We start from the raw sequence: 288,358 nt of genomic DNA on the forward strand, positions 1-288,358 counted from the left end.
GCTGGCAAAAAGCTACGTAGGTGTCACAGTGCTACTTTGCACGGAGGTTAAGGTTATTGATAGCTGTGATTCCTGCATGGCAGGAGGTTGTACTCACTGTTAAGATCATGTACATAGAAGATGATCTTACTTGGCTAAAAGTGATCATGAAAGAAAGAAAGAAAGAAAGAAAGAAAGAAAGAAAGAAAAAGAAAGAGGAGGAAGGTAATTGTGAAGTGACCAGCCAAAGTGTGCATAGGTAGAATGTCCAGGAGGCTAATTACCAAGTGCTTGAGACTGGCATGGTCAATTGAATTTGTTCCTAAGGGAAGCATTTCCTTTTTTTAAAAAATGCCTACACTGATTTCTTTAAAAGTTCAAAAACTCTGTTTTTAAAAACAAAACAAAACCACTAGGAGTGTGATAGACAGCTCCCTCCCATTTCCCGTGCTTATATGCCAATCTTGCTGAGGACATAATGGATTTTTCAAGAAGTCTGGACACATGAGGAGGCTGAAGAATACAGAACACTGAGACATGATTTGTTGAATGAAAGAAAACTGACCGGACTCACCAGCCACATTGAAAACAAGGTCAGCACAACAAAACCCACATTCCACAATTCATTTTCTCACTAATTGATGGACCATAGTCAAAACACACGTGAAACATAAATATATGGCACATTATATATTATAGTCCTTCCCTACTGAGGACTAAACCCCATTAAACCCAGTGGGGCTTAAGTCCGAGTAGACAGTGTGTACTGCAGATCTATGCTTTTTGAACAGCGTTGAGATTCATCACACTGCATTATATGAAGAAAACTGAAGAAATACTGTTATGGATAAGAGCTGGCAGCTGGTATTTTATATAGTTTGCAGCAGCTGCTTATTACATCGCTGTGGGCTTTCTTTCTTCAAGTCAGAAATGGTTTCCTTCAGTCTTTGGTGTAATTCATTGTTCGCAGAAGGCATTTATCCAGTTAACCAGAAAGCAACCCCATTTACAAGGATGAACAAAATATTTTAGTTTAAGAGTCTGCAGGAAAGCTGTCAGCACCAAGTTGCAAAACCAAGTCATATTGTTTATTTACTATTTATTTAAACGTTTATTGATTGGTCTGTTTTATTAATTGATTGATTTGTATCCCATTTGCAAGGATATGTAAAATATTCTAGTTTAGGAGCCTGAAGGGAAGCTGTCAGTTCAAGATTTCGGCACCAAGTGCAGGAGAACCAGTCGCGCTCCCCTAAATTTGCCTCTGCTGGAATAATATCCACCATCTAGCTAATCCCAGGTAGAACTTTGACGTTTTGGCATTTTGGACCAACTGAAGTTTCTGGACCATTTTCAAGGACTGGCCACAGAGAAAGCATTGTGGCGGGCTTTAATATCATCTCTGAATCTTCTAGCTACTTCAAAACATTGAGGCCTTTTGTGTTCTATAGTGCCCTGGGAGCTCAGGAGTCACCAACCTTTTGCGACTACCAAGCACAAATTGAATTTCAAGAAAAAGTGCTGTGGGTACCAATCACAAAGTGGTTGCCATCAGGGCAAGCTATAACACAACATTGGGCAATACAATCATTGTGAAGCTATCTCCACAACTGTATTTTCATTCTAGAAAGGGTTTAACCTGTAGGATTTCTGAAGGCACAGGAATCCTGGTTTTCCCAAATGCCGGCCATAAACCAAACTCTAGACCAGCCTTTCTCAACTTGTGGGTCCCCAGCTCTTGTTGGACTACAACTCCTATCACCCCTAGCTAGCAAGGCCAGAGCTCAGGGATGATGGGAGTTGTAGTCCAACAACATCTGGGGACCCACAGCTTGAGAACCGCTGCTCTAGACTGATCCGTTTAACACAAAGTGACTTACTTCTGAGCAGGCAGCTAATATCATTTTACTGAAGGTTCCCAAGCCTTTCAAAATAGGGCTGTGGCAAAAATATTTTCATTCGACAAACCTTTTTGTGCAGTACAGATCTCTTGCTGCTTATTAAGTATTCAGCTTGGTACTGAAATTTCACCTCAAGCGAAACCTGAAACTAATTTGAAGGTTCCTTTTCTGAGGCTAAATTTTTCTGGGCATTAAAGGAGAGAAGCCAAAATGAGTTGGTTTTTTTTTTTGTAAACTTGCAGCATTTTACAAGAGCGCCACATTTCCCTCAGGCTGTCGCCAAGTTTTGAGGATGGCAAATGTTGATACTAATGCAGGGATTATTTCCGTCAGGCAGAACATCTGAGGGATTTGGAAGGAACACAAAAAACCTTTTTTTAAAAAAAGTAGAAAAATTGTCCCAGAGAGGTGAAAGTACAAACTCCCTTAGGTAATCACTATACTTTGCCTGAAGTGAAATTCAAACCTCATTCTGCACTTCCTCTCCTCTAGTGGAATGGGAAAAAAGAAAAAAAGTTTCAAAAATTGGATATAGTCACATTGTGGTTCCACATGCCCTTAATGAAGATTGATTTCATGGTGCAGATGTGAGGGACTCCTTGGTCCTGAATGGGGTAACTGTGCCCCTGATGGACCAGGTGCGCAGCCTGGGAGTCATTTTGGACTCACAGCTGTCCATGGAGGTGCAGATCAATTCTGTGTCCAGGGCAGCTGTTTACTAACTCCATCTGGTCCACAGGCTGAGACCCTACCTGCCCGCAGAATGTCTTGCCAGAGTGGTGCATGCTCTGGTTATCTCCTGCTTAGACTACTGCAATGCGCTCTACGTGGGGCTACCTTTGAAGGTGACCCAGAAACTGCAACTAATCCAGAATGCGGCAGCTAGACTGGTGACTGGGAGTGGCCGCCAAGACCATATAACACCGGTCCTGAAAGACCTACATTGGCTCCCAGTACATTTCCGAGCACAATTCAAAGTGTTGGTGCTGATCTTGAAAGCCCTAAATCATGGGTAGGCAAACTAAGGCCAGGGGGGCAGATCCAGCCCATTTGCCTTCTAAATCCGGCGGGTGGATGGTCCGGGAATCAGCATGTTTTCATATGAGTAGAATGTGCCCTTTTATTTAACATGCACCTCTGGGTTATTTGTGGGGCCTGCTTGGTGTTTTTACATGAGTAGAATGTGTGCTTTTATTTAAAATGCATCTCTTTGGGGCATAGGAATTTGTTTATTCCCCCTGCCCAAAATATAGTCTGGCCCCCGACAAGGTCTGAGGGACAGTGGACCGGCTCCCTTTTCTGACTCCTGCCCTAAATGGCCTTGGCCCAGTATACTTGAAGGAGCGTCACCACCCCCATTCTTCAGCCCAGACACTGAGGTCCAGCCCCAAGGGCCTTCTGGCAGTTCCCTCACTGTGAGAAGCCACATTACAGGGAACCAGGGAACCAGGCACAGCATCTTCTTGGTAGTGGTACCAGCCCTCCCTGAAGATGTCAAGGTGATAAAGAACTACATAACTTTTAGAAGACATCTGAAGGCAGATCTATATCAGGAAGTTTTTAATGTTTGATGTTTTATTGTATTCTTAATTTTCTGTTTGGAGCCAGATGGGTAGGGTATAAATAAACTGTTGTTGTTGTTGTTGTTGTTGTTGTTGTTGTTGTTGTTGTCTGTTTTAACTTAATTTTTCATTGTTTCAAGCTGTAGTAAGCTTGGGAAGAAGGGTGGGCAACAGGATTTAAAAAATAAATGTATAATAAAGACATAGCTACGAATTTGGTATCTAAGATTTGTCCCTGGAGAAGACCCTGATGTTGGGAAAGATGGAGGGCACAAGGAGAAGGGGGCGACAGAGGACGAGATGGTTGGATAGTGTTTTCGAGGTTACCAGCATGAGTCTGACCAAGCTGCGGGGGGCAGTGGAGGACAGGAGTGCCTGGCGTTCTCTGGTCCATGGGGTCACGAAGAGTCGGACACGACTAAACGACTAAACAACAACAACAACAAAACAACCTTGCATGCCTCAAGTCAGCAGAGAGCAGGGAAAATAAACTTTGTGGTTTCCCACTAAACTTCCCAAGCTCATTCCCTCTCCCTCTCTCCCCACTGCATGAGGCAGCAATGAGAAGGCTTAGAATCCAAAGCCATCCTTGTAAATATGAAAAATCTATAAGAACCATTTTTTTCTTTACCAATGGGACCTCAGTGTGTTTTATTTACTCTTTTTTTAAAGCAATGGTAGTGATGTGTGGTAGAGGAACTGTGTAGCTCCAGCTTCCAAGCTATTAACTCTGCTATAAACCAACCAATTTTTTTTTTAAAAAAACAACAACAACAAAACCAAGAAAAATTGGCAGAGATCTTTTTGGCCTTTTCCTGTGTTTTCCCTCGTCCTAAATTTGATACCTACCGGCATGAGGAAGCTTTGTTTTCTCTTGTACCTTCAATTAGCATTTTGTTGGGGGAGAAAAAACTTACAAAGGGATTTCCTTTAATTAACAAAATCTTTCAGTCTCAAAGATTTCAGTTGTATGCAAAATGCATTTCTTAGGGAAAGCTAATTTGCTTACCTTTCCTTGTCAAAGATTTAAATTGGACCCAAGTGCCTTCATTAAAATCGAAGGGGAGAAATAAATAATCGCTCCCACACACAATCCTGCAGCATTTATCTTGATTGAATAACCAAAAAGTGTAATTGTCTTTCAGATGTTGTGTAATTGGGAAGGGTGGGGGGGGGAGAGGGAATGAAATATTTTGGCTTGTTGAGACTAGAAGTTGCCTTTGTTCGCCATTTGTTTTAGGAGCACATGAAAATCCTTGCCTGACCTTTAGAAAGACATTACTGTTGCTACAGAGGATGAAGCCTCTTTGTGTTGAAGATGGAAAGGTTATTGTGAATGTCATGTGCGATTTTTTCCACAAGGATGGGTGAAATCGGAACCCATTTGGTGTTTCCTCCAGGGATTTGCCTGTCGACCGTGCAGTTTACGCTCTGATTTTAATAGACGGCGTCTGGCTTTTGGTGCATTTGGTGTTTGGTGCTTTTCCAGAGCATCGAAAATGGACCCTGCCCTTGCCTCTCTCCACCTGACTTGGGGCAGGGCTTGACAGGCTTCACAAGGACTCCAGCTGCTTTTAAATTGTTTTTCAATTTTATCTGTGTTGTTTTAAATGAGACCATCTTGGCTGTGAGCCCTGGAAGACCTGCACCCTGCCTTGCTGGCCCTTTCCCACCTGGCCTGGGAGAGTGGAGTGCTGTCTGACTCCAGCTACAAAAGCTGAGGCTGTTGAACAGGTTATTGGGCTGGAATATTGTTTACGGGGGGTAGGGGGTTTGAGAGAGCTGTTGCTGTTATTGATACTACAGTGGACACTCTGATTACGGATTTAATCATTCTGGGGGCCTGTGCGCCCCCCAAAAAAATCTGTAACGATGCGCCACTTCTGCACACGCACATGGTACTATAGAGTGCTTCTGCGCATGTGCACGCGGCAAAACCCAGAAGAATACACTTCCAGGTTTGCCGCATTCGTAACTTGAAAGTTACGTATCCAGAGCGGTACGTAACTGGAGGGTCCACTGTATTGTTGTTTTAGATCTTATGATTTACGTGGACATTGTTTCCATTTGGTTATGTACTATTTGATGTGTTTTATTTATTGTTTGTAATTATGTAAATCTTGTCCTGTTATAAGCCGCCTTGAGCATAGTTTCAATTATGGAAAGGCGGAATACGATGATGATGATGATGATGATGATGATGATGATCTAAAATGCTAACCCCCCATTTTGTTCATTTTTAGGATTGCACTAAATTGGGTTGTTTTTTAAAAAAACAACATATTTTTGACCTGATATTTCAGCACAGCATAATTGAAATTTCTCCCAGAAAAATATTTTGATTCTTCAAATATTCAGCTTACAGACCCCACTGCGATACCGTTCAGTTCTAAGATTTACTGTGCTTGCTCTTTTATCCCCAAACATGGTTTCCATTGACTGTCACTGCTTCCTTGCTGAGTTAGTCACATGGGTAGTTGCGCCCAATCACATGGTCAGGTGATGATGATGATGATATTCCCAGAAGACACTAAATGTAATCAGGACTGGCCCTAGCATTAGGCAGAATAAGGCAGTGCTTCAGGTAGCAGATTGTTGGTGTTATGAAAGGGCAGTATTTTTTTTTTCAATTTTCTTATTATTAATAAATTAAAGTCACACCCAGAAAGAGGGTGAGGAAGTTGTAATAAGTATTTTGTGAATTGCCCTGTTATTGTCAGATGCAGGGCAATATGCAGATTTATAATAATAATAATTTATTATTTATACCCCGCCCATCTGGCTGGGCTTCCCCAGCCACTCGGCTTCCAAAAAAAAAAAAAAAAAAAATTAAAATACTGTAATACATTAAAAGCTTCCCTAAACAGGGCTGCCTTCAGATGTTTTCTAAAAGTCTGGTAGTTGTTGCTCTCTTTGACATCTGGTGGGAGGGCGTTCTACAGGGCGGGTGCCACTACCGAGAAGGCCCTCTGCCTGGTTCCCTGTAACTTGGCTTCTCACAGAAGGCCCTTGGCACTAGACCTCAGTGTCCGGGTAGAACAATGGGGGTGGAGACGCTCCTTCAGATATACTGGACCAAGGCCGTTTAGGGCTTTAAAGGTCAGCACCAACAAGTTGAATTGTGCTCGGAAACGTACTGGGAGCCAATGTAGGTCTTTCAAGACCGGTGTTATATGGTCTCGGCGGCCACTCCCAGTCTATATAATAACTATAATTTTCTGGCAGATGACTTGAGAATTGTGTATCTTGACTGGGAGGGTTGGCTGGAGGCGCCATTTTCTGCTCTGCCTCAGGCAGCAAAATGTCTTTGGCTGGTCTGATTGGAATCATGCGGATTACTGCAACCAATCCTATTTGACCAAACAACATAATCTAAATGAAAAAGTGAACATTGTTTTTTAAAAGAATGCTGGAAATAGCTGGAAATCGGTACTCTTTTTTTTTTTTTCTTCAGCACAGCTGAAAAGGATCCCACATCTTCATAAATGAGACTCTCCCATTGGTGTTTATGGCGAGTCATGTTGACCAGTCCTTGAGCCTGACTGTGCACTCCAGCTGAGGGCTGGCCAGGAAATACAAAGGGGGAATAGGGTCCCATTATGCCATATGGGTGCCTGGGATCTGCATGAGAAAGAGACTAATTCCAGGAAAGGAAAGAATGCCAGCTATTGTGCACATATGTTAAATCGTGTCAATGTGTATTAATGAATCGGAACCACCTCCTTCAAAAGCTAGAGTTTATTTTTAATTGACCATAAGAGGCAAAATATTGTGTGTGCTAAACTGTCAAAAGGTCGGTTTAGAAAAGGCAGCATTTTAGGGATATAACACCAACAAAAACAACAATACATATATAAATCACACCTCAAAAAAGCAGAGTCTTATCTTAAAGAATACAGTGATTTCCGCTCTTTTCTTTCTGAAAAGCAATCTTCCCAAGTAGCAGAGTCACTTCGAAAGCATGGGTCTATTTCATGATTCTTTGAAAGTAATATTTGTGCAATGGATTTGATACTGTTTGAACGAAATGAAAACGAGAGGTCTGGCTCACAACCTCCATACAAATGCTGCAATCGAATGTCCTTTTGGGCAGCTCACAATCATTCTGATTAAGTGTGTACAGGGGAACTTCCTAGTGAATTGTGTCCAGAGAAATTGTATCAAATATAATGGGGGGGGGAGAAGAGGAGAATGGGGAAAAGAAAAGAACAGCAATATGGCCTGCTTATAATTCCTTGCAATAAATACATGTGAGTTCTGTTTGCTTACCTCCTTTGTTATTGCCTTAGCATCAACCCTGCCATTGTTTTTTGACAGTTCATACCTCAAAACCAGTTGTGTCAGCTCACTGGAGAGGAGGGGAACACCTACATGTTGAGCAAGCTACACCTGGAGTCAGGGACTGGCTGGGCTAAGAGGAATGGTGGAAGGCACCAGCTGGGCGACCCCCAAGGGAAACCCCAGAGGTGCCAGGGGATTGGTGGTGGGGCATTGAGGAGAGGGATCTTCTTCAGAGGAAGAAGACTGGGAGGAAGTGATGGATGCTGAAGGGGCAGCAGAGTTTAGTGAGCAGTGAGAGCTTGTGACAGGGAGCAGTTCAGTGTCTGAGTAGAGGAGGGAGGTTAAGAGACTGCTGAAGAATCCCAGGAGTCTCCCCCTCCTGCTATGACAAGCTCCCCTTTCCCTGGTCTCAAAGAACATGCAGAATAATGAAGAGAGCAGAAGAGAGGCCAGAGGTGCACAGACACCGTTTGAGACTGTTGGAAAACATCCGGGAGAGGGGAAGCCTGGAAACTGTGTCATAGGGACAAGACCAACTGAGAAGTGTTGCCGAGTTGGGTGTTGTTTCCTTAAAGAGTTGACTGACAACAGAGCTCTGTTTCTTTTGTGATTACTTGTATCTGACTCCACTCCCGACACCTGGTGTGCTGACCTAGCCTTTGGGATGTTTAGATTTTGTAGACGTTGCACATGAACACATTTGCATGGTCCACTCTACACGAGCATCATGTTCTTTGCTAGCTCAGAGGACATGAAAGGTGGTGTCAAGGGACAGGAGCTGGCAGAGCCAACCTGGTTCATTTTGTGAATATTATTGATTGATTGATAAATTTATCCATTTGATTGTTAAAAAAAACCCAACCCACCTTCAAAGCAGAATATGACTTTTGCTAATTCAGGTTATCAGGACTGTTCACAAGGAAGGTCCAAATCAAGGCAGGAGCAAATCTCAGGCTCATGTAACCTTCCAGTTTTTGTAGTTCAGCAATGGTGAGAAATGAATTGCAATTCAAAACATCTGGTGGCCACCAGATTGGGGAAGGCTGTGGTAGATCCTATGACTGAGCTCACATGCACTGTCACACAAACACACATATCCCAATGCATGAAATTCACCCTTGTGAACAGCCAACCACATGCCTGAAGCAAAGAGTCAAGTTTCAATGAAAAAGTCAAACTAAATGGAACTCTAACCTCATGAAAAACATGCAGTTGCCCTACATGGACAACGCTATAGTTAATAGTGTCCACTAAGGCTTATAAACACACATATATTTCACATTCTAGTTTCTCGGTATTAACATGGAATTCTAGGAAGTTTTGCCCAAGTGAAGAATTGTGAAGAACCTTTTTCAAAATAAGTAATAAAGCTGAGAATCTTTGGCTTCAAAGCTGCTCACTGAGTATAGGAGCATAATGAATTAAGCATCTTAAAGAGGCATCCTGGGGGAAAAATACACCCAAGTTGAATAAAAGAAGACCAAGAAATCCCACAAGCCATGTTTGGCTTCCCACGAGTTCCCCCAGAATGTTAAGTGGCAACTCACTCAGTATTTAAACTGTATTCCAAGAAGGCTTTGATAGAGATATAAAAACAGGGAGCAGATAATGCATTCAACTTGATAAAAGAAACCAATCTAGAGGACAGAGATAATTTTAGAACTCTACCACTGATATAATCAGCAGAACAGGGGCGGTTTAAAAGTTCACAATATTACCTGATAACAAGCCAATTTCAGTTTAATGCAGGAAATGCTATTGTAAAACCATTCCTTTCGTCCTTAGAGACAGGCACGAAAAAGCAACCCATAAAAATGAAGTGCAGCTTCAGACTGCTGTTAAGTATAAATTCTTGTCTGTGAAATCTTCCACCCTATTTTCCCCATTATATCCACAACCAAGAGTTCATTGCCTTGAACTCCTAAGCTGGCCTACATTTTGCACTGGACAAGTCGCATTGGGTGGGTGGGTGAAATCAAATCAAAAACATGATTGGAAAGGATCCTCTTCCATACCTTAATCAAAGAACTTTCTCATAAGTTCAAAAGCACATTCTCATAATATGTTCAAAAGCTGGCTATGGAAGTAGCCTTTAAAAGTATGTTATTTTGCCAGGAGGCAGGCAGTAAATGCATATCTATATTCTGTGAAAATAATAAGCATTCAGTATTACTCAGCAAGAATCAGGTGAGGCTCAAGGCATTAATATGCCTCACCAAAAATTCAATCCCATGATCTTTTTTTTTAAGTGCCAAAAGTTCAAACTTGGCTATGGAAGCTATTAGATGCAGTTAACACTATAGTATATAATGAGAAAAGTATGGCATTTTATATGCAACTAAAAGAATACAGACAAGGTAGAACTCAACTCTTGCCCACTGAATACGTACATATGCAGGAAGAGCTGGTTTAGTGTAGTAGCTAAGATACTGAAGATCCCCAGTTTGAATCTCACCTCTGACATTAACTCAAGCCCTAAGTACACTATAGACTTAAAGCAGTAGCATGCCACCTTAAACAGACCTGGCTTTCCACAAAGAATTATGGGAACTGTAGTTTGCTAGGGATGCTGAGAGTTGTTAGGAGGCATCTGGTTGGCCATTGTGAGAACAGAATGTGGACTAGATGGGCCATTTGTTTGCTCCAGCAGGATCTTCCTATGTTCTTATGTGTGTTCTTAGGTAACGGTAATGGTAAAGGTAAAGGGACCCCTGACATTTAAGTCCAGTCACGAACGATTCTTGGGTTGTGGCGCTCATCTCGCTTTACTGGTCGAGGGAGCCAGCGTTTGTCCACAGACAGTTTTTCCGGGTCATGTAGCCAGCATGACTAAGCCGCTTCTGGCGAAACCAGAGCAGCGCACGGAAACGCCGTTTACCTTCCCGTTGGAGCGGTACCTATTTATCTACTTGCACTTTGATGTGCTTTCGAACTGCTAGCTTGGGAGGAGCAGGGATCAAGCAACGGGAGCTCACTCTGTTGCGGTACCTATTTATCTACTTGCGCTGGTGTGCTTTCGAACTGCTAGGTGGACAGGAGCTGGGACTAAGCAATGGGAGCTCACCCCATCACGGGGATTCAAACTGCCGACCTTCTGTTCGGTAAGTCCTAGGCTCAGTGGTTTAGACCACAGCGCCACCCACGTCCCTTTAATGTGTGTTCTTAGGGGAAACCTATCCCCCTCCCAGAGAATCCAGTTCCCAGAGCCCCTGCAAACAGAGACTGACTGTTAAACCAGCCCAGGAATTGGAGCTCTGGAAGGGGAATTGGGGCCCTTTGCAAAGCTCAACACCTTTAACAAAATACAGTTCCCATGTTTCTTTGTGGGATGCTATGACTGTTTAAAGTGGTATGATAGTGCTTTTAATGTATAGTGCAGATGGGCCCTCACTTAAATGGCCTTAGTCAAACCACTAAGTGGTTTCTCAGTCTCAGCCTCACCCCCATTTTCAATATGGGGGATAATAATATTGATTTGCCTTACAAAAGTATAACAACCTCATGGGGTTGTTGAATAAATTGCTGCTATATAATGTATGTGAAGCACTTTGAACACTAAAAAACAAAAACACTATACAAATGATACATATTATTATTAAGGACCATTCTAAGGTGCTCCACTTTAAACACAGGTGCAGATTAGGGATGAGATGAAGTGGTGAAGAAGGGAAGTTATTTTGCTTTTCCACCCAACCAGGTGAGAATTCTGCATGGAAAAGAGGAACCTATCTTGATACATGCATTCCTCATTGTTAAGGCTATTTGTGTGCTATTGTCTTTTGACGAAGAATTGTGCTCATGACCTCTGTCTAGGTCTACAAATGCATGTGGATTGTGGGATGGGAAGGAATATTCTAGAACCAAATAGAAACAGCTGAAGATTCCCAAACTTTCTTCAGAAACACCATGGAGGATTCCACTAAGCACCACCTTAAGGAGAATAAGTGCGGTTCCTGACAATGCAGAAACCATTCATCCCTACACTAAATGCAACTTACATGTCACACTGGTGGATGTTAGTCCAATCAAAAATAGACGTCATGCATTGCATACGATTCTGTTCATCATAGTCTTTTAGGGAATCTGAACCTGTATTTTGAAGGGATAACGGGGAGCTCTTCAACATAATCCAGAATACTTTATGAGCAAGCAGAAGGCTATGCAGAGGCCGCAGCAATTGCTTACTCTGCTTCTGGCAATGGATATATCAAGGCATGCAAAATAATGGGCATGGATATGTATCTTACATTGGTGGATGTGGTCTCTTGCTCCCCCATACAGCACTAATGTTCTGTAACGTATATCCATTACGTCAGATCCATGTGTGGGTAACTGTTTCTTCACGGTGTACATATGCTGGACTGGGTGAATATTTATAAACTGGGATTAGCTATTTGGAATACATGTAGGCCCATAAGATTTTTCCTTATTTACATTTTAAGTGTGCTTAAGTCAATAGGCTGTGTGCGCAAAGGGCTGTGTGCAGCAGCATATGAATACCTGCATGCCTACTCACTGTGTAACATGTAGGTTGATTTTTTTTTTTTTTAAGCCAACTAGGAAATTCAGCCAAAGGAATACTGCTATCATGCTCACTGCATGCACTGAAGATTTCAGCTTTTGGCTTCTCTTGTTTTCTACTGCTTAATCCCATATTTGAAGTTGGATACCATAAATCAGTGTTATTAATGATTAGCTGTCGTGGCACTTAGTACTTGGAGTTGAGAGGCTGTAGGCACCTCTACCAGCTACAAGCCAGGCTGTTAGCAAAGTTCAGTGGCCACTGGGCGACCTTCTGCAGACTGCTCCTCCTTCAAGGGAAAGAGGTCCTTTTAATTTGCAAACGGGATGGCATGGTCTCTTTTTATCGAGGTGGCCTTGCACTGCAGACACAATCACAACGCTCATGGTGCTCCAGTTGAATATCGATCAGCGCCATATTGTTCTTGGTTCTGCCCCTCCTCCTGATGTGACCTGCTTCAGGGATGAACCTCAACACCTGGGAAGGAAAGCAGACACTTTGTCAGTGGCACTGGAACACCGGAAGCTGCCTTATGTGCAGTCAGACTATTGGTCCATCTAACTCAGTATTGACTGCCAGTTGCTTTTAGGAAGCAGTTTTCCCCAGCCCTACCTGGAGACTCCGGAGATTGAACCTGGGAGCTTTTGCTTGCAAGGTAGATGCTACATCACTGAGCTACGGTCCTTTCACATTGTGCATGCAAGGCCCTTCCCCAGCCAATGTGGTAGGAAAGGGAATGGGAATTGGCTTGACCAATGTTGTGTTAAGTTATGTATTTGTCAACACATGAATTATGATGCTGGAGGAGACTCTTGAGAGTCCCATGGACTGCAAGAAGATCAAACCTATCCATTCTGAAGGAAATCAGCCCTGAGTGCTCACTGGAAGGACAGAATGTGAAGCTGAGGCTCCAATACTTTGGCCACCTCATGAGAAGAGAAGACTCCCTGGAAAAGACCCTGATGCTGGGAAAGATTGAGGGCACAAGGAGAAGGGGACGAGAGAGGACAAGATGGCTGGACAGTGTTCTCGAAGCTACCAGCATGAGTTTGATCAAGCTGCGGGAGGCAGTGGAAGACAGGAGTGCCTGGCATGCTCTGGTCCATGGGGTCACAAAGAGTCGGACACGACTAAATGACTAAACAACAGCAACTGTGAGCTCTCCATGGTGCTGATAAGCTGCCTTTTTGCCCTGCTACTCTGCTTGTGATCTGGCAGTGCCTTACTGGATTTGACTGAACTTCCAAGCTAGCCTTGCTGTGATTCTCCTCTTCGGGATGTGGCCTCTGTCCTATGAGCACCAGCTGAGTCCCCCATATGACCCTAAGCTGGAAGAACACGGGAGAGCACTCTTCTTGCTTGTGTTGCATCAAAGTGTTAAAACCTTCCTATATAGGAAGGCTATTGACCTTCAGGTGCTGAATTTTATCTTTCGGGGTGTTTTTTTATGATGTCTCTTACTTCAGCTTCCCACCCCCCACCCAATTGTTCTTTCTGTATAATACTGCGGTTTTACTGCATCACTATTTTCCAAGCCACCTTGAAGTATATGATAGGATATAAATCAGGAGTGTGCACCAACCACAACATTTGGTTTATACCCCAGTCTGACTCTTCAGAAACAATCCTATTTGGTCTGAAATGCTTTGGTTGCTACCTGGCTTGGTTCTGGCCTGCAGTCAAATCCCAATATGGAAATTGAACCAATTTAACACTGAGCCAGTGGCAGGCCAGAGAGCAGGGCATATAAAGCAGATCTTAATGCTTGGGAAGGTTCTTGGAGGCAGAGGCAGACCTTCAATATCCTGCCTCTCAGTTGTTTAAGGGTCAATACCAGCACTCTAAATTGCACTCAGAAACAAACTTGTAACCAAAAGTAAATGGTGCAGGATTGTTGTAATACGTACTGACCATATTGCCCCCTGCAGGCAATTGCATAGGACGCCTGTGTACCAGAGCCCTGGAGTTCCCACATATCCAAGGTGATAGGTGCATTGGAGTACACTTGGTGCAATGCATGCAGGGATACATGCTATGTAGCACGGCTGGGGAGCTTTAGGCCCAGAAGCAAAATAGAGCTCTCCAGGCCTCTCTGGCCAGTCCTTGGAACTCTCCCCCAGCAATACTCTTCACCATGCCTCCTTAAATGTTTTTGCCTGGCTAGAAGTTGTCTATGAACTCTGATGATGCCCCTTGCTTGTCTGGATGAAGAATAGAGGTGTGTGTTTATGTGTATGTGTGTAGATGTCCTCAGGTAGAATATACATTGATTGTTGCACCCACTTTTGCATCTGGCACCTCCCAGCGTTAGCCTGTGGGTCCTGACAGGTTGAAGAAGAAGAAGAAGAAGAGGAGGAGGAGGAGGAGGAGTTTGGATTTGATATCCCGCTTTATCACTACCCTAAGGAGTCTCAAAGCAGCTAACAATCTCCTTTTCCCTTCTTCCTCATAACAAACACTCTGTGAAGTGAGTGAGGCTGAGAGACTTCAGAGAAGTGTGACTGGCCCAAGGTCACCCAGCAGCTGCATGTGGAGGAGCGGGGAAGCGAACCCGGTTCACCAGATTACGAGTCCACCACTCTTAACCACTACACCACACTGGCTCTCAAAGATCAAATGTGGCCCTTGGCTTGAAAAAGCTTCTCCACCCTTGCTCTATAGACACCACCTCTTCCACATGCAGCTTTCTGAGTGGAGAAGATGGATCGTGCTCAAGCCCTTTCTCAAAATCTAATTAATGTAAAATGCACTTTGAAATTCACCAGCATTGTTCAGCGAACACGGCCTTTTCGAATGAAAGCACATGCAAAGGGATGAGGATCTGCCCAGCATTTAAGCCAGCAGACCTCCTGACAGTTTAGGGATTTTGTCTTCTCTGTATTTTCCGTTAAGAAACATGAGCACAGTATATGCACTTTGCTGATAATGGGAGAGAAATGAATTGGCAGGCACTTTCCCATCCAACACAGAAATTGGGCGGCTTTACTAAGTGATCAAGGGACTGGTGCTTAACATTTCAATCCAAGCTTCCATCTAATAGTCTTAGGCTCAGGTTTACTCAGCAGACCTGAAAGGATGAAAAAGGCAAGGTCGCCTGCCACAGTCACGGTATATTAAAGGGAACTCTGTGTATTTAAAATAAAAGCTCACATTTGCATGTTGCAGGCACGAGGCTTGCTCAAATATGCAAGCCCACTGAAAGGAAGCTATCTAATATGGAGCCTCTTCTTCAAAAGGGAACACAACTGGGACCTGGATCAAAAAGGTATCCTTCTCACCTCCTAACATGAGTATTCCTGTTCAGGGTTCCAGCCAGCCAGCCAGCCAGCCAGCCAGCCAGGTATCCTCTTTCAGGATACTATAAATTGCTAGAGGCTGATGCAGAATATTGCCTACCCTACCTTCCCAGTTTTTCAGTTTCCTTTTCAATGAACTATCAACATTTCGAGGCTACTGAAGATGCTTAGTTCTCATTTGCCCCCTTAGGCTTTGAAATGTTTTTGTTTACTTCTGTAAACCTCAGAGGTTCACTGAGCAGACTGATACTTTCCTCTTGTTTCCTCCCGTTTCCCACAGGTATCTGGCTGACCAGAGAACAGGAATGCTGGACTAGACTGGCCATTGGCCTGATACAGCAGGCTCTTTTTAGGATCGCCTGTTGTTTTTCAATGGTCCTATCTGAGATGCACTTCTGGTGGCAGTCACAACCTGAGTTTGCTATTAGAGGGATTAGTGAAGCTTGGGCAGATGTTCATAGCATGGAGCGTTGATGTGTTTGTTCGTGAATCCTGTTTGCTGTGCGCATTCCAAGAATGTCATCCCCAACACACATATTCTTTGAACACCCTAGACAAGTACAGTGGTACCTCGGGTTACATACGCTTCAGGTTACATACGCTTCAGGTTACATACACTTCAGGTTACAGACTCCGCTAACCCAGAAATAGTACCTCGGGTTAAGAACTTTGCTTCAGGATGAGAACAGAAATCGTGCTCTGGCGGCATGACGGCAGCAGGAGGCCACATTAGCTAAAGTGGTGCTTCAGGTTAAGAACAGTTTCAGGTTAAGAACGGACCTCCGGAACGAATTAAGTACTTAACCCGAGGTACCACTGTACTTAACCCGAGGTACCACTGTACAGATGTAAGTTTGAACCACCATAATAGCTTTACAAGTGCAAGTCACAGTGAACCCTGGGCTTGCCCACTCTCCCCTCCCCACTGCTCACCTTGAGTGTGGTTTCTGATTTCTTTCTTGAGTATGTGCTAGAGCAGAGCATGGGAGAATGGGATGCACAAGCTTGGGGGGAGGCTAAGGTTGTTTCATATGATATCTGAGTGTACCCCAGATCTGTGCCCTCCATTATGCAGAATCAGAGCCAATTCACCCTTGTTTGACCTCTGTGCAGACAGAGTGTGGCACTCATAGTGCTTCATTGCATCCCTTCTCTTCCTCCCTCCTGAGCTCTCAAGAAAACTTGAGGAAATTTGGGGAAATAGAGAGAAAATTCTTTCCTGACCTCATATGAGGAAAGGGTAGTTCAGGGACTCTGCTATGCAATTGCTTTGAACATTTACATTGGCTTTACCATCCGTAGGACGTTAAGTACGAAGTAAGGATAGGGCTTCACAGAGGAATGGGGAGGAAAAGAAAACTGTGCCGCAGAAAATATTCCTCCCCTCATCCCTTCATATATCAGAGATTGAATCAATCCTGTATACGGAGCCCTGTTAATAATATACTAGATGGAAAATGCAACTGTTGAGCCAGATACAGTATTTATAAGAATGTAAAAGATTATGATGGCCTTATAAAAGTTCTCATAGAATTGACTATATGGGAAAGGCAGGTGAATGTGATGCAGGTCTGAGCTTCCTGCCTTGTAACTTTATTGAAGGGTATCAAGGGGTTGTGTTTGTGACACATTTCCTCAGGTGATAAATGCTCTGGGCTTTTAATGCAACCTGCATCTCACTTCCTGACCTTGTTTGGAATTCAGGTGACTATGGAGTAATCTGGGGTCGCTAAACATGTTTGAGAATGAAAAGGCTGAGTAAAGTCCTCTCTCCTTTTAAGTTGATGATTAATTTATTGGCTTTTAGCCAATCAATATTTTTTAACCTATGCATCTAAAAAAAACAAAAAAAGGAGTGAATTTCTCTTCTAAGAAGGTGGTTCTGGATCAGACCAATAGCCTATCTAGCCTGTCATCCTGTTCTCACAATAACCAACCCAGATGTCTATGCAAGCAGGACCTGAGTGCCACAGAAATCTCCCCTCCTGAGGTTTCCAGCCACTGGCACTCAGAAGCTGTCTGGGGCTGGTGGGAATTAGAGTCTATGACATCTGGACAGACAAACATTCCCATCCCTGTAATGGAGAACTTGATGGTGGGGCACACTTGAAAACCTCTATACAAAAAGTAACAAAAGAAAGTGTTCAGATTAGGCTTCTATTCCAAATTATATCCATGTTGCATTGCATATTTTTACAGTTTTGGATTATGAACTGCCCTAGGAGAAATATTTTTGAAGGGCAGTACACAAATGTCTTATATAAAATATTCTGCGGTATAACATTGAACATTTTGTACATGCAATACATTTGCCCATCTGTATGAAGGCCTCTTAATAAGTTAGCTTTGCATAGGTAATTTTTTTCTATGATAGAGTGTATGGCCACACTATGCATTCAGAGGTGGCACATGTCCCTTGAGAATCGTCCCATTGTGCCTCTTGCTCAGTGTTGGACTTGATCCCAAGAAAGGAAAGGCAGGAATTCCTCTCAGCAGCCCCTCTTGCCCTTGCTGGTACCTTTTTTTAAATAAGAGGAAATGGCTAGATAAATGTGGAACAAAGCTAGGGATGAATGCTTAGCCCTAGGATTCAGAAAAATTCAAGAATTTTGCCTGGGAAGAATATGCTGGACTAACATCACTCTGGTCTTTCATGTACCCAATATAGATTAAACTTCACAGTGCCTATTAATTCTAATATCCAAATCTATGTTCATTGTACGGTTAATTCATCCCTAAAGGATACATTTACATTTACATTTACAAAAGCCAGGTCATTCGAGGCTCAAGCTAGAACATTGTCCTTAATTAATTCCAGTCTGCGAGATAAAAAGAATGGAAGGAATTAATAGCAATTCCTGTGGTGGACTCGGTGAGCAAATTTCCTCTCCTGCACCACACACACACACACACACACACAGTTTTTCTCATCCGGTGGAACTCAGGTATCTCCCCATCATGCCTACCCAGTGGCCAAATAATCTGATATCCTGGACATTTAATATTCACCATAAATTACCACCATTATATTAATATCTGGGTGCTGCATAAGCATCCCCCAAAAGTAGAGCTGCCCTGTTTTCATTTGATCGCACTCAGGATGCAGCTAGTTTACAATGCTGCTAAAAAAAGCCTCCCCTCCACATCCCAGTTCAATCAACCCATATAGAGATGAGCTCTCAGGTGTTTAACTTTCTTAATTAAGAGCATGTGTTATAAATTTTGAAATCTCACCAATAAGATGTTTAGCAAGGAAGGAGAAGAAGCAGGGAGCAGTTGAATTCAGGCCCCTGAATCCCTTCCAGCAGCTGCTTGGTGAGATCGGTATTTTTAGGGTTGCCATATTTCAAAAAGAAAAAATTCCTGAAACCCGCAAAATTGTTGAGCTTTTTTTTTAGAAACCTCTGCCTCATGCCTCTGCCATTTTGATAGGACATATCAGGAATTCTCCTGACGTATGGCAAGCCTAGGGCCATATGAGTTCAACCTGGCTTCTGAATCAGACTGGGGAATAAGGCCTGCAATATCCATTAGGGCAACTTATTTCCACTGAAGGCTGCATTCCCTTGGGGATAATCTGTTGGGAGCCACAAAACAGCAGTGGGTTGGGATAGAGGCAGAAGTATGTGGGGCCACCCCATTGCCTCTCTCTCTACCAGCCCCTCCTCTCTCTCTTTCTGCCCTCCATCTTCTTCACCACCGCCCAGTTGACGTGTAATGATTAATCATAGGTTGGGTTTGTTCTGCTTTGGTTTGCTCCTTAATGTTCACTGTTTTGCATGAAATAAAGGGGTTTTTTTTTAAGGGGGGAGGGAAGAATATAGGGTGTGTTTTTGTCATTGGAGTAGTTTAACACTGAGACCACTTCTCTCCTGTAGATGCTTAATAAATCACCTTCCTGGGTCTTGCACTTTGAACAATCGATATCCTCTGTTGGGAGAAGCTGAAGAGTAGGGAGAGGAAATAATTGAGCTGGAAAATGTTCATTGCCATGCTCCCCCCCCCCATTTCATTAGATTTTGTAGGAATATTTAACTTTATTTAAATGATTGATTGTGTAATCATTTATTAGAAATATTAAAATTACAATCGTACCTTGGATCCTGAACGCCTTGCGAGTCGAATGTTTTGGCTCCCGAATGCTGCAAACCCAGAAGTGTGTGTTCTGGTTTGCCAACGTTCTTTGGAACCCAAACGTCCAATGCGACTTCCGCAGCTTCTGATTGGCTACAGGAGCTTCCTGCAGCCAATCGGAAGCCGCGCCTTGGTTTCCGAACATTTTTGAAGTCAAACGGACTTCCAGAATGGATTCCGTTCGACATCCAAGGTACCACTGTATCATAGCTGTCAACATTTCCCCTTTTTAAAGGGAAATTCCCTTATTCCTTATTCCAAATAGGATTCCTCACAAGAAAAGGGAAAAGTTGACAGCTATACACTGTATGTTTATTTTAGAAATTGTAAAGCAGTAATGATAATTGCTGCAGCACTGTTGTAGTAGATTGCATTAAATACCTTCATATATTCTTGTAAAGAATAATAATAAAAACTAAAATAATAAATTAATAACTAAATAGCGTGACCAAGGAGAAAGTAAACATCTTGCTTTTAAAACACAGATTATCTTAAGCCTAGAAGACTATAGATGTAAGTAAAGACCGATGTACCTCATGATATTTTTTCACCAATTTTCCTGCTGTACACGTGCAAGATTTCCAGTTGTTGAACCCACAGCCACAGTTCCCCCCACAGCGCTGGACAAGAAGGCAGCGTGGAAAGAAAACAACGTTGGTTTGCTTCAGTTCCTCCCTTATGTTGACAGAATAATTTCTTGGAGTGCAGCTGTATCGCTTCACATCGTCATTCAACCTATCCAAGTCAACTGAAATGGAAAAGGAGAGAGAGAGAGAGAGATGGCAAGTGTAAAGAAAACTTAGTTGTTTAATACATTTCTATCCTGTCCTTCCTCATAAGGTCTCGGGGCAGGTGGGGAGGGGGGGGCACAATACAAATTGCAATTCCTAAAATATATAAAGCTCAAAAACCAAAAGGAACAGACGGTACAAACCTTAAAATCACAACATCTATAAAGCTAATAAAATCTTAGAACTGGCAGCATGCTTCCACATGTATAATTCAGTCAGACAGCTTTAAAATAAGAACAGGCCAATTTATGGATGATGAGACCAGCAATGGCTACTAGTCATGAGGGTTATATTCTGCCTCTACTGTTAGAGGCCGTGTGCCTTTGAATACCATTTGCTGGAAATAACATCACGGCACCCAGGTTTTGCTTGCTTCTTATATCAAACAATACTAGCCTGTTCAGCCTGGACACTGATGTCCAGCTCTGAGGGCCTTCTGGCGGTTCCCTCACTGTGAGAAGTGAGGTTACAGGGAACCAAGCAGAGGGCCTTCTCAGTAGTGGCACCCACTCTGTGGAATTCCCTCCCATCAGATGTCAAGGAAATAAACAACTATCTGACTTTTAGAAGACACCTGAAGGTAGTCCTGTTTAGGGAAGTTTTAAATGTTTGATGTTTTATCACTTTATGATGATGTTGATGATGATGTTGGGAGCCACCCAGAGTGGCTGGGGAAACCCAGCCAGATGGGCGGGGAATTAATAATAATAATAATAATAATAATAATAATAATACATTATTATTATTATTACAAATGCTCAAATGTGTTTTTACCTGCTGCCCATAACACAAAAGCCATGCAAAGTGCATTCCAACCATCCCCATTATTGGTATGGATGGATGAATCTGTTCATTTGTGGTTTGTACTTTTACCCATAATATCTGTTTCTGCTTTAAGCAACCCCTTTTTATAAATCTTCTCAAGTGATATTTAAATACATATTTTAATGTATATTTTAATACTCTTTAAATGTGTATTTTTCTCAAAATATGTATCAAAAGGTATGATTTACCTCAAAGAATGTTTCTCAAGGTACATTTTTCTCAAAATAATTATGTAAAGGTGTGATTTCTCCTAATGAACATATTTTAAGGTAAATGTTTTCCAAAATATATATTCAAATAGGCGATGTCTCTCAAAGTACTTATTTAAATGTGCAATTTATCTCAGGATATGCATTTTAATATCTGTTTTATCTCTAAATACATATTTAAATGCATTCATTCAAGATACATATTTTAAAACGGCTGCTAAGAACATTCGTAAAAGTGCAAAATAAACTGTATATAAATTCTGCTTTGTGCATTGTCCAAGAGGTGTGGATCATGTCCTTTCATACTGGAATTATGCAAGGATCAAATTCCTCCATCCATCAAAGGGGGCTGGCTGAAGACATTTTGCTGAGGCGAAGTACAAGATAGCATCCTTCCCAAGATAGCATCCTGACGAAGGCGACTGCACTGGATGGTAGCAGGCCAGCTCCCAGTAGGAAATGGTGGCTTTGGGAATCCTCAAAACCATCATTTCCTGAAGGAATCATGACATTTGTGAACTTCCTAGCAGGCAACGATGGTCCTGAGCCTGCAATTGTTGGTTGGGGAACCAAGGCCTTCCTCCATTCACCGAAAAAGTAGGATTGGAGGAGGGTTTGCCTGCAAAGGGTGGGATAGGGAGAGAACTAGCAAACAGAGAGAGGGGTTGGGAGCCAGTGGCCCTCCAAATGTTGTTGAACCAAAACTTCCATCATCCCACGATGGCTAGAACTGATGGGAGTTGAAATCCAATGGGGACCCTGACCCAATTAGGATTCCTAGATGTGTGGAGATGTGTGTATGTTGCTTGCACTTCATTGGTTCACTGCATATTTTATTTCACCATATTTTATTTGCCAAATAAAATATGGAACTGCATATTCCCTCTGCAATTGCACTGTGTGTTACTGGCATCCAGTACAGAATACAGTATCCCAAGGAATTCTGTTTTTGTCCTTAAAAATTAAAAACACATACCAATTTCTATACCATAAGGCTACAAGATAGCCTTAAAGGTATGGAGGCAATTCCTAGTGGATTTTCATAAACATGCTGTTTGAGGGGATGTGCATGGGTGGTGGAAGGAAGGAAGCTAAATAGGATTTGCAGCAGTCTAGGCATGACATTACAACATGTATCAATTCCCTATGCATATCTCACTATGAACATTCACCCCTGTTTTCCCCAAAGTGCCAAAATCTCTACAAAGAAGTATGTATTGCTCGAGATCTAACCACAAAATCAATGGGAGTTACCAGTGCACTCAAGCACTGAAAGCAAAGTCACCCTAGTGTACATAGCAAACAGTGAGGAGAATAGAAAGCTATTGATTTCTTCTCCCAAACAGATGAAACTTAGTGCTCTGTTGTTATTTTTCAGAGCTACTGCCTCTCAGGTCTGACCCTTCAAGCTAATCCCACTTAAAAGGAAGAACAGTGCTTTCCAAACAGCTTCCCCCAAGTTTTTCCCCTAAGTGTGGCCATATCTCCTCTCTCCATTGCGGTCACCAAAACACTCCCAATGTCAGCCATCATTGCTATCTGCTTACCCAGATCAAAACAGATTCAGAAGCACCCAGTATCATCACCACCTTGTCTGGATCCAGCACCTGTCCACTCAATCTCAAGCACTAGGCTTCAACCCAGAGGAGGGGACCCATAGCCCTCCAGTTTTTGTTGGACTACAACTCCCATCACTTCTGTCCATTGATGATGCTGGCTGGGGCTGATGGGAGTTAGAGCCCAACAACATTTGGAGGGCCATAGGTTTCTCTTCTCTCCCTTTCCCTTCCAGTTTTATTTCTCTCCTGTGGAGAAACCTTTGGAAAGCATGGAATTGGAAAATCAGGGCCCATGATTCAATGAGATGAGAGTTTACTCACCAGTCATAGAAACAAAACTGCAGCCGTAGATTCCAAGCAGTGCTGTGGTGTCAAGAAAGCTGTTTTTAACAGTTTAACTAAAATGAGTTTACTAAGAGTAAATGACTCATAGAATCATAGAACTGTAGAATTGTGCAGGACCTTGAGGCTCATATACCTGTAGTTCAACCCCCCGCAATGCAGGAATCTCAACTAAAGCATCCATGACACATGGCCATCCAACCTCTGCTTAAAAACCTCCAAGGAAAGAGAGTCCACCATCTTCTGAGGGAGTCTGTTCCACTGTCGAACCACTCTTACTTTCAGAAAGTTCTTCCTGAAGCTTAGTCAGAACCTCCTGTCTTGTAACTTGAATCCATTGGTTTGGGTCCTTCTATCGAGTGTGGGAATGTTCAGGGTGGCAGGAGAAGATATATTGTTTATTGCTTATTGGAGTCAATTTGATTCCCTCCCCTTCTTTCTTTTTCCTTTCTCCTCCTGCGATGAGGCTGCATTTTAATGTTTTAATGTTGTATTTTAATCTTGTTTTTAAGTTGTATTCATTCAACTTGTTTTTATTATTGCTTGTTAGCCACCCTGAGCCCGGCCTTGGCTGGGGAGGGCGGGGTATAAATAAAATTTGTTATTATTTTTTATTATTAATATCCTTCCTAACTTGCACTAGCAAGTTCCTTTACTTAGCAGAGTGCATTCCCCTTTACACAGCAGAAAACTTGTTGCAAACTCGTATGAGTTTCTTAAGACAATACACAATTCAATCTGGCTTGTTCAGATTGAAAGGTGTTTTAATATTTTCCTGGTAAGACCCCTTGAATCCCCCCTAAAAGAATAAAGGCACCACAGTCTTATTCATAAGTAACAAAAAGCAAGTTTACTCACAATCAGGCAGAGCACAGTGTGATCCCTGAAGGCAGGCTTTAGGCTTAAAGTTTCAAACATATACAAACAGGTCTACTCCATAAGAGAGATTTACCTAGTGTCTGCAGGCTAGCAGTCCAGCAGTTCACAGGACAAAAGGAAGATGGAAAAGTGAGAGAGTGGCAGCATGCCTTGTCCTTTTATCAGGTCTGGATAGGTCACGCCCACCCACTAGTCACATGCAAGGAAGGGTGCTCCAGGCCAGGAGGAACAGGAAGTTTCGACTGGCTGGACCAACATCCCCTTGCATGTCCACTCTAGGAAAACAAGGAATGTTGTATTTGACTGCTCCCAGTAGATTACATCCCACATCTAGAGCAAATCACAATGTGTTCTTTTTAGGATACTCCCCCCCCCCTTTGTGCCAGCTGGAAAAGTGTGTGTGTGTGTGTGTGTTCATGCATGTGCAGTGTCCTTCAGTTGGACCGTAAATTCAAGATGAAGTGTCTCTGACACAAAGATTGCTTCTTAAAGTGAAAGTTCAAGAGGGCTGGGATTGTCAGTGGAATTATAACCAGTCACATGAAGCGAGGGCTGTGGCTCATACAAGCTGGCATGCCAATTACCTCAAAAGAGGAAGGTCAAGTAGTCTAAGCACGATGAAATTACTGCTGTCATAAAGGGGTGCATCTCTGCTGAAATCAATGGAATCGAGCCAGTGATGAATCTGCCTTTGCACAACTCTTCTGACAATTTAATTTTTTTTAAAGAAAGGATTTATGCCACAGAGCTGTCTCTGCGTGTGACCTGCAACAGCTTACCTCACAGTAACGGGGTGTGCACATGTGTGTCCTTTTTGCTATTATTATGGGCTGCTTCACACATTGCACACCCACATGAGAAGTACCACCTCTCTGGCTACATACTCACATGCAAATGTGAGTGAGCAGCTTTCTAGTTTAATGGGTAGTTATTCCACAGCCATAACATTCTTGGATCTAGAGAATGAAATGCTTTGTTTCTCATTTTCTCCCTCTAAACTTTATTCCATAGCTTTTGTACTTTCCTTTGCAGTTTCAAAAAATATGATGGATTTTTTATGTAATGCATATGTGTTTCTCTGGCTGCACCCAGATTGTTGCTTGATAGCTTGAAAAGAGGAATAGAGAAATTCCTGAAGGATACGGTCATCAGTGATAACTTGCCATAATGTCTACCTTCACTTTTGGTGGCAATATGCTTCTGAATGCTGGTTGATGGGAATCATGGGCAGGAAGAGGTCTGCTGATGATTGTGTACTTCCTGTGGACAACCGGCTAGATAATGTGAGAACAGGATGCTGGACTAGATGGGCCTGTGGTCAGATCCAGCACAGCTCATCACATACCCTTATGTTCTTTCTCCGAAAAGCAACTTTCTTTCAAAATGTACAGCTACAGGGGAATGTTGGGTATTGTCTTGGGTGTTCACATGTTACACTGAACACAGGTGCAAGCTGCCTTTACACATGTACAAGTGTGAAAGGATATACACTTGTTGATTTGCAAAGGTCATCTATTGTGTACAGGCCTCTCCCTACTTGCACATGTTCTACTCGCGCATGACAACGCATATGCGTGACACCAGGAAATAAATAAATCAATAGAATCATACCAGGAAATGGTGGGAAAGAGCTGTAGAGTCCTCGTGTCTCATGAGGAGACTCTCCCTGGAGCCCTAAGAGGATGTGAGTGCAGGTGGAGGAAGCTCCCAAGAGATCTGAGGCGCAGTGGGACTTTGTCTAGGCTGCTCAGCCTCCCTGCCCAACAGCTGTTGTGTGGGGCAGTGCAGCAGCAGCAGTCACTTTCCCACAGAGTCTCCAGCCTCCAGTCAACACCAGAGCTTCAACTCTAGTTGAAGAGAGAGTTGTGTGAAGAGAGAGCGGGAGAGAGTGTGGGAAATAGGAATTGGAGGCTTTTAAGAGAGTGCGTCCCACTTTGTGAGATTTCCCTTATGTGTGCGGGGGCGTCACATGGCCACTCCTGATAAGTGTGTGGGGGACACACCTGTACACAGGTATACTGATTCTACACTCGTTGAATGCTACATGTGAATGACTGCAAGAACATAGCTCAACTATTGTTTATACAGGTACACAGACTCTACATTTGTTGAATGTTCCAATACTTAGTTCATGCATGTGATGCTGTGGTACAACGAACCTGGTTAAGTGGTTCTGCACAGGCTAAATGTGCACCTATGAACTTGCCCCAGAACCCAGTGCAACACAAAGGAGTTGCTCAACAGATATGCTGTAATGGAATGTGTTTGCCAAAGGAGGAACATTTGAAAACAACAGCCTTGGAGTGATGATTAACCATTGTTCAAAGGGGTCTTTTCAGAACCCAGAATGCGCATTTGCCATGAGCGAGCACGTGTGTGATATCTGTATTCAGCAGTCAATGCATTCTGAATTTACTGGCAGATGGCCCAGAACCCTTCAAAGAGGAGTACATGGAGGATTACAGTTATTTACTGGCGTCTCCTTCCAAACCCTAGAGATACGAGATTCCACTGTTCAATTTTTGTTTAAAGTCTTGACAAATACTTTTCATTAATGATAGATGGATGGGATTGGTAAGGACACAGGGAATTCACATGAAATGTGAATGTTCAGTGTGCATTCCACGTACTTTGGAAAGACTCCAAGGTGCAATGTCCCTGTACTTTCACCTTTTTTTACTCCAACCCCCATAAAAAATCAAATCCGAATGCAGACAGCAACCTCTGTTTAGCTTATAAACCCATCATAGCAGGCTGATGTTAATTCAAGAATGTCCCACCTGATTAATTTATCTTCTGCAGCTGTTACCTACTATTGTGTGAGTTTTACATACTATGGCATAACATAATGTACAGAGCAGAAATGTGGCCATTAAGGCCAAATCAATCCCTGTGAGTACAATTGCATCCTCCTGATTTCATTGGAAGTTTAATCACACTTAACTCTCTTTGGTCTGAGAACATCTCTTTGAACATTATGGTTCCTACATGCGTTTCTCCTCAATTTACTATTCAATACATGGAGATTCATACTTGAAAGTGTAAAGTGACCCCATTGGGAAGTGGTGCATTGGAGGCGATTCGAAAAGCACCCAGTATGCTTCATTCACACATGCATGTTCATCCCTTCCTAATTACAGTGTCTCATGGTGACTTGCCTATGGGAACTTGTCCTACTAGCTGATAGAGGCTAGGCCCATACTCTCCAACATTTCTCTGATGAAAATAGGGACATCCTGTTCCATTATAATTTTTATTATTATTTATACCCCACCCATCTGACGGGGTTGTTCCAGTCACCCTGGGTGGCTTCCAACATATAAAACCCCCCATTAAACATTTAAAAAACTTCCCTATACAGGACTGCCTTCAGATGTCTTCTAAAGATTGTACAGTGGAACCTCTGATTATGAACGCTTCTGGTTATGAACGCCGATAACCCAGAAGTAGCTGCTCCTGGTTGTGAACTTTGTCCCAGGATGCGAAAGGAAATCATGCGCTGGCAGAAGGGGAGGCCCCATTAGCAAAAGCACACCTCAGGTTAAGAACAGTTTGAGGTTAAGAATGGACCTCGAGAATGAATTAAGTTCTTAACCCGAGGTACCATTGTATAGTAACTTATATCCTTGGCTTGGGGGGGGGGGTGTCACATAACTCCATACCTTCCAACACTTCTACAATGAAAATAGGGATGTTCTAAGGAGAAGTGGGACATTCCGGGATCAAATCAGAAACTGGGACAGCTTTTATAAATCCCTGAAAAATAGGGACACTTCGAGGGTCTGTAGGCCTGTACAACTTAAGGGCTATAGACCAATGGTGGTCAAGTATCTACTGTCTTCAGAAACATTTAAAGCAAGATGGAGATGGCAGAGTCCCTTGATCACTTCAGGAGTATCACTTTTCCTCTCCTGGAAGGACAAGCATGGTGAGGAGTTAGTGTTCTCTTTCCTAACAGGTGAAAGCTTTCCAGAGACACTTTATGATCCATACATGTCTGAGACTCCCTCAGGGCCAATCACAGACCACATTAAAGACATGAATGGCCATGAGGGCCATGTTCTACTTCCACTGTCAGAGACATCATGCCTCCTAACACTAGTTGCTGGGAATTGCAGGTGAGTGGGGTGCTGTTTCGCTCATGTCTTGCTTGGGCTTCCTGCAGGTATCAGGGCAGCCACTGTGAGAACAGTTTGCTAGATGGGATGGGCCATTGTTTACAGAGAGTCTATGCAGGTAGGCTCCTACGCAAGCATGATATCCAACACATATATGTCAGGCAATGTGGTCACAATCCTATAGCACATCCATGAACTGAATGTCTCCAAAAGACTTTTGTCAAGATCAGAGTTGTTTGGTGAAACAAAACAAAATATAGGATAACAAGGGGTACCTGCAAGAAAATGCTGCAATCTTGAATTCAGGTTCGCAGCAACTCCACTTCTCTTCTCCCTGATTTTCTGACCCCACAGACTTCACTGACTTATTTTTTCTTTTTGTTTGCTTTCAAAAATCAACTGCTCAGGGAGCTTCTCTATTGAGCCATAGGGAAATCTGATAAATTAGTGAGTGATTCCCAACTGATGCACTTCTTCCAACTGGATGCTACTTAAGAAGAAGGGAAGCGGGTGCATGATGCAGAATCCTGCATTTCATTCAATTACAATTAAAATGCTTAACCACCCGGTCTACATAATGAAAATTGGTGAGATGTTGGCAGCCCATAAAAACCACCTGCTCTGACAGGTGCTGACGCCAGATGTTCTTCCAAGTGCAGTGGATAAAAATGATTATCCCAGTTTTTAATATACAGCGGGACAGTTAACATGGCGGCAGAGGGCAAGAGGAAGGGGAGTTACTACTGGTAATTAAGGACACCTGTGGCTTATATAAAACAACTGGCTTTAAAGTTCAGCCAAAAAACATTTGTCCTCTGGAGAAATGATTATAGGTGTCCAGATTGTGTTTGGTGAGGTGTTCATAGAATTGTAGAGTTGGAAGGGGCCAAGGCCACCTGGTGGTGGCCATCGTTACATCTTATGGAAACAAATTCCATAATTTAAGTATGAGCTGTGTGAAGTACATGCTCCATGCGGCTTTTTAAAGGGAGCACGGCTCTTGGGGGCTTTTGCGGGAGGTGGGGGAAGTGAGAGAGAGCGCGGCTCTGTCCCTTCCCCCACTTCCCACGAAAGCCATGGATAGCTGTGCAAAGCCTCCTCAGGGCAGCGGGATGAAGGCTCCCCGTGCCCTGCGGAGGCTTCGCACGTCTAAGCCAGAAGCTAGAACAGCAAGAGGAAGCGCGGCGCAGCACTCCCTCTCACTGTTCTGTCTTCTGGCTTAGCTGCGCAGCCTGCATTCGCTCCATAAGACGCACACAAATTTCCCCTTACTTTTTAGGAGGGAAAAAGTGCGTATTATAGAGCGAAAAATACGGTACATCTGAACCCGGCTCAAAGCAGAAACCTCAAAGTGTCAGAACTAGTGGTGTAGCGTGTGGCTATAGGGGTCGTTTCCCCTGGTGCAAAATTCTTAAGGGTGCAAAATTTCAACCCCGGTACTGCCTCAATACAGTTGCGTGCTTCTGTTGCTGGGCTCCATTGAAAACGGCTTCTCCACAAGAACCAGAAAGTGACCTCTCAGAGAACAGAATGGATTTTCTTATCTCTTGCATCCTGCTAATTTTGCCATTAATTTTAATTATTTTTCCCGAAAAGCTGCTGCAACAGTACAATACAGTTCAGTGCCAAGAAAGCCTGAATCCCATTAAACTTCCCCAGAATGCATTAATGTGCAGTAAAAATACTGTCTGGTGTTTTCGTTGCTGTTAACCGTTACCCAGGTTTACACAACACAGCAATGAAGTCAATGTAATAATTCCCCCGTTAGGAGAATCTCTCAGCTTTTTGCCGAGGATGTTGTCTTGTCAAAGTGTATTCTCTGATGAACTGGATTCTCAAGTTGTGACTGAACTCTGCATACCAATTTAAACTGCCATTCCCTAATCTGTTTACAATTTCCTCCTCCTCACACTTCTCTCTCAGATCTGAGGATGAGAGGTCTTGGGCCTATCCTCTGAAAACCAAGGAACAAGCATGGCGATCTTCGTCTTCTCTAGATTACCCATCTTAGAACTCGAAACCTTTCCTATCCAAGTTATGTACTTCCTGTATAAAACAACTTCATCACTTTCTTATTCTAAAAGGATCTTTGAGTGCACAATTGCAATGGGTAAAGGCTAGTAAAGGTAAAGGGACCCCTGACCTTTAGGTCCAGTCGTGACCGACTCTGGGGTTGCGGCTCTCATCTCGCTTTATTGGCCGAGGAAGACGGCGTACAGCTTCCGGGTCATGTGGCCAGCATGACTAAGCCGCTTTTGGTGAACCAGAACGCCATTTACCTTCCCGCTGGAGCGGTACCTATTTCTCTACTTGCACTTTGATGTGCTTTCGAACTCCTAGGTTGGCAGGAGCAGGGACCGAGCAACGGGAGCTCACCCTGTTGCAGGGATTCAAACCGCTGACCTTCTGATCGGCATATCCTAGGCTCTGTGGTTTAACCCACAGTGCCACACGGGTAAAGGCTACCCTCTAGCAAAATTCACAAGCCGCACTCTGCACACCAAAGTTTCAACAGGTTTCTTCCTACCTTTCGATTTCCTTTCATAGAAACTTCTGCCTCGATGTGGTGCAGTGTCTGTGTACAGACTTTCGAGATCTTCTTGCCACGTGTCAGGGTTAAAGTGCTTGAGGAGTTCCTCCACGGTGTCAAATCCAGCAACGGTTTGATCCAGAGCTTCTGCCGTAAGAGTAGGGTCGGTCACTGACGGAGAGTGATAGGAAACGCCCTAAGAGTGACATACAGTGTGGTGTACTTTGAAAAACGCAGGTAGAAAGTGACAAACATCTCAAATAAAACTTTTCCCCAGATCTGGTTCACAGAATGTATTCACACAGGGCTAATATTGTGCATTGCAAAAAAAAAAAAAGGGCTGCATCCTCAATATATGTATGTTTTGTGTGTGTAAATGGAAACACATATACAGTGGTACCTCGGGTTACATACACTTCAGGTTACATATGCTTCAGGTTACATACGCTTCAGGTTACATACACTTCAGGTTACAGACTCCGCTAACCCAGAAATAGTACCTCGGGTTAAGAACTTTGCTTCAGGATGAAAACAGAAATCACACAGTGGCAGCACAGCGGCAGTGGGAGGCCCCATTAGCTAAAGTGGTGCTTCAGGTTAAGAACAGTTTCAGGTTAAGAACGGACCTCCAGAACAAATTAAGTACTTAACTCGAGGTACCACTGTAGAAACAAGCAAACTCTATCATCTATCTATCATCTATATCTATCTATCTATCTATCTATCTATCTATCTATCTATCTATCATCTATCATCTATCATCTATCATCTATCTATCATCTATCTATCATCTATCTATCATCTATCTATCATCTATCTATCATTATGGTGCTGGAGGAGACTCTTGAGAGTCCCATGGATTGCAAGAAGATCAGACCTATCCATTCTGAAGGAAATCAGCCCTGAGTGCTCACTGGAAGGACAGATCGTGAAGCTGAGGCTACAATACTTTGGCCACCTCATGAGAAGAGAAGATTCCCTGGAAAAGACCCTGATGTTAGGAAAGATTGAGGGCACAAGGAGAAGGGGATGACAGAGGATGAGATGGCTGGACAGTGTTCTCGAAGCTACCAACATGAGTTTGACCAAATTGCGGGAGGCAGTGGAAGACAGGAGTGCCTGGCGTGCTCTGGTCCCTGGGTGATGAAGAGTCAGACACAACTAAATGACCTAACAACAACAAATCTATCATCTATCTATCATCTCTATCTATCTATCAACTATCTATCTATTATCTATCACCGCCTGTCTATCATCTATCTATCTATGGTTGGCATCTGTCTGTTTTGGGAGACAATGGAGGAGTACACCTTTGGGGGGTGAGGTCAAACCATTGGAGTTACAGCTCCTGCTGTGACTGTAGAGACCAATATAGGAGAGACATGTTTTGTTGCAGCTGGGGCAGACGAAGGCATCCAGTTGTGCTAATGCAGATGCACCATGGCGTTTCTTCTCTCTGCACTCCTCCCAGTGGTCATTACTTTTCTGAGCACTGCTATGGATACCATGACCTGACTATCTGTCTCTAGGCATATATAAGATCATGGTTAACCAGCTGACTATGTTTGCATCTGTTATTTAAGTAGTGCCATTGGTGTGCGCATGGCAATTTACAAAGTAAAAGAGGATAAGTACCTGCCTAACATTTGACAGCAACATTTGACCAGAGATAAAGGGCAGGAAATGGACACTGGGGTAAACAGAAGACTACTTTGACTATTTCAACTGCACACAGTTAGGTCTGGTTATAGTGGGGTGTGGGAATTAAAGGGTTGTACCAAAGTCTTCATGGAAAAAATGAGGTTTGAAGAGGGATTTGAAGTAAGCGAGAGAGATCTTCAGGGTTTCAGACGGGGACTGAAGTAGAGTTGACGGGGAATCGAACCTGAGACCTTCTGCTTGCAAAGCAGATGCTCAGCAACTGAGCCATGGCCCTATCGTACAATGCTGCTTTCCTTTTATAAAAAACTTTTACCTTTGAAAGGATAGATCCCCCCCCCCATTTCAATTAAAAAGGTAGAGACCCCTGACCATTAGGTCCAGTCGTGGCTGACTCTGGGGTTGTGGTGCTCATCTCGCTTTATTGGCCGAGGGAGCCAGCATACAGCTTCCGGGTCATGTGGCCAGCGAGCATGACTAAGCCTCTTCTAGCGAACCAGAGCAGCACACGAAAACGCCGTTTACCTTCCCGCCGGAGCGGTACCTATTTATCTATTTGCACTTTGACGTGCTTTCTAACTGCTGGGTTGGCAGGAGTAGGGACTGAGCAACAGGAGCTCACTCTGTCGCAGGGATTCAAACCGCCAACCTTCTGATCGGTAAGTCCTAGGCTCTGTGGTTTAACCCACAGCACCACCTGCGTCCCTCCCATTTCAATTACTATGCAGCAAAATGAAAGCTCAGCTCTCCTGAAAGAGAAGGACAAGTCAAGAGAACAATCACAGACCCTAAGATAACCTGCTGGCCCCGGCAGATGCATAAAGGTAAAGGTAAAGGTACCCCTGCCCGTACGGGCCAGTCTTGACAGACTCTGGGGTTGTGCGCCCATCTCACTTAAGAGGCCAGGGGCCAGCGCTGTCCGGAGACACTTCCGGGTCACGTGGCCAGCGTGACATCGCTGCTCTGGCCAGAGCCAGAGCCAGAGCCAGAGCCGCACACGGAAACGCCGTTTACCTTCCCGCTGGTAAGCGGACCCTATTTATCTACTTGCACCCGGAGGTGCTTTCGAACTGCTAGGTTGGCAGGCGCTGGGACCGAGCAGCGGGAGCGCACCCCGCCGCAGGGATTCGAACCGCCGACCTTTCGATCGGCAAGCCCTAGGCGCTGAGGCTTTAACCCACAGCGCCACAAAAAGCAAATGAATAAGTGGCAGCCTAAGAAACTTGAGCTTGTTCTGCAAAGAGGGAATTACCAGTTTCAGGAGAAAAAGCTTTTTGCCAAGCGTATTGTGACTCGAGCGTTGCATCCAGAGAAGAAGACAAAGGAGAACTGTTTTAATGGGACAAGGTTAAGACTTGCCAGGCTGTTGACCTCACTGTTGCTATTCAGCAACTTTCAATAGGTTGCTCCACAGTAGAAAACATTGGCAGCTCCCTTCTAATGAGTGCCAAGCCATTGTGTGATGTTCTTATTCTCCAGAGAGATAACAACTAATTCAGAATGAACTTGCACATGTCCATCGGTATGTATCTAGCAAAGAGATTTAGCCAAGTTTTAAAAAGGTGCAGAAAACCACCCAGGGATGCATATGTTACTGCATAGGTAAATAGCTTGCTGTTTTGTTTTGTTTTTAATTAATGCATATATAAATTTTGCTAAATAAAATCAGTTATTCAGATTTTCCAATGTGTCCTTATGTGGTGGTGATACATGAGAAAGAGAAAATGAAAACATGATCATTCCATGGGCTTCCATGTCCAGGGGACACATGCAAATAATAATAATAATAATGGGAAAAAAATCTGAATTCAATTCTTTCTCTAAAATGCACATTTCACATTTTACTTACCAAGACGGGGCTTGTGACCGATTCCCAGTTGGTTTCAGCTGCAGCAGGCTGGAGATCATCCTGAAGATCAAACAGAAAAATAAAGGATGGGGAGGGGACAGGTATTAGAATCACAACATTATTGTACATGTCTTTGTGTGTGTGTGTGTGTGTGTGTGTGTGTGTATAGCATCGGGTTGTATTTAATATAATGCAAATTAAAGTCACATAGTGGTATACTTGTTCCACTTGTGAAATGTTTTGCACCAGCAGAACGTTGCTGCATGAGAAAATGCATAGGCAGGTTGCTGGTTAACTTCTTTGCACAACAGAGCGTGCAACCTGTTGCACAACCAGTTTCCACCAGTGCAACTGCTGCATAGGATTCCTCTGTTGTTTAGCATTAAAAGTCACCTGTCTGCTAGCACAAGAGCCCTTGCTCTTTGTGGACAAATATTTGTCTAGTGGACAAAGATTGTTGGATCCAGCCTAATAAAACAATTTCTGCCGATCTGCAATCGATATTCCATAGATGATTGGGTTATACCTCAGAGAAATTCTTTGTAAACAAAAATGTCTTCAGTAGGTGCCTAAACATCATGAAGCACCTTTTTTATTTTAGCTGGTAATTTTCACTGTCAGTCTTCCTGCCTCCCATTCCCAAAGGGACTTAGCCACCACTGCATTTAAATTTATGTTATTTATGTTGTTGTTGTTTTTTAAAGTTTTTATTGAATTTTACGATTTAATATTCAACCACATGGCACAATATAACATTTATCATATAACTCCGCCTCCCTATGACTTCCATCAACTTCCCCTTCTGGTTCTTAAAATATTTACTCCTTCTGCTTAATTGTTGTCTTATTTTTATGATCTTACATCTAAATGCTTTTATTTTCTTATCAATTTTACACCAAATTTTCTTTCATAGTTACCTCTTACACTCAATTACATTTCATATTATTGTTTCTTAACCTTTGAACGTGTTTTCTTAGTTGTAAATGTTTAATCAAACCCTGCTAGTGAGTCCATTTTTTACAGTATTTCTGTATGTAGAACATAAAGAGTTCCCAGTCTTTTTTAAAACGTTCATTGTCATTGTTTCTGATTCTTCCTGTAAAGGGACCCCTGACTGTTGAGTTGCGAATGACTCTGGGGTTGCGGCACTCATCTCGCTTTACAGGCTGAGGGAGCTGGCGTTTGTCCGCAGACAGTTTTCTGGGTCATGTGGCCAGCATGACTCAGACACTTCTGACACAACGGAACACCGACACCAGAGCAGCGCACAGAAACACTGTTTAGCTTCCCACCAGAGTGGTACCTATTAATCTACTTGCACTTTTGGTGTGTTTTCGAACTGCTAGGTTGGCAGGAGCTGGGACCGAGCAACAGGAGTTCACCCCCTCGCAGGGATTCAAACCGCCAACCTTTTGATCGGGAAGTCCTAGGCTCAGTGGTTTAGACCACAGTGCCACCTGCATCCCTGATTCTTCCTGTAAGTTTCACAATTTCTGCGTATTCCATAAGTTTGGCTTGCTATTCTTTTTTCATTGGTATCTTGTCATCTTTCCATTTTTGGGCTGGGAGAGGCAGCTAAATGTATGTTTTTAAACACATTTTCAACCACAAAACTCATTTCTGAATGCATATTCTCTCAGCATAGCCTTTTCTAAAAGGATCCACTCTCAGAATGCATATATTATTATATAACATAGAATAGCATCAGAACATCCTGTAAACAGAAAAGCTAGTGGATAACTAAATTCCAGTTAGCTGGAGGTTGGGAATCAGGTCACTTCATTTTGGAATCCAATCAAATTCCTCACCGATCCCTATAAGAAACCATCTTTTGGAAGGGAGGAAAAGGCGAAAAGTAGTTTGCAGAATGGCACGAGGGGACCTGTGGCTCAGGTGTAACCTTTGAAAATCAATGAGTTCCTCTCCCTCTCAAGACACAATGCCTGAGCTGAGTCTTAAATAACCAGGAGCCACAGAGAAAGAGAGAGGATGTGTGGCTGCCTGCCACAATACATCTCTAGCTATAATTCCATTATTGGTGATGACTATGTTAATAACAGGGCACAATGATGTAGTGGGTGCCTCCTGATCCATTCTGACATAGTCACTTGTTATAATAGGAGAGAGGGTATGATAGTCCATTCTCTGTCAAAGAAACATGAAGGTTTTCAGCTGTAATTACAGTCAAGGTCAGTCTGAGCCTGGTTTGTCTATTTATGAAAAGTGAAAGGTGCAAAATGGCTTTAAGCAGCAGGCGAGTTTGGTCTGCACCTTGCTATTATGTTAGCAGGAGAAGAATGTCCAAATGCGTGGCTTGGGGACGAGTCGAACTATGGGAAGCCAGCGTAATTTGCAAGGGCTTAAATTAAGCTGGCATAATGTATACCACATCCAAACTTATTCAGGAACAGAGCTGCTGCTGCCCGAGACTGGCAGAGGGAAAGCAAGCTTTTCAAAATGGAGTTTACTTAAGTCACTGCTTTTACTGGTGGAAGTTCCACTTGGTTGCCAGGTCACGTGACTGATCTGAACAGAGGGAGTACTCTGTGAGTACCCCTGCTTGTCCCTGCCACTGCCCCAGAATATATCTTTTTCAGGACTTAAGGCAACCAGGGGCGGAGGTGGGGGCAGTCCGCCCTGGGTGTCATCACTGAGGGGGGTGACAAAATGCCGGGTGGCACTCACCGCAGGGCCTGCAGTGTGCCCGAGCCACACATCTCCCCTGGGAGTGACACGGTGGTTTGGGTGCCCGCAGGCTCCACGCTGCCCCAAATGGTCTGCCTGCTGCCTTCCCCTCAGCTGTAGGGCAGCTGAGTGGGAGGAGGCAGGCAGACTCCTTGGAGACCCCGTGGAGTGTCCTGCCCCGGCTCACCCCACCCCTTGGGTGGCTGGCCCCACCCCCTGTGGGCAGCTGGCCCTGCTCCTTGGTGCAGGGCACACGCGCCACCCCAGGCTCCAAATTGGCTGCTCCACTGCTGAAGGCAACATAAGATCTGCTGGTCTCAGCTGAGCCCCAGCTGAGCTATGACGAGAGAGTTGTGCCAGGGTATATCTGGCTCAGTCAGAAGGTGTGGCTCGCACCTGCATAGCCCAGCCGCACCAGCAATTCATAGAATTGCAGAGTTGGATGGGGCTGTCAGGAGCTTGTCCTACTCTCAAGTAGGACCCTGGCAGAGACACATGCCCGACTGGCATGTTCTCTCCCTCCTGGTCGTTCATTCGGGAGCTTCAAAAGCTTCCTTTAGCCTGAACATCACAGCGACCGATGCCAACAGACACCCGCACACTTAAGGATCCACAGAGTGTTCGCAGTTTGTGTAACAGACCTCAGCAACCCAGCATTTTGACTAATCTGCTTTATTTACATATAAAACACACATGGAGCACTACAACATGGCTCCCTCTCTCTCTAGCATCAGACAGCAAAGAGAAAGAACAAAGGATGACAGTCCCACTTCACGTAACACAATAACACAAACATCCTGTCTCCGTCACTTCCCACTCTGTGGAGTCAAAACATACACCGTCATGAAATAGACAACAATCCCATGACTGCAATCACAGAGCAGGAATTCTAACAGGGGTCACAAGGGTCAACTAGCCCAACTCCCTGCAATGCAGGAATCTTTTGGCGATTCTACCCATGACCCATGACCCTGAGATTCAGAATCTCATGCTTTACTGAGCCAGAGACCTATTGGATCCTTACTTAGCCAGGTAGATCTTGGGCTTGGATTGCTCCCTTATTTATGAAACTGTGAACAGGGAAGAATTATTAATTTCCCTTTAGAAGAAAAATAAAAGAGAGCAGGTAGCATCTACTGCAATGGGTATGTTTCAAGTTTAAGACAGGTAGGGTCATAGAGAAGGATGGGGGAGAAACCTGATTCTGTTTGCATTTAAAGGCGAACCTACTAAATCTGCACTTTCTGAAATGATGCACGAAGCAAAACGCAGCCACCCTTTTCAATTCACATTTACCCAATTTTTTAAGTGCAGTTTTTCAACCAAACAATACTCGCAAATGTGAGGGTAAATGGTGCATGAAAACGAACTTAATCATGAAAAGAACACACAAAACATGTTGTATTGAGGGAAAAGTGCTCACAAAAACGTATGCATTAGTCAAAAACTGAATGAAATATGGGTTGATTAGAACATAGCTGCACTAAGATGTTGATGAATCTCCTTAAGTTCTTAAAAAATAAAAAATAACACATATTGCTATAGAAATGTGGAGAACTGAATTCATGACTGCAAAAATAAGGAACTTAGAGAACTGAAACGGATGGATCCTTCCATCCCTATTCATAGGTGAGTGGTAGCGGAAATCGTGACAGTTTCCCCAATCTTAAATTCAGTTCTTCACATTAGTTTGCATTTATTTTAATTTTAAAAACTGACTTTCTCCTAAGATACACATTTTGTATGCAATTTTGACTCTTTTACACATTTTTGTAAAGCTAATTCCCCCAACGATATGCATTTTTTGCATCTTATTTTTTACTAACATATGCAGTTTTAGGCAGACTTTACCCTACTACATGCATATATATATTTGTACACATTGCCCATGTAATGGGCTCCATGGCAAAATTCATAGAAGCACAAATTTCATAGGATGGCTATGTTTTGGTCCACAAATTGTAAATTACTTAAGTTTTAAATGTGAACTAAATTGCATCCCTCCCCATATGCACAGAAGGTGTAGCTCTGCCCTTTGATTCACCCTTTCCCCTTGGCTCTGATAATCTCACCTTATTCCCTATGCAAAATTGAGTGCCCTTGGGAGGGCTTTGGTGAACTTCTGCCATGCTGACTGGCAGATTTCAGCATGAGCCTCGTTGGTAATACAAGAAAATGCCTTGAGTGAAATTGCAAAAAAGAAAAGAAAAGGAAAAAAAGAGAGACTAGTGGATGCTTCAGTAGTCTCTCCTGACTACAGCAGAGCAGAAAAACAGCTCTTCAGAATTTACGGGAGGTTAATAACTGAAGGGTGGGTGAAGCAATGTGGTCATACCCACATCCTTCCTCCCATGACATTGAGGGGTGACATTTTGCAGCTGACCTGTAAATAAGGGCTGTGCATGCTCTGTTGTGGTTGGAAAGTGTTTCTCAAGCAATATAACATGACCTTCCCAGTAGTCTGCTATGGGGGATTGGGACAGTGAGGTGTTTACCCGGAGAGTTAAACTTACATTTATTTATTTATTTATTTATTTATTTATTTATTTATTTAATAATTTTTATTAGGTTTTCCACAATTATAACAAATACCACATAACAAAAAAACAAAGAGAAAAACAAAAACAGAAAAAACCATCTAAGAAGAAAATACATCAAAGAAGAAAACAATACAAAAAACACCATCCTACCCACAACAATACAAAGAAAAAATAAAAACGAACTTAATTCTTTGAAAACCCAACCTTAATTACATGTTGGTTGACTTTCTCTATTCCCTCCCTTCTGAATTTCCTTGTATGTGCATGTAACAGCTTTCCAATATCATTCTTAAACAAAAGTATTTCCAACTGTTATCTATCTTATTCACTTTTCTTACCAATCTACATCACATTTATATAATTACATCCTAATTTAGTCCTAGGCCTATTCAGTACTTTCAAGTGACTTACCCAGAGAGTTAAATTTATTTCTGCGTTACAAAGCAATGGATTGTAGTCACCTAAGTCCTATTCAGAATAGACCCAATGAAATCAATGAACCTAAGCTTGACATGCCCATTAACTTCAATGTATCTAGTCTGTGTAGGACAAGCATTGAATACCATTCACAGTTTTTACAAATACAAAGCATTCCTCATGTTGCCCCAGATATTGTTGAAGCTGGTTAAATCCTATGTGGCAGGACATCTTTTTCTTCTCCTGGAAAATATGTGCATGTATTTTTTACAGTGCAATCCTACATGCATTTACTCAGAAGTAGTCCCCACTGACTTAAGTAGAGCTGAAGCTGTTGATTTTGACTTCCCTTCATTTTTTAATTTTTCCTGTTGTAAGTTCAGATCTCTATATTTCCACGCCAGCTGGCAATTTTAGTCCTCATGAAAATTCATTGGCATTTAAATGTGATTTTTCTCAGAATATAAACATTTGTATGCAATTCTGTCCGGTATATACATATTTGCAAGCAATTTCCCTCAGTATTACACAATTTGTTGTTGTTGTTGTTTGCTAATATATGCTTTTAAATTTACACCTACCCTAGTATAAACTTGGTTTGTATATTGTTTCAGAAAGTGTGCATTGAACAAGGTTGCCTTTAGAAGCAAGATGAATTAAATTGCTCCCCTACCCCTATGCAGGGACGCGGGTGGCGCTGTGGGTTAAACCACAGAGCCTAGGACTTGCCGATCAGAAGGTTGGCGGTTCGAATCCCCGTGATGGGGTGAGCTCCCGTTGCTCGGTCCCTGCTCTTGCCAACCTAGCAGTTCGAAAGCACATCAAAGTGCAAGTAGATAAATAGGTACCTCTCTGGTGGGAAGGTAAACGGCGTTTCCGTGCGCTGCTCTGGTTTGCCAGAAGCGGCTTAGTCATGCTGGCCACATGACCCAGAAGCTGTATGCCGGCTCCCTTGGCCAGTAAAGCGAGATGAGCGCTGCAACCCCAGAGTCGGCCACGACGGGACCTAATGGTCAGGGGTCCCTTTACCTTTACTTTTACCCCTATGCAAGGCTGTCCCCAGGCCACACCCCTTTTTCAGCCACATCTTCTCTCCCTATATCATGACCCCCTACTTCTTGAGTGTCCCTGAATACTGATAGGTGATTTTTCCTTGACTGGATGTGAGTGTGTCTAGAAAGTAGCCTATTCTACGAAGCCTAAATTAACATTTGTTGCTCCTCCTATGTTTGCTTCTGGCCTCACTCACCACCAGCATGTGACTCTAGGAGGTTTGCCCAGCAAGAAGTTCCTCACCCCGGCCTAGTTATTTTACTGCACCTTTGACACAAATATCCAAAGAGATGAATATTCAAATCGTGTTCCACAAATGACTGGATGAGGATATTGGATATGTGAACCCTACAGAGACAGTGTTTTTACCTATGCTTGGAAGGGATGGTGCCTGTGATTACTTGCTGCAAAGCTCCTTTTGTCTTATTGATCTTATATGATGGTTCATTGACATTTTAAAAGCTCCGTCTCTGTGGGCCTCACTTAATTTTGCAGGAAATGTATGACAGAAATGTGGATAATATTTTACAGATGCAGCAAAGGCCTAAGCAATTTACTCCCTTCCTGGAAAACGATGCATCTTTTAAGGGGTGGCTGGGTACATATATTTTCAAATGAAAACATAAAAGCAAGAACTGTCTGTAGACTTCCTAAAAAATTTAACAACAATGGCAAATAACAAGAGATACCCCCTCCTCCAGTCTCTGAAGTTTAGAAGGATGATCTTCTGCCAAGTTTCTTTGCTTACTGATGGGCTCGAAAGATGCTGATTTTCTGTAAACAGTAAGAAATAATACTGCCTCTTTGGACTGTGTTCAGCTGACTTCAGCCAGATGGTTAGAAGAGGTGTGTGGAAGTCTGTGTTTTTATGTGTGTCTGTGTGTGAAAGAGTGGTATCTCCTTATTCCAATTTAATTTGCCACATCTGTGTCTTGCTTTTTGTTTTTGTTTTGCAAAGAGATATTTAAATGAAAGAAACGATTGTTATTCATTTTACAAGATACCTTTCTAGTTAACTGCAGATGCTGATATCTGGTGAATTCTTTTTTTAAAATAAATTTTATTAATTTTACAAATAAAAAAAATACAAACAAACACAATCGATAAAGTAACACTATATGTGGAGATTCTCTGAATCTCGTGACTCCCCCCCCCCATCCTGTCCATGGAGTCTTGTTTTAAAACATCTACAACTGCACACAGTGGTACCTCGGGTTAAGTACTTAATTGGTTCCGGAGGTCCGTTCTTAACCTGAAACTGTTCTTAACCTGAAGCACCACTTTAGCTAATGGGGCCTCGCTGCCACTGCACCACTGGAGCACGATTTCTGTTCTCATCCTGAAGCAAAGTTCTTAACCCGAGGTACTATTTCTGGGTTAAAGGAGCTGTAACCTGAAGCATATGTAACCCGAGGTACCACTGTATTAGTTTGTACTCCAGTTATTATATCCAACCATATTATCCATAATGTTTCTTTACACTATAAGTGAGTCAATATCCTACTCTTGTTTCCATCTGCTTACAGTAGTCTCCAAAATAACTTGTAAATCCCCCCCCCCATTCTTTTATAAAGTTATCTAAAGTCAGATATCATGGTGAATTCAACTAGGGATGCTATTTCAAAGTTCAAGAGCTAATGGGGCCTCGCTGCCACTGCACCACTGGAGCACGATTTCTGTTCTCATCCTGAAGCAAAGTTCTTAACCCGAGGTACTATTTCTGGGTTAAAGGAGCTGTAACCTGAAGCATATGTAACCCGAGGTACCACTGTATTAGTTTGTACTCCAGTTATTATATCCAACCATATTATCCATAATGTTTCTTTACACTATAAGTGAGTCAATATCCTACCCTTGTTTCCATCTGCTTACAGTAGTCTCCAAAATAACTTGTAAATCCCCCCCCCATTCTTTTATAAAGTTATCTAAAGTCAGATATCATGGTGAATTCAACTAGGGATGCTATTTCAAAGTTCAAGAGCAGGAAACAAAGACACTTTTACCATGGGGAAAATATTTGGTGAGTGTTAAAATGCCTGATCTTGGCTTTGTTCTAAGTCAAACTGCCAGATTACACCCTTGCTGCTAACAATATTTTAAAGAGCAGTTATTGTGATTATTTTATTTATTAATGTATTTATTTCTACATTTATATCCCACTTTACCTCCAAGGAGCTCAAAGTAGCATACATCATTTTCCATTTGTGACCTTGAATGAACATGCAATTTGAGGCAATTTCCATTCTCCTTTCCATTTTTGATGGAACTCTTCCTACCTGTAAAAGACCTTCCCTCCATTTCAACTTTGCTTTTGACCAAAATATATTCTCACACTTTCCTTCCGCGTTACGGATGGAAGTGCCATGTAAGCCTCTATAAATGAAGAATAGACACCTGTGTGGTTGCTGGCTTATGTGCACTGTTGGGTTGGCTGCGTGGAAAAACACTTTCCCTGGCTTTAATCTCTTTTTGAATGCACCAGGCAAATGTAGCTGAACCAGCACCACGATGGCCCTTGCAAGCTCCAGGAGCTGCAGTTAAAATGAGAAAGCAGACCATTTTACTTCCTCATATTTGTGAAGGAGATAAATCACCCACAAGAGGAATAGACTGATTATCTACTGTCCTATTGTCCTTGGCTTGAAGGCATTTCTTCCTTGGTCAGCCTCAAATAAAAAAGGTTTCACCTAGGGGATGATTTACATGTCCTGGCTAGATGGTTATCAGTCTACCATCGTTTAATAATAGGGTTGGGTGAGAAATCCAATTCAGTTTGCATTTTTTTTTTAATAATATTTATTAAAAATTTTCCAGAATAAAAAGGAAAGATAGCAAGAAAGAAAGAAAAAACAAATATGATTTACACTTGGTTTCAGTGGCATCTTTCCCGGACTTCCCCCCTCCCCCTCTTGTATTCCATTTCCCTTAAATTGATTCCACAGATTCTTACCCCAAAAACATTACCCAGACCAAAACACAGCTATTCTGCAAAATTCAAATCTCTTTGAATTTTGCAATGCAGTTCTCCAGCTGAGTAACATATATAAAAAAAGTATATAGTGCAGCATAAAATGTACATAAAATAGTGTTGCTGCTTTTTATTAGGAGAAAAATGTATAAGTATATTGTGAGAAATTCACAGTAAAATGCTATCAATACAGACTGAATCTGCATAAACATCTGCATATACAGTCATACCTTGGAAGTCAAACGGAATCTGTTCCAGAAGTCTGTTCGACTTCCAAAGTGTTCGACTTCCAAATCACAGCTTATGATTGGCTGCAGGAAGCTCCTGCAGCCAATTGGAAGCCTCGGAAGCCCCATCGGATGTTCAGCTTCCAAAATAATGTTCGAAAACTGGAACAGTCACTTCTGGGTTTCGCTCATTCGGGAGCCAAAATGTCTGAGTTCCAGGGTGTTCAACAACCAAGGTAAGACTTTAAAAGGCTTATTCGAGAATCAAGGAATGTTTGCTGATTGGTAGATGGGGTCCAAGGGAGTTTTGTTGAATGAGGAGAGGGAACCAATAGTAGATAGTGAGGAAGAGCCAGAGTGGTATAATGGTTAGAGTGTTGGGCTATGACCTGGGAGAGCAGGGTTTGAATCCCCACTCAACCATGAAGCTCACTGGGTGAGCTTGGGCCAGTCACCATCTCTTAGTCTAACCTACCTCATGGGCTTGTTGTGAGGATGAAATGGGGGCAAACCATGTACACCAACCTTGAGCTCCGTGGAAGAAAAAGTGGTATATGAATGTGGTGATGATGATGATGTGACAGAGTAGGTCTATCTAGGAGGAGCTGAATAAAGTGGATAGGGATAGTTACGACTTCAAAGTATTCACTCTTCAAGAAGAATGGTGTTGATGGTGGTGACAATGGCCTAATGTTGTGCTAGGCCTTGATTTACAGAGCCATGATTTACAACTTAGCAAGCACCACATACTGTAAAAAGCACAGGGGGAGGGAGGGGGAAGCAAGTATAAATAAATCTGTTTTGGAAGTCCTGTTGTAGATGGAAGCTCTTGTACACTGCCGGATGTAAAAACACGCTGTTCATGAGACGAAGGCCAAAGAGAAAATGGAGGTTTTGTTGGACAAGGAGAGCATACCGGGATGACAATCATGAGAAGATATAAAGTTTCAACTACAACATGACACAACAGTGAAGGGTCGAAAAGGAGCAAGTGCAGCTTCATCGAGGGATAGGGACCCCATGAATAGCATTAGGGCAGCAGAATCATTATGTGCTCCCATTTGTTTTCATTTGTAGAGTCTTATTTAATTTTCCATTCATTTTATGTGCTCCCATTCTCTGTTGTAATTATTTATAAAGGTAAAGGGACCCCTGACCATTAGGTCCAGTCGTGGCCAACTCTGGGATTGTGGCGTTCATCTCGCTTTATTGGCCGAGGGAGCTGGCGTACAGCTTCTGGGTCATGTGGTCAGCATGACTAAGCCGCTTCTGGCGAACCAGAGCAGTGCACGAAAATTCCGTTTACCTTCCCGCTGGAGTGGTACCTATTTATCTACTTGCACTTTGACGTGCTTTTGAACTGCTAGGTTGGCAGGAGCAGCGACCGAGCAACAGGAGCTCACCCCGTCGCGGGGATTCGAACCACTGACCTTCTGAACTGCAAGCCTTTATTTATACCCTGTAGAAATATAAATGCCCCATTTGCTCCAATGGACAAACATCCGCTGAAAAAGGCAGCTTCGTATGATATGGGGCAGGGAGCTTCAATGCAGTGAAGTGAAGGACTTGGGTTCAGCCAGACAAGAGGTCTTACACTGGCGTAAGAAACTGTGGAATTTGAGATGAGGCAAATGGAATCGTGTGTGTGGCCCTTCCAGCGACTTTTGACGCAAGTGCAAATTCCACTCGCAAACCGATCGCAATGCTTGCTGCTCCGAGGATATTTGAGAGAAGAGAGGAAATGTTGGGGTGGGGAGTAGAGAATGGGAGAGACAGAGTATAGATCTTTAGAATGGTCGAAGACAGGAAGAATAATGTGGCAGCATTAAAGAAAGGGAAAATATAAGCTTGCTTTGAAGACAAATCTTCCTGACAGCAAGATTTTTCTCCATGATGATCTCCCTGAAGGAGTGATAGAAGCTCCATTTGTTGGGGCTTTTAAAACAAGACTGGACTGAAAGGAAGAAACAGACAATAGGAGAGATTTTTTGCCCCGAGAGATCATTTAATGAGATGTCCTAATAGCTTTTTCAGATCTTTAGTCCCGGGCTCTGTATTCCCCTCTAATGATCACTTTAACATGAAAAGCAGAGAGGCCCAGAGCTTATGGAACTTTCTAAAACAACTGCATTGTTTGACCTAATCCTGTAAATATCTTCCAGTGGTTACTTCTCATCACTACAAGACTTGTGTGGTGATTTACTTTGTACATAATTCCACATTTTGGAAAACTGCATTTTCCAATCATATGGTAACTTTGGTGGCCAAGAATTAATGGATCTTTAAGGGAGCAATCCTAGGCACCAGAAGTTGCCATAAAACAAAACAGTGTGAATTAAGCTGGCATAAAGTTACACCGGATCCAAAACACACTCAGTTACTGACGTTTGAGCCAGCCTAACCCTGGCAGAGGGTAAACAAGCCTTTAAATGACGTCAGTATGTGCATTTTTCTACACATTGCTTAGCTGGAGAATTGCATTGCAAAATTCAGTGAATTGCAAATTTCAAAGGCTGCGTCCGGCTGCTGCTAGTGACTCCCGGCTGGTTGCCAGGAACATACAAAGACAAGGAATTTTTTTATTACTGTCCACTTTTTAATGCAGTATTTACAGAGTGAGGCTATAGAACCCAGCCTCTTGGATAATGGTGTTGTCCCGAGTGAATCTCCACCCCCCGTCTCTCCCACTTCCTCATTCGTCACTTCTACGGGTGCTACTAATTGCCCTCTGTCTTTGAACTCTTTGCTCTCCTGCTTTCAAGGCTCACCAGGTTCTGGAAGGAGGGGGGTCTGGAATGCTTTCTAAAGACACTGTGTCTGTCAGCTGTCACCCCCCCGGTGCTTCCTCTTCCTCCCACTCTTCAATTATTTCCCAGCTTCTCCCCTCCGCAGCCTCTGAGCCGTGACCTCCCTCAAACCCCTGATGTAACTCTAAACTGTCTTCCTCTTCCTCTTCCATGGAAGGGTCAAGCTGGGGAGGTGGTCTCCACCATTCCTTCTCTGCCCAGTCCCTGACAGCTGGATGGGTTTTGATTCGGCTGGTATGATATTTGTCTTCCCATTTCCAGGGAGTGATTATAACTCATTTATTAAAAATCCAGTCTGTTTTCAAGTTTATTATCTGGCTCGTGATGTTATCTGCACTGACTTAAGTGGTTCAGCAGTTTCCTGTGAAGAGTCACAGAGCTTTTAAGTATAACAAACACCACTGCAATCATTTGACGTAATTTCATGGGGGGAAATTGTAGAAATTGATTTGCCACGGTGATTTTGACATCAAAAGCAAGATGTGCAGTTAGCACGTCTGATAAAACCTGCACCGCTTGCTAAACCTATAAAAACACAATGACAGGAAAGACCTTGGGCTTTATTCGAACACACCTTTTTGCTCTGTCAAAAGCGAAAATTACACTGCGCTGCAGTAAGCCAAATGCTGAATTATGCCAATGTTATTTGATTATCCAATAAAATCAAATGAAATTTATTACACAGTTTCCATTCAGCAACTGCAGACATGGCAACGGCTTATTTGAGACAGGGTCATCCATACGAGGCTAGGTACTCTGCAACAGTTGCAATAACGGAGGGAGAGGAAGAAATAATCCATAAACTTGCAACGATGTGTGTTCAGCAGCGGAGGCCCTGCAGTGCTTCTTGCCCCTTTCCAAAGCATGGCTGGTTGAAATGCAAGACAGAGCCTTTTCTACAGCACCACCCAGAATTATTGATTGCATTTCCATCCCATCTTCCCACCCCACTGGAATTCAAAGGTTCCCCCACACCTCATTTAATCCCCCCAAATAAGCCTGTGAGTTGAGTTAGGCTGAGAGGCAGTGACTGGCCCAAGATCACCCAGTGAACATCATGGCAACTTGAAGTTTTATGCATCCAATTGCTTCAGTATTAATATCTGCAATAGGGTGATGCCAGCAGTTTCCGGCAAACCCTCTTCTTAGTGAGACTTTCTGGGTGAACTGTGAGTTTTGGGGGGAACTGGATGAGAGACAGAATGGATGGGTAGAATTCTGGATGAAAGCCAGGTGACAGAGAGGAGAGGTGTGTCAGAAGGAGGAGAACGTTCTACCTCCACTCTTCTTCTTCTTTGGCGATCACTGGTAGCTGAGAAAGATTGTCTTCCATGAACACAGTTTCAACAGTGAGACTGTAAGAGACTGTGGAGGCCAATTCTGGATCCACACATCTTTTCACAGTGGGGACATAGGTTTCCGGGTAGGAGTTGATCACGGTGAGAGTTTGCCAAGTGTGCCTTCCTCTTCGCACGTTTCTCCCTTGCATCCTGAGTTTGAGCAACTTCAAAGCCCATGACACCTTTGGTAAGGTGTTTGGTGTTCTCCAAGTGGAGCGCTCGCAGGCCAGTGTTTCCCAGTTGTTGGTGTTTATACTACAGTGGTATGGACTGCAAGAAGATCAAACCTATCCATTCTGAAGGAAATAAGCCCTGAGTGCTCACTGGAAGGACAGATCCTAAAGCTGAGGCTCCAATACTTTGGCCACCTCATGAGAAGAGAAGACTCCCTGGAAAAGACCCTGATGTTGGGAAAGATGGAGGGCACAAGGAGAAGGGGACGAGATGGTTGGACAGTGTTATCGAAGCTACAAACATGAGTCTGACCAAACTGCGGGAGGCAGTGGAAGAAAGGAGTGTCTGGCGTGCTCTGGTCCATGGGGTCACGAAGAGTCGGACACGACTAAATGACTAAACAACAACAACAACATACTACAGTGGTACCTTGGGTTAAGAACTTAATTCGTTCTGGAGGTCTGTTCTTAACCTGAAACTGTTCTTAACCTGAGGTACCACTTTAGCTAATGGGACCTTCTGCTGCTGCTGCGCTGCCGGAGCACGATTTCTGTTCTTATCCTGAAGCAACGTTCTTAACCCGAGGTACAATTTCTGGGTTAGCAGAATCTGTAACCTGAAGCGTCTGTAACCTGAAGCATCTGTAACCTGAAGCGTCTGTAACCTGAAGCGTCTGTAACCCAAGGTACCACTGTACATTTTTTTTGGAACCTATTTTGTTGGCCTCCACTATGCTCTTCCTCTACTTTCAGAGAGGCATGAAGTTGAGTGATGGAAGATTCAGGACAGATAAAAGAAAGTGCTTCTGCATGAAGCACATAGTTAAACTATAGAACTCACTCCACATGAGGCAGTGATGGTCACTGAATTGGAAGGCTTTACAAGAGGATGGGAAGAACTTGTGGAAGATAAGGCTATCAATGGCTACAAGACATTGGCTACAAGGCAGACCTCCACAGTTAGTAGCAACAATGCTTCTGAATACCAGTTGCTGGAAACCAAAGGAGGGGAGAGGGTTCTTATGCTCTTGTTTGGATTTGGATTTGATATCCTGCATTATCACTACCCAAAGGAGTCTCAAAGCGGCTAACATTCTCCTTTCCCTTCCTTCCCCGCAACAAACACTCTGTGAGGTGAGTGGGGCTGAGAGACTTCAGAGAAGTGTGACTAGCCCAAGGTCACCCAGCAGCTGCATGTGGAGAAGCAGGGAAGCGAACCCGGTTCACCAGATTACGAGTCCACCGCTCTTAACCACTACACCACACTGGCTCTCATTTAAACTTGTTCTGCTCCTTGGTTTCCCACAGACATCTGGTTGGCCACTGTGAGAACAGGATGCTGGACTAGAAAGGTCTTTGGTCTGATCCAGCACGTTCTACTTCTGTTCTTCTGCATTTATTAAAGCAGCATTAGATTGCATTAGCTTTTTTGCTCAGTCAGTTCTTTTCACCTCCCCTTATTATATGATACTGGTTGTTTTTTTTTTTTTTTTTTAAAAAAAAGAAGGTTGGGATTTGTTTTTATTATTGCTTTTATTGATTCGGTGTCTGTTAATAATTTAAGATGCTTTAAACTTATTTGTAAAGAACAAAAGGGATGAACGGCTTAAATAAATTAAAAAAAACAACAACTAACAGCATTCTCTTGCAGGTTTATAGCCTGGAAAACATTATAAATCATTCTGATACACAAACACACTGGTAAAGGGGAGAGAGACAGGAGACCAAGATGCTGGTATCAAGAGGGGAATTGGATAGCACTCATGGAGAAGTGAGTGCAGGAGACCAGAGCAATGTGTAAGGGGACAATGCCAGGTGATTTTCATGCCATCTGGGGGAGCTACATCGCAAGTGCTGCAAGAGCTGAGTGTAATTGCAACCCACCTTTGACACACCGAAATTTGCAGAGATAATCTCAGATGAATAAAGATGACTTTCAAATTCCCAGCATCATAGTTTGGGTTTCTGAAACCCACTCCCTTGATGGTTGCTTTGATTATTGCTTCATATTTGTTGTGGCAAATCATTTTTATTTTTATTTTAAATTAACACAACAACCACCATCACCAATTCACATTCTAAAAAACCTCCAGCATATCCCACATTTAGACTTTTTGGGAGCTGGCAGTGGTGTGCAGTTTTTGTTTAAATTTTAATAGGTTATATTTTTTTTAATTCTGCTTGATTACTTTTTAAATTTATATATAGATGATAGATAGATAGTGTCAGGGAACTGACATCAGAGCGAGAGGCGGAGACAGGGCTCCAGAGCGATGCCGGAGAGGGGACCAGCAGGGGGGAAGGAATTCAGTGTAACACCAGTAGAGAAGAGAGGGAGATGGAGGAAGTGGAGACAGCGCTCCAAGACCCTTCACCAGAGACTAGTGGAGAGAGCGCTGACACGCCCCTGCCTTCCCCGTACTTGCGCAGACGAGTTCCGCGCAGGGAAAGTAGGAGGAGACTAGGCGTCAAACAGCTCTTATGCTGGAAGAGGTTCAAGAAACGCCCACTGATGGATTCTGCAAGTGACTGACTGGTTACGGAGTGTGAGCTGTCAGCCAAAGCATGGTTGGCCAGGTAATATAACTAAAACTGAAGGCAACATACGCACAAGTAACCCCCTTACAACCATTACAGATAGATAGATAGATAGATAGATAGATAGATAGATAGATAGATAGCTTTCTTTCTAGGAACTCCCAACTGGCATGTGATGCTCAGGTTAGCAGCTAAGAAAGGCTATTTTGGTTTCAGAAAATATTGTGACAATCACATCCACACCACATATTTAAACCACATGTCTCCCGCAAAGAATTCTGGGACCTGTAGTTTACCCCCAAAGAGCTACAATTCCCAGCACCCTTAACAAACTACAGCTCCTGGACTTCTCTCATAAAGGTTGTCCAGGATGCAAAATATTTTTATTTCTGTTCACGCTGCCAACATGATAGATGCTCAGCAACATCACTTATCCATTTCCCGCTGCTGAAAAAGCTGCTCTGTTGAAATGTTATATATTTTGTTTTTTTCCTAAACCCCCAGGGTCCCATATTAGCTGCTCACAGTTTCTCATAAAGCTGGCTAATTGTAAGAGAGGTTCTTTGGAAATATCACACAATGCAGCATTGCTTAATTTTTATGCATTGCGGTACTCCAGGGAAAGGAAATCATAAATTGTTGTTTTGTTAAATTGCCTTCAAATTAAAGGCTTATATGGTGTAGCCATTTACCTAGAAGAACGGCTCTGTTGAGTTATCCCTATAGTCAATTTAACCCAGTATCCTGTCTCCAACAGTGTTCAGATTGTTCAGGAACTTCTCACCACACTGGCAACCAATAATACTATTATGTTCCTCAATCCCTTTTATCAGGTGTTTAGCAGACAATTACTTCTTCTTTTTTGCATTCATCTGTCTCAAGAGACAATGGAGTAGGCCTCTGGGGTAAAACCAAACCACTGCACTGGCAACACTGAAGTGACGTCCCTGGAGATTAAGCCTGGGCAGAGTGTGTGGAGGTCCAGAGTTGCCCAGATAAGAAGACCCCCCATTCTTGGCCTCACTGGGCAGCTTCCATCGGAATATTAAAATACAATAACCTATTAAACATTAAAAGCTTCCCTAAACAGGGCTGCCTTCCGGTAATAATAATGATAATGATAATGATAATAATAATAATAATAATAATAATTTATTATTTGTGCTCCGCCCATCTGGCTGGGTTTCCTCAGCCACTCTGGGCGGCTTCCACAAAGACCAAAAATACACTAAGATGTCACACATTAAAAACTTCCCTGAACAGGGCTGTTAGATAATTGACGTGGCGTAGCTAATTGTTTTACGAACCCAATTAGCCTCAGCTGCTTACAGCGATCTCTGGTCCGGCACGTTTCCCTCTCAGCTGCGCCGATCCTTCCATCCCGTCCGCCACTAAGTGCAGAGTAAAACACAGCGGAGCTATTGCGTCCCGGTGTAAAAGATGCAAACACACCCAGTCGTTAGTGTGTTTATTTATCAGTCCTTTATTGCAGTAATAAAATAATAAAACAGCATTACTCAGATTCTCCTGGGCTGCTAGCAGTCATGGCTGCTTCCGTCTCCCTCAGAGACAAAGACAGGCAGTGAGGAATAACTCCTCCCTCCTTCCAAATCACACGTCAGGACAATAAGCACTTCAGAATCAGAAAGGTTTCAGAAAGAGACAGAATTAAATGTGGTTAAAAAAGTGAGATACCTAGGGGTAAATATAACAGCGAAGAACAGGAACTTATTTAAAGACAATTATGAAAAATGTTGGTCTGAAATTAAAAGGGATTTAGATGTTTGGTCAAGACTGAAACTTTCTTTGACAGGACGTATTGCTGCAATTAAGATGAATGTATTGCCAAAAATGCTATTTTTGTTTCAAACTTTGCAGATTGTGGACAAAATGGAGTGTTTTGGGAGGTGGCAGAGAGATATTTCAAGATTTGTCTGGCAGGGCAAAAAGCCCAGAATTAAGTTTAAGATATTAACTGACGCTAAAGAAAGAGGGGGATTTGCCCTGCCGGACTTAAAGTTGTATTATGAATCAGCAGCTTTCTGCTGGTTGAAAGATTGGCTACTTCTTGAGAACACTGATGTTTTAGATTTGGAAGGATTCAACAATGTGTTTGGGTGGCATGCATATCTATGGTATGACAAGGCTAAAATACATAAGAATTTTAAGAGCCATGTTGTCAGAAAAGCCGTATTTAATGTCTGGTTGAAATATAAAGACTTATTGGAAAACAAGACCCCAAGGTGGTTATCACCAATGGAGGCTAAGGCTGTGAAAAAACTCAATATGGAGGCCAAATGGCCGAAATATTGGGAAATAATAGAAAAAGAAGGAGACAACTGGAGGTTGCAGAGTATGGACAAAATAAAAGATAAAGTGCGAGATTGGCTACATTATGCTCAGATTAAAGAAGTTTTTAAGTTGGATAAAAAGGTAGGATTCCAGGTGGAAAAATCAAAGTTAGAAACTGAACTGTTAGAACCCAGCTCTAAGATACTTTCAAGAATGTATAATTTGCTGTTAAAATGGAATACACAGGATGAAACGGTCAAATCAGCCATGATAAAATGGGCACAGGACATAGGGTACAACATCATGTTTGCTGACTGGGAAAAGTTATGGACTACAGGTTTGAGATTTACGGCATGTAATGCCTTGAAAGAAAATATTATGAAAATGATATACAGGTGGTACATGACCCCAGTCAAGCTTGCAAAGATATACCATGTGTCTGATAATAAATGTTGGAAGTGTAAACAAGCTGAAGGAACATTCTTTCACCTCTGGTGGACTTGCCCTAGAGTGAAGGTTTTCTGGGAAATGATTTACAATGAATTGAAAAAGGTATTTAAGTATACCTTCCCTAAGAAACCAGAGGCCTTTCTCTTGGGCATTGTTGGTCAGAGTGTGCAAAAGAAGGATCGAACCTTTTTTATGTACGCTACAACAGCAGCAAGGATACTCATCGCTAAAAGCTGGAAAACTCAAGAATTACCCACACTGGAAGAATGGCAGATGCAACTGATAGACTATATGGAATTGGCGGAGATGATGGGCAGAATCCGAGACCTGGGAGAAGAACTGGTGGAGGAAGACTGGAAGAAATTCAAGGACTATCTACAAAAATATTGTAAATTGTATGATTGTTAAGAAAGATGTAAGATTAGCAAAAACATGGCTTCAACAAACTAGCTATAAAGAATATAAATTTAAATTCAACTGGAAGATGAAAAGATAAATCTGGGATAAGTAATATTTTATGAGTAAGCTTCAATAAGTGTATGTTAAATCCCAAAATTTGAGATATTAAATATTGGAAAATTATATAATATGAATTAAATCAAGTTAATAATTTGCTGGTAAAACTTATGTTTGGAAAGCAGGAACAAGAGATGTGAGGAAGTCCAAAGTTGAGAATGAAATCTGGATAATGGAAAATATTATGTTATTATGTATGATTTTTATTGGTTATACAAAATTTAATAAATATTATTATAAAAAACAACAACAAATCACACGTCAGAATGGACAGACGTCACCCAGAACTCCTTAACCCTATGAGTTCTGAAGACACTAACACTTAAGATGTCTTCTGAATGTCAGGTAGTTGTTTATCTTTTAGATGTCTTCTAAAAGTCTGGTAGTTGTTCTTCTCTTTGACATCTGGTGGTAGGGCATTCCACAGGGCGGGTGCCAGTACCAAGAAGGCCCTCTGCCTGGTTCCCTGTAACTTGGCTTCTTGCAGCGAGGGAACCGCCAGAAGGCCCTCGGCACTGGACCTCAGTGTCCAGGCAGAACGATGGGGGTGGAGACGCTCCTTCAGGTGCCATGCAACTGACTTAGGGACTCTGCTCCAGATTTGTGAAGGGTTTACTCCTTAGCCTTTTCTTCTCCCCAACTTACCTCACAAGGCAGCACAGGTTGAGGATCAGAGGTGTCCTTCTCCTTAGATGGGCCGCCTTCCCAGGTTGATGACCCCCATCCACCCCTCACTTCCCTCTACAGCCCTTGCAGAAACCGCCTTCTTGACCATTGGACCCATGATTGGTCTCATCCGCTCAGTCGGCCAGAGCTTTTCTTCACAAGTCACTAACTCACTGAGGGCTTGAGACCCATCGTCTACCCTCACCTGGTTTAGGTTGCCAGTGTGGACACTGCCGCTTGCTAACAGCTTCTAGGAGGCACAGGTAAACTTAAATCATGACTAAGATTGCAAACAGATTTGAGTAGAAACCAAGTTCAACCAGTTGCACCTTTGTAAAAATGTAAATTTCTTTAATAGCTCTAAGAAAATAGACATTTGGGGGGTGGACATAAGAATTAAACAGGTAAATCATGAGCCAAATGGAAAATAAGAAGGGAGCAGTTGTTTACACAGAATGTAGGGCTCATAAACCTTCAAAGCTTCCCTGTGTCCAATCAATCAATCAATCAATCAATCAATCAATCAATCACTTCTCTGCATGCAGACAATTCCCAGAGTTCCCTGTGAAAGTGGGATTGCTTATAAGACCTGTAGCTCTGGGAGGGGAATAAGGGTCTCCTGCCAGCACCCTTAACAAACTACAGCTCCAAGAATTCTTTCGGGGAAGCCATGACTGTTTCGATCAGTGGAAGTGGTACTACTACAGATGCCACATAAAACCTGTTCTGCATTTGTAGGACTCTATTATTTAGTGTGGCAGTGCCTGCACTTTGGAACCCCCTGCCTATTGAGACCAAGCAGGCGCCTTCACTCTACTCTTTTCGGTACCTGCTGAAAACATTCCTGTTCAGACAAGCCTAACCAGGTGCTTCGAAAGCCGAGGTATTTTTAATTTTGTGTTTCAAAGCAGAGTTGCAAATCCTTTGTGATTTTTCTGTTTTGTCTTTTGCAAACTGCTTGGAAGTTGTTGGGTTTTTTTACAATCAAGCAGTGTATAAATTGTACAAATTAAATGAATAATGATAAAAGTGGTAACACGGTGCTTTAAATCTGTGGTGTGAATGTAGCCACAGTGAATCTGGCTCTGCCCACTTTTTGCCAAACACTCGAACCACTATGCCACATGGTCTCTACACAGATCTGCCCAGTCCACTGGGGGGAAAAATTGCCTCCTCCCCTAACTCCCTCCCTCAAATTCTTCTGTTTCATCAGTATGGCAAGCAGGCATGCATGCAATACCTTCATTCTGCGGAAAAACCACGGATCCCAAATTAACGGCCTGCTGAGGCACTCTGTGCTCTGTCTGCAGCATTTATTGTATATGACCTGTGTGTGTGTTGTTTAGATTCATGGGCTACAACCCCTGAAGGGATATTTTCCCCTTTCTGACCTCACTTTTGCTTAGAAAGAGCAGCCGTTCCCAGTGTTATTCTTCAAGACCTTTTTTCACTGCTCTCAGCTTGTCGCTCCAGACCACAAAGTGATAGCAGGGGTTGAAACACGTTATTAAAGAGGATGGCAGAGAGTTTTATAGTTTCCCCTTAACTTCTGATTTACTCAGAGGATGGTCAACCTACTTTGATCTGGGATATATTCTCGGAGAGGAAATATTTACGGACAGCTAACTTTCCCCCCCACCGCTTTGCTCTAAGGTAACTACTGCTCCATCCATCCCCAATGTTCCTTTAGCTCCTTCTTGCCACAATCTCCACTCCATTGAAACAAGCAGTTGTGTTACTTACCACCAGGGAATAATAAATCTTGAATCCAGGCTTAGCCACAAAGAAGTCATCCGACTTGAAGGTGATCTTTAGCTGGTTTGTTTTCGATGTGATTCTGGGAGGAGCTTCCTTGTACCCACACCACCGTCCCCGGATGAGGGTGCTGATTTCGGATATATCTTCCACTTCTACAAAGTCGTATCTGGAAGTTAGAACGGACATGTTTATTATACAATGTTACGGGACTAGGGCTGAGTTCCTGGGAACTTTAAATGAACAGTGAGGGAAGAAAGCAGGCCAAGATCTGCTGTCAAGATTTGGGGCGTGTAAAATTTGGGATGAACATATTCAGATTGAAAGAGTTAAAACTTGCAAGGCATGGAGAACTCCTACCAGTGGCCATCATCCGGTGGCTGCCATTTCCCCTCCCCTGTGAAACAATGTCTTTAACTATTTCTTTAGGCTGCTTTTATTCAGAAACCTCCATTGAAAGGTTGCTACAGCACATGGGCTCCATCTGCACTATACATTTAAAGCAGTGTCATGCCGCTTGAAACAGTCATGGCTTCCCCCAAAGAACCCTGAGAAAGGATGCGGAGAGTTGTTGGAGGAACTCTATTCCTCCTTAAAGAGCTACAACTCTCAGAGTGGTTTAGCAGTCAATGCCTTTTCCCAGGGAACTCTGGGAATTTTGCACTGCCAACATTAAAACAACGCGGTGGCAAACAGCATAACGACAGCAATAAAATTGGATTTATAAATGCAAATATACATCACAACTTTGCATTAAAAAACCAGGAATTTGTGTAGAATGTTGACTGTGAAAGAAACACCATCAAGCTGACTACACTGGGGTGGGGGGAAGTGTCCACAAGTCCATTCTCACAATATTATCTAGAAACTTTATTGAAGGTAAGCTATGCCTAATAATTGGCCACATTCACTTTTTAAAAAATAATAATCAAATGTATTAAGAGTTTTCAACATATGATACAATAAAAACCAAAGCAATTCTTCTCTCTTTCTTCTCTTCTCTTCTCCTTTATTTTTCTTTTGGTATAGGGCACATTCCCTAATGGTTTTGGCTTCAAACCCATAGCACTGGGTATGTTGTTGAGTTACAACTACCACAAGAATCAAGATGGCTGTTGAGCATGGTTGCTGGGAGCTATAATCCACAATCCTCTGGAGACCCACAAGTTCCCATCTCCTGGCTTGCAGCAACCCCATACTTTCCATGGTCGTGATTCATAACAACTCTAATTATTTCACAGTGTGAATGAACTAATTCAAGCTTGTTAGCATGTGGTTATAAAGATGGCTCGTAAATATTGTATACAGTGGTACTTCAAGTTACAGATGCTTCAGGTTACATACGCTTCAGGTTAAAGACTCTGCTAACCAGAAATAGTGTTTCAGGTTAAGAACTTTGCTTCAGGATGAGAACAGAAATTGTGCTCCGGTGGCGCGGCAGCAGCAGGAGGCCCCATTAGCCGAAGTGGTGCTTCAGGTTAAGAACAGTTTCAGGTTAAGTACGGACCTCCGGAAGGAATTAAGTACTTAACCCGAGGTACCACTGTATTGGTTTTTTTTTTTAATTAAGCAATTTAGATAAGATGAAGATGATGATGCTGATGCTGTTAAATAATAAAATGGGCCTATATTTGGGCTGGAATCAGATGGGGCCTTGCCCCAGCATGGAAGTATCTTGGCTCCCACCATTCACTCCAGCAACTAACAAGGTGGCTGAGGGTGGTCTCCTTTGCTGCTGCCGCCACTGCTCCAATCTCTTTACCATGCTGTCTGTCACTCCCAACATCTAGAGGGCCAGAAAGGCTCTCAACTGCTACATTGCTGGCTTGGAGGAAGGTGGAACCATAACTCTCTAATGGTTAACTACAGTTATGAAATGGGATGGCCAATTAGGTATTAGACTACTGCTGTGGAAGCTTGTTTCAGCATTACCAGCCACCAATCACTGACTGCTCTGGACAGCAATGTGGCAAAGCAGAGTAGCCACAACCTGATGCTTCATAGCTTTAGACACTTTAAAAATCCTAGTGTGGTAGCATGTAGATCTTGTCTGGAAAGCCTGTCAAGGGAAAGTTTAGGCATGCCTCTCTCCTTGGCGACAAGCCTCCCAATCCCAAACAGGACTTTGTGGGTTATTTATGACGGGCTGAAATTCATCCATATGCTTTGAATACTCTGCGGAAGCAAAAGAGCTATAAAGCAGCCAGTGCAGCTAGGAATATGGCTCCTTTGTGAGCCCAAATGAGCCCAAATTGTATCGTTATTCAAAATAAACATTAAAAAGAACAAACTCTGCATAGGGGCAAGCATCCTAGTCAAACAGCTGACTATTCCACAGCCTATCCCTTCCCATTCCTTTCTTGACTACTCTACAGAGATAAAAATGTATTGGATGCTGTCCAGAGTTTTCCGTAGCCTGGATGAAGGCCCCAACTTCATACCTTAGAGCAGTGGTTCTCAAACTGTGGGCCCCCAGATGTTGTTGGACAACAACTCCCATCATCCCTGAGCTCTGGCCTTGCTAGCTAGGGGTGATGGGAGTTGTAGTCCAACAACATCTGGGGACCAACAGGTTGAGAAAGGCTGCCTTAGAGGGAATAGTATCAGTCTGACTATGATCCTTGAACTCCTAAAACAAGGGTAGCCAACACAGCATCATGACATTTTGCAGTCACAGGGATCGCCAACATGTCCTCCAGATCTTGTTAGACTCCAGCTCCCATAAGTCCCAGCAAGCACAGTCAATCATCAGGGGTGATGGGAGCTTGAGGTCCATCAACATTTTGAGGGCACCAAGTTGGGTACCCCAAGTGGGGTAAATCCAACTGCTTGGGACAAGGAAGCCTCCTGTGATAGTATGGATGTTTGGTGTATGGAGCCATATTGCTCAAGTGAAACAGAGTTCCCACAAGCTCCCTAAATGTGCCAGGCAGGAAGCTGAGACCACATAACACCAGTCCTGAAAGACCTATATTGGCTCCCAGTACATTTCCGAGCACAATTCAAAGTGTTGGTGCTGACCTTGTATACCTGAAGGAGCATCTCCACCCCCATAGTTGAGCCCAGACACTGAGGTCCAGCTCTGAGGGCCTTCTGGTGGTTCCCTCACTGTGAGAAGTGAGGTTACAGGGAACCAGGCAGAGGGCCTTCTCAGTAGTGGCGCCCGCCCTGTGGAACGCCCTTCCACCAGATGTCAAGGAAATAAACAACTTTTAGAAGACATCTGAAGTCAGCCCTATTTAGGGAAGTTTTTAAAGTTTCATGTTTTATCGTGTTTTTAATATTCTGTGGGAGCCACCCAGAGGGACTGGGAAAATCCAGCCAGATGGGTGGGGTAATAATAATAATAATAATTTGTTTTTAATTATTTTTGCCTTGTTTTTCTCTTTGTGTTGATGCCATTAACGCTTCACGACTTTCCCCTCCGCACACTCTCACACAACCCACCTGCAGATATCATTCTCTGGCTCCTCCAGTCCAAATTGGTTATCAAACACCAGCTGTATCCTTGCATTCTCTGGCGAAAGCAGCCTCCACATCAGTAACAGGTTCCTGGGATAGTTGTGAGGAAAGCGAGGGCTGTGGATCTCACCACTGCGCAAGACGCGGATGGTCTCTTCCTTCCGGTACAAGGCTGTGAGGTGATTGCTCTCTGTTAGTGGAGATTAGTATGTAGTTCAGGAGGGGAAATCAGCAAAGCAACATTATTTACATTTATAGAACGCTAACAGTTTCGTACCCAGTGCTACTCAAGAATTCTAAGAAACAAAACATTGGTGCAGTTTTGAAACCAGTGCTTAGAATCAGTGCAATTTTGGAAGCTGTCATCTGCCTTACATGCCTTACATTCAGTCCCTGGTATCTCCTGGTAGGCCTGGGAGAAACTCCTGCCTGAGATCTTGGAGAGCCATTGCCAGAGCTAGATGGGCCAATGGTGTGATTGGATAAGGGAGCTGGGCATGTTTAGCCTGGAGAAGAGGAGGTTAAGGGGTGATATGATAGCCATGTTCAAATATATAAAAGGATGTCACATAGAGGAGGGAGAAAGGTTGTTTTCTGCTGCTCCAGAGAAGCAGACACAGAGCAATGATTCCAAACTACAAGAAAAAAGATTCCACCTAAACATTAGGAAGAACTTCCTGACAGTAAGAGCTGTTTGACAGTGGAATTTGCTGCCAAGGAGTGTGGTGGAGTCTCCTTCTTTGGAGGTCTTTAAGCAGAGGCTTGACAACCATATGTCAGGAGTGCTCTGATGGTGTTTCCTGCTTGGCAGGGGGTTGGACTTGATGGCCCTTGTGGTCTCTTCCAACTCTATGATTCTATGATTCTCTGATTCTATGATATAAGGCAGCTTCTTGTGTTCCTCTCATTCAAAACAAATGAAATACTGCTCCTTGATTTCAAGGAAACATGCAAAACTTCATTATGATATCTTAAGAGGTGGCCAAATGCACAGTCAACACAACCACAACTTTCCAAAATATATAGTAGATGGATTGCACAAAAAGCTTGTATGACAGTCTTTTATACTGAGTCAGAGCATTGGCTCATCAGTAGGGATGCAAGCATCTATCCACCTTGTTCTCTTGGTTTCTCATTTCTTCAGACTTAAATTCAGGTTTCCATATCTAGCAACAATTTGAGATTTACTGTCATTTTCTCCAAAAACAAAACAAAACAAAACAAAACATTTTAGTGTAATTTTCTCCTAAAAACACATTTTTATATGCAATTTTATATAATGCACACATTTTTGCAAGAAATTTTCCCATATATAGCAGTTTTGAATGATATTTTTACTAACATTTTAATGCACCACTTTCCCCTAATATATACATATTTGTTTGTTTGGAGAACTTGCATTGCAAGATTTGGATTACAGTGGTACCTTGGTTTATGAAGTTAATCCGTTCCGGACGTCCGTTCTTAAACCAAAGCATTCTTAAACCAAGGTGTGCTTTCCTATACCAGCGGGGGACTCAGTTTACAAATGGAACACACTCAACAGGAAGCGGAACATGTTCTGCTTCCAAAGCAAAGTCACAAACCAAAACATCTACTTCCGGGTTTGCAGCGTTCTTAATCCAAGTTGTTCATAAACTAAGCTTTTCTTAAACCAAGGTACCACTGTACTGGAATAGATAAAATGCCAGCCAGTTTTAAAACCATTTAACAATTTCTAGTTGATCATCCCTAGGAAGTCCCTATTTTTATGTGTACAGTTCTTCAGAAATGGTAAAACAAGCATGCTAACAGTTTCCAGTTCTCTCATCACGGCCCGTAAAATTTTAGGTATGGAAAGTGCATGCTATTGAGTTGTCATATATACAAATGTCCCAGTATTTCAGTAAAAATAACCCCCAAAGTTGCAGTTCTGTGGCCACTGGGAGGGTGTCCATGGGATCTTTTACAACAAGTAAAACACAGCATTAATACTAAAACACAATATTATACAATTGAAACAACGACTTAAAACAACTTAAAATGCCAAAAATAATCTGGGTCCTAAAAATATACATCCCAAGTGTCAAAAGCCAGGCAAAGAGATGATTCGCTGGAAGGAGGCTAATGAATGTGCCAGATGTACCTCTGTGCGGAGGGAGTTCTACAATTTAGGGACTGCCACAGAGAATGTCCTCTCCTGGGCTGTCACCCCTCAAGCTTCTGAGGGCAGTAGAACAACCAAGAGGGCACCATTACAACAATAAAACACATAGAACCATCCCAAATAGAAGAGAACGGTATAAATTCAGCCAAAGGGGTGAGTCCCACAAAACAAGACAAGAAGAGGAGGAGGAGGAGTTTGGATTTGATATCCCGCTTTATCACTACCCTAAGGAGTCTCAAAGTGGCTATCAATCTCATTTTCCCTTCCTCCCCCACAACAAACACTCTGTGAGGTGAGTGAGGCTGAGAGACTTCAGAGAAGTATGACTAGCCCAAGGTCACCCAGCAGCTGCATGTGGAGGAGCGGGGAAGCGAACCTGGTTCACCAGATTACGAGTCCACTGCTCTTAACCATTACACCACACTGGCTCTCTACATCACAAGACGAAGAGACGAAGAGACGAGACGAGACGAGACGAGACGAGACGAGACGAGACGAGACGAGACGAGACGAGACGAGACGAGACAACAAAACAAAACAAAACAACTGTCAAAGGTCAGGGTAAAGAGACATATCTTCAGTATTCAGTGCTAGGTATACCTCTGTTGGGAGGTATGAGCTGCCACAAAAAGTTCTCTCCCAGGCCACCCGTCCCCATGCTCCTGAGGGCAACAGAGTTTTGAAGAGGAACGTCTCTTCTAATCTTAACAGCTGAGAAGTTTGGCAGGGATCAAGGCAGTCTTCCATATACTTTGGGCCTAAGAGCTCAGATGTCTACCACTCACAGAGCCTTTGATGCCTTGGTCCAACCAAAGGGGAGTGTTGGAGACAAATATATCCTGGTCAACGCATCGCCAAACCTATGGCTATTAGAAAAGGGCTTTTCAGATACGTATACAGCATGTAAACTTAACATGACATAATTATTGGGTGTTTATTTTTAAGTACAGTGGTACCTTGGTTATCAAACTTAATCCGTTCTGGGAGTCCGTTCGATTCCCAAAACAGTTCAAAAACCAAGGCATGGCTTCCGATTGGCTGCAGGAGTTTCCTGCACTCAAGCGGAAGCCACGTCGGACGTTTGGCTTCTGAAAAACGTTCACAAACCGGAACACTTACTTCTGGGTTTGGGCATTCAGGAGGCAATTTGTTCAGCAACAGTTAAGCCATTCAGGAACCAGGATTTGACTGTACTATGCTAAAGCAGGACTTCGGATATGCCACATATCAGGAGGTGAGGATGTCCTTTCCTCTCCATAGCACTGTGGTTATTTATTTGTGATTACATTATCATTATGTTATGATAGAGGAACATGAACAGGGCTCTCTACAGGTTGGCAAAAGTCTTCTAGGAAGTGCTCTGAGTAGCAATGGGTGTCTGCAAAGAGGAGACAAAGCTCAGTGGGAGAGCATCTGATTTGAGTGTAAAAATTAGTGGTTCAATCCCCAGCATATTCAGGTAGGGCTGGGAGAGACCAGACGTCACAGAACTATTTGGTCATTGTTTTAAAAACCGGCCTCTCCATGAATCATTGTCTCTTTGTCCAAAGTCAACTTGAAGTGTAATTCAGTTGACATCTGTCTGCTTAGTAACTTTCCACCATTGCTTCCCACCATTGTTCTCAAAGCAATTAGCAACAAGGAGATAGGAACCTACTTTGTTTTTTATTTTGTTCTCAGCATGTATACCAGCTGAAGAAGCATGGGTGGAGAGCTTGCATTAAAGTGGGGTTCCCACATAGAAATAGTTCTGCATTTTTTCCCTTTCAGACTGTTGGGTGAATCTTCACATTACAATCAGCTGACCACTGGGACTTGCACAGAGCTGGGTCATGCACTGTGCAAGCTCTGATTCATTTCCCTGCAAGTAAAACCTCAGCTCTCTGGTGACAATGGAGGAGTGTGCCTTTGGGGGTGAAGTCAAACTGCTGGAAGGTTACAGCACCTGCTGTGGCTGTAGAGACACATGTTCTGTTGCAGCTGGGGCAGATGAAGGCGTTCGTTTGTTCTGCTGCAGATGCACCAAGGCGTTTCTGCTGTAGCAGTTGCAGAATGTTATATGACAGCTGCTAGATGTTATATGATTTTAAATCATACAGGCACAGCACTGACCACCTGAATGAAACCATTGGACCACAGGTGGTCCCCAGTCCCCAGTTGCCATTGATTGATATACAGTGGTACCTCAGGTTACAAACACCTCAGGTTACAAACACTTTGGGTTAGAGACTCCGCTAACCCGGAAATAGTACCTCGGGTTAAGAACTTTACCTCAGGATGAGAACAGAAATCATGTGCCGGCGGCGTGGCGGCAGTGGGAGGCCGCATTAGCTAAAGTGGTTCCTCAGGTTAAGAATGGTTTCAGGTTAAGAATGGACCTCCAGAACGAATTAAGTTCATAACCAGAGATACCACTGTATATTTTATTCATTCTTAGCGATGGTTTGAAAACAGAAGTACAAATATGTTTTGAATGTTTGTATTATATATCCATCTAGCTATCGGGGACAGATTTGCTCCTTCTGCAACTTTTATTGACAGGACAAGAATAAATTATGAGGAGGAACCTTTGACTGAGCGAGGCTTTTGAATCATTGATGGTTAGGAGGGAAATAAAGTGAATTTTAGGTCAAAACTCAGAGCTCTTGTTCAGATCCATTTAGAAATACAAATGTAACTATTTCTTCTCTTCCCCTGGGCTGTTTTCCACTAGGTGGGTGGCTGCTGATATCCGCATCCATCAAATTCTACATTAGAAATGTATGTCAGCAGTCCATCAACCACCCCTCTAGAGAGCGAATAACTCTATCTGCAAAAACAGCTTGAAAAATATATATGACAGGAGCCCAAGCGCTTGTCATAATGACTTTTTTTTTAGAAAAGTGATTAAGCTGCATCATTTTATAGACGCTCAATCTGCTGTTCACTTTGTATTCCCCACTAGAAATTTCCTAAAGTGAAATCTATCCACTTATGATTAAATAAAAAAGAGTCTCCATCAGCCACTTAAAGTGAATCACAGAGGTGGTCTGCATGAAGCAAGCAGACATGTAAAATCTGGCATCTCTTTAATGTAGGTAGAAGTACAGCAGGGGTATGGGCTTAATCACACATATCCCATAGCTGTATCTAAGTACTTCAAATGGACACATTAGATTTTATATGCCTGCTATTCTCTGCACTTAACAAATGATCTGTATACTTTGGTATCTGGGCAAAGACTGTGCTATGGTTCTTGCCAAATCGCAGATCACAAACTGAATAGGGCTGATTTTTGTTAACCTGGGATTTGGCTGGATTGGGTCAAAGCAGCACCATGTCACCCTGGGTTGGGTCAAGTCCACTCAGAGCGATCCTGCCTTACTTTTCCTGCAATCGGACCCATTCCATTGACTGGCATGAATCTACTGAATTTGCTGCTCATTTAGAGCAGCTATATAACAACCTTAGGTAAAGGTAAAGGGACCCCTGACCATTAGGTTCAGCCATGGCCGACTCTGGGGTTACAGCGCTCATCTCGCTTTATTGGCCAAGGGAGCTGGTGTACAGCTTCCGGGTCATGTGGCCAGCATGACTAAGCCGCTTCTGGTGCAGCGCATGGAAACACTGTTTACCTTCCCGCCGGAGCGGTACCTATTTATCTACTCGCACTTTGATGTGCTTTCAAACTGCTAGGTTGGCAGGAGCAGGGACCGCGCAACAGGAGCTCACCCCATCACGGGGATTCGAACCGCCACCCTTCTGATTGGCAAGTCCTAGGTTCTGTGGTTTAACCCACAGCACCACCTTTATCTCTTGCTAATTTCACGTTCTCTATTAGGCAAGCATTCTCTGTTTTTCAAGCTGAAATATTCCCCTCACCAACCTATTCTTTAGGTACATTTACACTTGAGATCCTAACCCGCTGCGAAGAGACTGCCAGAGGCAATATGGTTTTAATTGAGCCTCATAATGCTTTGGGAAAGAAAGATGATGTGAGTTTAATCCAGGAAGCTAATAAAGGAAGGCGCGCTAGCATTCTCCGACCACATGCGCGATAAGCACAGCGCCATCCTTTTCATCTTTCGGCAAAGGAAGATTTGCACTGTGCTCTGAGATTCCCAAACGCATCAAACTCAGGTCAGTGCTGGAAAACACAATGCCTTGACAGAATCCCACAAAACCTGAGTCTTCCTTTTGAATAATGCATATGTGCAAGGGATAAGAAATAAACATGACATACAGAGGCGTTGAAAGAAGAGTCTCAGTGTTTCATTTCTACCCAGAAGTACCTTAGTGCTTTCATTTCTTTTTCATTCCCCCCTCTGGAACTTGTGGGAAATGAAGAGTAATTGTTTATGAGAAAGACATTTACAGCAGTGTTGGGAAGCTCGCTGGAGAGGAGGCCAATAGTGGTCAAAGCAAAATGGGAAGATAATGGTCCATTGAATAACCTTAATATTGCACATTCTCCCCCTCTGTCTTCTTTCTTTCTTTCTTTCTTTCTTTCTTTCTTTCTTTCTTTCTCACAAGTAAGAAGGAAAAGGAAACATGATTTTGCTGGAAATGGTAGCACCATTAATCGTGCTGGGATGGGAGCCATCGCTAATGTTTTGTTTGCTAAGGCTCCACTTGCAATTCCCAGTTAAAAAGAATTCCAGGGTTAAAATGCTTAGAACATGGAAGTCCTTTGTGCTGCCCACTGAAATTTGACTGGTCCAATGCCTTGATGGAATAGCAGAATTCCTCAATGTTTGCTCTCTGACCAAGTTGATGGTTCTTGCATTAATTCACAAGGCCCTTAAGAACTTGGGTTCAGGATACCTCAAGGACTACCAAATCCCTTATATCCCTGCCTGATCATGGAGGTATCTGCAGGAGCCACCATTTGTGGTCCTCCATGGCTCACATGAATGGCGTGTATACAGCAGGAGCCTTGCATTTAGCATTGTGCGCCCAATTTTACAGAATTCCCCTGCAATCAAGCATAATATACAACACCCAGCATAAAATCAATAATTTAATAGCAGAAAATAAAATTTGTTCAGGGAAACTGATGTACTATAAAAAAGACACAAATTAAACCACAAATTAACACCAGCTGAGCATGTCACTGCCCTTTGCTCAAATGGATAAACACAAGACAACTTATCCATTGCCTTTAAGAACTCAGAAACTTTCAGTGTAACCCTGTTCATGTCAGCTCAGTGGCTATGTGGAAATAAGACTAACGCCTAATACAATTTTGGAGATAAAGCAGCAACAAAGAAGGAAATAAGTGAAAGATGACGAGCATAAAACTATTCCATGTTGCTGAATGTCATCCAAGTAATATGTTGAAGTTGGTAACAGAAATGTTATTTTAGGGAGATGGTTGGCATAGAAATCTGAACACATGCACTCCACCCAAAGACATCCAGAATGTTCAACAGCACACTTTATTAAAAGGGAATTTTGTCAAGGAGCTGCCACAGAAATACATCTGCTTCCCACAAAAGAACACACACACAGCAGAAGGAAGACAGTAAATCTACTTGTTTTGGCCTCATTACTTGAAAAGCATGACCGGGTCTTGAAAATGAATTAAAAGAAAGAGGTTCAATTATAAGGCCAAAAACCACAGGCCACATAAGGTCAAAGAAAGCCCCAAAGTTTCCCAACTAAAGCCTCAACAGCATACCCTCCAAGTGTCCTGATTTTCCAGGGACAGCCCCGGAATTACAAAAGCCATTCTAGTTTCTAATTTGATCCCAGAATTGTCCCTATTTCCCTTGCCAGTACTGCCAGTGCTGAGCTCCTATACCATTTTAACAGCCAAAGTATCCCCAAGGACAATGGTTTGTTAAGTGTGCTGACCTCACAGACCTATCACCTCACAAGCACTACAGTTCCCAGCATTCTCCATGACATAAATGTGCTCTGATTGGAGGTGTGGATGCGACCAAAGTAAAACGGAACTTCCAGTCCAGGTGATTTCTGGACATAGAATGGGAGGAGGGGACACCATCTTATACTTCCCAAAACATCTTGGACACAGAACATGAGCCCCATACTGGGATGTGTGTATGTGTGTGATTCATCTTATTACTGTGTGTTTTTACAACAGAAACATTAACATCTCCTGCTGTGCTCTTCCAGGTGCATCCTGCTTTTTCCTCAAGACCTTCCATATTTGTTTCACCCATTACACACCTATACCTGTCAACATCACATGCTGCTGTTGTTATTGCAGATAAGCTGCCCCCCCCTTCATTTTTCTCAGCTTGGCAGCTGGCAAGATCTAACCAGTTACGTCCAAAGAGTTCCAAAGCGAAGGGGAGAAAAGCATTTTTGAACCGAAGCCACAGAACAGTTCATTTTCGGGTCGAGGCATGCAAAATAAACTGAATTTGTACAGCTAGTTCTGTTGGCCCCAGCCCCTCCCCCACGCATCCAATTTTCCCATAGTAAGCAGGATTCTTTTTTCTTTTTTCCTTTGGTTACGCTCAGGACTCTATAAATCAGAAAGAATGTAGACAGATTGCATAGGGGCTGTGCTTCGTGGCCAACAGTGCAAATTACATCACTGCATCAAGCTTTTGGGAAATACGGAGTGATCTGAAACTGCAGAACTATTTCCCTTGGTAAAATGGTATGTTTGTTCGTGTGTGTGACTCTAAACAATTGCATGAATCAAAGCCACTGAACACTGTGTTTCATTACTATCCTCTTCTGAGGAAAAGGATCTCCCATGGTGCCAGGAAGCCTAGTAATTCATGCCCTTCCTTTTAAAGATAGCTGTTTACACCGTGACCCTCACTGAACGCAAGAGTAGCTGCTCTAATAGAAGTTGGCGTGTTACCTGTCTCAAGTTTGCTTGAGTAGATTCCCTTCCGTCACACAGAGCCATTGCTGGTGAATTGTGGGGTCTGGCAAGGTTCATGGAGTGGAGTTATTGGCAGAACCTGGACCAGGTAACACAGAAAATAAGAGGAGCCAGAGGCCCATCGAGTCCAGCATCCTCTTTTCACAGAACCCTGCCATGCTAAGTTTCCACAGGCAGAAAAAGATTTGTTGTTGCGAAACATTCCAAAATGGTTAAGTCCCATCTGAATTCTTTCTGGTACAGCCCAGACAGCAGCATGCGGTTTTATTGTGGCTTCCTAGTACAGTGGTACCTCGGGCTACATACGCTTCAGGTTACATACGCTTCAGCTTACAGACTCTTCTAACCCAGAAATAGTACCTCGGGTTAAGAACTTTGCTTCAGGATGAGAACAGAAATCGTGCTCCAGCGGCGCGGCGGCAGTGGGAGGCCCCTTTAGCTAAAGTGGTGCTTCAGGTTAAGAACAGTTTCAGGTTAAGAACAGACCTCTGGAACGAATTAAGTACTCAACCCGAGGTACCACTGTACCTCAATTATTCCATCTAAACAAACAAACAAACAAACAAACAAGGTAACCTATATTCTACAGGATGTGGACCTTTCTCATATGCCTCATTCTGGCTGTTGCATGCTATTGTAAGACCTAGTTGTTCATCCTCTGGTGGCTCCTTCCTTTAGTCAGAACACATTGGTGACGTAAAAGCTGAGCGCCACATGACAAATCCTTAAGGATTTGCAGGCTTAAGTCTCAGCGTCCTTGAAGGAAACTCTTGCATTCTTCCAACTTCATCCATGGAGATGGTAGCCTTCTTCAGGCATTCTTTATGCATGGGAAGTAAAGGTAAAAGGTAAAGGACCCCTGGACGGTTAAGTCAAAGGTGACTATGGGGTTGCAGCGCTCATCTCGCTTTCAGGTCGAGGGAGCCAGCTTTCCGGGTCATGTGGCCAGCATGACTGAACCGCTTCTGGTGCAACGGGACACCGTGACAAGTTCCAGAGCGCATGGAAATGCTATTTACCTTCCTGCCGCAGCGGTACCTATTTATCTACTTGCACTGGTGTGCTTTTGAACTGCTAGGTTGGCAGGAGCTGGGACAGAGTTCACCTCATCGCGCGGATTCGAACTGCTGACCTTCCGATCAGCAAGCCCCAAAGGCTCAGTAGACCACAGCGCCACCCACATCCCACCGAAAGTAACCTTACATGCATAAGTGCATTCACTTGGCCCCTGTTGCAGCTGTAGCCACGTTTCAATTTGTGGTGGTGGGTGGGAGGAACCTTGTGAAGTGGGCAGTCTCTTTTATTTTAATAGTGCCCTGCACAAAATAATAATAATAATAATAATAATAATAATAATAATAATAATAATTTATTTATACCTTGCCCATCTGGCTGGGTTTCCCAAAAACAAAAACAGTTTGCTGTTCCTCACTGCAAGTTGGAAGACTTAATCCACTCTGGAGGACCTGCTGTGCCTGCAAATTTCATCCACTTTCATGAATATACATATAGAGAGAGAGAGCGCACACACCATTCTTAGGCGGGATCTACACAGATATGAAAAACACTATTAAAAAACGCTATAAAATTTGGCTCCCAATGCAATTTACCATTCACAGCAGATCACTGCTCTACAGCACCCTCTGGTGCCATATTTGTATAACGCATTTTTAACGTTATCATTGACCAGTGTAGCTGATTCCTTATATTCCCCATTGTAATGCACTAGGCAGGGGAAAACAGTGCTTTGTTTTTAACAGGGCATGACTATTTATAACTAAGTCCTCTTGAATTCAGTGGGACGTACCCACACTAACATATCCCGAATAACAAGTTGAACTAGAAAGCCCCAGACTCCAAACTCAGCTGAGCTACTTCCCAAAGCTACAGATACGAAGTCAAATCCTGTGGTCCAGGCACACTGTGACTGTTTTCATTACTGCATGAAACTTATCCTGTTTTCTCGTGGCAAAGCAATGTCTCTAAGCTTGCGTGGGAAAAGTTTGTTGCTGCTTTCTTTCTTAGAATTAAAATAAGATCTGTACCTTCTCTTCCCCTCCAACCATGATTTAGCTCACAGTTAATTATCACCACTTGGTGTGTCTCTGTTCTCAACCAAGAGCGATGGCTTCGCTGGAATGCTATGTTTGTTTTACATGGGGCTGTGTTCACAGTTGCCCCAGAACCTCTGGGATGTTCTGTGTGTGTGTGTGTGGGGGGGACATAATTAAATAAAGAACAATGATTTTGCTATGTAACAGGCATCTTTTCTATATGGCTTGCAATACGGCTTTCATCCATTGGGAGATCAACCCTGTTATTATGTATATTTTGAAAAACATTTCTCTAGCGCAGTGCCACAGCACTGGGAAAAGCAATTTGCGATGCGCTCATACAGAAGTCCCAAGCGGCTGTGCAGCTGCTTTGAATTTCAAGACTAAATTAAGAACCAAAGTTTGTTTATTACTATTATTAGTATATCTATGCATTTTCACAGTGTGAATGGAGGGAGGTCAAGAATCACTGCTGTGAGTTGTTTTCTCCAACCTGTGTAAAGAGGAATCAGCCCTTTACTTGTTTTTATTTAAGTTAATCAAGAACTCTGGCTGCATGCTGCTTCCATAGCAGACTTTATACTGTGTCTTTGCCTGCCTCCTGGAGTATAGCTTTGGCTCCTGAATGACCTTTTCAGAAGATTAAAGAACCTGTGTTTTCCTTTTTCCTTTAGCACTATGCTCATGGCCGCAGTCCAGCAGTGGTAACACAATATCCCATCTCTGCCCAGTATAGATTAACTGTCTTCAGCTGCCCAATCTTAAGAAAACTTTTCCATATCAGCTGGTGTGCCAAGTACGAATGGAAGAACCTGTCCAGTTATGGCTTTTCTCCGTTTCTCCCTTTCCCAGTCTTCAGTCCAGCTCACCAAATCAGTTTTCAAAGCCTACCCCAAAATCCACACACATTTCCATGTGTGTTTCTTCCAATATATCCCTTCTCATGCAATTTTGCCTAGTATGAACATTTTTGCAAGCAATTTTCCCATATGCAATACATTTTAATGCTTAAAAATAAACAAATGCACACATTTTTCTACTCTTTTTTGTTGTTCAAAAACTGCATGATGAAATTTGGGGAATTGTCAGTTTCCAAGGACAGGTGACTTTTGGGTCATGCATTGGTTTGGGGACCTCACTGTGTAACCAGTCACTGTCTCTCAGCCTAACCTACCTCACAAGGCTGTTGTCTAAATGAGGAAGGGGAGAACTATGTACACAACCTTGAGTTCCTTGGAGAAAGGGTAAAATATAAATGATGATGATGATGATGATAAAGTGAATCATGTTTCAAGGCCCCATTTCTCCCTAAGTGATGAATAGCCAGGCAAGACATCAATATATAATTTGGTTCTAACAAACCACTGCTTTATTGTTTACACATGTGAATGGTTTGGCATGGGCAAATGTCCCTGGTGCAGAATTTGTGTCGGATCTATTTAGTTTAATACGTTTATATCCCACCTTTTTTCCATCATGGAAGCCAATGTGGCATATATGTAGTTCTCAAGTGGTCACCCATCTTGGCATTGGCCAGACCGAAACCTGCTTAGCTTCAACCAAGTGATAGTCCCTTGTGCCTCTAGAATAGCGGTTCTCAACCTGTGCGTCCCCAGATATTGTTGGACTACAACTCCCATCATCCCTGAGCTCTGGCGTTGCTAGCTAGGGATGATGGGAGTTGTAGTCCAACAACATCTGGGGACCAACAGGTTTTGAACTGCTACTCTAGACTGTTCCATGGAAACTGAGCCAGCCATTTCCCCGTGGTTGAAAGATTATCAATTCTGGAGGAAATGCTCTTGACTTGGTACATTTTATCTCAGCTTAGCTTCTCTGAACCTTGGGGTCATTTTTGAAAACAGCTGTTTGGCACTAGTCGAGAGACTACTGGTGCAAAACTAAAAAAACAAGAACAAAAAGCAGTCCCACAAATAAACCTCATCAACTTCTCCATGACACTTGTGGGAATACGTACACAGTGGTTTCAAAAACCCCCCACTACAATTGCTTAGGTAGCCAATGCTGTGATTCCCCTGAGAAAACTTTAAAAAACAAAAACAAAAAAACCCTCAAGGATATCTGGATATGCAGCTTGCTGGGAAGATGCCCAACAGATGGTCTCCAAAATTAATTATAAAGATACTAGGAACATCTAGACCTCCCCCCGCCAACATTAAAAGATTTTATTGAAAGAAAAAATCCTAACAATTCAATTTAGACCACCAAAAACCAAGCCAGTAAATAACAGACCAATTTTCATTTGTTTCTTTCCTTCAATTTTTAAATTACTTTTAATAAAGATGAGAACTAGCCAAGGTGATGTCCTCCAATTCTTGTTGGTTTACAAATCCCATGGCCGGTGGTCAGATGTATTGAGAGCTGCAGCCTAATCACATCAGGAAGGCATCATATTTCCTATCCCTACTTTATATGATTGTATATATGTTGTATACATTGTAGGGAATCGACCCGTAAGGGGTAAAAATGTTGACTGCAACAGAGCTCTTGGATTGCAAACACTGTCTACAAGCACTGAAAACTTTTCACAGCAAATGTCCTATGAAAGCCATATTTTAATTTGTAGTCCATTGACCTAAATGTCTGGGAGCAGGTTATCTTAAGGAACATCTGGAACCTGAGGCATGGTAAGTAGATGGAATTGGGCTTTCTGGATCACAGCTCTCCAACTCCATCATTGCTGACCTTCAATGCTATCAATGGCTACTTGCCATGACAGTTCTGCTCTAGTCCATGGTCACCATGAGAAGAGGATGCTGGACTAGATAGACCATTGGATTGATCCAGCAGTGTTCTTCTCATGTTTTATGTTCTTCTGCCATGCAGCTAAGAAACCAAAATATGTTTGGAGGAGAACTTATTTGATACTCTCTCTCTCTCTCTCTCTCTCTCTCTCTCTTTCCTTCCTCTCTCTCTCTGTGTTTGATCCTTTTCCTCCTATGAGGATTATGCCCAAAGTGGCTTGCCAGGTGAGGTAGAGCCACTATGCTAGCTTCTCAGCAGTTGGACTGCTTTGGCTTATCAGGAGGAGCTAGATAGTGGTGAGGTCAGCATGGTGCAAACACACCAACAGGAGCACTGGTTATGCCAGTGCATCTACAGCACACAAACCTCCTTCCCACCTCACTAGTCTGCTTCCGAATAAGCAACAGTGATTGCCTACCACGAAGCCTTCATGGTTGTTCTCCTTCCATGGCATGCTATGACCGAGTGCCAGCAAGACGAAAATGAGATGGAGGTAGCTGCTCAGTCCATCCCTAGTGATGTACGGATCTCATTTGATAGTATTGCTGTAGCTATTATGAGGCCTAAAAAAAGTATCCACATCACTTGGCATTTAAATTCATGGCTGTCATTTTATCTTAAATATATCCATAATCTCTTGAGTTGTGCTATAAATTCAGCCCCCACATCCACCCACCTGTCGTGAAATGGAAACTGACAACAGAAGCAATGGAAATACCAGCCAAAGAACAAATATAATAACAAACTTGTGTCCTTCCTTAATCAGAAATAATCCAGACACTCTGATGCTCAGGTGACGGTGAGGAGAGGAGAGCTGTTGTCCAAAAGATCATTGACTTGAGTGGTGGAGATGATGACACACTTGGGAGTATTTCTGTATGTCCGAGGAAGACATCTTGCACCAGCCCCTGTGCATAATTCCTGTTGGAACTGATAGATTGGTTTTATGGGGTATATGAACCTCCTTTGCAGAGACCCAGCCCACTAATATATTTATTGGAGGGGCTGAAGGGACCTTGGTCCCTAGGAGTTGGTTCCTATGCTCCAGAGGAAGTAAAGAAGTTTTCTGATGGGCCCATACAAGTCCCACAGTGGCCCTGTCATGCTTAGTCTATAAAGAGGTGTGTGAAACAAGTCACAGAGGCAGGAGACAGGGACATGAGATCTACATCAGTGGGCAAAATCAGAAGCGAAGAAGCAAGTTGGCAGCTGATATCCTAGAATGAATCAAAGCAAGGCTTGGTGGCACTTCTTGTTTAAATTTCTATAATTGTTTACATTTCTTTAAATTGTTGTAATTTCTTTATATTGTTTTAATTTCTTTGATGTCATTACTTTTTAAAATTGTTTTATGATTACAAGGTAATGTTGTATGCTTAGCATGGTATGTTTTATGTAGAGAAAACTAAATTAAATTACCTGGCATTTTCAGAAGGTAAAATTAAAGTAGTTTGGTTTTCTGAGATAACTTTATGTGCATTTTAATCAAACATAGATTTACCAAGCTGAATGTTGCCCAGTCACAAAAATTATAGCAGATTTGAATTCCTTACACTATCATCAGTGAAAACTCAATGCCAAACATTTCTCACCTTCAGTGAGAATTGTGGAAGCAAGAAAGGACTTATTCCAGGTAACCAACTTGACCCAGTTATTCTCCTCCCATCCTGTTATTATCTAATATTTTTCTATCAGCAGTGTGCCCATGGTTATTCTTTGGCTTTCCATATTAAACAGTCTCTTCGGGTAGCTCACCGTGCATCTTAAAAACCACATAAATACAAGAAGATACTTGCGCAAGGGAGTTAAATCTCTTGCGTTGTAATTCTTTGGACTTAAAAAGTGCTTAACTTTGGCTGGATCATGCCAGGAGCACCTTGCAGAGAGGGGCTGCAGTACACACCTGTCCTCCCGGTACCACCATCACCATGGCTTACTGGGAGAGAGGTGAAGGGGTGAAGAGGTAGGGATGTTGGCACTGTGAGGACATGCCAGCAGAACTAACGCCTGTGTTGCGAAATATGAGTCAGCAATATCAAAAGCAACACGATGGCCAGAAACAATTACAATGTGAAAAACTTTATGGAATAATTCAAAACATCAAAACTAACAAACTGAAGTCTCTGAAAGTCCTTACATGAATCACGGTGCCAGACTTTACCTGGCGGAGAGCAAGCTGTGAAACTTTGTATAATCAGCAAATGTCCAGTTCTGATGTCCAACTCTGAACTCTGCTGAACAATGTTTCCAGATAACAACTACTGTTTCGTTGAATTCTTCATCAGCCAATTAGTTCAACACTCATAAGTAGACAGATATGTAATTGCTTCATTAGCTGAAAATAAAATATTCAAATGATGACCTGCACATGCATAACAACAACTTCAAATAGCATAAAAATTATAAACTGTAACATAAAAAAGTTACATACCCAAACTTTTTTCGAATAGATATAATATACATGAGAATAAAAAATACTCTGGAACAGTGCTCATGTGATGATGTAATCACTGTTACTAACAACATTTTTTGAAAAATATATATAGCCAACCCCACTGTTCAGCAGAGTTCAGAGTTGGACATCAGAATTGGACATTTGCTGATTATACAAAGCTTCACAGCTTGTTCTCCGCCGGGTAAAGTCTGGCACCGTGATTCATTTAAGGACTTTCAGAGACTTCAGTTTGTTAGTTTTGATGTTTTGAATTATTCCATAAAGTTTTTCACATTGTAATTGTTTCTGGCCATCGCGTTGCTATTGATATTGCTGAGCAGAAGAAACCCAGCATTCTCTACCATGGCAATATCCCACCACCTTGTTTCTATCCCTGCTGCTGAGCCACTGTGATGCTGCTGCTGGGAAGATAGGTATGTGATGCCCCCTGCTTTCCTATTGGCTGCCCCTGGAGTGATCCATCCAAAATTAAGCACTTTTCAGCTTGACAAAGTACAATGGGAAATATTTAACTAAGTGCTCAACTCTTCATTGCAATCAGTGGAAGGAAAAGTACTTAATTATGACTAGCTCTCCTGGAGAATAATGACATGTTGCGTGAACCATGAGAAGGGGCAAGAGCTCCATGCATGCTAAACCCTTTTTAAAGCGCTTGGTTTCCCCCAAAGAATTCTGGGAACTGTAGTTTGTTAAGGGTGCTGGGAAATTGTAGCTCTGTGAGGGCAAACTACAGTTTCCAGCATTCTTTGGAGGAACCCATGAGTTTAAAATGTATGGTGCAGATCATTTCTGTTGTTTGTGTTTTCCCACTTTTTTACTGAGTGTTTGAAATGTGTATATTGGCATGGGAGTTTTAATATAAAGTGATTAATAAGGTTTTCGTTAAGAAAACAAAGAAAACAGATTTTGTGCTGGCCCGCTGGCTCCTAAGATCACGCCACAAGTTGATTATTTCATTTCCCACTGGCCAATAAAGTACAAAGTACACAGAACAAATGTGCTACAACATTAACCACAAAAATGTGTGGCCAGATGCTACTAATTAAGAGAATAAACTCCATCACATTCCTGCCTAAAATAAAATATTCTCATACATCTCCAGCATAATTTTAGGGACAATGAAAACACTTCCTTGTATTTTGATCAAGGAACACCAAAAAATACAAAAACTTGACACTTCAGTCTTGCCAAGTTTAATCTTCTGCCTCCACATTTTTCTAAACGAAAGTTAAAATAGATGTTTTACGTGAAGAAAAAAGAGACGGGTTTAGCTTGATAGAAAATAGACAAAACCAGGATATATAAGAGATTTGATGTGTAATCACTTCCTGCTGGTGCTTATTGTGCTGAGGAAAATTGGCTGTTGGGTATGTGGGAATAAGAAGGTGCATTTTAATAATTAACTACATTTTGGAAAAATCTGTTTGGGTCCCATCCCCCTCCCCAGATTAAACAACCATGTTCTGATTCTTTTCAGAAAGCTCAGTCTATTAAAAGTCTTGACAGGTATTCCTATTTACCAACAAGAAGAAAAAGTCTGATCCACATTTATGCAGCATATTCCATTTCTTCACAATTGCAACCCTGTCAGTTTGCATTTCTTAGTACAGAAAGTATTGATTTTTCCTACTCTGATGAATTCAAGAGGGTTCTGGAAGCTTCTGGGTGTGAAAGAAACAAGCAGAAGGTTCATGGTGTTTGGGTTATTCCTTCAGAGAAGCTGAGAAGCTTAAACTGGTTCTCTTATCTCTTTCTTCACAATTGCAACCCTGTCAGTTTGCATTTCTTAGTACAGAAAGTATTGATTTTTCCTACTCTGATGAATTCAAGAGGGTTCTGGAAGCTTCTGGGTGTGAAAGAAACAAGCAGAAGGTTCATGGTGTTTGGGTTATTCCTTCAGAGAAGCTGAGAAGCTTAAACTGGTTCTCTTATCTCTTTCTGTAAAGGTCATGCTGACTATATAAGTAGGGCCAGAAGGAGCCTGGGATTCACTATCTCTTTCTGTCTCTCTTCCTTCTGGTGTGGTGTTCTGTACCTAGTATGCTTAGTGTTAAGGTTTAGACTTTTTATAAGTTATTGTAAGTTTAAGTTAAGTCTGCTGCAACTGAATTTCTTATGGACGGTGACAATCCTGAATGTATTGGTTTTGTGACCATTATGCTCATTTGCCTTCAGTAGCTCTGCTGGATGAAATATAATTGCCTCTGGTCTACATTTTGGGAATCCTGCAATGTGTTTAAGTTTTTACTCTGAAAACTATACATCGGAGTTCTGCTCAGGATCACTATTGAGTAGAATACCATGATCTCTCCCCCATATATACCCACTACTTGGATAGTGCCATTATATCATTTCATCACTAGGTAGTACTAAATTTAGTTGCATCTGGGTGGAGCCAGGAGTTTCCTGTTGCCAATTTGTTCTTGTTGTTGGAGAGAGACAGCAAAGTTATTGCCTAGCTTCCAGACTTGTGCGTCCTCTAAGCCATTGTTCGTCAACCTTGGGTTCCCAGATGCTGTCAGACTACAACTCCTATCATCCCTGACCATTGGGCCAAACTGTCTGGGGATAACGGGAGTTGCAGTTCAACAGCATATGAGAACTTGAGGCTGATCCCAGTCTTCTATTACATCTAAATTCAAGCATAAATACAAAACAGGTGCAACCCAATAAAGGTTAATTGATATTTTAAAAAATTCAATATACCAAAAGTTCACAACACACAGACTCAAATCCTTCCACCCACAGGCTCAAGCCTTCAAAGAGAGATAGAAACTTTATGACACATGTGCTATACTGATGCTGATGTGTATTGTGCAATACTAATGTGTATTGAAAAGGCTATTTTAATAGGTTTCATCTAGACCACCGCAGGCAGAGGTGCCAACTTCTGGAAAAGACTGTGGGGGCCCACAAGTTATCCAGACAGAAAAGTTGGGATCTTTATAGGGTTCAATAAAACCCTACCAGCCCTTTTATGTCACCTGATACCTGCAAAGTGTGTAGCTGCAGTACTAGACCATGGCTCTCTCCAGTGATGGGTGCTTGTACCATATTGTAGCAGAGAGAAGGTCCCTCCTTGTACAAATTTCTCTCAGTGTTACCATTTCAAGACAAATGCCAGACAACTAAAGCCCCAGTCAGGCTGGTATAAATATCATTCTGGTTAGCGAGGGATGCTGCTGAAACCCTTACCTTTGCTGTTATTCTTTCTCCGTACCTCCCACCCTGACTGAGGTTATAAAATAAATAAATAAAATGGAACGATAATTATTTGGAAAAGAGAAGAAGAAAAAACTTAGCTGAATAAAATGAAGTGGCAATGGATATGTCTGAAGGTTCCTGTGGGACAATGCATTCTATTTTTACAGCGTAGCCTGTAATTATAAGAGGAACCACAGTGATGACCTTGAATATCGTTTGGCGTAAACTATAATTAAGTAGCTGGCATCTATGCTGAATAACCACTCTGCAGCGTGATGCTAAAGTAGTGTCTATTTACACATCTCTGCACCAGTTTGTTGCCTATTGATTTGTCTGATTTAAAGAGGTACCTTTCGCCCTCTCACAATCCTTTCTCCCTCTTTTAAGGTGTGACCTGCCTTCCTCAAATCTCCATTTTTAAAAAATTTGGTTTAATCAAGACTACTATATCAGCCAAATACCACTTACGCATAATCCTGCTAAATCACATTTTTGAATGCTCCCTCAGGTACCAAAACAAAACGCCCACAAGTAACAAAAAAACTAGAGATCTGCACATTTGCTTAATATTGTTGTCTTTTTCTACACATGTGTGTTGAGGCAGGATCATGATGGTGAGTTCAGGGCCTCTCCCCTGATATCCCTAATGTCAATAAGCCTAATCAATACATCAAATCCATTGTCTTTTATGGCAGAGATAAATCATGCATGGGAATTGTGCATCAAAGCTATTGAATGGCCTTTCAATAGAATAATTAAAAAATAAAGTACAGTCATACCTCATGTTACGTTTGCTTCATGTTACGTTCTTTCAGGTTACATCCCGCGGCAATCCAGAAGTACCAGAAAGGGTTACTTCTGGGTTTCACTGCATGTGCACAAGCACCAAATTGCACCACACACCTGTGCAGATACAGCACTTCAGGTTGCAAACAGGCCTCCGGAATGAATCCCGTTCGCAACCAGACGTACCACTGTAGTCTGTTGTACAAATGGAAAGGGGTGCCAAGTAAGCTCTTCACTTGAGGTGTGATTTGATACAGGACCAGTTTTAGATTCACTTTTTATTTCTAACCAATACAAAAGAGAAATTTTCAACTATTATATCTGAGATGTTACTAGAGGTTGACCCTCCAAGGCACATATAGGATGTGCCTTGCTCTGACATCTTTTAAGGAGCCTCGGATAAAATTGGTGTTGGAGAAAATAAGAAGATAGCCTCCAACATTTCTCCGATGACAATAAGTACATCCTATTCAATAATAATAATAATAATAATAATAATAATAATAATAATAATGTCCCACACATCTGACTGGGTTGCCCCAGCCACTCTGGGCAGTTTCTAATACATTAAAAAATAACAAAACATTAAACACTAAACAACTTCCTTTGCTAAACAGGGCTGCCTTCCAATACCCTCTAAAGGTTGTATAGTTAATTATCTCCTTGGCTCAAGGGGTTGTATAACTCCATACCCTCCAACATTTCTCCAGTGAAAACAGGGGGCATCCTAAGGAAAAGTGGGACATTCCAGGATCAAATCAGAAACCGGGATGGCTTCTATAGATCTGGGACTGTCCCTGGAAAATAGGGGCGCTTGAAGGATCTGTAAGTACATCCCAAACCATAAGAGTGTTGGCATGCATCCAAGGAAACGGGGGCAATTGGCAGGCCCCCAGCTGGCTCCAACCCACTGGCCAGTGTGCCAGGTGAACTCTGGTCCTTGGTGCAGCATAAATCTGCAACACAGGCTTTAGAAGCCTGTGCACACTATTCAGCAGAGAAAACAGAAGTGGCACAAGAGGCTGTGTGAGTACCTTTACAAGCAGGTTTATTCAGCATAGATCAGGACAAAAGACAACATGTCTGATCTCCTTCGTGTACAAAGCAAAACAGAAAGCTATACACAAATGGAAGTTCCCAGCATGCAATGCTGGTGTGTGTTACAGACATGTGACATGCAACAGTCTCAGGTCTGTTCCTTAAGGTGGAAGGGAATTCTCAACAAAGAGAACAAGGAAAGCACTGGTGGATCAGACCAATGGCTCGCCTAGTTCAACACCCTGTTCCTACAGTGGCCAACTAGGTGCCTATGGGAAACACACAAGCAGAACCCGAGTGCAACAGCTCTCTGCCCACCAAGCAGCTAGTAAACAGAGGTTTACTGCCTCTGACAGTGGAAGTAGAACATAGCCATGATTGGGCAGGCATCACTACAAGCAGCTGCTTCTCTGGTCATGTAAACTAATGGCCAATACCCCAATTCTTTAAATATTTTGCAAGCTCATAAACCTATCACAAACATTCCCAGAGGTTGAAAAAATAAATATTTAACAATATAAAGTCCACTTCCTTCCTAGTATTCCTCTTACGAGCCTACCTTTTGGCTGAAGGAGCAGTTACACTGGAATGTTATGGATTATCTCCAAAGTGCCTGCAGTGCCCCTGGAATGTCAATGATGCTCCAGGTCTTTTCTACTCTGTTTTTTTTTTTTTTTTTTCCTGGCAGGAACAACAAACTGATGCATGTTGTCCCAGTTTCTGAACTTGCTGAGCATTGTTTCTTTTAGACATTGAGAGGCAGCAGTTTCTCCTTTGGTTGGCAGTGCCATTCCAATCCGCAAGCAGGTTCAGGAGCATTCAGTTGGAGGGTCTGCCATGAAAACAGCACCAAAGGAATTCCTCCCCTATCCCTGCAGGACAGGTATTATTGTTTTGCACGACATGCAGATATCTCAGTTCAACAATCAAGCAGAACAGAGTAGCAGTGCTCTGTTATAATATAGTGTAATATACACATTCATGTTAGAATTCCTGCTCCGTGATTGCAGTCATGGGATTTTTGTCTATTCACATGACGGAGTATGTTTTGACTCCACAAAGTGGGAAGTGACGGAGACAGGATGTTTGTGTTACTGTGTTCCGTGAAGTGGGACTATTGTCCTTTGTCCTTTCTCTTTGCTGTCTGATGCTAGAGAGAGAGGGAGCCATGTTGCAGTGCTCCGTGTGTGTTTATATGTAAATAAAGTAGATTAGCCAAAATGCTGAGTTGCTGAGGTCTGTCACGCAAAGTGCACAGACTCTGTGTATCCCTGAGTGTGCCGATGTCTGTTGGCATCGATCACTGTGATGTTCGGGCAGAAGAAAGCTTTTGAAGCTCCTGAACGATCTGTCAGGAGGGAGAGAACATGCCAGTCGGGCATGTGTCTCTACCAGGGTCCTACTCGAGTGTAAGCTGAGCTCCTGACAATTCATGACTTTTGATTTGGAATGTATGAAGGCATATTTCCCCCTTCCATCCTCTATTAGTCGCATGCGGCAGCGCATCCATTCTGCTGCAGTTTGTGTTCTGCCAAAAACTACATTATTTGCCGCACTGTCCACTGTGGAAAGATTACATAACTTGCTTAATTTGCATAATTAATTGCATAAATTGTGTAATTATTTCATCATTACATTTTTCCACTTTTTTCTGTTCAAACGAAAAATAATGCAATCGGGGCAGGGAGTCGCATAATCCATTACATATCATTTGCAGACTGAAAGGAAAAACAACAAATACTGATCACATTTGCTGGATTTATTTCCATTCTGGACATGGGATGAATAAACGAACACTGGCAATTTCTGCTTCCATTTCCATTAGAATTCTCCAACATCACTCTTCACGATCCAAGCTGGGAAGAGAATGGATGCGTGGATCCACAGCTATCCCAGAAGGTAACGTCTAATATCTGAGTACATAATCCAGCCACCTGATGAAGAATGGTTTTCTGCAACAATAGAACACCACTTTTCATTATGTGGCAACCTGAAGGTTGTGTTTCCTCAGAGAAAGAAAAGCCTGTCAAGACATTTTCGAATTACCATCTTGTGATTTCAAGAAGAAAAGCTTTCAAGAGTTTCAAGCTACTGTGATGCAAGAAAAGGCAAATGGTTGAGTGCAGTGACAGGATGCAAAGAAGGGGGGGGGGAATGGGTGCACATCAGTATCAATGAAAGGTTTATTGTTGGGAATTCACAATATGGACAGGCAACAAGGATGGAACACTCCTGTTCAGGGTTGCAGCCAGCCTGCCTTGTCTTCTTCCAGGATATTCTATTCCATTTTTCCTCCCTCTTGATTTTCCACATCATACCTTCCCTGCTGCCAACACACAACCGTCTGTCAGAATATAATAATAATAATAATAATAATAATAATAATAATAATAATTTATTTGTACCCTGCCCTGATGAACAGTGTCTTGCAGTAAATAAAAAGAAGCACGCAGAGTCAAAGATCCACAGTAAAAGAAAAACTGAGGCAAAAACTTTGTTCCATGCAATATACAAGCAGAGTAACAGAGAGCAAAGAGCAGCACACTGAGCCCAGGAATTTATCTCTCCTGGCTCCACGTGACCCTGAGTTAGTCAAAACAATATGAACCTTCCAGAGTCTTCCAGTACATTCCAGAATCTTCTAGAAACTTCCAGTATTTTCTAGTTTCTGCCCTCAAAGACCTCAAGCATGACATGCCCATCTAGCTGGGTTTCCCCAGCCACTCTGGGCGGCTCCCAAGAGAATATTAAAAACACGATAAAACATCAAAACATGGACCATTCCATGCTAGCTAAGCATGCTCAGACCTCCTTGGGCAGTTTTAGGTTCCACCCCTATTTATTAAGTCCCTTTTGGTGTCCCTTACTACCTGGAAACAGAGACAAAGATGCTGGACCTGAAAGGACATGTGGGAATTAGAGGAGGCTAAGCTCTGGAACAGGAAAGAAGAGAAGGGATTGGACACTGTTGGGAATAGCCATTACCAGCACCAAGTTTTTAGCTTCGCAACTTAAACGTTAGCCTCTTCTGTAAGGAATCTGAAATAAAAAGCTTAGACCTCCAGGTCAAACAGTGAGATCTGGCAGCCCTTGGTATAACTGATAGCTCTTTTGGCTCTGACAGTGTCGACACTGCCTGAGAAATGACACTCAATTATAGCATGGCAAATCCAGTTCAAAACTACATAGGGAGAGGGGGGAAATGGAAGGAGGGTAACAGAAAGAGGAAAGAATGTGATTGTACAACTGCTTCTGCATCAGGATTTAATACTCCCATGGTGACTCAATCAGTCGGCATCATTCACTCTGTATCTATCTTTCATCTATCTATATCTATCTATCATCTATCTATCATCTATCTATCTATAGCTATATCTATCTATCTATCTATCTATCTATCTATCATCTATCTATCTATCTATCTATCTATCTATCTATCTATCATCTATCATCTATCTATCATCTATCATCTATCTATCTATCTATCATCTATCTATCTATCTATCATCTATCTATCATCTATCTATCTATCTATCATCTATCTATCTATCTATCTATCTATCTATCTATCATCTATCTATCATCTATCTATCTATCTATCTATCATCTATCTATCATCTATCTATCATCTATCTATCATCTATCTATCTATCTCCTGCTGTTTTACAGCTACTTTTTGTGAACCTGAACAAGAAGATAAGTGAGCACATTAAAAGCCGGAGCATTCTATTTGTATATTTTTTAACATCAGACTGAATCTGACAGTAATTGCTTCTTTCTTCTTCTTTCTTCCAAACCCATTTTGTTGGCAGGAAAATCTCTCAGATGTGAAATTGCATGTTCTGAAGCAAAATATGTACTGGTGTTCACTCAAATTACAGCGATCTTTAGTTTCTTGAGTGGTTGATTTTGCTTGCTTTTATATATATTTTAGGGCTGTATCATATTGTGCTTTTTCTGACAACAGAGGTTGATCAGAAAAGCAAGCAGCCTCTCATGAATGGATAGTAGTGGCGGGGATTTCTGCTTTGTTTATAGCAGGTCAGGCAACTTAAAAGGTCCATTGTGCCCAATGGGCCTTACTCCCAGGTAAGTGTGCGTAGAACTGCAGCTGGAAGTGCAGGGCTTCCCAGCACGCAGGTTGTTGCTCCTTACTGGGAAAGGGAGGAGTGAGGTTGTGTGTTATACAAATCTACCACAGTTTGGAACATTGTATACTGTTTTGGTCACCTCAGCACAATATATATATAAAATCATGTTTGGAAAAGTTCAGAAAAGAGCCAGCAGGACAATCAAAGGAATGGAGTGATTTCATACCCTCCGAGACCTCCTTCTCTCAGACCTTAGTCTCTGTAGCTCGGGAGACATCGGTGGTTCTCTCAGACCTTAGTCTCTGCAGCTCGGGAGACACAGCTGCCTCAGCCTCCCCTGACCAAACCAGTAGTAGAGCAGCTGTAAGTGATGGCCCAGCTGAAGGCAACAAGGTAATCCCCACATCTGGAGCCAGGGCAGGCTCAGGCCCCTGACTCGGCCCAGCTGGTGTTGGTTGCAGGGGAACCTGTGCAGACTGGGACTCTTCAGGATCAGGCCCCAGACTAGGTTCAGATCTGGTGCAGACTGAGTCTCATCTGGTTCCAAGCCCGAGCCTGAGTCCCAGGCCATCACAGACAGTCCCAGAATCACGAAAGTCATCCTGGCTTCTGATTTGATCCTGAAATGTCCTTATTTTCCCCACCAACACAATCAGCACAGAGCTCAGGGAGGAGGATGAGCCAGCTCCTGTCCTGAGCAATTGTGGCAGTGGAAGTGGCAGCTGCGAGGGAGCACCCCATTGCCTCTCCATGGCCACTGCTACTGGCTTCCTCCCTTGGGCAGCTCATAGTGGCTACTGGAGACCAGTTAAGGAGGAGGAGAGGCTGTTGCCACTGAGACCCTAGCCTCACATGTTACACATGTTACACTGGCTCTGAGGTGCAGTCAGAGAGCAGAGCCACCCTGGGGGGGGGGGGAGAGTGGGAGCAGAGTGCAAGGAGTCTTTTTTTTTGTTTTGTTTTAAAAAAACAACAACAACCAACAAACACCACTTTGTGCATCCGCCTCTAATCTTGCCCTTTCTAAAATTTATTTATTGGTGTGTGTTTTTCTTTTTGCAAATCTACCTAAGAATAAAATGGGGACTAAGTCGTTTTCTCAGGATATTGGAGGACACAGGTGCTGTTTGTTGCTGGTGGAGTGGTGGCAGCATTCGCCCTTCTTCTGAAAGGAAATGCTCTGTGGGTGGGGGGCGGGGCTACAATGGAGGTGGGGTGAGGAAGGTCAGTGTGGGGGCAGGGAGTGAGAAATGCACCTATTTCCATCTGAGGAATATTGGAGGGTATGGGAATTGGTTGAGTATGGGACTTTTTAGTTGAGAGAAAAGGCAAGTAAGATCATGCATAGCATGGATTTTTTCCCTCCCTCTCTCATATAACACCAGAAACTTGTGGACTTCCATTAAAGCTGAACGTTGGAAGGTGCTGGACTAATAAAAGAAATAACTTTTTCACCCAGTGCATGATTAAATTAAGGAATTCTCTGCCCACCCTCATCAATACACTTCCACTGAACACATGAAAGGAGCTTGTGTTTTTGACTTCTCGTGTTTCTTAATCAGTCCTCGGTTCCAGGAAATACTAATTCAGAGTGCATCTCTCTGGTCTAGGGCTTATACTTTAAATTCCCAATGTTAACATTGGGAAGAAGTCACTCCATTGCCGCAGGATGTGTGTGTGTGTGTGTGTTATAGTGCTGGTAGCATACTGTAATTATGCCAGACTAATGGCATCACATGCTTTCTGAGGGGTGCCCAGAGACTCCACTCACTTCAGAATAAATGCAGAGGACCCCATCAAACTTCCATCCCAAAAGCCTGTTTCATTGAGCTGAATTATCAAGCCCCATTATGCAGTAAACAACTGCCTTAGTTTACAATGCCACGGCAGGTAATTGCCAGTTGAGAAATGATTTCTTGTTTATAGGAACATGCAGTACAATGGCCAGGGAATCAGAAAGAAAACACAAGGCATGTATTAAATCATCTTGATGGCATTAAGCACACACAAAGTGAAAATATTCCCCAAGGGATGCCTCCATAAAAGGAAACTCTGACCGGAGGAGGCATGACCTTAAAACTGCATGGATTAATTGTTCTTAAAGGTGCTAAGGCAAGTTGTAAGAACTTGCAGTGATATGCCAGAGAAACCGCAAGAACACTAGAAACCTTGAACAAAAATCTACAAGCAGACACAGCCATTAGAGATTGGGCAGTTTTAAAGAGCACTTTTTCTATAACTGAAGAGCCTTGCCATTTATATTTTTATTATCCCTTGAAAGGACAGTGTCTCAGACTGTTTTAAAGCCACAAGCTGAGCTTCCTGTTTATCCACAGCAAATGTGAGCCTCAGTGAGTCACAAGGATTGTCGTTTTGCAGGCCCAGCATAAACAGCTCTTTCCCCAGATAGCATCCCTCAATTAGTTGTTTGTTGAACGAGCCAGTGCACACTTCCACGGGGAATAAGCCCCCACTGAACACAGGCTAACTTACGAGTAAACAGATGTATGGTTTGGACTACAATAAGCCAAATGAAATTGTGCCCATAAGCAACTGGGGGGGGGCATCCTCCAGAAATAATTAGCCCCACTAAGATGACTCATTGGGATGCTTGGGATTTTGTGTTATTTAAATTCTCCAAACCACCTGGCAGGATGCTACAGGTTGTTGGCTTACCAAGCAGTTGCATGTACACTCTTGCAATTTACCGATTAGCAGAGACCGCTTGCTAATCAGCAGAAATTGCAGCGGGTCGCAGAGGATTCTGGGTATTCCTGCCAATAATTTGAATTCAGATCGACCAATCATGGCTGATCTGAGAGGAGGGGCTTTGGAAGCGGACCTGTCTCCACTCAGTTCTGCCTCCACAGCATATATACTTGCTGCACTGAATGTGGGCAGCCCATTTGTCAATGGACACCCCATCTGCCCACCCTCTATGTCTGGGCCTGGCCTGCCCAAAGGTAAGCAGGTAGGGCACATGCATGACCTTGCTGTGGAATTCTCAGTTGCCATATTGGGGGCCAGAGAGGAATTTACCTGCAGACAAATTGGGCTCGTCTGTAGCAACTGCCACAACTTTATGGTGGAAAAAGGGATTGGGTGGGATCCTTAGTCTAAACTCGAGCAACTTTTCAGGATAGCCCAATAAAGGAGTCCAGGGGGGAAAGTATATGCCTGAAGGCTTAAACAAGGGCTAAGAGGCCACAGGACTTGACAAATGGCATCCTGGTGGGTTTGAAACATTTGATTTGAGTCATAGGGGACACCCTTAAACCCAGGAACGACCCTGGTGAAATAACCAACCAGCAATCGAACTGGTTTATTTAGGATACATATCCAAGTCTACTGACATCTGTAAGCAATAAAGTTGTGGCCATTTTGACCCAAAGCTGCTGTCCTGTCTTTCTTGCTGCTTCTACGCCCCCTGTGCCCCTGGCAATCAGGGGGCTCCCTGCACCTGGGTCCACAAATAGTCACTTTATTAGCCTGGTATGGAGTGCACTGCATCACGTACACTTTTGGTGTGAAATCCTCCCTTCTGGAAGCACAACTGTAGCCCCATGTAATAACTAACATAAAGTGCTTCCAAGTGAATTGTGCTTGAGTTGTGAGTATGTGTGAAAACGCCTTTCTTTCTCCATCTGGGTGTGAGCCCTTTTAATTAAAAGGTGATGAGGACACTGCTATATTTCATGTGCACCCTGGGACAGTCATTTCCTTCCCCCCTGCCAGGCACTCGGTCTGAGCATATAAATATTTAGATATAATGCAAGTTTCTACATCTGTCGTCACATTTCCAGAGAGATCTGCTTTCCATATTCATTTCTAACAACTTCTCAAAATACTGCCGCTAGGATTATCGACTGTTTCGAAACAGCTCAATGAGCTAAATCTGCTGTAGCAAGGAAGCCAAGAAAAGCCATAAAAAAGAGAATGTATGTGTGAGAGAATGTATGCATGCGATGGTGGGGAAGCATATGAATCTTTTGTGCACAGATGTATGCATGCGTGTGTCTGAATGGCTCCACTCATCACAAGCTCAGGCCCCACCCACAGCTAGCCCCAGATATAGAATCATAGAATCACATAATTGTAGAGTTGGAAGAAACTCTGAGGGTCATCTAGTCCAATCCTCTGCAATGCTGGAATTCTGCTCACAGATGTCCCTGAGTGGACTTGAACCACCAACCTTCTGGTCAACAGTCAGATGCACTATTGGAATGGGAGACCAAGGATGAATTGGTGAGGGAGGCAATGATTCATTGGGTGTCTGATTTTAGATATAGCTTAGAATTATCAGCATAGGGGAAATTATGGAACAACACGATAAAATTCCCAACATGTTATGCAACCAGAGAAAACATCCAAAAAAAGATCTTCAGATGGCATCTACCACCCAGCAAACTGGTTCAAATGTAAAAAAGAGGATGAAACTTATGTTGGAAATGTTTAGAGAAGGAGGGCTCGTTAATCCACATGTGGTGGCAATGCGAGCTCACCAAAATAATAATACTGGGGAATGATTTATGAAGAACTAAACAAGATGCTTAAATGTTCCTTCACCAAGAAGCCAGAAGCATTCCTGTTGGCTATAATAGGACAGGAAATTCCAGATAAAGTAAAAAAACAAAACCTCTTCCTTTCCGCAACAGCAGCAGCAAGGGTACTGTACGCTAAAATGTGGAAGGGGAGGGAAACCCCAACCAAAGACCAGTGGTTGCTTAAACTAATAGAATATGTAGAATTAGCCACAATGATGGCCAGAATAAGCAATACAAAGAGAAAAACAGTGTTAAGCGAGTGGGGACAACTAGAGAAGCATCTAAAAAGAAGCAGTATAAAGACAGAGGAGAGAAGGAGTGGAAAGCTTTAGGAGTTGCAGCAAACCAAAGTGATTGGGTTAGGATGTCAAGGGAAGATAGGCTGAGAAGTCCAGGCAAGAAGGGATAGGAGATGACGGATGCAAGTGGAATAACTATAACCGACTGTAACTGAAAAACACACAACCAGCCAGATGCACTGATCCATTGTGCCACAGGAAATCAGCAATGACCGGTGGCCTCCAAATGCCCACCCACCACCATATATAGCCTCAGGCGCAAAAAGGTTGCTGATTTCTGATCTAGTCCAATATGCTGGTTCTGGTTGCTGGCCATCCAGTTGCCTCTAAAACAGCCCTTCCCCAACTTGGTTCCTTCCAGATTCTACAGGACCCCATTTCCTATCATTTCTCCCTCTCCCTTGTAATACCCAGAGTCATCCAGTTAAGCTGAACATTGGAGGGTTCAGGACAGACAAAAGAAAGGTCTTCTTCACACAGTGCCGAAGAGTCAGTGATGGCCACCAACTTGGATTAGACAAATTCATGGAGGATACAGCTACCAATGGCTACCAACCCTGATGACTATGTTCTACCTCCACTGTTGGAGAAAGTGTATCTATGGATACCAGTTCCTGGAAGCCTCAGGAGGGGAGAGTGCGAGGCTCAGGTCCTACATAGCTTCCCTCAGGAATCTGCTTTGTCACTGTGAAAACATGATTTTGGGCTCTATGGCCTACTGGCCTGATCTAGCAGATTCTTTGTATGTTCTTATCACTGACCAGTGGCCATGCTGACTGCAGATGTTGGAGTCCTGCAACATCTGAAGGGCATCAGGTTAGGGAAAGTTGCTCTAAAAATGTACAGTCAAGGCACGGAGTCCACAGTGCTCTTACATTTGCACATTGACTTTGAACATAGAACCAATTGGTTATCATGACTAAAGGCCTTTGATAAATCCATGAAATCCACAGTTTAATTGCTCCCCACATAGCTATTATGGACAGATATTTTCATATGTGTAGGCACATAGTTCCGGTTATAAATATTCAGCTGGGTTAAACAAAGGTACTCAGGTTATCAGCATGAAGAGACCATCAAGTCAGATACATTTTGTAAACCTATCAGGGCTGTCAAAAGTGTTCCAAGCATCTCAGGTAGCATCTCTGGAGCAACTCACAACACAGCATATGCTTCGCAGGTGTTCCCCACATAAAGCAAAAAAAGGAATTGCATCTATCATTTCACAACAGAGCGTGCAAGATATCTGGAGACCAGATAAAGAGTTGTTCTTGCCACAGAGATGCCCAAGAGCTGAATTAGTCTCCAGGCTTCTGAAAGACAGTTGCAATGAAAAGGGTCTAAGGAGGATTGAAAAGTCTACAACAGGTGAGTCTCGGGCAAAGATAATGCATTGTTGGGCCAAGGAAAAAACCAGAAAGCCCTTGGCAATGCACATTTCAAGTTTCCCAAGGAGTCATATTCATCATGGTGCAAACATGGCGGCTAACAGATTGAGGTTGAATCCTGACAAGACAGAAGTACTGTTTTGAGTGGACAAGGGGCAGGTGGGTGTGGGGGACTCTCTGGTCCTGAATGGGGTAACTGTGCCCCTGAAGGACCAGGTGTGCAGCCTGGGAGTCATTTTGGACTCACAGCTGTCCATGGAGGCACAGGTCAATTCTGTGTCCAGGGCAGCTGTCTACCAGCTCCATCTGGTACGCGGGCTAAGACCCTACCTGCCTGTGCACTGTCTCACCAGAGTAGTACATGCTCTGTTTATCTCCTGCTTGGACTACTGCAATGCGCTCTACGTGGGACTACCTTTGAAGGTGACCCAGAAACTGCAATTAATCCAGAATGCGGCAGCTAGACTGGTGACTGGGAGTGGCTGCCGGGACCACATAACTCCGGTCCTGAGAGATCTGCATTGGCTCCCAGTACATTTCCGAGCACAATTCAAAGTGTTGGTGCTGACCTTGAAAGCCCTAAACGGCCTCAGTCCTGTATACAGTGGTACCTCTGTATACCAAAGTCCAGCATCTTGTTTACACAGTGGCCAGCTGTGGAGTGGAGCAGCACTCTTTCTACCTATGACTTCCATTAACTGATATTCAAAGACCTGTTGTCTTCAAGAAGCAGATGCTACTTAAGAACCTGAGGGGTGTGTGTGTGTGTGTGTGTGTGTGTGTGGTTGGATTCTCTTGACCCCTCAGAGAACATAATCACTCAGAGCCGCTAATGAATTTTCATCTTGACAGTACACAGTCAACAGACTAGTTGTGTTTGTGAGCCGAAAAAATGAGAATACTGAAAATATATGTTCCTTTGTTTGCTCCCCAAAGCAAGTGTTGCATATTCATGGTTGCAGATAATTGTCATGTAATTGCCAGATAAATCAGATTTTTGAACAGTTATTGCAGTTCTGTGAAGGAACAGTTTCTGTGTTGTTTTTAAACTTATACCCAGTTGTTGAACTGCTTTAGAAATTATTTTAGCTGTTTCTAGGGATATGTCTGCAAATTGCCTCGGGATATATATGTGGAAAGAAATTCAGATAATAATAATAATGATAATAATAATAATGTAGCAACCAGTTGTGAAATCACAACTGTGCCTATCACACAGTATGAGGAAGGGTGAAACAATAGTCTCATCAGTTCTTTTGAATAGTTGAAAAATTAAATGTTTTATCCTACTATCCCAAAGGTATTTTTGTTTCTCATGATCATCACTAGAATGAAGAGATACAGATATGTCTACAATGAAATAATCCTATTTTTCAAATGATCCTACCTTTAAATTGAAGTAGATCAATAAAATATCAATACAACATATGTACCCCAAGCTTTTAGTGAAAATAAGATATATGGTTGAATATTAGTTAATATTAGAAAATAAGATATATGGTTGAATATTTCATGTTCCAATGATTTACAAAGTCCACTTTTCGGGGCAAACAACCCTTCTTAATTTTCTAATAAAATGCTGCTGTGCATTTTTATTTTTCACATAGCTAATTATGTTCCAGCTGTGCCTCGGTAGCAAATACTTTAAAATAAAACAAGGGTGCTCACTCAGTTCTAAACTGGGAATTATGCAATTAAGCCGGGTATGTGTTCTTAAATGGAAAACAAAAGCACCGTTGTGTTTCGAATTGGAATACCATGCAAATTAAATTACCATTTTGAAAACCCTGTCTTTGCAAAAATTGCTTAGTGACTCTTTGTGGATAAATGTGCTGCCTATGCAATGCCAGTTTTGGCACAGTAGGGGGAAAATAGGGGAAATTCGTATAGTCCTTGAACTATGTTTGCCTCCTGTCACAGAAACATGGACAGTATTCAACTAATGTTTACTCATCAGTTAGGTTCAATGGGTCTACTCTGAGTAAAAGTTAGTTGGCTGCTAGAAGAGGGCCATGTGAATGGGCACATCAGTATTCCTATCAGAGTAGGGATGGTGAACCTGTGGCCCTCCAGATGTTGTTGGACTACAATTCCCATCATCCTTGGGAGTTGGAGTCCAATAATCTCTGGAGGGCCACAGGCTCCCCATCCTTATTCTTCCTGCTATGGTATACAGAATTGGTAGTCCAACTGGCATTCTAGTTCTAGAACTAAGCTGTTGGTAATTTAGGGCTTGTTTAGGGGTCTTTGGCCTAGCAGCACTCAGTACTGGTGGTGAGTACACGACAAGGAGCTATATATGATTATGTTCCAAGCCAGGGATCATGACCAACTGAGAACCTCAAACAACAGAAATCCTTCTATTCTGTTTGTTTTAGCTGGACAAGTTCGTGTTCTGCTTATGGGTGGCAGGATTCCTCTGAATCTGATCTGGAATGAATCTGAGGCACCTGGATGAACTCTCAAGTGCCCTCAAGAGATCTCAAAAGTTGGTTTCCATTAGACGTCGTTGGGCCACCAGACCCTGATATATAATGTGATAGCTGAGATGTGTAGGAGCCTGGATGTATAGATAGGCCCAATCCTGATCCACTTCAGACCAGCTATAGATCTTGGTTTGATTCAAAATGGATCCAAAGGTAGCAGACTTTCCATATCTGGGTTTTAAAAGGTTGTGTTTGACTGAGCTGATGACGAAAGTCAACTCTAGTTATGTCATACAGCAGGAATCTGAGAGGGGAAATCGCAGCTTGTTTGTAATGAAATATCATTGCCTGGTTGCTCTTCTCACACTGTAACAATTATGGCAGCTATTACGAAATCAGCATCTGCTAACCATCGCCATGTAGTGACACTCAAAGGCACCAGGTGTCCCAAATGCAGAGTCCCAAAGGTGACTCTCATGAGGCACTGTAAAGGCCAAACTGAATGGTGAGAACCTTGGCAGAAGAATGAGAGAAAGGGCAAGAAAAGGATGGGAAAGAGAAGCCTGGTCTGTCAATTTGTACTTGACCATGCTAATCAAGAGCATGGCTTAGGAACCAAGCACACTAGGGAGATGGTCTGTAGTTACAAAGAGCAAGGCATGCCATGCGGCTATTTGGGCTATTTTGCTGCAATATGCTCTGCAATGCTTGTAGCACTGGAATGCACACTTTGGAAAAAGTTTTTTTAAAAGCCACAAAGAATATGGTGATGGGGGAGGGGGGGGAAGGATCTACATTCAAAACCCCAACCCTGTTTGCTAATGATGCCTGGTATTTTCTCAGCAAAAGGACATACCATTTCTGCCCCTCTCTCTTGCTTCCATGTCCTTTTCTATGATCTATTGGTTTGTTTGTTTGTTTGTTTTTTATAAATGTTTATTAAGATTTTTTAAATACAAATGCAAAAATAATCAACAATATAGCATATATCATAACATATTTTCAAAACCTCTTTGGACTCCCTCACATCTCCCGCTCCCACTTACATCGTCTTAAATTTTAACCAGCAAATTGTCATCTTGTTTATATTCTTAGGTCCCATTCTTTTAAATATAGTCTAATAGTTCTCCAAATGGTTTATATTTTCCTCAATCTACTTATCGTCCTAATTTCATCTAGTTTAGTGGTGGTCAATTATTTATGATCTAGCATCCTTCTTAACATTCAACCATATTACAATATTTTTGTAAATAAGTCCTAAATTTCTTCCAGTCTTCTTCAACCCTCTCCTCTCCCAGGTCTCGGATTCTGCCGGTCATCTCAGCCAGTTCCATATAGTCTATCAGTTGCATCTGCCATTCTTCCAGTGTGGGTAAATCTTGAGTTTTCCAATGCTAGGCGATGAGTATCCTTGCTGCTGTTGTTGCATACAGGAAAAAAGTTCTATCCTTTTTTGTCACCATCTGGCCGACCATACCCAAGAGAAAGGCTTCCGGTTTCTTGGGAAAAGTATACTTAAATACCTTTTTCAACTCATTATATATAATTTCCCAGAAGGCTTTCACTCTAGGGCATGTCCACCAGAGGTGAAAAAATGTTCCTTCATTTCCTTTACATTTCCAGCATTTGTTATCAGACAAATGGTATATTTTGGCAAGTTTAACTGGGGTCATGTACCATCTATATATCATTTTCATTATATTTTCCTTCAAAGCATTACATGCAGTGAAGTTCAGCCCAGTGGTCCACAACCTTACCCAGTCCTCAAACATAATATTGTGCCCAATGTCCTGTGCCCACTTTATCATAGCCGATTTAACCATTTCATCTTGTGTGTTCCATTTTAACAGCAAGTTATACATTCTTGAAAGTACCTTAGTCTTAGGTTCTAACAATTCTGTTTCCAATTTCGATTTCTCCACCTGGAACTCTAACTTTTTATCATTTTTAAAAACTTCCTTAATCTGAGCGTAGTGTAACCAGTCTCGCACTTTATCCTTCATTTTCTCCAAACTCTGCAATTTCCAATTGTCTCCGTCTTTTTCTAGAATTTCCCAATATTTCGGCCATTTGGCCTCCATATTGAGTCTTTTTCGGGCCTTAGCTTCCAGAGGCAATAGCCACCTCGAAGTTTTATTTTCCAATAAGTCTTTATATTTTGTCCAGACATTAAACACTGCTTTCCTGACAATATGGTTTTTGAAGGCCTTATTGATTTTAACCTTATCATACCATAAGTATGCATGCCAACCAAAAGCATTATTAAAACCTTCCAGATCCAATACGTCAGTGTCCTCGAGAAGTAGCCAATCTTTTAGCCAGCAGAAAGCTGCGGCCTCATAGTACAACTTTAAGTCCGGCAGGGCAAAGCTCCCTCTCTCTTTCGCATCGGTTAATCCTTTTCTATGATCTATTGGGAGGCTGGGGCACTGATGCCAGGAGTCAATTGTTCTGTGGATTATAGTAGATCTCTGTTGATGCTGCCATTAGTCAGACCACAGCCGATTGCAATCAGCCCCCAGCACATACATAGCTGCAGGTTTATGAGATGAGGGAAAGGGCCATAGATCAGTGCTAGGAAGGGATGGAGGAGAAATTCGATTCTGTTGGTATCTGAAGTTGACTCTACCAAATCTGAACTTTGCAAAACAACATGAGAACCAAAGTACAGCCATCCTTTGAAATTTGTGCTGATCTGAATTTTGTGATGGAATTCTAAAACCAACCAATGTTTGCAAAATGCATATCTTAAGGGAAAGTATGGGGCAAACCAAGGTAGACAACCCCCTTTTTCCAGTGCATTGCTATACTTGTTTTCTTAAGAAAGGACTGTAGTCCAATGGCAGAACATCTGCTTTGCATGCAGAAGGCCTCAGTTTGAATCCACAGCTCCATGTGGAGCTGCACAAGACCCCTAGCTAGAATCCTGGAGAGGCACTGTCAATCAGTGTAGAAAGTACGCAGCTAGATCAGGGGTGAAATTTGGTAATATACCGCCCTGTGAGAGGCCAGTTGACTCCCTCCCTCCAGCCCTCACCCTGGCAGAGTCTTGCCGACAAAGGTCCATATAGTTAAAGCTATGGTTTTCCCAGTAGTGACGTATGGAAGTGAGAGCTGGACCATAAAGAAGCTTGATCGCCGAAGAATTGATGCTTTTGAATTATGGTGCTGGGGGAGACTCTTGAGAGTCCCATGGACTGCAAGAAGATCAAACCTCTCCATTCTGAAGGAAATCAGCCCTGAGTGCTCACTGGAAGGACAGATCCTGAAGCTGAGGCTCCAATACTTTGGCCACCTCATGAGAAGAGAAGATTCCCTGTAAAAGACCCTGCTGTTGGGAAAGATGGAGGGCACAAGGAGAAGGGGGCAACAGAGGACAAGATGGTTGGACAGTGTTCTCGAAGCTACCAGCATGAGTTTGACCAAACTGCGGGAGGCAGTGGAAGACAGGAGTGCCTGGCGTGCTTTGGTCCATGGGGTCACAAAGAGTAGGACACGACTGAACAACTAAACAACAACTTCCTTCCCAAAGCCCAGTAAGCACTTGCCTGGCTTCAGGAAGGAGACAGGAGGACTCTAGGTCCCCTGCCAGAGCCCTCACACCTCCTTCCCAAAGCTGGGCAAGCACTGACCAGGCTTTAAGAAAGCAACCTCTTCAGATGTGTGCCCTGTGTGACTGCACAGCTTGCACAGCCCTAAATCTGCCTCTGGCTAGATAGACCAAAAGTCTGACTCAGTATGCAGCAGCTTCTTATGTTCTAGGAGTACTGAGGATCCCCTCGCCTGGCATGCCTCCAACTGGTCTCTTCTTTGTCATCTCTGACATCAGGGATGAACTAGCTGTCTCACGGAAGAGGCATTCAACATCAGATTGCCCTCTTTGAGGGATAACTCTGTCCCTGTCTGGGTCTCTGTCTGGGATCCTTCTCTCCAGTGATGGACCTATGGGACTGCAGCTTTAAATAGTCTGTTTGAACTATCAGCATCTGATAGCGAGCTACTTCCCCTCCCAGCCCCGGTTGAGAATAACGTAATCTAGGTGTGATTGAAAAGGAAACAAAGGACCATCTGCAGTCTGAGACTAGGAGAGTCAGAGGACAGAATTTGGGGGTCTGTGAGCATCGTTTGGGTGCTCTCATATCCAATGTGGGAGCAGTGGACTTTGTGGGGTCTTTAAGCTGCTAGTCTGCCTCCACCAATGCTCAGCATGTATATTTGTAAATAGAAGCAACCATTAAAAAATGGCACACACCTCAACTGATTTCCTTAGAAAAGAAACTGGGTAAGCGTTGCGTTGCTAGAACCGCTCACCACCAGAAGAAGTGGAGTGAGGATAACAATATGCTGGTAAGATCGGCCTGCTGAAATTTGCAGTCAAGGGCTCACGTTAATTCCAAAAACACAGGAACGTTTTCTGAGAGAAAAGAAGAAGAAGAAGAAGAGTTTGGATTTGATACCCCGCCTTTCACTCCCTTTAAGGAGTCTCAAAGCGGCTAACATTCTCCTTTCCCTTCCTCCCCCACAACAAACACTCTGTGAGGTGAGTGGGGCTGAGAGACCTCAAAGAACTGTGACTAGCCCAAGGTCACCCAGCAGCTGCATGTGGAGGAGCGGGGAAGCGAACCTGGTTCACCAGATTACCACTACACCACACTGGCTGTTGGCCCAATGAGAGTCGGCCCAATGTACCAGCAAGGCCAAAGAATTATGATAAACACTTTGTACGAGGCCTGCTCTGAACCCTCTCCCATGTAAGCTTCAAACGCCTCCTCCCATGCCCTGATGTCCCGAGCCAAAGGTCTGGCAATCTCTGCAACTGACACCAGGCTTGTCTTGAGTCCTAACACATCTTTTTTGTGAGCCATTGGTTGAGAACATCACCTCTGCCACAACAGCAGTCTTTGCCTGGAAGACGCAGGCGGAAGGGGGATTAGCTCGCTATCAGGTTTGCCCACACCGAGGCTGATATGCTATCTGCCCAGCCATCACCCTCAGCTCATCATCTGTGCTTCCATTAAACACACACAGAGAGAGGCTTGTGTGATATAGCAGTTGTCATTTCAATTGGCAGCTGCCACCTGTCAGTGGAGAAACCATTTTCTAAAATGCTGCATCTTTTCTAACTGGCAGAAGAAGAACTTCAGGCAGACCCTCCCTACTCCCCTCCCAAATCTTTGTCCTAGCTTGTAAAAAAAAAAAAAAAAAAAAAATTCATTCAGTTTTCCCTCTGGGGGAAAATGCAGAATACCAAAATGTTCCCCTTTTTATGCTTGTTCCAGAACATAACTTATCATCAAAAGCACAGATATTCACCTTCCCCTCCCCATGGATCTCATGCCAGCTTTTATTTCAGTGAAGGTCTCAGCTTGATGCTTCCAGTAGGAACAGGAGGCAAAGTAATCTTCAGCTCTATATCCAAAAAGACACCTTTCAGCAGCTTCTGCTTCTTTCTTCAAAAATGTGCTCCCCCACACCATGCATGTCCTTGTCCATTGTAAAAGCAAGATACAGCCGTGTATTGATTTGTGTGTGTGTTTTAAGGGATAGGAAGGGTATTCAAAGAGAATAAACAAGAATGCATGCCTGTTGGGTTCTTTCACTCACTCTCACCACCCCCATTTGGAGCTGCCGTGAGACTACGGCACACACAAGTGGTTTTCTATAACATGATCTGCCAAGTTCTTCTGATCCAGGATCTTATCAAACATGGTGTGTGGCAGCCAGTCCAGACAGACAACTAGCAATAAAGGGATGAGGTTGTGGAGGCCCTCTCCTCTCCTCACTGATGAAGGGAGAACACTGAGCTGAAATGAAATGTTGGATGGGATCTTCTTCTTCTTCTTCTTCTTCTTCTTCTTCTTCTTCTTCTTCTTCCCTTCTTCCTCCCCCTTCATATGGCAACTTCTTGGAAATAAGAGGAATCTGGGGATGGGAAAGTTGGGAGAAACCAAAACAAAGAAGCCCAAAATGGAGAAGGGCAGACTGATATTGGGTGAGTGAGAACTGAGTGCAGAGAGCAATTTTTTATTCCATGTTTATAATCAGGGAAGCAACCAGGGAGGCAAAGCTATTGCTGTCCTATTTGGGGGACAGCTTTGGAAACAGCAGCAGAAGCAAGAACAACAATGCCATGTTACTCATCAAAATGACTCAGAGTGACTTACATGTGCAATAGAAGTGCTAAAACCAATTACAATAGCCACATTTATTAAAACAAAATAAAAAAAATCCTTCCAGTAGCACCTTAAAGACCAACTAAGTTAGTTCTTAACCCTAGTTGGTCTTTAAGGTGCTGCTGGAAGGAATTTTTTTATTTTGTTTTGTCTATGGCAGACCAACACGGCTACCTATCTGTAACTGGAACTATGGAAGGCACCACATTTATTAATTTATTGCATGCTTCTTCACCCACCTAGTTCCCATAACAACCTTGTGAGGTAGGTTTGACCAAGAAGCAGTGGTTGGCCCAAGGCCACATAGTGAGCTTCATGGCTGAGTGATTTGCACCCAGGTCTCCCAGGTCCTAGTCTGAGACTGAGACTGAGACGGCTACATCCCACTGGCTCTCAATAAACTTAATCAATAAAAACCTGTGCACCACACATACACATCTTTATAAAGCAAGGGAGGTCTAATTATTTGAGATATTTCCTGTCAGTTGAAAATGCTTTCAGGAGGAGGGGGAAACAACCCTTGATATATATTTTTCTTCTTCTACCCCCTTCCTTCACTTTGTGCCATTGGTCTGGGACAGTGATGGTAGTGGGGGCTTTTTGTGGGGTTTTTTGCATCTGTCTATCTATCTGCTTCTTGACTGTGAGTGACCCTGTTCTCTCTTCCCTTTCCTCTGTTGCGTGTTCCTATTTCCTCTCCTTTTATAGGGCAAACCAGTTCGAGTTCAGATCTATAGGGCTTTTGTATATTTGTTCTCTCCCCCTCACCCTTCCCCCTCCCCTCTCCCCATACCACAATGGTTGCTAGGAGGTTCCTAGGATGCACATCTTTAATTTGGGAAGTTCAATATTTGCAATGCCTTGTGGTGGCACTGAACACCCTGAATGATTTTGTCAGTTATTTTTAAGCTATACAGTAGTACCTTGGGTTAAGAACTTAATTCGTTCTGGATGTCCGTTCTTAACCTGAATTTGTTCTTAATCTGAGGTACCACTTTAGCTAATGGGGCCTCCCGCTGCTGCCGCGCCGTGATTTTTGTTCTCATCCTGAAGCAAAGTTCTTAACTTGAGGTACTATTTCTGGGTTAGTGGAGTCTGTAACCTGAAGCGTCTGTAACCTGAAGCATGTGCAACCTGAGGTACCGCTGTAGATATATAGATATAGATATAGATACAAATAGATAGATAGATAGATAGATAGATATAAATATATATGGTGTAAAAAAAAACCCCACCACATTTGGGGATTAAACAACATATAAACCTTGTAAAATGCATAAATAATAGGTGGTGCTTAGAAACAGGCCCTGTTTCAACTCTTCATCCCATGCTTCATGTTAATAGTGCAAATAGCACTAAGAAAGGGCTGAAGTATTGGATTCAAATCTGAACTTTAGAGGGATAAAAAGGGAGGAAGAGTGTGGTTTGAGGAAGAAAGGGAGGGAGTATTGAAACCCTGTGCCCTTAATTTTCCTTTCAGCCCCGACCCCACAGGAGGCAAAACTTTTCTGAGAAAGTCTGTCTCAGCTCTTGATGTATTTTTATGATCACATCAAAGGAAATGTATAAACTGCTGTAATCAAGGCAATCTTTACATGGAAGGAACAATGTGTCTTGCTTTTATGATGCGTAAAACGTTCAGGGTTTATAATGGTAGAATGCTTCTGCTGCTGCAGGGGACCAGCCCCCTTAGTCATACTGTCCCTGGGATGAGCTGTGGTCCTCCAGATGTTGTTGGACTACAACTCCCATCAGCCCCAGGCAGTGTGGCCAATCACCAGGAATGCTGGGAGTTGTAGTCCAGCAACATCTGGAAGTCCAACAAGTTTCACCAGCCCTCCTGTGGCTGGATATTAAAAACCAGCTCTTGATGTTGCATTGCATGTCTAATGAAGAAACCCAGGATGAAGCTACGGAAAGAAAGAGGCAGGGTCATTCAGATTAGAGCAGGATTAACGGCAGGTGTCACCATTAGTATGGAGTAGCACTCACCACAATCTGCCCTTGACAATACATTTCCCTTTTTCCATGCAAGAACCTATAAGGTCCATTTACTCCAGCATCCTGTTTTCACAAAGGCCAATCAGATGCCTCAGTGGGAAGCCTGTTAAGTATAGTAATTTTATTCACTGAAATTGTAAATGCTTTTATGCATTACTATGTGTTTAAATCTGATTGGCTGGTAACTGAATTCTAGAGAGATCTCTAGTAGTTCTCATGTGATTGGCTAGCATTGGTCACATGGTGAAGGTGAGGCTCCATTTGATGTGAAGCGAGATGACTGTGTTTTAGAATCCACTGTGAACACTGCTAAATTGAATAGAGTGTTAAAGTGCTTCTTATCTGCTTGAAAGAAAGAGAGCAAAAGCTGCAGGAGAAGGTAAAGGGGGAAATCTCTCATAGGAGCTGCAAGGCATGGCCTAATTGAAGATACAGAACACTGGAAGATGAAGTTAATGGACTATGCAGAATTAGATAAACTAACAGAAAGAATTCGAAACCGGCGGGACCAGAAATTCACGGAAGACTGGAGTAAATTTACGGACTATTTGAAAGGTATTTGTGAAGACCAGACGACGTTTGTAGGTTTGCAAGAAGTTCTGTGAGGAGTATTATTGGAAGTATTGCAAAAATAGATAAGGGAAAGGATAATTTGTTAAGAGACTTAAAGGCAATATAAAGTTAAGAAATGTATAAGAAGTGGACAAAACGGTGGATTATCAGAGGTGCTGATGAAAGTCCAAAAAGATTGTATAGGTGATAAGTTTCGTGGTACATTTTATAATTTATATATTAAAATCAATAAAAATTATTATATTAAAAAAAGATACAGAACGCTGAGTGCTGAGCTCTGGAAAGAGAGGAAAATACAGTTGCTTGGAAGTTAGAAGAAGAGACTGTAAACCCATGCTTGGATGAGCATGTGACTATAAGTATTGTTTAAATTCATCTATAAGTTTCTGCAAGTAAAGTTTTCTAATGTTAAAGTTTAATTTCCAGTGAAGTGCGTCTCCTCCAGCCTGAATTCTAGATGGCATAGTTCTCAATGAAAAGGGCTGCTCTGGTGTCATGCATCATGTAGATAGCATCATGATTCACTGTCTCTCGTGGGAACCAGCAAAACGCACACCCTCTCTTTACACACACCCTGCCTGTCGCAAATGACAGATTGCTGGCTAGGATGAAATATTTAACTACTTTAAATAGGTGTCTGAACACCGGAAGCATCAAGTCTGCATTGCCAAATACATGTCGTGTACATGCCTGAACCTCTAAGAACATCAAAAAACTTCAATTGTCAATGCTTCTGCCTTAGAAGGTCAATCGCTTTAAAAAGAAGGTATTTTGCCTCATAAGAAGAACATATCCCAACAAAAGCACGAGAGAAATGACTTTGAAGAAAGCCCTTGATGAAACATTCAGTAAAACCCCGAAGATCAATACAATCTTTGAAGTGGTGCTCTGAAGTACAACTGGTCTCATTTTCTCATCTTGCTAGGAAAAATTGATTTCTAAGCAATGTTTCATGGAAAGGAAATAGGGAGAAATTGCCACATTAGCAATGGAGACCCATCAGAGGTTCTATTCAAGGGCTCGGCAGCTTCTGAGCCCAAAAGCAAATGCTTTTGAAATTCATTTTTTTTCCTTTTAATTTTTTTTATAAAGCATACCCCCCCCAAAAGAGCCTCTCTCTTCATACCCCCCCAAAAGAGCCTCTCTCTTTTTATTTAATGAGCATTGCGTGTATAAAGAAGTGTTCAGCTCAAGAAATGTTGAGAGATGTTCAATGGGGGCACCCACAGTGTTAGAAGACATCTGGATTCTTAGCTTAAGATGGCTGGTAAACAGAAATGGGCTGAATTCAACCCAATGCTTCTGCTAGCAGATGTCCATGCTAGGACTTCTGCTACTGCAGTGGAGATTTCCCACCTCTCCTTCCTCCATGGACACCCCCAAATTGACTTTGGGCTTGCTGAAATGCTACTTGGGCTCTGGGGAGGGTCTTCTCATGAGCTACAAGGACTTTCCAGCTCTCTCCCACCATTTCCAGGTCTGAACTTAATTGTTGATTTCCCTGTGCCACGTCATGCTCTTCTTCTTCTCTGGCGGTCACTCGTAGCCTTCCATGAACACGGTTTTAACAGTGAGTCCGTAAGTGACTGTGGAGGCCAATTCTGGATCCACACGTCCTTCCACAGTGGGGACATAGGCTTCTGAGCAGAGTTGATCATGGTGAAGTTTTGCCAAGTGTGCCTTCCTCTTCTCACGTTGCTCCCTTGCGTATTGAGTTCAAGCGTCTTTACCATGACACCTTTGGTAAAGGCTGTTCTCCAATTGGAGCGCTTGCAGGCCAGTGTTTCCCAGTTGTCGGTGTTTATACTACATTTTTAAAGATACTGTATATATGCAATTGCACGTAAAGGAGGGAAGCCTGTGTAGGAGAGTTGTTATGAGATCAGTTGAAATGAAGTCTTGTGATTCAGCCATGGCATAACAAATTGAGTGTCATAATGCTTAAGTGTGTTAATGAAGAGGCTTGACAGAAACTAAACTCCAAAATCCCTGCATGCCAATGCCATGATAACTGATATGTTGACATATGGCTGCATAAAGCTCCGTAGCTTTAGGAATACCAACAAGGCATCTCTAGTCAATAACCAGTTGGGAGGCTGAGTGACAGCAGTTGGCGTAAACCTCAAACAGCAAAGGTCTTTGCTTTCATTTTAACTGTCTGCCCGTCTGTTTCTTCTCTCCTTGCTTGCAGTCAAATCTGCCCCAATTAATTGTATACATATGTACACACAGAGAGATTTGCTCAGAAATACGAGTCGGTGTCAATCAAAAACGGTTCCAGAGCATTGTTTAGAAGGAGAGGCTCCTGTGTGCATCGTCATGCAATGCGACAGGACTACAAATGAAGCTATTTGCATGGGGAAATATGGACTTGCTAATCGCTTTGTTGGGAACAACATCAAACGTACTTGGAAGCACCAAATATAATTCGTGTTTGCGTAACTAGTTGGTGTAACCAAAATGTGGGTTTTGTTTCATATTTCCAAAAGACGGGTGCAGTCCATCCACAGCTGATGCCTTCAACCAGACCAGAACACTGATCCCACCGTTATTGTACTAAGAATTTCTTGAAAGTCATAACTTATCATTGGCTCCTGGCAACAGCTTCAAGTGGAGAATTAGGAGGCAGTGTGGTATGATGATAACAGTTTCAGGCTAGGACTCAGAAGACCCAGGTTCAAATTGCTACCCAGCCAAGAATTTCACAGAGCAACCTTAAGCTATCCTCCCCCACCCCCAAGTCTAAACTAGAAAGGATAAAATGGAGAATGCCACCACCACCCCAGTTCAGAGGGTAGGATCCTAGACCAGGCATGGCCAAACTTGGCCCTCCAGCTGTTTTGGGACTACAACTCCCATCATCCCTAGCTAACATGACCAGTTGTCAGGGATGATGGGAATTGTATTCCCAAAACATCTGGGGGGGGGGCCCAAGTCTGGCTATGCCTGGTCTAGACAAATAGGATCAAGTTACAAGTTTTAGCAGAACTTGGATGACCACCTATCATGGAAGCTGTAGCAGTGGATGTCCTTACTCTGCCTCTGAGACCCCATCAAACTCTACAGTTTTATGACTCTGTCTCCAAGACCTGGTCTAGAGTGGTAGAATGGACCACATTACTGCAGGTAGTGGTATGTCACAATTTTAGAATATTCCCCAGTATTATTTTTTTTTAAAAAAAAAATCCTTGCAGATAAAAAACAACAACAACCCTAGCCTACTGAGGAGATAAGTCCTAGCCAGTGGCATGTGGTTAATTTTTTTGGTAGGGGAACCAGTAGGGCTAGAGGTGCCAGTTTGTGATGGTGATAAAGGACCCCTGGACGTTTAGGTCCTGTCAAAGGCGACTATGGGGTTGCAGCATCATCTCTCTTTCAGGCCAAGGGAGCCAGCGTTTGTCCACAGACAGCTTTCCAGGTCATGTGGCCAGCATGACTAAACTGCTTCTGGTGCAACGGGACACTGTGACGGAAACCAGAGCGCACGGAAACGCCGTTTACCTTCCCGCCACAGTGGTACCTATTTATCTACTTGCATTGGTATGCTTTTGAACTGCTAGGTTGGCAGGAGCTGGGACAGAGCAACGGGAGCTCATCCCATGGTGGGGATTCGAACTGCCGACCTTCTGATTGGCAAGCCCAAGAGGCTCAGTGGTTTAGACCACAGCGCCACCCGCATCCCAGGGACATTTAGGTGACTAGCCTAATTCCCCATGTCCACTGACCACACAGCACTGGTTCTAGCTCAGTCAACTCCCTGCTACGGAGCTTTTTTCTGTAAAGGAGAGTTCAAAATTGCAATCCTGCCCTCATAATTCTACAACTTCATAATTCTTATCACTTTGTTCCCAATTCAATCAATTGTATGTATAAGGCGAGCCATAGTCTAACCTTCCTCTCATGATTGTTGGTGAGGATGATGGCTTAAGACCCATGTATGCTTGCTCCAAGCTCCTTGGAGAAAGGGTTAGCGTATTATTTCTTAATTGAATTTCTCAGGTCATTAGTACACAATGCAAAAGCCATTCCAGAGCGTTGAGTGAATTGATTAATGAAACTTACTGAGCCATGGACAATTTATTTTTAAAATGTCATGGGGAACTGGGTAGGTAACAGGAAAACAGAAACGAGCAAATGTAATATCAATATATTTATTTAAATAGCAGGAGCCCAGAAACTGCCAGCAACAAAGGTTGAGTTCGTACCTGCCATTTAAAGTATTGTAATTTTTGCACCGTGTAAACCATAAAGTTAACCATTTCATACTCTGTTATGTACATTGAACAGCCTTCTGATTTGCCTGTTTTTCCTTTCCTTTCCGCTGCCTGCCTGGACAGCAATGTGGGATGTAGGCACATTTATTGCTAATCCTTCATCTCCCCTAAAATACCTCATTTACTTCTGAGACCTGCAATTAAAATAGCCATATATCTTCTGGCCAAGGATTTGTGCCTTAAAAACATGTGGGGTAAGAAGATATTCAACAAGGAGCAATTTCTCTAACCAATGTTAAGGATTAGTAAACGTCTCTGCTTCCATTTGCTGATTGTTCCATTGGCCAGTAGTGGCTAGTGGGGCAGTGTGAATGAGACAGTGTTGCTCACCCGCTGTCAGGGACTGGGCAGAGGAGGAATGGTGGCCTGACCCTATCAGATAAGAAGAGGGCAGTTCAGAATTAAAACAGGGGGTTTGAGGGAGATCACAGCTCAGAGGCAGATGAGGGGGAAAGCTGGGAAGGAGGAGGAGGAGGAGGAGGAGGAAACACCAGGGACACGACAGCTGATGGACACAGTGCCTTTAGATAGCAATCCATACCCTCCATCTCCCAGAACCCAGTGAATCTTGAAAGTAGGAGAGCAAAGAGCTCAAAGGCAGAGGGTCCTTTTTGCACCCATAGTGATAATGCATGAGGAAGTAGGAGAGATGGAGTGGGTGGAGATTCACTTGGGACAACGCCATTATTCCAAGAGGCTGCATTCCCAATAATAATAATAATAATAATAATTTATTATTTATACCCCGCCCATCTGGCTGGGCCTCCCCAACCACTCTGGGCGGCTTCCCAAAAAAGATTAAAATACCGTAGTACATCAAACATTAAATGCATTCCCAAAACAGGCCTGCCTTCAGATGTCTTCTAAAAGTCTGGTAGTTGTTGTTCTCTTTGACATCTGGTGGGAGGGTGTTCCACAGGGAGGGCGCCACTACTGAGAAGGCCCTGTAACTGCCTGGTTCCCTGTAACTTGGCTTCTCGCAGTGAGGTAACTGCCAGAAGGCCCTCGGCACTGGACTTCAGTGTCCAGGTAGAATGATGGGGGTGGAGACGCTCCTTCAGATATAGTGGACCGAGGCCATTTAGGGCTTTAAAGGTCAGCAGCAAAACTTTGGATTGTGCTCGGAAACGTACTGGGAGCCAATGTTGGTCTATTCACAGAGGAGAGGCATTCCCAAGCCTCTCCTCTGCGAATATTGAATAAAAAGTGGGTGGTAAGGACTTTTCCTTGTCTTGTCCATTCCTGACAACCTGCCATGGGGGGTGTTTCCTCCCTAGCTGTCAACTTTTCCCTTTTCTTGTCAGGAATCCTATTCAGAATAAAGGAATTTCCCTTAAAAAAAGGGAAGCATTGACAGCTATGTTCCTCTGCTGCCTGACACTTGCCTTCCCAGCGCCACATGTTGCTGCTGTTTAGCAAGGGGAAGGGGGCTAAGGCAGAATGGGCTTAGCATGGTGTGTGCAGTGGCAGGGCCTGTCCAGGATTCCCCATCCTGCGCCTGCACTGACCCAAACTACTCCTGCCTTATCCCAACCCCTCTCAGTAAGGGGCAGTGATGAGAAAGCAGGTTAAACAATACAGCCCCATCGGCGGCTACTGCCGTTGGCTTTCCTCTGCCCTATGTCCCACACACCTCTGGGATTCCCATTTTAACTAGGGGAATTTATCAAATTAACAACTGGAACATGCAAAACTTGCTTTCAGTTTTTCTCAGTGCACGGAAACTCCCTGCTCCCTCCCCAATCCTGATGCGCACATGTGTCAATACTGATTTTGTTGTTGTTGTTGTTTAAAAAAACCCTACCAAAAAAGCAATCTCGATGTGATTGTTATTGCACCAGGATTCTTTTAGTGGGGTGTTTTACTGATATGCACATGCACTCTTTGGCACTGGTAAAACAAATAAGCCGAAGCAATTGAAAGCTTCGACAAACTGCGAGCATCCATAAAGCACTGCAAAGAAGCAGCCTTCATGTGATTATAACAAAGAGGAATGTGCCAGGGTTCTTTCTGTGCAGTGTTTTTGTTATGTACTGAAGTTCTCACCCTGGGCCAGCAGGGGGACACTGTAGATAGTTTTCACTCAGGTCCACATATGCAAATAAGGAATTGAAAGTGGCGTTCAGTGATTGGATAGTTACAGAAAGTTGTTACTGTTGCGTTGTAGTGGAGCTCTATATAAGCAGGCTGGCTGAACCCTTCAGTTCAGTTCTGTTCTGGCCTGTGAATAAACAAGAGCTGTTTGAAGAATTGCTGTGTCGTCTGATATGTTCACCCACAACTTAACAGTTTTAATACACAGTGCTGGTGTGTATTGATGAAACAAGTGTGCTGAAGAAACTGATAGCTGCAGCAAACTATGGATACACATGTGCATATTGATAAGCACTGTAAGTAGGAATGAATGGGTAGCTTTCAGGGAAGTTACTCCCTTAAATGTCTGTTTTGGAATAAATGCTACTTAACATTTATAACGAATCAGGATGAACACAGGGACATCTGCATCCTGACTGCAGGGTTCTGAAGCACATTTTTATGATGTGACAGCATTGCATTCATGAAATATAATCAGAACAATATTTAAGAGTGTGCCACACATGTGTATCTCGGGATGTGCAAGTGGTGGGGGGAGAAGCCAGGCTTTCCCCTTCAGTCAACAAAACAAGCTTAAGTTATAAGTGAACACTGAGAGTATTTGGGTGGTGTCAAAATTTATATTCTTACATGGCAGCTCACAAATAGAGAAACATGCTTCTGTCCTTCAAAGCCAAGGGTAGCCCCACCCTTGGTGTTGAAGTTGTTTCTTTATCCCTTGCCAAATGTCAGAATGCTCCTTTTGAGACATGAAAACCTCAAAGGCCTTTTATGATGATTATTTATTACAGCCGGCACCCACCAAACAGATGTAGGACCGGGGATGTAGGGGAAAGTTCACCGGAACAGCTTTACTTGAGACTTCCTCAGGAAATTCTGATATATTGGGGCTCCTAAAATGTGCCAATTTAGTATACAGTATTCAATGGGAGAAACATAAGGTTTTCTAATATTACACAGACTGACTAAAATGGTTTGCAAAAGACCGATTCCTACCATTGTAATAGCAAATCTTAAGTGGGAACGTTTTTGGTTTTTTAAAAATGAATACCGCTAGCAAAATGCTCATTGCTGTTATGGGTAAGGTGCATTGCCAGATTTACGTATAAGCTAAACAAGCTATAGCTATAGCTTAAAGGAAATAAAACTGGATGTACATTTCCAAAATATAACATAAGTTCAACAATTACTTTGATAAAATACATATTTTGTTTTGTACAATATTTTGCATATTTTGTTTGGATACCTATTAGGTCCATACATTACTATATAGCATATATTCAACGCAAAAAATAGTGACAATTTGTTGTCGACAGAGGACAGCAGGACACGTAAAGGGCCCCATTACCTTCAGTAGCTTAGGGCCTCATCAAACCTAAATCCAGCCCTGGTAAGATGTGTGCAGCGGGAAGGCTCAAATATTGCAAGGACCTTGGAGCAGGTAGAGAGGAATACAGTGCAGTCTCTGTAAAGTTTGCACTCTGCAGAATTCCTGGCAGTGAGGGTGAGGACACTGGGGGTGGAGGGCAGATTTTGACCTCACTGTGCCAGTGTTCCCAAAAGCAGAACTTGAGATTTCCACATGGGGAGATTGGAAGAGAGTAAAACAGGCCACTCAGTGACACTCCAAGGCCCTAGAGTGGGGGGTGGGGGCTAAGCTCAACAGCCAGCCTCCTTGACCACAGAATTACCAGAATGGCCATGCTAACATTTGTCATACTTACTTACTTACTTACTTAATTTATACCCTGCCCATCTCCAAAGAGAGAGAGAGAGAGAGAGAGAGAGAGAGAGAGAGAGAGATTCATCCAATGTATATAATACAATTATAGCTGCTAACCTGGGCATCAGAATGCCTGGAACACTCATCCCATCTGTGCTATGTGTTTAGAGCAACATCATACCACTTTAAACAATCATGCCTCCCCCCCCCCAAGAATCCTGGGACCTCTAGTTTGTTAAGGGTGCTGAGAGTTGCTTGAAGACCCCTATTCTAAGGTTACCAGACATCCCCGTTTCCCGAGGACAGTCCCCGGATTTACAAATCAGCCCCCTGAGAAAATCATATCCCTACTGTAGTTGAACAGTGTCCCCAGATTCATTGAAAAAAATCTGGTAACCTTACCCTATTCCCCTCACAGAGCTGCAATTCTCAGAGTGGTTTAACAATAAATCCCTCTCCATAGGGAATTCTGTGTAGCCTGATACGACACCTCACATCATCCCTAACCACTGAATGTGCTGGCAGGGGCTGATGGGAATTGTAGCTCTCCCCCCAAAAAAAGTGGAGGACACCACATTGGAGAAGACTGGTTTAGAGTATTTTGGGTTAATCTTATTTTTTTATATTTCTGGAGAGGTCATATCAGCTGTCAATTTTATTGACATATTTTTACATTTAAATCGGGTATTTTTCACATGAACACTGCTTTCGTTATTTAGTTTTTAAGCAGAAAAGTGACCAGGCTCAAAAATGAACAAACAAAGAAAGTTGTGCCATTGATTTTGGTAAAAGTATATTGCAGTGCATCATGGACACCTTTCTTGCTGATGTGCAAGGGAAACGAAAAACTGTTTCTGAGAAACCAACTGAAATACAGTTTTATGCCACCAGCTCATGTTGCTTGGTCAATTTTAGCCAAAAGTTCTCCATGAATGTCCATGGACTGGGAACAAACTGTCCTGCAAATAGAGCTAAAAGGAATTGGTTCACCACCAACAAATTCCCATTGCCAGTGAATATAACATAAACATAACTCAAATTATACATGAATCCACAAGAAATTAAAATCTTTTCTACTCTAACCAACCCTTAATGGTTATGTAATGAGCATGCATAAATACATGCTAAGCAGGAGACCTCAAGAAAGATCTTTATCACAAAAGCATTTCACATTGTAAGAAAAAGAAGTCTTCAAAAACAAATAAGGCTATAAATCTTGCATGAAAATTGTTCATCCTTGGATGAACTTCTGTGAGAGAGCAACATGGATAAGAGGGAAAAAAGATACTGGAAACAAAGACAGGAACTTAATTTTCTGAACAATATCAGATCTTATATGCTCTCTGTAACCTCGGGAAACAGTGTCTTTAATGCGATCATATAAAATACATTTAATCATTTGATTTGACAGTTGTGAGCCTGATGTGAATAATACAATCTTTTCTCCCTCCAAAAAACCTCCAGCACTCCTTCTCCTCACTGCAGGATGCCAGGGTGAAATAATTCTTTATACAGATTGCCAGCTCTGCTTTCAGTAAAGCGTGTTCTCCTTCATAGAGAGCATGTGTTGTGGTGGGGTCTAACAGCCCCCCCCCTCTGTTGTTGGGTGGGTTAGTATGGATGACCATCCGCAGTGATTGGGCAGTTGAGTTACTGGGCAAATTTTGGTGTTGCCATTCTAGGGGGATGGACCAAAGGTTATAAAACCAAGTCACGCAGCACTGACTGGGCTCTTTTGCTGCGTGCATCGGATCACCCACGCACCCTCCCTAATCTAGGGCGGCTATTGCGTTGACCTTGCTATGCCTGTCATGGGGTCGTCAGCTTTTAGGGCAGGGGCCTGGTAGGAATTTTGTCCGTTTGGCAGATTGGCTGGTGCCATTTGGGTTTTGCCTACTGCGTAGCAAATCGTCACAACTTGTAAGGTTGCGGTTAGGCATTGGTTAGAAAATTGGTTGGTGGAGGGGTCAGGATTGGCGGTGCCTGCCCCTCCAATGCTGCTGCTGCAAGGGAATTCCGTTAAAGGAATCCAGGGGCTTGCCATTCTTTCGTCTATACCCCTGAATGGGGCTTGGGCCACGCAAGCCCCTGGGAGCATGCAGGGAGGGGTGAGGGTCTGGTGCCTGGCTCCATGCTCTCCCCAGTATTGTTTTTCCTGCCTCGCTTTCGCTGGAATCCGGAAGTCAGTTCTGTCCTGGGGCGGGGGACAGATAGTTGGAACCAATGCCTAAGCAACCACTCACATTTATGTATTTTAATAAAGTTGTGGCCAAAATTATGCCAAAAACCTTAAACAAAAATTATGTGTGAATTGTGAATTATTTAGGGGTGGCTTGGGGGACATTGACACGCCTTTTCGCATTTGCCATTTATAGTGGTATAATTGCTGCGGGTTTTCTCCTAGATTTTCTGGCAAGCTGCCACACAACATCATCATCGTTCATCTAATATTCTGAAATAATGTACTAAAAGGAAGAGCCTTTTTTTTCTACTGCAAACCAATCCTGACTTTTTGTGAAAGATTCTTGATGGATCCCCTATATTGTTATTTGTGAGGCACATATACCAGCATTTGTACTAACTGGCAGCCAACACAATCAGGGTTATGTGGTAGTATAGTCTTTTCCACAATCTGGCAAATCCTAGGGGTTGCCCACACCTGTAGAACCCAATTCTCAGTCCATGCCTCTGACGCATGTTGTTTTTAACTGAAATGCGCTGTACTTTGCAGCATTTTACTATGATTTGATTAAACAGAGTGGTTTTTAGCACTGAAACACACACACACACACACACACACACACAATCTGGCCAGTCAACTCCTCCTCCAGAAATATGCTACTGTCATCACGGTAGAAGAGAGTAGACAATATTTTGCAAGTCTTGAAACACAGCGTGACCACCTTTAATAGCCGTGTAAACAGCCCGGTAGAATGGGGGTGTGCATTTCAATGAGGAGGAATTAAAGAACCTTTTATTGAGGGTGAAAGAGGAGAGTGCAAAATATGGTCTGAAGCTCAACATCAAAAAAACGAAGATCATGGCTACTGGTCCCATCACCTCCTGACAAATAGAAGGGGAAGAAATGGAGGCAGTGAGAGATTTTACTTTCTTGGGCTCCATGATCACTGCAGATGGTGACAGCAGCCACGAAATTAAAAGACACCTGCTTCTTGGGAGAAGGGCAATGACAGGCCTAGACAGCATCTTGAGAAGTAGAGACATCACCTTGCCAACAAAGGTCCGTATAGTTAAAGCTATGGTTTTCCCAATAGTGATGTATGGAAGTGAGAGCTGGACCATAAAGAAGGCTGATCGCCGAAGAATTGATGCTTTTGAATTATGGTGCTGGAGGAGACTCTTGAGAGTCCCATGGACTGCAAGAAGATCAAACCTCTCCATTCTGAAGGAAATCAGCCCTGAGTGCTCACTGGAAGGACAGATTGTGAAGCTGAGGCTCCAGTACTTTGGCCACCTCATGAGAAGAGAAGACTCCCTGGAGAAGACCCTGATGTTGGGAAAGATGGAGGGCACAAGGAGAAGGGGGCGACAGAGGACGAGATGGTTGGATAGTGTTTTCGAGATTACCAGCATGAGTCTGACCAAGCTGCGGGGGGCAGTGGAGGACAGGAGTGCCTGGCGTTCTCTGGTCCATGGGGTCACGAAGAGTCGGACACGACTAAACGACTAAACAACAACAAAACAAGTTGTGCAGTTAATGAGAAGCACTCCTCTCTCCTACAGGAGGGCAGAGGCTGATTGTTACAGAAAGGCTCATTAACACTGCCATTCTCGATGCAAACTGCTTTTGCTAGCAATAAGAAAGACCCGCATCTCAGGGGCTTTTCAAAGCTCACCTTGTGTTATTTTTTTGTGCTCTTTTGTAATTGTTTTAGCTGTCTTTATTATGTTTCGTACATCGCCTTGGGGCATATGTGGAAAGCTGTTTAAAAAATAATATTAACAACAACAACATATCTGAAAGTTTTAACCTCAGCCAGTAATAGTGACACAATTCTGCTGGCAAACAGTTGTGCACTCCTTCTCAAATGTTCAAATGATAAATCTGATCTGAAACAGGGGTGAGAGCAGAAAGCAAAGTTCATTTCTGTGTGGAGTCAAAAAGTTTCAGTACACTTATACACCAGTTCAAATATATTATGGTTTAATGAAAACAATATACACTGTATTTTTCCGTGTATAAGACGATATATTTTCCTTAGAAATAATAGGCAAAATTAGCGGGTCGTCTTATACATTGGTGGCAGCAGCCAGCGGGAGATTGTCAGCGGTGATTGGGCGTGTGATTGTTTGCTGCGGCAAGGCCTGCTGACTATTGGCTGCAGCTGTGGAAATTTGGCATTTGATTTACATCAGCATCGAGGCATGAGTGCAACTGGCTGTGGTTGTGTCGAGTGGGCAGCTGTGCTTTGGGTGGAGAGTGTGCAGGCGATTTATGGTTGCGCCCTCCCTCAAAAGCTCCACAACTCTGGGCAATCTCCCCCCCCCCCCAAAAAAAAAAGCTCAACAGCTTTCGGCAATTTCTTGTTGCGGTCCCCCCAAATAGGGGTCGTCTTATACATGGGGGTGCGTTATACACAGAAAAATATGTGAACATTTTCAAGTCTCCTACCATGTTGCTGTACAGTGGTACCTCAGGTTACAGATGCTTCAGGTTACAGACTCCACTAACCCATAAATTGTACCTTGGGTTAAGAACTTTACTTCAGGATAAGAACAGAAATCACGGTGCAGCGGCAGCGGGAGGCCGCATTAGCTAAAGTGGTACCTCAGGTTAAGAACAGTTTCAGGTTAAGAATGGACTTCCAGAACGAATTAAGTTCTTAACCTGAGGTACCACTGTAATCTCAAACAGTTTGGGAAACGCTCTTTCTCAGATACTTATGTCCTACCTTTTCTGGGAACTATCTATGCATTCTTTGTAATGGAAGATGCCTTGTAAAGTGTATAACAACTTGTTTCAATGGCCAAGGTCCACTTTAAGAGTAAACACTAAAAGTTTTAAAATCGGAGCACTTCTCATATAAAAAGAGAGGGGGAGTTGCTGGCAGGTTTACAATTATGAATAGTCTTTGGTAGGCGCCACAGAAATGGAACGCAGACATTTACTTGTTTCTGCATGATTATTAAAATGTATACTTCAGTAATTTTAAATGCAGATTAGCATCTGTTTTATCGCTTTGCAGGCTCAGTTTCACCAAATTCTTTGCCCTGAAGCTGGAACTGACCAGACTTACCACCATCTCAATGGGATCTGTTAAATACTACAGGTCTATTAAAGGAATCAATGAATATTTGCAGAATAAACATTTGCTGCTTTCCAAATGATACCAACGAGTTTCAGGGAAGGAATGAAGAAGACAAATGCTGTTCCTACCACTAAAAGATTAGCCTTTAATACAGCTTTTAATGCTGTGAACTGGCCTGCTCCCCATGAGCCAACTATCAACGAAAGGCTGAATCACAACAAGGGCTCAGAGACACCAGCATTCTGTTACAGAGGCTTCTGAGATGCCCACAAACAGGGCTTGAAGGCAGCCTGCCCCCCCAGTGTTAGAAACTGAGATATAAAAGCTAGGAGCTAAATGGCACCTTAAACCAAGGTTATGGTACAACCACAGAATGTCTAGGCACACTTTTATATATAGAGAATACAAAGCTGAAAATGAATTAACTGCAGCTAAAATATTATGTTCATTTTTCACATGGTCTAGTCCTTCCCCTGCCGACCCCCCTAATATTCTTCAAAGGGTCTCTTCTCCAGTCTTCAGACAGTAGCTAGAAGTGGGGAGGTAGAAAAAGGTCCACCTTTGCTTCCACTCTGCAGTTTTAATTTGAAATCTTAGACACAGGACTGCACCCAGAGCTCAGAAACTGCTTGCGCTAATGAAATTCCCTGTGGCAAAATGTGCCTAGAACAACAGGAGTTTTGAAAACTGCCTGCCCCACACTAGTGGGCATTTGGAGTTTTTCTCCTGGTGAGGACAGAGGTTCCCATTTGTTATCATGGTGAACAGCTTCAACTCGGACTGCTTTGGGGTGATGTGTGTGTTGTGTGTGTGTGTATGTGTGTATGTTCTGTACGCCACATGTCAATTAAAGTTTCCATTGTGGCTTATAAGAAGAAATAGTGCAAACTTTTGTAGTACTAAAAAAAAAATGTGTTCTATGTGCTCCACTTTTATTTCTCTCTAGCTTTCTTAATGCTGCTCACTGACTGTAACAATAAAGATTTGATTTGATTTCATACAATACTAAAACCCACCAACACAACAGCAAAGGTAATGCAGCACAATATAAGCTAAACAGCTCTAAAACACAAAAGCTTTTGAAAGAAAGATAAGCCCACACCAGACATGGCTCATTAGATAAATAGAGTGACTGGGGAAACCCAACCAGATGGGCGAGGTATAAATAAATAAATTTCTTCTTCTTCTTTAAGACATAACATTTTTAAAAGTCTTAATTTAGTACCCATTGCTGCAGATTTATTTACTATTGGAAATTAATGCCCCAACGTATCTGTCACCCTTTCACAGGACAAAAACAAAAAGCCAGTCATATCCCAGGAAGAAGGATTGCTTGTAAAACACTTTGGAAATTGTAGCTCTGGGATGGGAATATGGGTCTCCTAACAACTAACTCTCAGCACCATGAACAAGTGGCAGGATTCTTTGAGGGAAGCCATGATTGTTTCAAGTAGCCTTGTAGTGTTTTGAATGTATGGTGTGAATGCAGGCCCTGGAAGCTTTTCCAAGGCTGCTCCAATTAAACCGCATTGCACGTAGGGTCTGGATGTGACTCGGAGATGCGTCACCAAGGGCAGCGCCTAAGAAGGGTGTTCCACAACAGTGAGCATAATGTTCGCGTAATGTCTACCGACTAATGCATCCCTGGTCATTTCTCCATCCTGCTAGACGTCCAACCAGCTCCCTCTCTGCGTGACCCTCTTAGCAATGTCTGTTTCTTGCTTGTTTTGGAGACGAGGAAGGCTTTCTAAACTGCGCACCCAAGACATTCCTATCAGTTCTCCATGGCAGTAGCCAAAAAATGATCGTGTTTTCCTACTGCCGACTTTCCCTGAGTTCAGCTATCCAGTATCAACTGGGGACCAAAAAGTACAGCATGGAATGCTGCTTTTAAGCACCGAAGCAGTCCGGAGGAAATTGCCCACCCCCTTCATAGCATTCCCTACCTTCTCACTCTCACTGGGTCAGCTTCCAGAAAAGCTTAGGATTGCTTCCATCTGTTGGATGGAAGCCTTCCAGCCTTCTATATATTATGCCTTTTGGGCACACACACACACACACACACACACACCCCTAATGCAGCAGGCCTAGAAGCTTGGAGACATTGCAGAGGTGGAAGGGGCTAGAACTTTGCAGAGTCGTTAGGTCTGTGCAATTAGCGTACTTGTGGCTAAGCAAACTTGACAAGAGTATTTTGGCAGCGGCTATTCGGCTCAGAAAGAACATTCCCCCACAGCCAGATGGAAGACATTCAAAGGAACCTGCTTAATGACACTGAGTTAAGAGAGGAATCACATCCCAGTGGTACAAAGCAGCCTACCCAAATCTGTTACATTTTGTAGAAACATCCTCATTCCCAGCTGAAAAGACAACTAAGTGTATGCGACTGCATTTTCTCACTTTTGTCCCTATTTAACCTGCAGTTCTCCTCCCTTCCCTCCTTTCACTGTTCCTTCTACTGTAAAAGTAAAAGACTTGGGAGGTATTTTTTTGTTAGTGTTGAACCACGACAGGGCCTTATTGATGGTGGTTCCCCATTTGTGGAATGCCCTCCCTAATGAGGTGTGTCTTTCTTTCTAATTCCTGTTTACTCAGACGGCCCTTGTGGTCTCTTCCAACTCTATGATCTGAAGGCTGAAAGATCTGTTTCTGGGAACCCTGACATTATTAACTATGAGAGTAGGTGATGGTTTTTTTAGAAATTATATATATATATATATATATATATATATATATATATAATCAGAGAGAGTTAGTTCCTGCTGACTTTTAGCAAAAATAAATAAATAATTCTTCCAGTAGAAGCCCATCTGCTCATTTGAGCTGTATGACACTGGACAGCAAACTCATACAAGGCCATCCTTCTCCTTGTGTAAATGGGGAAATTGCAACTGGTAGTTTTTCAGTTCCTGGAACGGTGACGAATATTTGAGGAAACAACTGACATATACACTGCCTGCAAAGAAGGGTGTGAGCACTAAAATGCTCATCATTTTTAACCTTGTGAAAAAACAATACTTTATATAATATACACAAAGATCAATTTGATACACAATCACAAGACAGCCAGTTTTGCGTACGTTATTTTCACTAATATACAACTGCCAACTGCCTAACAAAATTCTAAGAAGTGCACTTTTCAAAGGGTGACTGTTTCAATTCTCATAGTGTTTCAGAAAAATTGAATTAAGACGATTCACCTGTAAATGTGAACTGCACTGGATTTCTCTCCTTCCTTAGGCACAGATCACTAAGTGCTTAAGGATTGGAAGCAGGATTTTGAATTGTGCTTGGAATTAGAGGGGTGCCGATGCAATTAAACCAAGATCAGAGCCTGGATTAACAAATCAGATTCAGAACAAAATAACTAATAAAAACAGGATATAGGCGAATCTTGAGGTCACTGCACATCCTTATTAAATGCTGTTGGAAGAGAAAAGGCCCTAGACGTTATTCAGTGGATGTGCAAATCCAATAGACCTTCATTCCAAAAAATAAAAATTGGCAACCATCAACATCAAAATGTTTGCATAAATAAGAACTCAAAATGAGTGCCTCTCCTAAGGAAGAAAGACATTTCATTTGTTTCACATGTTCAGTCTATGAAAATTTGAAATGGTAGGCTCTACAATTTCTCTATTACTTTGGGTATTCAACTGGATATTGCTTTATACAGAGGGAAGAAAATGGATCCATTTTTCTAGTGATGTTGTCTTTCTTTATTTCTTCTCTTTTTAAAATTTATGTTCCACTGTGTTCCTGCACAAGGGAGATAAACTATCGTCAGCGGGAAAGCTTGCTACGCTGTGATGTGGGCAGAGAGCTGCAGGGTATATATATTCTCAAACTGATCTCGCATTTCATTCACTCATCCAAACATTTCTCTGAGATGCTGTACACTGTGTTGGAAATACAGAGCTGACATACTGACTTTAACAAGTGATCAGAGGTTGCAAAGGCTGAAGGTGTCCTTCAGAGATAATTACTGAGTGCCATTGCAGCTGAATTATTTGCAATGCTAATGCCTAAACTACTACCAGTTCTTTCTTTCTTGTTCTTTCTATCCTGTTTTAAAAAAATTATTCAGTTTCTACCAATGTTAGTCAATTGATTTAAATACTGTAGAAATAATGTTCAAATTGGGGTCCACAAATTGACCTCCCACCTTTCCTCTCCTCTTACCTGGGTGTTGCTGCGTCTTTTCTTGGCAGTGGTTCTAAACAACAAGCAACATGCCAGCTAATAATATACTGACAAAATCTTCATAACATTATACTGTTTCAAAATTCATAAACAGAAGACATATAATATGTGCATGGAGTCACAAATAATAGGAATCAAATAAATGTTCCATGAACAAGAATGGTAGGAGTGGTAAGTCACTATCAAAAGTCAATGAGATGAAGGCAAAATGCCTTTCCACTGTCAATATCCTGCAAATGTGAGGTGATAGGTGCTCCTAACGTAGCAATAGGGTACTCCGAGCACAGAAGCAGACAGCAGAACAGTTCTTCCAGGATAATGAACTGTTTCAATGATAATTCAAATTAATTGTCCCCAGAGGTACATCAAATGGCCATGGATCAGCAATCGCTTAGAAGTGTAGTAAGCTGATGTTGTTGGCAGTGGCAGCAGAAAGGAGAAACAGTGGAAGGGCTCTCCCCAATACCTGCTTTAGAACTGGGCAAACGTCTATGGGTTATGCTGGGTGCAAAGAGCTCCTGGAAAACGTAGGCTTTGTGATGTCATAGGGGGCCTTGGGGAAATGATGCTTCGCAGGGTTACTTGCACTTTGGTAGTGTGCAGAGCATCAGCATGCCAGATAATGGAGGGAAGAGGAGAAACAGCCTCTGTCTTCACCACTCCTATTTGTCAGTGCTGCAGCAGCAACAGCACCAGTGGGTGGGAAGGACTTAGAAGAAATATAAAGGTAAAGGGACCCCTGACCATTAGGTCCAGTCATGGCCGACTCTGGAGTTGCGGCGCTCATCTCGCATTACTGGCTGAGGGAGCCAGCGTACAGTTTCCGGGTCATGTAGCCAGCATGACTAAGCCACTTCTGGCGAACCAGAGCAGTGCACGGAAACGCTGTTTACCTCCCCGCCGGAACGGTACCTATTTATCTACTTGCACTTTGACGTGCTTTTGAACTGCTAGGTTGGCAGGAGCAGGGACCGAACAATGGGAGTTCACCCCGTCATGGGGATTCGAACCACCAACCTTCTGATCGGCAAGTCCTAGGCTCTGTGGTTCAACCCACGTCCCCTGAGAAGAAGTATAGAGGCAGGAAAAAAGTATTCCATATCTAGACGATGGAACTTGCTCACACTGGAGATAGGGATGCCCACCAACTCTGATGTCTCTAAAAAGAAAAGCATGGAAAAGCAGGCTATTGATGGCTGCTGGCCACAATGGCCTTTGCAGATGGGAGAGAGCAGTGCTTTCAAATCCCAGTGGCTGAAAACCACAGGAGGGGAGAGCACTCTTGTACTTAGTTCCTGCTTGTAGGTTTCCCACAGAAATCTGGCAGGCCACTGTGAGAACAGGATGCTGGTCTGAATGGACCAATGGCACTACTCAGTAGGCTGTTATTATGAGGCCTTGGGGGCAGCCTGGGAGGAATAGCTGAGCTGAACTTCAGTTTGTGTGAGCTGTAGGTAGGTACCCCCAATCCACTGCAGAACATTTTCTAATATGGTTAAAGATTGTGACGGTCTTCCTGCCCTTTTCCAGCTTGACTTATTTCACCCGATTCACAGATCAGAGCAGCCTCCACTGACAGATGGATGGAGGCAGAAGAGGAAGCTATAGATTTTCCTAAAATCCCTCATAACAGTTCTTAAATTAGCCATACAAAGTGCAAGAAGCAATTCCCACAAAAGGAGAGTACTGAAGGATTTACTGATGTTATTTCTCACTCTTGCGTCTCACTGCCTCAAGTTTCAAAGCAGGGAACTGTGCCATAGGAAACAGCACAAAGCAGATCTGTGACTAAATAGCCCCTTGAAATTTCCCACAAATGTTTTTCAGTAGAGAATTTGAGGTGTGTGGGAACATTTCATCAAATTTCTGGAGGGGAAAGAGAAAATTCTCAACCGTTTCTGAGGGGATGGGGCCACAACTAGTAATAGCAGTTGCACAGTTTCTCCACACACTCCCTCAGTTCCTCCCCCCTTTTTTATTGCTGCTGCAAGATTCTAGATCTCCTGTTTCTCAATATTATGGGAGAAAATGTATTGGCCAAGGCAACTGCTTAAACTTGGGGCACCAGCTTTGTAAATTTCAGGCACCAAAGATGGGTCTTTAGCAGCCATTCAGTGTGGACAAAGTGTGGCATTTCAGGGAACAACAATCCGTTTCTGCTGCTCGTATTCCACTGTGCTAGCTTCCCCCTTTATCCTCCAATATCCATTCACCGTGGCCTGATTTGGAAAATACTTACCCATATCTGTCCTGCAGGAGTGTGCTTTCCCTCTGTGCTGGCGTGTTGCACTAATCACACTCAGAAGTGCAGGAAGGGGGGGATGGGAGGCGGACTGCCCTGGGTGTCATCGCTGATGGGGGTGACATTTGGAGCCCCGCCCACCCATGACTCCCAAGCCTCCCCCAAGCTGTCGATGTGGGGGGGGGTTGACAAAAAATTCCGCACTGCCACCTGACCTTGCTATGCCTCTGATCACACTTCTGATGCCACCATGTGTCCATGTTTCAGTCGCATATACAATCCAGCACGCATAGGCTCAGATTGCACAAACAATTCATGGATTTTTACCTATGATGATGTTCACAGTCTCCTATACGCTTTGGATTTTTTATGCACATATACCCTACTGACACATTAAGCCCAGTTGTCTAAGGATCCCAGACAAAGTCACACTAGATGAGTAAAGGAGACAAATCTTCAAGGCAGCCAACAAACATTAGCATATCCCAAGCAATAGAATACAGGTTGCAAAAAATTAAATCGCGATCACAAATCAGATCAGAGGGACAGCCGTGGTTCAAACACAGTCCTCCCGCAATTGTCAGCTCAGAGGAGCTGCTCTCAGATGATGAGAGTAACACATAACCAGGCTTATAATGTGAAATCTTTCTAAAACCCTTCCTGCAATGTTTATTATAAGCTTAAGGGTACGATGATGCAACAGAAAACATGTGTGCTGATGTTCAGCAACTTGGTGTGACTTGATTGGCTATTCAGTCCTTGAAATACTGCTTCAAACAAAGATTTGTGGGCAGCCTGTTTTGAAGGAACTGCTCCATGCACTGTAGTCTTCAGCTCTGACAATTATCTTGGCTCTACTAGTCCTACCTGTATTTCTTCCAGATGGGAAGCTGCCACCAAAATCTGGAAACCCCTGAGAGAAAAACAGGTTGGCGCCTTTGTATTTTTCCAATCTGACATGTTTGACAGAGATCACTGATGTTCAATGAGTGGAAACCTTTCAGTATAGTTCTGAAGTATAGCTAGATGTTGATAGGCCAGGGAGGCAAAATCTAGACTGCAATCTGGTGCCCTGTTACTTGTTGTTCACTGCCATGATACAGAATTACAACCTTAGAAGAATTGTATTGGTGGAAGAAGATTGGAAGAAATTTAAAGTTTACTTACAGAAACATTGTAAAATTAAGGAATGTAAGAAGGATGTTGGAATGAAGCTATGTGGTCTTAGCAGAAATGATATAAAGGATTAAGTAAAAATAGATAGTTAATTGGTGAAAGAAGAGAGTGTAAAATTACAGTGTGTTAAGATAAATTATTAGGATAAAAACTAAGATAGAAAGGATTTGCTGAAATATCTAATTGAACTAGAATACAAAAAAGGGAGGTGTGAGGAGGTCAAGGAAACAAGCAAACGAAAAATGAGTTGTGGAAAGGTTTGATCTGGGTTTTTTTCTCCTCTTTTTCTTTTCTTTTTTTTCTTTCTTGGTTGTTTGTCTTTTTTGTAATCTTTAAAATTGGAATAAATATTATTTTTAAAAAATTTAAAAAACAACCTTAGAAGAATTGTGTATGTAATATGAATTGTAGTTTTCCTGTAGTTTGCAAAATCTTTGAAATTAATAGATTGCCTTTCATTACAGTGGCTGACACTAGTCAATTAATGGCTTGCTTTGTAATCCATTAAAATTAAATAATTCTGTATTTCTGCCCTCTTGCTATGAATATGTTTTGGAAGCTAGGGAAAGAAATATAAAACAGCTAACAATGTAATCCACAAAGCCTCCAATTGATTGAGAAATGCCTTTCTTTATTATTATTTTGAGATTGCTTCAAATAAAGAAGTGTGTCTTTCAGCCTCTTATCTGCCAATGACAATTTGCCTTCATTGATCAAACTCTCAATTAATCCAATGAATCTATAGTTGATTAATTTTTTAAATAAAAATTAATTGAGATCTGCAGGCCATCTATCATCATAGAATGTCAACAGTGGGTTTGGGTTCTCTGCTAAGCCTGTGGGTTTTTCTTTCTCCCTCTATGTAGAAAGCTACCACTACCACATTTCCCAGGTTTCTGTCTGTGTTTGGATGTGAGGTAGCATTACAGATGACTGGCTTATCATGTGATCACATGGCTGGTCCTACCATTAGCCAGAATGAGGAAGTGGCCTCAGACAGAGGGTTTTGAAGTGTAAGTGGGTTCCCACAAAGCAACACACGGTGATGACAGCAAGAACCTTTATGAAACTAACAGAACTGGACAACAGGGGCAAAGCAACTGCTTATATACATTTCTGAAGGTGTGAGCCACTCCCACTCTCAACGTGATTGGCTGTCCAAACTCCCAAGCTGCAAATCATAATGGCAGTAGCCCAAATCCTGAAATGTTCTGTGATTGGATATCATGTATCGAATCAGAACACAGGGGCTAAGACTCCGTAGTCCAGACTCAAGCTCAGGCAAACACAGACCACAGAATACATAACAGGTTTTGCCTGCCATAAAAGGCCAGTAAAATGTTAATTATTTAATACTATTCAGTGCCATGGAGAGAACTTAAGAAGACTTCTGCTGGATCAGATCAGGCCAATGGCCTGTCTAATTCTGCATTGTGTTCCCCCAGTGGCCAACCAGATGTCTAAGGGTAGCCTGAAAGTAGGACATGAGCCTGAAAGCAGCACTCATCCAGCTTGAAATTCCCAGCACCTAATATTTAGAGGTCTGCTGCTTTTGACAGGAGTGGCAGAGCATAGCCATTGTGGCTAGTAGTCTTTATACTCCATGAAAATGAGGTGCAGTTTTGTGGAATTTTCTGCCCCAGTTCCAAAATAACATGGTTAGCCTTGGGTACCAAGTACTTTTACTTGTGGTGGGGGGTTGGGTGCCCTTTGTTGCTCTACCTCAGGCTGCCCCGTGTGACATTTACACCACCCAGTAAGTTAGTATGAAAAAGGGCTGCCTGCATTTACTCACAAACTGGCTGTTGAATGTCCAAGTATTATGAACTTGGGTCATTCTACTGTTTGCTTCCAGACTTTGGCTTCATAGCAAGACAGCTGATTGAGGGCCTTCTGCCATGTATTGGAAGTGGAAAAATCTGTTTGCCCGAATAAATAAAGCCCTCGGAGATGCATGCAGTCAGAATATTTTTCTTACCCATTTAGTTTCTCGTTCTGCATCTTCACCATTTGCTGGGATTTATTTTTAAGCTCTAATTTTGTAAAATGGAAGAAGAGAGCCTGTTGCCAAGATATAAAGAAGAAGAAGAAGAAGAAGAAGAAGAAGAAGAAGAAGAAGAAGAAGAAGAAGAGTTTGGAGTTGATATCCCGCCTTTCACTCCCTTTAAGGAGTCTCAAAGCGGCTAACATTCTCCTTTCCCTTCCTCCCCCACAACAAACACTCTGTGAGGTGAGTGGGGCTGAGAGACTTCAGAGAAGTGTGACTGGCCCAAGGTCACCCAGCAGCTGCATGTGGAGGAGTGGAGACGCGAACCCGGTTCCCCAGATTATGAGACTACCGCTCTTAACCACTACACCACACTGGCTCTCCACCATGGGGGGGGGGAATGAAAGTTAGTATTATTATTATTTTTTACTTAGTTATTGCCATATACTGTTTGCCTGTGCCAGAGTGCAACGGCTGAACTAGGGCGGTTTGCTATTGCCCTGTTGTCATGTTTAGGCCGCTTTAATAATAATAATAATAATAATAATAATAATAATAATAATAATAATAATTTATTTATACCCTGCCCATCTGGCTGGGTCCCCCCAGCCACTCTGGGCGGCTTCCAACAAAACACTAAAATACAATAACCTATTAAACATTAAAAGCTTCCCTAAACAGGGCTGCCTTTAGATGTCTTCTAAAAGTTTGGTAGTTATTTTTCTCTTTGACATCTGGTGGGAGGGCGTTCCACAAGGCAGCTGCCACTGCTGAGAAGGCCCTCTGCCTGGTTCCCTGTAACTTGGCTTCTCGTAGCGAGGGAACCGCCAGAAGGCCCTCGGCGCTGGACCTCAGTGTCTGGGCAGAACGATGGAGGTGGAGACGCTCCTTCAGGTATACTGGACCGAGGCTGTTTAGGGCTTTAAAGGTCAGCACCAACCCTTTGAATTGTGCTCAGAAATGTACTGGGAGCCAGTGTAGGTCTTTCAAGACCGGTGTTATATGGTTTCGGCAGCCGCTCCCAGTCACCAGTCTAGCTGCCGCATTCTGGATTAATTGTAGTTTCTGGATCACCTTCAAAGATAGCCCCACATAGAGCGCATTGCAGTAGTCCAAGCGAGATATAACCAGAGCGAGACAGTCCACGGGCAGGTAGGGTCTCATCTTGCATACCAGATGGAGCTGATAAACAGCTGCCCTGGGCACAGAATTAACTTGTGCCTCCATGGACAGCTGTGAGTCCAGAATGACTCCCAGGCTGCGCACCTGGTCCTTCAGGGGCACAGTTACCCCATTCAGGACCAGGGAGTCTTCCACACTTTCTATAGAATGATAAACTTATAGAGTTGAAAGGGACCTAAAGGGACATTTGGCCAAACCCCTGAAATGTGAGGTGAAGTGCAGTGCAAGGTGAGCTTCTGGTGAAGTTTGGGCTTGCAGAAACTATTCCTGGTTGCAGGGATGAAGGTCCACAATTTGGATGCTCTGCCCTCAAAGGCTGATGGGCTCTGATAGAGGCTCTGCAAGACAGTGTTTGGAAAGGGGATTTGCAAAACCCAAGTTTTGAGAAGCCCCTTGCAAAGTGCAATGTTGCACAGCACTTTGAAAGGGGCTTAGCAAGATCGTTTAGTGCTTTTCTGTGTGATTAGCGTTCCTTCTCTTGTAACAACCCTTCAGTGTAAGAGTGTAACAATATTGCCATCCCTACATTGTATATTTGTGGGTGGGCCAAAACATCAGCTTCTTTAAGCCGATCCCCTGGACTAACTTGAAACTTATACAGTACTGAGTATTTCCAGGTCTTGCTCTCAGCCACAACGCCAGCTCTCTGGAGATTCAATGATCAGCCTTAACCTCAGCCAGGAAAGTATGCTTTTATAAATTAAGATTTGTTTAAGAAGAATAAACAAACAAACAAACAAACAAATCATGCAGCTGTTTAAGTTTTGTTTATGTTGGCTGAACTTCTTTGCAGTTAAACAAGCAAAGAGAATGAAAAAAAAAAGGTTCTACTGTTCACATTTCGCTTGCATGACTCAGTTCTTCCTCCTTCCATTTTTGTATTGGAGGCTGAAGCAACAAATGGACTGATAGGTTTGAACTGCTGACGAGTGCTTTACCACGAATTCCCAGCAGATGCACAGAATCACAGGATGCAGAAGGTTGATAAATCCAACCTCTCTCAAACTGGGTATCATTTGCAATTTGATTGAAGAGACCTGGGGTACAAATTCCACGTCAAGGATTAAAGGTAGGGTTGCCGTATGTCTGGACTGTCCCGGCAGCAGTGTCTGGCAGTAGTGTCTGAGTGGAAATTGGGGCATATGGCAGCCCATGCCATTTCCCCATAAAAATAGCTCAAAAGCAGCAAAATAATAATTATGGGCATAACTAAAACAATTGGCCAAAATTAAAAAATGCTCAACAACGTTTCTGTCCGGCAACCCTAATTAAAGGTCTGGACTCAAGATTAAGTTGGAAACACCAGTGTTGTGTGTGTGTGTGTGTGTGTGTGTGTGTGTGTGTGTAAGGATGTTAGTTGTGGATTCCAAATAGATCCATCATAATTATTGCGAAGGGATTTGGCCTTTTCATACACACAGCTTAGCATCGTTTAATTGTTTACAATAATAGTAACACAGGCTGCTGTTGAACGCATTTACATGGAAGTAAGCCCACTGAACACAGTGGGCCTCACTTCTGATTCAACATGGATAGGGTTGCGCTGCATGTGGAGAATGGACAAATAGACATAGAGTTCGAGTGGTTGTCTTTAACACAATACGCCTGATTCTACATCGTCACCTACTGGCAGTCTGCTCCTTGCAGAAACACCAGCAAGGTCTCCTGAGAGGTTCATAAAGATTGGCTTGGTCTGTAATCGGGGAGGCAGTCTGTTGGTGGCCTGGTCTCAACATGTCAACAAAATAATGAACTTGGCGTGGTAGCTAATGTACAAGACTTAGCTAGTTCCTTTGATTATGGCTTAGTTGGTTACATCTCTCTCTGGGACAGATTTGATGGGGTTAGTGAGTCATGATTGACAGAGATCCAGTGAGATCCAGTGTACTATCCAGTACAGGATGTCTGCTCACATAGTGGGGCTTCTGTTCCTCTCCCCTACAGTTCCCCATGTGACCCCAAAATATTCTCTTGAGGGTTTGGAGAACCTTTACAGCAGATTTTTTTTTTTGGGGGGGGGGTCTTGTGGGAAAAGAGAAACTGGAATTATCATTGCACAAGCAGAGTTCCATTGAACAAGTGGGCAGATAATACTGGATGTCAACATTTATCTTTAAAGCATGAAACAGCACTTCAGACAAGTTTTTCTCTGGTTCTTGGAAGGATGCAGTTAATCATTAAACATAAATTTAAATGACTTCCATAGAATACCATCTTAAATTAAGTTCATTCATTTACACACACACACACACACACACACACACAGGCATGCCAGTTCTAGTTTTCTTGACTCTTTTAGTCAAATATCTGTTTGTCTTTAATTATGGGCAACTAACTGAACAGCTAGAAGATGATGTCAGATTATCTGATCTCATACTTCAGCAATTTTGGTCTATGTGCAATATTTAGATTTTATTGCACTTCACTGTAAATAACATGTTTTGTTTTACATCTCTTTTGGCAGCACACAGAAGTAAAATGCATGTCTTTGTAGTAGCAAATCAATAACATGTGCTATTATTTTCCATTGTTTTCAGAAATACAAATACCATAGACTACATGAAGGACTTTGGCAGAACACATAATAGGAGTTATGTGAAACTGAAAATATTCTACAGCCATGAAGATCCACGAAGTCCAAGAAGAGAGATAATGTTGGCCATGCAGTTACTCTCAGATGAGTTATTTTTAGCTCTCACAGATGTCAATAATTCAATTAGGATTACAGAAGTTCTTTTTCACCAGTGAAAATACTACAACTGGTAATTATTAAACCTGCAGTATTAATGCATAAAAATGGAATTCAGGTGAAATATGGCATTCTTGAAACTTCCAGTATCGATGCAAAATATATTGGCCCCAACTCTGAATATCCTCTATGCTATCAACAAATCACTTTTTGAGTCACAGTTATATAAGTGATCATTGTGTATTTTCATGATTCCTCCAGTCTCACAATATTTCAGCCACTGACGACAAACCATTTGCATTCTTTCAAAATATTTACTCTTTGAGCCACATTCTCCGTATTTGCACAAGCAAAATATGCATTCACAAAAACAATTGCCTGTGCACTCTTAAAACTACAAAAAACCTTGATGCAGTATGATGAAGACTGAATAGACATGAAAACCTCTGGGACCTTTAGCTCAACTGAGGAATCCTCAATACCGACTGAATGGCAACACAAAGAGAACTAGCTGAAACTTGACCAGAAAGATGGCAATCAAGGGTGAAAATATGTTTATTTTCAAAAGTCACATATTTTGATAAGGTACTGAGATTTGACAAGCCAAGCATAGCTGGTCCTGGAAGAATATAAACACTCCCCCGCAATTACAATAGGATGACAATTTTATTAGCAAAATACACATTGTCACGTTGCATGAGGCATGTTTGTAGAAGGAGGAATTCTAGACTGAGAGGACTGTTAGTGTGTGTGTGTGTGTGTGTGTGTGTGTGTGTGTGTGTGTATGTATATACACATGTGGAAGCCTCTAAAAATCCCTGTCACCAAGAGATGAGCCACTCGGAGATGGGTGGGGAGGATAAGCTTTGCTCGAACTGCAATTGTGTCCCCCAGTGTTCAGTACTTTACATAGGAGTTCACTGAAATCATTCATTCCTATCAAAGAAAGCAAAGGTGTTATTTGAAGACATCTTCAAGGTGCTTCCTTGACTGTGATGCCTCCACTAACTGAGAAGCAAGATGACTTTCAAATGTGTAGTGTGGCCTCAGAATGTATTCTGTTTCTTGGTGTGGAGTTTGTATGGAGCCCCCGGTCATCTCACGAACTATTGACCCATGCACCACTAATCCGCTGCCACCAACCAGGACCTCCCCGGTAAATCACTTAGTCTCAGTCAGGTTCTTAAGTTAACAAAGAAGAGTAGTTTATTGCAAACACAAATAAACTTTAACTGCATTCAAAATGTTGTTACTCTTTACCTTCTTGGCCTTATTTTATTCTGTCTCTAACTCTTCTACCTCCCCTCACACAATAAGCAACTGCCCTAACTGCCTCTCTATTTCCAACTGTTTGCCAACTGCTTTCCCCAACTGGCTTTTCCAAAACCAACCAACCAACCAACCAACCAACCCAAACCAACCTTGAATTAAGCCCTTTTATGAACAGGTAGGCTCCGCTTCTGGCTTTTCTACTGGTCTACCTATTAACTCATTCTCTCCCCCTGTACAGACATTTTCAAATGAACGGGCAAGCACCACATCTGGTCAGACTGTTTTTACATAACGAGAGCTGTTGGTTTTTTTTTAATTGATTTGATTTCACCTTGAACAATTCTTATTGCATGCAGCTAGGCTCACACTATACTGTTAGATTTCTGAAGTATACTATTTGAGACTGAAAATAGCAATGTCTTTTTAAAAATGTTTCCTACACATTAAAAACAACCTGTATGTAGTAAATTGTATGTAGCGCACTGAAGAGAAATGCTGAGCACAATCCTGTCCCCAAAAAGCTAATTTACTACATATTTATTTATTTAGACATTTATGTTCCACTCTTTGGGCAGTAGCTTCTCAGAGTGACTAAAGGCCAAGGTATAAATTTCCCAGAAGAGACAGGTTAATATGAGAAGCAACAGATCTACCTCTAACAATGGCGCCACCTGATACATTACAATTACCTATTCCCAGCAAAGATGTCTTTTTTTAAAAAAAGTCATCCATTCAGCCTGGTGTGCAAATTGGATGCTAATTAAAAACCATATGAATACCTGAACCTTTGCAACTCAAAGCTGTAAAGTAAATTAGCATTTTATTTACTGGTCATTAACATGAGGTGAAGAGCAGAGGATATTGCACTATTTTTAATAAGGTCACAACTATAATGAATTATTCTGAGACAAATTGGGCAGCTTCACCCAAAGAGAAGCGCCCTGGGTTAGCAAAGGAGGCAGGCTGCATAGGGAGGGAATCATGACAGTGGTGGCTTATATGACTTGCACTTAGAGATGGGCAGAGATCCATCTTTTTCTGGTCACTAACAATTATCACTGTGCCAATTTTCATTCCATTTTTTGGCCTCATTTTCAGGGCACTTTGGAATTTCTTTACAATTTCTATGGTTGTGGTGTTTTAAGATTGTTGTTGTTGTTTAGTCATTTAGTCGTGTCCTACTCTTTGTGACCCCATGGACCAGAGCACGCCAGGCACTCCTGTCTTCCACTGCCTCCTGCAGTTTGGTCAAACTCATGTTGGTAGCTTCGAGAACACTCGTCCTCTGTCATCCCCTTCTCCTTGTGCCCTCCATCTATCCCAGCATCAGGGTCTCTTCCAGGGAGTCTTCTCTTCTCATGAGGTGGCCAAAGTATTGGAGCCTCAGCTTCATGATCTGCACTTCCAGTGAGCACTCAGGGCTGATTTCCTTCAGAATGGAGAGGTTTGATCTTCTTGCAGTCCATGGGTCTCTCAAGAGTCTCCTCCAGACCATAATTCAAAAGCATCAATTCTTCAGTGATCAGCCTTCTTTATGGTCCAGCTCTCACTTCCATACATCACCACTGGGAAAACCTTAGCTTTAACTATACGGACCTTTGTCAGCAAGGTGATGTCTCTGCTTTTTAAGGTTTTAAGGTTACCTTATTGTAAAGAGGTGGTTGAGGGTGGTGTGTGTCTTTCTTTTCTTTTTCAGCACTCTGCAGCCTCCCTGGCTGCCCGCAGTCCCTGATCTGAAAGCCCCTGTAGGCTTTCATTGAAGAACAGGCACCTGGGATGGCTGCAGAGCATGGGTGAGATGATTTGAAGAATGGAAGAAAGGATACTCACAAGCACCCCTTGGCTACTACAAAAGTAAGATGAGCCCATCAAAAGCCTTGCACCCCACCCATAATAATTTCACTAAAATTTTCTCTCCACTTTGATCATTTTCAAATGCAATTTCTTTCCTTCTAATTGATGGAAATTCATTCGTTCATAAATCCTTTCCATTCCTGCATTTATCTACACTTTAAAAGACACGTGCACAGAAATTTTATTCAAATACAAAATTAATCTCAAACAGTGCGTTTCTCCTTTTACCCTAAAATATGCCTTTTTAACATATTTTGTTATGTATGAGTCAGAACTGTATTGCAAAATCCAGAGAAGCGAGAAACCCAAAGGAGAATTTCATTTTGATTTCCACATGAGTCTGGGAGGTGCAGATCAGATCAGTTCCCACAGGAATTCACAGAAACAAACCTTCATTGAACACTGGGGGGGGGGGGCAAAGAGTCCCTCGATGGGCCTGTAATTTATTTCAGCCTCTAATCCCTATTTGGAAAATGGCATTCGGCTGGCTACTTTCCAGGTCTTTGAGAAGCAGCCACGTTTAGTGACTTTTGGGAGAGAAGATGAAGCATTACACATCAACTTACTTGTTTTATTTATTTCACAAGATTTATATACTTTTTGATTGCAGCAAAACCTCAAAACGGTTTACGAAAATGATGAAACAAAATTTTCAGGGAGAAAAACAGCTTAAAACTATGTACAACATTCAAAAAATAATTAAAATCAAGCCAATTTGAGTTCTTGAAAACCTCTTAAGAATATCCTGTCTGGACTCAATGAATCATACATCATTAATTGGTTGCAACTGAGGGTCCTTCAGTGCACCTACCGTTCCTGATTTTAAAAAAGGGTGGGGGGAGATGTGTCTTTATTATTTTCATATAATAGGACAGGCGGAAACTTAACTGCTAGCAGAAATTGACACTGTTCTTGTTCTCTTATCCCATGGGCAAGATGTTTTCACCTACAACATTTTCTTAACACTGGCATAGCAAAAAGGTGTGTTGCTTGTTCACAGTATCAGCAGCAATGGCTTCTTCACGAAGTGCTGAAACAGCAACCATTTGCCGACTTTCGTTGGCCTAGAGTCTTTTTTTTCACTTTCCTCAAAGGTACTTTTTGGGAGCACAAGCCACTGCCTCACTCTATTAACTGTTCAGTTTGCTTTCAAGGCCCACACAACTTGGAGCCCACTGAGCTGAACTCAGCCAACCAGCCACATATTGAAACCTCCCAATGACTTTCTTATCTATTTTTCCTGCTTGCCTGAGATTTCGAAAGCAGCGTGTCCGTCAGGCTCCTGTTAGGCCTAGTGAGTTGCAACCAGCTTGGCGGGTCCCATACTGTGCAGGCTTGTGTGTGAAGCGGTTTGAACCAATAAAAAGCCTCTCTCAAATAAGCCCATCTCAATTGTCTAGTATTATCGTCACCTGGTCCTTTAAACTCTGCTAGAAAGGAATCGGTGAAGTAATTGTTGTTGCTTTATACATTGCCGAAAATGAGAAAATGGATTACCAGAAACAGAGAACGAAAGAGCACACAGATCTGCAGAGAACCTACACATGGTGTTGTATATGTATAGGTCAAATTTAGGGGGGAGAATCTTAGGAGTCCAGGAATCTTAAATAAAACAAAACAGCACAGTAAGAAGCAGGGAAATGCCACTATGTTGCAAATTACAAAGTGGGGGAGCCATTTACTGAACACACTGCAAAGAAAAGAGAAAATGCATCAGCGACAAAAGCTGACAAAGTGTAATAATAATAATAATAATAATAATAATAATAATAATTTATTTATACCCCGCCCATCTGGCTGGGTTTCCCCAGCCACTCTGGGCAGCTTCCAGCAAAATATTAAAATACAATAATTCATCAAATATTAAAAGCTTCCCTAAACAGGGCTGCCTTCAGATGTCTTCCAAAAGTCAGATAGTTGTTTATTTCCTTGACATCTGGTGGGAAGGTGTACCACAGGCGGGTCCCACACTACCGAGAAGGCTCTCGGCCTGGTTCCCTGTAACCACACTTCTCGCAGTGAGGGAACCACCAAAAGGCCCTCAGCGCTGGACCTCAGTGTCTGGGCAGAACAATGGGAGCATAGATGCTCCTTTAGGTATACTGGGCTGAGGCCATTTAGGGCTTTGAAGGTCAGCACCAACCCTTTGAATTGTGCCTGGAAACATACTGGGAGCCAATGTAGGTCTTTCAGGACCTGAGTTATGTAGTCTCGGCGGCCACTCCAAGTCACCAGTCATCTAGCTGCAGCATTCTGGATTAGTTGTAGTGCACAGATTTGTAGTATGCACAGATTTGCACAATGGTTGCATATACAATTTTATAGGTACATATGCAGATTTTTAAATGGTTGGAATTCAACTCGGATTCTCGCTCAACTCTAAATCTCCTTGTAGCGGGAAAGGCAATGTGTGACCAGATGACATCTGCACCTGTTCATTCTACTGTCTAGTGTCCAGGTGCTTGTTGATGAAAAACGCCAAAAAATGCTCTCCCTTCTTAGGGTTCATTACCTTTAAACTGGACTTGGAGTTGACAACCCTTCAAACAGAGGAACAGCCTCTGATAACACTTCAACTAGAGGAATATCCTCTGTAAAGTTGAACTCATGGCCTTTGTAGAAGGGTATGCAGACTGCTACCTTGCCAACAAAGGTCCGTATAGTTAAAACTATGGTTTTCCCAGTAGTGATGTATGGAAGTGAGAGCTGGACCATAAAGAAGGCTGATTGCCGAAGAATTGATGCTTTTGAATTATGGTGCTGGAGGAGACTCTTGAGAGTCCCATGGACTGCAAGAAGATCAAACCTCTCCATTCTGAAGGAAATCAGCCCTGAGTGCTCACTGGAAGTGCAGATCATGAAGCTGAGGCTCCAATACTTTGGCCACCTCATGAGAAGAGAAGACTCCCTGGAAGAGACCCTGATGCTGGGATAGATGGAGGGCACAAGGAGAAGGGGATGACAGAGGACGAGTGTTCTCGAAGCTACCAACATGAGTTTGACCAAACTGCAGGAGGCAGTGGAAGACAGGAGTGCCTGGCGTGCTCTGGTCCATGGGGTCACAAAGAGTAGGACACGACTAAATGACTAAACAACAACAACAATCTTAAAACACCACAACCATAGAAATTGTAAAGAAATTCCAAAGTGCCCTGAAAATGAGGCCAAAAAATGGAATGAAAATTGGCACAGTGATAATTGTTAGTGACCAGAAAAAGATGGATCTCTGCCCATCTCTAAGTGCAAGTCATATAAGCCACCACTGTCATGATTCCCTCCCTATGCAGCCTGCCTCCTTTGCTAACCCAGGGCGCTTCTCTTTGGGTGAAGCTGCCCAATTTGTCTCAGAATAATTCATTATAGTTGTGACCTTATTAAAAATAGTGCAATATCCTCTGCTCTTCACCTCATGTTAATGACCAGTAAATAAAATGCTAATTTACTTTACAGCTTTGAGTGCTCACTGGAAGGACAGATCGTGAAGCTGAGGCTCCAATACTTTGGCCACCTCATGAGAAGAGAAGACTCCCTGGAAAAGACCCTGATGTTGGGAAAGATGGAGGGCACAAGGAGAAGGGACGACAGAGGATGAGATGGTTGGATAGTGTTCTCGAAGCTACCAGCATTAGTCTGACCAAACTGGGGGAGGCAGTGGAAGACAGGAGGGCCTGGCGTGCTCTGGTCCATGGGGTCACGAAGAGTCAGACATGACTAAACGACTAAACAACAACAACAACGTGCAGACTGCTATTGTTTTATTGTTGTTAGCCGCCCTGAGCCCGGCTTCGGCTGAGGAGGGCAGGATATAAATAACATTTATTATTATTATTATTATTATTATTATTGAAGTCTAGCTAGAGACAGGGCATCAGAGTAGCAAGGGAAATGTCCCAGCAAAGTGGATTCTCAGAGTGAAGGAGGGAGAGAAACCAGATAGCAACTACTGGAGGTTTTCTGGAAAATCTAATTAAGGAAACTTATGTTTTCCACGCCACAGAGGTTTGTGTTGCATTTTAACTATGATACTAAAAGAATAAGACATCCAGAGTAGCCTTCCTTCCTTCCTTCCTCTTCCTTTTCATTTAAACTTTTTTTAATCTCACATCTTCAGAATTAAAAGTATTGATTGTACTCTGCTCTCAAGTCAAATCAGTACATTGGCTTAGATGAGGCCAGATATACTTTTCCTCCTTTCTGAAAACTCCTGTTTTAGCATGGACACAAGAAAGCCACTAGCTTTGTAATTTATTGCATGCCATAACAGTTCAAGGATGCAAAGTCATTAGAGCTAAAAGAATATTGAGAGCTTTTTCATGTCACTCATCCAAGAAAGAAGGCTCTTCCTGTGGGCAAAGGAAGGCGTTGTGACACCCAGGGCGGGCGTCGCTACATAGGACGCATGTGCGGCATCGTTATGTATGACGCATGCACCGTACGCAGCGCCACCGTACATGCACTGTATAGCACTTTGCCACTGGCACCACTCCAGCGCCGTACGGACAATGCCGGGATCCTCTGCTTGCGGCTGTGTCTGTACGGCGCTGGAGTAGCGCCAGGGCAAACCTCTATACAGCGCATGTGCAGCGTCACTACGTACAGCACATGCATGCAACACTGCACATGCGCTGCACTTAGTGGTTTGCCGCTGGCACCGGGATCCTCTGCTCCCGGCTGCAGCCGCAAACGGAGGATCCTCCACATGCAGCTGCGGTAGCACGATGGCTGCTTGCGCCGCCGCGAGCCCCCGTGGGGTGACTTCTTTTCACCCCCGCAGACATGGAACCCGGGGCACACCACCCCCACCCCCACCCCACCCCGTTGCCACTGGCACTCCCAGGTTATCGCAAAAGCTTTTGAGAGAGAAAGAAAGAGAAAGAGAAAGAAAAAGTGTGTGATAGTTGCTATGTGTGCTCCAGAAGGGAGGATATTCAAAGAATGTTCTATGATATCTTTGCTAGCATACAAGCTTTTAGGTATTTTTTTCTGTTAAGTGCAAGGAATAGTTTTGTCGACCTCAAAACTATATACATTGTGCTATCAACCAACACTGATCCAATAAAAGATATTATCTGGACAATGGGCACCAGTGGTTTTTAGACATCATACCTATATGAAACCTGCCACTGAGGAGCAGCAGTAGGAGACAGTTACTGCCTACAAGGCTTGATTTTCATGAACTTTACAGAAGCATTTGGTTGGTCACATCAGGAAGCAGAATGCTAGACTAGGTAGATGGATGTAGCAGGATTATAATCAAAGACTCCTAGAACTGTAGAGTTGGAAGGGACCACTAGGGTCATGTAGCCCAACCCTGTGCAATGTAGGAATCTCTCGCCCAACATGGGTCTTGAACTCTTGACCCTGAAATTAAGAGTCTCATTTTTTACTGACTGAGCTATCTCTCCTGGACTAGTATTATCATTGCTGGATTTATTACCCATTTGGGTAATCTTACTTACATTGTTCTCCTAGAATCTTTTCAGTTTTCAGTTCTGAAAATACTTTTTAAAAAAATTAAATAAAAATTAAATCTAAATATCAATGCTTGTGGATGGATTGTTAAAGTATTACTATAAAGTAGCAACTTCTTAAATTCAGCCCATTTCTGCTTATAACAATGCCACTATTCTGTGACTGATTCTCCCCCACCAGCAATTAGAATCTGTGAACATTCTGTGACATTATAATGAAGTAGGGGGAGCTTGCAGATGACAGGCAAATACAGTGGTAGCTCCACTTACGAACACGATCCGTTTCAGGGTGCCATATGCACCCTGAAAAGTCCATAAGTAGAGCGCTGCTACTGCACATGTGCGAAGCTCACAGGGCGAACCCGGAAGTAAACACTTCTGGGTTTGCCGCGTTCGTAACCTGAAAAGCTGCAACGCGAAGCAAACATAACACGAGGTATGACTGTAGTCAGTTTAGCAACCATTTCAACCCAGTAGTAGTAGTAGTACTAGTAGTAATAACAACAACAACAACAACAACAACAACAATAATAATTTATTTATACCCCGACCATCTGGCTGGGCTTCCCCGGCCACTCTGGGCGGCTTCCAAACAAAATATTAAAATACGGTAATGCTTGAAACATTAAAAGCTTGCACTGCTTCATGTATTTCAGTGGCTTCCCTTGCATGTTCTAAATGGCAGGTTGCATCACACCGACAACATGACTGTCCCCACTTCCACTGAGGCTGATAGGAATGTTGCCATTTATTATTTCGGTGGGAAGGAGCAAGGACTCTCTCATTGTATTTTAAGCTCTTTGGGTGAAGTTTGCTTCCATGTTTCTCATGGAGCTCAACCTCCTAAAGTCCCAAGCGCACAGCGGGGGTATTTGGGGGCTAGCAGGAAGTCTATTCAGCTGGCAACTTTTGTCGTCTCACGCTGTTCCCAGTGTGTCAAGTCAAGTGCTCAGACTGCCAAAACACAAATGTAGGAAGCTGCCTTTTAAAACACGAGACAAAGATCAGCGCCAAGGAATGAAACCAGAAATTACTCAAATACAATAGGAAGCTTGACGTCACTTAGAATTTATGACTTACCAGAATAGCAGAGACATGCCATGCTGCCAAAAAGAGAGAGAAATATTTGCCCACTTGGGCTGCCATTCCTACGACAGTGTCACTAAAATGATTATTTGGAAGCAGACAATGAGTCCACAGCTGAGGCAACATCATATTGGCCCTGGCTGCAGCTGACTCAGTCCAATATGGTCTCATTCATTCGTCCAAAAATAATGAAGTGCTGTTGTTCTTGTGAAACAGCAGCATTCCATGCACTCCACAAGAAAACAAGCGGAACCAATTAAAAGAAAAACCCAACAACAGTTAAAACACAACAGCAAATAAAATTAATTTAGGATTCAAGATTAAGGTGAGATGGTTTCCAGACATCTGAAATCTGAAGGAACATCAGTCCAAGATAAAGCAGACTCATTTTCTGTGGCTCTGAAGGGAAGGACTAAGAACCAATGAATGGAAATAGCAGTGAAGGAAATTTTGGCTGAACTGAGATAAAGATTTTGTCAGTAGAGATGGACACATTGGTCAATTTCAGTTTCTTATTTATCCAATTTTAAGTTCATAGTTCTAGACCTGTTTGCAACTTTTTTTTAATTCAGCAAAATGTTAGTGCAAATATCTCCTAGTGCAGATCACTCCTTTACTGAGAGAAAGACAGGAAATAAATAAAACCAATCAATCAATCAATCAAATGAAAGGAGGTCATTTGAACTCAATGGGACTTGCCTCTGGCAAGACATGCAGAGGACTGTGCTCTTAGAAGATTATGATTAAGCAGATATGCATGTATCTTTGCATGATCAAGGTGGAATAGTTTATTAGGGTTTCAGGAAGGAGGTATTGTTTATCCCTTTCTACAGCTCATTCCTATTGTCCATCTGCTGACTTTGGCCCCAGTCAGCTGGTCCTTTCAGAAATGAAGAATGCAATTATGCATCTGCGAACGAAAGCAACACTGTGATCAAAAGAAGTTATTTTTAAGGGGTTCTTAAAGGTTGGTGCTGATAATACCATTCAGCTGTTAAAAGTTGCTGTAACTCTGAAACTGACTGGGGAGTTTATAATTGAAATATCTGCCTTAGCGTGATATACATCTATCTGATAAAACAGGCCAGTCACTGCCTATCCTTTGTGGAACTCCATTATATTGATTACAGCTGAGTCAGATTTGTAATTTTCCCCTGGTTCCTTTAGTTCTCTGAGACAGCAATGTAGTTAAGAAGCTAATGTAGTGTAGTGATAATGAACAGACGTTGCAGGTGAGAAATTATCCGTGCAGATCTCAGCACAACTATTAACTGGACAGCCTTAGTTAAACCACTAAAGTACTGGTTCAGGCTTGCAAAATAAAAGTTTGGAGCTATGGGGGCAAAGTGTTAAGAACTTGCATGCCTACATGCTCCCTCTTCCTGTCAAGTGCTTGTGATCCCAGCCCCTATTTCTGGTTTCAAGCAAACCATTGTTTCTGAATTTTCATCTGAAACCAGCAAACTAAGGTTTGCAGATCAAGATTGGAGACCAGGATCAAATGCCTGAGGCTGGGGGTTCTTAAGGTTTTCTCACATAGTGCCAAACCATAATCTGAACTAGAGATGGGTGGATCTGTAAATTTTGGTTTCTCTCCGCTTCTCATTTTTCCACTCAACTTCAGTTCTCCACAGTTCCACACCAGCTTGCCAATTTTTGAAACAAATCCTCACGAAAATTCAGCCGCATCTTTGCGCTACATCTTCTCCTCATATGCACAACTTTGTCTGCAGCGTTGTCTACTACACATTTGTGCCAAGAAATCCCCTGTTTATATAATGTATTTTGTATGCTGTTGTCAGCAACACATGTATTTTTATGCATACTTTGCCCTAGCATAAGCATTTTTTGTATCGATTACATGGCTGGAAAACTGCATCGCAAAATGTGAATTTTGAAGGATGGCTTTGTCTTGGTTTGCTTACAGTTTCAGAAATTGAGAATCGGGTAGGTTTGCCCAGAAATGTTAGCTGAATTAAATTTCTCCCCCATCCCAAAGCTGAACCAGTCCAAAGATCCCTCTCCCAGGCTGCAGTAAGGGGAAAACTTGTGGAAGGATAACAATTTGAAGACAGAGCAGAACAGAAATGGGAGCAGTGATGCTTTTCAGAAACCTTTTCACTGCTGATGGGAGTTGTAGTCTGAAAACATGACCATGCCAGCTAAGACTGGTGAGAGTTGTAGTCCAAAACATCTGCAGGGCACCAGGGCTGGTTTATTCATTTAACCCTTCCTTTGCCCATGGCATATGTCTGCCAGCTGGACTCAAGCAACCATAAACCAGGTTGACCCCCCCCCCCCTAGGTACTTCCTTTTGTGTTTATGTATTTGTACAGGAAAGGTTTGCAGTGGGTGAAAGGAGACATGGAATTTCCTTATTAAGATTGTTCACCTATCAAAAGGAGTGCATTTTGTCTAAAGGCTACAGGCAACAGTAATCCAAATGGTTATTTTCCATTTTATGAAAGAACCTTTTTCTTCCCTTCCTTTTGATGCCTTTGAGCATCCAACCTCTAATCTTGGTATTCTGTTGCAGTCAAAAGATCTGGATCCCCTCGAGATGTCTTTGCAAATCTGCAAGTTAAGGTTGTTGAAATCTGGACATGAGCCCAGAGTATTTCACTGAATTAGGTTTTGTCCTAGCCTTGTAATTAAAGTAGCAGTGCTGGAACATGCTCAGGACAGACCCTTAAAAGAAAAAGAAAAAACAAAAACCTATGTTCAAAGCAAGATTTTTAAAAATATTTTTTAAAAGCCTAATCTTCTCCATGTCAGCAATTCCCAGTTAGGAAGTTAGGGGTGAGGTGTTGGAGGAAAGAGCCCTGTGTGCTACACAGCCTGGGCTAGCTCCTCCACCAACCTACCACACTGTCCTGGAAGTTGCTGTCATATAAGTACTGGTGAAATAAGATTCAGCTGCCACTCAGGCAGTTTCTTTCTGTATGGAGAATTGGAGAGGGAGGCATTTTATCATTTACCTCAAGCAAAAAAAGTATTTTGAGCTGCCCTTGTGTAGAGAGCCAGCATTGCTTGTTTGTTTGTTTGTTTGTTTGTTTTATTAAATTTATACACCCCTGATGTTGGGAAAGGTTGAGGGCACAAAGAGAAGGGGATGACAGAGGACAAGATAGTTGGACAGTGTTCTTGAAGCTACCAGCATGAGTTTGACCAAACTGTGGGAGGCAGTGGAAAACAGGAGTGTCTGGCGTGCTCTGGTCCATGGGGTCACGAAGAGTCGGACATGACTAAATGACTAAACAACAATAATATACACCGCCTTTCATCAAAAGATCTTAGGATGAATCACAGAATAAAATACAAGATAAAACACAAGTATATAATAAAACCAAAACAACAACAAAACAATACCCACTGTTATGTACTGAATTGAATAGGATCCAATTTCACTGGCGACGAAGGTGGGATCCTGCTGAGCTGACTGCCACACACAGCACCGCAGCACCGCCACCTGCCGCACCGCTGCCTCGCACTGTGTATCCAGGCTTCAGCTCCAGGACACAAGGAACTCAGAATGGCAACCGACAGCAGCTTCTCGCCGTTCAACCCAGCATCTGGAGACTGGGAAGCGTATGCCTCCCATTTCACCTTCCTCCTAGAAGCCAAAGGGGTCACCGATGCAGAAGACGCCAAGAGGAGGGCAATATTCTTCAGCGTCTGTGGAGAGGAGACGTTTGAAATCGCCCGGGCTCTCCTTGCACCTGAAGACGTCGCTACTGTTCCATACAAAACAATAATGGAACAGCTGAAGGGGCACTTTTCGCCACAGCCCTCAGTGGTGGTTCGTCGAAATGCCTTCTATGCAAAGCGGCAAGCCCCTGGGGAAACCATAACAGGGTTTGTGACCTCTCTCCGCCAAGCTGCCCGGTTCTGCAACTTCTCAGAGCTGGAGAACATGCTTCGTGACCGCCTCGTCGGTGGCCTGAAAGATGAGAAGCTGCAACGACGCCTCTACGCTAAGAAGAACCTAACGTTCCAGGTCGCTCTGGAGGAGGCCCTGGCAACGGAAGCTGCTGAGAGGTCGACGCAAGAGGCACGGCCAAGCCAGCTGTCCCAACCGAGGGTCCACCATGAAGACCTCACCGACGACTCAGGATCCGACAGGGAGGAGGTGCACCGAGTACAGCAGCGCACTCAAGCAGCCCACATACCACAGCTGCCTCGACGAGAAGGAGGGAACTGCGCAAGCTGTGGAGAAAGTCACGAGAGGAGGACCTGCCGTTTCCACAACGCAGAGTGCAGGCAGTGCAGAAAATTGGGACACATCGCCCGGGTGTGTCGGGCTCGGCCCACCCAGGCATCAGATGACCAATCCAAGAGCCCCAGGTCCCGGGGCCCAACGCACCAAGGCAACTCGACGGAGCTCACGGACTTCCAGGTATACCAGTTGCCCCACCCCAACGTAGAGAAAATTTATGTAGAGGTACAGATAGAGGGGGCCCCATGCCGCATGGAGCTTGACACGGGTTCAACTCTATCCATAATCTCGGCAAGGACCTTAAGGAAACTGTGTCCTACTGGGGGTCCCAAACTCAGGCCAGCCCCATTCACCCTCCGGGACTTCCAGAAACGTAAGGGGGTGGGGGTGGGGGTGGGGACCTTCAGGGTGCAATACCGAGGGCGGACGCGGCAACTGGACTTGCTTGTGGTCAAGGGCCCCTACATTAGCTTACTGGGATTGGCATGGTTTGGACCACTGGGGCTAGCCATCACCAGGGTGAACCACATGAGCTTACAAGTGGACGTGGACGCCATATGCAAGGAATTTCCGGGGGTTTTCGATGGGAAATTGGGACAGTATACGGGCCCCCCCCCATTGCTCTACAGCTTGACCCCACAGTACGACCAGTCAGGCTCAAGGCCCGCCGGGTCCCGTTTGCCCTGAAACCCCGTATAGATGAGGAATTGGACCGACTCGTGGAGCAAGGAGTGCTGGAGCCGGTGCCTAATGCCCCCTGGGAAACCCCAATCGTCACACCCGTCAAGCCTAATGGTTCGGTCCGCATCTGCGCAGACTACAAATGTACCATAAACAAGGCCCTCACGGCCCATGCATACCCAGTGCCAGTGGTCAGCCATGTCCTTGCCACCCTGGCTGGGTCGAAAATTTTTGGCAAGCTGGACTTGGCCCAAGCATATCAACAGCTGCCAGTAGATGAGGCCACAGCAGAGGCACAGACGATTGTGACACACAGAGGAGCGTTCAGGGTAAAGCGGCTGCAATTCGGTGTCAGCGTGGCACCAGGCATATTCCAGAATTTAATGGACTCTCTCTTTAAAGGGATTCCTGGTGTCACCCCCTTCTTCGATGATGTGTTGATTGCCGGGCCCACACCAGAGGAGTTTGAGGACCGCCTCCGCACCGTTCTGCACCGTTTCCAGGCGGCGAGTCTCAAGGTGAAGCGGGAAAAATGTCTACTAGGCGTGCCTCAGGTGGACTTTCTGGGATTTATGGTGGACGCAGAAGGGGTCCACCTGACGGGGGACAAGGTACGGGCCATTTGTGATGCCCCAGCGCCCAAGAACAAGACTGAACTTCAGGCCTTCTTGGGACTATTGAACTTTTACCATTCCTTCCTTCCCCACAAGGCGGCGGTAGCGGAGCCCCTACACAGACTCCTGGACAAGCGGGCCCCTTGGGTGTGGGGCCAGCGCCAGGAGGCCGCATTCCACGCAGTCAAGGACTTGCTTGTCTCAAACTCGGTCTTGGCACACTTCGACGAGAGGCTGCCGGTGGTGCTAGCATGCGACGCCTCACCCTATGGCATTGGTGCTGTCCTGGGACACCAACTCCCGGATGGAAGAGAGGTACCGGTGGCATACTTTTCCCAGACACTCAACGAAACCGAGCGGAACTACTCGCAAATAGACAAGGAGAGTCTGGCAATCGTGAAGGGAGTAAAAAAATTCCATGATTTCTTGTACGGGCGGCCCTTCACCGTGGTGACTGACCACAAGCCGTTGCTTGGCTTGTTTGCCCCCGAAAAGCAGACCCCCCAAGTGCTGTCTCCTCGCGTCCTCAGGTGGTCAATTTTCCTTGCCAGCTACCAGTATGCACTGGTTCACCGCCCTGGGAAGGCGATGGGCCATGCGGACGCCCTCAGCAGGCTACCACTACCGGAAACAGGCCCCGACCCAGCACCTGCACAAGAGGTTATGAGCCTGGAGCTGCTTCCCGACCGCCCTATTCAGGCACAAGAAGTTGCACACCATTCCAAGAAAGATAGGGTCATCTCCCGGGTCCTGGACTGGGTGTGGAGGGGATGGCCCAGCAGCAGCCCTGGGCCAGAATTCGCCGGCTACACAACCCGCAAACATGAACTGTCAGCCCACAAGGGGTGCCTGTTATGGGGAAGCAGGGTCGTTGTTCCCCAGCCCCTCTGCAAAAGGGTCCTCACAGCCCTACATGAGACACACCCAGGGGTAGTAAGAATGAAAGCCCTTGCCAGGAGTTATGTGTGGTGGCCGGGGATCGACGGAGAGATAGAGGCCTGGGTCAAACAATGCCAGGCCTGCCAAGAATCCCGCCCAGATCCCCCAAGGGCCCCAGTCCAGTCCTGGGAGCACCATGATCACGCCTGCATGTGGACTTCCGAGCACCATGGTCACGCCTGCATGTGGACTTCCGAGCACCATGGTCACGCCTGCATGTGGACTTCGCTGGCCCCTTTCAGGGGAAAACATTCTTCATAGTGGTGGACTCCTACACCAAATGGCTGGAAGTCGCACTGGTACCGTCCACTTCTACGTCTGCAGCCATCCGGGTACTACGTAGGCTGTTTGCAACCCACGGGCTCCCTGACACTCTCGTCTCAGACAACGGGACGGCATTTACGTCAGGAGAATTCCAAACCTTCACAGCACAGAACGCCATCCGCCACATCCGTTCGGTGCCATTCCACCCGGCCACCAATGGCCAAGCAGAACGCATGGTGCGGACCACCAAGGACACCCTTCGCCGCATGACGCAAGGGGATTGGGAGTACCGCCTTGCCACATTCCTTCTAGCACAGCACAGCACCCCCAGCTCAACAACTGGCCGGAGCCCCGCTGAACTACTAATGGGTCGGCGCCTTGCAATCAGATTGGACCGCCTTCACCCCGATAGAGCTCAGGATGAGGTAGGGGTGGGGGAAGGCAGGAACCCCCAGACCTTCGAGGCCCAGGACCCAGTGTACGCAAAGAATTTTGGGGCAGGCCCTGCATGGGTACCCGCCACAGTCACCAGGGTCACTGGCCCCGTGTCGTATGAGGTGCTAACAGACGGGGGGCAATGCTGGCACCGCCACTGCGACCAGATACGGCGACGATTCCCGGGAGAAAACCAGGAGGAGGAGGACAGGTCAAAGGAGTCCCAAGGGAACAGTGGGGCAGTGAGGCCCATAGAGCAGCAGGGGCAAGCAGGAGAGGCAGAATCAGTAAATACAGAGAGGACCCGTGAGGCCGAAAGGACACCAGAACCAGAACTACGACTGAGCGAGCAGGTTGCACCAGACCCAACGGCCCCATCACAGCCAGCATCCTTGGAACACAAGCCAGAACCTGAACCCCGGACCAGGGAACACCCCAGGCCGCAACGCACGCGTAGGCCGCCAGCGTACCTTGAGGACTATGAATGCGACCTCCCGGGCAGGACTGGAACTTAGAGGGGAGGGGTGTTATGTACTGAATTGAATAGGATCCAAACTGCAGCAGTCTGATTGGTCCTAGAACAATAGGATCCAAAAGGCAGCAGTCTGATTGGTCCTAGAACAATAGGATTCAGAATGCAGCAGTCTGATTGGTCTTAGAACAATGCAGCAGTATGATTGGTTGGCAGGAACCACCCAATCATGCTCCAGATAGAAGTGAATCCACAACCTGATTGGCTTACAGTAGAATTCCAGAATTAGCCAATCATGTGCAGCCCATTGTGTAAATAATGTATATAAAGCAGATACTTTGAGGGGACTCTCATTCATTCCTCCTCACCACTATGAGCTGAATAAAGAGCATGAAATCACTTTGCGACTCTGAGTATATTTCACCCACCCACCCTTCTCACAGATACACTTAAAAGGCTGTATGTTATTAAACAGCCAAAGGCCTGGTTGAAGTGGAAAATTTTTGCCTGGCATGTAAAAATATGCAATGAAGGCACCAGGAAAACCTCCCTGGGGAGAGCATTCCACAAACGGGGAGCCACTATAGAAAAGAGCCATTCTCGTGTTGCCACCCTCTAGACCCCACAAAGGAGGAGGCACACAAAGAAGGGCCTTAGTTGATGAACACAGAGTCCGGGGCAGTTTGTATGGGGCGAGGCGGTCCTTGAGGCATCGTTGTCATGGTAACACCGTCTCCAGGCCCAGTGCTTTGCTCATTACATTTCTGCCCAGTACTTCCCACTTTTTCCCTCTTGTCCCTCAAGGAAGAGTTCCATATACAGATTGTGTCACCACAACAAGCCTGTGAGGAAGGCTAGGCTGAGAGAGAGTGTGACCGGCTCAAGGATACCCAGTCTGTGTTGTGGCCGGTTAGGGATCTGAATCCAGATCTTCACAGTCCTAGCCTGGCCTAGCCTGGCACTCTAACTACTATACCATATTGTTCTTTACTCTCTCCCCCCCCCCCCATTCACCTATAAGCCTTACTTGCTAGCTTTTTAGAAACACCTGGCTGCCCGTTGTTATAAGAATGTTGCACTAGATGGACTCTTCTTTTGTAAGCCAGAAATAAAGGTGAAAGCTATTGGGATAAAGGCCAAATTTTCTCCTTTCCAAAGAGGATCTTAAACTAGTATGAACCTGCCACCCCATCTTTTATTTTCTTTTTAACCAGAATGCTTTTTCTTAACAACATTGCTGAGGATCATGTAGCTAGAGGGGACAAAATAGTAGTACAGTGAAAATTTTAGGAAAGAGCTTTGGCCATCTTCCCTTGTTGTAAAAATGCCCTCAGAGTCCATGATGGGGTCTCTGTTGTGCTCAAATGGCTGCAAGTACAACTTTAGAACTCCTGGACATCAAATAATGCTGAATGTTGGAAGACTTAGGGCAGATAAAAGTACTTTTTCATGCAGTAAGCAGTTAAAATATGGAACTTGCTCCCACAGGAGGTAGTGATTCCCACCAGCTTTAGAAGAGGATTAGACAAATTCATGGAAGATAAGACTATCAGTGGTTACCAGCCATGATTACTATGTTCTGCTTCCATTGTTGGAGGCCTTATGCCTCTGAATACTAGTTGCTGGGAATTGCATGTGCTGTTGTGCTCATGTCCTGCTTGCAGACTTCCCATAGGCAACCAGTTGGCTACTGAGAGAACAAAATGGTGGATTGGATGGGCCATTGCCTTGCCCCAGCAAGCTCTTCTTGACACTCAGATCAGCCAAATCAACCCTGGCAACCAATGGGGTGATGGATGTTCACAGCCCATTTGCTCTCACATGGATTCTCCAAAAAGCTGAGTGCACTCAGAGGGTACATCATTCTGGATTTCCCATCGTTGACAGTCACAAGTGGCCTGAGCTCCAATTATGCTTCCTGGCATCTGCACAGTAGAAGGCGACCATCCACCCATCATCTTTTTTATTTGCATGCCACCTTTCCATAGTTAAATCCATGCTCAAGGTGGCTTACAACACACACACCCCAACAACACCTTAGCGCAAGAGTCTGCTCAGCAGCTTCAGCTTTTGTAGCTGGAGTCAGACAGGACCCTGCCCTCCCAGGCCAGGTGGATAAAGGCCTGAAAGGAAGGGAGTATGTCTCCCAGGTTTCACAGCCAAGGTAGGACCAATGCAGACAGCAAAGCTTGAAAGACACATGACTAATTGGTGTGAGGTCATCCCATGACAGGCAGCATCTATCTTGCTCCCCAACCAGTAAAATTTCCCCGAATGGCATGCAGCTAAAAAACGCTGAGCCAAGAGTCAGAGAGGATCCCATTGATTTCTGCTCTTAAAAGACTGTGGCATTAAATTATTAGAGATCAGAAGAAACTCATTGACCATGGAAATTGTCTCCATCGAAGAGATAATATGCCTATTGCAACCTCTGAGACCTTGTTTGAGACCTTTAAGTGCTACTATTCCTTCAAGGGCTTCCCTTAGTAAACATCTGCTGTGGAGAAGTATTGGACTCCAGCTGTTTGCAGCTGTAAAGCCTTGAATGCCTAATATTTACACAGTGGGGGGTAGGCTGCATTCGCAGCTGTGTTCCCCTCCTGAATTCCTTCCTCCACTTGAACTCCCCACCCGCACCCCCCATGAAACAAAAACCCCAAACGGAATAGCTCACCCAGGAAAACTTTGGTTGTGCTTGAATCACAAGGAGCCTTAAAACGCCACAAAATTGCAGCTGCAACATTCTAAGGAAAGTTGTGCAAGGCCGGAGTAGGCAAGGAAAAGTGAGTGATTTGCAAAACTGGTTTACTCAAGGCTTGCTACATGAATGTTTAGAAAGTCGACAGCACAGGGGCAGACGAGTGGAGAGGCAGCCCACAAATGATGAATAGCTTTCTGCTACTCAGACAGTTTTAAACAATTGGTGCACGTGTGTGTGCGCACACAGAATAAGCCCCCAGCACGGGATCAAGCAAGTCTTCTTGTTTTCTGTCTGATGCTTTACAAACAGCCAGTAGAGACAGGATCTGAATTTAATGCTGTTAAAGAAATAACTGCAGAGCAGTCAAAGCTACCAACAATGCTCAGCCATAGTTTGTTTTCTGTGCCAAGGTATTGCTCTGGAACACCTGCAGGGAACAGTATACAACCAGTTCCAGATTGCTAGCCATTGGAGTGAGTGGGCTGTCCGTAGAATGTAGGACACCTTGAAGAAGCTGTGAAATTCCAGGAAGGAGATAATCCAGGAAGGAGAGAACTGAGTCCATTGAGTCTCTCCTAGCAGAAGATCCTCATTGATCCACAATGGGTTTCCAAGGGGTAACTGTGTGTATGCAACCCTGTATTGTCACCTTTTCTCTTCTGATCAAGCGTACACCATCTAGGAGAACTTCTAAAAGGCTCTTGGGGGAAAGTAATTTAGGAGGAGTTGGTCCTCTGATCTCCTTACAATTTTTTCCCTGTATTCTATTCAGGTTGGAACCTTCCCAAGGGTTTTGGCAAGAAGCTGGATAAATGCTATTCTATTCCTCTTCAGGTGCCACCACTGGAACTGGCCCTCCAATCAGTTAACATTTGCCTGCAATTGCACAACAGAATCTACAAATGTTCATCTTCAGAATGGAAGGTTGTTGCTGGGTTGGTTGGTGAGGGTCCAGAAATTCTAAATCATCCTTCTCCAACCTGATGCCCTACAGATGTTTTGGACTATAACTCCTATCCCCAACTTGTGTTTCCTGTGGCCATGCATGATGGGAGTTGTAGCCCAATAACATCTGGAGGACACCAGCTTTTGGAATTCTGCTCTAAACTGTCTAGAATGGGTACCCATCTTAAAAGGAACTAGTAAGAAGAAAAGAGTGTCTTTCATCATGCGCACCACAGACACACCCATTTACATGCATACTCACATAAAATTAGAGGGATTGTGATTTTAGATCAGAGGGAAGCTTCCAGGCATAATTGTGAGTCCTCCCTTCATCTCTCATCTTAGAAATTAGCCACAATCCAGAGGATCTGTTTAATCAAAGATCCCTGGAAATGTTTCAGAATTTGAACTGAGAAGTTTGCCAGCAAGTGGTTCCTTTCCTCCCTTTCTATTTTTGGAAAATGTTCCACAGATCTTTGATCTATGGGGCTCTCCTCCTGTTCCTAGAGGAGATTGCAGAAAACAGCAGAAAAATAAAATAAAATAAGCCAACCTCCCTGATATTAGGGTCAACATTGCACAGCAACTTTCAACCACTTACTGTAGTCCCTGCTCACCTTGGTCAGAAATACATTCTTTAATAATATACCATGCTCTCTTGGTAAATTCAGATAACAAGTTCTGCAGTCCTCATTTTCCTATCTGAAGAGGGTCAGAGCATGATTGCCACCATAGCAACCACACTTTCGAAAACTCTGGTCAGAAAGCAAAACTCCTGCATATTTTGGGCCAAATCTGAATTTGAGCCAGGGATGATTGCAGTGCCTGTAAAATAAGGAAGAGTGCAGAACAAATACATCTGGAATTATGGGCCATGAGAGCATACATGGCTGCCTTTGTCAGAGTCTTGGTCCAACTAACTCTGTACCAACAACTCTGATTGAGAGTAGCTCTCTAGAAACTCAAGCCTTGCTCCCTGAGATCCTCCAGATTAAGATACCTGCAACTGTATCTGGGATCCTGTGCATTCAAAGCATGCACTTCACTGCTGGGAAGTGGCTCCTTCACTGGTTCAGCAAAGCTTGTAGTGGGCAGGCTTGAGTCTCAGCACATGACTTAAGCCTTGGGGAGATCTGTTCCGTTGGGATTTCCAACACTTAATGGACATAAGGATATATCTTTGTGCTACTTCACACACTGCAATTTCCTAAAACCACTTCCCCATGGAGCAAATGTGTGAAACTTGCAGGGAACTCAGCATGTGCGAATGACGCAACATGTGCCTGACTTGCTGTGGATATGTGCATTGGCTGGCTTCAACTTGTGCACAACATAGAATAATAGATTCATTGTAGAGTTGGAAGCAGTCACAAGAGTCATCTAGTCCAATCCCCAGCAATACAGGAATTTTGTTGTCCAACATGGGGTTTGAACACACAAACCTGGAATTAAGAGTCTCATGTTCTACCAACTGTGCAATCCCACAAGCTTTAAAATGTGTACACAGTGAAGGTACCCCACATGCAAGTGTACCCCATGCATGCAGGGTGAATCCAGGTCTGCCAGGTGTGTGTGACAATTTCTTTACACCCTGACTTCATGCACATTCCTACATGAAAGCATTCCTCATGTCGGAATTTGTCATGTTTGAATGTGGCCCTGGGTGTGTGACTTTTGAAAGATTCAGATGCACTCATGCAACTAATCCAACCTCCTGTGACCATGAATGTATGTTTCTGGAGCTGCATGTGTCCACTCAGCTGCTAATGTACACAATTTCAGAACTAGTATGGGCTGCATAACAGCTGCCACAATCTTTGCAAGAGTGGTATGTATATATGTTTGTATGAAAGACACGGGGGGGGGGGTGCCTTCTGCAAAACTACTCCCTGGATCTCTAGTTGTTCCTCAGAGTGTTAACAGCCTTGCCCTATGCTGGGAAAACAAACCTTTAAGTGGGGCACACAAGGTCTGCAGCCAAAAGCAAGATGGCCAGCTGGCAGCTGCTATGAATCACAGAATCATAGAATTGTAGAGTCCAACTCCCTGCCATGCAGGAATATGGTAAAGGTAAATGACCCTGGACAGTTAAATCCAGTCAAAGGCAACTATGGGGTTGCAGCTCTCATCTTGCTTCAGGCTGAGGGAGCCAGTGTTTGTCCACATGTCCAGCATGACTAAACCGCTTCTGGCACAACAGAACACCATGATGGAAACCAGAGCGCATGGAAATGCCATTTACCTTCCTGCCTCAGTGGTACCTATTTATCTACTTGCACTGGCCTGCTTTTGAACTGTTAGGTTGGCAGGAACTGGGACAGAGCGACAGCAGCTCACCTGGATGCGCAGATTCGAACCGTCAACCTTCTGATCAGCAAAGTCAAGAGGCTCAGTGGTTTAGACCACAGTGCCACCCGCATCCCCCCTTTTTTACCTGCAGGAATATACAGCTGCCCCATACCAGGATCAAACCTGCAACCTAGGCGTTATCAGTATCATCCTCTAACCAACTGAGCTCTCCAGGCTGATGAGCTCCATAGACAATTCTTGCTTCACAAAACCCTAGTAGCACCGTAAATATTTGCCATTTATTACTTTCACACACTAGACACCACTTCATCAGTCGCTTCAAGAGTTCTGCATTTATTGCACTGAATGCAGGTCTAGTTACATGAGCAGAGGGGAGAGGGGCACTCCAAGCCCACCATCGACATGTGCACCAATGCATTGCGCATGGTGGGTTGCCAACAGAGACCCTGCACATGGCATCCTGGTGAGATCATGCATTGTGTGAGCGATTATTTGCATGACCATTCCTAGTGCAACCTGTGGTGCGTCAAGCAGCCTCAGAAGTCCTTTGAGGCGGGGGAGTTGCTTGCATCCCAGTTGCCCTCTCTTGCGCATCTCCTCTCGCAAGTGCACCGCCTGAGAGGACATCCAGGGGGCGCGTTTCCACCACGCGCCCGGTCAGTTTCACACACCAGGAGCAAAAGTTGAGAGAAAGAAGAGACACTCACCATCTCTCCGCAGGTTCGAAGCGCGCAAGGCTCGGATAGATCCGCTCTGGGCGCCGGCGCTGGAGCCCTGTCGGTTGCAAAAGCTGGCGCAGATCGCAACGTAAAAGAGGAGATGCTCAAACGGTTGCATTGGGACGCTTTGCTGCTTAGCACAAAGTCTTTACTTTTTAAAAAAGTGAGGACGGATTCCTCTTCCAAATGGAATATCTCCCTGTTCGCGACGCTTTTAAAGCCTTCCCTTTGTCCCCTCCCGAACTGACTCTCCAAACTCAGCCCCGATGATGTCCAACATGAATGAACTCCCCCCCTCCCCGCTTCCTCGCCCTCCTCCCCTCTAAAGTGGCTGGCTGGCTGGCTGCAGTGACGATGAGGTGGGAAACCTCTTTGCCAAGTTACAACAGTTAAGAGAGGGAGGCGGGCAGACGGACAGGTTACCCTCCTCCGCCAGCCCTCCAGGCTTCCTGCGCTCCACCGGCAGCTCCGCTTAAGCAGTGGGGGCGGGAAGTGATCCTGCCGAGGGATCTGGCTCCGGAGACTCTGCAGGGGGTGGGGTGGGGCTGCTTCATCCAGTTGTAGGCTCGCAACGCCCCCCTCGCCGTCGCCAGGGTGGATAGCGCCCCCAGTCCCGCGCCTGAGCTGCGCGCCAGGCTCTGCCCGATCCGGCGGGGAGCGCTCAGAATCCGGCGAGGGGGTCTCTCTTCTCGCTCGGGCAACTGAGCATCGCCGCTCGGGGGGCCGGAGGCGCTCGGCGAGGTGGTCTGGAGGAGCGATCGCGAGCTTTTGGCTTGGCTGGCTCGCTTTCTTTTCTTTTTTTGCGCGCGGAAGGGAAACGCGCCGGAGACGGCGCCCCAGGGAGGAAAGGAGGTGGCGGCGGCGGCCCCGGCGCCTCTGGCCACTGGGGCAAGGGAGGCGGCGGAGCAGCCGGACGGGGAGGAGGGGAAGGGGGGAAGCCGTCTGCTTTCAGGGCAACCTGCGGGGAAATCCCCTCTCAGGGATCCCAGCAGCCAGCAAACTCTCAATCCCTTGGGAAGGTTGGGGAATCCACAAATTGTCTCTCTGATGCTAGCTCAGTTGGTAGAACATGAGACGCCTGATCTCCAGGTCGTGGGTTTGAGCCCCACGTTAGGCAAAAGTTTCTAGCATTGCTAGGGGTTGAGCTAGATGACCCTCGCGGTCCCTTCCAACCGTGGTGCCAGCTTGAATAAAATATTGGGCGGGAGGGGGGGAAGGTACGCCCCGCCCTAAACAATCTATTGCAAACTGTGGTGCACACACACAATTTGAATGGCAATGCCCATCAACTGGGGGGGGGGCTCAAATATTTTTTTTTTTGGGGGGGGCAAAAGGATCTCCGGCCCTAAGAGTTGGCTCCTCTTTTCCCAACTCTACAATTTGATGGTTCAATGATGCAGCAGAGAGATAGCTGATGTGGCGACATCAAGGTTTGATGGATTTGACACATTTCTAGCCCACCTTTTGGCCCCAAGGAGTTCAAGGTGGCCTACATGGTTCTCCCCTTCCTCATTTAATTGACACAGCAGCCCTGCACGGCTGAGAGGCCCTGACTAGCCCAAGGTCACCTGGTGAGCTCCATATAGTTGTAGGATCCAGGCATAGGCAAACTCCGGCCCTCCAAATGTTTGGGACTACAATTCCCATCATCCCTAGCTAACTGGACCAGTGGACAGGGATGATGGGAATTGTAGTCCCAAACATCTGGAGGGCCGGAGTTTGCCTATGTCTAATGTTGCCTGATGGTGAGCCAGACCCATGGTGCATCCAGTTCAGTATTTTTGTTTTGTTTTTTTTAATAAATATTTATTAAAGTTTCCAAATTAATACAAAAAAACAAAAAACACCAAATTACACAAAAAATGACAAAAATACAAAAATACAAAATTAAAAAACAATTAAAAACAAACATAATTTCCATTTCTTATTTCCATCAACTTGTTTCCCAGACCTCCTCTCACCTTCCTCTTTTGTATTCCAGTTCGAATTCTTAACTCAGCAAATCCTTATTATAACTTCTTATAACTTATTACTCAACCTTTACATTACAGCTGGTAACCACTTAATTTCTATCCAACATCCCTCTAATGTCCATTGATCCAGTTCAGTATTATCATAGAATTGTAGAACTGGGATGCTGAGAGTCATCAAGTCCAACCCGCTGCCATGCAGAAATCTCAACTAAACTGTCCTTTGAGGAAAAAGTGGTGTTCCCTTAAGGAAAGGTCTGTGGCTCAGCGTTAGACCTTCAGTCCATGCCGGTTCAGTCCACAGCATCTCAAGGTAGGGCTGGGAATATCTTCGGCCTGAAACCTGGAAGAGGCCACAGCTAGTGGTGGAACATCTGCTTTTCAGGAGGTTCCAGGTTCAGTTCCTGGCAAGACCCCTGCTTGAAACTCTAGATCTGCTGCCTGTCCATGTAGGCAATTCTGAGCTAGATGGACCAGTGGTTTCTATGCTAGGTATAGAACAGATGCGGGCATCCCTTCCCTCCCATCTTGCTTAGTTTCTGGGTGCAGAAAAGGGACAGAAGGTCCCTCTACTAAGCCACTCATTTCCTCACTTCCATGCAGTTGCTGGTTGCTCCCATCATCCCCAGCCAGCCGAGCCAATGGGTAGCGATTTTAACTGATTGCATGTAATCTACTCTGGGAGAGTTTCTGGCCAAAAAGCAAGTTATGGATGCATCAAATAAATAAATAAAAATCCACACTGTTTAAAACAGGACTTTTGCAGTTAGGAAAGTGGTGGGGAAATGCACTGTGAAAAGTGTGGGATGGAAGAAGGATCGATGTATTAACACCCAACAAGCAAATCCACCCAGGTGAGATGTTTCAGTTGGTAGAACATAAGACTCTTAATCCCAAGGTCAGTGAGTTTGAGTCCCAGCTTGGGCAAAAGATTGCTGCATCACAGGGGGCTGGACTAAATGACCCTTGTGGTCCCTTCCAACTCTACAATTCTATGATTTTAAATCAGAACAAATGTCCAATAGAAAACAGATAATATAGCCTAACTTCTGTGCAAGCGAAACAGGATGAATGTTCAAATAAACACGTCATCTGGAGGGGTCCAAAGTTTCGTTCATGCATATGATAACTTGTACTTGCAATAGATCTGGGCTAAAGTATTTACTGAAAAGCAAAAAAAGATAAGTGATCAGAAAGTCTGATACTTGGGTATTTTCATATTATGAAGTTCTTGGATTCCTCCCCCTGCCCCCCGCAGCCACTGCCTTCCTAGCCAATTACGGTACCAGCTTGAGGGATGAAAGGACAGATTTCAAAGGCTGAGAGTGCCAAATATCCCAGAACCAGAAGAGCAAAGGGATAAAGTGAACTCCGAGGATGACAGCTGTTGGAAGGAAGCCAATCACATAAAGATGCTGGCCCCAGAATACCAGAAGCGACTGGCATGCGTCCCAAATCAATTAAGGAAGATTACTGCAGCATAGGCAATATACTTGTCTCCCACAGCAGAAAATGTAGATAGCAAAGTTAAAAAGCGAAGAGAAATGTTAACTAATGAAATCAAGAAAGAAAACCTATGGATATTTGAATTGCAAAATTAGGTACGGTGGGTTATTTATTTATTTTTTAAGGCAGTAGGATATGAAATTCTCACACAGATTGAAGGGCTGGTACATACTGGAAAGATTGGATTTGCAGATCATATAGACAGATTTATACTGCTCCAAATCTTATATGATTTCTCTCAAGGGAAAACCATTAAGCTGTGCAGTTCTGTCAGCAACCATGCATGTCAACACCTGGATGCATTTTTTTTATATATATAAAGAAAACGAAAAAGATTGAATAGAAACATTTAAAAAAAAATGTAAGCAAGGGAAAACAGTATTCCCAAGTGCCTGCTCTGATTTATGCCCCAGCCTCATAACATCCAGATGTTTTGGCCAACAATCTAGGAAGATAGGAAGCTGTCTTTTAATGAGTGAGATTGTTGGGTCCATCTAATTCAGTATCATCCACACTGACTGTCAGTGGTTCTCCATCATTTCAGGCAGGTGTCTCTCCCACCTTACCTGGAGGTGCTGGAGATGAAGCCTGGGACCTTCTGCATCCAAGTCAGATTCTCTCCTACCTCAAGCATCCCTGACCACCAGCCATTCCAGCCAGGGCTAATGGGTCCTGGAGCCCAAAACATTTGTGAAGGCACCAAGCTGGGAAAGGCTGGTCTATACTCTTTCCATCTGCAGAACAGGTATGGGGAGATTCTTTAACACCAAGAAGGGAGGCTAAGCAAGCCAGATTTTACTTTAAAGTCTCCCTCTGGTAGCCACTACAGTTCTGCCCCTCCTCTCTATATACTTAGATGGCTAAGACCAACATCCTGGGTTAGGACATCGCCAGCATCAACACAGTTGAAGTGGTAGACGATTTCATCTACCTGGGTTCCACCATAACCAGCAAGCTTTCCATCGATGCTGAGCTGGACAAGCGTATTTGCAAGGGAGCTATGGCAATGGTTCAGCTCTCCAAAAGGGTATAGGAGAATGTGATGGTAATGCCCAGTGCCAAGCTGAAGGTCTACCAGGCTGGCATGTTGAGCATGCAGCTTTATAGAAGTGAGTCATGGGCAGTGGCATAGCATTTGGGGCTGAAGGGGGCTCTTGATCTCCCTCCCCCCACTTTCCTGCTTCTACTTCTGCACTTATCTCTGCCACAGACTCTCTCAGCTCACTAAGCCCTGCTAGCACTTCAGCTTCTGATACCTCCTCTTCCCAGTCTTCTCCCTTGGACCACTCATCATCATCCCACCACCAACCCCAGGGCTCTGAACTTTCTTCCCTTGGCGGTTCCCCAGCTGGTTCCTCCCACCATTCCTCTGCACCCAACCAGTCCATGACTATAGAGAGGCCTGTCTTCTTCTTTCTTTGGTGATCACTCGTAGCCAAGTAAGATTGTCTTCCATAAACACGGTTTTAACAGTGAGACCGTAAGTGACTGTGGAGGCCCTTGTGGTCTCTTCCAACTCTATGATTCTATGATTCTATGTCCTTCCACAGTGGGGATATTGGTTTCTGGGAGGGAGTTAATCATGGTGTGGATTTGCCAAGTGTGCCTTCCTCTTAGCACGTTTCTCCCTTGCTTCCTGAGTTCGAGTGTCTTCAAAGCCCATGACACCTTTGGTAAAGGCCAGTGTTTCCCAGTTGTCAGTGTTTATACTACATTTTTTAAGATTTGCCTTGAGACAGTCTTTAAACCTCTTTTGTTGACCACCAGCATTGTGCTTTCCATTTTAAAGTTTGGAATAGAGTAGTTGCTTTGGAAGACAATCATCAGGCATCTGCACAACATGACCAGTCCAATGAACTTGATGTTGAAGAATCATTGCTTCAACACTGGTGATCTTTGCTTCTTCCAGTACACTGATATTAGTTCGCCTGTCTTCCCAAGTGATGTGTAAAATTTTTCAGAGAGGCCTGTAGGGCTGTGTTCAGGTCCCAGGTTTTTAATCAAAAACCCAAGTCACATGGAGGGTTTTCCATGACTGAATGCCTGAAGATCTCCCTTCAGGTCTTTTTACTCAACATGCAAAGCTCTGAAGCTGTAACCAGGAGGGATAGGGATGTTGGGGCACAAATGGTCCTGCTTCTCCCTCCATCCTTTTCACAGTGAATGTCTGAACAGGGCTATTGCAGAGCAAGGAAGCAGACCAGCCTGTGCTACTCAGCCACCATGTTTGAAAGTCACACATCTGATTTTATTTGTTTGTTTGTTTGTTTGTTTGTTTGTTTGTTACATCTGAAGACCACATACACCAGCATGTACACATACGTGCATAATTAGCCTGCATCAACAAGCCTGCTTTTGTTTCCTACTGAGAAAGCTGCAGACTCATATGCTTGGAAACTGGCACTGTTTTCCATCATTCCTTAACTATCAGATCACCATTTATAAACTTGCTTGAAGGCTCACAATAAAGCCGCAGGCTGTTCCCACCTTCCTTGTCCATTTCCATCAGGGATGATGATTACCAGTGCTGTTTCTTTTTTAAACAGAAAAGCTGCAACTCCGACCCCACAGGGAGCATTTAAAAAAATAAATAGGGCTATTGTTAAGTTTTGCCACATTCCAAATCTGTTTTGAGAAAGCTGACATTCCTCATAGCATTGCAATAATTATTCCTGAGCTGAGCCAAATCTTCTCTGAACCAAATCAATACATCAGTAATCACTGGTTAAAATCTTCCAGGTACAGAAGTGCAGTAAGTAGCAAGACTGCTGATGTGGAACATTGCCTAATAAATAGCTATCAATACTGCTGCAAAAAGAGAGAGAGAGAAAAGAGATGGGGTTTTAGGATGTGAACAGGGATCCGGAATGGATCCCATTCATAATCCAGAGGTACCACTGTAAATAGGTACCACTGCAGCAGGAAGGTAAATACTGTTTCCATGCACTCTGCTTTCCATCATGGTGTTCCGTTGCACCAGAAGCGGTTTAGTCATGTTGGCCACATGACCCGGAAAGCTGTCTGTGGACAAATGCCGGCTCCCTTGGCCTGAAAGTGAGATGAGTGCCACAATGCCATAGTTGCCTTTGACTGGACTTAACCGTCCAGGGATTCTTTACCTTTGCCTCACCTGAGACCCTTCTTGGATTAATCTGTTGCACGAGCTCATCACCATAGGCTTTGCGCTAGCAGATAGAGAACATTGGGTTCAGCCCTTTATGATCTGAATGTTCCCCATTCCATTTGGTTAAACGAGGTTGTGCTTTGTGATCTGTATTTCAGTGACAGAACCGCTGAGAGTGGAGCCTGGGTTCAATAAAATATTACCGAAAGACCATGTCGAAACAAATGGCATAAAATTTGAAAGCCTTCTCACTACAAATAGACATATTTTCCCCTGCTATCAGATCTGACAGTGAAAACAAATATGAAGAAAATAATTTCACTGTCTTTGTTCTTTAGTTCCATTAATCTTAATTTAAATCTGAAAGGAAAATCAAGAAGCATCAATCTCATTTTATTTCTCATAGACTCGCAGACAAGCAGCACCTTCAAAGCGTTACAATTGCTCAATCCAATTCTCCCATTCGGAGTAAAAAATGGAATGGGGTGGGAGGGGGGGGAGAGGAAAGGATAAAGGATAAACATTATTTTTGAATCAATCTGTCATAAAACCTTCAACATATATGCAAGAGGGGAACTGAGGCCCACATAAACTGTCTTCAGACAGCACCATCCATAGGTACGGTCATGGTAGTGAGACCCATCTCAAACCATGTGAAGCTGGTGGAAGGTGTTAACAGAGCTAAGGGCTGCATGAACAGTTTGGAAATCTGGACAAATCAGACCTGACAAAGGGTCCCCCAATGTTAGGTCTGATTTGTGAGTTTGAGGTGAGCCATGAAGATGCCAGTCAAGACCAAACCATGATGGTTAGTGCCCATTAGGACATGCAGACTGGAAGACTGGAAGACTGGGTGGCCCAACAGTGGGCCAACTAATTCAAGTTATATCGCCATTCTCCTCCCTGCTGAGTTCCACAAGGTCAACGCTGAGACTTAGGAGGAAGCAGCTGGCAATGAGTGCCACCCCTTGGACTAGTTGTAAGTAAGAAGGCAGGCAGGTGGGAGATGACTGAAGGCGGACTGAGACTGATGGAATAGTGCCTCATTTGCCGTAATGGACCAGCCCCCACTAGTCTGAACTTACCTGAGGCTTATTCCAAGCTGCTTTAAAATGCCTTTTGTGTATGGGTAATTTCTCCTGTTAGGAGTCTTTTTACTGGAGGTCTCCTACAGGTTGCTTTCTGGCAATTTCTGCTCTCTCCCCTGGTTTCATTGTCTCCTTGGCTTTTACAGTGCCATATTGCCGAGTGGAAGGAGTGACTGGTGAACCACCAGAGCAATTGTGTGGATGGTGTGCTTGTGGGTATTAGTGGAAATGGGTGAGGTTTGGGAGAAGAATGGGGTGAGCAGTGGGTATTGTGTGATTTGTGTAGAGGTAGGGCAGAGTTCAAATGTAACATGTGGTATTTTATGAGTCAGAATGTGCCTTCAGGGAGGCTGAAGGGAGGAGGAATTCCTGGCTCTGAAGATGTTTCAAAATGTGCTGCTATATTTTTATGGATTATTTTTTTTTTGCATTATTTGGTAGTTTTATTTAAGGTTATATTGCCCTGCATTGTATCTGCAGTTCAGCCACATTGGAAGGTGTGCACTGGCAGCTGACAAGGCAGACTACCAGAAGCCAATTTGCTGAGGAATCCCTCACAACTGATGCTGGCCCTGATTTATTTATTTTTAACACCTTATTGGCATTGTCTTGGGAGACAATGGAGGAGTGTGCCTTTAGGGGTACGGTCTAACTGTTGGAAGGTTACAGTGCCTGCTGTGGTTGTAGAGACCAATATGGAAGAGACATGTTTTATTGCAGCTTGGGCAAATGAAGGTGGCTGTTGCGCTGATGAAGTACATTTTCAGATCTCTGCCTGTACAATAATAGGATCGAAAATTTACAAAGCACAACAACAAGTAGATGAACCAACAATGCCTTGGTTTCCTTAACACTGGGGTGTAGAAACGTTTTTCAATCCAAGGGCCACATGGACAACTTTATGCAGGCCACGTTGTGTTGGCAGGTGGGGTTGGAGAGCAAAGGGGCTGGAGCAGTAGGATAGCTACATTCCAGTCAAACAAAAGTACACATACAACTCTTTTCATCCTCCATCTAGGCAAGCAAGAGGCATTGCCTCAGTTCAAAAGTTCCACCCAGGTAAAGGTGCTCAAGGAGGGTGCAAAGCTGAGCTGGTGAGAAGAGTAACTTGGCGGAAAGGGGTGAGGCCCTGTGGGGAGAGTCCTGAGGGTCAGATGAAGAAGCCTGGAAGGCTTGAGTTTCTCCATTGCTGCTTTGAACTCCCAAGCTGCTCTGAATTTGGCTCTTTTGTTCGGCTCAGATCAACGTTGCGCAACCAACATAAAGCAGAATGGGATCGCCCTGAGAGCTGTTGTTTCTTCTGAGATTGCTGGTGTCATGTTTCCCGTTAATTACAACCTACAATGCAAAAGAGTCAAATGGCACTAAAACTGTTTGTCAGAACTAGGATGTTGTGGATAACCCTTCCCAATACGACAAAAGACTCCATCCACTCCCAAATGGCACATTTTCAGATATATTTAAGAGATCAAAGCAGTATTTATGCACAGTGCATCCGTCATACTAACATGGATGTCCAAATCCCCAGAGATGAAAGCTTTCCTCAGAGAGATGTGCCAGGGGAACACAATTCATGAACAAATGAATGGTGGGGGTGGGGGGCAGAGGGAAGATGAAACTCTGCTACTCAGTCTTAAACCTGTGACTGACTGTAGCAGATAGGCCTTTCAAGTCAGAAGAGCTAAACGTCCAGATCTGCTCCATTTCTTACTTCCAGTAGCATCCTTTGCAGGTTTGCACATTTTTTTCTTTTTTAAAAAAATACAAAGCACATGCATAGCTTTGTGCCAATATGCCCTGTCAGATTTTAATTGACATAATCGAATCAACAAAATAGAAGGCTGGGACAAAAGGGAATGTCTACTGATATCAATGAGAAAGAGAAAAGTTACTCCTCATATACAAATTCAAATGCATTCAGGTATGATCTACTCTAGGGACGCGGGTGGCACTGTGGGTAAAACGTCAGTGCCTAGGGCTTGCCGATCGCATGGTCAGCGGTTCGAATCCCCGCGGCGGGGTGAGCTCCCGTCTTTCGGTCCCAGCTCCTACCCACCTAGCAGTTCGAAAGCACCCCTAAGTGCAAGTAGATAAATAGGTACTGCTTTATAGCGGGAAGGTAAACGGCGTTTCCATGTGCTGCGCTGGTGCTGGCTCGCCAGAGCAGCTTCGTCACGCTGGCCACGTGACCTGGAAGTGTCTCCGGACAGCGCTGGCCCCCAGCCTCTTAAGTGAGATGGGCGCAGAACCCTAGAGTCGGACACGACTGGCCCGTACCTTTACCTTTATTATCTACTCTGGTCTAATTCAAAGCGCATCAACAGTTAAATAAGACTCAAAAATGGACAAGGCAGTACTATTTAAATTATTTGTTGTTGTTGTTTAGTCATTTAGTCGTGTCCGACTCTTCGTGACCCCATGGACCAGAGCACACCAGGCCCTCCTGTCTTCCACTGCCTCTCCCAGTTTGGTCAGACTAATGCTGGTAGCTTCCAGAACACTGTCCAACCATCTCGTCCTCTGTCGTCCCCTTCTCCTTGTGGCCTCCATCTTTCCCAACATCAGGGTCTTTTCCAGGGAGTCTTCTCTTCTAATGAGGTTGCCAAAGTATTGGAGCCTCAGCTTCAGGATCTGTCCTTCCAGTGAGCACTCAGGGCTGATTTCCTTCAGAATGGAGAGGTTTGATCTTCTTGCAGTCCATGGGACTCTCAAGAGTCTCCTCCAGCACCATAATTTCCAAGTTTGCACCTGTATTTACAAATTAGCCCGTACACAATTTATGCAAGCCCACGTCGTCTTTTGCCCTCTTTTTTTATTTTATTTTCTCTTTGATTGGAAAACCGTGTCGTCTTTTTTGGCCACTGAAGCCATCATACTGTATTCCATGAGCAACTTATTCCTGGCTTCAACGAAGTGTGAACTGCACTGCTATTACACTTTATCCCTTTTCCTTATCCAAAGTGGGAGAGGAGGAAAAGCAGAGCCAGTAAAAGAAACGGTGGGAATATCAAATATGCCTGGCACTGTAGGGATGAGATTTCTCTTTCCCCTCCCCTCCAAATAACTAAAAGTAGGGTAGGCATGGGATGTCAAGGCTGGGAGACATCTTACAAGAATGTGTTTAGGTGAGACACTGAAAATCTGGATCACTTCCAAAACAAGAGGCTACAATGAAAAAGAGGGAATCTGGTAGGCCGGCTAAGATATTCTACTAAGCACCCAGCATCTGCATCTTAAAAGAGGGAGATCCATCATGATTGAGTGAGCTCCTTGTCATAGAAACAAATAGGTGGGTCTTTTCCTCACCCTTTTCCTCACTTGGCTGGTAAGGAGAACAATAGCCATTGGAGCTTCATTCCAAGGAAACCGAACCCTGGGGAAAGAGTTTGTTACCCCTAGACCAGCCTTTCTCAAACTTGCGTCTCCAGATGTTGTTGAACTACAACTCCCATCATCCCTGGCTGCTGATTGGTCCTGCTGGCTAGGGATGATGGGAGTTGTAGTCCAACAACATTTGAGGACCAAAGTTGAGAAAGTTCCCCGTAGAGTCTATCCCCACGTAGAGATTAAGGTGCTGTGCATAACAAGATACCTCTTGACCATTTTGATCTGTGGAACAGGAATTTTTTCAAGTGCCACATAATATTCATCCCACACTTGTAAGCAATCTTTAATTTTTTTAGCATAGCTGCACCTACCCCCTGGAACGGCTTTCCCTCTGACATAAGGCATGCACCTTTACTATACTATTTTCAATCCCTGCTAAAAGCTTCTTTTCTTTTTTTTTAGGGAAGCTACCCCAGGTATGTGAAGCTGACATGTATTTTAAAAGGTAATTTTATGGTGTGTCTTTTTAAAAAAATTCTGATGTTATTTGTATTTTGATAAACCTTTTTTAGATTAACTTGTTTTTAACTCCGATTTTTATCAATAATTTTGATGTATATTTTACATTACATAAACTGCTTAGGGGTTTTTTACTATTCCTTTTCTTCTTCTTTACTATAATTGTTAATCTGTTAAATAAAATACAATGCATGAATGCATATTGCTTGGTAAGGAGGTGGACTTCACAATGGAACAAATTGTTTTTTTAAAAAAACACAAACAAACCAAAAACAATACAATACACCAAAATACAATTATTGTAATTTTTGTCATAACAATGAATTCATTTTAAAAGGAATTCATTTTAAAAGGACAATGAGACATTATTACAATCAGGATAATTGTACAATGTTTGATGAATTCACTTATGCAGGTTTCCTTACCAAGGTCCTGTAGTTCCATCTTCAAGACAAAAAATACAGAGTAAGATCTAACAGGTGTGTTTCTGTCTCTGATCGTCAGGGAAAAAAGAGTCCAGTGTTAATGATGCTGTTTACACGGAGATAACCAAACATTAGAAACCACATTCAAGTTGCATCATCCAAGACTGGATCTCCGAATCAGCCTTCCCTTTCAGGGCCGTCTGTAGCATATGCGCCACCGGAGTGCAAAGATCCACCCAGCGCCCCCAAATTTAGTTTAGCCACTCCCAAAGGTGTGAAAGGTGACTCTGACCCTGCTGTTGCAAAGCAGCTTATTGCTCGTCGAGGTCCCCAAGACACCCCCCCCCAAAGAAAAACACAATTGACACTTACTTTTTGTTTAAGGTTTTTGGCATAATTTTGGCCACAACTTTATTCAAATTACAGCAATGTGAGTGGTTGCTTAGGCATTGGTAGCACTAACTGACCCTGCACGGGGACAGCTCTGACATTCGCACCCCCCACAAAGTCAGGAAGGGTAAGTCACCTGGGGAGAGAGACGGGACTGGGAACCATGCCTCACCTCTCCCCAGAATGCTCCCAGGGGCTTGCGCGGCCCTAGCCCCTTGCCAGGGGGTTTCGGACAAAAGCATGGGGGAGCCCCTGGGTTCCTTTAACGGTAAAACCCTTGAAGCAGCAGCAGCAGCAGCATTTTGAAGGGGCAGGCACAGCCAAATCCATACCCCTCCACCAGCAGCAGCATTTTGGGGGGCAGGCACAGCCAAATCCATACCCCTCCACCAACCAATTCCAAGACCAATGCCTAACCGCAAACCTTACAAGTTGTGACGATTTGCTACGCAGTAGGCAAAAACCAAGTGGCACACACTAATCAGCCAAATGGACAAAATTCCTACCAGGCCCCTGCCCCAAAGCAGACGACCCCATGACAGGCATAGCAAGGTCAAACAAACAGCCTAAAATTAGGGAAGGGAGGGCGGGTGATCCGAAGTAAGCAGCGAAAAGAGGAAGTTCCTCGCTGCGAGCATTGTATTTAACAAATAGGGCTGTCAATCAACAAATGGCAACATCTAGATTTCCCCAGTAACAGCCCGCCCCTGCTTACAGGATGGCCAAACCATTTGCCTAGTAACAGTGAGGTGTCTTGTCAGCCCTGCCCGCAACATGTGCTCTCCATGAGGGAGAACACACTATACAATACATAACATAATATTTTGATGTAAGAGTTAATTTCACGTGCACGCACTGTCATGAATGACAAGCGCAGCCACTGGCACAGCGTGTCTTTGATAAATGAGTGCACAAAGTCAAAAGTCCTTTAGTGAAACAGTAGGAATACATTTTGGAAAAAGTTAGGGTTCCGGGTGGAGAAATCGAAATTGGAAACAGAACTGTTAGAACCTAAGACTAAGATACTTTCAAGAATGTACAACCTGCTGTTAAAATGGAATACACAAGATGAAATGGTTAAATCGGCTATGATAAAGTGGGCACAGGACATTGGGCACAACATTATGTTTGAGGACTGGGAAAGGTTGTAGACCATCGGGTTGAACTTCACTGCATGTAATGCTTTGAAGGAAAATGTAATGAAAATGATATATAGATGGTACATGACCCCAGTTAAACTTGCCAAAATATACCATTTGTCTGATAACAAATGTTGGAAATGTAAAGAAAATGAAGGAACATTCTTTCACCTCTGGTGGACTTGCCCTAGAGTGAAGGCTTTCTGGGAAATGATATATAATGAGCTGAAAAAGGTATTTAAGTATACCTTCACTAAGAAACCAGAGGCCTTCCTTTTGGGTATTGTCGACCAGAAGGTGTTAAAGAAGGACCGAACATTTTTTATGTATGCAACAACAGCAGCAAGGATACTTATCGCTAAGCACTGGAAAACCCAAGATCTACCCACACTGGAAGAGTGGCAGATGGAAGAGTGGCAGATGGAACTAGCCGAGATGACTGGCAGAATCCGAGACCTGGGAGAAGAGAAGGTTGAAGAAGACTGGAAGAAATTTAAGATTTACTTTAAAAAGTATTGTAATTTGGTTGAATGTTAAGAAGGATGCTAGATCATAAATAATTGACCACCACTAAACTAGATGGAATTAGGATGATAAGTAGATCGAGGAAAATATAAACCATTTGGAGAACGATTAGATTATGTTTAAAAGAATGGGACCTAAGAATTTAAATAAGATGATAATTTGCTGGTTAAAATTTAAGACAATGTAAGTGGGAGCGGGAGATGTGAGGGAGTCCAAAGAGGTTTTGAAAATATGTGATGATATATGCTATATTGTTGATTATTTTTGCATTTGTATTTAAAAAATCTTAATAAACATTTATATATATATAAAAAAGTAGGGATACATTTTGGTAATACCTAGGTACAGTGGTACCTCGGGTTAAGTACTTAATTCATTCTGGCGGTCTGTTCTTAACTTGAAACTGTTCTTAACCTGAAGCACCACTTTAGCTAATGGTGCCTCCTGCTGCCGCCATGCCGCAGGAGCATGATTTCTGTTCTCATCCTGAAGCAAAGTTCTTAACCCGAGGTACTATTTCTGGGTTAGCAGAGTCTGTAACCTGAAGCGTATGTAACCTGAGGTACCACTGTATATATGTTTTTTGTTTTACCAGCTTGATCAAAATTATTTATTATTTCATAATAGGTAGATAGTTAAGAGCTTAGGCAACTTCAGTGGCGGGCGCCTAGTGCCCCCCCCCCCAAATTTGGCACCCAGGTGCCCTGCACCCCTTGCACCGCAGGGTAAAGACGGCCCTGTTCCCTCTCCTTGTACCCTCTGGATGTTTTGGATTACAACTTCCATAGCATCAGCTAGCATGCCCATGTTGGCAAAGAATGGTTTAGACTGTGTTTAGACACATCTGATGACCAACTAAAGGATTAATAAAACAAGATCAGTTTATAGAAATATAACCACAGACTGCAAGCAGTAAAGCTTCCAACAGGGCAAATTGTCTTTTGAGTTTCCCATGCTTATAGTAATATATCACCCTTTAAATCTGGCGGGGTTGTCAAATTCAGACATTTATTATTACTCTAGGACAAGTAATGTGAAACACCGTGTAATGGTTTCACTATACCACAGGACACAGAAACATCAAGCAGGGACATCACGTAATGCTCAGTTTTGCCAATAAATGTCTGAAAGAGCCAATAATTGTTACATCCAAAGAGCAATTTGTTTCTGTGGTCTCGAGGACGCAATGTGTTAAGCCATTTTCATATCATTAAGGCTTTATGAGCAGAGAAACATGATGAACTTGGAGTTAAAGGCAACCAAGTGACATCCAGCCTTTAAAATAAGACCATCAGAAATTTGGCAAGACAACGAGGCAACGCGATCCCTTTGGCTGTCCAAATATTTGAAAAAGGGTGGCTGGAATAAACAACAGCATGGTGTCAGAGTCATCCCAATCATGGTTTCGGGGTGGGAGGAGATGACCTTATTCAAGGAAGAAGAGTGAGATGCTCTAGATACATCTATTGTGATTGGAGATCCCGTAGAGCCTGATGTCCTACTCACCAGTGGTTGGTGTTCATAGGAATGGGTCGGTGTGCACACAATACGTTGTCATCAGCATACTGAAGCTCTGTGACAGAAGTTATGGTAACCTTACTCTTTGCTTTCAGCCTGCTCAGATTGAAGAGCTTTCCTACTCCAGTGGGGAGTTTCTCTTCGACAAGTGTAGGATCATGGCAATGAAAATACAGTGGTCCCTCGGGTTAAGAACTTAATTTGTTCTGGAGGTCCGTTCTTAACCTGAAACTGTTCTTAACCTGAAGCACCACGTTAGCTAATGGGGCCTCCTGCTGCTGCCGCACCGCCGGAGCACAATTTCTGTTCTCATCCTGAAGCAAAGTTCTTAACCTGAGGTACTATTTCTGGGTTAGTGGAGTCTGTAACCTGAAGCGTCTGTAACCCGAGGTACCACTGTAATGAATAGAGTTGGGGTGATAACACAACCCTGCTTAACACCTGATCCTACTGTAAATGGTTCACTTGGAGAGCCATTGTTTTCTGCAATTCTTGCTGTTATATTATCATAGAGGAGCTGAATGATGTTCACAAATTTATCTAGGCAGCCAATTTTCAGAAGGACAGTCCATTACGATTTACAGTGTCAAAGACCTTAGTCAAGTCAATAAACACCATATATAGGGGCTGGTTTTGTTCTCTGCATTTTTATTGAAGCTGTCGAGTGGTGAAAATCATGTTCACTGTCCCCCTAGAAGGCCGGAAACCATTCTGGGATTCAGGAAGTGTAGCCTCGGACATTGTTAATTCTCTAAGATCCTTGCCAGAATTTTGCCAGCCGCAGGTAATAAAGAGATGCCTCGATAGTTTCTACAATCTGTTCTGTCACCTTTTTAAAAGAGATTGATAATTTTGGCATCCCTAAAGTCTGCTGGGATCTCCTCTCTCCCCCAGATTTTGTCAAAAGGGTGTGTTGGTAATAGCAAGGTTGTGCGCTGCACATGTCAAAAATAAGATTCCGTTCTAGTTGCTGTTGCCAATTCCTTCTTTCCCAATATTCCCAGGCTACAGATCAAAATCTTGCCCAACTCTGGCATTAAAAATCACCCAGGAGAATAATTTTAGATGGCATCCAGCTGAGAGTAAAATTTTTCTTTAATGTCTTCATTGGCGTTCAGTGTTGGTGCATAAGCGCTTAGAATAGTAGCCTGCTGGTTTTTGGCAAGTTTTATTCAAAGGGTTGAAAGTCGCTCATAAATGCCAGAAGGGACTTCTGGCAAGAGCTTCACAAGATCGTTTTTGATAGCAAAGCCTACTCCATGTTCGATGTTCTTGTTCAGGTAGACCTTTCCAGAATAATGTGTAGCCTCCTTTCTCTTCCTTCATTTGTCCCTCTCCTGCTCTTCGAGTTTCTTGAAGCGCTGTAATATCGATGATGGGAAAGCAGCACTCCTGAGGTGACTTATAGAGGCCACTGCCCTCACCAGGTGTAGTGCAACTAGGGGAGCAGCACTGTGATGTCTCAGAGATGGCACTTTGCCACATGGGTAGCACCATTCAGTATGCATGTGCAACACTGGTTTGAGCTGAATGTGTGAACCAGCTCCATTGAAAAGCACTGTGTGATATCATGTTTGTAAAGAACCATAACAACAACAACAACAACAACAACAACAACAACAACAACAACATTTATTTATATCCCGCCCTCCCCAGCCGAAGCCAGGCTCAGAGCGGCTAACAACAGTAAAATGATAAAACATTCTAAAATCATTTCATTATTAAATTAATTCCAATCAAATTGATGGCAACCATTGGGCTAGAGTTCTGTGAAGATTGCCAAAGGAGGGAGTCAGGCTGTGCCCTGGCCAAAGGCCTGGTGGAACAGCTCTGTCTTGCAGGCCCTGCGGAAGGATGTCAAGTCCCGCAGGGCCCTAGTCTCTTGTGGCAGAGCGTTCCACCAGATTGGAGCTACAGCCGAAAAAGCCCTGGCTCTGGTTGAGGCCAGCCTAACCGCTCTGTGGCCTGGGACCTTCAAGATGTTTTTGTTTGAAGACCGTAAGTTCCTCTGTGGGACATACCATGAAGCTGAGAAGGGAGTCTTGTCATCTGGGCAGCCCAAGGCCTCCATACACACTGCCCAGTTTTGTGCCCTGGAGAGGTCACTTCAGTGACCCTAACACAACAAAAACAATGGGAGGCAGCAGTTATGAACTACCAGTCTCTGCAGTCGCTGTGATTCTCCAGTGGTTTGACTTCACCCCCAGAGGCACACTTTTGTCTTTCAAGTTTCGACCTTTAAAGCCTAGGACCCACGTGCCTCCGGGACCACCTCTCCTGGTATGCCCCACGGTGGACCTTAAGGTCCACAAATGACAAAACTTTGGAGGTCCCAAGTCACAAGGTGGTTAGATTGGTCTTAACTAGGGCCAGGGCCTTTTCAGTACTGGCCCCGACTTGGTGGAACGCTCTGTCACAAGAGACTAGGGCCCTGCAGGACTTGACATCTTTCCGCAGGGCCTGCAAGACAGAGCTGTTCCACCAGGCCTTTGGTTTGGACTCAGTCTGACCCTTATGTTTCCCTTCCCTCATGGTTTTGATCTATGGGCTATTATTAAAATGAGGCTGCATTTTAAATTGTATTTTTAACTTGTATTTAAAATTGTTTCCCTCCCCTATTATGTTTTTATTGTAATTTTACTGGTGTTAGCCACCCTGAACCCGGCTCTGGCCGGGGAGGGCGGGGTATAAATAAAATTTTATTATTATTATTATTAAGACAGATGGATGCCAGCAACAAAAAGGTCCACACATACTTGCAGGTTTTCATAATGCTGCAATCATTAAGTGAAGATGCACCTGTGAAGCTGTGGTGTACCTTTGCCCTAGAGTATTATATGATACAGGGGTCACTTGAGATCAGCCTGGAAAGGAGACGATTAAGAGGTATTATACTAGCCATCTTCAAATATTTGAAGTGCTGTCACATAGGCAGGGGAGCAATGCTGTTTTCCGTTGCTCCAGAGGTCAGGAGCTGAACTAATGGATTCAATTTACAGGGGGATACTATTGTCCTAGCTCCTGCCCGACACACACAGACAGAAGCTCTCACTTGGAAATAAGAAAGATATCTTTATCCAGGCAAGTAATAATATAGGCTTAACGGCCGCCACAGTGCTCAGGAGTTATAATTCAGGAGTTCCAGAGCAGAGCAAGCAGTTATTATTATTATTATCTATTTATTTATACCCCACCTTTTGCCCTGACGGAACTCAGGGTGACTTAAAGATTAAAAACAAGAACTATTAAAAATGTAGAAAATACAACCATTAAAAAGCAATTAAACGCTGATAGAATTAAAGACATATACATATACAGTGGACGCTCGGGTTGCAAATGTGAACCATGCGGGATGCATGTTCGCAAACCGCAGCATTCGAAACCGAAGTCTACATGTCTGCGCATGTGCGGGTTAAGATTCAGTGCTTCTGTGCATGCGCAAAGCACGATTTAGTGCTTCTGCACATGTGCGGCTGCCAAAACCTGGAAGTAACCCATTCTGGTCCGCAACTCAAAAAAACACAACCTGAAGCATCTGTAACCCAAGGTATGACTGTATAAAATCTGTTTAAAACATAGAAATAATTACAATAAATACAGCTTGGTGCCAATCCTTTAATTAAACACAGTCAATTCCCCAAAGCGTGTTGGAACAATGAAGTCTTCACCTGCCAGTGAAGGTAGGAGCCAGTCTACCTTCTCTAGAGATGGAGTTCAAAAGTCTAGAAGCAGAAGTTCACAATTGGGAGCATTGATGATTTCTCAGCAAGCTTTCACATCCCTCTCAGCAAGCTTTTAAAGACAAGATGTGATGCACTCTCACACGAAACTCTCTTGCCTTGTGGGGAAATTGGGGTGGGTGGCAAGCGAATTCTCCGTCGGGGCATCTGTTGCAGACTTGCCTCTGGGCTAATGAAAATTCTCCCCAGCCACCAAAGAGGTGGAATCTACACACATATTTAAACAAAACGCTGTGAAAATGATTTTTTAAAAAAATGTTTGGAAATTTACGGCTTGTGAGGCAATAAAGAAACATTTGATAAAGATGTTTTACAGATGGTATTTAACCCCAATTAAAATATGTAAAATGTATAAAACAAAATCAAATATGTCTTGGAGGTGTAACCAAGTAGAGGTGACACTCCTACATATGTGGTGGACTTGTGATAAAATCAAAGGCTTCTGGGATATGGTATATGAAGAGCTAAAGAAAATGTTTAAACAAATTTTTGGTGAGAAAACAGAAGCTTTTTTACTGGGGATACTAGACACAGATATAGCCAGAGAAAATAAGAAAATATTTCTTTACGCTACGGTGACTGCAAGAACACTAATTGCTAAAAATTGGAAAAAAAGAAATAATTCTGACCAAAAAAAAAAAGAATGGCAAGATAAATTATTTAACTATATAGAAATGAAAATAGAACCGTGCTGAGGATGAAGGAAGTCAATTGGAAGAAAAGAAGAATTGAAACATGGTATACATACATTCTTCACTATTTGTTTTTGAATAAGCCTTTGTATTTTACTTTGACATTTTCTTTTCTTTTCACTTTTGTGTTTCTGTTTTTTTGTTTTTATTTTTATGTTCAGTTTTATGAGTGTGTTTGTGTTGCAAAATAAAATAAAAATTATAAACTAAAATTTAAAAAAACGTTTTGAAAAATGCACTGAATTTGGCCTCCTCCAAGCCAGGCTCCCACAATTCAGCTCACCTCTCTGCTTCTTGCTGTTCCTCTGTCAGATCAGGCCAACCCAACCCCAACAGCCCTGCTGAGCTCAGGACAAGGATTTTGACTAAATATGTAGAAGAACTTCCTGACCACACATCACAAAGTGGAGCAGGCAGCAGCAGTAGAGGGTAGGTTCGCGTTCATTCAATGTTTTTAAGTAAAAGGGTGGATCTTATCAGGAACGCTTCATTGCCAAAGGGTTGGATTGCATGGCCTTTGACGAACCTACCAACTCTATGATTCAAAAGCTATTTTGCTCTTTGTGCTCTCTTTAAGAAGAAGAAGTAATTTCACCAGGAGATTAATCTGATTTAATAAAGACATTTGATGGAAAAAATCTAGGGCTTGAGACATAAAAATGTCAAAGCTGGAATGGTTAATAGCCTGATCTGGGATACACTGTGACAGCTAATGAATGTAGCTATTTGGGCAGCAATCTTTAGCAAATCACTTTTTCCAGCTGGTGTTATTGAGGGAGGTTTCTTCTGCCCTCTGAGTAATGCTCCTGTTTAAAGTCTCCCTCTTTTTTCCTGCTGCTGCTTCTTCACTGCAATGTTTTCTTGCAGCAAATCAGGGGGAAAAAATTATCCGGGAAACAAAGGAAATATGTGTGTGAGAGTGAGTGTGTGCGTTCATGCAGGTATAGCATTGTGCCTGAGAGATCAAGGTATGCTTGAGAAGGTCATTGATCTGATTCTCAGCACTGCCGACGGCAACCAGATTTACTTCAGCTTTTCTTCTTCTTGTTGTACACACGAAAAGAACAAAAGGGAACATCACCTTCCATAAAATCTCTCTGTGCTAATTTACATGTATAAATGCAAATTTAGAAATACTATAATTGACCAAAATAAAATAAAATAAATGTAATACATCACATCACAGTGAGGAACAATAATTCTGGGATTGTATTGGCTACAACTTTACCAACTGGGCACTTTCGCAAAAGCATTTCGTACACACAGGTGAGGGCTTGAGACCCTTTTCAAATCGCTACAAACTGGACCTAGCTATGACATGCAAGGGGCAGTGTCAACAGTGTATGTCAGGATACCGAACAGCTTTGCTGGCAACACAAAAGGTATCGGAACAAGACGGGAAACTGAAATAGGGATTTTGATAAGGGAAAACGCATGGCGCAATCCATCTTTGAAATTATCTTGAAATTATCTTTCGATGGCACTGGACACCCACACACCTTGCAATAATAATTTCTTCAAGCTCACCACTTCTCTAGAAAGGCTGTGGAGAACAATGCTCTTATTTTCATGCCTGGTGGGAATGTACTTTGGTCTATGGCTTTTGGGTTGGGAAAAAAGTGTTTCGTCTGGCCTCCAAAACCACTATACAGTCTAATTTTTTCTAATTTGGCACTTGCCTTATTATCCTTAGATTTGACTGCAAATTCTAATCTCAAATTTAAAGAATTAATTTCCTTCTTCTTCACAGCAGCTAGGCGTCTTGTTGTTGTTGTTGTTGTTGTTGTTGTTGTTGTTGTTGTTGTTGTTGTTTTTAATTGAATTTATATACCGTCCTATACCTGGAGGTCTCAGGGTGGTTCACAGAATAGTTATTGGCCAATGATGGAAGGAAGCTTCCAATATACTAACAGTGGCTTGCGGGAGGAGGAATTCTGGGAATCACTGTTTACTCCTCACAGAACTATAGTTCACAGCACCCTTAACATATTAAAGTTACCAAGAATCTTTTGGGGGTTTTTAGAGGGGTGTGTGTATGCTTCAAAGCCTTGTTGTACGCACAGACTTGGTGACTGGTCCAAGGTCACCCGGTGACCTTGATGGTTGTGTGGTGATTTGGCATCTAGTCTCACAGGTCCTACGTCAACACTCTGCCCCCTAGCGCTACACTGGCTTACTGCTGCCTTCTGACCCCGTTGTAGCTTCCAAAGAGGCTCTCAATTGTGGCTTCCAACAGTTCCCCCTCCATATAATGCAGGACAGTAATGCAACCTGGAGACAGTGGACAGATCTTTCTTACCCATGCGAAGGTGCAGCAGCTAACCAATAATGGGATGGTTTGATTCAACATAATGAAAATGCCGCATCAAGGAAAAGGGGGAGAAAAAGAAGTCAAAGTAATTTCTTTGCTAGCTATCAGGCATGCTTTATTAGTGCCTCATTGCCTGACCTTTGTGCCACAGCTGAATTGATTTATAAGCTTCCCCTGTCTGTGTGACACATTTTATTCGTCAACCCTACCGTTGGCCTGGTTTGTTCCCGATTAATTTATTATGGCATCATTCAATGCAGAGCAGATTTGGGAGAAAATTGATTATTGCCTTTGATGAGATGGCATGCCTGTCTCTACCCTGCTCCAGAAATGGTGAGTCATCTTTCTCTGTCAGCAAAACATCTGTAACGGAATTTGAAATGTGTGCTCAATGCTATTAGCATCAATGAATGGTGAAGATTTGTTTGTCGCTTGGCTGACACCTTTTGCAGTCGGAAGAGGTACATGAAGAAGCAGGTGCCGTTATTATTTATAAAAAGTATTTTCAAAGAGCACTGTGGAGTTTTACTTAGTAATGATCTGAGAGTAGGCTCCGGCTCCTGATGTGAATGTCAACTCTGCTTTGAAATACAATGTCAGAACCATGGAATCGCAGCTGCAAATTTAAAATCTGCAAATGTGAAGACCGTGATTTTTGCAATTTGTGGAGCCACAGTATTGCGTGAGCTCACGACTCCAAAGTCGCATTGCTCACCCAGATAGACTGCTTCGTTGCCAGCCATTGTGTGAGCATTTATTAGTGGTACATTGGTGCCAGCCATGCTTTTGAGGGAAGAGAGTTCCTAATTTGGGAGGTAAAGAAAGTGAACATCTGTGCTATCTGAAGTACAAAAGCAAAAAGCAAGTGTAAAAATAACTGAAGTTGGGAGTGCCAGAATCTAGACATAACACCAGCCTAATCCAAGAACAAATTATATGGAAGAATGAAAACAATCAAGAAGATATCAGCAGATGGTGGGATCTGGAGACAGATGATTCAATATCTCTGCCGTAGATCCATTTTTAAAACCATTACCCACTGTCCATGTAGTCTCATGGAACTGAAGTCACCTGTTTTGATCTATTGAACAAGATCTGGAAAGTACAATCCTTTTAGAATCTGGGGGCAACATTGCCAGTTTGAAATTGGTTATTGAGCTATGTGGACACACCAAAAACGAACTTGTGTATACATACATAGGAATGCAGATAATTGCACTGCATCCCACACCACATAGCACATAGTTAAACTATGGAATTCATCCCCACAATGATGACCACCTACTTGGATGGCTTGAAAATATAATTGGACAAATTCATGGTGAATAAATGATGTCTATGTTTTTCCTCCACTGTCAGAGGCAGTGTTGGAGCACACTAGGTCCCTCCCTTCAAAGCTTGTCCTAAGTTCCAACCTCCTTTAAAGAAGCTTCAGACAGCATTTTTATGAAGCACCTCCCCTCTTCTGTTAAACCTTGCTGCAGCCATGTTTAATGGAGGAGTGAAGGCATTTTGCAGAGCAGTTTGTCAATCTGTTCCTTGAAGTGCCTTCCCTGCTCCATTAAAGAGGCTGACTGAGCAGCTGCTTGCTTGCTCACATGCCTGGCTGCTTTATGTGACACTGGAGGTGCCATTGCCATCTACTGGTAGTCACAAGAACTGCAGTGTGATGACCTCCTTACACTTGTACTTATATAGAAATATAGAAAAGTTATTTATTTCTGCAGGGCTGAAATGTCCAAAGATACAAGTCACATCCATTGCTCCTCCCACTTTTGCCTCTGACCCCCACCCACTAGTGGCATGTGGCCCCCCAAGTTTCCACAATGGAACGCAATGGACCTTTGACTGAAAAAGGTAACTCATCCCTGCTATATTTGATGAAATACATGAAGAAGTTTTTCACACTGGCTAATACTAGCTAGTTGGCAACATGCAGTGGTATCCCCTCCAATACAGTAGCTTCTAGAAAACAACATGTTGCAGTATTTAGCCATTGTCATTTCACAGTTGATAGCTCATGAGATTTCACAGCATGCTTGAATTAAAATAATCACATGATGACAAAAAAAGTTTTCTTTGAGATAAAAGATGCACTTCCAAAATGGGAGTTTGAATTCCTCCTCATAATTTCTCTTTTTTTTATAATAATAATTTTTATTCGTTTTTCAAACAGATAACAAAAGTACCACAAAACAACATAATTTCCAACTGATCGTTTCATACCCTTCTTTCTTTTGACTTCCCCATACCTCCCCATCCCTGCATTCTTGTTTAGTGATTCTTTAGCAACCCTTAGGTCCATTATCTTAATTCCCTTTCATAAAAGTTCCTTTAGTTTTTTTTTGATTACTGCTGCAATTTCTTTACCTCTTACCCCCTGACATCTTAACATTCGTCAATTTTACAATTGTTCTTGAGATATATTTTAAATTTCTTCCAGTCCTCTTCCACTGTCTCTTTCCCCTGGTCACGGATTCTGCCCGTCATCTCGGCCAGTCCCATAAAGTCAATCACCTTTGTTTGCCATTCTTCCAGAGTAGGTAGTTCTTGCGTCTTCCAATACTTTGCCAGTAGAATTCTTGCTGCTGTGGTGGCATACATAAAGAAAATCCTATCCTTCTTTAACACCAATTGGCCAACCATGCCCAAGAGAAAAGCCTCTGGTTTCTTAGGAAAAGTCCACCTAAGGACCTTCTTAATTTCATTATAGATCATTTCCCAGAAAGCTTTAATCTTTGGGCAGGTCCACCAAAGGTGGTAAAAAGTGCCTTCAGTCTCATTACATTTCCAACACTTATTGTTAGGCAAATGATAAATTTTTGCAAGCTTGACTGGGGTCATGTACCACCGATAGATCATTTTCATAATATTTTCTTTTAAAGCATTACATGCAGTAAATTTGATACCGGTGGTCCATAACTGTTCCCAGTCAGCAAACATAATATCATGACCGATATCTTGTGCCCATTTAATCATAGCTGATTTCACCGTTTCATCCTGTGTATTCCATTTCAACAGCAAGTTATACATTTTTGATAAATTCTTAGTATTGGGTTCCAACAGTTCTGTTTCTAATTTTGACTTCTCTTTCTGAAATCCTATTTTTCTGTCCTGTTTAAATGTCTCATTTATCTGATGGTAATGCAACCAATCTCGAACCTTAGGCTTTAGTTTCTCATAACTCTGAAGTTTCACCCTTTCACCATCATATTCTAAAATTTCATGATATTTTGGCCATTTAGAGTCCATATTAAGCTTTTTTACTTCCCTAGCTTCCATTGGTGACACCCACCTAGGGGTTTTACTTTCCAGCAGCCTCCTCATAATTTCTCATTCAGAAACTTGAACTGTGAAATTGGAAAACTCACCCTATTTTGAATATTAAGAGACATACATTTCCTCTCTCTTTGATAGCTTCAGGTGGTGCAACATCTGGTGCAGCACTTCTTGAAAGGGTAGATTTTCAGGACAGCATTACACCAATATCCTAGAGTATTCCCATTTATTTGACTGCCCTTCGTTTACTCAGAATGAACCAGGAGGGTAATTCCATTTAATCTGTGAGAACAGAGGTAGCCTCCCCACCCAACATGAGACCTCCCCATCATCTTGCATCTCCACCTCTCCTTCCTATTCCACAGCAACAACTCAACCAGTCAGGTGAGCAGTGCTGACCCACCATGCAATCCACTACTGAGCCAATTAACAGAAGTCTTGACCTTGAGAGTTTGAATGGACCTTGGGGGTCATCTAGTCTAACTTCCTGCAATGCAGAAATCTCAACTAAAGCATCCATGTCAGGTTGTCCTCCAACCTCTGCTAAAAAACCTCTAATGAAGGAGAGTCTATCGGCTTCCAAGGTAGTCCATCCCACTACCGAACAGCTCTTACAGTTCTTCCTAATGTTTTGTAGGAATCGCCTTTCTTGCTATTTGAACCTGTTGTTCTGGGTCCTATGCTCTGGAGCAGTGGAAAACAAGTTGGCTCCATGCGCCAGCCCTTTAGCTAGTTGAAGATGGCTATCGTATCTTCTCTTAGTCTTCTCTACTTCAGGCTATACATACCCAACTCCCTCAACCGTTCCTCATAAGGGTTGGTTATCTTGGTTGCCCTTCTCTGAAAACATTCCAGCTTGTCAATACCCTGTGCTGGATGCAGCCCTCCAAGTGGGGTCTGAGTAAGGCAGAATAGAATTGTACTATTGCTATTACTTCCTTTGATCTGGACACTCTGCTACTGTTGATGCAGCCTAGAATGGCATTAGCTTTTCTTTTTTTAGTTGCATCATACTGCCATGCAACTTCAAACTGGGAGGAAAGCAACCAAGAGCCTAAGTAAAGGATTAATGCTCACAAGGGCTTTAGAACTCTGTGATATCATATGCCCGGGACAGTTAGAATCATAGAATCATAGAGTTGGAAGAGACCACAAGGGCCATCGAGTCCAACCCCCTGCCAAGCAGGAAACACCATCAGAGCACTCCTGACATATGGTTGTCAAGCCTCTGCTTAAAGACCTCCAAAGAAGGAGACTCCACCACACTCCTTGGCAGCAAATTCCACTGTCGAACAGCTCTTACTGTCGGGAAGTTCTTCCTAATGTTTAGGTGGAATCTTCTTTCTTGTAGTTTGGATCCATTGCTCCGTGTCCACTTCTCTGGAGCAGCAGAAAACAACCTTTCTCCCTCCTCTATGTGACATCCTTTTATATATTTGAACATGGCTATCATATCACCCCTTAACCTCCTCTTCTCCAGGCTAAACATGCCCAGCTCCCTTAGCCGTTCCTCATAAGGCATCGTTTCCAGGCCTTTGACCATTTTGGTTGCCCTCCTCTGGACACGTTCCAGTTTGTCAGTGTCCTTCTTGAACTGTGGTGCCCAGAACTGGACACAGTACTCCAGGTGAGGTCTGACCAGAGCAGAATACAGTGGCACTATTACTTCCCTTGATCTAGATGCTATACTCCTATTGATACAGCCCAGAATTGCATTGGCTTTTTTAGCTGCCGCGTCACACTGTTGGCTCATGTCAAGTTTGTGGTCAACCAAGACTCCTAGATCCTTTTCACATGTACTGCTTTCAAGCCAGGTGTCACCCGTCTTGTATTTGTGCCTGTCATTTTTTTTTGCCCAAGTGCAATACTTTACATTTCTCCCTGTTAAAATTCATCTTGTTTGTTTTGGCCCAGTTCTCTAATCTGTCAAGGTTGTTTTGAAGTGTGATCCTGTCCTCTGGGGTGTTAGCCACCCCTCCCAGTTTGGTGTCATCTGCAAATTTGATCAGGATGCCCTTGAGTCCATCATCCAAGTCGTTGATAAAGATGTTGAATAAGACCGGGCCCAAGACAGAACCCTGTGGCACCCCACTAGTCACTCTTCTCCAGGATGAAGAGGAACCATTGATGAGCACCCTTTGGGTTCGGTCAGTCAGCCAGTTACAAATCCACTGAGTGGTAGCATAGTCAAGACTGCATTTTACCAGCTTCTTTACAAGAATATCATGGGGCACCCTGTCGAATGCCTTGCTGAAATCAAGGTAGGCTACATCCACTGCATTCCCTTCATCTACCAGGCTTGTAATTCTGTCAAAAAATGAGGTTAGTCTGACATGACTTATTTTTCAGAAATCCATGCTGACTATTGGTGATCACAGCATTCCTTTCTAGGTGCTCACAGACTGTTTGCTTAATGATCTGCTCCAGAATCATCCCTGGTATTGATGTCAGACTGACTGGGCGATAATTATTTGGGTCCTCTCTTTTCCCCTTTTTGAAAATAGGGACAACATTGCCTTCCTCCAGTCTGCCGGGATGTCGCCTGTTCTCCAGGAATTCTCAAAGATGACTGCCAGTGGTTCTGAGATCACATCTGCCAGTTCTTTTAATACTCTTGGATGCAGTTCATCTGGCCCTGGAGACTTGAATACATCTAAACTAGCCAAGTATTCTTGTACTATCTCCTTAGTTATTCTGGGCTGTGTTTCCTCTGCTGAATCATTTGCTCCAAATTCTTCAGGTCGGGCATTGTTTTCTTTATCGGAGAAGACTGAGGCAAAGAAGGCATTGAGGAGTTCAGCCCTTTCTGTGTCCCCTTTTTGCATTTCACCATCTTCTCCTCTGAGTGACCCCACTGTTTCTTTGTTCTTCCTTTTGCTACGGACATACCCATAAAAGCCTTTTTTGTTGCTTTTAACCTCTCTAGCAAGCCTGAGTTCATTCTGTGCTTTAGCTTTTCTGACTTTGTGTCTACACGTGCTGGCTATTTGTTTGAATTCCTCTTTGGTGGTTTCCCCCCCTTTCCATTTTTTGTACACATCCTTTTTTAATCTCAACTCAGTTAAAAGTTCTTTAGATAGCCACCCTGGCTTCTTTAGGCACCTTCCATGTTTCCGTCTCATTGGTATTGCCTGAAGTTGTGCTTTTATTATCTCCCTCTTAACAAATTCCCAGCCATCATGAACTCCCTTTCCTTTTAGTATTGGGATGCGGGTAGCGCTGTGGGTAAAAGCCTCAGCGCCTAGGGCTTGCCGATCGAAAGGTTGGCGGTTCGAATCCCCGCAGCGGGGTGCGCTCCCGCTGCTCGGTCCCTGCGCCTGCCAACCTAGCAGTTTGAAAGCACCCCCAGGTGCAAGTAGATAAATAGGGACCGCTTACCAGCGGGAAGGTAAACGGCGTTTCCGTGTGCGGCTCTGGCTCGCCAGAGCAGCGATGTCACGCTGGCCACGTGACCCGGAAGTGTCTCCGGACAGCGCTGGCCCTCGGCCTCTTGAGTGAGATGGGCGCACAACCCCAGAGTCTGTCAAGACTGGCCAGTACGGGCAGGGGTACCTTTACCTCATGCTTGGCTGCTCCTTTCCACTGTATAGTAAACTTCAGAAGAGCATGATCACTCGCGCCTAATGATCCTTCCACTTCTACCCCACTAACCAGGTCATCAACATTAGTTAGGACCAGATCTAAAATGGCTGTTCCTCTTGTTGCTTCTCCCACTTTCTGGACAATGAAGTTGTCTGCAAGGCCAGTGAGGAATCTGTTTGACCTTATGCTCTTGGCTGAGTTTGACATCCAACAAATATCTGGGTAATTGAAGTCCCCCATTACTACTATCTCCCTTCCTTTTGCATGCTTGGCCATCTGTTCCAGGAAGGCATCATCTATGTCCTCCGTTTGGCTTGGGGATCTATAGTAAACTCCCACAATGAGGTCTCTGTTATTCTTCTCTCCCTTAATTTTGACCCAAATGCTCTCACTTTGGCTTTGAGGTTCTAAATCTTGGATCTCTTCACAGGTATACACATCCCTGACATATAATGCCACTCCTCCTCCTTTCTTGTCTGGTCTGTTTCTCTGAAATAGATTGTATCCCTCCATTATTACATTCCAATCGTGGGACTCATCCCACCAGGTTTCAGTGATGCCTATTATGTCATATTTAGTTTGCTGTACCAAGAGCTCGAGCTCATCTTGTTTATTTCCCATGCTTTGCGCATTAGTGTACAGACATTGAAGTCCATTAATCATTCCCCCGTGTCTCTTATTTAAGGATTTTTTCCTCCCACCACTAGGTCTGCGTGCTGTTTGCTCCATTTGGTTTATGACATTTGGATGATCATCTTCATCAATTGATAGACTCCTACCTTCAGGAGCACTGTCTCCCTCCCCCACATTAGTCAGTTTAAAGCCCTCCTGATGAGGTTTCTGAGATTTTTGGCAAAAACATTCCTCCCAACCGTTGTGAGGTGCAGCCCATCGCTTGCCAGTAGTCCATCTTCAAGAAACTGCAGTCCGTGATCTAAGAATCCAAACCGTTCCTGTTTACACCATTTGCGAAGCCAGCTGTTCACTTCCACTATTTTTCCTTCTCTCCCTGGGCCAGTTATTTCAGTTGGTACAGTTATGACAGTTATTAACAGTATTTCGTGTGAGAGCAGTTGTTCTGCTGTCTGCCTCAGAGTTAGCCTGTAACAGTTTTTATCTTAGATGCAAATATATGTAAGATATATTAGCAACGTAAGTAACACCTACCTGTCTTGTATATTTAATCTAACAAGTGCAAGTACACTGGGTAAAAAGCTATTTGTTATTTAAACCTTAAAAGAGAGCATAGTTTTCATAGGAGGGAAAAAGGAAGAAATTAAAGGGTCGAACGACCTGGATTCTCTTCTGCATAACTCTGTAAAGCCCAATTCCCACACAAACGTAGTTGTAGGCACTCGCAGTGGGAGGAGGAAGTGGTTTTATGCTCCATGGCAAAAGCCTGTTATGGATCTTCCCAGTGGGAGACAGGAGGTAGGTGAGTGTAGGTTTGTAGATTTCTCTCTCTCCAGTATCTCAGTAATATAATGTGGGTTAATGCCAGGGCACCTGTAGTGGGGAAAAGAAGTGGTTTCTGCCCAGGATGAGAGCCTGTTAGGGGGAATCTGTTCCTCCAGGTCAGGGATGGGGGAGAATGTGTATAGGAGTGGGTTTGATGGACGGTTTTTCCAGGTTGGTTGGTTGGTTGGTTTGCCACAAGACTGAAAGGCATTCTTAACATAAATCCAGTGTGACTGGAATTTTGCTAGTTTATATTGTTTTAATGGTTTTATTGTAGTTGCATATTTCTTTTTTTATTAATATGTCTTTTACTGTTTTGGAGTCAAAAAGTAGTATGCAAATGAACCATAGAATAATGTAGCAGTAGTAGTAGTAGTAATATTTATACCCTGCCCATTCAGCTGGGTCTCCCCAGCCACTCTGGGGACATCATAATAAATAATCATAAATACTTATTTATGGCATCATACATAATCATTCAGTTATGAAGCTCATTTGGTTACTTTGGGTCTCTGTCTCTCAGTTTAGCCTATCTCAGAGACATGATTTAAGGATAAGGTGTTTTAAACCTCACCCATGTAGACCTCTCTGAGCGTATTGAAGAATGGGTGGGGTATAAGTTTGATTCATTAACGATTCACTGATGAGGTTTTGGTGCTTATTAAATCCCTCTTGATATGATATGATTTACTGTAGTTCTATGCTGCTTTCCATTCAAGTGAACCCCGAAGTGGCTTGGAAACAATAAATAGCAACATACTTTCACCTGCTAGTTAAACTCTTTCAGTGGAAGTGAAAAATGCAGTCCCTTTGCAGTTGCTTCATACAAAATTCTACGCTTCCGGTGCCCAACAGAACAGTAATAGCAGTCTCATGTTTTTGTTAATTCATCTTCCCTTCCACAAAGACTGCTTAAAGATCTAAAGTATCCCACTGCAAGTACATTGACATTAAAAACCTCACACCTCCTTCCCTGCCTTGCTGCTCAACTATTTCATAGCTGCCACCTGTGCAACAAGAGCAGATCGGAGGCGGATGATAACGGATAGGCTGAGCGGTTTTATTTTCATCTGAACTCTTCTGTAAATATAAACAACACCTGATCATCTGGATTGAAATGGCCCCCCAGAGGATACCTGGGCCATCTGCCTGGAACTTGGCAGAATCGATGCAGCCAAGCTTAATAAATGGCAATCAAGTACCTGCTCAAAAATGTCTCCTTTGACGGGATTTAAAGAAGCTCTTTTTAGGCACAGCTTTCTGTTTTGCTTCAGTCCAAACTGCTGGGCTGGCTCATATAGGCACATCCATCACTTAAGGACTGCCTTGCCCATATGTCCCAAACTGGTAACTGAGATCATCCGTGGGCGGGGAAGCTGTATTAGAAGGTCCCCCATGGATGAGAAGCACAATTTAAGTCAATGATGAGTCATGGCTTCAGTGTAGTAAGCCAAGCTCTATGGAACTCCCAACATTTGGAAATCAGACAGACACCGGGTTTCAAGGACTGGGTTAAAACACTTTTCTTTCAGGAAGCTTTTGCACTGCAAGTACTACTTTCACAGAACCATCAAGTTGGAAGGGGCCCAAAGGACCATCTCTGCAGGTATCATAGCTAAATAATCCCTGACAGATGGCCATCCAGCCACCATTTAAAAACCTGCTATCTATTTTGTGATGTTTCACATTTTATAGATTGCACAGTCCACCCGTCCACCCCCCATAAGCCCTTTAGGGACATATAGTGAAATGTGGGGTGTAAATTCATTTTAAAAAATACAATAAATTGGTAACTGTAAGCATGTGTGCATGAGTCACCCCAGATTCAACACTGCAGATAGCATTTTTATAGCTTCTTGTGTCATATATCAGGGTGTTTCAATTGACTCGGTTTACATGTAGAGCCATCCCACCATCACCCAATATTTCTGCCCATCTGCCACTATTTCCATTCTCCCGATCTCCCCAGCGGTTTCCCCACCATCATCCGGGATGCTTGTGGAATGTGAATTTTACAAATCCCAGTATGAATGGACCATGATCCATATATCTCATGCTAACCCGTGGCTTGAAACAGAGCCTTCTATGTGGTTTTCTTCTCCTCCAAATGTTGCACCATAGATCCCAGCTCAGAAAACAGGTATATTAAGAAAGCCATCCTACAGGGGGAGGCAAGTGGTGGCGCAGACCTACCAGCCCAAGACCTGCTGGGCTCAGGCATGTGAGGCAGAAATGAAGGCAGAGCAGAGTTTTCATGCTCTTTCATCCTTTTCCAGGCTTTTTTTGTTTCGTTTTGTTTAAAATACTTTTGCCTACATTGGTTCAAACAGGTGGGAATTAGATTTGCCAGCTCCATTCCACCCCCTGTTCCAGAGGGGGGGTCAGAATCCTTCAGAACTGTATCTCTCCCCAGTCTGACACTGGCATGAAAATTATCCGCCTCTATCAATTTCTGAAGCCCTACATTAGTCAGGTAGGGGCTGCAGTAGCTTCTGCAGTGGCAGAAAGGGACCCTCCGAGGTAGGATCTCCACCTCTGAGGTCAGAACTCTCCCTCTGCATCTTTGGATGGCAGGGTAAATGCATTTGTAAATGCATATTTTGAGACAAAATGTGTTTGGAACTGTACATCGCAAGAAAAAAAAATCAGAAATGCAATTCTTTATGCAGCTTTAAAACAACAGCGAGCAGTACCCAGTAGCGATGCTGCAGAATAATGTGGAAACAGGTGGTCCAAAGAGCGAATAATTGCAAAGAAAGTGACATAGATCAGAAATCAACTGATCCCTAGCAGCCAGGAATCCAAGTCTTATTTGTTAAGTGGAGAAAAGTAGGTGGGGATAGGGAATCATTTACAAATGAAAGCCACCAGACATGAAAAGGGTTGGGGACCCCTCCTGCCCTTCACTTTGCTCCCACAACCCTCTCCTTTTTAGCAATACTTTGCACACAGGAACAAACATAATGTCCCAAGACTTTGTATCCATGCATTTTAAATAATACAGTCATACCTTGGGTTAAATGTGCTTTAGGTTGAGCGTTTTCAGGTTACGCTCCATGGCGACCCGGAAGTAATGGAGTGCGTTACTTCTGGGTTTCGCCGCTTGCGTATGCATGTGTATGCACGGAAGTGGCGAATCGTGACCCGCACACGCGCAGATGTGGGTTGTGTTCACTGCAGGATGCGAATGGGGCTCCAGAACGGATCCCGTTTGCATCCAGAGGTACCACTGGAAGAAGAAGAAGAAGAAGAAGAAGAAGAAGAAGAAGAAGAAGAAGAAGAAGAAGAAGAAGAAGGAGAAGGAGAAGATTTTCTTTGTTTCTGTTTGGAATTACACCTCACAAAAAGTATCCATTTTATTTAAAATGTCTTGACGTCTTTTAAACACAGTAACTTACATTTATGCAATCAAATATGAATGACACTCTTTATTTATAAACGCAAATTTAAGTGCAGATTAAAACATTTGGAATGAAGTTTTGTCTGTCCTTAAAGTGATTATAGAGGTGGAGTTTGGAAGGGATCCTAAGATTTGTCTGTTAAAGATGATTTGCAAGGCAGCATTAGATGAAAATGTAGACATCACAGGTACTTAATGCGCTGCCTGCGGCTAGAATAGTTGTGGTAAATAACTGGAAACATAAAAGAAGAAGAAAATATTCAGAGGAGGTATGGAGAGAAAAAGTTGGGTATATAAAAAGTTAGACCTTTAAACAAAGATTGGGGGAGAGGCTAATGAAGTTTGAGAAAGTAGCAAACATTAATAAATCAAGCCTTTTGGACTCAGTCTGAGCAGAAATATTGGCAAGGCTTTAGATTTTCTCAATGGAAGATTAAAACTCCAGAGTTCTGTGGGTGTTGGGTGAAATGGTTACTTCATTTCTTTCCATTTTTTGTACATGAAAAGCACACACTCATGGAATGTATGTAGAAATCTACTACCTTATTTGTGTGCTCGGTTGCTATATATGATGAAAATAATGGGATGGAAAGTGGAGTATCAGAACCAAGTCCTGGCCCCTCCAGGTACATCACCATCCCCTCCATGGGCTAGAGAGTGAAAGTCTGTCATGGGGAGCCTCATGTACTTGTGGACGCACCCTATATGATTTAGACCAATTATGCCTGATGTTGGGAAAGATGGAGGGCACAAGGAGAAGGGGACGACAGAGGACGAGATGGTTGGATAGTGTTCTCGAAGCTACCAGCATGAGTTTGACCAAACTGCGGGAGACAGTGGAAGACAGGAGTGCCTGGAGTGCTCTGGTCCATGGGGTCAGGAAGAGTAGGACACGACTAAACAACTAAACAACAACAATGCAGGGTGCCTCCATGAGTCCAGGAAGGTCCCTGTACTTTAGGCATTCACCCAACAATTCATTTAGGGTGAAGACAAGACACAGATGACGTACTGGAAGAAACAGGGCTTGGCAACACACCCTAGCATTTCCTTGTGTCATTGTCATCATGCGCAGCACTGAATGCTTCTATCATCTCTATCAACTAGAGATTTTTCAATCTGCGTATCACACATTGCTTCCCAATTTGGAGGGAAACTACTGATGCACTTGATGTGGTCTTGTCAAGGGAGGCTAACCTTCATTGATTTCATAGAATCATAGAGTTGGAAGGGACCCAAGGCTCAACCATCTGCAATGCAGGAATCTCAGCTAAAGCATCCATGACAGAGGGCCATCCAACCTCTGCTTAAAAGCCTCCAAGGAAGGAGGGTTCACAACCTTCCGAGGGAGACTGTTCCACTGTCAAACAGCTCTTACTGTCAGAAAGTTTTTCCTGGTGGTTGGTCGGAATCTCCTTTCTTGTAACTTGAAGTCATTGGTACAAACCCTACCCTCCAGAGCAGGAGAAAACAAGCTTGCTCCATCTTCCATGGGACAGCCCTTAAGATATTTGAAGGTGGCTGTCGTATCTCCTCTCATTCTCCTCTTTTCCAGGCTAAACATACCCAGCTCCTTCAAGTGCTCCTCGTAAGACTTAGCTTCCAGACCCTTGATCACCTTGGTTGCCCTCCTCTGCACACGTTCCAGCTTGTCAACATCCTTCTTAAATTGTGGTGCCCAGGATTGGACACAGTAGTCTAGGTGTGGTCTGACCAGGGCAGAGTACAGTGGTACTGTTCCTTCCCTTGCTTGATGAGATTCTGAGCAGTGGTTCTAATATTATTAAGGCTTTCCTGCCCCCCTTAAAGTCCATGGCAGAAACTACCAAGAAATTAAATCACTGCATGCATGGATAAACTTTTGAAGCAAAAATTTCGTCAGGACTCCTAAAGGGAGCACTTAATGGATGCTACATGCAAAGGCTATTCATTTAGTTACAACAGTGTGGCAAAGTGATTGGGTGAGGCTCACCAACCTTACCGTGCCCACGGGATACCTGAGAAATATGGGAGACAACATTGATCACAAGGCATGTCTGTTAAAACATTGGCCTTAACTCCCAATTCTCTGATTTTGTGGAGCGCAAAACAATGAAAGAGCCTTAACTCTGGTCTTCTTCTTTTTTCACTTTTGCTTTATAAAATCCCTAAATCAGATTATCAGATTTGCAGTCTTTTATACATGACCTAATATATTGTTACATTAGAAATAATGACCTAAATGTCAGTGTCACTACAACAGAGTTAAACCTTCGGGAATTGGGAAGTTTGCCCAAAATCATGTATAATCTAGCAGAGTAGATATGTCAACATGCATAAGTACATGTAGTTTGTTTGACATGATCACCCATAATCCTATAATAATGCAGAATAGAATTTCCTGGAGGGTTTTCCTCAGCTTTAAAATGTCTCTGACATATAATTCCCCCAGCCCCCATAATTTTAGAATGCTTTAATATCTGTAGTAAGTGGAGATGTCTCAAAATGAGAGATACACTTTTCTAGCAGCAAAAAAGTCATTTCTTTTTTTTTAAGAAAAATATTTTTATTTTATTGAAAATTTTCAGTGGAAGAATAAAGTGAAAGCAGGGCTTTTTTCAGCTGGAACTCACTTCCGGCACCTGTCAGGTGGATACCACTGACATTCTAAGCAAACTAGGGAGGTGTTCGTGGTGATTTCCAGCACCTCTTTTTCTAGAAAAAAAGCACTGGGTGAAAGAAAATAAAAATAAAATAAAAGGTGCTTGAAACAATAATATAAAACAATATATAGATATATAAATAATGCTATTATTCCATTGAGTATCTGCATTAAAAAGATACATGCAAATATGACATGAAGGCTGGAAACATCAACCCCACCTTGTGGGAATTCCTTGCAGAGAACCGCAGTGCTTGGAGACAGGCAGTCAAATCATGTATCCACAGCAGTGACCAAAGGAGAAATGACTGCTGGAAGGAATGCAGAAAGAAGAAACGCCATGGTGCATCTGCAGCAGCACAACCAGACACCCTGATCTGCCCCAGCTAAAACAAAACATGTCTCTCCTGTATCGGTCTCTGCAGCCACAGCAGGTGCTGCAACCTTCCAGCAGCTTGACCTCACTCCTGAAGACACACTCCTCTATTGTCTCCCGAGACAGATGGATGCCAATCATACAATTATTAAGAAGTACAAAGTCACCCCCCCCTCCATCCCTACCTCCAGGTGTGCCAGTCCTGGTGTGAAATAATTATGGAAGCAAACTCCCACCTCCCAGATCCCTATGGCCATGGACCAAGGAAGAAAGGAAGGAAGGAAGGAAGGAAGGAAGGAAGGAAGGAAGGACAACCCTCCTTATGACAGTGCTGTACTGAAAACTTATCTCATTTATTTATTTTACTGATTCTTATCCAGCAGTTAATGAGAAAATATCTTGAATAAGAACATTATCCAAGAGAAAAAATGACGGAGAAATTCATATGGGTCAAGTGCTGGGTAATTGTCACACTTCCTTTATTTTTGGGGTTGCTCAGGGATGTTTATGAGTGTCCTTTCATTCATTCTACAAATCATCTTTCCAGGGATCTGGACGCTGCAGCCTTCCTGGGTGTCTGTGTTTCCTGAAAACCCTATGGCATTCTCAGCTGGGCTTTCTTGTAAACATAGGAAGGTGAGGAAGCTTCCTACTGTATGTCTGACAACTGAAATATTTTTAAAGAAATGAGTGTGGGATGGATTCTTTTTCAAGCAAGGTAAAACGAAGGGCTTCCCTTAAAAACAAGTGGATGCATCAATCTCAAGCACCTGGGAGGCAGCCTCCACAGCTTTTCTGTGCTTCAGTTACAGTTCAGGGAAAGACACCAAAAAATTAACTTTTTTTTTATAATAATTTTTATTAAGAATTTTGTTGATACAATAGAGAAAAGACAGAATAAACAGAAAGTAAACATAAGAAGGAACAAGCATAAAATTTAACATCTTGCAGTACCCATCCTTTCTTCATCCTTTGGACTTCCTCACATCTCACGCTCCTGCGTTCCAAATTTATAATGCTTTAGCCAGCAACTTATCACCTTATTTCAATTCTTATTAAACACATTGCCAATGTTTTGTCCCTAATTTTGAAAATTTTTTATCTAGGTCTTAAATGTCTAATTTTAAGCACAATGTTTATTCAAAATTTATTTTTCTCATAAAATTCACTCATTCTCATAATACTATCAACTAACTTAATGGGCCCTGTTAGTTTCAAATCTCTCATCCTTCTTAGCACTCATATAGTTTACAATGTTTTTGTAGATAGTCCTTAAATTTCTTCCAATCCTCTTCCATGGCTTCCTCTCCCAGGTCTCGGATTCTGCCGGTCATTTCTGCAAGCTCCGTATAGTCCATCAGTTGCATCTGCCATTCTTCCAGCGTGGGCAAATCTTGAGTTTTCCAATATTTAGCGACGAGTATCCTTGCTGCTGTTGTTGCATACATAAATAATGTTTGATCATTCTTTAACACCCTCTGGCCCACAATGCCCAGAAGGAAGGCCTCTGGTTTCTTGGGAAAGGTATACTTAAATACCTTTTTCAACTCATTATATATCATTTCCCAGAAGGCCTTCACCTTAGGGCAAGTCCACCAGAGGTGAAAGAACGTTCCTTCAGTTTCCTTACATTTCCAACATTTATTATCGGACAGATGATATATTTTTGCCAGCTTGACTGGGGTCATGTACCACCTATATATCATTTTCATAATATTTTCTTTCAAGGCATTACATGCCGTAAACTTCGTACCGGTGGTCCATAACTTTTCCCAGTCAGCAAACATGATATTATACCCAATGTCCTGTGCCCACTTTATCATAGATGATTTAACCGTTTCATCCTGTGTATTCCACCTCAGCAGCAAGTTATACATTCTTGAAAGTCATTTAGTCTTAGGTTCTAACAGTTCTGTTTCCAATTTCGATTTTTCCACCTGGAATCCTAACTTTTTATCCAATTTAAAAGCCTCTTTAATCTGAGCGTAATGTAACCAATCTCGCACTTTATCTTTTAGTTTCTCCATACTCTGCAATCTCCAATTATCTCCATCTCTTTCTAATATTTCCCAATACTTTGGCCATTTGACCTCCATATTGGATCTTTTCACAGCTTTAGCTTCATAGGTGATAACCACCTCGGGGTCTTGTTTTCTAATAAGTCTTTATATTTTGTCCAGACATTAAACACTGCTTTCCTGACAATATGGTTCTTGAAATTCTTATGAATCTTAACCTTGTCTTACCACAAATATGCATGCCAACCAAAAGCATTGTTAAATTCTTCCAAGTCTAAGACATCAGCGTTTTCAAGAAGCAGCCAATCTTTCAGCCAGCAGAAAGCTGCTGATTCATAGTACAACCTTAAGTCTGGCAGGGCAAACCCCCCTCTTTCTTTAGCATCAGTTAGTATTTTAAACTTAATTCTGGGCTTTTTGCCCTGCCAGACAAATTTAGAAATATCTCTTTGCCACCTCCCGAAACACTCCATTTTGTCCACAATCTGTAAAGTCTGAAAAAGAAACAGCATCCTTGGCAATACATTCATTTTTATAGCAGCAATTCGGCCCAACAAGGAAAGTTTCAATCTTGACCAACTTTCTAAGTCCCTCTTAATTTCTAACCAACACTTTTCATAATTATCCTTAAATAGACTCAGATTTTTTGCTGTTATGTTCACCCCTAGATATTTTACTTTTTTCACCACATTTAACTCTGTCTCTTTCTGAAACCTTTCTGACTCTGAAGTTGTCAAATTTTTCCCCAGTACCTTAGTTTTTTGTTTATTTAATTTGAATCCCGCCACCCGACCAAACTCTTGAATCAGTTGTAATGCCCTTTTCGTACTAGATTCTGGCTCCTGTAAAGTCAAAACTAGGTCATCTGCAAAGGCTTTAAGTTTGTACTGTTTCGCTCCGACCTGAATTCCTTCCACCAACCAGTCCCCTCTAATCATATTCAAGAGCACCTCCAGGACCGAAATAAATAACAGAGGGGAAATAGGGCAACCTTGTCGTGTTCCTTTTTCAATTTTAAACTCTTCTGTCACCACATTGTTAACTATCAATTTAGCCTTTTGTTCTGAATAGATTGCATCTACCCCATTTTCAAATCCCCGTCCTACTCCCATCCCTTCCAAGTTTTTCTTCATAAACTTCCTAGAAATGTTGTCAAAGGCCTTCTCCGCATCTATAAATATTAGCACTGCTCTTGTATTAATATTTGTTTGCAGAAGTTCCAAAATGTCAATAATATTCCTTGTGTTGGCAAACAAATGTCTTCCTGGGAGAAAGCCTGCCTGATCTTTATGGATCACATCACTTAAAACCTTTTTAAATCTAAAAAAATTCCTTCCAGTATGCACACTTCTTCAGAAGAAGTGTGCATGCACACGAAAGCTCATACCAAGAACTAACTTAGTTGGTCTTTAAGGTGCTACTGGAAGGAATTTTTTTTGTTTTGACTATGGCAGACCAACACGGCTACCTATCTGTAACTGGAACTTTTTAAATCTGTTTGCTAGAATGTCTGCAAAAATTTTGTAATCCACATTAAGAAGGGAAATGGGGCGGTAGTTCTTAAGTTGTGTCTTTTCCAATTCTGATTTAGGTATCAATGTGATGAAAGCTTCTTTCCATGTTTCCGGTCCTTTCTTCCCCTCCATAATCTCATTGCAAACCTCCATTAGTGGGTGTATCAAGTGGTCTTTCAATGTCTTATAATATTTGGAGGTAAGCCCGTCAGGCCCTGGGGATTTGCCCAGTTGCATGTTCTGAATGGCAACTTCAATCTCTTGTAGTGTTATTTTACCGTTCAGGGTTGATCTGTTTTCTTGAGACAACCTTGGTAATCCATTCTTTATCAAAAATTGTTCTATCTCTGCCTCTACCTCATTTTGCGGCCCTTGGGTGTATAATTGTTTAAAGTATCTCTGGAAGCACTTCCTAATATAGATAGATAGATAGATAGATTCTTTATTGTCATTACACAAGTGCAACATTGCACAGTGCAACGAAATTGGATGTCATCCCTTAAAAAAACAACAGAAGCAAAACAGCAACAACAACCAAACAAACCACATTCCAGCCACACCCACACCCACACCCATCAAACTCCCAGGTCACACTATCGAGTTACAGCATTCAAAAAGGCCACAGCTCTTGGATAGAAACTATTTTTCAGTCTATTTGTCCTTGACTTGATGTTTCTATATCTCCTGCCAGAAGGCAGTAGTGCAAACAGACTGTATCCCGGGTGAGATGCATCCTGCAGGATGTTGTTTGCTTTCCTAAGACAACGGGAACCGTACAGTTCTTCCAAAGATGGGAGAGGATGACCAATAATCCTTTGGGCTGTGGTTATGACCTTCTGGAGCACCTTCTTCTCCCTAGCTGTACAACTGGAGAACCAAGCACAAATACAGTATGTGAGAATGCTCTCTATGGAGCCTCGGTAGAAGGACACCAGCAGTTTCTCACTCAGATTGTTCTTCTTTAAAAGTCTGAGGAAATAAATTCTCTGCTGAGCCTTCTTCACCAGAGCAGTGGTATTTGCGCTCCAAGTCATGCCCTGATCGATAGTCACTCCCAAAAACCTGAATTCCGCCACCCTCTCCACCCGTTCCCCGTTGATATACAAGGGCTGAATGACCGCCTTTTTTGTCCTGTAATCCATCACCAATTCCTTGGTCTTAGCTGTATTAAGAGCCAGATTGTTCTCTCCACACCAAACACAGAGCCGCTCCACCTCGTCCCGATAGGCGGACTCATCCCCTCCTGAAATGAGCCCCACCACCGTAGTGTCATCAGCAAACTTGATGATTTTGTTGCTGGAATAGATGGCTGTACAGTCATACGTATAGAGAGTAAAGAGCAGGGGACTCAACACACAACCCTGTGGTGAGCCGGTGTTAAGGCTAAGGGCTTTGGACATATGTGACCCTACTCTAACCCTCTGAGAACGTTCTGACAAAAAATCCAAAACCCAGAGACAGGTGGAGTTGGAGAGTCCAATCGCCTCTAGCTTGGACACCAGTCTATGGGGGAGGATAGTGTTAAAAGCAGAGCTAAAATCCACAAACAGCAGCCTCACATAACTCCCCGGCTGCTCCAGATGGGACAGAGCAGCATGGAGAGTGGTGGTGATAGCGTCTTCTGTGGATCTATTTGCCCTGTATGCAAACTGGTAGTTGTCAAAAATTGGTGGAAGACAGGAAATAATGTGACGGCGCACCAGTTTCTCAAAGCACTTCATGATGATTGGAGTCAGTGCAACTGGTCTGTAGTCATTCAAACTACTGATTGTGGGTTTTTTAGGCAGAGGTACAATAGTTGACGACTTCAGGCAGGGTGGGACAATAGACTGGTGTAAGGACTTGTTGAAGATCTTAGTAAAGACCCTCGCCAGCTGATCCGCACAGCCCTTCAACACCTTTCCAGTGATGCCATCAGGTCCAGCAGCCTTCCTCGGATTCACCATCCTCAATACCTGTCTCACCTCGTGCTCCTCTACAGTGAATGAGGGGCCCCTATGGGCTGGTGGCTGTAATACCGACGTCTCAGGTGGCTCCCTCTCGAAGCGAGCAAAGAAGAGGTTAAGCTCCTCCGCCAGCAAAGGGTCACCGTCGACAGCACCAAGGTTAGGTTTATAGTTGGTAATATGCTGAATCCCCTGCCACATCTGTCTTGTGTCCACAGGGTTCTGAATATTTCTTCCTTCAATCTCTAGATTAGTGATCGTATTTAATTTTTGTCTCTTTTTCAACTGCCATGCTAGCAGTTTTCCACATTTATTTGCCGAATCAAATGATCTTTGTTTCATCAACTTAACTTTCCACTCCACTTCCTGATTCCAGTGCCACTCATTCCAGTTTTGTCTACAAGTCAAGGTCAAACTAAGTTATTCCCATGAGAATCCAGCAGCCCAGAGAGTAAACAGTCAAATAGGAGGAGAGGAAAGAAAAAGCAAAGTCACATACAACTGTAAATCCAAAGACCTCTAGGGGGAGTTTGAATATGTCTTGAGGGAAAAAGCCAAATTGTTAAAATCCAGTTAATTTCCACAGCCCAATTAAATTCCAAAGAACCTTCAATTTTTCTTGCAGTTAGCAGAGTTGGTTTAAAAAGCACTACAATGTCTCTAATAAGTGCCAGAGAGGATGTTTCAGTGTAGCAAATCCACAAAAACTCAGATTGTAACAATCCCAAGTTGCAAAGTATCCAAGTCTGCACTCTGACAGTTCTGTTATTCAAGCAGATCCACTACCTGGGCTCTCAATAAGATTGTAAATTCCAGAAGAAGAGGTAAAACACAGTCCATAAAAGAAATAAGTCACTTAAAAAGGTTAAGTCCTGATTTAGCTTAAAGACAGCTTCAATGGATGCACAGATTGGTTGTTTTTAACGCCTCTTCAAAGGCTCCAGACATCAAAGTCTTTTGCTTTAGGTCTTAAACAGAAGCGGAAGACGGACTTCCTGTTTACGTTTCCCGCTTTCGGCCGAATTTATAGAGATTTATTTCCAATTCTTACTGTCTTTTCTTACTCACGGGTTGTTGCTTTTCAAAGTTAGATGTTTCCAGGAAGAAAGGTCAGCGCTCACCGACAGCGGCTATGCGGCTTCACTCCACAGGAATAGCGATCGACTCACAGCGCCGCGATACCCCCTCCACGTTCAGAGACCCCTTACGGGGTCCCTTCTCCGTTTCGGGGGGCGCTTCTGGCGCCCGCCGAGTCCCACGGCCACAGGCTCTTGCTGCCTGTGGTTTTCCGATGTGGGTCTCCGCTTCGCCGTAGCGGACGACCCGTTTCCATGGAGCTCCCTCTTCGCAGTTAGAAGAGGGCAGCCATTGCCGTTCGCGCTGCCTCCGGAAGTCCACCAAAAAAATTAACTTATCCCATGGGGTTTTTTCAGATCAAGAAGTGCAGGCAGCCAGGGAGGCCGCAGAGTGCTGAAGAAATGTTTAAGGTAGCGGTAAAAACACAGAAAACTCAGCCCCACCTCCACTACAATGATAAATAAATTCTAAAGTGCCCAGGGAAAGAGACAGTAAAATTAAAGCCTCTTTGGCAGGACAACTTGACAGTGCAGAAGTCAGAAGAGTGATGATGTATTAGAATAAACTCATAATAGTTCTGATTATTATTTATTGCCTGGGCAGTATATTTTTCCAGCAATGAGACAAACCAAGTTCTGCTGCGTTTCCGCTAACATAGCTGGAGATCATTAGCTCATTTTTCAACACTTCCTCAAATGTCAGTGGAAGAGACAGCTCATGCTTCTCCAACCATCTGAGATTTCACTCCACCCTGTGCATAGATGTTGTGTGGTACCAAGAGGGAAAGGCAGTGAGATCAGCCTCCAGCAGTTTGCCAGCCATCCGGTGAGTTTTATCCTTTCATCATTGCTCACTGACTGTGCACATAGTGAGGTCACTGACTAATTTCTTGAAGAATCAGGGTGAATTTAGCCATAGAAACCCAGGCACGCAAGAAGAGCCAGGTCTCTGTGGAGACATGAAGCCTTTGCAGGAAGATGGTCCCAGGTTCAGTCCCTAGCATCACCAGCCAAGAATGAGAGAGATCCATTTCAGAAACTCTGAAGAGCCACTGCCAGTCAGTGAAAGTTGTGCTAAGCTGGATGGATCAGTGGTATGACTTGGTAGAACTGCAGCTTTTCATTTGCATGGACAGGCGGAGTCCCCCAAACCCTGGGCGGCCCCCGTGTGGAATAACAACTCAAGACAATGTGCTATGGGATTAAAATTGGCCACAACTTTATTATGTTTCAGATGTGGGTAGACCTCAGCTCAGGCATTGGGCGTTTATCCCTCCCAGTCCCCCGCCAGGGATCTGGGGAACACCAGGGTTATCCAGTGTGTGTGTGGGGGGGATGGGCTGGCTCTGGAGAACATATGTTCAAGCAGAGAGAGTCTGCCACCATTACGCCGCTGTCGCAGGGGAGAGCAATGACAACCTCTAGGTGTACAGCCAGAGCCTCCCCTCAAAACAACCCCTTTAATGGGGAACCCTGGTATCGGTGCCACAAAGAGAAGGGGGGAATGGGTCACCACTATATGCCCACCCCCATTTAGGGAAGACAGGCTAAAGGATTCCACCCAAGGCCTGATACCGCCAAAGTTGTGATGTTTTGCTATGGGAAAGGCAAACCTGCCAATGCAGGAGAGTTCCTTTCCTGCCCTTCAACAGCAACCTTGATGTAGCAGCGCCCGCGTGCCTGGGGAGAAAAGGTTAATCTGCAAAAGAAGTCTTAACTGAGGGTGGGTAGGGTGGGAGAAGCTTTGGAGCCAACTAACTATTCCCAGGTAAGATCCTCCCCCTATTGTGTGGGCAGGATGGTCCCTCCCCCTACCTGGCCTGATCACCTTGGCAACGCCTCCCCAGGCAGGATTGGGCAACTGGCCAAGGTAGGCGGAGACCTCCAGGTATCCCACCTGGGGAAGGCGAAGCCAAGCCTGTGCTAATGTTGCCGCATAGGGTCCAGGGGGCTGCGCGCAACCACACAAAGGGCGCCCCCCATTTAATGTGGGAAGTGGTCATTGCTTCTCATTCCTCATACCCCACCACTGCTGGTACACAACTCACATACACAATGGGTTTCTGTATCCCAATAAATCTGTTTTGGCATATTCAATTACCAACTATGTTTTGTGGTGTTTCTATAATTGCTGAATTTGTACAACATGGACACGTTTTATGATTAGGAGACACCGTTCTTGATCACACACAGAAAACGAAGTCACTTACATGTTTATTTTCTCTTATTTGTTTGCTCCATTTCTTTTCTGTTATTCTTTTTGCCACTGAATGCTTGGTCCAAGAAGATCATCAGGATTACAGTTCTGTTTTTGATGGCACTAATAAATAGTTGCCACTTTTGAAAGAGCCAGTGAAACAGCCTCCTGAAAAATGGTGCAGATAGGGCTTGAGAAATATGATTCTGCATTAAATGATGGAGACATAACAGCAGCTGATTGTAATGATGTTGGGACTAGAAAACCACAATGGCTGCATCATTTGATTAAAATATTGTGATAAACACATGGGATAAATAGTTGGAGGCAGTGTGGGGGGGAACTATTCTGCCCACAGTAAATCACAGCTATTGCTGTTTTTCACTTACGAATGGCAGTTACATGGTTCAAAAATCTCAGTCTTGCTTTTCCCTGTGCTCTGCTGTAGCGGGATTGATTGCCTGGAGGCTGAAAAGATGAACAAAATATTAAGCAATAAGTCAAATCTATCACCCTGCTTCTTCTTCTTCTTATAAACATTTTGCTTACTGTTCAGCAAAGTAAATGAAACTGCTCTCCTCCGTTACTCTCCCATTTCAGGATATACCTCCTGTTATCTTCATAGCATATATGGCTTGCTCTGTTTCTCTTACCTGTTCATGTTCATTGGCTTGAAGATCCTTCATGCCCGATAATACCTGCCCAAAATACCAAAATATTTCAGGAGATATGATGTTGTTCCTAATATACATCACAAGCCAAATCTTATAGGAAGGGCAACAACTGTTTATCTACTGAGTGTCCTTACTGTAGAGTTGTTGTGGTGCAGCTCATAGAGATCCAACACGGATGACCTTCCCCAACATCTGGTGCCTTTCAGATGTTCTCAGCTACAACTCCTGTTAACCTCAGCCAGCAGGGAGACCAATGGGAAGGATTTTTTCTTAAGCTAAAGAAATGGGGGTGAGGTTGCAGAGCAGGGTGGCCTCCTCATCCACAATCAAATTATAGCCAAGGGAAATCTTATTCAAAGCTGACTTGGCATTCAATAGCCCGTTTTCCCATGCCATACCTCTCTTTATCTAGAACCACTGCAGTTGGGCCCCCTCAGCCGCCCCAAATGATCTCTTTCCCTTCCTCCCAGAAACTCAACACTACAATACAACCAGCTGCAAGTTTATAACTAGGCAAAGCCCACCCCCATAAGAGAAGAACACAGAACAAAACAATCCAAAACAACCAGGACCCTTAGTCTCTGGGTGATAAAGGGGTGAGCCGGCACTTGTCCCAAACACTTGTCCCAAGCCAGTGTGGTGTAGTGGTTAAGAGCGGTAGACTCGTAATCTGGTGAACTGGGTTCGCTTCCCCGCTCCTCCACATGCAGCTGCTGGGTGACCTTGGGCTAGTCACACTTCTCTGAAGTCTCTCAGCCTCACTCACCTCACAGAGTGTTTGTTGTGAAGGAGGAAGGGAAAGGAGATTGTTAGCCACTTTGAGACTCCTTAGGGTAGTGATAAAGCGGGATATCAAATCCAAACTCTTCCTCCTCCTCCTCCTCCTCCTCCTCCTCCTCCTCCTCCTCCTCCTCCTCTTCTTCTTCTTCAAACAATAGTGGCAGCTGTGAGGAAGCATCCTGTTGTCTCTCCATGGCCTCACCAGCCTCCTCCCTTGGGCATCTCGCAGTGGCTGCTGGAGAACAGGTGAGGAGGAGGAGAGGATGCCACTTCTAAGGCCCTGCCCCGATTGATGCACTGGCTTTGAGGGCAGGGCTGCCCTGGGCAGGAAGAAAGAGCAAGCAGAGCACAAGGAATCTTGATTCCCCACCCCCAATGCTTTGGCCATCTGCATCTAATCTTGTCCCTTTCTAAAATTTATTTATTGGTGTGTGTTTTTCTTTTTATACATCTGCCAAAGAATCAATAAAATAAAATAAAACAGGGATTAAGAAGTTCTCTCAGGACAGTGGAGGCTGTGTGCGTTGTGTCTCGTTGGTCTAGTGGTGGTGAAACCTATCTTTCTTCTGACAGCAAGTGCTGTGTGGGCCGGGGGCCCACAAAAATGGGGGTCAAGGAGGGTCAGTTGGGAGGAGTGAGAAGAATGTTGTAGGGTATGCAATGGTAGGTCTGGCCCTGTGACAAGCAATACTTCATTGGGGCAGAATGTTTGATCTCTTCAACACAAATGCACTCAGCTCACATCAAAGCCTGCAGGATAAGCCAGAGTTAAGGGTTGTCTTTGAATCCTCTTGCTTTTCTCTGCAAGTTTTAGTTTTTTATTTTAGCATAGAATAATATTCATTGCAACATAATTGAACACTTTTTAACAATGTCTGGTTGCCCGGACTGAAGCATCTGCTAAGAATTCTTTTTAGTACAGTACAGTAGATACATCTTGGTATATTTTACTGGGATGCTCATTGATGTTCGGAAATAATTGCCAGTAAAGCTCCATAGCTCTGCTGTTATTGCTTTCTTCAAACAGAAGACCATCTGATCTGGCTTTTTCAAGATGTTGAAAGGGGAGAAAAAGAAGTTCCAAAGATGAAAAGTGGTGGGGGTTTTTTAGTTTTCTTTTGCTTCAGCTCAACGTTTATTCCTTTATTTAAAATGAAAATATATTTAAATTGTCATTTCAAACCTTGGAAGAGATAATGGAAAGATAACTATCATGACCTTGATGGAGTTATCAGCTGAGGACACTGCACACAGCTGCAACTTTAAAAATGATGACTCCCTCATTGCAGCAAGATTGTCCTTGTCCAATGAATTCATATTGAGTCACATGACTGGTATCCGATAGGGAGCTGTGGACCCTGGCAAGTGTCAATTGCTAAAAGAGCCAGTGTAGTGTCATGGTTAGTTCGGCTTAGAGAAGATCCACCCTACATAGTTAAAGAACATTCAATGCATGTGACTTCTCCAAAGAAGCCTGGAAACTGCTGTTTCTCCCACACAAAGCTACAATTCCAAGTATCCTTGACAAACTACAGTTCCCAAGATTCTTCATGTGCTTTATATGTGCAGTGTATATGCTTTAAATGCAGGGTGCAGATCTACCCTAAAATGGAGGTGATTTCTTCTATTATTATTATTATTATTATTATTATTATTATTATTATTATATACGCTGCCCATCTGGCTGGGTTTCTCCAGCCACTCTAAGCGGCTTACAGCACACCCCAAAACAAAATAAAACATCAAGCATTTAAAACCTCCAAGTACAGGACTGCCTTCAGATGTCTTCTAAAAGGTGTGCAATTCTTTATCTCCTTGACATCTGGTGGGAGGGGGTTCCGCAGGGAGGGTGCCACTACTGAGAAGGCCCTCTGCCTGAACTGATTCAGGTTCAGTTCCCCATTGTACCAGCCTGGTTTTTAGCCTAAGTGGGAGGAGGAGAAACATAGGCACCGCCTTGAACTTCATGAAGGATCCTTGGGATAGAGATGTAATTAATTATACTAAAAAGGATACATTCTCTGGTTCATTTATGGATGTGTTCTTGTCATGGGTACCTTACTCAAGAACATAAGAAGACCCTTGCAGGATCAGACCAAGCACTTGCCTAGTCCAATGTTGTGTTTCCATCAGTGGTTAACCCAATGCCTTTGGAAAGCCCACAGGCCCCAAACATGAACATATTAGCATCTCAGTGGCTGCACCTTAAGGAATATAATAATAGGACTATCAATAATAGGAATATCTGTTATCAGGATAGTAGGATATACCAACCTGTTCCCCTAAGATAATGTATGGCATCTAACTACCTGTTTTCAACTCAATAAAGTCTGCCAAGCTCTTCATTTTCTGGATTCAGTCTGCTTTACTCAGCCATTGTTGCTAACAATATATTCCTTCCAAAAACAATCCAGCACAGCATCAACTCTTGCCAGGGCTTTTTTTCAGCTGGAACTCACCGGAATTTAGTTCCGGCATGTCTTAGGTGGGCACCATTGCCATTAAAAAGAACAAGGCAGGCATTCATGGTGAGTTCCGGCACCTCTTGTTCTAGAAAAATTGCGCTGCCTCTTGCTTCCTACAAAATAGCACTCCCATAGGAACAGGCTCTGTTCAGATACCACTGTTTTTTCTTGTTTCATGGTCACTGTCTATTAATGAATAGTCCTTCAAGTGAAGAAACCCACTGTTCCAACTGGGATAATGAAGGTAGCCCATTGTGGATCTTCCAATTCTTTGATTTCCTTTCGCTTTCCAAAAAAAGAGAGTTGCTATTCTGAGGAATCCAAAATGGCTTCTGTGACCTCACGTTCACGGGCATCGCTGGGAAGAGCATGGGCAATAGCGCCATCTTGTGATCCATTCTCCAAGATTTGCAAAGTGAAGTCGTGCTCTGGCTGAAGTGATTGTGCACAATGGAACAACTTTACATCCTCCTCATTGGAGCAGCTGTTTCTAGAGTTATTACTGCAATATGGATACAGACATAATAATTGATGACACCCTGCCAAGGACACTGCAAAACTGCTTTTAGCACCACCATTGAATGTGACATTCGATGGAGACATCTGAAGCTTATCAGCCAGAAATTTTACAAGGGCTGTTGCCAACTGATATTCCACAAAACAAAAATGGTTTCTAACATCTACACAACAACAAATCCATGGCCTTTTTTAAAAGGAATGTTGTGCAACATAGAGGTTTTTCCTCTCTCTGTGTCTCTTGTCCTTCCACCCCTTTAGTAAATCTCTGATTCTCTTCTGACACTAGAACTATCTAGCGCTGAAGACACTTTTTGTTATGAATTCTGTAGAACCCTCCTATAATATAAATGTAAACCAAATGTTTCAGTGTTCCATGCCAGTGTGATGTAGTGGTTAAATCAGGACCTGGGAGACAAGGGTTCACATTCACGCTCAGCCATGAAGCTCACTAAATGGTGCTGGGCCAGTCACTGCCCCTCACTCTATCCTACCTCACATTGTAGTTGTGAAAATAAAATGGGGAGGAGGAGAACTATTTATGTCACCTTGAGCTCTGTGGAGGTAGTGTGGGACATAAATGAAATGCAATAATAATAATAATAATAATAATAATAATAATAATAATAATATTGTGGGTTTCAATGGAGTTCAGAATGCACCATTTTGCTGTTTTATATATAATGAGATATATATAAAACGAGCTGTTTTGGGTGCCAAACCATGTTCTGATGCGTTGGGTGCGATTGCCATGCCATACCAAGATTGTGCGACTTCATATTTTTGTGTGGAATATTGTTGTTTTCAAACTCGTGTACTGAAAGCATTTCAGGTCCTGGTTATGAAAGGGCTGGGAAAGTGAAAGTGTCCACACCCCCCCAAAATGATTTCTAAAGTTGTAGCTTCGTTCCTCCTACATATTTTGACAGGGTAGGTCACAGGTTGGCCCTTTTGTGAATAAATCTATAGTAAACTGATAAATGTATTCCTCCGTGCTATTGTTAGATTTTAATAAAACATGGCCCCAAGTCAGTGTGATGAATCTCCCACCTGGAACAACAGTTGTTCTGCTAAAATGGTTAGTGCAGGGAGGTTACAGAGCTATTCAGTCATGTTATTGCCGCATAAAATATATCTATAATGGTTATGTGTCTACCAATAAAGCAGGTTATATGAAAGTTTAAAAGCCAGTTGTGTTCTTGGATGGCTGCTTTAATCCACAGGCCGGCACAGGTTAACCCCTGGGAAAAACTGAGAGAAAGAAAATAAAATAAAAGATAAAAGAAAAGTGTGTGTGTGTGTGTGTGTGTGTGTGTGTGTCTAGGGAGAGAACATCACACTGTTGCAACATATAGCCTGAAGCCCCAAGTTAGCTAAAGCGCTTACACATGCTGTATTAAGACCATTTGTCATATTGGAGTAATTGTTTCACTACGTTAGCTTCCACGTTACTAAATATAAAATGATAACATGGCTGAATGGAATAATGCCAGCATACGAAATGTGCCTAGGAGACATAGGCTTGGAAAGTAGGTTTTGAAATCATTTCCCCATTTAAAAACTGAAAAGAAAGAGAAATCCGCTAAAAGATTGCGGCATCCTGTTAGCATCTGGCTGGCTCCAGATTATCCTTTGCTTGTGGAAAGGAATTTAAACATGAAGTGGTTTGGCCCAGTTCCTGCACACAGTTAGAAATGCAGTGGCTGCTTCAAAGATGGTTTCATGGGGGCAAGCCTTTGAGGAGAACCAGCTCCCTATGAGCTTCTGATTATTATTTTCATCCCAAAGCCACCTCTCTTTCTCCTTTCCCGTGTGCAGTGGCGTCGCAACGGGGGGTGGGGTGGTGCATCCCAGGTACCATGTCCTGGTGCCGACGGCAAACTGCTATGTACAGCGCATGTGCGGTGCCACATGCATGCACTGTATGTAGTGACACCGCACATGCGCTGTACATAGTGGTTTGCTGCTGGCGCTGCTCCAGCGCCGTACGGACAACGGTGGGATCCCTCCATTGTCGCTCCAGCTGCATGTAGAGGATCCTCTGTTGGCAGCTGCAGCCATGAGCAGACGATACCGGCACCATCCGTACAGCGCCGGAGCGCTGGCAAACCACTATGTACAGCGCATGTGTGGCGTCACTATGTACGGCGCGTCGTACGTAGCAATGCCGCATATGCACCTTATGTAGCGACGCCTCACCCTGGGTGTCATGATGCCTTCGTTCACCCTTGCCCATGTGCAACCACGTTGCTCCCTAGAACAGCCTTTGCCAACCTGGTGCTCTCCAGATGTTCTGGACTACAGCTCCCACCACCACCACCGGCCAACCGCAGGACAGCCAAATGGCAATGCCTAATGCCCATTGGGACTAGTAGGGAGATGAATAGTAGGCGGAGGCTGAATTAATGGAAGGAGGAGCCAAGGAATTCTGGGTTTCATCCTCCCACTCTCCTCCCTACACTGTTCTCAAAGGGCAAGACTGAGATGAAAGGGACTTCCGGGTTAGTGCCATCGGCGATGGCAGAATTCCTCTGACTCAGAGGAACCCGCTCCGCCAAAATCGGGTCTAGCCGCCGCGGCGAAGGCGGAGACCCTCTAAAAATCCCAGGTGGAGGAAGCCTGGGAACGTGGGATTCGGCTCACACCAAGAGCGCCCCCCCTACTCACAGGGAAACCCCTTTTCGGGGGTTCCGAAGTGACGCGGGGTGAGTGGCGTGGTGTTTCGAATCGACTGCTATTTTTGCGGAGTGAAGCCGCACAGCCGTTGCCGGAGAGCGCTGACTTCTTTCTGTGGACATTTGGATTTCAAACAACAACCCGTGAGTAGTACGGAAACTGGATTTTTAAAATATTTTTAAATTCGGCACCGATCAGGGAAGGTCCAAACAGGAAGTCCGCCTCCCCTTTCTGTAAATAATCTAAAGCAAAGAACCTGTCAACTAAGGTCGTGGAGAGTTTTTTTCTGTAAAGGACTTTAATTCTACTGATTGAGACTATAAGAAATTGTATTTGGAAGCAGGGGAGCCTGCAGGAGAAGATCTAAATTTGGGAATTGATGTGCCACCACCACCCCGGACCCGGGAGTGGTCCGTGAGAGCCCGTTGATGAGGAATAGAGCAAGTTGACAGCTGTCAAGCTAGCTGTCAAGACACAAAAAGAGGACTTTGTTTCTATTGTCTACATTTGCTACAAGTTTATGTTTAAAAAGAAGGAAGGACTGTTACAATCTAACGTGTGGGACTTTTGGGTCTGTGCTGAAAGGAGTAAAAAGAAACTTAAACTCCCCTAGAGGGAGCTTTGGGATATTGCATCAAGAATCAGCTGAGAAATTGTTTTTTGACCTTGATATGCTTAAGTATGGCTGTCGGAAAGGAAATCCAGTTTGAATTGAATAGGACATTCTTTCTCTTGGGAAAGTTGCAAGGTCAAATAGGTGTTTTGACTACAAATGTTACAACTTTGGACACAAGAGTGAGTACCAGCAATGAATTTGATAAGAACTCGGCACAGGAATTTTATTTAACTGAACAAACAGGGAAATTTGTGAAGGAAAATTATGTTGTCTCGGATGAGAAGAAAGGGGGAGCCGTAGCCCTGCAGATGCGAAAGGCGAGCTGCAATTTGAGGCCTGACATGATGGTAACAAGGAGAAATAAATTTTCGAAGATGGAAGCCTGGCCTGAATTGGAAAGTGAAAGATGGAGAGATCTCCTTATGTGGAGATCAGATGACTCTTGGATTATAAATTTGATTCAGGTGGAAGTTGGAGCTTTGGAGACATCTGGATCTGAAAGGAGAATGAAACAAGATTTGGAATATCCTATAGGCCTTACTCTTAAGTACGGAGGTTGGGCTGGAAGGAACGTGGATGCTGTTGGGTTGGAGCCTCCCCGAGATTTGGCTTTCAATACTAAAGACTATCAAAAAGACTGGCAGAGGGGATATGAGAGAGATTTAAGAGCCTCGGATATAAGATCTCCGGGTTGATGGCTTTTTGAGATTGATGGACTTATGCTGGGGACTGAAACCGGGAAGGGGGTATGGGTGGAATGGAAATTGGGAACTCAAAGTGTATATAATATAATTTGCTTTTTTGTTTTTTGTTTTTGGTTTTTTTATGAGAGTTGGGAAATTCGTGGAAGGGAATTTTTTTCGACCTTAGGAAAACGTCTCAAGAATAAGTATTGATATATAGGTTTGGATGAGAGTTAAGATTGGATAAAGTAAAAGTGGTTCTTTAAAATATTGTAAAATTAAGGATTTTGTTAGTAAGATGTTTGAAAAAGAAAAGTATGTGGTCCTGGCAAAATGACATAAAGGATTAAGTAAAAATGAATTGATGAAAGAGAGAATGTAAAATTACAGTATTTTAAAACAAATTATTAAGATAAAAATAAGGTTGGAAGGATTTGCTGAAACAATTTAAATTAGAATACAAAAATGGGAGGTGTGAGGAGGTCAAGGAAATAAGTAAAAGAAGAAAGTTATGTAAAAGTTTGCTTTGCTTTTTTTCTTTTTTAATGATTGTATTTTTTCTGTCTTTTTTCTTTTTCTTTTTTCTCTTTCTGTTTATTGTAACTTCCAAATTTTGAATAAATATTATTTTTTTTAAAAAAAGACTGAGATGAAAGGATGAGTTGATAGTACAGTGGTACCTTGGGTTAAGAACTTAATTTGTTCCGGAGGTCCGTTCTTAATCTGAAACTTCCGGGTTAGCGCCATCGACTTCCGGGTTAGCGCCATTGACTAATGGCAGATTCCCTCTGAGCTCTGGAGGGAATCGGCTCCGCAGGATCGGGTCTTGTCCGCGGCGGCGACACGGGGACCCTTAAAAATCACAGGCGCGGATGCCTGTGAACCTGGTGACTCGGCGGGCACCATTTGCGCCCCCCAAACTGCGAAGGAGCCTTTTTAAAGGCTTCGGAATGGGGACAGGGTGCGGAGAGTACATTACTCCTTCTGCGGAGTGAAGCCGCAAGCCATTGTCGGAGAGCGCTGACTTTTTCCTTGGAACAATTGGACTTTAAAGTAAAAACCCGTGAGTAAGATGGAATTCGGAATTTAAAAAATTCTTTGTTAAATTAGGAACGAGCGGGGAAGGGTTAAAAAGGAAGTCCGCCCCCCCCCCTCTTTGTAGATAATTTAAAGCAAAGAACCTGCTATCTAAGGTCGAGAGGATTCTTTCTTTCCTTTTCTAAAAGACTTCAACCTTCATGGTTTGATACTATAAGAAATTGTACTGGAGGATAAAAGATTAACTTTGGGAGCTGAAGTTTCACCCCCCCCGGACCCGGGAGTGTCCCGCGAGAGAGCCTGTTGATGAAGTACTGAGGAATTTGACAGCTGTCAAATTGGCTGTCAGAGGGAAAAAGAGAACTTTGTTTCTGTCGCTTCTGCTGGTTATATTTGTTACAATTTGTTGAGAATAAAGAAGAACTGATACAAATTAAATTGACTATTGGATGTGAGCTGAAAAACATTAAGAAACTAAAATCCCCCTAGAGGGGGTTTAGGACATTACAAGAATGGCTGGAGGAAGGAAAATTCTGACTGAACTGGATAGAACATTTGTTCTCTTGGGAAAGTTACAAGGTGAAATTGATGTTTTGGCTACAAGCGTCATAACTCTGGCCTCAGCAGTAAACAATTTTGTTGAGGTTGATAAGGATTCGAAGCAGGAAGCTCATACAACTGGACAAATAGAGAAACTTGAGAGTTATGAGAATATGGAGAAGGAGACATATGCTGTCCCTGAAGAAAAGGAAGGAAGAGCTGTAATTTCGCAGATGTCAAATGAGAGTTGCAATTTGTGGCCTGACATGAAGGCAACAAAGGAGAATAATAACTTGATGTGGAAAGCCTGGCCTGAATTGGTGAGTCTAAAACCGAGAGATCCCCTTATGTGGAGATCTGAAGACCGAAGGATTATAAATTCGATCAAGGTGGAAGTTGGAGCTTTGGGGACATTTGGACTTGAAAGGAGTATGTTTTAGTACCCCATAGGCTCTATTTTTAAGCATGGAGGGCTGGCTGGAAAAAATATGGATCCTGTTGGGCCGAAGCCTCTCCGAAATTTGGGGTTCAACATTAAGGACTATCAAAAAGGCCGGCAGAGAGGAACTGAAAGAGATTTAAAAGCCCCGCATGTGAGATCTCCAGGCTAAACAAGATATTGAACTGATGAACACTTGGGGACTGAAACCGGGAAGGGGGTGGGTGGAGTCTGGGAATCCAAAGGGTATATAATTATAACTTGCTTTGTTTTTATTTTGTTTTGCTATTTGTTTGGAACTGGGGAAAGCCGTGGAAGGGAAATCTTGGTCGACTTTAGGAAAAATGTTTACGAATGAGCAACAATGTTTAAGTATTGATGTTTAAATTTGGATAATAAGGATTTGCTGAATTAATAATTTAAATTGGAATACAAGAAGGGGAGGTGTGAGGAGGTCTGAGAAATAAGGTAAATGAAAATAAGTAATTGGAATTATATGTGTTTTTAAAGGTTTTTTTCTCTTTTAAATTTTGTATTTTTGTATTTTTGTTATTTTTTGTTTTATTGTTGTTTTTGTGTGTTTTTATTGAAAATGCTAATAAATATTCATTAAAAAAAAAAAGAAACTGTTCTTAACCTGAAGACCACTTTAGCTAATGGGGCCTACCGCTGCCGCCGCACCGCCGCACCGCTCGATTTAGCGGTGTTAGCGGAGTCTGTAACCTGAAGCGTATGTATCCTGAAGTGTATGTAACCCGAGGTACCACTGTACATTGTTGCTTTAACCTGCCGTAGGGATACCTCTGACCACGGAGGAAGAGCGTAGCCATCATGGCAAGTAGCCATTGATAGCTTTCCCCTCCATGAATTTGTCGAATCCTCTTTTAAAGCCATCCACGTTGGTGGCCATCACTGCCTCCCTTGGAAGCAAGCTCCGCAGTTTAATATGCAGCATGGAAAAGTACTTTATCTTCCCTGAATCTTCCAACATTTAACTTCAACTTCCATGAGTTGAGAGAGAGGTTAGGGGAAAACTTTTCTCTGTCTACTTTCCCCATGCCATGCATAATTTTATAAACACCTATTGTGATGGGATGATGAGCTGCTTGTGCGTAAAAGCTTAGTCCCTCAGGGTTTGCTCAGCTTAGCCAAAACTCTGTCTTTAGCGGAGCCCTTAAGCATGGCTCCCTCAGTCGCTGGCAGAATCCGACAGTGGGCGTTTGCGGAATCTCTTCCAACATAAAAGCTCCTTAACGGAAACGCGTCTTCTGGACTCTCAGCGTGACAGTTTCCAGCGAGGTGTGGGTGTCCCTATAGGAGGTCCTGAAACCTCATCACTGTTTTCGCTGGAAGTGTCCCAGAGCCCTTCTTCCGACTCCCTTTCCCTCGGAGCTCCTTCCCTCCCCCTGCTGGTTCCTTCCTCTGCTGTTAAGTCTCTCCTAACCTCCTTGAGCCCTTCCACCACCTGCTCTGATGGCAGTTCCCTGACACCTATGTTACTCACCTTTTCTCTAAACTAAAACGTCACAAACCTTTCTATCAGGACACGGGGCCATCCTATTATCAGGTCATAAACAAGCATGAAGATTATCAGGCCTTATTTGGGGTAGATCAGTAGATCAGATCTTCTGGTGAGCCAAATGCATGCAGGAAGAATCTCATGCCTCTGCTAGACAAGACACAGACCACTTTAGGGGGCCTATTTTGCATTTTGAGGCCTCATTGTTTTTTCTTCCTTCCATAATGCAGAGAGGGAGAGGACTTCCAGTTTCTTTTCTGACGCTTACAATGTTAATATGAATCACTGCTAACACCATGTCACCATGACCGGGATGCTAGCTGTCACATTTCCTTCACGGACTGTCCCTGTGAATAATGAATGGCCTATCAAAAATGGCAAAGAGCAAAAATGGTCCAAGAGCTTAAACACTTCTTCTTAATTGTGCTCTGTGCAGCCTGACTAGGAACCCATTTTCCCTTTCATCCTCAGGAGGAAAACAGCAACAAGAGACAGGTTCACCTAGTCAGCACAGCAGGTTTCCATGTAAGTCTTGATGGGGTCCTATTACCTCCCAAACATTCAGCGCCCAGTGTATTGTTTCTGAGGGAGTAGATCAAGGGTTGAGAGCCTTTCCATGGGCATGTTTGGATTTTTGAGCAAATGTCATGGGAACCACTCCTTCTGCTCATTTCTCTTACTGCCTTTCCTGGATCAACCCAATGCACCACCACATATAGACAGAAAGAGATAAGATGCTTGTGCACAGAGATTTCACTTTTCCAAAGAATTTGGGTAAGAGTCAGATTCAACAGAACCTCCTCCTTCTGTGACCTTTCCAAGGATACATAACACACACCCCTCAAGACCAATGGTGTGGGAAGGACTCAGAAGCTTCATGGCTGGCTGGAAGAAGCATCCAAGTCACTATTGTGCCCATGGCCACCACACTGCAGACGCCTAGAAGCGATACTTTCTCTTGCTGCTGCCTCCCACCCCCACCCCGGTCTGGTCCTTATAGTAGGTACATGCTCAGCAAAAAGTCCTTTCATCTGAACCTGCATTCTTTATTAAAGCCATTATCACCTACATGATAATACTCCACACTACCAGTACTTGGAAGTGCAGGGAACAAGCAACAGCGCCAGCCCAAGTTATATTGCATGGGGGCAGCAAATGAAAGCCAGCTGCAAGTCAAGGCTATCAACGTTGCGCTGGCAGTTCTGCAGCCAAGTAAAATGCACCTGTTAAGGTTCCTGCTCCGTGTTTGCAGTCATGAGATTGTTGTCTATCACATGATGGTGTTGTTGGGATACTGCCAGGGAGACAAAGGCCATCATGCCCCCACGCTGTCTCCGGACGATCCATCAATCTCCCGTAGAAACGCAGTAACAGTCAATTAGCGACACAAGCCTCAGAAATAGCTTTCCACATTCCAAGGACTGGTGCATGCCCTTTGCAGAGTTCGCACAGCGAAAGATGCACTCAGGAGAGCATTATTTACAACTTTATACAACGTTGGTCAGAACAAAGAAAAAACATGACTGCCTGCTTCGATGTCCAGGCACACACAGAGAGAAAAGCTATATACAAAAACAGAAACATCCTGTGAACAGGAAATACGCAGGCTGTGACACAACAACCTGCTCCCTTCTTAAGGTGGAACGGAAATATCCTAACAGGTGTATGTTTTCATTCCACAGTGTGGGAAGTGATGGAGACAGGATGTTTTGGTATTACTGTGTTCCATGAAGTCCTTTGTTCTTTCTCTCTTTGCTGTCTGATGAGAAAGAGGAAGGAGCTAAGTCAGAATGCTCCAAGTGTGTTATATGTAAATAAACGTAGATTAGCCAAATGCTGAGCTACTGTGTTCTGTCATGCAAACTGCAAATACTCTGCAGGATCCCTCAACATGCTAATGCCTTTTGGCATCAGTCGCTGTGATGTTCGGGTTGGAGAAAGCTTTTGAAGCTCCTGAATGATCAACCAGGAGGGAAGGAACATGCCAGTCGGGCATGTGTCTCTGCCAGGGTCCTACATGAGAGTAGGATGCTCCTAACAGTACTACTACTACTAATAATAATAAATATACGAGTACATTTAAAAATATGTTTGTTAAAACCAGTGCTTTTTTAAAGGAAAAAATGGTGCCAGAACTCACCATGAAGTTGTAACAGTAAGTGCCACACTTTTAACCTTTGACAAAAATAAAAAGTGTTTGTACTGTGTACACTTGAGTACCCCCAGGAAAAAAGCACTGGCAAGATACAGTGGTACCTCAGGTTAAGAACTTAATTCATTCTGGAGGTCTGTTCTTAACCTGAAACTGTTCTTAACCTGAAGCACCACTTTAGCTAATGGGGCCTCCAGCTGCTGCCGCGCCACCGGAGCACAATTTCTGTTCACACCCTGAAGCAAAGTTCTTAACCCGAGGTAATATTTCTGGGTTAGCGGAGTCTGTAACCTGAAGCGTATGTAACCTGAAGCATATGTAACCCAAGGTACCACTGTATATAATACTGTATGTATTGATAGGATGGCTGCTGCCTCTAAAAGAGCAGAAGAAGAGAAAGGAGCACAACATGGTGCAAGCATGCCACTGGGCCATCAACCACCCCAATCGGTGGAGGACAAGGAACTTGCATCAACCAATGCCATGGTCATCCCAGAACATGTGGTAGCATCTTCAGTGCATGGGAGGTCAAATGAGTGAAAAAAGGAACTGAGCAGGAAGAGCAAACATTCTCTGGTGTGTTGCAGACTTTGGAGGGGTTATTTACTGAGACCTTTTGTGGGCAATATAGGAAGAACTAGCAAGCGCACCTCACTCCAGATACGTATTCAAGTGTGGCTACCTTTAGCTTTCAGCTGACTCCCACAACACAGTATGGAACATAGGAAGGAGCCTTAGACCAAGTCAGGTCCATCTAGCTCAATAATGTCTACTCTAAGCATGCCCTTTACCACTGAGACACTTCATGGCATCATAAGACTTCTCTCTTAGCAAGGTTCACACATTGCAAGCGTCGTCTGCACACTGATTGCTCTGGATCCAGAACGATCAGTTTATTTTCTGTTTGAAAATATTCATCATCTTTGAAAATTGGAAAATTCTCCTAATGCATTATCTATTTCTTCTTATGATCTGATTAAATAATCATTATATCATTTAGACATGCCTAATTCCCAAACTTGTTTTTGCATTGTATAAGTGATGAATCTTTCAAGGTTACATTTCATTTATCAAGAAATGAAACTCGTTTTAATTTATTTTCACAAAGGGGATCATAGCAATTTGTATGCACGGCACAATTAGTCTCATAGTGCAAGATTTCAATGACTGCAGTAATATTAATTTTTATGTAATCTCTTTCATTTTCAGGCTGACCACTTTTATGCTTTCTTCCTCCCTCTCCTCTATTTAAGCTGTAGTATTAGTTTGATTCTTATTGTTACCAAATGGTTTAAAATTCTGTTCTGCATTCTGACTTGAATATGTCAGCCATTCATTCTTTGCTTGATAGCAGATCATTCAAGTGAGTATACACTACTGAAATTCCGAGCAATTTGAATGCAAATTAAATCAATACAATATCGCAAAAGAATGTTGCCCTTAGAGAGACTACAAGTTATCAGCTGTTTGAAAATTCTTTATCAAATGAAACTGTTTTGACTTAAAACTGAGTATGTGCTCCCTTTGAAAATTATTGTTGCATTGTCTGATCCTAAAATGACTCTCTAACTTTTCATCAGGAGTTAAAATGGCATTGCAATATGAATGAGAGGGGCAGAACAATCTCATTCTCACCTAATGTGTGGGTTTCGTGCGCCCGCAAAAGGTCTCAGCGGTGCTTTTCCCCCCGGGGGTACGCAGGGGTATGCATACTCCTAAACCAGGGGTCAGCAAACCCCTAACCCAGGGGTCAGCAAACTTTTTCAGCAGGGGGCTGGTCCACTGTCCCTCAGACCTTGTGGGGGGCCGGACTATATCTTGAAAAATAATAATGAACAAATTCCTATGCCCCACAAATAACCCAGAGATACATTTTAAATAAAAGCACACATTCTACTCATGTGAAAACACACTGATTCCTGGACCGTGCGCGGGCCGGATTTAGAAGGTGATTGGGCTGGATCCAGCCCCCAGGCCTTAGTTTGCCTACCCATGCCCTAAACATTTTTTTAATCTTTGTACTTTTGTCCACCCCTTCTTGGATCACTGCCTTGCCGTGGCGAAGGGGCTTGAAGAACTCAGAGAAGCTATGAACTATGCCGAGCAGGGCACCCAAGATGAACAGGTCATAGTGGAGAGTTTTGACCAAACGTGATCCACCTGGAGGAGGAACCGGCAAGCCACTCCAGTATCCCTGCCAAGAAAACTCCATGGACAAAGACAACAGGCATATAAAAGTTATGACGCTGGAAGATGAGCCCCTCAGGTCGGAAGGCGTCCAACATGCTACTGGGGAAGAGCGGAGGGCAAGTACAAGTAGATCCAGAGCTGATGAAGCGGCTGGGCCAAAGCCGAAAGGACGCTCAGTTGCGGATATGCCTGGAAGCGAAAGGAAAGTCCAATGCTGTAAAGAAAAATTTTGCATAGGAACCTGGAATGTAAGAACCATGAACATGGGTAAGTTGGAGGTGGTCAAAAATGAGATGGCAAGAATAAATATTGACATCCTGGGCATCAGTGAACTAAAATGGACGGGAATGGGTGAATTCAGTTTGGATGACCATCATATCTACTACTGTGGGCAAGAAACCCGTAAAAGAAATGGAGTGGCCCTCATAGTCAACAAAAGAGTGGCAAAAGCTGTACTGGGATGCAATCTCAAAAATGATAGAATGATCTCGATACGAATCCAAGGCAGACCTTTTAACATCACAGTAATCCAAGTTTATGCACCAACTACTGGTGCTGAAGAAACTGAAATTGACCAATTCTATGAAGACTTACAACACCTTATAGAAGTGACACCAAAGAAGGATGTTCTTCTCATTATAGGGGATTGGAATGCTAAAGTAGGGAGTCAAGAGATAAAAGGAACAACTGGCAAGTTTGGCCTTGGAGATCAAAACGAAGCAGGGCAAAGGCTAATAGAGTTCTGTCAAGAGAACAAGCTGGTCATCACAAACACGCTTTTCCAACAACACAAGAGACGACTCTACACATGGACATCACCAGATGGGCAGCATCAAAATCAGATTGATTATATTCTCTGCAGCCAAAGATGGAGAAGCTCTATACAGTCATCAAAAACAAGACCTGGAGCTGACTGTGGCTCAGATCATCAGCTTCTTATAGCAAAATTCAAGCTTAAACTGAAGAAAGTAGGAAAAACCACTGGGCCGGTAAGATACAATCTAAGTCAAATCCCTTATGAATACACAGTGGAAGTGAGGAACAGGTTTAAGGATTTAGATTTGGTGGACAGAGTGCCTGAAGAACTATGGATGGAGGCTCGTAACATTATACAGGAGGCAGCAACGAAAACCAAGGGGGCGACAGAGGACGAGATGGTTGGATAGTGTTTTCGAGGTTACCAGCATGAGTCTGACCAAGCTGCGGGGGGCAGTGGAGGACAGGAGTGCCTGGCGTTCTCTGGTCCATGGGGTCACGAAGAGTCGGACACGACTAAACGACTAAACAACAACAACAAACTTTTGTCCATTTACTGTATTTGTTTTTCCTGATTTGAACTATAAAATGGTGATTTTCCTGAGTCAAAATGAGAGTACCCCTAAACATTACTTTTTTTAAAAAAAGCACTGGGTCTCAGTAAATATCCTCTTAAAAATCCACAGTATATGAGAGACGATGTGCTCTTTCTGTCCAGCTCCTGTTTTTCCTGGCTCAGCCTCTCCAATCCTGTTAAACATGGCCCAGCTTTCTCTGGTTGTCTGGACTCACCCACCTGTCCTTCTGCTCTGAGCAGATGAGAGGTGCAAATAGCTTATTTCTGTGAGACAGTGTGGCAGTAACTAACATAGGTGCCTTTTCCCACAGATTGGGTGGGGGCTGAAGCAGGGCATTCCTGCACCTTTTTGTGGCCCTGTCTCTTTCCTCCTCTGTTTCACATGCTGCAGCCATTTTATGGTATGCCATGCTACCATAGGAAGCCATTTTGTGACTGGCACCCATGGGACGTCCTCAAAATTCCAGATGTGCTAATTGGGCCAAAATGTTTGGTGGCCTCTGGCTTTATGGAATCTCTATCCTCCTTGGCTATGTACTGTCTCTGGTTCAAAGTTTGTCTTTTATGGGAAACACTGAATCTCTAGGACAGCCTTTTACAACCTTGGGTCCCCAGATGTTGTTGGACTGCCATCATCTCTGGCTAACGGTACCGTTGGTCAGGCACGAAAGGATGCGCAAATGTAGTCTTCAGTCTGAGAAAGTTCCCCAGCCTCTTCTTCAGATGTTAACACCAGCCTTCTACACATTTTTTTCAAAAATTTCCTTAAGACGTGTTATAATAATAATAATAATAATAATAATAATAATAATAATAATTTATTATTTATATCCCGCCCATCTGGCTGGGCCTTCCCAGCCACTCTGGGCGGCTTCCATAAAAACCAAAAATACAGTAAAATCACACGTTAAAAACTTCCCTGAACAGGGCTGCCTTAAGATGTCTTCTGAATGTCAGATAAATGTTGTTTATCGCTTTGACATCTGCTGGAAGGGCGTTCCACAGGGTGGGCACCACTACCGAGAAGGCCCTCTGCCTGGTTCCCTGTAGCTTTGCTTCTCGCAATGAGGGAACCGCCAGAAGGCCCTCGGCGCTGGACCTCAGCGTCCGGGCAGAATGATGGGGGTGGAGACGCTCCTTCAGGTATACTGGACCGAGGCCGTTTAGGGCTTTAAAGGTCAGCACCAACACTTTGAATTGTGCTCGGAAACATACTGGGAGCCAATGTAGGTCTTTCAAGGCCGGTGTTATATGGTCTCGGCGGCCGCTCCCAGTCACCAGTCTAGCTGCCGCATTCTGGATTAGTGGTAGTTTCCGAGTCACCTTCAAAGGTAGCCCCACGTAGAGTGCATTGCAGTAGTCCAAGCGGGAGATAACCAGAGCATGCACCACTCTGGCGAGACAGTCCGCAGGCAGATAGGGTCTCAGCCTACGTACCAGATGGAGCTGGTAAACAGCTGCCCTGGACACAGATTTGACCTGTGCCTCCATGGACAGCTGTGAGTCCAAAATGACTCCCAGGCTGCGCACCTGGTCCTTCAGGGGCACAGTTACCCCATTCAGGACCAGGGAATCCTCCACACCTGCCCGCCTCCTGTCCCCCAGAAACAGTACTTCTGTCTTGTCAGGATTCAACCTCAATCTGTTAGCCGCCATCCATCCTCCAACTGCCTCCAGACACTCACACAGGACCTTCACTGCCCTCACTGGTTCTGATTTAAAAGAGAGGTTTATGCCGCCATTACCACAATGATTTCGAATCCACTTACAGAAGTTATATACTGAATAAAACAACCTGTGCAATAAAATAGCCAGCAGAGAAAAGCACAGATACTTGTTGGAGAGATTAAATATTTAAAATGTTTAAAATACCTGGGTGAATAAACGAAAACACCATTGCCTAGTGCAACAAGGTAGAGTCTAGACTTACTTCTTCCAGGAAGGCATTCCACAACTGGGGCAGCACTGCCAAGAAAGTCATCTCTCTCCCACTGATGTCAATATTACCTCCATGGTTGATAATTGTGGCGATCACACAGGGTCCCCGGACGTTTGGCAATCTATTGATCCCTGTACCACCACTGTGTTCACTTCCCCGCTGCCACCAACCCGTTACTCTCGGGTACACACTGAGTACAGACAGTTGTTTAAATTGAACCAATTAAACAAGTTTAAGTATATAAGTATTAACAAGTTTATGGTTTCTCAGATAATATTCTGGTCAGTTTCTTAACTTTAGTTTCTTTACGGGCCTAATACCTTCTGACTGATTAACTGTTTGGCTGACTCCTCATAACAGATTCTCTCACTCTCTCACATCAGACTAGCCCAACCAGTGTCCAGTTCTGGGCACCACAGTTCAAGAAGGACACTGACAAACTGGAACGTGTCCAGAGGAGGGCAACCAAAATGGTCAAAGGCCTGGAAACGATGCCTTATGAAGAACGGCTAAGGGAGCTGGGCATGTTTAGCCTGGAGAAGAGGAGGTTAAGGGGTGATATGATAGCCATGTTCAAATATATAAAAGGATGTCATATAGAGGAGGGAGAAAGGTTGTTTTCTGCTGCTCCAGAGAAGCGGACACGGAGCAATGGTTCCAAACTACAAGAAAAAAGATTCCACCTAAACATTAGGAAGAACTTCCTGACAGTAAGAGCTGTTCGACAGTGGAATTTGCTGCCAAGGAGTGTGGTGGAGTCTCCTTCTTTGGAGGTCTTTAAGCAGAGGCTTGACAACCATATGTCAGGAGTGCTCTGATGGTGTTTCCTGCTTGGCAGGGGGTTGGACTCGATGGCCCTCTTCCAACTCTATGATTCTATGATTCTATGATTCTAACCCACAGACTTATCCTCTCCATCTCTTCTCTAACTCCAGACTGACTTCTTAACAACTCGAACTCGAACTTGAACTTGAACTTGAACTTGAACTTGAACTAACTCTAACTCTAACTCTAACAACTCTAACTCTAACTCTAACTCTAACTCTAACTCTAACTCTAACTAACTCTAACTCTAACTCCTCCCCTTGGGTTCCTATTGGTTAGTCATTTTACACTTAGTTAACCCTTTCAGTGTGAGAGCCAGTGTGGTGTAGTGGTTAAGAGTGGTAGATTTGTAATCTGGTGAACCGGGTTCACGTCTCCGCTCCTCCACATGCAGCTGCTGGGTGACCTTGGGCCAGTCACACTTCTCTGAAGTCTCTCAGCCCCACTCACCTCACAGAGTGTTTGTTGTGGGGGAGGAAAGGAAAGGAGAATTTTAGCCGCTTTGAGACTCCTTCGGGTAGTGATAAAGCGGGATATCAAATCCAAACTCTTCTTCTTCTTCTTCTTTCCTTACGACCCAGTATGATGTCACACACCTAGGAGGGCAAACGCCACAATAATATTTGGAGAAGGGCCTCTGCCAGTGTCCTTAAAAGTAGGGGAGTAAGAAGGCCTTGCTTTCTATTCTACCCTGTATTCGTCACAAGCAGCACTGTTTCCATTTTTCCATTTGGCTTCCACCCATAACTACATTATTTGCTTAATTTTCTGCTGTGGCAAAATAAGGCAACTTATGTTATTAATGCAATTAATAACATAAACTATATATTGCCATTATGTCATTCCAGCCCATTCATTTCCAAAGAAAACACAATGCAAAGGGGATGCGTATAATCAATTGCGTATTATTTGTGGAATGAAAACAACAACTGTGGCAAATGCCAATCATATTTGCTGGACTGATTTCCATTCTGGACCTGGCATAAATAAGGAAATGTCAGTGATTTCCCTTCCCATTTCTCTTTCCATTGGAATTCTCTGACATCCCTACTTAGATGTGCTGACATATTAGATGGAGCCATAAACAAATAGGCAACCAATATAGCTGATATGAAAACACGGTTGAATATCTTGGCTCCAGTCAACAAACTGGCAGGGACATTTCCTCTTGCTGTGAGAGTAGAAGCACTGTGATGTATACTAGGGCCCCAATCTTTATACTGTGAAATGTTGGTGGGTTTGCGCCCCACTTCACTATTGCTGGAGCCAAGTGGGCAACTTTGTGATTTCCAATCTTCATTTCTCTACATTTCCACATCAGTTTGCAATTTTATTTTATTTTTTAAAGAAAACTTTCTCAGCATTTTAATGAGAATTCCTCCTAATATATATATTTTTGCAAAGAAAGTTTTCCCTCCTGTGATGCATTTCTGGATGTTATTTTTGCCAACTTGTGGATATTTGTGCTAGCCACCTGTAAATTTTACTTTTTAAATATATATATGTGTGTGTGTATTAAAAAGAATGCACTGGACTGCAGTATGTAATAATTACACCGTGTGTGTGTTGCTTGTGCACTGATCGTATGCAGTGTACTTAACAAGACTGCTGGACACACACACACACACACACACACACACACACACCAAAGTGCTAATAAAAATAGGGATAAAACAAAACATAGCTCAAAATAAAATACAATCCTAACCTAAAAAAATTAGGGCTGAAATGAGTGGCAGAGTAAGCAAACTGACGCGGCCTAATTAATGAAGACACAGACAAGGAATTGTTATCATTATCATTGTTATTATTATTATTATTATTTGCCATTATTGTCATTAAACTGGGATTGACTGGGAAAGGATGAAAACAATAGGTTGCAAAAACCTCGCAGGTGACTGATGAAAGGGGATACTCAAGCATGCTGGGCATCTGGGAGGCTGGTGCAAGGTACCTACATAGGTTTGGCAGGTATTAGATGAATGGGTTAGGGGCAGGAATGGCTTTTTCGAGGGCTAGGAATTACCAGCATCAGATCCAGCCAGAAGGATGCAGCTCTCACACTTTATTGTACTACATCTGAAGAAAAGTTGCTGGCTTCTTCCATTCCTCAATGATCAGCAATGAATTTAGGCAGCCAGCGTCACTTGTCAGACAAGATTTGTGTGCTGCGAGAATCCATTCTGCCCCTGTAAACAACATCTCAAATTTGATTCGCAACTATGAAACAGCTGTTCCGACTCAGAAAACAGATCTTCTGTTGATTCATTATTCCAGTTTCAATTCCGTTCATTATATTCAACCGCACGCTTGAGGGGGGAAAGCTTCCACTAACCAGAGTGCGCCCGTGGCTCCTCTGCTGTTTACCAACCCTTTAGATTTAAGGATTTCATTATATAAGGCTCTGACCTAGTTTGGGGCCAGCCCAAGACATTTTGCCGTCTGAGGCAGAGGATGGGCATGGCGTCCCCACCGTCCCATATTCGGAAGCCGACTAGATGTGGAAGCTGAATCTTATTCGAACCATGACAATGGATTACAGGGCTGAAGCATAGATTGTGTGGCAGCTCTGTTTTCCAAATGATGTGCTCAGGCAGAGACCTGCTGCCTCCCGCTGCCCTACCACCAGACCTGCCAAATGAGGCACTTGTCTTACCCTGCCCAATGATAGGGCCGGTAATGGCACGGTTTACGTTTTACCTTCAGTGACTGTTACCACTGTCTCTAGTTGCTCCTATGTGGCTCTGGCTAACATGGTTCCATCTGCATGGTTAAAATGTACTTATTTATTTTGTTGTTGTTGTTTAGTCATTTAGTCATGTCCGACTCTTCGTGACCCCATGGACCAGAGCACGCCAGGCACTCCTGTCTTCCACTGCCTCCCACAGTTTGGTCAAACTCATTTTAGAAGCTTCAAGAACACTGTCCAACCATCTCGTCCTCTGTCGTCCCCTTCTCCTTGTGCCTCCCATCTTTCCCAACATCAGGGTGTTTTCCAGGGAGTCTTCTCTTCTCATGAGGTGGTCAAAGTATTGGAGCCTCAGCTTCAGGATCTGTTCTTCCAGTGAGCACTCAGGGCTGATTTCCTTCAGAATGGATAGGTTTGATCTTCTTGCAGTCCATGGTACTTATTTATTTACTGGATTTATAAACTGCCAAAGCACCCAAGGCGTTTACAATTTAAACACTAAAACAAATAGGTTCTATAAAATGAAGACTGACAGAATTCTCTCATGCCATCTTGGTACGTATTCTCCCTGGCCTGAACTCCCTTGCTTCTTCATGATGGTATGGCTTGCCGGCTACATTATTCCCTCTGTTTCCTATGTCTAGGCTGAAATTGTTGTCAATTATACAGTCGTCAGTGTCACCACCCATGTAAAAGGGGGAGGTATCAGCAGGCTTGGGGGGCAGGACTCAAGGTTTGCAGAAGTATGAACATCTTCAGAAAATAAACCTAAGGGAATCCCCCCCCCCAACACAGCAAAATGTGAACTGAGTTTGCTCATTTGCAATGGAATGAACACCAGGGGAATGCAGCTGAAAATTCACTGGGAAGGGAATGGAATGGGGAGGCTGGAATTCAGAATGAGCAGATCTCTACACTGCAACGTTTTGTTGCAGTTTGCACCTGTGTTCCGTTGTGAGACTTCTCTCAATCTGGATAGTAGAAACAAAACCCCACAAAGCTCTCAAACATGCATTTTATTGAAGTTCACAAGGCACAGGGAGAGAGAGATTTTTACTCACATTCCAGTAGGCTGTTCTTTTGCTTTGAATGAATGTGGTTAGGAAGCTCTTTATGAGGTCCTCTGTGGACTTGTGTAAGAACAAATGAGTTTACCCCTCTTCCTGGGCTTGCAAGAACTAAACTGAACTAGGTTGGAAAGGAGAGACGGAGGTTTTTCCCGCTCTGTGCAGAGCTAATAGAAACTAAAATATTACAGTGCCTTCATTTCCCAGCCTGCCTCCTACTAATACAAATACAGTGGTACCTCGGGTTACAGACGCTTCAGGTTACAGAAGCTTCAGGTTACAGACTCCGCTAACCCAGAAATAGTACCTTGGGTTAAGAACTTTGCTTCAGAATGAGAATAGAAATCACATGGCAGCGGCACAGCAGCAGCGGGAGGCCCCATTAGCTAAAGTGGTGCTTCAGGTTAAGAACAGTTTCAGGTTAAGAACGGACCTCCGGAGTGAATTAAGTACTTAACCTGAGGTACCACTGTACATCTTTACTCATTTTTGATATTCAAGCCATGCTGGAATGCTATCCTCACCCACCCAGATAATTTTGGCAAACATCAGGCCAATGTGTGCTCTGGTTTTCCACTCTCTACATCAAGACATGCTGGCAGAAAAGGTACCTACTTTTGCCAGGGTCACTTACTGCATTTCCAGCTGTGTGCCGCAGTCCTTCTGTTCCTGGCCTGATATCCACCATGTAATGTAACTGCGCCAACATAGCATAGGTAGAGAGAGGAATACAGTGCAGTCTCTGTGAAGTTTGCACTCTGCAGAATTCCTGGCAGTGAGGGTGAGGACACTGGGGGTGGAGGGCACATTTTGCCATCACTGCGCCAGTGTTCCCAAAAGCAGAGCTTGAGATTTCCTCATGTGGAGATTGGAAGAGAGTAAAACAGGGCACTCAGTGACACTATTAGGCCCTGGGGTGGGGGTGGGGCCTAAGCTCAACAGCCTGCCTCCTTGACCACAGAATTACCAGAATGGCCATGCTAACATTTGTCATATAGTGGTACCTCGGGTTACAGATGATTCAGGTTACAGACGCTTCAGGTTACAGACTCCGCTAACCCAGAAATAGTACCTCAGGTTAAGAACTTTGCTTCAGGATGAGAACAGAAATCACACAGTGGTGGCAGCGGGAGGCCCCATTAGCTAAAGTTGTACCTCAGGTTAAGAACAGTTTCAGGTTAAGAACGGACCTCCGGAACAAATTAAGTTCTTAACCCGAGGTACCACTGTACAGTTGTAAATTGGATCCCGAACGCCTTGCAAGTCGGACGTTTTGGCTGCTGAACACCGCAAACCAAGAAGTGATTTTTTGGGTTTGCGAATGTTATTTGGAACCCAAATGTCCGATGTGGGAGCAGAACAACCTGAGCATTGTACACAGACACTGAACTTAATTAGATTATCATCTATATAAAAAAAACTTGTCTACATGCAACAAAACACGTCTTTCCCACACTGGTCTCTATAGCCACAGCAGGCGCTGCAACCTTCCAAAAGTTTGACCTCACCCCCAAAGGCACACTCCTCCATTGTCTCCTGAGACAGATTTACGGATGCCACCCATCATCAATATACCATCTACTTGTTAGAAGATCTGTGCCTTAATCCAGGGCAGTATGTTTCCAACCACAGTGATAGCTTAACACCAACGGTAGCATGTATACCTTGCATATAGGGTATGCACGGCAGGTTCTGATAACTAGACATTTTGGATAACTGAAAGCCAATTAACGTCAGTTTTGCTGTAATCCTCTGAGTGAGAGACATAAGGCAAAGGGTGTGGAAAGATCAAAGCACCCTCCCTTGCGGTATGCTTGAAAATCTACCGGAAATTATATTTCAGCCGTCATTTATGACCACTAAGCAACCTTGGGAATTCAAGTAGAAAATCAATTTCAGGCGTTTGCAGATGAATGCATATGACTTTCTGTTGGCCATGTTAAATAGCCCTGCACACACAAAAAAGAAAATAACTTTCAGAGGCCGTAGCCATCAATGGTGGAGGGATTTATTCATGTGGTTAATGCAGGATTTTACCACTGACCTTTTAATGTGAAAGCAGGGAGTGTGCTGGACACCTGATGGGGAAATAACAATGGGACGCATTGTGTTCCTATCACATATTTAAATCTCCCTATTACACATGGAAAAGAAATTGTAGACTAAAAACAACACAATTATTTTATTCCCTGGGATGGTCTTTTGAATCCTTAGCCCTGGGGAAAAGAAAACAACAATTAGGGATGAGCAAAACTGTGAATTTCAGTTTCTCTCCATTTCTCATTTTCCCAGTCTTAAATTCCATTCTCCATATTGCCACATAAGTTGGTGAGTTTTTCCAAGTCCCTGTGAAAATTCATCAGCATTTGTATGTGGATTTATCTGAATATATACACTTTTTGGTATACGCCTTTTTCTCTGGAGGTCTTTGCAGGTGAGGTCTTCATCTGTTCCAGATCTCAAAATTATTTGAGTATGGGGGTGTTGAATACAGGGTCTCTTGGCAACGACACCCACTTTGTAGAATTCTTTGTCCTCTGAAAACCCTGTAGTGTATCTTATTCAACATGGAGTGCTGAACTTGGAAATGGCATTGAATGTTGTCTAGCACTCACCAATATTTTGCAGCAGAATTAATTTTTATAGTAAATGAGGCAAAAAAAAAAAAAAAAAGAAATCTCTGAAGAGGAGTCCTAATGTTGTTTTACGTGTGTACTTTGCCTCTGGAGCATCTCTTGCTAATGTCCAGGGCCAGCTCAATATATTTTGGCACCCGAGGCAGACCCCAAATTGGTGAACCCCCTCCCCGCCAGGGAAGAAGGGTGAGGGAAGAAGGGAGGAAGAAAGGTTGACATTGGGATCTGCTGCCCCTGTGGATTTAGCCACCTGAGGCAATTGTCTCACCTGCTAATGGCAAGCCGAAATCCGTAAGCATGCTGAGACTCATTCCACCTGCCTTGGTACCTCTTTTCCATGGCAGAAATATCTTGGTGAAGCTGCTCCCCCTGTTCATTACTAACATCATCCAAGTTGGGTGGGCAAAAGCCAATATGTCAATCCAATATGTCCTATAGGTTTTTAAGCATCTAAAAAAGGTAAAGGACCCCTGACAGTTAAGTCCAGTTGCAGACGACTCTGGGGTTGCGGCACTCATCTCACTTTACAGGCCGAGGGAGCCGGTGTTTGTCCGCAGACAGTTTTTCTGGGTCATGTGGCCAGCATGACGAAGCCGCTTCTGGAAACCAGAGCAGTGCACAAAAACGTCGTTTACCTTCCCGCCACAGCAGTACCTATTTATCTCCTTGCACTGGCATACTTTTGAACTGCTAGGTTGGCAGGAACTGGGACTGAGCAATTGAAGCTCACCCCGTCACGGGGATTCGAACCACCGACCTTCTGATCGGCAAGCCCAAGAGGGTCACAATGGATTTAAATTATTTCCATGCTCTGCCTTCAACTTCATGTAACATACCCTTAAGTATATATTGCATTTTATGCTATTTCTGATTTGTGGGCCTACAAGTATCCTTTCCTTGATTTTGGTTTTGTTGATCCTTGGAAATTGCTATTTCAGATAAAGAAAACCTCTTCTGCATTTATCTACTTCTTTGACAAAATACCTCATCAAACCTAATTCAATGTGCAATGGTGGCGGGAATACTGTTTTAGGATCAAGCTGTGGCTCATTGGCAACATTTCTTTGACCTGTCATTACTGCTTGGCACTGTGTCCAGTGTTTCCGAATATAATGACCAACTTGAGCTCGACTATCCCACACACAAACCAACCAACAGTATTTCGTGTATCCCAGTTGTAAACAGAGGAGGAGTGCAATTACTTTCAGATCACCACAGATGTGCTAAGCATAATTAATATACTGAATATATTCTAGAAGAAATTGCACGATGCCATATGATTCCTTCACTCTAAGTGATAAACAAATTCTGTTTTTACATTCGTTATAAGCATATAAAAACACACATACAACACGTTTAATAAAACTTGTCACAAACTTGCCATATTCTGTGATATTGGGAAATCTTCAAACATTTCATAGATGAAAATGAGGTGTGTGTGTAACATACCAATGATCATACCAATGGATACTGGTGGAAGCCAGTGAACCACACTACTCTCACCATTTTTGCAGTGGGAATATGCATACTCAGGAGACATAAGAATGAGGTCAATATATATTACTTCCTAATTCTGCCCTCACTCTGATTTGACTTCAAGACAGAGTGAAAACAGCATTAAAACCCAAGCTTCCTGTCTGTGAAGGAAAAGGAAAGGATGTTTGTGTGTGTGTGTGTGTGTGTTTGTGTGTGTGTGTGTGAACCTTGTGCTATGAAGTGTGGTGAAAATGTCATTCTTATTTGCATCCTGCACAAATCAAATGGGAAAAAGTTTTTACGCAGCAAATGGGATGGTAAACTATCTGGGTGGTGTGTTAGTTCAGGCCTATTTATTTATTTATTAACATTATTTTTGAAATTATTATTATTATTATTATTATTATTATTATTATTATTAAAAATGTGGAGTGAGTTTGCAAAATGCATATTAGGGAATAAAAGAATTTCTAGTATATTAGCAATGTTATAGTATTTTGTTTTGCAGATGCACCCTGCTTCTGAGCAATGAGAAGCATAACACCGGTTCTGAGAGATCTGCACTGGCTCCCAGTACGTTTCCGAGCACGATTCAAAGTGTTGGTGCTGACCCTTAAAGCCCTAAACGGCCTCGGTCCTGTATACCTGAAGGAGCATCTCCACCCCCATCGTTCAGCCCGGACACTGAGATCCAGCGCCGAGGGCCTTCTGGCGGTTCCCTCATTGCGAGAAGTGAGGCTACAGGGAACCAGACAGAGGGCCTTCTCGGTAGTGGCGCCCGCCCTGTGGAACGCCCTCCCATCAGATGTCAAAGAGATAAAGAATTACCTGACATTCAGAAGACATCTTAAGGCAGCCCTGTTCAGGGAAGTTTTTAATATGTAATGCTGTACTGTTTTTAACACTGATTGGGAGCCGCCCAGAGTGGCTGGGGAAACTCAGCCAGATGGGCGGGGTATAAATAATAAATTATTATTATTATTATTATTATTATTATTATTATTATTATTATGAGAAATTTTCAAGAGGGAAGGGAGCAGTGAGTCTATTTCTACTCAGTGTCAATTTTTCACATGTTTATTTGGAAGTCTGCTCCACTTCATTACTTCAGTCATCTGCATTCATTACTTAAAAAAAAAAAGTTGGTACAAAACTTGATATTTAAATACATAATGTTTTTTTAAATCACGAAACATTATTTAAATATGTGTTCCATCACATAAACATACTTTATCCAAAATTACACATTTTCTTTTACACATTTGGGTACAGTTTTTGAGCCAAGAACTGTACTGTAAAAATCAGGGAAGTGAGAAATTGGAAGAATAATTGTCCTCTGATCCATATACATGGTATGAATTAGGTTTGAATTAGTTCAATTTCAGTGGAGGCCAGTCCATTTGTGTGTATATAGGATGCTGCCCCACCAACCTCAGTCTGTCTTCACAGAGGCAAGTCTCCCTCTTCTCTCTGCACCCCTTTCAGATCCTGCCACCCAAGGCAGGCAGCTACAGGCTTGCAACATAAAAATAGTGCAAGGCCTCAGCCTTCAACACTTACACTCTGACATCAACAAAGGTCACAGGTATCTTTTTCAAAGCAAAAAATGTAGGCAGGCATGTACACAGCATTCCTCCAGAGACAGGATTGTTGCATTTCCTGCATGTAGTTTGGTGACACCCACCTTGTCAAGAGGGTCTGTTTCCTGTTTCTCCTTGACTGCCCAACAGCACCCATAGTGCTTCCTTGGCCATATGTCAACCCAGAGAGCCCAAACTACCAAGCTTGGAGTCATGGAGATGGACACCAAAGATCTCCACACTTTGGCAAGTTCTGGCCAAGCTAATCAACACTGTGGCAAAAACACCCCTCTAGGTGTGTGGTGCCTGCTCCATTCTTTAAATTAAATTGTGCAGACATGCTATTGGGATGTGGGTGGCGCTATGGTCTAAACCCCTGAGCCTCTTGGGCTTGCTGATCAGAAGGTTGGCAGTTTGAATCCCCACAATGGGGTGAGCTCCTGTTGCTCTGTTCCAGCTTCTGCCAACCTAGCAGTTTGAAAGCACGCCAGTGCAAGTAGATAAATAGGTACCACTACGATGGGAAGGTAAACGGCGTTTCCATGCGCTCTGGTTTCCATCACGGTGTTCCATTGTGCCAGAAGGGGTTTAGTCATGCTGGCTACATGACCCAGAAAGCTGTCTGTGGACAAATGCCAGCTCCCTTGGCCTGAAAGCATGATGAGCGCCGCAACCCCATAGTTGCCTTTGACTGGACTTAACTGTCCAGGGATCCTTTACCTTTATCTTTTTTTACTTAGACATGCTCCACCCTCAGGCCTGCCATGTGCAATTTCCCAAAAAAAGGTAGGAAAAGGTGAGTTCTTATTGGGATTGTTCCCAGGAGTAAACTTTGTGGTCAAATTGAAATGGGAGATTTGGGAGTGCCCCCTAATTTTGCAGTTGCGGTCATGAGTTGAATGTAAGCTGTGGCAGCAAGGAAGGCTTGTCCTGTGCCTTGAGTTCAAATTGTGACTGTGACAGAAATGTCTTCCTGGCTTTAAGGCACGCTGACATTCGTCGGGAAACTTGGTGACTAACTTCTTCAACTAATTTCGGAGCATTATGGCCACCTTACCCATATTGCAACCACTTTTTTCTGCATGGAACACCTCAAGCAAATATGCTACATGGCTTTGCCTTTTTTCAGCAGAAGCCTGGAAGTCTCCTTAGAAAATGCTTGCATTTGTGAATGAGCAAATTTAATCCATTGGACCTGATAATGTTTTTTAAGCTGACTTTGCATGTCTTTTGCGACTCTCTCAGCTTCTGGGTACATAATGGAAAGCGGCCTTTTATGAACTGTGGGAGCGGGGTGTTGCAGGGAGGGGGCAGTCCAATGAATTGAAGAGGGTGTATACTATTTAGATAAGCACTTTTCATTCTCCTGTAGTCAGTCTCCCATAAATGATGCATATGAATCGGGCTCTTATGAATCGGGCGCTTTCAATATCCAATATTTATAAACCCGAACTGTGAAACATTCCCTTTGCACATCTGCTAGCAGAAGGACAAAATTACCAATTTTTGATCACATTTGTTAGGTGAGCCTGCAGGCCTTCCCAGAGCTCCGCTGATTGCTTTGGGGTAAGGATTCACGCAAATGAGATCACATGGAATTTACATCTTCAGTGAGGCTTCTCAGTGTATTCATTTTCTCCCCATCTACTTTACATAATTGCATTATGTATAGAATACAATAGGAATCTCATATGCTGCTTTGATTCATTGTCACATATTGCAGTATGCTGAGCTTTCAGAGGGGCTGTAGCTCAGGGGTAGAACATGTGCTTTTCATGCAGAATGTCCAGTGTTCAATCTGTGAAATCTCCAGGTAGGACTGGGTGTGGGGGGGGTAACCTTATATAAGTCACTGCTAACAGTCTGACAGTATAAGGCAACTTTGTATCTTTCTATGAGCTGCATCTGGATGCACCAGGGCGGGGAACCTGTGGCCTTCAGGATGCTTGCAGCTGAACGTATCATTGCCCTTGAAGCAAGCATTGGAGAAGCTAAATCTATTGTCAGAGAACAAAATAAAAGATGACCATAGCGATGAGATAAAGATTGGAACTACATGTCAAAATGAAGGTGGTACAAAAGTAAATACAGTGGTACCTCAGGTTACAGACGCTTCAGGTTACAGACTCCACAAACGCAGAAATAGTACTTCAGGTTAAGAACTTTGCTTCAGGATGAGAACAGAAATCGCACAGCAGCAGCACAGTGGCAGCGGGAGGCCCCGTTAGCTAAAGTGGTGCTTCAGGTTAAGAACAGTTTCAGGTTAAGAACAGACCTCTAGAACAAATCAAGTTCTTAACCCGAGGTACCACTGTACAGGCAACTCCCATTTACTTGCATTCAAGGCATGCACAACCATGCATGTGCGCATTGCTGCAAACCCGGAAGGGGCACTAAAAGGAGCAAAAACTGCCCTAAAAGAGCACAAAAATGGCAAAGATGGTGTGAAAACAGCATCTAGCAATCCCAGGAGCCTTTGTACTGACCTTTGAGGCCTGTAGAGAGTTGGAGTTTGAGAAAGGAGGTTTGGAGGGAGTGACTGTGGTGGTGGTTGGTAGAGGGTTTTTTGGTTTTTTTAAGGGTTTTTCAGGGGTTTCCAGAGATTTAGAGAGTGTTTGCAGGCTTTTCCAATGGTGTTTCAAATATATCCAATTTCACTTAAATGCATGGTGCCTTTGAACCGAACTCCCTATCTCAATGTTCAGCAACTATGCCACACTTCAAACCCCCTTTAGTGCCTCACTTGTATGTACCGGTAAGTTGCTGAAACTTTTCTATTTCGTCAAGCTTATGCAGGGAATTAGAAGGTACTGTCGGTAATGCTTGATTTCTTGATTTTAAATTTGTATGTGTTTTTTAAATTGTATACGTGTATGTTTTTCTGTAAAGCACTGTTGCTTTTTAGTCTACAGAAAAGGTGAGCAAGAGGGGACACAACAGAACTGTGTAAAATTATTATGCATGGTGTGGAGTTAAGAGGACAGAGAGAAGCTGTTTTTTCTCTCTCATAATACTATAATTTGGGGCCATCCAATGAAGCTAAATTGGTGGGAGATTCAGGACAGACAGAGAACAGTACTTTCTCAACACAGCACACAGTCACACAGGAATTTGCTTCCACAATACGTAGAGGTGGTCGCCAACTTGGATGGCTTTAAAGGGGGATCAGATATACACATGGAGGACAAAGCTATCAGTAGCTACTAGCCACAATGACTATGTACCACCTTCATTGTTGAAGGCAGTTTGCCTCTGAATACCAGTTGCCAGGAATTGCAAGTGGGGAGAGCTTTTGCCCTCAGGTCTCACTTGCAGGTTTCTCCTTGGGTATCTAGTTGGCCACTATTAGACCAAGTTTGTTAGAACTAGTTGGTTATTTGGCCTGATAGAGCAGGGATCCTATGTTCATCGGAGAGTCCGTTCTGTCCTTCTATTTGCTTCTACGGCCCAAAGGGCCTCATTCATACCTGAAGGAGCATCTCCCAGTGGCAGAGCAAGCCAATCGGGCATCTGGAGCAGCCAGCCACCCGGGGGGTAGGGCAAGCCAGGGCAGGATGCTCCGTGGGGCCTCCAAGGAGTCTGCCTGCCTCCTCCCACTCAGCTGCTCTACAGCTGAGGGGGAGGCCATGGGTGGACCGTTTGGGGCTGTGTGGAGCCTGCAGGCACCCAAGCCACCTCGTCACTCCCAGTAGAGACGCGTGGCTTGGGCGTGCTGCAGGTCCCGCCGCGAGTGCTGCCCGGCATTTTGTCACCCCCCCAGTGGTGACACCCGGGGCAGCCTGCCCCCACTGCCCCCCTCCATCCCCATTGTTCAGCCTGGACACTGAGGTCCAGCTCCAAGGGCCTTTTGGTGGTCCCTCACTGCAAGAAGTGAAGCTACAGGGAACCAGGCAGAGGGCCTTCTCGGTAGTGGCGCCTGCCCTGTGGAACACCCTCCCATCAGGAGTCAAGGAAATAAACAAATATCTGACTTTTAGAAGACATCTGAAGGCACCCCTTTTAGGGAAGTTTTAATGTTTGATGTTTTGTCACTTGATGATGATGATGATGATGTTGGGAGCCACCCAGAGTAGCTGGGGAAACCCAGCCAGATGGGTGGGGTATAAATAATAAATTCATTATTATTATTTATACCCACCCCTGGCTTACATGAACCATAAAATGCAATTCACAAACTCTAAAACAGAAGAAAAATAAATATGAAAACAGAAAGTCCAGCAAAAACAAAAAACCACCAGATAAAATCAGCATGAAACACAGCTGCAAAAACAATTTGAGAAGCATAAAACCCAGCAAGTGGGGAGTTGGTGCAAAACCCCAAGCAGAACATCTAGAATATGCCAGGTTTGGGATGGCTGCAGTAGATGATCCAGCAACTCAATTCTTGGTACTCTTAATCTGTGGCTGTGACAGGTCAAGAGAGCATCCACATGACCAGTCAACTCTTGGTACCGACAGCACCTTAGCAGCTCATCTGAATCCACCCAAGGACAGCTGGAGGAAGGGCAATTTGGGAGGAAAACAATTTTTCAGGGTAATTAGCTGCTCTGCTCATGGAACCTGACATGATTTGTATTATTTCGGATTATTAAAGATGTTCATGGAACCTGATGGAACAAATTACTCATCCTTTCCTCTCTCTCTCTCCCTCTGCCCCACACCTTCCCGTTCTTCAAAGCAGGAGGGGAAGGAATGCAGAAGAAAACCATTCCGTTATTTATGCAGTAAATAATCATTCAATTTGATGAATAAATTATTCAGCTATTATTATGCATAATCCTTCTATTCTGGGTCAGTGCTGGGGAGTTAATAGCAAGCCATGCGCAGATAAATTCTCCGCGGGAGCAAGAGGCAAGTACATACAAAAGACATTTTCTCACCTCCTCTAATGCGAAAGGAAGGGAGCGCAGCCGAGGGAAGCACTGCTTATAGGAGTTATTTAAGGATCCCTCCAAACCTCAGTGCTGATCTATTATTCATGCTTCTGCTGAAGTTTCTCGGCTTGCACCGTGTCGTGCCGTGTCGAGCGGCAGAAGTGACATTCGGCTCCTGCGCCCGGCGTGCCATGTCATTTGATCCAAGTTGGGTCAGGCTTCCCAAAACACCGCTTGACACTAGAAATAACCAGTTCACCTGGATCTGACAGGTCCATTGGGAAAAACTGAGAAAATAAAGGTCAGCCTGAGCCTGAAGGCAGAAGAAAGAATATCTCATAAGGACATATGATCTCTAAAGAGATATGCAACCCTCGAGTATGGGAGAGGGAAGGGGAGAAGCAACTGGAGCTGCACACAGGGCCGGCCCCAGCATTAGGCAGAATTAAGTGTTTGCCTCAGGCAGCTGTTTTTTAGGAGTCATGAAAGGGCAGGAAGCCGGAATTTGCCAAAACTCAGTTCCGGCACCTCTCAGGTGGGCGCTGTTAAGTTGTGGGTGAACATATTAGACGACACCGTGATTCTTCAAACAGCTCTTGTTTATTCAAAGGCCAGAACAGAACTGAACTGAGGAGCTCAGTCAGCCTGCTTATATAGAGCTCCAGAACAACGTAACTGTAGCAACTTTCTAAAACTATCCAATCACTGAACGTCACTTTCGATCCTTCATTTGCATACAAACTATCCAATCACTGAACTTCACTTTCGATCCTTCATTTGCATAACTATCTACAGTATCCCCCTGCTGGCCCAGGGTGAGAACTTCAGTACATAACAGACGCCATTACCATTGTTGTTGTTGTTATTAAAAGCCAGGCAGCCCCCATGGGTTTCAAACTGCTGTGGGCGATTGCAGGATCCAAGCTACGTGTTGGTCGATGGAACCGCTGCACTAAGCTGGCTCCGCCATTACCATTATAAGAGAAAAAGGGAGGTGTCCATGGTGACTTCTGGCACCTCTTTTTCTAGAAAAATAACACCAGTTGTTTCCAACTTTAGTTATAGAATGGACCCATTGGGATGAATGGGCATGACTAACTTAGATTGAGATTCCCGCAAAGCAGGAAGTTGGATTAGATGATACTTGTGGCCCCTATCAACTCTACAGTTCTTTATTTCTATGGATGGATCTAGTCCACTTGCATTCCCAAAGCACCAATTTGGATGGCCATGTGTAATGGGTGATATTCCTGCATTGCAGGGGGTTGGACTAGATGACCCTTGGGTCCCTTCAAACGCTACAGTTCTATGATTCTATGGTTTTATGAATGTGATTGTAATTCCTAGTGTGAGAATAGAAAATAGAGTGTGTCGAATTCAGTAATTTGTACAGGGGGATGTGGGTGTGTGAATGCCACGTCGGCTAGGTAGAATAGGGAAGTAATAGGTAGAATAGGGAAGTAATGAGTAATTCCATAAAAGGGCAGAGTTAGAATAGAGAGTGTAGATTGGCTATTGTATTAGTGCGGTGTCTAATGATGCTAGGTAGATTGTAAGCCAAGCCTCTAACGAGGGGCGGCAGCTATAGGGTATAAATGTTTGTGCTGGAGTATGCTCGGGGCTCTTCACACCAATTCGGAGCGGAGGGCCCGCCTTTGCAAACGCGTACCAATAAAGAGGAAATCTAGATTCCTGACTTGGTGTCTCCTTGTCCAGTTGTTGAATCCACGTAAGTAATATATAACAATTTTGGCGCCCCACGTGGGGCCCTCGACGATCTGCGTATCGGGGTATTGGAAGGGGATCAGCCGGCACTCCGGTCTTTTCGGAGAGATCCGCTATTCAGACCCCGGTAGCGACGGATCCCGAGGGCTTAAAGAACGGAACACCAACTCAGAAAGCCGAACAGGATAGTGTTGGGAAGTGTTGCAGTCAGGGACTGTATTACCCTGCAGGGACGCCTGCCAGTTTACCAGCCGACCGAGAAGGAGGCGCTAGACTGAGAGGGGTGAGTATATAAAGGAATCCCGGGAAGGGATGGGTGTATGAGTGGTCTCAGTGCGAAAGAGAGGTTCCGAACGGACGCGTGAGTGTGGACTGGGGACCAGGACCCAGCGAGAGGATTAGCTTGCGGTTCCGTATTCCCGCGAGGGGAGCGGCCAGGCGATTCCGCGTAATTGTGTGAACGAGAGTTGCAAGAGACATATCTAATTTGAGGATGGGCAAAGGACAGAGTAAATGTAAAAGGGGGCCAAGGATTGAGGACAGGGATCCGATAGATCCAAATAGTCCCCTGGGACAAGTCCTATTAGAATGGGACGAAAAGGAGATTAAGCCCTATAGTCAAGGATTATTGAAGACAGTAATGATTAAATTATGTAGGGTAACCTGGCCAGAGTATCCCATAGGTCCAGAAGGGGAGTCCCGGTGGAGGCCAGATGGGGAAACAGATCCATATTGGATAAAACAGATGAAACTGTATCTAGTGAAGACCAAAAAGGAAAAAGAGAAACCTTATATAGAGGTTTGGTCCCGAGTAACATTTTTCGGACCAGATCCCCCGCCTTTTAAACAATTTCCCTTAAAAGAAAAAAAGGTGGAATCAGATGAGGAGGATCGGATTAGATGGGAGGAGATTAAGAAAACTTTAATAGCCAGCCCCGCTCTGGCTTTGCCAAATTTGCAATTACCCTTCCACTTATATGTAACAGTGGCTGCCCAGACGGCAGTAGGAGTTCTGGCTCAAAAGAGGGGAGGGCGATATCAGCCAGTGGCCTATCTAAGTTCTACCTTGGAACCAGTGGTCAGAGGGTGGCCAGCATGTATTCAAGCCGTGGCCGCTGCGGCAGAGCTCGTTTTAGAAAGTCGAAAATTGACTTTTGGAGGGGCTCTGATAGTGCACAGTCCTCACCAGATCGGCGCAGTAATGACAGGGGCTGCGCCCGCCTGGATGACAGACAGGCGTTTGGTACAATATGAAGGTATACTCAGGACAGGTTCTGATATAACTATTGGAACCGACAGAAATTTAAACCCAGCAGAGTTTCTGAGAGGCGAGCGACAGGAATGGGAACCTGGGGAACATGATTGTCTCAAAGACATAGAATTGATGGCCAAGGTCCGGGAAGATTTGAGGGAAGAGCCTCTGAATGAGGGTGAAAGATGGTTTGTAGATGGATCAAGCTATGTTAAGGAGGGGAGGAGAAGATCGGGATATGCGATAGTGCGAGAAGATGGAGAAACTATAGAAAGTGGTGCACTCCCTAGCACTTGGTCGGCCCAGAAATGTGAGGTAATGGCATTAGCCCGGGCATTGGAATTAGCCAGGGGGTTGGATGTGACGATTTGGACGGATTCAAGATATGCATGGGGAGTGGTACATACTTTTGGAAGGACATGGAAAGAGAGGGGATTTATAAAGGCAGATGGAAAGCAAATAGAACATGTAGCTTTGCTTGAACGATTATTGGAAGCTTTGATGGGGCCGCATAAGATCAGTATTGTACATATTCTGGCCCATACCAAAGGACATAGCCCAGAGCAACGAGGAAATGCATGGGCGGATCACCGAGCGCGGGAAGCGACGGAGGGTGAAATAAAAAAGGAAATAATTAGGCAATGCACCTTGCGAGTGCCTGTAGTAGAGAACCAGGACCTGGAACACCTGATATTTAGTCCAAAAGAGAAGGAATATATGGAAAAAGAGGGATGGAAGAAAAAGGGAAATAATTGGGAGACTCCTGAAGGACAGACAGTGCTCCCAAAATTGGTTATGTTAAATTTATTGGAGAAAGTGCATGAGGGAAGTCATTTCGGTACAGAAGGGATGATAAATTTGATAAAACCATTATATTGGAGTAAGGATATGTGGCCAATGGCGCACGCCATCGCATGGAAATGCCTATTGTGTCAAAAAGTCAATAAGGCTCGGGCCAAGAAAGTAGAGAGAGGAGGAAGACCCTTAGCGGTATGGCCGTTTCAACGGGTACAGGTAGATTTTACTGAATTGCCAGAAAGAGGGGGGCAAAAATATCTGTTGGTTTTTAAAGATCATCTGACCGGGTGGGTTGAGGCTTTTCCTAGCAGGAGAGCAACGGCCCAAGTGGTCAGCAAAGCAATTTTAGAACACCTTCTCCCTCGCTACGGGATAATAGAAGCAATAGATTCTGATAGAGGGACACATTTTATACAAAAAGGCCATGCAAGAGGTGATGAAAGCAATAGGAATCAAATGGGACCTTCATACACCGTGGCACCCTGAGAGCAGTGGGAAAGTGGAACGGGCAAATGGAGAGATAAAGAAACATCTAACTAAATTGTATTTGGAAAATGGGCTACCTTGGACGAAAAACCTCCCGCTGGCGTTGTTAAGAATGAGGGTGGCCCCACGAAAAGACACGGGTCTATCGCCTTTTGAAATGATGATGGGTCATCCCTACTTGGCGGTTGTAGGAACTCCTCAGGTGGAATTTAGGGATCAATTCATCAGAAAATATCTGCATACACTGTCCCAGTCTTTATTGTCTTTTCATAGGCAAGGCGTATTAGCACAGCGGCCCCCGCTATTGGAGCAACAGCATACCTTTCAGCCTGGAGATTTGGTCCTGATAAAAGCGTGGCGGACGGAGAAGCTCAACCCGACTTGGGAAGGCCCATACCAGGTCCTGCTCACTACTGAATCAGCAGTACGGACCAGAGAGCATGGATGGACCCATTATCATCGGGTGAAAAGAGCTCCAACGGAGGATTGGGCGGTGACAACCAGTCCGGATAATCCGCTAAAAATAAGACTTACCAAATCAGGAACCAAGGATAAACAAGCATCACAAAAGTGATGTGTTTTTATTGTGATTGTAAATGTTTATTTGAATGCTGTTGCTGTAGTCATTGCGAGGGGTGTGTGCTATGTGTACATTGCACAGAAAAGTGTAATCTTATATGCATTGAGGAGATTATACTAGAGTTCTGTGAGGTAGAAGAGGGAGGACGGATAACGTGCCTATTAAAAGAAACCCCAACGGTGAAGCAAGCATTAGCCCGTCTAGATCCCGAATATGAAAATTAATTGGCAGATTCTGGGTATAATGATAGGATGCATAGTCATAGGGGGAGAATATAAGGACTCAGGTTCATGTACCGAGTGTATTAAAATCACGAGAACTGGGAGGAAAATTACACAAACATTGATGTATTATAATGTAGCCCCGGAATGCATCCAATATATAGAGCCTTGCATCCACAACCAGACACAAAATAATAGATGTAAAGTAAAGGGAAACAAAACGGAGTGTTATGAACCCCTGGCAGTAGGACCTATCACCTCTAGCATATATGTATATGGATATAAGGGAGGAACTGCCAGCAAAGGAACAGATAGAGAAAAAAATGTTTTCCATGGCTCAGACTCGACAGGGGTACATAGCACATAATACAACAAGAGGATGAAGGAGAAAATGTGGCCCATGAACTTTTATGTGAATTCGAGACAAGATACAAAAAGAGGGGGGATTGTGAGAATAGAAAATAGAGTGTGTCGAATTCAGTAATTTGTACAGGGGGATGTGGGTGTGTGAATGCCACGTCGGCTAGGTAGAATAGGGAAGTAATAGGTAGAATAGGGAAGTAATGAGTAATTCCATAAAAGGGCAGAGTTAGAATAGAGAGTGTAGATTGGCTATTGTATTAGTGCGGTGTCTAATGATGCTAGGTAGATTGTAAGCCAAGCCTCTAACGAGGGGCGGCAGCTATAGGGTATAAATGTTTGTGCTGGAGTATGCTCGGGGCTCTTCGCACCAATTCGGAGCGGAGGGCCCGCCTTTGCAAACGCGTACCAATAAAGAGGAAATCTAGATTCCTGACTTGGTGTCTCCTTGTCCAGTTGTTGAATCCACGTAAGTAATATATAACACTAGCAATCAAACCACAGGCCCTTTATTTTATTATAGATTTTTTTTAAAAAAAATCACAAAACCTTACACCATTCACGAGTAAGAGCTGATATAATTCCTACATCTATCAGGCAAATATAAACTTTATCGCAAGTGATCACAGAGAGATGGTGGTAGATAATGACAATATCTTTTAAATCGCAAGGGCCAGATGACCTTTTTTGGCATTTCATCCCAGCCCTCTGAAACCAGTTACATCATTTGCGCATTAACTGCTGAGCCCAGCGTTTTGCAAGCCAATGTTTCCTGTATAATTCATTTCTCCTCTTGCTGAGGACAGATTTAAAAAACGGAGTGCATTAAAGTAAAAGAAAGGGATGTAAAACTTTAGCACAGTGTACTTTGGAGAAAGGACAGCCTTTGCAATTCAGTTTGTGCAGCTCGATAAAGCAAAGTGGCATCAATATGGATTATGTCCTGGTGACGGGAGGGCCACACACTTGCATTATTATTATATTTATTTTGTGAGATTTATACACCCCTTGGCTGCAATAAAACCTGCAAGCGGTGGCAAAAATGAATAAAACAATAAAATTAATGTTAAAAATGAATATTGAAAACATTCAAAAATAATTAAAATTATCGGCTGTTCCTAGAGATGTTGGCAAATTTTGGCCAAGCCTAGCCTGGAGGCAAAGCTCTGGGATTCTTAAAAAAAGACAGCTCAAAGGAAAGGGAAACTTTTATGATAAACCCTTCTATTCTTCTCTGCATCATATTAATGTCCCAACCAGAGAATGATTCCTGGGTTTCCTCCACTGCTCATACACAATCCCCAAATATTTCCACTTAATTTCTTGAAAGTATGGGCAACATCAGGGATGCGAGTGGCGCTGTGGTCTAAACCACTGAGCCTAGGGCTTGCCGATCGGCAGGTTGGCTGTTCAAATCCCTGTGATGGGGTGAGCTCCCGCTGCTCTGTCCCAGCTCCTGACAACCTAACAGTGCAAAAGCACACCAGTGCAAGTAGATAAATAGGTACCGCCCCGGCAGGAAGGTAAACAGCGTTTCTGTGTGCTGCTCTGGTTCGCCAGAAGTGGCTTAGTCATGCTGGCCACATGACCCGGAAAAACTGTCTGTGGACAAACGTCGGCTCCCTCGGCCAGTAAAGCGAGATGAGCGCCGCAACCCCAGAGTCATTTGCGACTGGATTTAACTGTTAGGGGTCCTTTACCTTTAGCTTTTTATGGGCAACATCACCTGTGATATCCTGATGTGTCAGGATGGAAGGAGTGGTGACTCCTTGGATTTTGAGTGTTGCCAAGGACTGCTGAAATGGCTGTAGCCTATTACTCCTCATTCATCACCATAGGAGAATAGGGTACTGAGTGAGATCAATTGGTCGTAGTTTAGAGTATTGTCTGCAATGATTGGCAGAAGAGCTCCAGGGTTTCAGGCTGGGGACATTCCAAGCCCTACCTGAAGATGCTGATGATTGAACTCGGCATGCAAAGCTGATGCTTTACTACTTATAATTATTTATTGAATTTGCTAGTTGATTTAACTTGCCCAAGGCAACCCAAAGCGACTTACAGCCCACACAGTTATTGCAACTTAAAGTTAAGGAAAGCAGAGGTGGTGTTGGAATCTACACAAATATAAAAACCATTGTGGAAATGCTTTTTAAAAAAATGTTTTGAAAAATTTATTAGATTTCCCATAGCTCACCATTGCCATCTAGTGTCACATTTGTATAATGCAGTTTATGACACACTTAACATGTTTTATTTGCAGCTGTATAGCTGAGGCCGATGATTTATGGGGTCTGGCAGAGAGGGTGTTCTTCATTTCCTGAGAATGTCAGATTAGCACAGGAAATGAACCAATTTGCTTTCAATTTACCAGGAGGAATTGGGGAGCAAATCACTTAGTTTTCAGATGTGTGTCTGTTGAGAACCCAGGAAGTCTCACCCTCTTCTGTTGTGTCATTCATGAGAAGCAATGTTGGGATTTTTAATAGCTCAGGACTTTGAGAAGGAATTATGTAATTGCAATGTTCAAAATTTATTAATTCAATATAAAACCATCTTTGATTTCCCAGGTGAGAGCTCGGAGGGTTCACATCTTTCTGTGTGGGACAAGAGTTAAGATACACCTGTGAGAGCAAATTTTGCATTCTTCTTTCCTTCTTTTTCCTTCTTTTTCCTTCTTTTTCCTTCTTTTTAATTTTTGTTTAGACTAGCTTGTTTTTTATTGTAACGTATTATGAAAAGTCTTAATAAAATCTTATAAAGAGAACCATTTTTGCTTTCCCCAAGTATCTAACTTACTTAGAGTTTTGTTCCCCTCCCCTCAAAAAAAAAAAAAAAAAAAGAAGAGATAATGAACCTTTGACATTTTTAGCTTTCTTTTATGGCTGCATTTCTTCTTCATAGGACTATGGCACGACAAATTCTCAAGTTGTTTACTTAAAGTGGCTTTTTAAAAAATGTAAAGTTGCAAAATGCAGAGCAGTAAGGAACATTAGCACATTAGTGAATCATTTTTCTTAGGATTCAAAAGCAGGAACCAGCTAGACGAGAGCATTATGTTCTTCCCGATAAAGAGCCCTAATCCTTATAGCTTGGGAGAAGCCGCCTCAGTGGTTTAATTCCTACGTCACCTTCCGATTAAAGAATTCAGCTGATTTGCTGCCAAGTTCTATGCGTCCATACCTGATAAAAACAAGATTGCTTTCAAAAGGGCCCAGGCAACACTTTTGATGCGGCAGACTCAATTTTGTCCTCTCTCTGGGATTCAAAGTTTTCAGCTATTTCCTTTTGGAAACTTTCTCCAAGAGAGACAGAGAGAAAGATGTGGAATGTGCTTTGTGATCACTTCTTTAATTAACCCTTGGTTACCACTGGTGCTGTGCTGAAAATTTCATCTGATTTTTATTTTATTTTTTTGCTCAGGGGAGGGTTCGGAGAACCCCCAGCATAATACACAGAGGTAGGAGAGGGCAGGTCGTTTCATCTCGCAAGCTGCAATGCCTGTGAGGGTAAAGTAAGGGTAAAGGGACCCCTGACCATTAGGTCCAATCATGGCTGACTCTGGGGTTGCAGCGCTCATCTCGCTTTATTGGCTGAGGGAGCTGGTGTACAGCTTTCCGGGTCATGTGGCCAGCATAACTAAGCCGCTTCTGGCGAACCAGAGCAGTGCACGGAAATGCCGTTTACCTTCCCGCCGGAGAGGTACCTATTTATCTACTTGCACTTGGACGTGCTTTTGAACTGCTAGGTTGGCAGGAGCAGGGACCAAGCAACAGGAGCTCACCCCGTCGCGGGGATTCAAACTGCCGACCTTCTGATCAGCAAGTCCTAGGCTCTGTGGTTTAACCCACAGCACTACCCGTGTCCCCCGCCTGTGAGGGTACTACATTCCTAATAGCGTGACACTGAATTCCACCTCAAGTGTCTCAGTACTTTGGAGGGAAAATACATTTTGAGCTGCCTTGCATGGTTCTGCTTCTGAATTAGAAAGGTGGGGCATAACTATGACAGACAGACAGACAGACAGGCAGGCAGACAGACAGATGTACTTCATGGGAATATTTTAGGTCAGGGGTCAGCAAACTTTTTCAGTAAGGGGCCTGTCCACCGTCCCTCAGACCTTGTGGGGGGGCAGACTATTTTTTTTTGGGGGGGATGAACGAATCCCTGTGCCCCACAAATAACCCAGAGATGCATTTTAAATAAAAGCACACATTCTACTCATGTAAAAACACACTGATTCCTGGACCGTCCGCGGGCTGGACTTAGAAGGTGATTGGGCCAGATCTGGCTCCGGGCCTTAGTTTGCCTACCCATGCTTTAGGTAGAGCTGTGAAAAACCTTTGCCTGACACCCTGAAGAGACATCATTGTAAACCAGCCTTCCCCAACTTAGTATTCTCCAGATATTTGGGGCTACAGCTCCCATAGTCTCTGACCACTAGCCATGCTTGCTAGCTAGGGCTGATGGGAGTTGAAGTCCAAAGTGGTGGCACCACATTGGCCACCCTTGTTCTAAGAGTTATGCATACCCTCCAACATTTCTCCAGTGAAAATAAGAATGTCCTATTCCATCATCATCATCATCATCATCATCATCATCATCATCATTATCATCATCATCATCATCATCATCCTCACCCATCTGACTGGGTTGCCCCAGCCACTCTGGGCTGCTTCCAACCTATATAAAAACATAACAAAATGTTAACTATTAAAAAAACTTCTAAAGGTTATATAATTATCTCCTTGGCTCAGGAGTCACATAACTCCATACCCTCCAACATTTCTCCAATGAAACTAGGGTTGTCCTAAGGAAAAGCAGGACATTCCGGGGTCAGACCAGAAACTGGGATGGCTTCCATCAATCCGGGACTGTCCCTGGAAAATAGGGACACTTAGAGGGTCTGGTTATGTAGTAACGGATTGGAAATGGACCAGAGCTTGAGATATAATCAACTTACCTCTTGGCAAAAATAGGAGCCTCTCACTTGCTGTATTCTTTAGGCTTAGCAGTCACCTGGTGACTTCTCAACTCTTTGTATTCAGGGGTAGAATTTGGTAATAGGTAAGGTAAAAAGCATTTCCGTGCACTGCTCTGGTTTTCCCAGAAGTGGCTTAGTCATGCTGGCCACATGACCCGGAAAAAACTGTCTGCAGACCAGTAAAGCAAGATGAGCGCCGCAAACCCAGAGTCGTTCGCGACTGGACTTAACTGTAAGGTTAAGGTAAAAGGTAAAGGGCCCCTGGACGGTTAAGTCCAGTCAAAGGCGACAATGGTTGTGGCGCTCATCTCGCTTTCAGGCTGAGGGAGCTGGCGTTTGTCCACAGACAGCTTTCCGGGTCATGTGGCCAACATGACTAAACCACTTCTGGTGCAATGGAACACCGTGACGAAAACAAGAAAACAGGGAAATGCCGTTTACCTTCCTGCCGCAGCGGTACCTATTTATCTACTTGCACTGGCATGCTTTCAAACTGCTAGTTTGGTAGGTGCTGGGATAGAGCAATGAGAGCTCACCCCATTGTGGGGATTTGAACCACCGACCTTCTGATCGGCAAGCCCAAGAGGCTTAGTGGTTTAGAACACAGCGCCACCTGCGTCCCTTGAATTTAGTAATATGGCAACCTGAGCAAGGTCAAAATTTCAGCCGCCCCACCATTCTTATTTTCACAATAATTATTCACAACAAATCTTCTCAGTAGGCACCCATATAAATATAGATGATGGTGATTATGAAGCCCTCTCGGCTCAGCTACCTGTGTGGCGGAAATGCTTGCATCACCCAATGTCCAGCCCTTCTGTACTGCAGGGCACTGTTACAATGAATGTCCTGCCTATATAGGGAACTGAAAGCACCCCTGTTTTGTGCCATTCCAGCAGCCAGTAAAGTCGATCAAGTCCTTGGCAGGCTGCCCTACATGACTCATAGTCTGTGTGGCTTGGCAGATGACAAGCTGTACAGTTTGTTTGTTTATTTCGTTTCATTTGCAAATCGCATCCCGTGAAACATCCCAAAGAGAATGCCAATAAAAACGTGCATAAAAAACCAATTTCAAATCCAATGCAGACTGGAATAAGATGATCCATTTAAAAGAGTTGCTGAGACAAGAATGTCTTCAGCAGGTGTGATAAAGACAATAGAGATGGCACCTGTCTGATATGCAGTGGGAGAGAGCTCCAATGGATAACGTCATGATTCCTGTATCATATGGAACGGACCAGAGGAGGTGGTATGTGTAGGAGGTCCTCTCCTGCAGAGTACAAACGTTGGTTGGTCAAATAAGGGATGAGACCATCTTTTATCTGGTATCCACTTCTGTGCTAGAGGATTGCAGATTGATTATATCACATGACAGCAGCATTTCGCATTGGAAAGCATCTTAAAGAAGAGATAAACTTGGCATGTTAAAGCAACCAATTCCACTTCATTGTGCAATTTCACCTATGCTAGCACATTGTTAGGTTTTAACTATTCATATTATACCAAGATTTATATCCCCATAAAAACCTGCTACTATATGCTTTTAGCCGAATCTTTCAAAGACATTATAAAGGGAATCAGAGAGAAGGTTGGAAGTTAACATTTCCCCCCCTAAATATAAGAATGATCAAAATGATGCACAGGCCTATTTTGAAAAGTGAAGCGATAAAATAAAAATTGCATTCATATTGCACACTTTCCCATGATGGGTATGCAGGGAATTCCTAGCAGCGAGGAGTGATATAACACTGTGTGCCAGCCGGGGGGGGGGGGCACAGTATATCTCGCCGTCGTTTATTTGGCATATGCCATGCATTTTAGAGAAAGGGGATTTTGGAAATGTCTCAGATATTAGAAAGAACCGGTACATTTTTAACCGCTTCCCATAAATCCACATGCTCTCCTATATAATTAGAAGAATTTAGAAGCAGACAGAACATGGGCCTCAAAGGACTGGCTCCAATGTCCCATTCAATGTGGAGAAGGGAGCGTGCATAGCGCTGTTTAGCAAGTGGCAACCTAAGAATCATAGAATTCTAGAGTCGGAAGAATCTGGACCAACCACATGCAATGCAGGAATAGGAAGCTGTCCCATACAGGGATCAAACCTGTGACCTTGGGGCTATCAGCACCACACTTTAACCAACCATTGACTCTCCTTACAGCATCACAAGCTGATAAAAAGCATCACAAGCTACCCTGGGGTGAGAAATTTCACCCAGGGGCAATTTGGTTATCTATGGGGGATCTATGCTAGATGCTGCCAAGTGGTACAGTTTGGACTACAATTCCCATCAGGCCCAGCCAGCATGATGGGAGTGGTAGTCTACTCTGGCTGGCAGTGGTTCTCCAGGGTTTCAGACAAGGGCCATTGCTAGCTCTACCCAAAGATCCTGACGACTGAACCTGGGACTTCCTGCTTTGCCTCTGAGCTGGTGAGGACCGTCTTTCAATTCCCCCCATTGCTGATGAGTTTGTTTCTGAACAGGGGATTCCCAGTGAGGCAAAATTCTTTTCATAACTTTGTTAGGTTGCTGCTGAGAGTCAGTACAAACACCCATTTTGCATCTACCTCTAATGTGTGGTTAAGATATCCTCATCATTTGGAAGCATGATTTAGAAGGCCAAGTGACCCTGAGCTGAAAGCTCATCCTGGGGCAATTTGATCAACTTCATGGGCTCAGATTATAATCGACTGAAGGATTAAATACTGAGTGTGAAACATTAAGTGCATCCGTTGACTTCATTTGCATGCAGATTGTTTGGAATATGCCCATCTGAGTTTGCGTCTCATGTAAGTTTTCTTGTGTGTGTGTTTTGAGCATATGTATGGGAAAACACTGTGTACAGTGGTACCTCGGGGTAAGTACTTAATTCATTCTGGAGGTCCGTTCTTAACCTGAAACTGTTCATAACCTGAAGCACCACTTTAGCTAATGGGGCTTCCTGCTGCCGCCGTGCTGCCGGAGCACGATTTCTATTCTCATCCTGAAGCAAAGTTCTTAACCTGAAGCACTATTTCTGGGTTAGCGGAGTCTGTAACCTGAAGTGTATGTAACCTGAAGTGTATGTAACCTGAAGTACCACTGTATTTCTTTCCAAAGAGACTATTTTTTGTTTTTGTTTTTTAAAAATCATATGGAAAATTTCATAGAAATGGCCGTATTAATCCTGAAACTTGTGTCAGAAACACTTATGTAGATGTTGTCACCCTGACTCATGGATAAACATATCCATACTGTCAAAATACATTCTGTTCTCACAGTGGCCAACCAGATGCCTCTAAGAAGGAAATGAGGGCAACAGCAAGTTGTGATTCCCAGCAGCTTGCAGTGTGGATGGTTTTATTCTCCATTAATTTATGTTTCTCTTTTAAATCCATCCAAGGTGGTGTCCATTAGTACTTCTTGCAGGAGTGGATTCCATAGTTATGAGCTGAGTGAAGATTCTTATTATTTTTTTGTCGGTCCTGAATCTTCTGAGATTCAGCTTCATTAGACGGCCCTGAGTTCTAGTATTATGAGAGAGAGGGTGGAGTGGAAAATAAGCAATAATCAGTTAATACAGCCACTACACTGTCAATCCTCTTGCATGGTGGGCATGCAGTGCAAGGACATAGAATCATAGAATCATAGAATCATAGAATCATAGAGTTGGAAGAGACCACAAGGGCCATCGAGTCCAACCCCCTGCCAAGCAGGAAACACCATCAGAGCACTCCTGACATATGGTTGTCAAGCCTCTGCTTAAAGACCTCCAAAGAAGGAGACTCCACCACACTCCTTGGCAGCAAATTCCACTGTCGAACAGCTCTTACTGTCAGGAAGTTCTTCCTAATGTTTAGGTGGAATCTTTTTTCTTGTAGTTTGGAACCATTGCTCCGTGTCTGCTTTTCTGGAGCAGCAGAAAACAACCTTTCTCCCTCCTCTATGTGACATTCTTTTATATATTTGAACATGGCTATCATATCACCCCTTAACCTCCTCTTCTCCAGGCTAAACATGCCCAGTTCCCTTAGCCGTTCCTCATAAGGCATCGTTTCCAGGCCTTTGACCATTTTGGTTGCCCTCCTCTGGACACGTTCCAGTTTGTCAGTGTCCTTCTTGAACTGTGGTGCCCAGAACTGGACACAGTACTCCAGGTGAGGTCTGACCAGAGCAGAATACAGTGGCACTATTACTTCCCTTGATCTAGATGCTATACTCCTATTGATGCAGCCCAGAATTGCATTGGCTTTTTTAGCTGCCGCGTCACACTGTTGGCTCATGTCAAGTTTGTGGTCAACCAAGACTCCTAGATCCTTTTCACATGTACTGCTCTCAAGGACTCATTACGCAAGCAAAACTGATTTATGCAACCTTCCCTTCTTTAGGAGCAAGAATAGTATGAACTGGACCTGGTGCATAAGACAATATGTGCAAAACCCTCACATTGCCTGTTGCTTTATGTGTGAGCTGTGTGAGCTGGGAAAGTTGCTCTTTCATCTGAACAGGTCTAAGAGCTGGATGAGTGCATGACTCAGCTGCTCAGGGCTGTGATTAATAGAAACTAGTTTTCATTTTTTTGTACATTCATAATTTATTGAATCAATTTTCATCCCTAAAACAATTTAAAATTACAATCTCAAGTATTATTAACAGAACAAACATTACAGTAACCCATTACAATCTTAGATTAAATTAGCTACCTTGATTAAGTCTCCTTTGGAAGCGATTGCAGTTCTTGAATATACAACAGTGCCTAGCTCCAATGGGTTTTTTTCCTTCTGGACCCTCAAGGACAATTTGTATGATCCACCTGGGAGAGAGAACATGGAAGCTGTCTTATACCAGGTGAGACTGTCCATCTAGCACTTTGATCAACAGGAGCTCTCCAGGGTCTGAGGCAGATGCTTACCCCATCAACTGCTACCTGATCCTTCTAACAGGAGATGTCGAGATTCTGTGGCCACTGCCATGGCAAAGATGCAAAAAAGGAGTAGCGATGTGCACTAGGACTGTGCACATCTATAAGAATCCAGAAAACAGCAGGCTTTAGGCCAAGTTTGCAAGCTGGTCGATTTCAACCTGGATCACTGAGGTGCCAAAAAGTGTTTCAGGGGCATAGGCATAGCTGTCAGCCATCCGTTATTTGGCAGGAAACTCCCTTATCCCAGCGCCGTTTCCCACTGCTGTCCCTTATTGATGATATCCCATAAATTTCCCAGCTTTCAAAGGAAGCAGCTCCTCTCCCTTCCTCCCTGCTGGCCAGGGAGGAGGAAGGCTCCAACTGTGTTGCTTGGCTGCATTGCTCACCCAATAAGGAGTCTAAGAACGACTGGGGGGTGGAGCTTGCATGCCTTGTGCCGATCAAATCAGCTGCGTTGCCTGGGGACTTGCCTTTGCTCAGCACTTCCCAGCGGAGAGGTGACGGTGCTTTTCCTTGCTGCATCCCCTTTGCTGGGTTGCTGTGCTGTGGGAACCACCACTTGAAGCTTTGTTTGGCTTCTGGCTGGGCTTTCTGCCTTTGGCTCAGAGGGGCTCAGAAGTTGAACATACCTGTGCTTGGAATCAGATGGATATGTCATCGACGGCCCACTCACCTTTGCCGGGGAAAAGGTCTGCCTGGAGCAGGGGCACATGGTGGGGGAAAAGGAAAGGAGCTGGTTGAGTACAATGGCGGGAGGCGATCTTGTGTGAGGGGTGTCAGGGAACTGACATCGGAGCCAGAGGTGGAGGCAACGCTCTCAAGTGATGCTGGAGAGGGGCCCAGCAGGGAGAGAGGGAGCTCACCGGCTGGGGAAGGAAACCAGCGTAACACCAGGGATAAAGAGGGGCAGATGGGAGAATCGGTGAGGGGGCTCCAGGACTCTTCGCTGGAGACCAGCAGGGAAAGCACGGGTCCTCCGCTACCCACACCCACCCTGCGCAGAAGACTTCCGCGCAGGGAAAGTAGGCGTAGACTTGGCGTCAAAGAACTTCTTTGCTGGAAGAAGTTCAAGAAACGCCCACTGATGGATTCTGCTAGCGACTGAACGGCCACAAAGTGAAGGGCTGTCCAGCCAAAACAGGTTTAACCAGGTTACCTAGCCAGGAGTGGCGGCAACTTACGCACGAGCAACCCCTTATAACCATTACAAGGGGGCTTTTGGATTTGTTTTGGAGGCTCCTTCTATTGACTGTTATGGGGGAAAGGAAAGGAGCTAGTTGGCTAAAATCCCTTATTTTGGCTGCTGATCCCTTATTTTTGAGGCTGCTGGTCCCTTATTTTCAAATCTGTAAGTTGACAGCTATGCATAGGGGGTGCCAGGGGGTCTGTGGACCCAGGTGCACAATTTTTGATGGGTCATGAATCAGGTGTCCCTGTGCAGGCGGCCCACCCCAGTGCTCCTCTCTGCCTACGAAGGACCACGTTGGCCGGCCAGACTCCCCATTGTACAGGTGGGCAGGCAGCTCAGTGCAGTTCCACTTTGCTCCAGTGGGGGTGGGGACCCTCTGGCGGCATTGGCGGTGAGGACTGGGCTGCTGTCCCCCTGCCCGGGGCACCGGCAAGCAACACTATGCCACTGTTCAGAGGATCCTGCTTGGTCTTCTATCATCTCCTACAGATTCAACTTCACATCTAACAAGTCCAGACTATGTCTGAGGCACCTTCCTTTGAGTCAGGATTTGGCTGGATCTCGCAAACATCCTGCATCCGTAGTAAATGTCAGCTGAGATGTTTAGGCCCTTTGGCCTATATAAAATCAACACAATTCATTGGGGCAGGGAGACAAACAGTATCATAAAATAAAATGCTTAGAAGACTGAAGAGAGGGAAAAGCAGGCCTCTGGGCTTAGTTCACATTAAAAGAAATTACTGCATGCTGGGTTTGTTGGATAAGAAACACCTTGAAGGTTGTTTGTCTCTTAATAATGCAGTCATTGTTCTTTTGCTTTCAAAACATATGATTTAGATACTTTGCTTCGGGGAAAGTATATATCTAGCATCTGTGCACCCTGAAAAATACTTATCCCAGGGGAGTTTAAATACACTCCTGTGACGGAGTCACATTTTTTAAAGAAAAGACAGAAAGGCAGGGGCTGGAAAGCTCTTAAAATAACAGGCTATGTGGTAACATGGAGTTATTGCAGTCCCTTGGTCAAAATGAAAAAAACAAAAACAGATTATAGAAGGTTTACATCCTTTAGTTTAACTGAACCCATTTGAAAAAGATTAAAGAACTTAGGCTACTGATCGCCACGGCTGCAAATAAGATATTTCCAGTAAAAGAAGGTGTAAAATAAAACATTAAGAGGTAAATCTCTCGAGGCTATTCTTGAGATCCCATGCATCTGGGAAGAAAAAGGTAAAGGGAACTAATTTTAACAACAATGAAAGCAGCAGCACTGGTGTACTGTCTAAACTGGTACCTGGTTTTATTTATTATTTTTGTTTTCTTTTGTTTTTCCTTTCAGGGATGGGGAGAGGTACTTGTGGGATTTTCTGCCTCAGGTGCCATAATAACTTGACCTACCTGGTGTAATTTGCCACTTGGAGAAGGTGAGGTTCTATTTGCTACTCTCTAGGTTTTGTTTCCCACACTGTTTGTGGAATGACTTGAAAACTGGTTGAGTACAATTCCAGAGACGGCTTCAGAAATAATTTTGCCCTAACAGAAAATCCTAGCATGTGTGGAATTCACTTCCTTGTCATCTAATCTACTGTTTTCCCAAGGACATTTTGAGAGAGAGAAAGAGATCACTCATATGGCAGAAAGGAGCCAAAAACAGAACTTCCCTTAATTCTGGGTCCTGCCAGCAGCTGATGTGCAGCTCCTAACAGATTATCCCTGAAGGAATGTGATCAGCATAAACAAGCCTCCCAATGCCTGATTTGAAGGAAAGGGGGCTGAGGTTGGGAGATCAAAGGGCTGGATTTGATTAGTGCCTTGCTGTTTTATTTATGATGTATGCCATTTTATATTTCATTTTCTTGCAAATTGATTCAATATATATATTATAATTGATTCACAAGAATGAAAAAACACCAGCGCTTTTTAGTTCAGACAAAAGGTGAGTAACAGTTGACATGACAAAAGTTTTTTTAAAAAATATGCGTGGAATGGAGAAAGTGGACAATTTTTTCTCCCCTTCTCATAATGCCAGAACTCTTGGACAGCCAATAAAGCTCAATGTTGGAAGATTCAGAACAGGTGAAAGAAAGTACTTTTCACATTGTGCATAGCTGAAATATGGACTTCACTCCCACAAGATGCAGTGATAGCCACCAAAATTGATAGCATTAAAAGAGAATTAGACAAACTCATGGACGAGAAAGCTATCATTGGCTGCTTGCCGTGATCACTGTGCTCTGCCTTCACTGGTCGAGGCAGCAATGATAACAATATAATAATAATTTATTATTTATACCCCGCCCATCTGGCTGGGCTTCCTCAGTCACTCTGGGTGGCTTCCAACAAAATATTAAAATACAGTAATGCATCAAATATTAAAAGCTTCCCTAAACAGGCCTGCCTTCAGATGTCTTCTAAAAATCTGGTAGTACTCTTTGACATCTGGTGGGAGGGCAGGTGCCACTACCGAGAAGGCCCTCTGCCTGGTTCCCTGTAACTTGGCTTCTCGCAGTGAGGGAACCGCCAGAAGGCCCTCAGCGCTGGACCTCGGAAGCAATGCTTCTGAACCCCAGTTGCTGGAAACCACAGGAGGGCCGAGTGCTCTGGGGCTCAAATCCTACCTGCAGGTTTACTACAGGCATCTAGTTGGCCACTGTGAGAACAAGATGCAGGAAGAGATGGACCATTGGACTGCTCCAACAGGACTCATCATGTGTATGTATCTATCTACATCCGGGGTGCCCAAACCTTTTTCAAAGAGGGCCAGATTTGATGAAGTGAACATGCGTGAGGGCCAACCAAAGTTGTTCAGCTTTTTTTAGGATTGAAGTTTTTGAGCTTTTTAAATACAATTTTGCTGAGCTTTTTTTTTTGGGGGGGGGGGCTTTACCCCAGGACATATACTGCCATGGGGGCTGGATTAAATCTACTGCTGGGCCAGATTAGGCCCTCAAAATTGGGCTTAGGACATGCCTGATCTACAGTATATCTCCAAGCACAGCTTATTTCCAAGTACAAGGCAAAGCAATTCATGGGTAAAGGTAAAGGGACCATTAGGTCCAGTCATGACCGACTCTGGGGTTGCGGTGCTCATCTTGCTTTAGGGAGGGAGCCGGCGTACAGCTTCCGGGTCATGTGGCCAGCATGACTAAGCCGCTTCTGGTGAACCAGAGCTGTGCACGGAAACGTCGTTTACCTTCCTGCCGGAGTGGTACCTATTTATCTACTTGCACTTTGACGTGCTTTCAAACTGCTAGGTTGGCAGGAGCAGGAACCGAGCAATGGGAGCTCACCCCTTCACAGGGATTCGAACTGCCAACCTTCTGATCGGCAAGCCCTAGGCTCAGTGATTTAACCCACAGCGCCATCCACGTCCCAAGTCATGGGTAGGTTCACCCATTTAAATGAATGACTACAACTGTGTAGGGTGGTTTAAAATTATTTGGCAGGGCATGCTGACTGGTCATTTGGAATCATATCGACAGCTTTATCGCATTGTTATTTTCTTATTATTATGTCTGATCTCAATAACTCTTCCATTAAACAATGAGATCCAACTTCCCTGCTCGCTTGTCTCCGGTGTGTTCCTTTTGAAGATGAGTGTTCCGTTCTCTTTTGAGCAAATGCTAATATCTGTTTGTTATTTTAGGAGCATGAGAACTCAAGCTGCAAAGAGTCATAGCTGGGAGCAATTTTTTTTCCAAGGAGTTGCCACTCAGTACATTTCAACTTTACCAAGACACACAGCAGCAGGGACATTGTCAAATGTCCTCATTTAACTCAGTGGGAAGCAAGATGCAAGCCTGAGAGCTTCAAAAGAGTCCTCTGGTGAAAGAAAGAATAGTTAACATTTTGTGTAAGAAGGCCCAGTGTTCTACTTTCAGGAGTTATCATTTCTCTGTGTTTAAGGGTGGAACTAAATGTAACACAGATCACAGAGTTGATACACCAAACGACACCAGGTACCTTTTTTCTCTCACCTGGCAAAATAGCATCACCTCATATGCTTCCTCTTCTTCCTTCAACAGCAGACAATACTGTGGAATTGGGGCAGGGAGATGTATAATGTGATGAGGATCTTTACTAAACACTATGGGGAAAGAAGCAGAAATTGGGGGTGAAGTAGCTGGCCCTACCATTAGACTGAGTGAGGTGGCTGCTTCCTCAGGCAGCTGACTTAGAATGTCATGGAAGAGCAGCAAATGGCTAGTGATTCAATTTATTATTGTATTTTTCTGTCAGGGAAGAGGGAGCGTTGCTTATGGGGCTTTCAGTCTCAAGTGCCAAGATAACTTGGCTGACTTAGGGTAGTGTGCACCTTAACTGGAAGATAAAGGTAAAGGACCCCTGGACGGTTTGTTGTTGTTGTTGTTTAGTCGTTTAGTCATGTCCAACTCTTCATGACCCCATGGACCAGAGCAAGCCAGGCACTCCTGTCTTCCACTGCCTCCCGCAGTTTGGTCAAACTCATGTTAGTAGCTTCGAGAACACTGTCCAACCATCTCATCCTCTGTCATCCCCTTCTCCTTGTACCCTCAATCTTTCCCAACATCAGGGTCTTTTCCAGGGAGTCTTCTCTTCTCATGAGGTGGCCAGAGTACTAGAGCCTCAGCTTCAGGATCTGTCCTTCCAGTGAGCACTCAGGGCTGATTTCCTTAAGAATGGATAGGTTTGATCCTCTTGCAGTCCATGGGACTCTCTATTTGACTGGACGGTTAAGTCCAGTCAAATGCGACTATGGGGTTGCAGCGCTCATCTCGCTTTCAGGCCAAGGGAGCCGGCGTTAGTCCACAGAGAGCTTTCTGGGTCATGTGGCTAGCATGACTAAACCTCTTCTGGTGCAATGGAACACCGTGATGGAAGCCAGAGCGCACAGATACATCATTTACCTTCCCGCCGCAGCGGTACCTATTTATCTACTTTCACTGGCATGCTTTCGAACTGCTGGGTTGGTAGGAACTGGGACAGAGCAACGGGAGCTCACCCCGTTGCAGGATTTTGATCAGCATGCCCAAGAGGCTCAGGGGTTTAGACCACAATGGCTGCTCTGTCTTAGATAGCAAAATGTCCTGAGCAGTCACATTGGCTGCAGTCAACTCTGTCGGGGTTGCAGCATCAGCCACCAGCCTGTCCTTTGTAGGTGGCACTGCTCATTGGTGACTATAGAGATCGGTGTATGGCAGGAGGGTGTTGTAAGAGAAGGGCCAAGCCTGGGGAGTCATGCAGCTGAACATCACTGCTGCCAGGCCACTGATTGCTGTACAGAGCTTCTGGATCTGTGTGTGACTGCCCCAAGTGGTGAACCATTGTACTGCAAGGGGCAACCATGTCACTGAAGATCTAGAATTCTCAGAGTGGTTTCAATCCCTCTTCCTCTGGAACTCTGGGACTTGTAGTCCTGTGAAGGGGATAGGGGTCTCCTAACAGCTCTCAGCAAGCTCCAGGGATTCTTTGGGGGGAAGCCATGACAGTTAATATGATATCATAGTGTTAAAATGTTAGGTACAGATGTAGCCTCATTATTTAATTGATGAACAATAAAATCCTATGTGCGCCTTGCCAGAAGAAAACCCTATTGAATTTAATGGGACTTGCTCCCAAGTAAGCATATATAGGACTCCAGCCCAAATCTGAATTTATTTTAGATGAGTAAAATAAGAGTTACGAAAAAAAAATCCTTTAAAAATTAATCTGATTTGGATTGTTGATGTATGTGTCAAATAGATGAGATTTTCCCTGTCACCTGCTATCTGAGATCCTTATAACCAGTGATGCCAGGACCTGATTTGGCTGCAAATACAACCCTACTAAAGCACCCGCCATCAGCACCACACAGGGTCCACTCTTTTAAATGCAGTGCTGCCCACACAGTAACTGTGACAGGGCCATTTATTTGGAGCATAATCTCATCGAACTAATGGCTAAAAAGAGAGGAAGAATGTCCCATGGTACAAAATGAATATTAATTCTCAAGGAATTAATGAAACAGAGATACAAATTGCTGAGCAATTAGAGATCAATGAATACGTTAATTACCAAACAGCGAAAAAGGAATATTTGTATCATTAGCTTAATAGCAAAGTGTCTCTGGTGCAAGCCTTTCAAGTATGCGACTGCCAACAAGTGATTAACCAGTTAAGGTCAGAGCTTGTTAACGCAGCGAAACTGGAAGAGTAACAAATAGAATAATTAATTTCTTGCCACTGGTAGTGCTCTCTGGAAAGAAAATCTGTTTTCCTGAAGAGCAGAACTAGCGCTGGGGTGATTAATGCTGGTGAGCACACTGACTTGAGTTGAATTGCTTCGGCTACTTTTATGCTGCTGGAGGCTACGTTTATGCTGGCCCATGTGACTGTAGGCAAGGATGTTATTGGTCAAATGGGCTGAGGGCAGGTATGATGGGCTGCAGGAGCTCAACTGTACTTTGCAAGCACCTTGCTCATTGAGTAGGCCCTGATCCCCACCACCAAGCCCCAACCAAGAAATGATTAATGAGGAGACAATGTTTGGACATTGCTTGGAGTCTCCACCTGTGCTAGGGTTCCTCTCATTCATGGGCCTGGTGGACGGGAATGAGTGCCATTGCAGGGCCTCGGCCAGGGTGGGGAACCTGGAGGATATAAAATGCCTCAGAGATGATGAAGAGGGGCAGTGGGAGTCCAGAAAACAGGCTGGAATAACTTGGCTTCCAAGTGAACGTCCTCTACACAAAGATGGGAGCCTTGGGCCTTATATTCCCCTACCAGATGCCATCCCCAGGAACTTCTCCTCAGCCCCAAAGCTACATTCCAGATTTACCCAGCCTCCTTCCTCCATGGGAAGGCATAGGAGTCCTGGACTTGAGCTGTTTTTGGAAAACATGCATTTTCCGACATCTTATTAAGAGTTTGCCTAGTTCGGAGGCAAAGTGCAAGTAGATAAATAGGTACCGCTCTGGCAGGAAGGTAAACGGCGTTTCCATGTGCTGCTCTGGTTCGCCAGAAGTGGCTTAGTCATGCTGGCCACATGACCCGGAAGCTGTACACCGGCTCCCTCGGCCAATAAAGCGAGATGAGCGCCGCAACCTCAGAGTCGTCTGAGACTGGACCTAACAGTCAGGGGTCCCTTTACCTTTTAAGTATGTGAAGATTCATTTCAATGAAAAATATGCATGTATGGATGTTCAGCTTCCTGCATATCAAGTTCAACATGAAGAAGAATCCACTGAACTTAATGTCGGTTGATTCTATACGAGTCAATGGACTAGACCAGGGGTTGTCAACTTGGTCCCTATCATCCACTAGTGGGCATTTCAAGATTCTGGGTGGGCGGTAGGGGGTTCTACGGCACAAGCTGAATCCTTCTTCCATCGAGCACTGGTGGGTGGTAAGGAAATTTTACCATCAAGAGAGATGCATTAGTGGGCGGTAGGTATAAAAAGGCTGACTACCTCTGGTCTAGACTCTTGAAGAAACTGGGAAAGATTTTGTATGCTAAATTGTTTCTCCATTGTAAGTTCCTCGACAGGCATCGTTGCATTTGCAATTTGTGTTTGGAATGACTGGGCTCCTCTTTGCGTAGTGTTTCTGCTACCTGTCCCCCCCCCCCATTTGTGAGTCATCAGTATTTATATATGCTTTGAAAACCTTTTACTTTGTACATTTATTGCTGTCATTTTGCTGTATATGCCTTACGTATTTTGATGGCCCGTTTTTAAGTGCTGTCTTTTTGTCAGTTTGTTTTCTCACCTTTGGCTTTGATGAGCGGGGGCACTTTTATCCTCACCCTCCTCCTCCTTCTTTTTTTTTTTTTTTTTGCCTTCTTGTTAATTATAATTCAAGCATAGTGACATTCTCCAACTCCTGTACAAAGTCTATATTTAGCAGGAAGGCATGTAGGTCTCTGGTAAAATGCAATCATAGGCACAACTGCTTTCATGGTGGGGATTTTTTTTAAAAAAATATATATATCTCAAAATAGAACCTGCAATTTCAGAGGAATCTTTTTATAAATTTGTTCCGCTCTTACAGTGATTAGATATCATGCTGATAGATGTCATAAGAGTACCTCCCCTGATAGATAGAGAAGTAATCAGCATCTTGTCATTTTACCTTAACTCTTCAACATGCAGATGATGAGTAATATCCTACTTAATGTTAGCTACAGTTGCCAGTAAATGCAAGAAATAGATATTAAATCAGGAACTCGTCTTTGTGAATTTGGGGGAAGGGTTCATGGGATGCTGACTTTTGGCTCAGCATACTGGACTTCATGGAGTTTGAAGTTCTGTCCACCAATAACTTGCATAACTGTACCCTGACTAAGCAATCATTTTCCTTCACCAGGGAAGATCTACAGTGGTCCTACCATCACATCCGGAGATGTCTCCCCCCCAACTCTTTGTTTCCCACTGCTCATTTCCCACTCTATTTTCTCCTGCTTAAAATGTCCCTCCCATTGAATGCAGTGGGAGGGAAATACATACAACACTTCCAGGGCTAGATGTGTTTTCATATCTTGTTTATGGTGAATGGCCAGGGACTGAGAAGGCCTAGGAACACAGGAGGGTGCCTTGCACGGAGTCAAACCATGGGTCCATGTAGTATGTGTTGTCTACTTTGACTGGCAGCTGCTCTCTAGGGCTTAAGGTAGGAGTTTTTGCTAGCTCCACTACCAGGCATTCAGCAAATCAGCCTGGGGCCCTTTTGCATGCAAAGCCGATTATCTAGCATTGAGCTACAGTTTTTCACTTTTATCTTTCCTGCGTTCCTGTGGATCATCAACATTTCACAACATGCCTCTTGAATTTTGACCCCACCAACAGCACCAGGGCTTTCTGTGCTCACACCAAGGAGATTTTGGTACCCTGGCCTCCATATCCAAAAACCTACCTTCCTGTCTACCAGAATCCAATAACCTCTCAGCCATTCTTCCCAGGAGCTTGCGATTGCTCCCCAAGGTTGCATTCTGAAGCGCAATTACTGGATGCTCACCTTCTTGAGTACAATATGTCTTCTCAGTAAACATGATTTATATTTTGCTATTAGGTGGCAATCTTATCCAGATGTTTTTTATTAAACCCCCCCCCCAAAAAAAATTTTTATTGGTTTTTAAACAAATACAATAACCATCAAACATCCAGCAGCACATCTAATAGTGTTTTCTCTGTTCATTGACTTTAGACATAAGCTTCCACATTCAGTGTTCAAACCTATTACTCAACGTAACACAGATTTTCCTGGCCATAAGTCCAACTGAACACAGTAGACCTTACTTCTTTTTCATTTGAAGGGTTTCATTCATTTTGTTTCTTCATCAGTTGGAACAACATTAGTTTTGCTTGTTTGGGTCTGATGAACTGCCCTGTGGTGAAGGCATTAAACTAGTAGAGTGGCCCTCAAGGTCTTGGAACTTCTCAAAAGCCACAGCCCTCATTGGCCCTAGTTCACACCCGAAGTGTTATTGCCTTGCTGAACTTTAATAATGCATCTTGGTTAACATAAGAACATGGATCAGGATAATGGCTCATTTATTCCAACACCCTGTCCTCACAGTGATCACCCATTTAATCTCTACAATGCATGCCTGGACAAGGCTTAAATCTAGATCCAATCCAATGTGACCACATGGCTTTTTAATGGCTCCAACAAATTGGTTTATGCCTTTGAGATTCTCAGCATGTTTTGAGGTGCACATATATATTTTATTATTTATTGTTTTATTTATTAAAATTGTATACTTCCCTTCTTTCTTCTTTCTTTTCCTTTCTCCTCCTGCGATGAGGCTACATTTTAATGTTTCAATTTTTTAATGTTGTATTTTAATTTTGTTTTTAAGTTGTATTCATTCAACTTATTTTTATTATTGCTTGTTAGCCGCCCTGAGCCCGGCCTTGGCTGGGGAGGGCGGGGTATAAATAAAAATTATTATTATTATTATTATTCATCCATAGATCTTGGGGCAGTTCACAACATAAAAACACAAGATAAAAAAGCACAACATTCATAATAAAAACAGGAACAAAAACAAGCCCGTAACCCACTCTTCCCAAAAACACATTTAAAAGGGTATAGGACGTTAATTAGCCCAAAGCCTGGTTGAAGAGGAACATTTTTGCCTGGTACTTAAAGGTGCATAATAAAGTAGCCTGCTCAAGTTGAACAGGAAAGTATCTGGCAAATGGATGTGCTACTTTAAAAAAGTTAACTCCATTATATGTATTATTTTAATGAAATACACCTGAATATTAACCACAGTCAAGACTATTGCTCATGTATGAATACCACACTAATTCATGTGGGTGAAAAAAAATGCAAATTATATTTATTTCAAAGGCAGATATGTAAGCATATATTGGGCAGCATCTGTCCTTTGATAACATGTGCATTTGTTACAGCATTAAAGCTCTATGATTATGAGTTTTTTAATGGAAAGAAAATGAATTAAACTATTATAAATAATGAAGCCTAGAACTATATTGCAAAGATTTCTTCTTAAGTAACATCACAGTTCAGAGCTTGAGAGAGTTCTATATGCAGATTTCAATTACAGACTATAACATATATTTTACTCAATATATTATGTTTGTCTAGAAGATTGAATGTGAACAACTGGATCCACCAAACACATGTCTCTTGTGGGTGTCTTCTGCTAACTTCCAAAACAAAACACCACTGTACAAATGTCAGATATAAAGGTCTGAGGTCTGACTCCAAGAGCATGAGCATGTATTATAACTGGCAAAATGGCATCCCTGTGGCCTATTCTTCAGGCTACTAAATGTGATGTTTACCACTTATCGCCATACTACGACTGGTCATTATCATGTGCAAATATTACACTCCAGACTAGGGTGATTTATTAAAATGAATTCATGTTGGTCAAGACTACCACCAGCCTACAACCATTCTATTTCTGTTTCATAAGTCTGCTCTACCCCATTATTTGCGCGTCGAGGTCCCCAAGACACCACAAATAAAACACATTGACACTTGAATTATGTTTAAGGTTTTTGGCATAATTTTGGCCACAACTTTTTTATTAAAATTACAGCAATGTGAGTGGTTGCTTAGGCATTGGTTGTGACTATCTGACCCCGCTCGGGGATAGTCTGACATTCGCACCCCCTGAGAAGTCAGAAAGGGTAAGTCACCCAGGGAGAGAGACAGGACTGGGAACCATGCCTCACCTCTCCCCAAATGCTCCCAGGGGCTCTTGCGTGGCCGTAGCCCCTTGCCAGGGGTTCGGACAAAAGCATGGTGAGCCCCTGGGTTCCTTTAATGGAAAACCCTTGCAGCAGCAGCAGCATTTTGGAGGGGCAGGCACAGCCAAATCCATGCCCCAAATCCATGTTGTGACAATGTGCTACACAGTAGGCAAAAACCAAATGGCACCAGCCAATCAGCCAAATGGACAAAATTCCTACCAGGCCCCTGCCCCAAAGCAGACAACCCCATGACAGGCATAGCAAGGTCAAGCAAACAACCTAATGATAGGGAGGGCGGGTGATCCAATGCACGCAGCGAAAAGAGGGAGCTCGACGCTGCGTGCAGAGTATTTAACAACTAGGGCTGTCAATCAAGAAATGGCAGCATACAAAACTCCCCAGTTACAGCCAGCCCCTGTTTAAAGATGGCCAAACTCTTTTCCGCCCAGCAACAGTGGGGTGTCTTGCCAGCCCCCACTGCAACATGTGCTCTCCATGAGGGAGAACACACTTTCCAAAAATAATGCAGTAATCATGCCTTATTGGATGACACATTTCTTCAATCATTGGGAAGGGTAGTCACCAGACCAATGGTTCATCCAAACCAGTATTGCCTGCACTGACTGGAATTGTCTCTCCAGGGTTTCAGACCTGATTGGAGATGCCCAGGATTGAACCCGGGACCTTCTGCATGCAAGGCAGATGCTCTACCAGTGAGCTGCAGCCCTTCTTCAGCCTGTTCTCGGACTTCAGGTCCTTCTCGCTGCTTCAGACTTAGCCGTAGAGTGATGCCTGGGTGGCAGTGGCAGAGCTTATAGTGTGCTCCTCTTTGCTTGCCCAGCTCATATGTAGCCTCTGGAACGTGTGGCGTTGTAAGTAGGCTCCTTACACCACAATCCCAAACCTAATCACAAAAATTATAACTTAATCGATTGAGTAGGGGAAACGGGGGGTGGAGGGGGGGACAGGAAACTAAATTAACTCTGGGAAAAGAGCCCCAGGTGCCATCTTTGCATTATGTCCAAATGAGATGCAGCTGCTTCAATGTAAATATTAAACAAGGAAGAAGAGTTCTTTAATTAGCTTTCCCAAAAAGAGGCAGGGAAGCTGTAAGAACACACCTGACACTAAGCAGGGCAAGATAAACTCATCCCAGCTGTCATCATACTGACTGTTTGAAGGCAGAGCACTGCTATTTTGTGCAAACAATGTGAAATGCTTAGAGAAGCTGCAATTAGCATTAACATGCATAGAGCAAATGAATAGAGCTTGATGGTGTTTACTTGGTGGGGGACTGCCAGAGTTCTGAGGTAAGGTGGAGGGCGGGGGAAGGAATAGTCAACATAGGATGAGGTGCTGAGCAAGGGCTTAGCTGGAACGTGGACTCAGGCAACTGCAAGAGACCCACTGCAGCACCAAATCCAAGATTTAACTATGGGTGGCCCATGGATCAGAACTGACATGGCTCTGTCTGTTTGAATGAAGGTTGGCAGATGTTCTTTGCAACTTCCTTGGTTTTCAAAGGCTGGATGTCTGTCTCTCTGGTTTTGAGAAGGGAAGGAGAGATTTCAGGCCTCAAGTGTTATCTCTTCGATTTTTTTTCTGTGATGCCCTCAATGATAGCTACACAAAGAAGCAAAATGAGGCACGGTGTGTGTTTCAGGGCCCTTTCAGACATCCTTTCTATTGCACATTCATGATTATCTGTGCTCATGATGGGATCAGAGCAGTTGTATTCAAACCTGCTTTGGGGGCTGGTACACTTCTTCATTTCCAATCAGCATCCTGTGGCTTCCTCAGCTTCCCTTCTGCCTACTTCTCCCAGGGCTTCCCACTTCCCCCCAATAACTGCCTCTTTCTTCTGTAACTAATAGCAACAGCAAGGGAGGCATCACCACAAACTCCATAGATAGGCCTGTCGATTGTGAGAGCACCTCAGCAGTGATTTTTCTCAGTTAAAAATGTTTACAGCTCGTGCTTTATGTGTACTGATTGCTGGGTGTCCTGCCATAAAATAAGGTATTTGACCTCTGAAGAAAAAGATAGAGCGGGCACTATATTTAGATGTATTTAGAAAAGCAGCCTTTTTGAATTATGGTGCTGGAGGAGACTCTGGAGAGTCCCACAGACTGCAAGAAGATCAAACGTATCCATTCTTAAGGAAATCAGCCCTGAGTGCTCACTGGAAGGGCAGATCATGAAGCTGAGACTTTGGCCACCTCACGAGAAGAGAAGACTCCCTGGAAAAGACCCTGATGTTGGGAAAGTTGGAGGGCACAAGGAGAAGGGGACGACAGAGGACGAGATGGTTGGATAGTGTTCTTGAAGCTATCAGCATGAGTTTGACCAAACTGCGGGAGGCAGTGGAAGACAGAAGTGCCTGGTGTGCTGTGGTCCATAGGGTCATGAAGAGTCGGACACGACTAAACGACTAAACAACATCATCATCAACAACAGAAAAGCAGCCTAGAAGACTGAATGTAAACAAACTGGATCTACCAAACGCAACAGGCTTCCCTTTGCTAACTTCCAAAACGTAGTGACTGATTTGCACGCATCCAGTTTACACGCGGCTGTGCATAGCTGTATATCACGGCAGCCCATAAGAGGCTGGAAAAGGGAGCCAAACAGGGCAGGGGATGAACCTGCAGGGCATTTCAGGCTTCTGTGATGACCCAGAACACAACCCCTGCACAAATTGGGAGCTGCCTATATTTGGATACCATTCCAGTTATTAAGAATACCAACACACAAAGGTGATAAGATGAAGAGAAGGCTAAAATATTAGTTTCATGAATAATAATAATAAACCCTTAAAAGCCTGAGGGCACTTTTGGACAGTGCCAAATAAATCCACTACTAATGCACTATTATTGTGTTAAGGGCATGCTACAGAATATGCATATCTATATATATCTATATATCTATATCTGTCTATCTGTCTATCTGTTCCCCCCACCCACTGGGATTTGGTCCTGATAATGCCGTGTATAAGGGAGCAGTTTTAGCCTGGCTACCTTCTCCACACACTCCCCCATAAATTGTTGAATGTGGGCCAAATCCCAGCAGAAAGAAGGAAAGAAAAAAAAAAAAAACCAGAGAAGCCCTTGAAATAAATTTTGAAGTGATCCATTTTGAACTGTTAAAAGTTTGTGACTGAAGTCGGAGATTAAGAAATGCATGCATTTCATTTTGTTGCTGTCCCTAAATTACAAGAATAATGGATCCATTCATTCATTTTATGAACACCATTTAGTCTAGCTATGCTCCTACCCATAATTTAAGTAGAAACAACAAGTGATTTCATAGGATGGGAAGAAAGCATCGCCCCTGTGGCCTGCTCAATGATGTACAGTACAGTGGTACCTCGGATTAAGTACTTAATTCGTTCCGGAGGTCCGTTCTTAACCTGAAACTGTTCTTAACCTGAAGCACTACTTTAGCTGATGGGGCCTCCTGCTGCCGCTGCGCTGCCGGAGCACGATTTCTGTTCTTATCCTGAAGCAAAGTTCTTAACCTGAGGTAATATTTCTGTGTTAGCGGAGTCTGTAACCTGAAGCATATTTAACCTGAACCATATGTAACCCAAGGTACCACTGTATATAGTTCGATGTATTCCGCATTGCTCTCCTCACACGGATCTTTTTTACCACTTTGGTCCCCTTCCATATTCTGTTTGTTAATATGTTTTACACCGTTCACAGAAAATGGGGGGGGGGGGGGTCTTGGGGTTTGATGATTCCCAGATTTTCCCATTCTGCATGCAAAATGAATAGATGAGGACAACAAAATTCTTTCCTGGCTGCCGTTCAGTTCTCCGTGGTGAGTTTTCTTTTTTTCCTTTTGTCCCCATGGAAGGATAAATGCTTCTGCCTCCTTTTCTACTGGAAAAGACTGCAAATACCTAAGCAACAGCAGCAGCAGTAGCATTAGTATAATTATACATTCTCGTCCAGGGTCATACCTGCTATCTGGCATTGCGAGACAGTTCCTGCAGATCTAAATTAGCATTGCGGATGTCAGCGCTTCCCTCTTTGGGGCTTGGTATTCCTGTCACGTGCTTCCATCAAAGAGACAAGAAGCATCAGTGTGTGCTCTGCATGCCACGATGGCTCCTATTTAGATATCGTTCAGAACGGTTGCGCTGGCCCTCATCCAAAGATGGGGCATGAATATAACATTGACCAAAAACTACAATAAGGAGGTCTAATAGGCACTCACTGTAAGTAAAATATCTGACATGGGAGTCCTGGGGCTTAGCATTGTTTATTCACTCAGGCTAATCAATATCCCCAGCAACACCACCAACAGCCCCAAACCACATGTTAACTCACTAGCAAGGGCATATTTCCGGAGAAAATGTTTTCCAGTGTCAATCATAGCTGAATTTTTCATGCTACCTGTAGTGCTGTTGAGAAGATTTCACTAAAGGCCTTGTTCTACAGCCCCTGAAGTACATGTCTGTTTCCTCATCGCCAGTGCACGCAGGTGGAATGGAACCAGGTCGTAAACATTGTAGCTGCATGCCACAATATTCCCACCATGTTTTCGTCTACAGAAAATGAGTATGGAAGGCATGCTCATTTCTGTAAATGAGGACAAAAGAACATTACACTGGAGAAATAAGGCAGAGCTAATTGGGAGGCTTGTTGTGGAAAATAAAACGATGGGAAGAATAAAACAGGGGAGACAAAACTAACTTCACCTCAAATGTGAATGAATCACCTCCCACGATGACTGATCTCCACGGTCGGCGGCAGTGTGCCTCTGAATGCCTGTTGCTGAGAATCACAAATGAGGAGAAAGCTGTTGTGCTCTGGTCTTGCTTGTAGACCTCCAGTAGCCATCTGGTGAACACAGTGGATTCTGGACTAGATGCGCCATTGGCCTGATCCAGCAGGGTGCGGGTGGCGCTGTGGTCTAAACCACTGGGCCTCTTGGGCTTGCCAATCAGAAGGTTGGCGGTTCGAATCCGCACAACGGGGTGGGCCCCTGTTGCTCTGTCCCAGCTCCTGCCTACCTCGCAGTTCGAAAGCACACCAGGGCAAGTAGATAAATAGGTACCGCTGCGGCGGGAACGTAAATGGCGTTTCCATGTACTCTGGTTTCTGTGATGGTGTTCCGTTGTGCCAGAAGTGGTTTAGTCCTGCTGGTCACACAACCCGGAAAGCTGTCTGTGGACAAATGCCGGCTCCCTCAGCCTGAAAGCGAGATGAGCGCTGCAACCCCATAGTCGCCTTTGACTGGACTTAACCGTCCAGGGGTCCTTTACCTTTACCCTTTACCTTATTATGCTCATATTAGATGTTACGGTGAAATTTCCTGAATACCAAAACTTTCAATAGTAACTGACTGAAAGGTAGAGGGAATCCTATATAAAGCACATATCTAAATCTTAACCATAGAATAGTTTAACCCTTGAAGTTGTTATTTCTTAATTCCAGAGGGTATATCTCCACATCAGACCTGGGGCCCTTTACACCCTAATTCCAAATGTGCCCCCTCACCTGGGAGCTCAGGATGCTCTCAGGCCACACCCATTCTCATGTTCTACCCTTTACTGGCCTTGCTCCACCACCTGCTTGAGTACCTTTCCCTGGGTGGATTGTGCCCTCAAATTGTCACAATGCAGCCCAGAGATATACTTAGAAAGCTCTGAATCTTGCATGGTTTGTATGTAGCATACTGTACACAGGCAAGACTCACATCTATTGCTCCTCCCACTTTTCCCTTTGGCCACACCCACCCTGCTATGCAACCCCCAGGCCCTCAGGCCGGAAAAGATTCTGCACCCATGTTCTACTCTATAATCTCACATCAGTTTTATGTTAATTTGTTATTAACTGTGGCAATTCCTGCCATTGGACAAGACTTTTCTGGAACCTTATGGTGCCTTTGTGGAGGTGGATATTATCCAGAGAAAAAGTGACATTTTTTCTAAGGCCCTGCTCTTATTTCTATGGGTCCCCCCCCCCCCCATCTACCATTTCCATTTGTTAAATGTTATGTTAACTGTGCGGCTGCTATGAAGAACGTTGCAAGGAGATTCAGATGGATAAAAGTTTTATATTTTGTTCAATGACTAATTTGGTCCTCTTTTACAAATGGTTGGAGTGGAGGGAAAAATGAAAAGAAGAGGGAAATTGTGTTCTTAAAGAGAAGCGAAGGACTTGATTCGCACCTGGAAAGAGCCCCAATGCGCAAACTAAAAGAGCAATCAGTCACTACTTTGTTTGCTGAAGCTGAAGGTTATTCTGCAAAAAAGAAAAAAAGAAAAAAAGGAAAGTTTTTTTTTCTCCTCGGGAGAAAAAGAAATCCAAATGAGGTTTGACACAACACATCCAAGGTGTTTAATTCAAATTAGATTACAGACCCAAGACCTTAGCATTGTTCTCAACAGGAAAGCTCTACACCAGGGACTGGGAACTTTTGGCCCTTGTGATGTTGCTGGACCACAACTCCCATCCTCTCTGACCATTTCCCATGCTGGCTGCATCTGCTCTACAGCAAGTGATCATTGAAACCACAAGGTGATCTAAGGGGCCTGACCCTTGGAAGTCCCCAATGGTGCCATTTGCCCAAGCGCAAGGTGACCAATATTATTTACTGTGTCTTGCTTGCCTAATAAACTCTGAGATCTATCTCGGTGGTTTAACTCTGCGGTTTATCTTTCTTCCATCCCTATCCATTATTGTGCCCTTGGGACTCCCACTGCAGCCCATGATATCTGCACAAATCATTTCAGTTCCAGGAAATGACGGCTTCTACAGGGAAAGTGGTTGATATATCACTGACTTCTGCTGCACACAATGACACCAGTCTTTCTACTTTCCTCACTTGTGTTTATAGCACATGTGTCAGGTGTAGAATGTGCCAGCATCTGCAGATACCATTGGTTTTTTTAAAAAATAAATTTTTATTAAGATTTTAAAGGTTACAAAAAGAAAAAGAAAAAAAGACAATCAAAAAGGAAAAAGAAAAAACAATACATATCCTCAAAAAACAGAAAAAAGGGAAAAAATACATTTAAAAAAACACAAGTCAAACCTTTAACTCACTTATTTACATTCACTTATTTCCTTGACTTCCTCACGCCTCCCATTTTTGTATTCCAATTCAATTAAATATTCCAGCAAATCCTTCCAACTTTGTTTTTATCCTAATAATTTATCTTAACATATTATAATTTTACCTTCTCTCTTTCACCAATTCATTTTTGCTTAATCCTTTATATCCTTTCTACTAAAACCACATAATTCTTTTCCCCAACATCTTTCTAACATTCCTTAATTTTACAATATTTCTTTTTTTTTTATTAAAATTTTTATTACATTTTCAGTTTACAGAAAAGAAAAAGAAGGACAAACCAGAAAAAAGAAAGAAAGAAAAACAATCCAACTTTCAAAATACATTTTTAGGTTACTAACTGGACTTCCCCACATCTCCCTCACCCTGCGTTCTTTACAATAAACATATCAGCAAATTATTACCTTGTTTTGTATCGTATTTATATCTTTCAGAGTGTTTTACTTCTAAATTTAAAGTACCTTTTGTCAAATATTTATACCTTAAGATAATACATAAAATAACTTTAAATTTCAACTTTTTCTTACTTATAACTTAACTTTCTATTTTCCTAATCTAATTGCAGGAGCTAAAATTTCCAAGTCATGCAGATTCTTAACATTCATACAACTTATAATGTTTTTGTAAATAGTCCTTAAATTTCTTCCAGTCCTCTTCCATTGTCTCTTCTCCCAGATCTCGGATTCTGTCAGTCATTTCAGCCAGTTCCATATAGTCCAGCCAGTTCCATATAGTCCATCAACTGCGTCTGCCACTCTTCCAGCGTAGGAAGGTCTTGTATCTTCCAATATTTTGCAATGAGTATTCTTGCTGCTGTAGTTGCATACATAAAAAAAATTCTATCCTTCTTTAACACCTTTTGGTCCACAATGCCCAGGAGGAAGGCCTCTGGTTTCTTAGGGAAGGTGTACCTAAACACCTTTTTTAACTCATTAAAACTCATTTTAACTCATTATTTCCCAGAAGGCCTTCACTTTTGGACAAGTCCACCAAAGATGAAAGAATGTCCCTTCAGCCTCCTTACATTTCCAACATTTATTATCAGACCGATGATATATTTTTGCAAGTTTGACTGGGGTCATGTACCACCTATATATCATTTTCATAATATTTTCCTTCAGGGCATTACATGCCGTGAATTTCATTCCAGTGGTCCATAACCTTTCCCAGTCTTCTAACATAATGTTGTACCCAATATCCTGAGCCCATTTTATCATGGCTGATTTGACTATCTCATCCTGGGTGTTCCATTTAAGCAGCAAGTTATACATTCTCGAAAGCGCCTTGGTCTTAGGTTCTAACAGTTCTGTCTCTAATTTCGATTTTTCCACCTGGAATCCTATTTTTTTGTCTGACTTAAAAACCTCTTGAATTTGAGCATAATGAAACCAGTCTTGCACCCTATTCTTTAATTTTTCAAAGCTCTGCAGCCTCCAATTATCTCCAATTTTTTCTATTATTTCCCAGTATTTCGGCCATCCGGCCTCCATATTGGGTTTTTTTCGAACCTTGGCCTCCACTGGTGATAACCACCTCGGGGTCTTACCTTCCAATAAGTCTTTGTATTTTGTCCAGACCATAAATATAGCTTTCCTGACAATATGGTTTTTAATCATTTTATGAACCTTTACCTTATCGTACCACAAATATGCATGCCATCCAAAAACATTATTATACCCTTCCAGATCTAGGACGTCAGTGTTCTCAAGGAGTAACCAATCTTTCATCCAGCAGAAAGCCGCAGCTTCATAATATAACCTTAAATCTGGCAGGGCAAACCCCCCTCTCTCTTTTACATCCGTTAATATTTTAAATTTTATTCGGGGCTTTTTGCCCTGCCAGACAAACCTAGAAATATCTTTCTGCCACTTCCCAAAACACTCCACTCTGTCCACGATCTGTAGGGTCTGAAACAAAAATAACATCTTCGGCAATACATTCATCTTTATAGCTACAATTCGACCCAACAAGGAAAGTTTCAATCTTGACCAGATCTCTAAATCTTTCTTAATTTCTGACCAGCATTTTTCATAATTATCTTTAAATAGATTCAAATTTTTGGCAGACAAGTTTACCCCTAGGTATTTTACCTTTTTAACCACATTTAACTCTGTCTCTTTCTGAAACCCATCTATTTCCAAAGGTGTCAGATTTTTCTCCAAAACCTTGGTTTTTTGCTTGTTCAGTTTGAACCCCGCTACCCGACCAAATTCATAAATTAATTCTAACACTCTCTTCGTACTAGATTCTGGCTCCTGTAGTGTTAAAACTAAATCATCTGCAAAAGCTTTCAATTTAAATTGTTTCACTCCGACCTGTATTCCTTGTACCAACCGGTCTTCCCTAATCATGTTCAAAAGCACCTCCAGAACAGAAATAAATAACAGAGGGGATAGGGGGCAACCTTGTCGTGTTCCTTTTTCAATTTTAAATTCTTCTGTCACCACATTGTTTACTATCAGTTTAGCTTTCTGCTCTGAATAAATTGCCTCTATTCCATTTTCAAACCCCCGTCCCACTCCCAACCCTTCCAAATTTTTCTTCATAAACCTCCAAGAAATGTTATCAAAGGCCTTCTCCGCATCAACAAAAATTAACACTGATTTTGTATTAATGTTGGTTTGCAAAAGTTCCAAAATATCAATAATATTCCTAGTATTATCAGACAAATGTCTTCCTGGGAGAAAGCCCGCCTGGTCCTTGTGAATTACTTCATTTAATACTTTTTTAAATCTACTTGCCAAAATATCTGCAAAAATTTTGTAATCCACATTTAGGAGTGAGATGGGACGGTAGTTCTTAAGTTGAGTCTTTTCAGTTTCCACTTTAGGGATCAATGTGATGAAGGCTTCTTTCCACGATTCCGGTGCCTTCTTCCCCTCCAAAATCTGATTGCATACCTCCATTAATGGTTGTATCAAATAATCTTTCAATATCTTATAATACTTGGAGGTAAGCCCATCCGGACCTGGAGATTTGCCTAGTTGCATATTCTGGATGGCACCCTCTATTTCTTGTTGTGTTATTTTATGATTCAGGATTGTTCTCTTTTCCTGGGCAAGTTTTGGTAAACCATTTGTTTTCAAAAATTGGTCTATCTCCTTCTCCTCTTGTGGCCCTTGAGTATAGAGCTTTTTGAAATATCTCTGGAAACACTTCCTAATTTCTTCGGGTTTCTGGATATCTTTCCCTTCAATCTCTAGATTGGTGACTGTATTCAATTTTTGTCTCTTTTTCAATTGCCATGCTAATAGTTTCCCACACTTGTTAGCTGATTCAAATGATCTTTGTTTCATTTGTTTAATTTTCCACTCAACTTCTTGATTTATCAGTTTCGCGTACTGTGCTTGGTAAAATTTAATTTCTCTCAAGATCTCCTTCGATTTTGGCTTAGATCTCAACTTTTTCTCTCCATCTCTTATCTTCTCTAAAATCTTATCTTTTTTCCCATTCCAGATTCTTTTCTTTATCGTGTTCTGTTGTATCAGAAACCCTCTCATAACTGCTTTGCTTGCATCCCAGATTGTTCTCCTTTCCACCCTAGTATTCAAATTTATTTCAAAATAATCTTTCAAGGTTTTTTGGGCCTTCTTCACAATCTCCTGATCTCTTAATAGGGTGTCATTCATTTTCCATCTAAAGGAGCCGATTGGAGTAAGTCTTAATTCCATTTTCATAGCGTTATGGTCGGAGCAAGTTTTTGGGCAGATTTCCACTTTTCTAATCATAGGTGCCAGCCTTCTAGTTGTCCATATTTGGTCTATTCTTGTCCATGACAGATGAGCCTCAGAAAAGAAAGTTCCTTCTCTACCTAAGGGATTCTTAGTCCTCCAAATATCAATTAAGTCCATATTGTCAGTTAGTTCAAAAAAAGTTTTGGGTAGTCTGCCATCTTTTGTTAGACTTAGGTCTTGTGACTTATCCATATTTGTAGAGACCACTCCGTTCATATCTCCCATCATAATGATGTTGGTGTAGTCCAAATAGTCCAGGATTGTCTCATGCAGTTTCCTATAAAATTCTGATTTCCCCTCGTTCGGTGCATAAATTCCTAATAGCAAAATTTTTTCTCCTTGGGCCTGTATTTCAATAGCCAAAACTCTTCCTTGCTCATCTTTGAATAAAAATTTTGGTGACAGGCTCTCCTTTGCATAAATCACCACTCCTCTTTTCTTTACTTTATCCGATGAGATGAATTCTTGGCCTAATCTTTTATTAATCAAGACTTTTCTATGGAGCCTGGTCACATGTGTTTCCTGCAAGCAGATGATGTCCAATTGTTCTTTTTTCAATATATGAAAAATTCTTCTTCTTTTCTCTGGGGAATTTCCGCCATTTATATTCCAACTAAGAAGCTGCAGAGACATCCTGGGTCAATCTATTGGTCCTGTGGTGACGTCCCTTTCTTTTGGTCCTCTGGTCCCGAGGGAGTAGGTGCCAGTATAGGTGTAAGCGGTGGCGGTGGCCAGGTTCCTGTTGTCCCTTTCTGTAGATCCTCTTCATGGTCGTTCAAGAACTTTTGTTGGTCTTCTGCTGTTCTAATTTTAACTTTCTTTCCTTTGAAATTAAAAGATAGTCCTTGAGGAAACTCCCACCTATAAGGAATTGAGTTGCCTCTCAGTAATTTTGCAAGTTCTATATACGTCGCTCTAAGATCCAAAAGCTGTTTTGGTATGTCTCTGTAAATTTCAGCTCTGTTGCCGTGGATGTCAAGTGATTTTCCAAAATGAAGGCCTAATATTTTATCTCTCTCTTGCTTAGATCTTAAAATGATCAAACAGTCTCTGGGTTTATCCCTCCTCGTCACTCTTCCCAATCTGAAAGCAGTCACAATTTTAAAATCCTTATCCTCTTCAATACCCCAGAACTTTGAAAATTCTAATGTCAGATAACCAATCAGATCTTCCTGTTCAAGTTCTGGAATAGCTCTAAGTCTAAGATTGCTTTCCCGATTTCTCAGTTCAGTCATCGACCAGTAGGCCTGCTATTCACTAATCTGTTTATGCAACGGCTTCACCTCCACCTTTAATGCCTCAACTTTCAAGTTGGCTTCCTCTGCTTTTTGTTTGGCTTCCTCAGCCAGTTTGTGATTCTCTGCTGTTGCTTCTTGAAGATTCCCAATTGCTTGTGTGTGTTGAGCCACCTGGTCAGTCAATTTATTTATTGAGGATGTGGCTTGATCAATTTTAGTCGAATGTTTGTCCGCCTTTTTATTTAGAATTGCCAGTTGTTCTAGGATCTGATTTAAAACTTTTTCAGATCCTCCTGAAGCCATATCCCCTGTAGATGTCTGCTCAACAGCCCCTTTTTGTATTTCTAGAACAGCTGGGACAGATGATCTACGTGGTTGGGAAGTCAAAGTTGTTTGTACCAATTGTTTTGCCTTTATTTTAGCCAGCCTTGTTTTCCCTGCGTCACTCATTCCAATCCCGTCTGTGTATCAAGGTCAGACTGTATGTGTTCCCATGAGAGAGACAGTTCCAAAGTATAAACAACCAGGCAGCAGAGAATCAAAACAAAATATAGTTCCCAGAGAATTATAAATCCAAAGTCCTCTAGGGGGAGTAATAAAGTTCAACCGAAAGAAAGAGGTTTTTCCTTCTTTACAGTCCCAATAATCCAAAGAAGAAACAACTGAAGTTCTAAAAGGTCTTTTAGTTTCTTTTTAGCATTAAGCTTTCCCCAACTTAATACAAAGTCTCAGAGAGGGTGCAAGAAACAGTTTCCCTATTTCTTCTATGGTGTAACGTTTACATGCAACACTTTCAACCTTAAAAACAATATCAGCAGTTTGGCGGTTTGACAGTTCTTCTTTACCCTGGCAGCCCACAGATTTGGTTTCTTCAATTATTTATAAATCCCAAAGGAAGAAGGAAGATCCAGTCAGAAAATCAGCATAGATACTCCGAAATTGTCTCTTTTAATCCCTGCCAAAAGTTCAATAGTCTGCACGATAATCCAATCTTTTTTATAGTTCTTTCAAAGCACTTCCCGCTTGTCAAACTTTGCTTTGATCTCTTTAGCACGGTCGGGAAACGGACTTCCTGGTTACGTTTCCCGTTTTCAGCCAAATTAAATACTTTAGTCCCGATAATTTTTAAGTCCCCTTACTCACGGGTTGTAGTTGCAAATCTGATGTTCCAAGAAGAAAGGTCGGCGCTCATCAGCAGCAGCCGCGCGGCTTTGCTTCCCGCAGAAAGAGCGATGAACTCACAGCGCCGCTCCCCCTTTCACGTTCCGGAGCCCCTTACGGGGTTCCTTCTCCATTTCTGGGGGGGCTTCTGGCGCCCGCCGAGTCCCACGGCCACGAGCTCACTCTGCCTGTGGTTTTTCTTGATGGGTCACCACTATGCCGCAGCGAACGACCCTTTTCTGCGGAGCCCCTCTTCAGAGCACGAAGAGGACCGCCATTGCTGTTTCGCGCCGCCTCCGGAAGTCAATTTTACAATATTTCTGAAGATAAACTTTAAATTTCTTCTACTCTTCTTCCACCCATCTGCAGATACCATTGAATGGCGTAAGTGGCATGGGGAGGGAGTTGTCCTGGCGGGTGAGGAGAAAGCTAAGGCCTATGGGGAGCAGCTATTCCTAGCGAGGAGTTAGGACATGCAGGGGATGCCACCAGAATTCAGTTCTGATGGAACTTCATCAGAAGAGGATCCTGTGGTGGCCCATAGAGAAATTGGGGACCCTGTAAGGAAAATCCAGTGGCTGCTTCCTCCTCAGACACTCCGACCAAGTGGGATCAAGTTCTGTAGACCCTACACCCTTTGTCAAGACCCTCATCCCATTTCTGGAACATGCTACCAACTTCCTGTCTGGTGGAAAGGTAATGATGGTGGATCAAGGTTGAAGCTTGGGTGTGACTCTGCAGGGCCAAACTAGCTTTCCAAGGTTTCCTTTTTTTTTAAATATTTTTATTAAATTTTCACTTTTATAAAAACAAACATACACACACAAAGACAAAGACAACACGTATAAAAATTTCATAACCTTACTTTCCTAACCCCAGTTCTTGACCTCCCCCCATCCCCCCTTCATACATCCTAGTTCAGTTACATTAACTCAGCAAATTCAAATCTCTCATCCATTACGTATTATTACTATATCTATATATATATGTTTTTTTTTTTTAAAAAAAAACCATTTACTTGGCCAGATTTTACCTATCCAATTTTCTTATAAAACATTAAAGCCTTTTCTAAGGTCGTCTCGAGTTCCTTCCACGAATTTCCCTTTAATCTTAAAAATAGGTCATAATAATCAAACACAAAAGTCATAAAGATTTAAAAACAAATTCTCCTTCCCCCCCCCCCAGCCCCGGTTTCTGTCCCTTCCAAATGTCCCCCCATCCATAACAACAGTTTTTAGCCTGGGTTCCTCACATCTGAGGCCTTTAAGTCCTTGTCAGTCTCTCTTTGCCGATCTTGTTGGTAACCCTCCTCATTGGTCCTCAGGTTTCGGGGAAATTTCAGCTCAGTCTCATCAGAATTTCTTCCATCCAAAGTACTTGACACCAGCTGCTGCAGAAGATCAACCAGTCCATACTCAAATAGGAAGCCCCAGTCGTATTTCTTATTTCTTTTAAAATCAGGTATTCCAGATGTTCCAGGGGCTTCCTCCCTCCTCTTTCGCATCTTTCGCAGATTTGTAATCCAAGGGTCTTCTTCTTTGTATTCTAACAATGTAGGCTTGTGGTTGGTAGTCTCCATCTGTACTAGCCCTTGCTCGCTCTCCCCCTGTTCCGAAGTTATCTCTTCTGATTCAGCTGCAGACTTTTCCCCAGTCAAATCCATTGTACCTTCAGCAGAGTCATTTATTTTAGAGTTCAAGGTTATGAGTTGTTTACTCATGACCGTAGTCTGCTCCTCCAGTTTTCCCACAAGAAAAAACATTCTTTCTAGCTCTGCCTGTAGTTTTCCATCTGCAGCCATTGCAATGTTTCAATATTTCCCCTAGGGGGATTCTAGTTACTTAGTAATCTTTTCCAATAGTCCTTTACTTTGTTATTTCCCTACTTTGTTTCCAACCACTTTAGCTCGAATGTAACAAATTAAGTCCAAAAAGTGTTAAATAATAGAGTTTTTCACTTTCGCTGCCCGTTTGACAGCTCCTTTGACAGCTGTCAAACTCCTCGTTCCTTGTTCTCCAGCTCACATAAAAGGACACCCCCAGGTCTGAGGGGGTTCAAAAAAGACAAACTTCTAAAAAATCACTCTTACTCTCCAGCACACATCTTCTTCTGTCAAATTCATGCAAATCTTATCTTTTACAGAACACCAAGGAAAGAACTCTCCACCTTAGTTCTCCGATCTTTGCTTTAAATTTTCTGTAGGCAGGGGGGTGCGGACTTCCCTTTAGCACATCCCCCGATCGTGCCGAATTCAAGAATAAGCTTTTTAAAGTCCAAATTCCAATCTACTCACGGATTAATTAGAGTCCGAATTTCAGGGAAGAAAGTCAGCGGTCTCCGGCCATGGCTCGCGGCTTCGCTCCACTGCAGTAGCGGTCTACTCACAGCACCACGCCACTCCCCGTACCCTCTCCACAGCCTTTAAAAAGGCTCTTCGTGGGTCGGGGGGGCGCTTTAGGTGCCCGCCGAGTCACCAGGTCCGCAGGCTTCCGCGCCTGCGGTTTCTAAGGGTCCCCGCGTCGCCGTCGCGGTGAGACCCGTTTGCAATGGAGCCGATTCCCTCCGGAGCTCGGAGGGAATCCGCCATTACTCGGATCGCGCTAACCCGGAAGTTGCTTTCCAAGGTTTCCCACCTAGTGGGCCTATTCAGAATAAGGAAGTGTTGGTGCTCTTCTGGATTAAATGGGTCTGAGCAGAAACAGCATGATTTTTGTGTAGGGAGCATTTGGCCAGAGATGGTTTAGGGTAGTGCGAGTGGTTTGTCTACCCTGGGCAAAAATGTACCAGTTCAAGAATGGACTTCTGCAGTTATCTTCTAAGATGGAGGAAGATCAATGATCAGAAATGCTATAAGGAGACAGTAGGCACTTGGTGTATAGAGGAGTTAAGAAAGAGAGAGAAATATGAATTTAAAATATAGGGAGAAATGCCATACTTTGATCTTTTAATAGACAGGCTTTCTTATATACGCCAGCTGTGGCATATATATTTTTTAAGATAATGTTTTTCAATTAGTTACTACTTTGATGCTTCACAGGCAGGATATATAAAGTTTGTGTGCTTTGCACTATACGGAAGCTCGATTCATGTGGCTGAAAACCCAGATCCATGTGAGTTACATCTCTTACTTTATTCATGTGCAGTATATGTTATTAGCATCACAATATTGAGTGTTTTTAAGCAAAGTCCAGGCTGACATCAACCCATGGTATCCATGTGCACAGAATCATCTTTGTATATGGCTTTGTGGCAGTATCCACATAGTAAGCGTTTTATAATAGTTGTTGGGGGTTTTCTTTTGACAAGAAACATGGTCCAGAACACATGTTACGCTTCTGAAGATAATCTAAAATGTCTTCTCTATGGCAAGTAGTCCCTTTCCCAGCCATCCTACGGAGACTTGCTTGTCACATGAATCACTGCCATCACATTATGTGTCACTGTGCATCCATTGAAATGGAATCATTGGTGTGCTAAACCCAGGTTTCCTGGACCTTGAGGATGCAGCCTGAAGAGTTCATAGGCCATAGCAAAAGGTTGGCAAGAAGTGCAGAAGAGAAGGGGAAGGACTGTGGGCGGATTATAAACTCATCATTTATAATGTTAAAAATGCATTATTAAAATGTGACACCAGAGGGCATGGCGGAGCAGTGAGCCACCAGCAAAGGGAAACTGCCATTAAACGTTATAGAACATTATATTTTATAACGTTTAGAAGATCAGTGTAGATCCAGCCTGTAGCTCACAGGCAGAGAAATTTCTTTGCATGTAGTGGATCCCAAGTGGCGAGAGAAGGCAGCTAATATTTTGGGCCCCAAGGCCATATTTGCTCATGGCCAACTCTCTTGGGGTCCACATTCCAGTGATGGGTATGGCCATCCCACATGTACACTTTTGTGCACAAACACTTACACAAAGGTACACAGTCCCCCTTCACTGATCCATGCAGAAGAGCTTTGCGGGGAGGTTATCACCCCTTCTCCACTAATCAGAAAATTGATCTGATGGGCAGGCAGGGACAATTGGCATCGTCTTCAGAGTTTACACCTCTTCACCCATCAGTACAGTATATTTGCCATATTCAGTGGGGTCTTATGGAGTGGAGAAAAAATTGCTTGGGAGGAGCTGGATAAGGATTTCCACTATGGAATGTGTTTAATGGAACATTTCTATGTTAGGTTTTTATCTGTTTCCAAAGTGGATCTCCCTGATTTCAGCATTTCTGGGTGTGATACAGTTATGATAGACGGATAGAAAAGGGACATACTGAATTGTACTAAGTGTAATGGAGGAATACCTTGTGAGATAATGTGTGACAAAAACACACAAGCCTTTCAGGGATTCTGAGAGAAGCACAGTGCAGCTAACTCAATTGCCATGGATTTCCATGTTTCCAAATAGTTATTTCTTTTCGTAAATTGATTTATCCTGGTACTAGCTCACGTTGGCAGCAAGACCTTATTAAATCTTGGTGTATTTTAGCTAAATCCTTAGAGGCAGCCAAACAGCTTCCATTCACACTCTAGCTAAACCTGGCAGTGTATTCCCAGAGATGCAACACACACACACACACACACACGATTGTTAATGTGATGTTCCTGTGAGGCAGTGCATTTAATCAATCAAGGAGAAAACCTTTATGGAATTACCCCCTGCAGAGATGAAAATATTTTAATTGTATACAGTTTCCTTCTCAAAAGGAATTTGAATAATCTCCACAAATGCTCCCACGCAATGTTGCTTAAATATATGTCTTTCCAATTTATTGTTGCTTTAAATTATGTTCCTTGCTTTAAATGCTCATATTGAAATGACTGCTTAATTGTTCCTTTCCCTCATATTTTTAAGATACCCACCTCTGATTTAAATGCACAGTTTTAAATTTATGTGTCATTTTGCCCAGACACTCTCAAAGGATGTACGCAGATAGTTCTACTGGCAATCTGGTCAATTTAAATTTGTGAAGTGGTATGCAACTCCTACAGCCATATGAACAGAGAGTGAGTTCTAGGTTCTTATAGTGGCCAATTAGATTCCCACAGGAACCAGCAAGTAGGACCTGAATGCTCTCTCACTTGTGTTTCCCAGTAACTGGTACTCAGAGGCATATTGCCCCCAATAGTGGGGGCAGAACCTAGCCTTCATGTTTGATAGACATAGACAGCTTTATCCTACATTAATTAGTTTAATCTCCTTTTAAAGAAATCCTAAGGGACGCGGGTGGCGCTGTGGGTTAAACCACTGAGCCTAGGACTTGCTGATCAGAAGGTCGGCGGTTCGAATCCCCGCGACGGGGTGAGCTCCCGTTGCTCGGTCCCTGCTCCTGCCAACCTAGCAGTTTGAAAGCACATCAAAGTGCAAGTAGATAAATAGGAACCACTCCGGTGGGAAGGTAAACGGTGTTTCCGTGCGCTTCTCTGGTTTGCCAGAAGCGGCTTAGTCATGCTGGCCACATGACCCAGAAGCTGTCTGCGGACAAACGCCGGCTCCCTCGGCCAATAAAGCGAGATGAGTGCCGCAACCCCAGAGTCGGTCACGACTGGACCTAATGGTCAGGGGTACCTTTACCTTTACCTTTAAAGAAATCCAAGGTGGTGGTCATCACTATAGCTTATGGTAGTAGAGTACATGGTTTGCCCAGCTTTCTGGCCCATACAGTGGTACCTCGGGTTGCGAACTTAATTCGTTCCGGAGGTCCGTTCTTAACCTGAAACCATTCTTAACCTGAGGTACCACCTTAGCTAATGGGACCTCCCGCTGCTGCCATACTGCTGCAACACAATTTCTGTTCTCATCCTGGGGAAAAGTTCTTAACCCGAGGTTCTACTTCCAGGTTAGCAGAGTTTGTAACCCGAAGCATCTGTAACCCGAGGTGTTTGTAACCCGAGGTACCACTGTATATGGTAAATGCCATACCTTTGAGTTTTGACTTTTTACATGTGGAAATGTCCCCTTTCCTAATTTTCTCGCAATCAGGGAATTTCACCTATGTGTGTTTCAGTTTTCAGATAACGAGCTTGTATAGAAGTAGCCTGGTAATTTTGTGGCACACTTTGAATCCCCCGTTTTGAAGAACATATCTACATCTAGCTGCTATTTAGATGCCATTTGGATGATGATGATGATGATTAAAATTGCTTTATTGATTATAAAGAAGAAAAAGCAGTTAACAAAGAAAAAAACTAAAGGATATTACAAATTACAAAAAAAAAATTCTTACAATACAACTTCTGTTTATGTCATAAGTCTTAGATTAATTTTATTACAACCAGAATGTCTTTGATCACAATCATTACAAATTTCCACTGTCAGCAAGTATCTTGGACCAAATATCAGTTTGTTAGATGATGTGGAAGAAGTCCTAGAGAAAAATGTTTGTGTGTGAAAGAAATTTTCACATTTCCAAGAAGAACTCCAATAACTTTGATGCCCTCAGAAGTGAGCAAGAGACCAAATGAATTAGTCAGTGAGGTCCAAGTATCTTTATTTATTTGGGTGGGTAGGAACTTTGATTGTGTGTGTGTGTGTGTGTGTGTGAGAGAGAGAGAGAGAGAGAGAGAGAGAGAGAGAGAGAGAGTCTTAAAAATAAACCTTGTTTCTGGTACAGAGACATGCAATTCATTTTAGAAGTTAGACTTTTGCAGAGAAGGGACTAAATTGAAAGGGGGAGAAAGGGAGAGATTGGCCAAATGAGCTATTGCTCCACTCAGACTGAGGAAAAAGCACTGGAGGAGGAGATCAAAAGATAGCTTTGGAAACAGAAAGGGAAGAACAACTGATAAATGCCCATCTTTATATAGAAAACTACAGACGAGATAAATGCTGCCTGCAGATGCAGCAAAATCTTCTTTGAAGATTTCTGGTGCGATTCATAAACCTGAAATTCCATCAGTCTCACTCACTACTTCCATACCCTTTTTTTTCCTTTTCATTTCTCTCTCTCCCTTCTCTAAGTCAGAGGAAGCAAAACAAGCCATTCATGCTCAAGTGGCCGAGGGATCACTGAGCAGGTAAACCTGTGCACATGACTGACTGCCCCTTCATTGGAAAACCTTCTGTCCACATAGAGGCCCAGACATCAGGCAGATGGCTACTAGCCTTCCCTTCTTTTCAGGAAGTAGAATAGGCACATTTGAAATTTTGAGAGAACATAGTGGGTACCAGTTTTTAGAATGGCTGCCATAGGGAGCTGGCCCATTCACAAAATGCCTGCTATAATGGGTACATAAAGAGACTGGCCTTTTTTTCCCAGGCAAAACATCCATTTAACTTTTCTCTGTGTCTGCTAGGCTAAATTCCCATTTCATAGAAAGTAAACTCTTTCTCACACTCCCTCCCTCCCGAGAAAAACATTTTTCAAGATTTCAGTGCAAATTTTGTCTAATATCAGGGCTTTTTTCAGCTGGAACTCACGGGAACTCAGTTCTGGCACCTCTCAGGTGGGAGCCTTTGTCATTATAAGAGAACAAGGGAGGTGTTCATGGTGAGTTCTGGTACCTCTTTTTCTAGAACAGTAGTACAGCCTAATATATGCAACTATGCTTACAAATTCTCCTAATAGACACTGTAGTGTTTTGTGTGTGTTGGTTTCACTAATAGATGCATTCATATGCACATTTTACCTCAAGCTATGCATTTCTGTGCACATGATTTGGTTGAAGAATCTGCAAAATCCAGAGAAGTGTGAATTTCAATGAATGGATGAGTTTCAGTTCTCATATTGTCTTGCAAAGTGCAGAATAGATGTTGGTTCACCTTTACATGTGAACTGAATCCACTTTCTCTTCCACCCCTACAAGTCCACAGTCAGGTCCCAGGAACCATGTTTTGCTAATAAAGGGGGGAAGCAAATGCATAAGGAAATTGAGGAAATACAAGTGTTCGACGCAAGATGCTTCCTTGTCAAGAAAAGTTATGATAATAGCAGTAAAGCTGCCCTTCCTGTCCCACTGCACTCCCACTTATTCATTAAGACCTCAACTTTTGGGTCAACTGAAGTCGCAGAACATTGAAAACAAGAGTGGGAAAGGCGTATGTGTTATTGGATCTGGTGCTTCTTGCCTTCCTCCCACACCGAAACCACAAGCCCATTTCAGACAGGAGGAATTGCAGCGCTTGCAAATTGCAGTGTGTTGAGCTAGTTGAAATCCATTCCCAACCGCAGTCTGGTCCCAAGACATCACGTTTTTGAATTAGTTACAATGGCTGAGCTTTTACCAGCATTAATCTGTTCCTTCAATTTCCAGATGTAATAATGTCCAGGGAGATCAGCCTGTACTTTTTTTTTTTCTGGGCTGACTAATCTTTTCTCACAATAACTTGAACTAAATGTTCCTAAACAATGGTAGTTGTTGACCAAAATTTAACATGGTCTTCAATGCCCTTTTTCTTTAAAATTGAGAGAGATAGTTTAGATGGAGATGTGGTGGCCAGCTGAAAAGAGAGACAGAGCTCTTGCACCTTTAATAAATGTGTAGGGAAACTATTGAAGGTGCAGAAGGTCTGACCACCTTCGAATGAGACATTGTTGTTGTTTAGTCATTTAGTCGTGTCCGACTCTTCGTGACCCCATGGACCAGAGCACGCCAGGCACTCCTGTCTTCCACTGCCTCCCGCAGTCTAGTCAAACTCATGCTGGTAGCTTTGAGAACACTGTCCAACCATCTTGTCCTCTGTCGTCCCCTTCTCCTTTCCCAACATCAGGATCTTTTCCAGGGCGTCTTCTCTTCTCATGAGGTGGCCAAAGTATTGGAGTCTCAGCTTCATGATCTGTCCTTCCAGTCAGCACTCAGGGCTGATTTCCTTAAGAATGGAGAGGTTTGATCTCCTTGCAGTCCATGGGACTCTCAAAAGTCTCCTCCAGCACCATAATTCAAAAGCATCAATTCTTCGGCGATCAGCCTTCTTTACGGTCCAGCTCTCACTTCCATACATCACTACTGGGAAAACCATAGCTTTAACTATACGGACCTTTGTTGGCAAAGTGATGTCTCTGCTTTTTAAGATGCTGTCTAGGTTTGTCATTGCTTTTCTCCCAAGAAGCAGGTGTCTTTTGAAGGGGGGGAATGAGACATATATGGTGGCAAAAGTACAGCTGGCACATGCGCCCGTCCCCCATGCAATGGCACTGGCTTTGCCAGCTTTTTAAAGTTTAGCTCAAAGTTGTTGCAAAATGTGACAAACAAACAAACAAACAAACAAACAAACAAACAATTTTTAAGGAAATTCGCCCAAATCCAAAATCTACACTTCCTACATGGGTTGACATAAGTCCAGATTTTCCTGGACATTTCAGCAATTTCTGCCCAGACACTGTCCAAATCTCATCTATGTCCATGAAATTCTGGATGTATGACAACCCTACCACAGTTACTTGGGCTGGCCTTGAAGATTGCATCTAAAAGGGAGATAGGCTCAGCTCTGGTTCAGATAAGATTGTGGACCTTCCCCAGTCAAAGCTAAATGGGGCTATCTTAGGAACAGTTCAGTTGACCTTTCTCTTCCAAGGCTTGGTTAAAAAAAAAAAAAAGGTAATGGACCCCTGGATGGTTAAGTCCAGTCAAAGGCAGTCGTGGGTTTTGGCACTCATCTCGCTTTCAGGCCGAGGGAGCCGGCGTTTGTCTACAGTCAGCTTTCTGGGTCATGTGGCCAGCATGACTAAACAGAAACACCATGACGGAAACAAGAGCACACAGAAATGCCATTTACCTTCTTGCAACAATGGTACCTATTTATCTACTTGCACTGGCATGCTTTCAAACTGCTAGGTTGGCAGGAGCTGGGACAGAGCAATGGGAGCTCACCTTGTCGTGGGGATTTGAACTGCCAACTTTCTGATCAGCAAGCCCAAGAGACTCAGTGGTTTAGACCACCCATGTTCCAAGGCTTGATAGTTTCCTAGAACATAAGAATGAAATTACAGTCACTTCCTTTTTCTGTGGCTGGGTGCCACACAGGTTTTTCTAAGGTTTTTGCAAGGTTTACACAACTTTGAAGCTGGAAAAGGGCGTCCTTGACCACATCTGTCAAACACAACCTCGTCTTCTCATCAGTTGCACACCTTTTCTTCTACCTTTAAATAGAAACATTCAATGTGAAAATCAACATGTGAAAATCTGTGTTAGAATTAGTAATGTTTATGTGATGTGACTGAAATAAAATGTTCAATGGATATACTGTAGAAGTGCAACCTACAAATGCCATTTGGCTGCTTTTATTTAATTTTAATTGAGAAAATGACAGATAATATACAAATATGAAAGCTTCACACATGATTAAAGCACTATCATTAATGAATAATAAGATGAAAAACCTATTTATACATTTCAATTAATAATACTGTAATAATTATAGACTACAGCATTTATTCATTATGCTAATATTTATAAACCTCAATTTAATCATTTAGAAGACAAAATCATTTGGGTATCGTTAACAGATATCTAGAAAGCTTGTGTTTGTTTTGAAAAGTTATTTAAATTGTAGACACACTGATGCTTCTGCCTTCACTTGGAAGAAAACTACTAAGAAAACTGGATATTTATCTTGTAGAAATTTATGTGGATTTGATACCATTTGAATGACAGCACAGTATTACTGATGCCTTTAAACCAGGGTTTCCCAAACTTGGATCTCCTGCTATTTTTGGACTACAGTTCCCATCATACCTGACCCCTGGTCCTGCTAGGGAGGGATGATGGGAGTTGTAGTCCAACAACAGCTGGAAACCCAAGTTGGGGAAACCCTGGTTTAAACAAACATAGGATAGGGTAGCCAGATGATAACGGACTGCAGATGCCATTAGTGCCAGCCAGCATGGACAGTGCTCACTGGTGTTTTGTTCATCTCAACTTTGGGGGAGCTGCAATACTTGCTTGGTTCTTGAGGCAAGCTGCTGAAATTTGCATTTTTGTGTCAGGAAATACAAATTCTGATGACCTCGCGAATCCTCAGAACCCCCTGCAGTTCTGCTTATATTTCTGCCCCTGGAAGTTGCCAAGAAAGGAATGCATCCCTTAGGCTGAAAAGGGTTCTGCACCCCTGTGTTAAGCAAAATATGGCTGGTGAAGTGCCTTAAGGCAGAAGTTTCCTCCAGTCCTGCTGAGAGATGCCAGGGGTCAAACCAGGGACCTTCTGAATGCATAGCAGATGCTCTCCCACTGAACTATGGTCCTCCCTGTCTCAAACCTACTTTCCACACGTACACACATGTGGACACAGCCCCAGTGGGAGAACCGACTTGTAACCGTGGAGGTTTTAGCCCTCAGATGGACCATGCATAACACAGTGAAGTTTGGAATCTCGCATGTTAGAATTGGGCTTGTATCAAGTATTTGCTGGATGAGGAAGCAATTTACTGCAGTGCGGTTTCAACACCTTCTTGAGTAAACATCCACAGTGTTTGGTTAATTTTCTCGATCGGACACTTTGACGTTTGTGCTTTCGACCAAACAGTTCACTTGTGAGAAAGGGTAAGCAACGCGATTAAATAAATGGCCTTGTCCCATCCACAAAGATTAAAGATTTTATTGCAAGGGTTTTCACAAGGGGTTGGTGCTTCAATGTTGTATTACTTTGTTTCTCTTGCCTTTCGTTTAATGTTAGCTGGTGCTGCTTCAAGTGAATACAGTGTGAAGATGTTGAGGTGTCTTCCGAGTAAGAAGGATTCAGCTGAAACAAACAAATGAAAGTGCAGCCCAACTAAAGGAGTTTGTTTTTGTTTGTTTGTTTTAAAAAAAACCTGTGGATTATTATGGAGGTAGGTTTTTGAAGTCAGGGAGGGGTTTGTAGATTCATCAGAAAGTTGCAACAACCCCCCTTTTTAAATGAAACCTGCCAAAACGCAATGGTCTGGTTCATACAACATGGTAAACCAAACTATGGCTTTCCAGGATAGTGTAAAGTTATGAACTCATGGTTAAGCTCTCTCCTGTCTACTAGCCACAATGGCCATGTTCTACCTCCACCATCAGAGGCACCATGCCTCTGGATATCAATGGCTGGGAATAACAGTTGCACTCAGGGTCTGCTTGTGGCCATTCCAAGGATCTCTGGTTGACTGCTGTAAAAAGAGGACATGGTTTGGCCTGTTCCAGCAGGCTCTTCTTATACTTCATGCTAGCCACAGGCCATAGCCAGGGTTTGTTTTTGATTACAGCTCATGGTTATTGTGGAAAGAGCTTAACCATGAGCCCGGGTTTGAGTGACAGGCTAATCCAAATCTTGGCTTAGCTCAGCATCTCATGGGAGCAAAAAGGACCGGGGAGGATCAAAGCTGCTGTGAATCCACATCTTTGTGCAGTCCTGGTAAGCCATAGTTAGCTTAATGTCATGTGAACACAGCCAATGCATTGAATGTCAGCTCTGCCTACAAATCCATTCTCAGCTATGGACTCGCCAACTCAGAGGTGCACACAGAAGTCTTACTTGGTTGTCCAAACCCTGTGTGGTGGGACCATCCCAGCTGCAAGCGGCTGCAAGTTTAGAGATGTGCAGAAGCCAGAGAAAGAACTTGGAGTGAAGGGGTGTTCAATTTGCTATCCTTGGGGCACTTTGGGAAACTTGCCAAACCAAACCTGCTATATCCTGGAAGGGCTGTGTGCAGTGCAGTTGATTTGAGTGATGAATGGGACACAGCTGTGGGAAGCTTGAGGAAGTTCTATCAGATCCTGGTGCTTGCCCATAAAGCCTAGAGTGAGAGACCAAGGTGTTGTCGGAGGTTCCAGAAACTTGGTATTTTTTTAGTTGTGGGGTGATCTGCAAGTTTGTTTGGGCCCTGAATAAGAGCATGGTGAAGTCTTGGGTGAGAGCCAGGGCACTGAGAGGTGTTGAGTGGGGAAGTGCGTCAGAAGAAATTTTTTTATATCTATATTTATTTATTAGGAATTCATATGAATGGTTTTATTGTACATCTTTGTAACGTTTGTTGTGGCTTTGGTTTGTCTGTACACTGTTTAGAGTTATTTCTATGTGCTAAGTAATACAGAAATTGCCTAAATAAAACATTAAGATGCCCATACCCTTTGTGCACTGTTGCAACCTTCTTGCATTAACCAAG

General features: G+C 43.4%; 1 protein-coding gene and 2 long non-coding RNA genes across 3 annotated transcripts; 2 read left to right on the forward strand and 1 right to left on the reverse strand.

Moving 5' to 3' along the window:
* Positions 1-7,165: 7,165 nt before the first annotated feature.
* Positions 7,166-154,729, reverse strand: PDGFD (platelet derived growth factor D). Its single transcript, XM_079974001.1, has 7 exons — positions 153,921-154,729; positions 60,311-60,515; positions 56,852-57,032; positions 34,437-34,496; positions 30,926-31,124; positions 20,209-20,423; positions 7,166-12,722 (listed from the first exon to the last, which is right to left on the reverse strand). Exons 1-7 carry the CDS (start codon positions 154,048-154,050, stop codon positions 12,588-12,590), a joined length of 1,125 nt encoding a protein of 374 aa, XP_079830127.1. The 5' UTR covers positions 154,051-154,729; the 3' UTR covers positions 7,166-12,587.
* On the forward strand, positions 68,381-68,850 carry LOC307214525. Its single transcript, XR_013838188.1, has 2 exons — positions 68,381-68,419; positions 68,589-68,850. It is a non-coding gene; the product is annotated as an uncharacterized lncRNA (long non-coding RNA).
* A 29,384-nt stretch (positions 154,730-184,113) lies between the features above and the next one.
* LOC307215153 lies at positions 184,114-198,084 on the forward strand. Its single transcript, XR_013838326.1, has 3 exons — positions 184,114-184,219; positions 191,490-191,578; positions 197,854-198,084. It is a non-coding gene; the product is annotated as an uncharacterized lncRNA (long non-coding RNA).
* Positions 198,085-288,358: the final 90,274 nt, after the last annotated feature.

Source organism: Podarcis cretensis (assembly GCF_951804945.1).
Source record: "Podarcis cretensis genome assembly, chromosome: 4".
Lineage (NCBI taxonomy): Eukaryota > Metazoa > Chordata > Lepidosauria > Squamata > Lacertidae > Podarcis > Podarcis cretensis.

Bases quoted from the DNA above. Each gene is read 5' to 3' on its own strand.
- PDGFD (XM_079974001.1), bottom strand. From the start codon at position 154,050: ATGCAACCGTTTGAGCATCTCCTCTTTTACGTTGCGATCTGCGCCAGC. The intron at 57,033-60,310 runs GTGGGTTGTGTG...TCTAACTTCCAG, and splicing joins CCAGAGAATGATATCTGCAG to ATACGACTTTGTAGAAGTGG. The intron at 12,723-20,208 runs GTACATCGGTCT...TTTCCTTCCCAG, and splicing joins TGGTGAAAAAATATCATGAG to GTGTTGAGGTTCATCCCTGA.